This window comes from Fusarium vanettenii (genome assembly GCF_000151355.1).
Source record: "Fusarium vanettenii 77-13-4 chromosome 12 genomic scaffold NECHAsca_41_chr12_2_0, whole genome shotgun sequence".
Classification (NCBI taxonomy): Eukaryota; Fungi; Ascomycota; class Sordariomycetes; order Hypocreales; family Nectriaceae; genus Fusarium; species Fusarium vanettenii.
Genome location: NW_003315846.1, coordinates 1 through 265,867, shown reverse-complemented (window position 1 = coordinate 265,867; position 265,867 = coordinate 1). Strand labels below are relative to the sequence as shown.

The window sequence follows — 265,867 nt, the reverse complement described above, 5'->3', positions numbered from 1 at the left end:
TTGTTTGAATTTCCATGGCATCCCTGACGTCTTGGTTCACGTCGTGGCTTGGACGGCCCATTCAAGCTGCGGCGGACCCATTGGAGCAAGCTATCCTGCCAAAGCGTGAGGCAAATCTTGAGTTCTTGGACGATTCACATCCCAAGTACAAGACAGAGAAGCCATACTACTCCAACGTACCATTCACCAAGACGGATGCTCCAAACACCAACGTCGTCTCCAAGCAATGTTGCGTTCCCCTCCACAATATTAGGGGCTATGAGGCCCTTTTCAACCTCGATGTCCATGGGTTCCAGCTGATCAAGAATCCTTCGACTTTTGACCAGTGGCAGGATGGCCACAAGGTCGTACAAGATGTTTACCCCGAGATCACAGAGCTCCTTAAGAGCCAGCTTGGAGGAGATGTGAGAGTAATTGTGTTTGATCACACTGTTGGTGCCCTGATGACAACGAATGAAGCTGAACCGCTAACTCATTTCCAGCTCCGTAGAAGCAACATTTTGGACGGAAGCACAGATGCACCTCAGGGCGAGAACTTCGCTCCTCCAAGCCGAGTGGCTCATGTTGGTAAGCTAGAAGCTTCCTGCGGGTAACGCTCTCACGCCTGGAGCCTGACAGGAAGAAGATCAGACTCATAAAGCGACCATCGGGCAAATCAAACTCGATTTCAAGGCCGAGGCTGAGAGAGTTCTGGAGAACCGGTTTCGAATCATCAAGTCAGTCCCTCTCCTCTCCACTCTTACATATTGCTGACCGCCCACGCAGTGTATGGCGTCCGATCCGGGGCCCGGTAAAGCAGCATCCCTTTGTTCTTTGCGACTACAGAACGGCCAAGTCTGACTTTATCCCGTGCGATCTGGTTTATCCCCACACCGTCACCGAGATCATGGTTTTTAGAAACACGGCTTCCCAAAAGTGGTATTTCATTGACCAACAAACACCAGACGAGGCTTGGATCTTCAAAATCATGGACTCGCAGAGCCTCAATGATCCTGACGTGGCAGAATGTAAGTGCTCCCACACCGAAGTCACCCGTCAGTATGAGCTGACATTGACGTTCAGTCTCTCCACACACGTCCTTCTTTGACGAGAACGAGGCTCTCGCCGGTTGTGTGAGGGAGAGTGTGGAATTCCGTGCCTACGTTTTCGGGTGAGCCATTATCTTGTCAGGCTTGGCTATACTGTAAACAAGAGGGTGGGGGAAAGCAGGCTCTGGATTCAATGATGAAGTGATCATCTGTTAGCTGTGTAAGACAAGCGCTGGCCGGTGTGGCTTGTGCATCATGCATGTGCCAAGGTCGTAATCACAAAAAGCACAATCTGCATAAAATGATGCAGCAGCACTAAAATGGTATTCTTGGCGTGGGACGAGGGGTACAAGAAGTACCTGTATGCTCTGGGCATTGAACCCGCAACTCTAAGTGGTCGGTTTGCTCGAAGCCAGAGAGAAGAGAAAAGATCAATAGCCTATCATTGCTTGTCATTTCTATACTTCTAATTGGAGCAAAACGGAATCAGGCTCGGTCCAAGCCGCTCGTTGAGCGCCGTTAAGCCGAGAAACGTGAAGGTAGCATTATGCCAATGGGCTCGATTTATTAAACAAGATGAAAAGAAGTCATGTCGATCCGAGACTTTCCGGCAAAAGAGCCTCGAAAGACTGACAATGGTGGGGGTTCCACACATAAAAGAGCTAGGTTGGAAGAGGGATACCTTTGACTTCCCCGTCTCATTGGCAACCCTTTGAAGCTATTCAAAACTTTATTTGTGGAAGCAGAGTAGTTGTGACTCGACGTTCTTACTCTTCACGATGTTTTCCACTTACTTACTCTTTGTAAGCTTAGTAGTTGTTGCTCTCAGGTCAGCTTCTTCCTTTCATGCCAATGTCATGACATGTAGTTCACTGTGCTCACTGATACGAAATAGCACTCTCGTCATTGGATTTGGACGGAAAGGTAGTGAAAGTCCACGTGAGACCGGGCTTGTCACGATCCCACAGAAAGCACAGGTTGACATCGCTGCTGCTGTGACCGAGCCGCCCAAGGTTCAACCATGGAAGGACTGGCTACAAGCTGAGATGGAAGCATCAAGCGACCCCTCTCGGCCATGGCTCGACTGGAAGCCCAATATGGACGACCCGAGTGACAAACCATGGCTCTATTGGAACAAGAGGAAGATGGAACAGGGCCGTTCGGGGGCTTATGAGCCTGAGCCTGATCCTGATCCTGAGACTCAGCCTAGGCCTGAACCTAGACCTTGGCCCAGGGGGCCGACGACGGAAATGATGGGTACTTATCCTGTCATCAATCACGCTCGAATCTGAGTTTTTGAATCGAAGGGGGAGGAACGGTTGATACTTCTCCACTGTGTTAGCATCGGGTCATGGTGCTAGGACGTGTTGATAATCTGTTCTTTATTATAGTTGCAGCCCGACCCTTGATGGGAACTGAACCAGAAGATCGTTGATACCTCTTGTTCAGTGATCTTTCCCTTTCCTGTGTTAAAACGTCGGCCATGCGAGAAAGAAACGCATTGTGTATATAGACCTTGACCAGCCATCTCTCTCCTTGGTGTTGCAATCTTGTTATCGGAATAGTTGTTGATAGAAGTTATGCGATCTTGATGGGCAGGTAACTGTTTCTAGCCTAATGATTGACTGAGAGTCAGACACGACCGCAATGTCAAAGAGGTGATCCTGAGAAATCAAGTCTGCGTATACTCCAAAGGATACTTACTATGTACGTAGGAATACCTGTGGCTCCAGACGTTCATCAGTGTCAAGCCTCCACTTAACCTCGAGAAATTGACCACTTTCAAGGACATCAAACTCGATGATCCAAGATTCCCAGCTCAACAGGTACATTGCATAGCCTTTCTCGATGCACTCATCTCGCGTTCCACGCACAAATGTCCACGAATCCGTATGGTAGTGGTAGAGCTCGAACACTTGACCTTCCAAGCCATTGATACATAGATGAAGGGGGTAGCTTTCATCCCCAGAAAGAGATACGTTAAGTCTCATGGCCAGACCTTGGTTTTCATACTGGCCGACATATGCGTCCAGGGACTTTGGAGATGTGCCAGGGACTCGATGCAATCCCAATTGTTCGACGACAGTATCCCAACGACTCTTGGCGTTATCAACGACGTTCTGGGCTACTTCCATGAAGTCAACCCAGGGCTTCATGTTAAAAACAGTTTGCGTCAGTAGCTGAGCGATGATATTTGTCGGATCCCCATTGATCTGAAACGAGTTGGTGAGAACGACGATGGCACAATCGTCTTCTGGAAAAGTCCAATACGCAGAGAGAAAGCCGCCCAACTCCCCAGTGTGGCCAATGACTGGCCGAGGAGCTCCAGAGTCCTTACCGATGGAGTAGTCTCGGCTGTTGACATCGGGGTTGGTAACTAGGTTCATTTCCGTCGTTGGGAGTTGAAGGTTGAACAGGCCAAGTGCATACTGCTGGTTCCTATCCCTGCCACCAGAAAGGGGGAAATGTGGTTTTTGCGCCGCGGCTAGGGATGCCCTGAGCTGTCTGTCACAGCATATGGGACCGTCCCTGCCATGTGACTTCTTTGACCACGCTCTAAAATCGGGTAACAGACCAGTGAGACCAGAGAAACATCCAGGATCTTGAAGGGTTTCGAGGCTCTTGTCATGGCAGCGGGACGGATGAGCCTCCATGAGAGCCCTGGACCAGAGCAAAAGATCATCAACACAAGACCGGACAGCCCCTGAGCTGTCAAAGGCGACTCCATCATCCAGGTGAGGGAGGTTGACGGGCATTGGGGCTTTGTTTTCGTCTTCGAAGACAAGGTAGGGCAATGCGTGGTTTTGATCCACGGGGGCACTCGTAAATGTCCTTTTCATGCCAATCTTCTTCAGAATCTCTCGCTGAATAAACTTTCCGTACGAGGACCCGGACTCTTGCACGATCAGAGTCCCCGCGAGTGCAAATAGCCAGTTATTGTACGTCCACTCCGACTTGAACGGAGCGGCTTGTGGCAGGTGGTTGAAGATGTGAACAATGTCTTTATACTCAGCAAGCACATGTCCGTCTCTCCCCAGCACCTCGAACGGCATGGAGGAAAGACCCGCGCAATGAGAGAGCATGTCCCGAATGGTCATCTTCTCGGCCACTTTTGGGTTGTTTACGGTCTCGAGCCCCGGAATTTTGGAGGAGACGGTGTCGCCCAAGTCAACAGTGCCTCGCTGTGCAAGAAGGCTCAGGGCGGTCCCAGTGAAGCCTTTGGTGCACGACCCAATAGAGTAGACCGTGCTCGAGTCAGGCACCAGTTCAGTCTCGAGGTTCGCATAGCCAAATCCTTTGGTCCATAGCGTGGATCCTTTATAATGGACGCCAATGGACAAGGAAGGCGCCTGAAAGAGTTTCCGGATCTCCTCTATCAGAAAGACGATGCCCTCGAGCCTACAAAACAATCGTCAGTTTAGCCAAGCAACTCAGCTTGCTAAGAAACTGACCGGTCCAAGGCGGCGGCGCGGTCTTGATCGCTTTCGCGAGGTCTGTGGTCGCTGTACTTGGCCATGGTGACAGGCGGTTGAATCGGTGGTCCAGCTCAGCCTAAACACACAAAAGTGAGAAATTTGGGGGACTGAAAATTCCAGTGGATGTTGGGGGGGGCCTTCAGTACCGCAACCCCATGCCTCTACTCTCAGAACCAGGCTGCGGACAGTACCAATGGGTACCTCGCAAAATCTGCTCACACGGATGCAAGGGAGTTACACTCACACCACGAGAACCAAACACAAGACATAACCGAGGAGGGGTTGCGACACATACCCTGCCCATGCTTATCAAGCCTTCGCGGTTGCAAAGAGCGCGGCGTAAGCCTGGGCAAGGCATGAATAACGTCTCATGGTACCATACGGAGTAGGATCTCAAGAATTCACATGGCAGGGTGAAAGTGTCACATTAACCTCCAGCAGGGTAAATACAGACAGAGCTTTCTGGTGAGTGATTGCGTGGCTGCATGGGCAGGGCTTGATCAGAGCTTTTAAGGTGTCAAAATGAATGGCGCTAATAGTGATTTAGGAAAGCCGATCGGGAATCCTTGATCGGCGCGGCCGGTAACAGGGATGACCGGGGAACCCTGGATACTTCGATACTTCTTTGCTTTTTTCTTTTTCTTTTTAAAGCTTGGATCAATCGTTTCGCTTCATGAGATAATTTCTTTAAAGGGGTGTGTGTACTTGGCAACGTGTTGATCATGCGTGTACTCCGTAGCGACCTGCAACCCTTATCTTTCCTCATGCTCCCTACCCGCGTGATTTGCTAGCAGACACGGGAGCCTGATCATCGACGATGCATGCTTCCGGTTGAGTGTTTGGGGGCTGGTCTTGTCTGCCCACCACTCCATCTCATAGGGACAACAAGCTGGGGGGGCCTCATTGCCGTTGTGCGCCAGCCGTAAGCCACTGTGTAACGCATTGTCCAGAGTATCTGACCGGTTGATTTCCCACAGCCTCACTTTTCTTCAGTTATCCAACCACTGACCATGGCTACCGTTGAGCATTTTCAACCCCCTCAAGCTCTTGTTCCCCCTTTCCTCTATGGAACTGCAGAGAAGACAGATCCCACCCTCATCCTCTCAGCTTTGAGAGTTGGCTACCGTGCCTTAGACTGCGCATGCCAGCCTCAGTTTTACCATGAGCAGGCTGTCGGCCAAGCGATCGCCTCAGCATTATCTCCCGTGTCTCAGGGGGGGCTGGGCTTACGCCGAAGTGACCTCTTCATCCAGACAAAATTCACCACGCCTTCCGGTCACAAGCCTGGCCTGTCCCCCTACCTTGAAACGGACTCACCGGAGACCAAGGTGAAGAAAAGCCTTAAAATGAGCCTCACTAAGTTGGGGGTTGGTTACGTCGACTCGCTCCTCCTCCACGGGCCAATGCCAACCCTGGAAGAGACACTTCAGATCTGGGCCGGAATGGAATCTGTATTTGGCAGTAAGGTCCGGAATCTGGGGCTTTCAAATGTCTCCCTTGAGCAGCTACGAGTTATTCACAGCCACGCAACCATCAAACCATCCATGGTGCAAAATAGGTTCTGGCATCACAACCACTTCGACTCTGCCGTGAGATCGTTCTGTGTCGATCACAAAATGACATATCAGGCATTTTGGGTCCTAACAGGGAATCCCCAGCTTCTAGACTGCAACATCGTGGGGTGGTTCGCCGAGAAAGTGGGAGTGTCAAGGGAAGACGCACTCTTTAACCTAGTCTTGTCGTTAGGACGGGACGGGTCTAGAATCTCAGTCTTGAACGGCACCACGAATCCGGCCAGAATGGTCCGCAGTCTGGAGGCCATGGAGAGGGTGGGGGCCGTGCCGGAGATTGTCAAGCAGGGCTTTGTAAATGAATTAGATTCACTAGCCGAGCCACTGATGAAAAAGAGCATGGCTTGAGCAGTATCAGTAGAAAAAGAAATTAGAAGTAAATCTAATTTCAGGCAAAACCGAGTAAAAAAACATGCAAAGCACTCATTGATAGTGTGGTTGAGAACAATAGGAAAAGAAATCCATCAGTCGTCCGAGACAAGCTTCTCGTACTCTGCCAGTGCTTCTTGCGCATCCGCAGGAATTTGCTTGCCTGTTATTTCCCCATACAACTTGGAGGCTCTGCCTTGAGCCTCATCCGAATCCTGATTCTTACCAAGCTGAGCATAGGTTCGACCCAGCCAGTGCAGAGCGCAAGCAAGCTTGTTCTTGCAGAGAAACTGACCGTCGCGCGCAGTGCCGTTCTTGCTCCCAAAGATCTTTTCAGCATCCTTGAACAAAGCCCTGGTTACGTGTTTAGTATCTCGGTAATCCCCTGTCAGGGGGCGGAAACTTACTCAGCCTCCTGCAAACTCCCGGTTTCATATCTAAAGGTACCAAATCTGAGACGTGTCATCCCTGTGTCTAGCGAATCACCCACCACAGCTTTGAGCATCTGAAGCGACTGAGAAAAGTGCAATTCGGCGTCCCCTGCACGTCCAAGGCTCGCCTCTGCCTCTGCGAGTGAGCACAGCCAAACTGCCTGTCGAGCCTCCATCTCTTTGTCATCTTTGTAGATACGCATCTCTTTGTTGCATTCGGCAAAGAGGTTTGCGGCCTCCTCAACGTGGCCTTGGAGCCGCCTTAGCTTTCCCTTATTATGAAAAGAGAGGGCAAGGAGAAAGCCAGCGCAGTGATCCCTCCGTCGCTCCTTGATCTCAATCGTCTTCTCGTGCAACTGGGCGGCCTTCTCGAACTCCCCCATTTGCTTCGCCGCAATGCCCAAGTTGCTATAGGCATTGGCTAGCTGGATGTCGATGTGTAAGGGGGCATCCGTGTGCTTGTAGTCTCTCCGCAGGTTTTCCTTGCGGATTTGGAGGGCTAGCTCCAGGTACTTGACGGCTTCTTCCGTCCTTTCCTCAGATCGAAGGCAGATGCAACCAAGTAGAGTGTAAGGTTGTGCCCGTAGGCAATTATGGGGTTCAAAGACTCTTTCTGCAATCTCAATCGACGTGCGCGCCATGCGCTCCGAGTCCCGGAAGAGGCCTCTCGCCCAAAGGTAAACTCCACAGTCGCAGAGCAGTTCTGTCATGAGGGCGAGAGTTTGGGGGTCCGTTGCTTCCCTGATCCTTGTCTCCGTCTCGTAAAGAGCGAGGAGATGAAGGACGTGCGCGGTGTACTGTTGGCAAGCCGGCCAGTTGGGTATCGGCTCGCCTAGAGGGGACTGCCTGGGGTACGCATGATACAAGGCCCGGGTCGCCCCGAAAATTGCCATTCGGAGATTCTCAAGGTCCCCGTCCAGGAGTTCGTGGAGGGCGCTCTGTTGAACTTGTCGATGAATAGATAGTGAGAGTTCCTATGATGTGCAGGTGAATAAAAAGTAAAAGAAATTCCTAGCGTTTTTGCGACATACCTGATCATTGTACTTCATGAGGAATTGCTGGGTCAGACTCGACTTTGCCTCATTGTATCTGAGCGTGTTGTGGGATTTTTGCAAGATCTGCAATGCCGGTGGCAAGGGCATGTCTGATAAAGCCTTCGGGATCTGAAATAACTGTCTTGATATGCCATCTGGATGTAGGAAAACTGCGATCCTCAGCAGAGTTTGAGCATCAATCGACAACTTCTTGAAGGACAGTTGCCAGACCGTCTCCAACGTGTGTCTGTACTGCGGATGATCTAGGCTTCTGGCATTCCCAAAGAGATTGCGAGCATACCCGAGACTCTTGTAATCACCCAAGAACTCTCTGACCGTGACGTGGTTGGTCCGAAGGTATCCTGCCATCTGAGCGAGCGCAAGGGGTAGACCACATAGAATATTTGCCATTTCTGCAACAAGTTCGCGGTCGTTGGCGTCACTCACTTTATTGTCGAGAATTAGCTGGATCATTGAAGCTCCCTCCGCATCGTTCAGGGAGCCAACTTCACAGGCACCGTCCACCAAGGTCGTGCCAAGTATTCGCTGGCGGCTGGTGACGAGGATAGACCCCCTGGCCGAACTGGGCCAATAGTTCTGTAGCAGTTCCTCATTGTCGACGTTGTCAAAAATGACGAGCCACTTGTAGTCTATACCAATATCAGCCTTCAAGCTGTCAGATACGCCTACAAGGAGACAACAAACCACATTCTCTTAGCCAGTTCATGACGTTTGTCATAATAGCTCTCGCATCTCCATCGTGAGGAATGTTGAGTGCCTTTGCGGCTTCAATGAAGCCATCCGCAAGTTTCTGTTCACTATCAGCAATGGCCCAGATAATGATTTCGTAATCATTCCGGTGGTCGTGGGCAAACTTGGCGGCTAACTGCGTCTTTCCTGATCCTCCGAGTCCGTGAAGGAGAAACGATCTCAGACCGGTGGGGGATGTCGATTCGCCTGGGAGCAGATGGGCCTCGATCCATTCCATGATTGCGGGCCTTGGAAAGAACAGCCGGTTGCTGAACGGTATGAGGTGACATGGGATTCTTGTGGCCCTAGGCTTGACTCCTTTGGTCAAAAAGTGTGTCTCCTTGGCTTGCTGCAGATTGACTTCAGCCATAAAATCTCGGCTGGCTTCCTCAATCTTTCCCCGTATCTGCCCAAATTTTAGATCGATTGGATCAACGATCAATCGAATAAGGGTCACTGTAGACAAACGCCCCCAAAGTCAATAACAACCTCGAAATGAAGGTGTGGCAGGTAATCTCACAGAATGTCCGTCGACGTAATACTTTGGCGGCTGCAGCGCAAAACTCGACGCAGCAGGCACAGACGTTACTCAGGGAGACTTTAACTCTTTCGGTTGCGTACATGTCGTTGTAGATTCGAAATCTCTCAAGCATCTTGGAAAGATTGCAAACACAATTGAGGATTGTTCCGATCAGATCAGCAAAGCGAGCAGCGTTCTAGACAATCACCACTCTTTCAGCAACCGTTTCGTAAGTTCCATGGATACGCAACTGGGAGCTACCTTTAGAAGAATCAAGAACCCACCCCAGATAATCTGGGCTATTGGATCCGCAACTTGCACCACCACCGTAATGCCTCTAACAAAATGTTCGATGGCATACAGGGGTTTCTCGAACTGGCCAAGCGTCTGTACCAGCTTCCTAGCCTCAAAAGTACCTCTCACTTCGGCGATCATGGTTTCACAGTTTGAGACGTTGTAGCTCTGAGACTGTCGTATGTATTCGTGGTCCGCGACACATCGGATGTGCTCGAGTACGAGGTCTCCCTTGCTGTCCTGCCATGACAACTCGGCAAGGCTGTTCCTCTTTTCTTGCGCCACCTCATTTTCGGCTGATGTGGCATCTATGAGAGTTTCAATCGATATTTTGGAATGTTGAGAAGCGACACGGCCGATCTCAACCACCTCATCAACATCCTCATCATGCCCCCAACATGGAAGACATGATAAGGAGGCTTTCATGTCGCTTTTGGTGTGAGGCTTCACAACAAGTGAGAAGGCTAGTGAGAAAAGTATGAGAAGTAGGTCATCAGACCCTTGATTAAGATTATCTCATATGGGGACTACAGCAGCAGGGAGTGTCGTCTACAGCCTTACCGCTTGTCTAAGCCTCATTCGGGCCTCAATGTCCGGCCTAACGTGAGGCAGCATCATTTTCCTAAGAGAGAATTTCAGGACCGGGCAAGTAAGCAACCCTGCAGCGGAAATGGTGTACAGCCAACACCTTTATGCAACAACCGTCCGTTGGCTGTGCCCGAGGACCATGCTGGTGACGATTTTGTGTGGCTTGGGTTAAATGTCATAGGCTGGCTAAAGTACAAAATGCGAATACATAGCTACCCACCTGCCAACTTGTCAGACGACACACATATGCAGGAAACACCTGCAATGGTGACGAGGGATGCATCTGGGTGTGTGGATGCTTGAACATGAGGCTCAAGCGAGGGAGGGGACGCCTGGATTTCTTGCATGGATACAGACTGCCCTCGGCTGATCCTGCCAAGCTTTGCCAAGTTTCCCGGCAGGCAAGTGGTTTTGTAATCTTCTCTCGGCCGATCAGGATTCATGCATGGCGAATCACGGACGAGCTGAGGGGGGACGCTTGAGAGGATTTACATTTACAGACAAGTAGCCCATATTATAGGCTCCCATGCGCTGCAAAATACAACGACTTATGGTATTTAGCTTTGCTGTCAGCATTATGTTGAAAATCATGTTTTCAATTGTGTTCCCAAAACTACCAAAGACGTTAGATAGGGGTGGGAGACATTAATCACGCACTTCAGACCTTTAGGTTGATACTAGATAAGGCGCCCCAAATCGATCTCAAGTGCCTCTGACTTGGACGGGCTGAACTCTCCAAAATATGTCCCCATTTGTATTACTCTTCTCCCATGTGTAAAAGCTCCAAGGACTGGTCCACCACGATTGGGGAAAGCGAACTTAGAGGGCCTTTTTAGAGGGAAAACTATCTAAGAACGATTGCGATAGCTAAATAAATGTGTGGAGTGGTAGACCAGTCCATCCTGGCAGCCTAGCTGGCCTTGATCATCTTACTATATCCAGCAGCTCCTCTTGATCCCAACCCTTACTTATGCTCAGCCCCCTGATAAATAGTTTTTCTACCCCGGAAAAGCTTAATCTTAGGTTCATGCACAAAGTCCGCCATGCTGCCCGTTAACTCCGCCGTCCCGCGCATTCCGCGGGGGGCCTCGGATCAGCTAAGTCGCCATGCGGAACTCCAGGTGCTGAAATACACAGGCTGGCCTAGGGATAGCTCTTTCTGGCAGAACCTGGATTTCCGTTATCCGGTTTCTTCAATCCGTTCAATTCTTGTACTCGAGCACCTCACACCATGGCAGCCCCCTATGCAAATGACCATGTCAACCCCAATGGGCCTAACGATGCCCGTCCAACAGCTCTCAAGATCATCCGAGACGGGGGTCTCGATGGGAAACTTACTGGAAAAGTCTTCTTAATCACAGGTTGCACTTCGGGTGTTGGCGTCGAGATTGCTAGAGCGATTCACACCACAGGCGCTGATGTCTACATCACCGGTAGGCAAGCCGACAAAGGGAAGGAGGTTGTCAATAGGATCTTAGCAGATGAAAAGCCAGGGAAGGTTGTTTACTTGGAAATGTCTCTTGACTCGATTGCAAGTGTCAAGAAGGCGGCGGCCAACTTCTTAGAGCTCTCCAAGACTCTCAACGTCCTTATCTGCAACGCCGGTATGCCCATCCAGACAAGCCTCTTGGAATATTGAACTTACCAACGTCTACAGGTATTGCCCTTGCACCCCAAGGCACCACAAAGGATGGTCATGAGACGCACTTTGGAGTCAACTATGTCGCCCACTTTGCGCTGTTCCATGAACTGCGCGACACCCTTCTGGCATCGGCAACTCCTGAGTTCTCATCACGAGTAGTGACCACCTCATCCATGGTTCATGCAATGAGTACCTTTTTGTTTGACGACTTCAACTTTGAACGAACCCCCTATGAGCCTTATGCAGTTTATGGCTCTTCCAAGACGGCCACTCTCTGGATGGCGAATGAGATTGAAAGGCGCTACGGCTCCAAGGGCCTCCATGCGACGTCAGTGCATCCCGGAGCAGTCCTAACGGAGAAGATCAGCGCGCAAATGGGAGGATCTGAGGGAACGATGCAGAATCCTGCCATTGGCCTATATATGAAGAGCATAGCACAAGGTGCTGCAACCACAGTTTGGGCGGCTGTTGGCAAGGAGTGGGAAAACAGAGGGGGGCGTTACCTCGCAGATGTTTCCGAAGACGGTCCGCTGAGAGGATCCGAGACTGATTTCATCAGACTCGGCTATGCACCTCATGCCTATGACAAGGACGGAGAGAAGCGGCTATGGGAGCTAGGTCTTAAGCTCATTGGGGCACAAGACGGGGCCTGATAAGACGCAACCACTTGCAGAAGTGATAGGTGTGGTTTCCTCTAGACTCTTGTAAGTTTGATACGCGGTTACTCATCTGTTGCTACGCTTAGATTGTCTGATCATCATCTCATTCTACCATTGCTCCACCCGTTCAGGACTTCCCAATAGCATGAAGAGCAGCTCTTCTTCCCGAAAACACACCGTCTGCGAGTGACAGGCCACTGATGTACCCATCTGAGCAGATACCCACAGCTGTCCGTCCAGCCGCGTAGAGACCGCCAATCTTCCCACCCTTTTCATTCAAGACAAGTCCAGTCTCTCCATCAACCCTCAATCCACCAAGGGTGAGACCAAGAACCATCTGAACGCCCATATTTGACTTGGCTGAGATGTCGATGCCGTAGAACGGCGGCTTCAGCAGAGGCGAGCAAACATCTGGCATTTTGTTCATCGGGTCCCTCTCTGAACGATCGATGGCCCCATTATACTCCTCAACGGTCTTCGCCATGCCTTCCTCAGAGATGTCGAACTTACGAGCTAAGTCTTGAACAGAGTTGGCTCGCTTGTAGCCCCAATAGAGCCAGTGTAGTCTTTGCAACCGCACCAACGACGCGGTCTGCTCCCACACCTGTTTCCGGGCCTTAGCCCACTGCACTGAGTCCAAGATAAGGAAGCCCCGGGATTCATGGTTGAGGATCATTTTCTCAGTTAGTAGAGCTCCGTAGACGTCCTCAGCTCCGATTCGTTGTCCCTCCTGTGAGACGACTACGCCTTCGAGGAGAGCTGTTGGCGGATAGAGGAAGCGCCACGCTGACATCCGATTCATGTGAGACACCGTACCGCCTGCCGCGATACCGAGCTTGATTCCGGCTCCGTCATCAGCCGGCGTGCCCAGGGGAGCAACGCCCGAGAATTCCGGTAGGTAAATTTGTCGCATCTTGGGATTGAACGTGAAGCCACCAGCTGCAAGAACTACTGAGGGTGCTTCGATAGATTGGGTCTGCGATTCCCTCTCAAAGACAGCATTCGCCCTTTTGTGAAGCATTGCCGCAATCGGAGGGAGAGTGAGCTGATACTGAAGTGCTCTCTGGGTCAACTTCTTATGCTTCTGAAGGCCCGAGGCGTCTGCCAACATTCGACACTTGATCCCGCAGACAGAACCTTTCTCATTCAATAAGACCTCCTCAACCTTGGTGGCGGGCTGTAGCCGGATACCTAGCCGTTTCGCAGAGTCGAGTAGTGCTTTGGCGAGGCCGACACCAGAAAACCCCGGGTGAACCATGCGATGTCCTCGCGGCATTGGTTTTGCCTTCTCATTGAACGGATATGCCTTCTCCGAGCCCGAGTAGTAGATGTAGTGCTTGTTGGTCGGATAACTCGTCTTGTAAGGGCACATGGAAGCCTCGAATCGCGCCCCATGCTTTTCTAGCCACTCAAGGTTCGTAGCGCTCCTATCGCAAAATCGCTTCAAAGTTGCCCCGTCGACGGCACTTCCAACCTCCTCTCGGAGATACGCGAGCATGTTTTCCGGCATGTCCTCAAAGCCAGCCTCTTTCTGCTGTCGCGTTCCGCCTCCAGCGTAGACGACGCCCCCTGAGAGCGCTGAAGTGCCGCCTCCATGGAATCGCTCGACGACGAGCACCGATGCACCCTGCTCAGCTGCTGTTATGGCGGCTGAGAGTCCGGCTATACCACTTCCTACTACTATCAGGTCTGGCTTCTTACCAGAAGATGGCGTGGTGAGGCGGCGTGGCTGAAATGCTGTAACACGAGCGACCTGCCATCGTAGCCGCGCAGTGCCATTCAAGAAGGGCGCATACGGCTTCATGGATATTAGTGTCCTCATAGTCGACGGTTAAAAGCCTATTCCTGATGAGCTGATTCCAATTCTCTGACTGGATGAGCTGGTTTCGGAAAGATATCGCAGATGCTGTGTGAGACTGAGGTGTGAAGTGGACTCTCGGCTTCCGAATCCAATGTCTGAGACGAAGCTACCTTTATGCATTACCCCGTCAGCCCCTTACTGCTAATTAATAAACTCTCGGTATTTCGGTCTCACCTACGCCTGTAGTGCGCGCCTCCCGCGGTACTTCAATTTCCACTGGTTGGTTATCCAGGCTCTCCTACTATTCCCGCGCGTTCCGCGCACAACACCCTTTGCTCACAACCCACAGAGCAGATAAACAAGGCCCCGCATGTTGTTACCTGGCCGCTACCTTAGTTTAAGTAAGTTAGGCAAGCTGTTGATAAACTCGCTTTACTAGGCGCGCCGTTACACATGTCTAGCCGAGAAACCCACACAGACAAATAGCTACGAGATTTCATCCTACAGAGCCAAGACGTATCATAGATCGCGCATCATTTAATTATCTCGTATCTAATAACACATTATTCATTTCTAAATCTTCGTTACACTCCATTGCTCCGCTACCTATTTCTAGTCGTAGGCTGTCTTAAATAGCAACCCACCAACATTTCAAAGACCAAGTAGATATGCTTTTCACAACAGGTCATTCGCTTGGCTCCAATGTTCAAAAGGGTCATCTTATTTCGACAGAAAGACTATAATATGTTCACGACTCTTTCTTCTTGAATTAATAGACCCTTGCGCAGATCTCACTCCCACCTTTCGCGGAGTTCTATATAAGCAGCCTCACATCTCAGTACCACCTGGTCGGCTCAGCTCCGTCAGCACTATTCCCAACCTGGCATTTGCTCAAGTTTAAAAACCCCCAATGATTGGCCAGACTTCCGGTGAGACGAGAAAGTATGATCGCCACTTGATGAGCATCATGGCTGTCGTGGTTGGTAATGGAATCAATGGAGAAACAAGACGCCTTTGCCAAAATGGGAAGTTGCTCGTCTTTTGAAGCAGCATTCCCATTGGCGAGCAGTCAATTGTAAGGATCAAATGGCTTACAGCATCTGTTATCTCGATGCGTCGCTGTGAAGAAATGGTATTGAACATCAAAGTATAAAGAGACAGCGATAGACCCTTTCAAACTCAGACTCCTCATTAACAATAAACACTTCATTCTACATCTCCTCTTCCCTCTAAGCATTTTCAACATGACCAACAACGTCACTGCCATCCCTCAAGGCTCATGGGTTCTCGTAACCGCCGCCAACGGCCACACCGGAAGCCACATCGTGATAGAGCTCCTGAAGCGAGGCTTCAAGGTTCGTGGAACTGTCCGCGACCTGGAATCTTCGCAGTGGCTTCTGGACGATGATTCTGTTGCGCCATATGCCAAGCGAGGTGACCTCGAGCTGCTTGTTGCAGATAACAGTGTCCCCAATGCATTTGACGATGTCGTCAAGGGCGTGTCAGCTGTGATTCACGTCGCCATCATCAGCGACCTGGTGGCGGACCCCAACATTGTCATCCCTGCAACCGTCGAAGCCGCGCTCACAGTTTGTCGCTCTGCGGCCCGCGAGTCATCAGTCAAGCGCTTCATCTTCACATCCACCTTTTGGGCTGCCACATTCCCGGCCCCAGGCATTTCTGACACAATCACCAATCTTGACACTTGGAATGAGTTCGCGCTTCGAGCTGCCTGGGCTCCTCCGCCTTATGAAGCTGACCGGATCATTCCTGTCTATTGTGCTTCCAAGGTCGAAGCTGAGAAGGCAGTGTGGAAGTTTGTCAAGGATGAGAAGCTTCCCTGGGTTGTCAATTCTGTTAGTCCTTGTGTGATTCTGGGAGACATCAGAGTCGACAAACATCTTCGATCTGTGCCTCCACAGCTTTTCGAACAGTTGTACCTGGGCAACACTGCAGCTTTGCAGACACCTGCGCGTGAGTCTCACCCCCTTTGACCTTTCATCCAGGTTGAGTAAACGGCTAACCAGTATTGTTCGTATCAAGTGTACTACTCGCACGTCACCGACGTTGCGGTCCTCCACGTTGCCGCTGCCCTAGATCCAGACGTCAAAGACCAGCGGATTCAGGTCCTCGCGGGATCGTTTAACTGGGACAACTGCCTCGACATCTTGCGCAAGATCTACCCGGACCACAAGTTTGTTGACAACTTTCAACCCGAGAACCCCACCTTGTCCTACAAAGTCGAGAATGACATTGCGCCTGGTTTGGTCAAGAAATGGGCCGGACGCGACTGGATCAGCTTGGAGACTTGTGTGAAGGAGACGGTGCAGGGCATCATCGACCTCAAGCTGAAGAAGTGACAGGAGATCTGTTTTGACTGGATAAAAGTAAATAACAGTGATTAATAACAACTTCTATACCAAGTATAAGCCAGTACACATTCGACTATCTTGATACAACGATCTAGGGTGTTTCTTTTAGTGCTTGGGCTTACATGGTTACCTCCTGTAGCATTCATCGCGCTGCTCATTGGCTCAGATCGTGAGCTGAGTCAGATCTACTTTAGCTTCATGTTACTTCAACGACCTCATTTCAAATCTCTCTCCTCTCCCCACTTAATCAACTGTCTACAACACCGTGTCTAAGCCGTCTCTCATTCATTTCACACATATTTCTTAGCACGAGCTATCTACAAGGATGCAAGCCGAGCGAGCCGGACCCTTGATGAGCGGGCCAACAGTCGTGCTACAAAAGAGAGGCCGCGGTAGAAGGCCAAAGGGCGCCAAGGGCCATGTCCTGAGCAGACAAGAACGGTCACATACTGGCATGATCCAATTCATCAACGCCACCCTTCACAATGGACTTGGCGACACAAGCAACATCAAACTCATCAGATCTCATGCAGCCAAGCATTCACGTGCCCTTCGACGCGAAACGAAGCAGCAGCAGCATTCGGCACCGACAACCACTTCTGTAGAGGATACAGCATCAGAGCGGATTCCAGATGAGGAAGAGGCGGAAGAACCATATGTCTCTTTAAATGAGAACCACAAAAGAATGTCACAATTGGGTATCGGCAGTAGAGCCAGACATCGCAGACTTGCCCCAAAGCCACAAACGACGGCATTGCAGAGAAGAACCAGAAGTCGTTCTCCAAGCCCGATCCAACTAGTTGGAGGTGCTCGCAAGGATGCCTTCCAGACATTCGCCCGATCAATGTCAGAGGATGAGCAATATCTGTTTGACTTTTGTGAGTTCAATCATGCTTCAAACACCACGAAAACTCAAGCTTACCCACAAGACATCAATTATGTCATCGAATATGGCTACAAAGCATGCTATCACAAAGAAGACGAAAAGGTATTCCAAGCGTCGATGAGAGACGTTTGGGTGCCATGGGCCATGGGTCAACCAAGCTTGATGGCTGCAATATTCCACGTAGCATGCCGCAATTATGCCGCCACAACGAACAACAGCAACTCAAAGAAGTACGCGGTCAAGAAACTCCAATATCGCCTCACGTGCCTTGAGATGGCAAAAGAAGCAATTTCCTCTCAGGACGTGGCTACTGATACGACTATCGCGCTGGCTTTGCTGATGGCGTCTGAATCTGTACGTGCTCTTTTCCTGCTTTTAAAGGCTGTTCTGACCCCAGACTGCAGCACTTTGAAGGAGACATGGATGCGTTCTTTACCCACGGCATAGGCATCATCAAGATGGTGACGGCTCGGGGTGGTCTTGAAACACTTGGTCTGTCTGGGTTCCTTACAAAGAGCGTTGGGTGGTCCATATACAGTCCAAGTAACTATCTGGTGGAAGGTCCAGGTGAATTGAGGGTGTAAAGGCGCTGAGTATTGGCAAAAGGTGGCACATGATTCCAATTTGACACTGATAGTACATAAATGGTTTCTCAGTCACATGTTGACCGTTTCTTCGTCCTCAACTCCAAACAATACTCTCATGGGATCCTGGTAGTTCATGAAGCCAACTCCCGGTTCCAAGAGGCCGTATCCCAGCAAACGTTGTGCCTGCGGCTTCATCTTCCTCACCTTTTCCAACGGCACCATGAGGAACTGGTTCTCCGCCGGGCGGAGGTATGGCTTGCAGAGGAATATTCCAACAGTCTCTCGGTAATCATCCCTAAGAACAGTAAGTAACTGTACACGAGTTAGGGGACGTTATGACGCACTTGGTTGTGTTGGCGCCACCCGCATGGTACAAGTTGCCCAAGAAGATAAGGGCATCCCCAATCTCCAGCTCAGCAGGAACCGCCTCTTCGTCCAGAGGCCTCCGATCAGGACCCCATAGATGCGATCCGGGGATGCATATCGTGGCGCCATTTTCCTTTGTTGTCTTGGTCAAGGCTGTGACGCAGCCAATCATCAGAGGCTCATCCGTGTTGTGACGGTAGTAATCGCTGGGAAGGTTTAGCACCTGAGGCCGATAAAATGATCGGAACACATACTTGTCATCTCGATGGAGAACCTGCTGGGTTCCGCCAGGGTTCACACGGAATCCAGCCGTGGAAGAAATGATGGGCTTGCCGCTGACAGACTTCTTGTGATCACCCCTCCAGAAAGAGTAAGTCGACGGCAACACAGCCTGAGCAACTTCATTGTAGATTTTGCTGCAAGCGAGTTCAACACAAGCCTCAGACAAACCAAGCAGCCCTGTTGCTCTCTGAGTGGTCTCGGGGAAGAAACCATATTTGTCCTTGATGTCGGTATCAAAGGCAGGCTTAAGATCTTTGCTGATCTGAGTTGCAAGCTCGGGGGTAATCAACTTCTCGACAATGACACCTCCATCACGCTTGATCACCTCGACCAGTTTGTCGATGGTGGTTGAAGGGTCAGTTGCGTCGAAGCGAGCAATTGGGGGTGTTGGAACAGTCATGATTATAAGAGAGAGTGACCGAGAAAACTAGGATGATTGATGGTAAAGAATTAGCCATGTCGTCGGAATTCTCGACATTTTTATAGTCCTCATGACCCAAGAACTGTGAAGCCCGGGTGTATTTCTCGTCTTGACTACCCGAATGGTCAAAGACGCGCTTTTCCTTCTTTGGCATCGAAATCGAGAAACTTGCATCATCCCCACGCGGCAAGCTAACACCAGTATGGTATTTCAGGAGAGAGATGTCCAAGCCAAACCCGAATAGGCGTTGAAACAGAGAAACCACGACTGCCCCCCATGTCTGTAAGACGACTAACAAGAGGAGACTTTGCCAGTTGTTACCTCGATATATCCAAGCAGCATCATCGAGGTGGAGATTCAGTATGCTAAAACTCGTTTGCCGAGCAGTTCCCACTCTCTCGCCAACACTTGCCAGTCGGACTCGCTTCCCGACCAAAAGTCTTGCAAAAAGCAAAGCACCTCGCGGTATGACTTGAGTCTCGTCACCTGCACGATAGTCTCGTACAGATCAGAGACGGTCTCCTGATCTTGTTCGTCTCCGTGACATTCCACGCCGGCGATGAATACTGGCCATGCAAGGTTATGGGTCCAGTCGGCGATATCATCAAACGCCAAGAGCTGCCTCTTGAGGTCTGAAAAGGCCGACATGGTTTCGTATGTGGTCCCATAGCCGAGACATCTTGATACATAGAGAAGGGCGGCATTGTGATGGATATCCACCAGGCGGATCAAATCACGACGCTGTTGAGCCGTAATCGAAAGCCTGCCCCCGATCATCAAAGTTGTTCCTCGGGCCATCTCGAAATCAGTCCTCCAGTCACGGCTTGGGAGCTGGACTCTGTGAGGCTGGCGTGCAAGGACAGTAACCTGATGCAACAGCCCAAGATACTCAGCAAAGAGAATACTCTCATCCAGGAGCACTGTTCCCGCCTCGGATATCGGAAGGATGGCATCCTGGACGCTTTCTAGGTCGAAACAAGTTGTAGATGCAAAAACCTCGTATGTAGAAAGCATGTTCCTCAGCGACATGAACAACATGGATTTTCGACACTGGGCCGGTGGAAGCGTATTGACGAGTGATCTGGCCGCCGAGCGGTGGATCTCGGCTGCTGATGCCCCAGAATGCGCCATCTCGTAACACGAGAGGACGAGCATGCAGGCTAACATCCATTCCGCGTCATCCAAACTCAACTGCTTGTCAATCTCGTGCCCATTGGCGAGATGATTCGTCACGTCGGTGATGTGCCTCGAGATGACATAAATGGCCTGATTCCGGGCATCCTCAGACATGAGACAGGCTCCGCGAGAAGCCGCGGCATGCTGAGCAGAGACAGCAGCCACGGAGAGGCGCACCGTGAGATTCGTCTGTGCCAGTGGAAGAACATATCTTCGATAAATATTGTCGGCCGAGTCGACCCACACCATGATCTTGCATAGCTGCTTGTCGTAGTAATCAACCAGTTCCTGTAAGGGATACCCAAGGAACGAGTGAAAAGATGCATCAACGTTTGGCTGTATATCTGCGGACGAGGCTTGTGGCTGGAATCCCTTCAAGCGACCCCGGACGGCTGGTCCTCCAACCCATCGTAGCTTGGGCTCATATCCAGGGCATTCGAGGCCCTTTCGAGAACATTTTGTGCAAGTTGGACGGCTATTATCACAGCGGATACGCCGTTTTGAACACATGGAGCAGCCTATGGCTTGTCAACGCTGAGTGGTTGCTAGGGTATCCAGTCACAAACCTTTCATGGTTATTGTTACCTCGAGCAAGAGTGACTAGTCAGAGAATTTGAGGAACTTCGCCACATGAGCGCTCGATCCCTTTTTTCGAATGGTTATGGTGAGTGGTTAATGAGCAAGGTTGAAGGGCTGACGACCCCCAAGCTTTGGTTCGAAGGCGAAACGCGTCTTCACGCAGGCAACCTCGGAAAAACGTCTCGAAGCTCGGTTTTAGCAGGATAAATACGACTCAATTGGTTTCTTATAATTGATAAATAGTATCAATAGAGTTTTCTTGACTTCAAGAAGCCATAACATGGAGCGCGTAGCATGGGATTGGGGGATGGTGTTGTCGTGAGGGGAGCAACCCTAGACCTGATGGTGGAGATGACAATCGACAGGTTACGACCCCAGTTTCTACGCAGCAATTCGGCTTGAAAAGAGCTAGAAAGTTTCTGTTAACACGTGAAATGGAATCGGTAATGCCTGAAGGATTTGATCAAATTATTCTCCCCTTCTTGCTGGGAATTGATCATGTTTCCAGGCCTGAGTGGTAACTGCACTATTCTGCCACGACACACCGCTCTCGCGATTTAGCAGAAGCGACTAACCCCACGCTTGTGGGATCAATTCTGCCCTCCCTCCCCACCAAGCTCTTTATCAATCGCGGATCAATCAATCCGACAGCCATGGCCAAGTCCAAGTCAAAGAAGAGAAAGCAGCAAAACGCTCAAGCCGAGCATCCCAACAAGCACCCCAAGACCGCCCCCGTCCTCACTCCACCTCCCGATGGCGCTCAATTCGAACCCAAGAACCTCCACGCCGTCGTCTCGACCGAAGAACTCGAAATCACCATCGATACCCTGAATTCGCTAGCCCAATATCCCGGGTTGATCAAGTCGAAATTCTGCAAGGACCTTCGGGGTGCTGTTTATGACTTCCGTCAAGCATGCACGACGGGTGTGAACAATGCGGGTAGGCTGCACCTTGGGCGTTGAAGAAATCGCTTCTGATCGTATCATAGCCGGCGCAAACCTCACGGCGCAAATCACGGGCGCTCTCACTGATCGAAGATATACCGAGGCTCGGATCCTACTCGCTGAGATGAGGATTCGCGGCGAGAAGCCAAAGATTGGTGCCTTTTGTCGCTGGGTGAGGGAGCTCGACGTCATTAGTGGGCTGTCGACGCTGCCAGACGAGGGAGATTCCGTTAAGCGCACTGAAAGAGAAGAAGAGCTCATTCGTGTTCTTGACGCTGTCTTGCGAGTCTGCGGTCCAGTTGACACCAACCCCAAGGCTTCAGTACAGTTATCCTCTCCTATTGCTCTACAGACCATTTGGGACCGTCGCCCTTCAACGACATCAGAACAAGTCTATGCATCTGTCCTTGATGGATCACTTGTCGCTTCAGCGCCACCTTCCCTCGCTAAATCCTTGCGCATCATCGAGGCAACTCCCGGCGCCGAACGCAAACCTCCCAACCACCACGACGCCATCCTCTATGCCTCCACACCCGAAGCCGTTCCTCTCTCAACGACGAAACCACCTACCGATTGCCAAGATCACCCCGTCGTACCTGGCCTTCGCGTCGCCACCAACGTCCTATACCCCGAAGAGTGCAAAGCCATCATCAGAGCTGGCGAGCACGTCAAATTCCTCGCTGACGCACCACTCCGTGAGGATGGAGACATTAGCATCTTGGCCCATAACTTCTACTGGGTCGTTGATGAGACTTTCCACGACACTCTTTGGTCGCGCATCTCGCCATTCGTCCCCGCCTCGCTCAACGGCCGATTAGCAAGGGGAATCAACCGACGATTCCGTGTATACCGATACGTCCCCGGCGCCGAGTACCGATGTCATATTGACGGAGCTTGGCCGCCGTCGGGAATTGCGAAGGATGATACATACATCTACGACAATTCGCCCGCGGAGAACAAGCAGAGCTCATTGCTCACCTTCCTCATCTACCTGAATGAGGAGTTCGAAGGTGGAGAGACGACATACTTTATCCCCGCAGCGCACGAAGGGACCCTCAACGCGTACCCCATTCGACCTGTGATGGGTGGTGCTGCCATCTTTCCACACGGCGACACCAGCGCCTTGCTACACGAGGGCACAGGCGTAAGGAAGGGAGCCAAGTATGTCATCAGGACAGAGATTGAGTATGACGTAGAGAGTTCAGAAGAACTAAAAGTGTAATGCTTTGTGATGATCAAAAGTTTGGCTGCACCGGAGTTGAATCTTGACGAGGCTTGGGATATCACGATCATGTATGTACGCAATTGATGTCTCGTCTATCTTACGCAGTTTCCTCCCTGGCCTCGGGCTTCCGTCCCCATACAATCCTCTGGAGGTAATACGCATGTGTCTTCTTAGCCCTCAGCTCACGACGCAGCTGAGCGCAGTAGAGAATGACCTGCTCGCGCGTCCAACCATCAAGCAGATTAGCCATAAAGGTAATATGACCTTCAACGTCAGTCTCGATGCCGAGGTTGGTGAACCTTCCAATCTCCTTTTGCTTCTCATCCTTGGGCCAGTCTCCGACCGGAACCTTGATCGTCTTGGTCTCAATGTCGACGAAGCCAGCTGCCTTGAGACCCTTTTCTTGCAGACTCTCTGGGATGGGCGAAAAGATGCGCCCTAGCTTCTTGCTACCCTCGTAGAAGAACTTGCCCCATTCCCCAATGGCACTGCCCGGCTTGAGTGTGCCATCGTCACTCTGACCCATGGGATCACCTTCATGTGTCTCAATCCATCCTCCAGGCTTGGTCACGCGATAAGCTCGTTCATATAGCTGATACCAATCCGGGACACTTCCATAGAGGAACCGCATATGCACAAAGTCAAACGAGTCATCGGGAAACGTCCAATCCAAGGTGAAGTCCTCAATCTCAAACTTGACGTTCGGCGGCACCCACGTCGGCTGGATAGGCGAGATATCCGTACCCACAACCTCCGCCTCTGGGAACTCATCGCCAAAATCCATGGCCCAAATTCCCGTTCCGGTGCCAACGTCGAGAACCTTGTTCACATTTCCCTTGTCCAGCGGCGCGAGGTAGAGCTTGCCGTCGATCACGAGGGTCGACGTGTGGTGGATGATATCGAGGGCTTCGCTGGCTTGAACGTCGTTGGAGGCCCAATATTGTGTATCGCCGCGATCGGCGTGGTATGTGCGGCCGTTGATGACTCGGTACTGGATGATGCTGGAGCTGATAGAGGCGGTAGAGCTGCCGGTGTCTTGGCCTAGCGAGGAGTCGGCGTCGTCTGCTTCATTGTCTGCTGGGCCGGTGTTCTTGGTCGTTGTCAGTATTAATCAGTACGTTTGCATAAAGTGGCACTTACCTCCCAATGCGACGGAGCAAGCATTGGGTTGACATCTCCAGTTTGAGCTTCAGCTGGAGCCCCAGCTTCAGCACCCGGAGCACGATCACTGGCACCCATTTTGACACTTGATGTTTAACAATGACAAGACCAAGTCAGTTGCGCAACTCGAGCATAAGAGTTCTCCCCCTCATCCTCGGTCTCGCAACCCGTCGTACCATTACAACCAACTGCATCAACACAAGCAACCAGGGTCCAATGAGTTACAGTCTGTGCCTCCGGGGACGGGTCGCGGTATGGATCCGGGTCCACTGTCGGCCAACAGATGCAACGATGTTGGATCCGTGAAGAGCAAACGCTCCGTGCCTCGGAGACAAGGATGGTGGCCAAGGCGGGGAGGTATCTTTGTAGAGAAGGCCCCGAGGTTTGTGTAACGCGGCAAGGGGTCCACGTTGTAGTGGACATCATATCATGGTTGAGTCTGAAGGGTCTCCTTTTTCGTACAGAGAATTGTTTCAGAGATACCGAGGTCTATCATGTTATCTCATTTGCTCGACTAGCCTCCAGACTCATGTTCCATTACCCAAGATTGTCATTTAACAACTGTCTCCCACACATCCCACTATTACACCAAAGACTTTGGCCCTCCGATCTCAGTGAGTTAGAGGACTGTTCGTACAACAGACAACGAACTCGCCTGATGAGGATACGTTTTAAACGGCCTTTCTGATACTTGAGTTCAGAATATGAAAACAAAAGCTTCAACGAAGTGTGATTGACACGCCTCAAAGATTGTCATCCCCGGACATTCGTCGCTGTCGCAGACATCCTCGTCCGCTCCCAGCCGCGCAAATATCGACCATCCCCAAGCAAGTGTCAGTGTTAAGTCCAATGGCTGCGCACACGGTAGCGCTGAAACTGGGATTCCACCAAGGCCTCTGGCTGGGAAAAAGCTAGGCTACTGTAGGAGTCGGAGAGCTGGTCATTTCCAAAGGCAACACCCTTAAGATTGATGCGGACGTCCTTGAAGTACGAGCTTGAACGAACAAGTCGTGCCATAGGCGATGATTGACGGCAGTGAATCTTATATGCCATAGAAGCCAAGTGCCGCCGAAAGACTCCGTAGTTATATTACGAGTACCGAGGGAAGTGATCGAGGAAGGCTAGAAGGAATTGGTACGTGTCGTCTATGGCTTTATTCACATCCTAAATTATGGAATCAAAGTAGGAAAAGTCGATTCTGATAGATAGGCATCATGTGTTACCCTCGTCCAAAGAACAACATGGCCTTTGAATGGTGTTCCCAGCTCTCGGCTAGCTAGAAGAAGAGGTGCTTCTTGTCGTTGTCTGAGCCTTTAATCGGCCGACTTTCTCCTGTCTGCCAGACCTAATATAAACTCGCCAAAGTCGTGGTACCCCACATGACCTTTACCGGCTGAAGGTCAAACCCTTTCAGGCGGATTGCGGGTTCTAAACGCCGGACGCGTGCGTGCAAGAAACAAATGCAAGCAGGGCTCGGAAGGACACAATGATATGATTTGGGCGTGTAGATTCTACGACGGCACGGCTCGGCTTATTGATAAGGTGTAGTAACAGTTGGTAGGTGAGTAATACCATGGGCTTCTCTTTATCTCGGTGGCTGCTGGGACCGATGCCGGGTGGAGACCGACTCTGTCGCCGAATCGCCGTGCGGACCCGATTGCCTAAATAGGAAGTCGTGTTGCAATCTTCCCTTATCAAAGCGGCTTGGTAGTCGTTTAGAAGGTCATGATCTTCCTCTCGCACACCCTCCAGTTCGTCAGTGCACCTCACATCACGATGCATCACATGATGAAGTTCAGTTTGCTTCCCCTTGTTGTGTCGTGGCTCGCAGCTGCAGCACCAAGCCAGCCTCAACAGCCATTGACGGGAAACCACCAACAGCCTTCTCTGTCCACGCATCGATCGAGGCTCATAAGACAAAATGATAGTCTCTGCGATGCCGGGTCTTCCCACTGGACAGGCAGCGTGCCCGTTGGAGACAAAAGAGACATGTTTTTCTGTGAGGCCCCCAACTTGCCAAAGACCGACCTTTGCTGACATGTTGAAGGGTACTTTGAGAGTCGAGCTGATCCAGAGACGGCGCCATTGATCATTTGGATGAACGGGTAAGACGACTAAACATTCGAAAATATTGACTGACCCATCTCAGTGGCCCTGGAGCATCGTCCCTGCTCGGTGCCTTCCATGAGCTGGTCGGTCCTTGTACTGTCAACGACGACGGCCAAGGGACGAGTCGCAATGAACTTGGTTGGACTAACTTTGCGAATGTCCTGTTTATAGAGTATGCATAATCTCCCTTTCTCGCCTTTATTCTCTCGCTAACTCCTCTAGCCAACCAGTTGGCGTTGGATTTTCTGAAACCGAGGACACCAACCTCTGGGCTGAGAGCCTGGTTGAAGGGGGGGTCGATTTCGACCATTTCCTCGAGACGTTTTTGATCGATTTCTTCCCACAGCTCCAAGGCCGGCCAATTCACCTGGCGGGTGAGTCCTTCGGTGGCCGTTACTGTCCGGTATATGCCTCTGTGATGAAGAGGAAGTTGGCCTCCGTCATGCTCTTTGACGCATTTGTTGATGAGCATTGGGGGGCTCTAGGGGCCTACCGTCATCTTTGCAGCTCCATGACCAGATCAAATCCTCTCAATAGCACAGCTTGTGCTGAGATGGAGGCTGCGTACCCAGCATGCCACAAGTTTGGACAGCTCTGCAGCTCAACATATGATGCAGACATTTGCAGAGAGACATCGCAAAAGTGTGCAGCCATCTGGGAACCCTTCTATCGTGAAGTGGTGCCTGGTGGTCGCAACCCTTACGATGACAGGGCCAAGTGCACAACGCCACCCATGTGTGGCCATCTAGGCAAGCCAACCTCACAGAAGCCCGGTTTTCCATGGCTAACGAAATCATGTTAGGAATGGAGCAAGTCGAAAAGTACATGAACTCCGAAACCCTGCAAAAGGCGCTCGGCTTCGAGAGAGCGATCAACTATAGCGTAGTGAACATGGATCTTAACAAGAAATGGGAGACTCACCCAGATATGGTGATCCCATCCACACGCGAGCTATCGAATATTCTCGACGACAAGACCACACCAATTCTGGTCGTCAACGGAAACAACGACGTCATTGTGTAATCCACCTATTGTGTTCTTGGGTGAAAAGACGGGCTGATGTCTGTAACAGCAGTACAGAGGGCAACATTCTAGCCTTTGACAACCTTGTGTGGAGCGGCCAAGCCAGATTTCAGACGCAAAGATTGACACCGTGGTATTTCCTGGGTGAAGATGGCACCAAGTCCCGCGGGGGAGAAGTCAAGAGCTTCAGCAGGCTGGCATTTGCTACGGTTGATGATGCAGGGCATATGGCTCCGAGGGACCAGCCCCACGGCGTCACCCAGCTTGTTAAGGCATGGCTGGCGGGCTCACTAGATACCATAGTGGACGTGGGGGATGATAGATCTTGACTTGAAAAATATTAGCATGTTCTAAATTCCAGGAGAAACTCAAGATAACCTGGTGATTCGAGATCCTTTTGTCCGGATAGTTGTCCATGGTTTCGTCGTTTCTTCCTGACGATGAATCTGCAAAGGCCGAGACACGATGTTTTCCATTATAATGGACAATGAAGTAGCCACTGCGTTAGAATTAGGATATGAAGCTATGATGTGTTGATATCATGTTCTTTGTTTTAGTTGAAACCAGTCTCTTGATGACATAACTAAGCCCCGAGATGAAACAACGAAATAGTAAAGAAAAGGAACGAAGAAGATTACGTGCTATAAAAGAAAGACGACATGACCCAGTTCTTCATATGACTCTTGTTATTCTCCTCCTTCCCACCTGGTTTATCGGCCACTGATTCACATAAAGTCAACCCGTCGTCCTCCAAAACCCCCAACGCATGCTCGAGCCGACGAAGCCCAAGTTCAAGAACGGTCTCCTCAGCACCGTAGTTTAAACGAAACCAGCCACGAGAGCAAGAGAAAAACGCCTGTTTGAGTTTGTTAGCTGGGTTGAGCAACATGGACATGACAACATTTCTCACCTGCCCAGGTTCCAAGAAAACCTGATGAGCCATCAAGTGACGGAGTAGCTTCGATTCCAAGTCTTCCTTTGCATCGTCGATAGACAAAAACTTCATCCACCTTGACAGGTTTATGAAGATGAAGAATCCGGCTTGTGGGGTAATAAAAGGTACTCCGAGTTTTGCAAGGCGGCTCATGACGTTCCTCCTCCTGTCGACTAACCTCTGTTGAAGCAACGGAAAGAACTGCCGTGAAAGATAGCCGTGATCGGACAAGATCTCGGTGCTGACCTTGGCGCTGAAGGCGGAAACCCAACCGAACATGCTGGGAGTAATGTTAGCCTCATTTTGGGGTGGATATCGACAGGAAGCACGTACCTCAGGGTTCTCATGGAATCGTATAGTCGTTTGTTGTATGTGAAAAGGAATCCCAGCCTCAGACCGCCGAGGCCGAAATCCTGTGGCAAGGTAAGTCTATCGTCAAACCGCCAGTGTCAAGCAACTGCCAACTCACCTTGCTCATCCCCCACAAGACGTGGATGTTCTCACGGTTCATGGCGGTGTCTAGAGCCAGTATGCTGGTAAAGTCACTGCCCCCAGTAAAGGCATATATCTCATCGACGATCAGATGCACCTGATGCAGCTCGCAGACTTGGGATACTTGCAAAAGGACATCGGGGCTGTAGCAACGGCCTAGAGGGTTTTCGGGGTTGGCGAGAAGAACGGCTGCCACTTTAGATCCTTGAGCGCGCTCCTGGATTATGCAACTTTCTAGGCGGTGCGCAATAAGGGAGCTCCAGCTTGAGTCGTCGAGAGGTGCCTCTGCCGTGAACCGATCTTGGGGAATGTCATCGCACGGAACATGAACAAGGCGAACTCCATTCCTGGCTGTGATGTCATGGGCAAACATGCCGTAGCTCGGAGTCGGCACAAGGATGGCATCCCCTTCATCCGCGATGCTGAATGCGAGGGAGTCGAGCAAGCTGGTGCACCCGTTGGCGGCTAGCACATTGGATGGGGCCAGAGGGCGCCGGCATCGAAAGAAGAGGTTTACGAAACTGGCAGCGGCCTGCAGAAGCTCTGGGCTTCCTTGAGTGTCGTTGTAGTCGAGAGCTTTGCCTATATAAGCAACGACTTGCAGAAATGACAGACTCACAACTCACATTCCTTGATCTGTTTCTTGCTCAAGCGACGCTGGACCCAAGGTCCCAACACATCTTGCATGATACAATTGACGGCCGAGCCCAGGTCTATGATTCCATTGGGGTTCTTGGTATGGTGGTATACATTCTTTTCCATCTCGCGGCTGAGATCAATCATGAGATCCTCATGAACGTTGCGTTCTCCACGGTGTGAGGGAGGAAGAGGCGGCATTGTGTAGCGTTGCTATGCTGAACAAGGAGAGGCTATACAAGACAGTGTGTGTCCTTTACTTACAGAGGACTTTGTCAGAAGGCTTTAGGGGGGACATTAAGTAGTGACTTGTTGAACCTAGGGAAAACCTGGGTAAGAAGTGTAGAGAGATACAGGGCTCTGGGACTGTCACAAAAGTTTCCTATATAGGAAGTGAATTGCACTCCCAGTCCCACGTACACTCTGACACGTGGAGATGGAGGAAGCTGACTACATGGTGAGTGTTCCCTTCGGTGAGACGCTTCTGTAGCTGATCCTGACGCTCAGTAAATAGAGTCACCAGCCCCTGTCCGAGCTCGAGGATAATTACTTCTTATAATTACTTCTGTAAAGTGTATTTGCTTAATTTCCTATCCGGAGGGAAGAAAATGAAGCTCTCGAAACCCGACTCCGTTACTATCATGCCCAAACACCACGACCCTTCGATTACATGCTCTGTACCAATCCTTATCAGTCTCATAGTCATCTCTATCCGCCACAACAAACCAAACGTCCTTGCCGACAAGTCTCTCGCGAATCACGAGCTCGGCGGTTTGCCTAACATCAGCCCAAGCGGACGCCGCCCCCTGCGAGCTCAAGCAGGAGGAAGAGAAGCGAGGAATGAATGTATGCAGGATTGCCATGGCGAGATCGGTCCCCTCGCTCACCTCCATCATGGTGATGAGCAAGTTATCTATACTATGGAACGAGATCTTTTGCTTGTCAACGTCCATCGACGCCATTATGCCCAGCATAACCTTGCCCCAAACTTGACCACGGGTGTTAGTCCTCTTGCCTCCCAAGATGCTCTGTAAGCGACTGCAGATGAGCCGTGAGAGGAGATAGAGCAAGTAGTCCACAACCTTGTGCTCATTTGTGAACCGGAAGGTCATGATCGTTCCGAGAGGATTCGCAACGACAAAATCTTCCTCGGTCCCAAGATTGGGCCGCGGCATGTCGTGGTCGCAGAGATCGCGATGCCACACGTCAAGACGCTGGGAGAGGATATCAAATTGGTCTTGAAACTCTTCTGCCGTTAGATCCCGGTCGTGATAATCTCTCTGCTGGAACTGCTGGAAATCACACTGGCGGTTGAGCATCTGTTGAATCCACTGAACGGCTTTAGATGAGGCCCCAACTTCGCTGTGGCCCCCCCCATCGTTATCGCCACGGAATGATACTTCTACCGCGTAGCGCCCGTACAAGTGAAAAAGCCGAGCCAATATATCGCGTATGGCAAGTTGCGGGTCAAGAAACGCTTGGAACTCTGCCACATCAAAGGTTGCAGCAGACTTTCGCGTGGGACTCCGCGTCAACCTGAAGTCATACTGAAGTATTCGAGATGCCTTGAACAAAGCCATGGCATGAGCTGACATCCGTGTGGACTTGGATATGATGGACTGGAGCTTGCGCAAGTGGCGTTGAACATCCCGGGCGGATCCAGCTATGACGTCGCGGTAGGCAAGGAGAAGCGTAGTGCCAACCAGCTGCTCGTCGTCTGGCTGGTCCAACCGATGCGCCATATCCCTGATAGCGAGGTCGTAGTAGCGCGGACCGTCGCCTGGAGAGAGATGGAGTGACTTGGAGATTGAGTCCCGGCACCGTTCCATGTGGCATACTGAGAGTGCGAGCACCGCTGCACGAAGGGAGTTGCTGGCTCGGAGCAGATTTAGAGGCGTCTTTTCGCCAAAGATTGTTGGTGCCAGTCGGATTTCGAAGTTGTGTAGGAGGACATCCTCCGTGGGAAGTATAAGACTGGGCGTTTGCGCAGGATGAGGACATGGTAGCGTGTCGAGCAGTGTCAGCTGGTCGTCCTCCCTAGCTACCAAGAGGTTGCCCCAGGGCATTGAAGCGAGCGCCAAGTCATCCTGCAAGCCACCATCATCTTCGAAGCTTTGCCCGGAATGCATCTCTGAGCTAAGGGAAAGATTCATAATAGAGGCCTCGTCGTCGCCGCGAGTAGGCTCAAAAGCCTCGCTGTTGGTTTCCTCTACCACTTGAGCCATGGGGAACGGAGGAGTCAGGGCCGTGCCTGTGTCGTCGCCTTGGACCGTTTCAAAGGGGCTCTCAGTTAGGAAATCGAGAACAGTGTCGAAATTGACTCCAGGTGGCGAAAATGCCGTGTTCAAGGAGCCTTGTACGTCTGTGACTTGCTCAATGCGATGGCAGTCAACCGTGAGTGCTTCTATTGGTGCTTGAGACGTTGGACGCGAATATTGGGACTGCCTCAGCAGATCTGGGCTGTCAGCATCAGAAGCTCCGCCTGTGTTCAGCTCCAAGTCCACCTGGTCATTGTCGTCGTCCTGTTCAAGCTCCTGCTGTTGGATCTCTCCATCGCCACCCTGCCGAGACTTGACCACGTGACGCTTCTCTCTTGCTCTCTTCTTGTTTGCATCTTGAAGTCGCAACGCCGACCACCGGGCCTCTTCGATCCTCTTGGAAGAGTCAGCGGTGGCGGCCGAGACATCCTTGAAGGCGATGCGACGCTCATAACCACCACACTCGACTCCTCTCTGGACGCAGGATAAGCACTTGGGCCGCGTTTCATCACACTATGTAGCACGTACATGTTAGCTACGACTGTGAACACTCAGTGATAAACAGCGATCGACCTAGTGCAGACCGGCCGTCAAGACAGTGACCAGCAAGCAAGGCAAGAAACAACAGGGGTAAATTTCACAGCACCTTTCGCCGCCGGTTTCGGCATGTTTGGCAGCCAGTCCGCCTGCGGGTTATGTCTGTCTTCCTAGCTCTGCGGGGAGGAACCGTTGATTCCATGGTCAGTGAGTAGTTTGTCGGTCGTCAGGGGGTTTCTGGGTCAGTTACGAGATCTGGCAGCGTCGAACAAGACGGAGAGAGTGCGATCGCTTTCGCTGCAGCCTGAGGCACTCATGCATACGCTAACTGAGGCGTGCCTATGCTTGCCTATTCAGGTAATCGGGTCCGCCGCTTCGCTAGCATCACGGTGGTATTGCTTGTATATCGGGTTAAACGCCAGTATGAATGGCATTTATTCTAAACAAAGTGGTTCTTTTTCTTCCATTCTAGTACTTGATCGTGATTCTGCTAGTCATGTTGCGGGATTTCGACGTTTACAATGTACTCCACGTCCAAGCCAGCCGGCCCAGTGGTGATCTGCTGGATGATCCACCAATTTACCCCCCGGCCAGGATCAAAGAGTGAGAGCCTCCTGTTTACCTCAGGTGTCTGTTCTAATGATCCTTTGGCAGATGGCTTCAGTTAGCGGTTACGCTTGGGTTGTTCGTCTTCATCCCATTGTCTCCCCTCGTATCGAAAAAGACTCGGGCGAATACTCGTACACGTCTAGGAGCAACACACCTTGTCGCCCTGGTGAGCACCTATTGAACTTTACTCATTAGCGGTCGCTGATAACCACTATAGCTACTTCAAGCCGTAATAGCGGCGCTCTCTGTCTGGGGTGTGGCTTTGCAGGCTCAAACATGGACAGAGTCACACTCATGGGTTCCAGTTGCCACTCGAGCATCGCTATGTCTTGCCGCCCTCGTCAACACCATCTGTGTCATCTTGGGACATTCATCTATCTTTCGGGCAGCATATCATCTAGCAAGCTTTCTCATCTGGATCTGGCTCACCTCTTCATCGTCCTACCTCATCACGCCCGCGGACCGGCTTCTACCATGGACCCTCGCCGCAGCGTTTCTCGTCGACATCTTCTCGTCGAGGTTTTCACCGGTAGAACTTCCGCCGCGACTTGAAGACTCCAATATCCTCGAGTCGATGACCTACGCCTGGCTTGGGCCCATCATCAACTTCACAGGGACACTTGAATTCATCTATCTTCCCGAGGTCAGCCTCCCAGCAGATTTCGAGGGCTACCAGTCGAGGCTCCAGGCTGCCAGCAGCGAGAATGATAGTATCTTCTGGGGGTTCATAATCCGTGAGCATACGAGGACTTTGCTCGTGAGTTCCATCCTCCGCCTTGTCGACGACGTGTCCAGGTTCGGGCTTCCCTGGCTTCTGCATGACCTCCTCGCCAACCCGACCGCCAAAAACGCCGCCATCATGTTTGCATCTCGAGTAATCGGTGCCATCTGCGGCAATTACAGTGGCTACTATCTTCGCAAGATAGCTGTACAGTACAAGTCGGCACTCTCGGCCTCGTTGCATGCAAAAACCTTGGCCTTGGGTGATGTCAAGACGACAGGGGGTCCTGACGTTGCTACTCTTGGAGAAGTCGATTCCCAAATTCTTTTCAAGTCATCCCTGGAGATTCCGGATGCTTGGTCTTATCCCCTTCAAATATCTCTCTACTACGGGGGACTTGCCTATCTTCTCCCCTGGCAGGCCTTTGTCGCCGTGGCGTTGATTACTGTAAGTGTCTCTCACTCCATGCTGCCTTGATCACAAACTCACAAACTCAGGTCTTTCTATATCCAGCTGCTGGATTGCTAGTAGAGGCCATGTCTGTCTGGGTCAGGAAGAACATGAGCGCCAAAGACTATCGCACTGAACTCATCTCCGAGGCCATCTCTTCTATAGAGTCCATCAAGATGCATGCCTGGGAGTCTGTCTTTTCATCCTCAGTTGCACAAAGGCGTCTTGCTGAGCTTGAGACTCTGAGAAACATGGCTGTATCTAGCGCAGGTCTTGTTTGTCTCATGCAAGGTGCGCCGTCCATCTTGACAATAGCCGCCTTTGGAGTTCTTCTGCGTACCGGCCAGCAACTTGATAGCCAGATCGTCTTCACCGCCATCATGCTGTTCTCCATGCTCAACGGGAGTCTCATTCAGCTGTCGACGCTAGCCTCGACCCTTCAGTCGGTCGCAGCATCCACGGAACGAGTCAGGACTTATCTGAATCTCCCTGAAACCAAGATTTCTCCCACTTTCGAGTCGCCCTCTAGCTCTGGGCCCGATGGCCAAATCTGCTTCGAGAAGATGCGGATTGCTTGGCCCAATGAGGCTCCCCTCGTCACGGATGGCAAACTCAGTATCGATCCCCGCAGTTTAGTGGTTATTCAAGGAGGAATGGGAGTCGGTAAGTCGACTCTCCTCCTCTCTATTCTGAGACACATCCAACAGGACGAGATGCAAAGACATCGAGTGGCCTATGTCCCGCAACATCCGACCTTGATCAATGGCAGCATCCGAGACAACATCATTTTCGGTCGTCCCTTCGACAGTGGATTGTACACGGCAGTCATTCATGCCTGCTGCCTCGACTCCGACTTTCAGCATCTCCGACAGGGGGACCGAACACCAATCACAGGTTCTCTTGCTCTCTCTGGTGGCCAATGTGCTCGTATATGCCTCGCCAGGGCCGCCTACTCACAAGCAGACATCTATCTCCTCGATGATCCTCTCTCGGCTGTCGATGCAAGGGTTTCTGCCCAGATCGTGCGTCGGCTTCTGGGAAGAACTGGATTGCTAGCCAACAAAGCCAGGGTTGTTGCCACCTCGGCTGATGGTCAAATTCTCGGGCAAGCTGACACTGCTTACCAATTTCAACGTGGTAAACTGCTTTCCGTTACGCGAGATTCGATTCCACAGGTGGAAGAGTTGTCTCCAGTCGTTGAAACCGCACCAGTTGTTGGACCTACTCCAGTTCTGCTTCCCAAGGTATGTTGGCACCACCGTGCACACACATAGGAGAAATTCTAATGGTGTATCAGATCCCGGCTGTTGGTGGACTGGAGCTGCATCCCGAGGCGTCACTCCCCGATGTTCCCATTACACAGCAGGCCTTGCTAGAACCCCGGAGAAATGGTTCAAGTCATCCAGCATGGACATATATCCTCGCGGCAAGGACTTTTGGATGGCCTCTGTCTGTTGGCCTCCTCCTCATGGGCAGAACGTCCTCCGTTCTCGGTACCTACACGCTAAAGCTTCTAACGAGCGAGCAAGACCAGGTAGCCGTCAACTGGGACATGGCCATCTTTGTTCTTCTTGCCCTTGGCCAGATTATCTTCTTTTATCTCTTCATTCTGGCATTCTACCAGTTTTGTATCGTGCCAGCTGCCTCGAAATTGCACAACAACTTGGTGGTGGGCATCCTCTCCAAGTCCATCGACTTTTTCCAGACGGTCTCTGGGGGCGAGACTCTCAACCTATTCACAAACGATATCGGTCGAATTGACGGATCTCTCAATTCCTGCATGATTTCCTTGCTGGCTCAGTACGTTAATCTCACGCTGACCTGTCTTGTCCTCATTGGAACTCTGCCTGTCAGCATCTTGTTCGTCATTCCTCTTGTCGTCTTCTGCTCTCGCCTACAGCAGACGTATCTTGACGGACTCAGAGAGCTCCGACACTTGGATGTCGCCTCCCGATCACCGCTACTCACCTTTCTTCAGGAGGCTCAGACAAATCGAGTCCTCTTCAGCGCACACGGATTGATCAAGGCTCGCCAAAATCAGTTCCAGAAGAAGTTGCAGGAAAATCTCTCTGCCCTATTCCCCCTTTCGTGCATCGATCTATGGCTTGAAGTTAGGTTGGAGCTCATTTCCATTGTGTTCCAGCTGTCTGCACTTGGAGTCATGATGGCAGCTTCGATTCCTCTAAGCACACTTGGTTTTGTCATGACCTTTGCATTCCAAGTCACTGGAACGCTCAGCAACATGGCACAATTCACCGCTCAGTTTGAGACGGATGCAGTATCACTCACTCGTATTGACTCGTACTCTCAAACGAGCAACAGGGGTGAGATGCAAGTTGATGGCTCGGACTCGGACGGGCGAACTTGGCCGTCCTTGGGAACAGTCGAGTATAAGTCGGTGAGCGGGAGACACCGTCCTGGCCTTCCGCTCAGCCTGAAATCCATCAGCTTTAACGTCAAGCCAGGTGAAAAGATTGCCGTGGTTGGTCGCACCGGTGCAGGCAAATCATCCATGATATCTTGTTTACTCAGAATGATGGAGCAGACAGAAGGGCAGATTCTCATCGATGGAGATGACATTTCGGATGTTGATCCAATCACTCTGCGAAGAGGCATTGCGCTGATACCACAGCGCCCCGTCATATTTTCTGACTCTGTTCGTCAGAACCTTGATCCCCTTGGATTGAGGAGCGACGGCGAGATTATCCATGCCTTGGAAATCTCAGGGGCCTTGCCAGTCATCCAGAAGTTGGCCAAGGTCAATGAGACTGACGACGGGCAATTACTTGAAACTCAGTTCAGCACAAAGTAAGTAACCGCGAGACCATCACTGACTCAATTGTCCATGGCCATGATTCTAATACTGGAGTAGAACTAGCTTGTCGGTCGGAGAGGTCCAACTTCTGGCGGTGACGAGGGCACTTATCCAGAAATCTCCAGTCCTGATCCTTGACGAAGGTATGTTTCATCCCACTGGTCCCATTTTCATGCCTGAATCATTCTAACCATCTGCACTAAAAGCAACTTCGGGAATGGACGCAATGACTGAGAGCGTTATACATCAAACCTTGTTCACTAATTTCAAGGCTACCACTATCATTGCGATCATGCACAAGCTAGAGCTAACAGTAAGTACCTTGAACAATGTTCTCTTGTCAGACGATTCATGACACGAGACAGAGACTAACTGGTGTTTAGTTTTACTATGACAAGATTCTGGTTCTTGACCAAGGCAAGGTTGCCGCCTTTGATAGTCCAGCAGCCCTTTTCGGACGTGGTGGTGGCTTGTATCATTCTATGTTGGAAGATGCTGGGCTGATTTCCCGAGGCCAGGCAGCATTTGGAACCGCCACGTAAAACTGCATTGTTCCAGGCACCACTGCAAATGGAACCAGCTGATGAGAAGGTTTTAGTCCCTCAGGGAGGGTGCAAACTTTAGAGAGGGCCACCAGTTCGAAGATGCGGACAAGACAGACTGGAAGAACTCTGCCGGAGACCTGTCGTACGTGAAATCAACCAACCTCCCGGGAAACCACAGAATGTCGCGCCCAGGTACTATGTGCACCGTCAACTCGTTGGCTTCCGTAGTCTGAGTCAACTGCCGAATATTGTCCTGTAGAACGGGCCGATGTTATCCCCAACACAATGGCACGCAGCCCAGGTAGTTCAGTTGAGAACTCTGATCAGTTGGTCACGCTCAGCCTGGCTAGGCTACAGGCTGCATGTCATTCTCAACTCTATCACCCACAAGGCTAGTAAGAAAGAACTATTGTCAGTTTGCCTCGATTTCCGCCGTATTTTGGGTACTTTCCTTTTGGCTTTTTACCTCCCACCGAAACCTTTAACATTAGCTTTAAGCACGAGGTCGTTTAAAGTTTTCCTGTAAAGTCACATCTTTTGGACAGTGTCGAGTTCATTCTGGTAATCTGTCGAAGTAGATTTGACTTTTCTTTGCCTATTAATACCCAGCGCTCCCCCTCGAGTCCCAGTTACACTTTTCCCCCCAAACAAACTCGAGCTTTTGATTCCAACTTCATTTCTCACATACGCGAACTAACACCAACACCACTTCTCAACATCTAAATAATCACAATGACTCCCAAACCCTGTTCCGGAATGGCCAAGTATGTTTCGTCCAGAAATCGCGTTTGATCCTCAGAGTAATGACTAACCCATCTAGTGTGCGTGAGAATGGCGACTTTACAGACTTTGCCATTCTATGCGAGGAGGAAAAAATCGACGTCCACCGGGTCATCATCAGTGGCAAGTCTTCTGTTTTTTACAGGGCCTGTACGTCAAGATTCAGTGTAAGAAATGACCCCGCAAATGCTCATGGTAACTCAGAAACTCACATAATTTCAGGAGGCAACATCTCGAACCTACAGGATTGACGATTACCCCCTCTCTGTCGTCAGTCGCATGGTGGAATACATGTACACCGACGACTATTCCGACCCTGAGGAAGAGAGCACGGTCGAGGACGACACTGACGGTGGCAAAGAGCTTCCAGTGCTTTTTCTGCACACAGCCATGGCCGCCTTGGCAGACAAGTACGACATCCAAGGTCTAATAGCCTTGGCAACGGAAAAGTACACCAAGTGCCTCGCAAACGACCGTGATTTTGCAAAGTTCCTTGACTCAATCCCCAACATCTACCACATGCCTGCGGAAGCGTCTAAGCCGCTCCGAGAAGCCGCGGTGGAATTTGCAAGGGCAGAGATTCGGACGGCCATGGACCCGGGGGGTAGCTGGCTTGCCACCCAGGAGGTGCTGGACGAGTTTCCCGACTTTTCAAAGGAGCTTCTGTGCTCAGTCCTTCTAAACCCGCTGATGCCTCTAGAGGGACATTGCGGACAAGGTTGCACTGGGTGGGGCAAGAGGGTGTCGGTAGAAGTCCTTCAGTGCCGCTGTAAGGAGTGTGGGAAAGGCGGGGCGAGGATGGCGACTGGGAATCGGGGACCTTGGCTGGGATGGGGAGAGGATAGACAATAAAAATGAAGCTGCTTTGCACGACCTTGAGTGTATGAGGAAGAGGCGATGGTGAGCGCAAAAAGAAAACCAACAGGACCGACCGTGGATCGAACACGGGACCTAGGGATCTGCAATCCCTCGCTCGTACCGCTGAGCTATCGATCCTTTGTTGATAAAGGTAGGTTCGCAAGTATAGTACATACTGCTGCACAATGGAAATCGTGTCAGAGATCTCGCCAGCCAAGCATTGCTTAACAGTAAATAAGATCCTGACGATGCACATTGTTCTTCATACCATTATGTGTGTGAAAGCATAAGGAGGATTATCTTATCATGGCTGAGGTTGAGTTCATCATGCCTAATTTGTCAGTTTTGAATTGCTCTTGGGATTGCTAGCTACATTACTTCCTGCCCTTCGCTATAATAGCCAGCCGTTGCTCTCAGAGGTAGCAGATGTATGTAGTCTACTACTAAGGATATCCTTACTGAATTCCATTATGTCCACCTTCACCTAAGCTCATCAACATCGACGATTTATCCATCGATACGTACAGACCGTTCTTCGTGTTCTTGGAGTGCGTGGTAAGGAAGCACCAATGTTCCTCTGGTGATCATGTAGCTTGGCTTCATCTTTCTCACCACTAAACTTACCATAAGAACTAAATCCCATGTGATTTGCGTGTTTATAACGCTGGTCATAAGAGCCAAATCGAATTCGTAATACGGTTATCTGTACACAAGGACCGCACCCTCATCCAGTCAAGTGCTGTTGATGATGATGATGTTTCCCCATCTCATGTTAGCCCTTAGGCGTTCGCCATTCTACAATGAAAATATTTTCATAAAATAACTAAACAAAGTATCGAGTAAAAGAAATCTCGTGTGAAGCCAACCCTCAAGCCAACTCATCAAAACTAGAGCAACGCCCTCTTAAAATGTGCTAATGTTGTCTTAACGATTAACAAAATGCCTTCCTGGTCGTGCAATAATAGACCGCCCGCTCGCACTCCATCATCATCGGAACAACTCGATACAAATGGCCTCATCCAACCGCCCGCTAGCCTCGTACGCGATTGATAGTTCTTCATATACCTCTGCCAAGCGCAAGCGCGGATCGTTCACCCTCGCACTTTTTGCTGCCACCCTCTCCAAGGTGTCGACCGCCTCCATCCACCGGCCATTGTCCAGATACGCCTGCCCAAGGGCTCGTCTTGTCAGCAACCGCGTAAGTGTATCTTCCGGACGAAACTCCTCTTCAGCCTCTACCAGCTCCTCCAGTTCCTGTACTGCTTCATTCGATTGTCCATTGGCTCTGTATGCCCGCGCGAGCTCCCATTTGCAGTCAAGCACCTCTGAATCGCTCAAGGCGCAAATTTCTTTCCAAGCTACCATCAAGTAACGAAGAAGCTCCACTGCCTTCCCTGGCTGGCCACAGTCGAGGTATGTCTCCGCGAGCAACCACCCAGCCTCCAGTTGCTCAGACTTCCTAGCTCCCAATGTCTCGTCACTTAGCTCCATGATCTCTTCCAATAGATGGATGGCATCTGGAACCCGATGTTCGGTTAGGTAGGCCTCGGCGAGATGTCTGTCCACAAGCAACCGATTGATATGGCCGCTGGTGAACGCTGCGTCTCCCTTGACTTTCAGCGTTTCAAGCATTCGTGTCCCCTCGTCTATCTCCCCTCTTCTTAGGTATTGTTGTGCAAGTAAGATCTCCGAAGCCAGTCGGCTAAGATGATACTCGCTCAGAGTTCTTTGTTGTATGTTTACTACATGTTTAATCAAATCAAGTGCCTCTTGGGTTCGGTCATCGTTGTGGTAAACCACAGCAAGGTTGAGCTGTACCCTAAGGGTTAGGGGATGATCCTCATCGAAGGACCTTCTCGCTGCCGTCAACACAGACTCAAGAAGACACAGTGACTCTTCTCTCTGCCTGTTCTCCCGATAAACTAGAGCTAGTTGAAATACCGATCGTAGTCGCCGCTCATCCTTCTCTGGCAGAAGCTCCGATTGCAGTTTTACCACATGTTCGAGCAGCTGGGCTGCCCTGTTTAGATCCCCAACAGCGTGATAAGCTGATCCTAACAAAAGTTGCATGTCGAGTAAATGAAAATTTTTCTCCGGTAGCGTCTGCATCAGGTGTTGAATAAAGGGCTCGAGAAGGCTGATTACCTCTTGGTGTTGTGTATTATTATGATATGCATCAGCGAGTAACGATCGATGCAAATAATTGTCAGGAAATTGCTGCTCTTCAATGACAGCTGACTGCTTGAGTATCTTGAGTGCTTCACTGAATCGGCCATCATAAATCAGGCATCTTGCAGCGCAATAAATCAAGCGATATGGATAATTCGGGGGTGCATCCTCCTCGTGTTCTCGGATGATGACCAGAGCATGCGGTAAATATTGCCGGTACAGCTCACGGTCTTCCCAATTGCCATTTGAGAATATTTGATCAAAATGCGTTGCAGAAAGTTGTGCCATGCGCTCCATGATGCCTTCACTCTTAGCCCAGGTCCTCGTGGCCAGATGGACCAGACGGTGCATTTCGAGCATTCCATCACCAGCGTATTTGCTCAAGAAGCCGTAGCTGCATAAAGTCCCAATAGAGCTGGTCAGTTGCTGTCTCGTCTCTGGCTGCGGTAGCATCGATTGAGGAATGGCCTTTGGTTCGATGCATGCCATGAATGAAAGAAGATGAGCAGCGAACCAGTCAATTCCCCTGATCTGGCGAAAAGATATCACCCAGGTTGTTGCCACGGCGTTTTGACACTGCTCACTTTCCATGTACCTCGTATCATCGCGAAACTCGCTACGTAGCAACTCAACCATGTCGTCTTCAGTGTTTTGCAGAACCTCGAGGTATTCTGCAATGGTCAAGTCATTCTCGTTCATGTAAGCTGTGGCCTGTTTGATGGCCAATGGCAGATAATCCAGATTCTTGAGGAGTTCAACCACGGTTTTGTCATCTTGGAGAGAATCTTGACGGTAGAGGGATTTCCTCAAGTAGTCCTTTGCTTCACTAGGACTCATCTCGGATATCTTGACCACATACTGTGGGTCAGAGATCACTTTGAAGGCGAGTTTGGAAGATCTCGTTGTGAAGAGGATACGACCTTGGTCATTTCTTGGCATCCAGCTGTGCACATGCTGAGCAACCGCTCCTGGGGGGAACAGAAGGTCCATATCGTCGGCATTATCGACAATGAGAAGCCACTTCCCGATACCGGGTAAGCTCAGGTATTGCCCAAATGACTCTCTCGGGCTGGTCGAGTTTCCATGCTGGCCGCCATGCCTCGCCATGAACTCAGCACACGCCTGATCAATGCTGGCATTACTCAGTGCAGGTAGCCAAAACACGGAGTAATCAGGCTTGTGTTGTTTCACCCAGAATGCAATCTGCATGGCAATCTGAGTCTTGCCGATACCTCCAAGGCCGGCGAGTGCGACTTTTTGGAATTCGTCGCCATCAAAGAGTTTGCCCTGGAGCTCCTCGAGCACCTCGGTACGTCCGACAAACTGGCGGTTGATGGAAAACGGAACATGGAAGAAAGTTGAGCCTTTTGCACGTCAGTCCTGGCCAACAATGTTTATTTATTAAACTAACCACTTGTTCTCGCGTCTGTCTCAACTGCTGGTGTCACAGTCGTTGCCTCAACCCTGGCCTCCACATGTTGCTTAGTCTTCGATTCGGGGCTTGACCGTGCAAACTGTCTGAGAACGCCCAAGACGGCACGATACCCAGGATCATCCTTGTCAGAAACTTTTGTCATGCGGCTGTGATCCGCGTCAATACTCTCGACCGTCTGGATCGTGGGCGGTAGGTCGAATTTGGAAGAAAAGTCGTCAACAACCTGTTGCCGATTGGTTAGCTAGGAACAGTGCAGACGGGATCTTATTCGTCAGACTAACCTTTCCACTAAAGCCCTTAACACCCGAGAGTCCACGACCCTCTTGAAAGGAGTGGATCTTGAGACCGGACTCAAGGACGATCTTGACGAATTCCTCGTGGATGTTGTCAAGGACCTCGCTGTTCACTTCCAGCGTTTGGACAATCCTCTTGTTCGTGTCTTGTAATGCGCAGCTGGCAAGGTTAGAGGCAATCACGCCCCATCCGGCATATTGACTTCCACGATGCGGAGTTCCAAGAAAGATGATGAATTTTGTTCTCGAACGGCAGGCGTCGGATCTGCGGATTGCCTGGGGACGTTAGCGAATATGTCACGTACGTGTCGTGACAGAAAGATGAGGCAAGAATGATAAGGAGATTAAGAGGACGGGAATGGCTTTAGAAGGAATATAGAAGGAAAGCGAAGGGCTTAGAAAAGAAAGAGGCAGAACCTGAGAAGAGGACGAGGATAGGGATAGGGGTAAAAGCCTAAAGAACTTCACAGCAGAGGCTCGACTTGTGTACCTACATCTTTAACAACGATTCCACCTAGACTGTGGACCACAAAGACAACGGGATCCTACAATCGTCAGTATCTATTGTGGGGTCAAGCCGAGAAGAGAATCGCCATTATCGACCACCAACACGTACCTCGTTGTTAACGTCCCTCTCGAACCGGGTAGCCAGATCGCGTCCATGTTGTGAAACGCTGTTCTGGTTGCTTGCCTGAAACAGGCCCTCAATCACATTCGCATTGTATCCGTATGTCCACACTCTCGCTTCGCGTAAATCCTGGGTCAGGAACTCGTCGGGCCAGAATGGCTTCTGTAATTCGACATCCGCCGTTATACTTGGGCTCGGTCGATTTCGGCGGAAGAAAGACTTGATGGATCGATCGCGCGAACCGCTCGCTGTCGCTGTCGGGGTCTGGGACGTCTCATCTGAGCCTCTTCCCCAGGTTCGCTTTGGGTGGCCCCGTAGGCCGTGCACGAAAATGACGCTATTCAGAAGTTAGTTCTCACGAAGTCTCCACTACCGGACGATAACGAACTTGAAGCAATATGATCCCTCACTAGTCCCCAAACAGGTGAATCCGATGTCGCAGGCCTTGGGCATGGTTCAGATCGTCTCATTCTGCTGCTTGGAGGAGATTGTACGGTTGAAACGCGTTTCCTTTTGGCTACGAAGCCTCACTTGGCACACCAGGCTCGCGTCCTGAGAATTCAGGCTCGAATGGCCGTTCAGGCGCTTGCAGTTCAGCTCCGTGGGGCAAGCCAGCACCAACCATAAGACGTGATGGCTTTTGGCTGACGCGACGCGTACCCTACACCTCAGTGTCATCACAACGCGGCTCGTCTGGCACCGAATATTATGAGGCAATTGATCCAACAGGTTTATTCGGAAAATGGACATGATTTGGCTATGTTTCTAATTGCTGGATATGACAATGGCACCGTGTCCTGAGTTGTGCGGTGTGTTTCTCGTGGGACTCCTTACCTGGAGCTTGATAGATGCATCGAAGTTGTTTAAAACAACACTGGGCATGGTGCCAATTTACTTAAGACGTAAACATGAACCATGGCCTCTTGCCTCGCTTGAGCGTATTATTTTGCAAATTCATCATCTCGATTTCTCGAAATGAGATGCGAGCTTGAAGGACAACCTCGTCCAAGGCATCCTGAATGGCAGCGACAACGCTCAGCCACATGTCGGAGCCTGATGGGCGATCAAGTCATATAACACGTTAGAATGAGTGTGGAGGGGCAATGCAATGGAAACACAAGTTGTCCAGATATTTCACGATGAAAACGGTTCTTCACAACGCGCATTGAGGTCCAGAAGATGTTGATGACAGAATTTGCTCCCATGATAGTCCCAAGTTTGAAGCTCCCTGGCATCTAAGAGGACAACGTGGCCGAGTGGTTAAGGCGATGCCCTGCTATCCTGCATATCAAGGCATTGTGTTCGCACGCGTAGGTTCGAATCCTGCCGTTGTCGACATTGTTTTTTTGCCTTTTGAAGCAAATCTTTTGCCATTCTGAAGTGCTGATGCTGTTGGTGATGTTTTTGTAGTGTTGTTCATTGACTTTTGCTGCATTTGGCCGACTTGCCTGTTTGGGCCGCCCTGAGCAAATCCTCATCCACAATCATCATAAGCATCATCATAAAATCTGAAGTGGGTCTCGCACACTGTCCCGTCTTCTGCCTCTTCGCAGGACCTCCCGTTTAATAAATTGTTTTCTTTCGCATTCATTGTGTTCTCTTTGCCTCTGTTTGTGTCTTTATCTCGCCTGCATCACTCTTATCTTTATTTGCTCGGGTTTGCGTACGCCCTTCGCCGAGCACGGATCTTGCGGCCTTCGGCTCGGGTGGGGCCGCCCATCTCAGTGGATCCCGGGTCGGACGCTCCGAGGTCCGGGTCCTGATGAGTGAAACGCAGTGGTTCTGGCCAGATTAACTATCGTCATGCTTCGAATGATTTCATTCATATTCATTGGTCCTAGAAGGATGGGCTTACAATTTTTTCTTGGTTGCCAGTTGTTGTCCAGTCCTCTCTCCAGTCTCAGCGTCCTGCCGTTCGGACCACAGCCCTGTGGTATCGTCGCAAGATGGCAGAGGACAGGGTCCAATTCCCACGATACGAGCCTTCTGAAAGATTACGAAACTGTATGCAGCAGGATTCCCAGCCAGTTGATCTTAATTGGGGGGAGGATGCATCACGATCAAAGCCAGTCACTGTTCCGATGGACGGTTGTGTTTAAGTGCCAATGTATCCATGTATGTAAAGTAAAAGGAATGAATAAGTATAAACAAGAAGGCCAAAAAAGGGCCAAGTCAGCCATGAGTCAAAAGACTGAGGCCACTGGCAAGAAGCGAATATGTACCATGTCTAAAGCCCAAAAACTCCAACCCAATGTCGTTGAGAAAAGTGCCGAATGAAACTGTTTAGTTCTTCTTTCCACCGTGGTACTTGCCGTCGTCGTAGCCGGTGTCGCCGCCCTCATACTTTCCCTCGTGCCACTTTCCATCATCGTAGGGAGTTCCCTCACCCTCGTACTTGCCCTCGTGCCAGGAACCATCGTCGTTGCGCTTGGTCTTCTCGCCGTGGTACTTGCCATCATCATAGCCAGTATCACCGCCCTCGTACTTGCCCTCCTCCCACTTGCCGTCATCATATCCGGTGTCACCACCCTCGTACTTTCCCTCGTGCCAAGAGCCGTCATCCGCGCGCTTGACCTTGCCACCGTGGTACTTTCCGTCGTCGTAGCCGGTATCACCACCTTCGTACTTGCCCTCATGCCACTTTCCGTCGTCATAAGGGGTACCCTTGCCCTCATACTTCCCCTCGTGCCAGCTTCCATCATCGTTGCGCTTGACCTTTCCGCCATGATACTTGCCGTCGTCGTAGCCAGTATCACCACCCTCGTACTTTCCTTCGTGCCACTTTCCATCATCGTAGGGAGTTCCCTTGCCCTCATACTTGCCAGGGGCCCAGGAACCGTCGTCATTGCGCTTGGCCTTGCCGCCAGGGTACTTTCCGGGGTACCACTTTCCGTCGTCGTGGCCAGTGCCCTCGCCTTCGTACTTTCCCTCGTGCCACTTGCCGTCATCGTAGGGAGTTCCCTTTCCTTCGTACTTTCCGGGATGCCAAGAGCCATCATCGTTGCGCTTGGACTTTCCGCTGGGATACTTGTCGGGGGTCCACTTGCCATCATCGTAGCCAGTGTCACCGCCCTCATACTTTCCCTCATGCCATTTGCCGTCGTCGTAGCCTGTGCCCTTGCCCTCGTACTTGCCAGGAGCCCAAGAGCCATCGTCGGCAGGCTTGGCAGTGGGAAGAGCCAGAGCCGTGGCGGCAAAGGCGATGAGAGTGAGGGAGTAGCGCATATTGAAGATTGAAAGAAGAGATGAATTAATCAAGAAGATGTATGTAAGGCAGCGAGTGTTGTGTGAATGTTGGTGTAAGTGAAAGGTAGTTGAGTTGTTGTGTAAGTGAGAGGTGGATGAGGATGATGAGAATGAAGAGAATGTATTGATCGGGGAATCACTTGGTTCTTAAATAATAGAATTCTTCTAGCACTAAAGCCTCTGTTGTAAGTTGCCGTTGATTTTCAACGCAAACCTCCATCTACACCACAGAATATGGTGATGGTCGGCGCAGCTTGTGTGTGTCAAGCCTCATCACCACACCCAACGTAGCCAGGGCTGGGGCTCTGTTACGCCATAAGCGGGTGGAAAGCCTCGTGGTACAGTGGGTTGCTATTTCGGGCTGACTGAGCCTCCGCCAGTTCGGTCTCAGCTGCGCCCAGCGAATCAGCGCTAACCTCTGGGCAACGGCCTTGGCGGAATCGGCGATAGTCTGTCTGTTAGTGTTCGGGGTGGCTGTGCTGATCGGACAGGCCTGGACCGGAGTCCATGTGGTGATGATGGTGGTGGCATCCCAGATGCGAGAGGTCCACCCGGACGAGGGTCCCCGAGTCTGCCGTGTCTACCCCGCAACGAGATGCCGAGATGCTCGGGGCTGAGGGAGGGTCAGCTGTGCCACGCCTCCATCACGAGCTTGCATAACGTGTGTAAGACTAGCAGGTCTGGTTGGGTAATCTATTGCTGGAGTTGGCAGTTAATGGCGCTGTAACCTGATCAAAGTGCGAGACTGTCGGCCTTGTCACAGCATCCTCCTCGTATTCAAAGACAACACGGCACGTCATGGCGATCCTTCTTACTGTGACGTTGGAAGGATTTGCGGGACATGTCTGTTTGTCAGAATGAGCGGCATATGTGCATATCAGGCTGTCAAAGTGTCTTGGATGTCAGATGCAGGCGTGAGCATGTACCCTCCGATGTGGTGGATACTCAGTTCCGTCATCGTGGGCAAGGCCGAAATAAACTCAGCTCGCCCTACGGCTAAACCCTTTAGCCATCACCGGACCTTTTTTTTAGTAAGCTTAACTCCCCAATGAGACGTTACTCTCTATGCTTACTGGCTTTCTCGGACTCAGCCCTACCTCGCAAAGACGGCTTGGGCAGGCCGTGTCTTGACCCGGAAATCAGTGTTACCGGAGGGCAAATGGGCTGGCTGATGGTGTGCAACCAAGACAAAAGGGTGGTGGCTTCCAAGTATACGAGCCATTCCCCACGATATGATCAAGAGGCCTCTGAGATGGTAGAATCTCTGCATTCCATTACGTCGAGGGCGAAGGTGTAAGCCTCCTCGCAAGCCCGCATCTGCTAGCTTGCTTTTGGAGCAAACATCAGCACCGAAAGCGCACCACTACGGCAGATGCCAAGACCGAGCTGAATATGGTCGACCTTGAATGATGCCGTCGTGCCGTGCGCCATTCCAATAGAGCCTGATGTGATTTCAGCTATGGGTAGCTGCTGCGCCCATATTCCATGTGGCATTCATACACGTGCGATGCGTGATGACAATTGATACTCCATGAGCCTGGTACACGTTACATAGCTACGTAAGACTATTGTATTCGCAATTGTGGCAATGCTCAACGCAAGAAGACTCTTTCGGCGAAGAGTTACACAGCAGGCCATTTCGCCGACATGTCTCGTAGCACGTATACCATCCTTGAAAATAATGCCTATTATGAAGCAGGCTGTGAGGTCTTGGCTGTTTTGCTGTTTTCAGTAAGCAGGATGCGAGGGAGGAGTATGCGTCTGCCATAAGCAGATCCTTCCGAGAGTATACGGGGTGAGATGGAGTCTGCCGTTATTTGTCATCCAGCTTGGATGTAGGAATTGTCAGTTGGAATGGGGACATGCCATTTGTTTGAACTTCGCCGCACACTGCCTGAAGCTGTAAATAGGCTCTTCCGATATAAGCCGATGGATGAATAGGCTTCGTATGCCAGTCAGCAGGCAACAGATGAGCTCCCGTTTTCAAACGGGTCCGTGAGTTATGCTGAGTGACGGGACGGGTAAGTCTCTCAAATGTGCTCCGGCCTTGATGTTTCCCATCTTCCATATCGTCTAGATAAGTCGATAATTGCAAACGAGCTACCACGAGTGCTGCTTGACGAATGTCTTTAGGTGCTAGTTGAACGTATCAAACATGACGGTCAAAAATAGAAGGAACCCTTGCTATGTGAGGGGCGAAGCAGGCCTTAGTAAGGAGTAGAGGCTGGAGATTCGGAACATATTGACTGGAATGAAGGCCAACTCACACCAAAGCTGTGTCAGTGTTGTTGTTCACCCAAAAACAACTCAAAGACAGGCAATGTGTATCTTGCGTGACGAGAAAGGGAGATGCGAGTGGTTATTGGGTGAGTTTAGTTTCGCTTGTAGAACTACGCCGGTTTCATGTGCCCGAAGAAACACTACGCGCGTACTGAAACATGTGCCCGGATGCCACTATCGATATTCAGATGTTTAAGAACTCGAAATTATCTTTGAGAGGAACTACGGAAGCCGAAACACGCACAATACCAGCAGAACAAGTGGCTGCAAGGATGCCGATGGGTGACTTGAAAGAGGTACATTTTGCGACACAGGCTGGATGTTGGGTGAGAGGATGAGCAAGACCAAGAGACTATATGGGAGGGGAAACAAGCTTACTAAATGTAAGCCTTCGTTTTTATAGAGTCTCATCAGTGCTGGCGGGTTTCATCCGGCGCATGGGGTGGATCTTGAAGTTGTGGTCATCAAAGAAGGGTTACCTAGTCAGTTAGATATTTGACTCTTAACCTTGAGATAAATAGGATCTTGAAGTAATACTTTTTCTTTTTGAAACGACTGAAACATGTGATCATTTTTGCAATTCTTTCGACTATCGGGTCTAACATGCCGTGCAAATGTCTGGAATTCCTATCAACGAGAGATAACCCAATTCCTGCGAGACATACCTTTCCCTAATCCCTCTTCCATTCCCGCAGAACATTAGCAAGTATATTATTGCCAGCTGAGGCCGCCAGCTTTGCAGCTCGCTTACACCTCCTCTCCAAAGTCTCAAGCTCAGTATCATTACGAATAAGTAGGCACGTAAGATCAAGGCGTTCATGTTCAGCAGCGGCTTCGAGCGCTGTACGTCCTCCAGTCGCTGCCGGTGGCGCGTTGATATCAGCGCCTTCTTTAAGTAGCATCAGCGCAATACGCAGATGACCCGCCATTGCTGCCTTTTGCAATGCCGTTGCCCCATGGTACGGACTTGCCGGAGCATTGACATCGGCGTCGTGTAAAAGCAGAAACTTGACCATGCGAACAGATCCTCGAGCAACTGCCGCTTGGAGCGCTGTTTCGCCCCACTGTGAACTAGCAGGAGCGTTGATATCTGCTCCAGCTTGCAGTAATATGTCAACGAGCTCGGTCTTTCCTGATGCAGCTGCTCCTTGAAGGGCCGTCTTGGAATGTGGACCAAGAGCGGGGGAATTGACGTTGGCCCCGGCTTTGAGCAAAGCTTGTACTGTCCAGATAGAACCCTTTGCAGCAGCGGCCTGGAGAGGGAGACCATGATCTGAGTTCACATCAACATGGTGGCTCAACAAAGTACGGACAAGGTCCTCGTTGATACTCCATCGGCTCACTGCTTCTAGAAGTGGCGAGTCACGCTTCACACCTGGAGGATTGTTCACACTAACCCCATGTGAAAGTAACAACTCGACCATCTTGAGCGAGTTGTTGAGGACCGCCTGTCGGAGTGCTTCCACGCCAACTTGGCCGCCTAATGTTGGTTTAGCGCGTAGTATAGCACGCGCTATATCTAGACTATCTCTCTCGACAGCGAGTTCGAGCGGTGTCTTGCGCTTATGGGTTCTGTCGACATCTGCACCGGCATCCAAAAGCCAGCACACCATGTCAAGGACATCCAGACTCGTCGCTATTCCGAGAGGCGTCTGCTCCCCCCCGCAGCCATTTGGATCTGCTCCACCAGCTATCAGAGAGTGAGCCAGGTCACGGTTCTGATTGGCAATAGCAAAGCCGAGCGCTGAAGACCCTTCTTTAACCGATTCCGGTAGATTGAGGTCCGCTCCCCTTTCAATCAACATCGCAGATACCCGTTCATTACTGAACTCGATTGCAGCTTGCAAGGGTGTTCGTCCGCCTCTTTCAGAGGATGCAGGGCTATCAATATCAGCCCCAAGGTGAAGTAGCAGTTCCACCATCTCGGTATTCCCGCTGGCAGCAGCTGCCTGAATGCATGTGCGGCCATCCGTGGGCGCAGGTGCAGCATTGATATCAGCGCCAGCATTGACCAATAACTTGACCAAGTCAATGTTCTGTGATTCAACTGCTGCTTGAACTGCGGTACGGCCTTCACAAGAACTTGGGAGGGCGTTGACCTGAGCGCCCGCTTTGAGTAGGTACTCGACTAGATCATCGTCTCCCGATCCTGCAGCTTCTTGGAGAGCGGTTCTCCCTCTTTTGCGATCCTGAACGGCGCTGTTCACATCTGCCCCTTTCTTCAGCAATAGCTGAGCGAGCTTCAGGTTTCCTAGTGCCGATGCCATTTCCAATGCAGTGCCTTCACAGCCTCTAGCATTGACATCCGCGCCCAGGTTCAGGAGCATTCGAACCAGAACGACGTTTTCCCTTGCCACAGCTGATATGAGCGCCGGTCGTAGCCTGCAACCAAACTCGCAATAACCATGATGGTGTTCTTCTTCTTCCTCGTCCTCCTCCTCGCTGAGTTTACCACTGTACATGAGCCTTGGAAAAAGCTCTCTGACCGGGAAGCCGTGAATATCCGCACCGGCTTCCAGAAGAACTTGCACCATCTCCATATTGCGTCCGTTCGCTGCCATTTGGATTGGCGTTTCCACAACATCGGACCATTTCTCCTCTACGGAGCGTTTGCACACACCTTGATACGCCTTGCCGATTGGACAATCAACGTCAGCTCCCGCTGCGATCAAAATCTCAGTGATGTCGATATTGCCGAGGCTCACTGCAATTTGCAGTGCTGTGCCGTGGCCCGCTGACATTTCGTTAACCCGGGCGCCAGCCTTCAGCAGCTTCTGAACAAGGTCTGGATCCCCATAGCGTGCTGCTAAATTGAGCATCGTTGTCGGGCGGTCCCAATCTTGGCCTGCTGCGTTCACATCCGCACCCCCATCAACCAGCATTCTCGCAATGACCGAGTTCTTATAGCGGCCACGGATTGCACTGTGGAGAGCTGTCCTGGAGTCGGGGTGGCTATTCTGATGGTGAACATTGGGATTGGCCTTGGCGTCTAGCAAGACCTTTACAAGGGCGACGTTTCCTTGATCCGCAGCCACCTGCAGGGCAGTTCGCTTTTCTGGCATACCAGCGAGAGTATTAGGGTCAAACCCTTTCGCGAGCAGAGCTTTAACCAGTTTGACTTGTCCAAGTCTGGCAGCACTCACTAGGAGGTTGGAGGCAAAGATCTTTGTGGTGGGGAGCGGATTTCCCAGTAAACTCTCCAAAGTCCAGAGGTGTCCACTGTCGATAATCCACCTCAAGAGTTTGTCGGTCTTGTTGTCGGATAAGAGGTTGTTTGAGGAGAGGTAGACCGTATAGCGGAGCAGTTGAAACACTGCCTCTTGGCCCGAGGCAGTTGAAAGCCTCTTTACGTGGTGCACGAGGTCTCCGTCATGTCGATCGATGGTGATTTCTTCCAAGCTCGACGAGATTCGAGAGGAGTAGTCTGGGTTGTCCGGATCGATGGACTCGTCGAGACACTCTCCGAGGAGTCCTCTAGCCTCACGGCAACTAGGATCGAGCAGTGAAGAAGCCTGTGCCTGTTCCTCGTTGGCAGAACTCGGGTCCCAACCCAGCGACAGATCCAGTTCATTGTTCGGGAAAGAAGGAAGTGGCTCGGTGCCAAGGTCGCTGTAGAAGCCCATGGAGTGCTCCCATTCTGTCGGATTGTATGCGGATGGGAGATTCATAAAAAAAGGGCTAGCGTCCACTGTAAGACACTCGACTGTTGTTGAGGCACTGATGAGCGTCTGGTCAAGGCAAGGACTTAGCAAATTCAACGTACTGGGTGACTCCACAAAAGCCTGGAATTGGAACCACGGTATGTGAATAGTTTGGATGCCTGCGGATAATTCTCCTGGCGGAGTACGAGCAACCACGCCGGTTGAAAGATCCATTGGGATATCTAACTGTGTCAGCGTCTGCCTGTTTCTCTGTCATGTTCGCATACAAAACTTACCTGATCCTTCTATGTCGGATTGGGAGCCGGCATATCTACCTGTCTCTTTTCTGAGCTTCTTCCACGGGATTAATCTTCCGTTGATGAGGATCTCGGTCGCCTTTCCCTCCAACTTCCGCTTCTGAACTTGCTGGGCTGCAACCTTCCACTTCTGGTTGGTTGAATTCTTCTCCATTCCCCAGTTCTTCAGCTTTCGCACGTACTGGGCTTTACTGTTGACATGTTGGCACACCGCTTGCTCAGCTTGTTGTGGAGGATCCATGAGTCTCATCATCTCAGCCAGTGTCATTTTCTGGCTTAGGTACAAGTCAGAATTGATTGCTTTGAGCGATTCCCACTCCTCTGGAGCGATGCTTCTTGAGCCTGCCATGTTGTTGAGAGAACGTGTAATTGAATTGAAGGAGTGCGGTCGTTGCTGAGAATCGGGTGTTGTCATGGTGCGGTCTGTGTCCTCTTTTATAACTTCCAAGATGAGGCTCGAGGAAAATTTTGGCTCGACCCAACACCGACAAAGAAACCCAGAATAATCAGTGCGCTTGCTGCGGCGATTTCATTGGTAAGGAATCCCGCGGCGCCCCCTGACGAGGTTATATGTGGTTGCCAGAATTTGCGACTGACACTGCATTCTTAGCGTGGGAGAAGCCGCCAAGGGGCCAGTGACACATGGAGTCGTGTGCAGAGTTGATAGATTCTCTGCTTCAAACAAGGGATAGTCGAGGTGGCTACTTGAATGGCCTAGTGGACGAGGAGAATGAAAATATCTTCAGTCAGACACAGTATGAGCGTGCTATGGGGATTGTTAGGCGAGTTCCAACCCCTTCACTTTTGTCTTCGCTGTTCCGATTTGGACCCGGATACCTCGGCAAGAGCTCAACTTTGAAACCTTTTGTCCCAGGTCATTTTGCCGCTCTTGATATGTACCATCAAGGATTCCTGGGCTAGTAGCCAGGCGACTCCTCTGATTCTGCCGTCACTGCTCTCAGTCGGAGTGCAATCCGAGGCATCGGTGGAATACGGCCATTGTGTTCTATCTTGACTGCACTATCATCCTACAGGGTGCCCACCAAACGTACTATGCCTGTCAAGGTGACCGGGCCATTGGTTCCCTCCATTAGGCTTAACTTTGACTTTGTAGTTTCTGCTGTCACGTCGCTGGCTCCAACTTCTAACGTCCACGCATGGCATAATTAGCCTGACATCTGCCAGGTTAAGGCTCTTTTTTGCACTTCTGTTTCATGTTCTTGCAGTGGTGATTGCTATAGGCTAGAGAAGATAGTAAGGCAACCGTCAGTCGAAAGAAGACGTTGGCGAGGTCATCTATGGCCGATATAAGACGAATGATGTGATACCACTCAAGGAGGTATATACCTAAGCCTTTATCATACAGACTACGGTACATATTACCTCCCTCGCATACGCATGACAACATCCGGGATTCAACGTCTGCAAGACTCTCATGAGCCTACCAACCCCTTTCAAAGCCGAATGTGCCCTATCTACGCTTGCGAGGAAGTTGGCCGTCTTGTTCAGGTAATGTGTGGCATTGGCCACGACGGCGTTTGTGAGCAGCAATCTTTAATCTATCTGGGATTTGCGTAGGCTTGGATACATCAGGATATTCGAGGCTGTCAAAGCAGGTGTCGGTGTTATTGCAGGGCAGGTTCTGGTCGGATCTAGGGCCACATGGGCTGGCTTGTGGTACTGGAGAGAGGACAAGACTGCTGAGCTGATGCGTGAGTACGGGGATGAACTAAAAATATCGATATGTGCAAAATTTGGATGCAATTAGGGGTGTATCTCTTCATGTACTATCAGTTTACAGCATCAGCCTGGGCCAAAGGTCACAGCTCCGCTCCCCTCTACTTGTCTAATGCTTCCAGAGCAACAGTTGTCAGAGCACAATGTGCAACAATGATCTCGTTCACATGTTCAGATCATGCGGAGAATTATGAATCCCCCTCATCGTCTGTTTATGGGTGTACCACAATGGGTTGCACTTGTGAAACAGCTGCCAGGTATAAAGTTGATGGATGAACCTACCAGTAAGGGTATGCCTGATATACTGGTATAATCCAGCATCAGCGGCGTTCCCTTTTCACTGTAGGATTTGCACAGCTTTGGGAAACCCCCATCAGCTAATATGTCTCAGCTAATGCATTTCGTCACGGAAGCATTGTCTGAGCCGGATCATCACCGAGGTACAACGCATCCTACACGCCGTGAATCCGACCTTTAACCAGGTCTGATATTCACGCCCCGATAGCAGGGGATTATAAATAATCTCCAAAATCCATCTAGAAGGCATCGGCTTCATAGAATCTCCAATCACGACAGCCTCGAAAAATCGCCTATCCTCCTTCAAAGCTCTATCCAAGCCGCACATCCAGAAACAATGTGTATCATCCTGCAAGTTTACTACCACTGCTCATTCTGCGATTTTGTCATCACGACACGCACCCACTATAGATACTGCCAACACCCGGGAGACAAAGAAAAATGCGTGATCCATCCAAGGAGGTTAAAGCAACAGCTATTCTGGACATATTGCAAACGCTGCAATCCGCGATATTGGGGAGACCCGGCACTGCTGAATATTCCACTAGGGGCGGATGGGCCGGTTGAAGAAACGAGAACCGCGTGAGGAGCAGGTAGTACGGAGTTGAGTTCGATACGCCCGTGGGCTAGTCATGAATTCTTGCAAAAGTTTAGTGGGAGTTTTTGAGGAAGAGTCGGCTTCATGTGTGACCCCTGCTATGATTAGCGCTATAGTGTTCTAATTTAGCTCCTCTGCCATCACACACCGGCTTCTGTTCTGGCGCGGATGTTATCATCAATCTTTTTTCGGAGGCTGATTTGACGCAAAGCTACGAAAGTTGTGGATGGTGGAATCACTATATGATACGACAATGGGACTCAAATGGCTGAGAATAGCCATTTCTATGAAGGAAAGTACCAAAGATGTGAATTGAGATCCCGAAGCCTGTTTCGAAATACCCGAAGCGATGTCGGTGGGTAAGTGTAGTATTGCATAGTTGTCAATCTGTTAACGGAGGTGTGGCCAAGGAAAATGGGGATAAAGAGTGAAATACCAAGACAAGGGAATGAAAGAAAAAAGCCCGTTCGATATCCAGTTCTGACCGACCCATACGGACATGATCACCCAGTTCCTACTCGTCAGCCTTCCAGACCATCTTGACATACTCTTCAACGTCCGCGAGGAGCTCTTTGGGTCTCTCCATGGCCCCGAAATGACCTCCATGCTCGTGCTGGTTAAAGTACACGAGGTTGCAAGTCTTGGCCGCCCAGCTCTTGGGAACTGGGAAGATCTCGTGCGCAAAGAGGGAGTAGCCGCATGGCTTTGCAACATATGGGAGTTGCACATGAGTGAGGTTGGTGAGTGTACTGATCCTCGCAATCTTGGGCTTCTCATCTGGGTTGCCCATTCCGCGGTTGTGGTACATGGCCCGAGGGTAAGTATCTGTCAGCCAGTACAGTGTCACCGTCTCGAGGATCTTGTCGAGAGGAGGATCTTGATCAGTCCATGCGAGGACCTTCTCTCCGATCCAGCTGAGTAGTGCCAACGGGCTGGAGCTCAATGCCAATCCGATTGTGGCACTTCGTGTCCCTTGCAACAGTCCAAAGGCATTTCCTGTATCTAGGAACTCCTTGGCCTTCTCGAGAGCGTTCTTCTCGAGCTCGTCTGTGAGAGGATCGTCTTTGTCCAGTGGCGGGATACTCATCATGTTGACGTGCATGCCCTTGCAGGCATCCGAGGTCATGGCCAGGAATCGGCTGACGAAGCTGCCAAGGTCGCCGCCCTGGGCAAGATATCCAGAGCCAAAGCCCAAACCGAGCATTAAGTTGTTGAGCGCGCTGGCTGCCAGATCTACGCCATAGTCAACATCGACGGGAGGACCGGAGGAGTAGGCGTAGCCGGGGAGTGACGGGACGATGACGTGATAGGGCAGATCTTGGGGAGTGTACCGCTCCTTGAGGAGGTCAAGAAGATCGAGGAACTCGCAGATGGAGCCAGGCCAGCCGTGGAAGAAGGCAATGGGGATAGCATCAGGCTTCTCTGAGAACAGAGCCAAGAAGTGAATCTCAATGTCGTTGCCCTGAGAATCCTTCACCGAAGCCTTGAAGTTGGGGAAGGAGTTGATGCGATCTTCATGCTGACGCCAGTCAAACTTGTTTAGCCACTCATTCTTTGCATTCTCGAGCCAGTCTCTTTCCATTCCATACCTGCGACCAGCATTGGTGTTTTCAAAGACGGGAGGGGCAATTGGGGAGAGCTCGAGGAGCTTCTTGAAGTGCTGGAGCTTTTCTTCGTCCACATGAGCCTTGAATGGCTTTACGTCGAGGGTGACGCCGGCGGGGAGGGTTGCGTATTGGGCCATGATGGAAGGAATAGAATGGAATGTTTGAGAATGAAGAAGAATAGTGTTTGATGATTGAGGCAAATGAAGTGAATGATGAGTGTAGAGTGAATGAATTATCTCAAGAAAGCCGGCCAAACTCGCCCCTTTATGCCAAATTTGGAAGTGACAACTCAGAATATTGGATGATTCTTCAAGATTCTCCAAAGTCGTAGAAATATCTAGAAGATTCTTTGATGGAGGAGTAGTTCAGGGATTAGCGTCCAAGTGCTTATCTTGAAAGCCACATACGAAATGAGGGATGCGGGACAGACACATGTGGATAAACCAGGCGCCTGATTGTTATTGGTATCGTAATAACGGGAGAGTCTCTTCTACTATTGAAATATTATCATCCTGCGTCTCAATCCTTATTGGCACAGATAAACTGCTCTGGGAGGGATCAATAAGTGCGGTGTCGTCATGGTCGTGATACGCGCTAGGCAGCAGCTCTCTTTCAGGCACCGCTAATGTCTCAAATACTTGAGATTCTTCCCTCTGTTTGAACAAGACGTATTGTATTCATTTACTCATAAACTTCATGTCGGGGTCAGCCTTGATCTGTCCTACTTCTCACTGCCTTCTCCACCCTTTCCATCGGTATCATCACCCTTGCAGCTTTCCTTGGACTTCTCCTCACCCTTCTCCTTTGCCTTTTTATCATCACTCTCGCTCTTTTCATTTAGCTTCACTTGGATAGCAAGTAGAGAAGATAGGTGACTCTGGGCTTGCTCGGTCCAAGACGCGTTATTGGGGTTCGCAGGATCTTCAAGCAGTTCCATGAAGGTCTCAAAAGCCCGCCGGTGGCTGTCCCATCTATTCTTCAAATCCTCCTCTGTCTCAACGGGAAGGGGAGTATTCTCCTTTGTCTCCTTCTTGTCTACCATCTTGATCGATGTTCGCGCGTCGATGATTCCTGAAATGGGTGCGTCTAGCTTATGCCTTCTTCGCATATGATCAACAAGATTCCACCGTCGAGGAAAGCCGTTGCCTGGTATTGCTCGCTCGCAGCCTTCCTGTGGACAAAGATATGGCTTATCGCCGTAGCCGTGTAGAGCGTGAGCCTCTCGCTCGTGACGAAAGAGGCAAGCCGTGGAAGAAAAGGAAGTGCTTTGGCAGCCTGGAGCTCTGCACTTGTACGGTTTGAGGTGGGAGTCGATAAACTTGCTGTGAAGAAAAAGGGGTGAGTGTTCGAACTGTACTTTGGCGTGATTAAGTACTTACTCGAATGTGCACTTGAGCTTGGCCGGCTTGTGATTGCAACCTACTTCCTTCTCCCAAGGACAGTGATACAAACCATCCGGATCTCGGGTGCCCTTGTACAGTGGATGATCACGCCCCGGTGGCTTGCTAATCAGTGACTTGTCAACGGGTCGCTGATTCAGATGAGCTGGGTTCATCGTATCACTGCCAAAGAGGGCCTCGATAGCCTGGGAATGATCCTCGACCGCTGGCTCAACTGAGGACAAATCATCCTCCCAAAGAGGGCGTGCTGGGCTGCTAGCCTCAAAAAGTCGCATTGGAGAGTCTGGGACTTCGAGGAGGAGATGTAGATTGCTAATCTCTGCTGCAACTGCTGGGCTGGATGGCACGATCGCTCCATGGTGCTGGAAAGGCTCGTCTGGTTCGAAAACAGGCCAGTCCGGAGAATCCTGAGGCGTGGGGATGCTGTGTACTCCCTCATATTTCTCGGTCTCTTCTGGCAGTTCATCATAGACGGGCTTCATCTCTTCATCTGTCGAAATCTGCCGTGGGTCTGTTTCCTTGGCATTGAGGTCTTGGCCTTGTCGCTCCTCGAGTTCTTGCGTGAGACCACCTTCATCATTTGGGATTTGAGCGTCAACACCCGTGACTTCAACCTTGATCGATGGGCCGTAGGTAGGCAACCAGTCATCGTCAACAGCCAGGGCTTGCTCTTCACTGCAAGTGATATTATTTAAGCCGTCTGTCTTGGAACTCTTTTGATCTAGCTCCACGTAGCTGATGCCTGGCGATGGACATGCTGTTGGTCTGTCCTGGGGCGATGCGCTAGGCTCATCTTTTTTCACTATGTTGCTGGGGATGTTGACGGCATCTGTGTAACCGGCAGGATGTGGTTGAGTCTCAAGTTTGGTGTCACTCGACGAGGGTTCATCTGGTTGGCTGTCTTGGGTCTCGGTACAACGCTTCTTGCTATTTGGATGGGGCAAGACTTGATCCTCGCAAAAGCTTTGTGGGTCTGAAGACTGTGGTGGCTCTGGAAAGCCAGTATCTCGTGGCCGCTTTCTGCTTGCTGGTTCTAGCAGTAGCTGTATGAGATTTGCAGGCGGGCGTCGTCGTTGCAGTGATTCAGATAAGAAACCTTGGTTGTGATCCTCCAGCTTGATGAATCTCTGATGTCCTGGACCGACTGGCTCTGAGGGACATATTTCCTGCTCGGACCGTGTCAGCAGCAGCCTGTTCTTGCTCTTGGCCTCGAGCAGCACCGTCTGCAACTGTGAGCTAGACAAAGGCTGCGGAGTCATTTGCACAAAGGCGAAGGATCATCACTCTAGTCCGAGATTAGAGTAGAGTATGATCGCGTGGGCTAGGAGGAATAAGGAAGTTTCGTCCGTCGGTCCGGAGCAAATGTCAGCCTATTCTCAAGGGTACAGCCGGGCGGGGGTCGAGCCAATGGTCAGCTCTTGAGGTCAGCCCAATCATCATGTCTGAAGGTGTGGCCTGGTCTTGGCTGGACAGGGATGCTTGGGACCCGCCTGGTCTGATCTGGGGGAGGGTCGTCATCTTGGATGGCTGAGTTGGCGCAGCCTTATTTGGTGGTCGATGTGCTGCCTGGATATCGTAGGGCTGGACCAGAACCTCGCAGGCACGGCAGAGACGGCTCGGATAAGCTTTATTCTTTAGTCTTAGAGCCGGTAAATTGTTGCAGGGGCATGCAGCTGCAGTCCCCTCTCCTAACACCACCTAACGTGACCTAAGACTACGCCCGGGACTGCTTCTTCACATCCTCAAATGCTGGCTGCCAAGGAAACCCCACAACTTGTTTCACATTAAGCCGTTGCCCAGCTTTGAGGGATGCGAAAAGGGCTGGAATACGAGCCTTGGTTGGCCTACAAGGCGGCGCAGCAGAACCAACAGCTGGCGATTGGTTATGATAAGAGTGAAGGATCCCTGCTAGCACCATGTTACCCAACCCAAACATGCCCCGAGGGCGAATATAAAGATGGTGGCACTCTGCCTTCCCAGTATGCTTTTAAATAACCTTGTTCGAGGCCGATAGGCGAATATTCGCCATGACGAGCACTTCAACCGACGTCCTGACACCGACCACCAACGGACTCACCACCAAGACAACGTCGTTAACGATCCCTCGTTTTACCCCCGGGCCAGGATGCGTCAACGCTTCCAACATCTTCTACGAGACAGCCGAGTGCTCCTGGGGCACTGGAATAGGCCTATATAAGCCGGATACGCACACATGCACCTTCTTTGGGATTGATGGAGTTGGGGATGAGCCAAACAACGATTGCCTCCCAGGTTACCGTGATATCGCAACGGCATGCCCTGTTGAGTACACGGTGGCGAGCACTTGGGATTGGGAAAAGTCCAACGGCGAGACTACTCGCGAGATTTACTGTTGTCCAACGTGAGCAGCCAAGAAATGTGCACACCTGGCGTTGACTAACTCGTGGGACATACAGTGTCTATGACTTCAAGTGGCGTGGAATGGCAACCTTGACCGACAATAGAGGCAGCTCCGCCAGTCTGACGATATCCTCTTGCGTCGCCAGGCAACCTTCATTTTCTGGTAGCCCTCCATGGGCAATGAACATCAGCTACTGGTCGACATCTGGCGACAGGCTCGTCAAGGCCGCGACAACCGCAGAATTCGACCCCGAGACGGACAAGCTCGTAGCCTCGGCTGCCACGATAAACTACGTAATCAACAAACGCGGCTCAACTTGTGTTCCGGACTGCTCAACGCCTTATACGGGTGGAGAGTGGCCACCAACGGTTACGGGGACATCGTCAACTCAGCCGGTAAATGATTCGCCCCTTAGGGGTATGGAGAACTTTATTTATGTAATTATTGGAGTTCTCGTGGGTGTTGCACTTCTCTGTACTGGATGTTGCATTTGGGGTTGTAGGAGAAGGAAAAAGAAGGAGAGGGCGGCGGCACGAAGACAGGCATTGGAGACGGTGCCGGAGGATCAAGGGACAATACAAATGGGAAGTATGGAGGGAGCTAGGAAAGTCGACTAATGTCTAATATCTAATGTCAATACGCCTTAATAGTAATGCCATCCTGAACTACTGGCTCCAGGCCTTGAACCAGATCGTTGGACGAAAGCCCTACGCGACTACTATAACATGGAAGACCAAAATTGTCCAGAGAGCGATGCCTGGTTCACATTGGCTATCTTGAGTTGTGTCCGTCGAATGCTGCTTAACATTTCCGGCTTGATCGTTGCTCTTATTTGCGCCTGGTGAAATACTATGGTGAACGTAATCGTATGCTTTACGGACAAACACGACAGCTCAAGGTTGTTTATCTCCCACAAAGCTCACCAGCCATGAGGTCAGCTGAAATAACATGCTCCACATCCTGAACATCTCCAACATGGAGCGCCATCGCCATTCCCCTCGCCATATGCACCAGCATGTGGCAGTGCAGTATCCAAATGCCTGGATTGTCCGCCACCAACGCCAAGACTACATGACCCCTTCGAGGCACGCTGACTGTATCCTTGCGTAGTGGAAAGTCCAGATTGAGGCCATTTGGAGGCTGGTCACCAGAGTAAGGATTGTAGCTACCCCAACCACCACGGCCTTCATCCCTGTAGGACGAGAGAACGTAGAAGGAATGACCATGTAAATGAAAGGGATGGGCACCGTCGTCGAGGTTGTTGATGACAATGTCCACTCTTGTAGGCTCGGTTGAAGACAAGCCGATGAAGGGGACAAGTTGGTTCTCGTCCCATGCAGTCCTGTTTTGAGAGAGTAAAGGACGGCTTTGTGGCTTCCATGATGTATGGTTGATGAAACCAACGGGCTGGTAGTCCAAGTGTGCTAACTTCTCAGTCTTTGCGTAAAAGACAAACGTCTCCTTTGCTCTAGGCGGGATGTCAGAAACTCGCGTGGCAGCCGTGACGTTTTGGAGATCGAGGGCTCGAGTGTTGCTCGGTGCATGTTGCTCTCTGTGTTTACTTTCACGGGAAGTTTCTCCGATAATGGGAAATATTTGGGTCGGGTTCAATGCTGGGTTGGGATATCCAAAGTTTCTAGATTGGTTGTTAGCATTCTACACGAAAATACAGATAACTGCAACTTACTCAGAGTCCAGGTCTATACTCAGCCAATGATCTCCCGGATAGTCTTTAATCCACTTGACATCAACGTCTACCCTTTCACCGGGATAAATAATGCCGATAGATTCGCTCGCCTCTGCGTGAACGCTGAACCCGCCATCTACGCGAACTGGATGCATTGTCGCTCCGTCTATCTGCACGCTGAAGCCTGCGACTGAACCCGTATTGACAAAGCGCAATCTCATGGCCTTCTCTCTTGACGGATTGAGTAGTGGTGCAAGCTCATGTGCTGCAATCTGAGAACAGACAACTGGCCGAGCAGGAACCGCCATGGAACAGTTGAAGCGTCCTCTTCCATTTACCAGCAGCGAATCTGGGACGGGCTCATTTCCTCGGCTGCTGGCATCAGCGTACCAAGCCAAGATTTCAGTCTGGTTTCTATGAAACCAATCGCTGACCATTACCAAGTAGTCCTCTGGCGGTGGGTTTTCTTCCCGAGGAGAATGTACGATCAGACCTCCCCAGAGCCCGTCAGCTCGTTGAACGTCGGAATGGCTGTGCCACCAGAAGGTGCCGTGCTCATCGTCGCCAATAGTGAAATTGTAGACAAAGTTTTGGCCTGGTGGTATCGGACATTGTGTGATTCCCACAGCACCATCCATCAAGTTCTGGTGTTTCATCCGAAGACCGTGCCAGTGCAGAGAAACACCCTCTTCTTCAAGGCTATTACGGATTTGCAGCACAAGCCGGTCACCGGATCTTGCCTCGATGGTTGGCCCCGGGAACTCATCTGCAGTGTTGAGTTAGATACGAGATATGAGTGCAGCATTGAAACTTACCGTTGACAAGATATACTCTCTTCTGAACACCATCTGGCGATCTGAGTCCAGCTGTGATGGTCCAATTGAAGCTGAGCGTTGCTGGAGGTCTGGATGCGTGCTCTTCTGGATGCAGCCGAATGCCAAGGCGACCACCCTCTTCGGGGCCTTTCAGGGCCTTCAGGGTTCCTCTTGATGAGAAAGCGGCGCCAAGGATACATAGTAACGCAATAGCGACAACGACTGCTATAAGACACCAAACACGTCGTCGTACAAACCTGGCCCACCTTCTCACTGTACGATGTGAAGAATTAGGCCGCGTCTTTGGATCTTCATCTTGCAGCTCGAACTCGTCAAGGAGACCATCATGTTCCTCATCGTGGGCCACCATGGTTGTGCTCTGTCATTGTTTCGTTGGACACAACCTCGGCTCCTTGATGATTTTAGAGTAATGAGCGATATTCGACTTCAACTCCGTGCCGTATTTCCGCAGCGTCACGTGTGAGTGCAACGTCCTTGTGATGCTGTTGATAAGTAGATCTCGCACGAGATGCAATAGCTCAACGTGATTGGTTGGTTCGTCGACGTTTCACATGGACCCAGTTTGCATCGGTCGGGGGAATAAGTTAGCATATAACATCTCCTCCAGATCCAGATGAGATCTGCATTTAGAGTTACAGTAAGAGTGGTTTCATTTATTTCCGCGTGATATCGTCTGCTAATCACAAAAGGCGGATTTGAAACGTGTGACTCGGTCCTTATCAACCATCTCAACACCGAACAAACTACCATCGTCATACTCCACCGGGATCCTTGAGAGAACTGCCAAGTATATGAATCCACCATGTTGCAACATCTCGAGTCTTGGCTTCTTTGGACTTGGCAGTGCATATTGAACTGGCCTGGCTGTTTCGACATGCTCATCACTCGAGGCACTGCTTGGGTCCTTGCGGCCGTCTTGGCTGTTACAGGCCCTGCGGAATCAAAGGGTCTGGCTGATATCGACCATGTGATCCTGTTCATGCAAGGTTAGCCATCTATTTCTATCAGTTATTGGCATCTTATCTAACCATGTGATAGAAAACCGTGCCTTTGACCATTACTTTGGTACCATGGCCGGCGTTCGCGGCTTTGCAGACCCAAACGTTCAGTACAACAATGGAGTTCCAGTCTGGAAACAGCTGGTAACTCCTAACCTGAGCAAGGACACTGACTACATTACTCCTTGGTATCTCAACTACCTTGGAGGAACATGGCCAGAGGCTACTCAGTGCATGTCCGCCGGATCCAACGGCTGGGATGCCAACCAGGCTGCCTTGAATCACGGTGCCAACGACCACTGGGCTGTCAACAACACTCCCTATAGCATTGGTTACTATAAGAGAGAGGACCTGCCTGTTCACTTCGCCTTGGCTGAGGGATGGACCATCGGTGACATGTACCAAGAGTCAGTCATCGCATCTACCAACCCCAACCGTATCATGTGGGTTAGTGGCTCCATCAACGTCCCCGGCTCTCCCCAGACCAAGGATGAAGGTGGTTACCCTTATATCGACAACAATGAGACTCCTGGTTGCGACAAGGATGGAATCAACTGCTACCCCCTCAAGTGGAAGACAGTTGCTGAAAAGTACGAAGATGCTGGCGTTTCTTGGAGTGTGTACCAGGACGCTGATAACTTCGATGACAACCCTTATGCTTGGTTTGAACAGTTTCAAGACTCCAGTAGTGGATCTCCACTCAACTCAAAGGGTATGAAGGGGTTGTCTCTTGACACTTTCTATGCTCAGGCTGCCAACGGAACCCTTCCTGAGGTTTCCTACATCGTCGGACCTATGCAACTTTCAGAACATCCTCCTTACTCGCCCAATGACGGGTCCTGGCTACAGCGCAAGATTGCTGAAGCTGTCATCAACTCACCAAAGTACTCCAAGACCGTCTTGATGGTCTCCTACGATGAGACGGGAGGTTGGGCTGATCACGTCAGCCCGTATCATTCACCAGACGGAACCTCCGGGGAATGGCTTGATGATCCATACGGTGAAGCCGGTCGCACGCCCGCGGGCCCCGGTTTCCGCGTGCCTTTCTACATCATCTCGCCATTCACTCGGAACGGCGGAGTCTTTACTGAGCACTGTGATCACACTTCGCAGCTGATGTTTGTCGAGAAATGGCAGGCTGCTAAGGGTCGGGATGTCAAGACGGATGAGATTGTTCCATGGCGGCGCGAGAACATGGCTGACCTTGTCAATGCCTTCGACTTTGAGAATCCGGACTACAGCCTACCGAATCTTCCTGATGCCCCTGAGCCGCACAAGAACAGCAAGGGTGAATATGATGGTTCATCACACTGCGCTTCTCAGTATGGCAATGGACGGCCTACCGTACCTTATACTGGAGATGGCAAAGTCGATGACACCAAGACTCTCGCTGAAAAAGGCTTCAAAAGTGTTCGCGGCCAGCTCACAGAGGGTCGTACTCTTGTCTTTGAGAATTCAGGTCAAGCTCTGAGTGTTTCTTCACGTGGCCGAGCTGTTGGGTTGAGCGGTGCCACTCAGAACCACGACAATGTCGACCAAGGCTGGGTTATTCATGCAGTCGAGGTTGGCGGCGATGAGTTCACCATCAGTTCCGCCAACAATAACCTCTACATCTGCGATAGGTTGAGGCTTTGTAAGGCTTCCAACAACGCCATTGTCTTTGTCGTCGATTTCGAGCCGAGCAAGGGGTATTCGTTCAAGGCCAAGGAGAAGGGACAGTACCTGGCTGCCGGGAGGAGGAAGCAGCTCAGTTGGCAAAAGAGGCCGGCTTTCTGGAATGTTTTCAGTGTCACTTACTAGTTGCCATATTCCCTTGGATTGGACGGCCCGTACGGGGTTACCCGCCAAAGGTGATCATCGCCACAGCTCGGCAGTTGATAGCCTTACCAAATAGGAAGTTCCTGGAGGCCTCATCGTGTCCATCTGCTGCAAGACAGGGTGGTTTCAGACCTCATCTCTCTCGCAATCTCATCTAATATGTTTATTTCTGCCTTGCCGTTTTCTCGCCAGATCACAAAGAAAGCAAACGCCATGAGCGCATCTGATTGGTCGACTCGTAACTATGTGATCCGCCAACCGGCAAAGACGGCCACTGCCGAGTTGTTGGCAGTAGAGTTCGCGTCCGATTCGTTCTGCCGTAGGGCAGCGCCACTTTTTGGCCTTGACGTTTGGGCCCGCGGAGCCCGAGTCAGCAGGGAAAATGGCCGAGTCTCGAACTTGAAGGTTTGGGTGCACGCACGCGCGGCTCATGTGCCCGCCTTACGACACTTGTTGTGCCAGACATGTGCAAGGTACATGCCGTCGTTCACTTTTTCTAGAAGAAGTTTCATCTATCAGTAGATTGTCTGAAGACTCTAGAGATATCATGACCGTCTCTGTTTCGGCCTCCCGGCCGGCACCAGGTCGCCGCTAGGGCTGAAGCCATCAGCACGATGCCATTCTTCCGAACGCCCAATTTCCACATTTATCGTACTTCGTATTCACAAGGCGTAGCTTACTTCAGTCTACAAGAGTCTACAGTGCGTCTATCGTAGAGAATGTTTCCTTCGTAAACAGCGATTGCGCGGCCTCCACCGCCAATCAAGATGCCCTCCTGACGGTGTCCGTGGTCACCGAGTCCGTGGCTATTTTTGCACAGCCACCAACTTCGATATGCGCAAGACATGAGATGCTTGACAGTATGGGTGCCGTGCTTCCGATCTCATACCAGGTGCCAAGCCAGGCGTCTGCCTTGCGTCTGATCAGGAGGGGATATAACTGTCCGAGAGCCCCCTATATGGAAGCCGAGCAGTAAGTGAAGTACGTTAGCATTTAAACTTGTTATTCCTTTCCATCTCAGCCTTTGTCTCTTTTCCATTTAGCCTTACATCCACTTTGCATTCCGATACCTCATCATGCGCGGGTCCAGCATGCAGTCCTCGTCTTCTTCTCTCACCTGTGAAGGCTGTTCCCAGCTAGACACACCCAGGCTATCAACATCTCCTTCTTCAACAACTCAAATCTCCGACGAAACTATCGTCTCTCGAACCTACTATGCCGCTTGCGATCTATTCCAGTTGGACTCCGGTCTTACTCCAAGAGATGATCACAGCATCAACAATGCCACGACGGTCTTCAATGAAGCATACCACCTCCACGCTCGAACTGCTCACATGGGCATTCTCGATCCTGCCTACAAAGTCTTTACCAGCCAGCAGGGCCTAGGCGCCTTACTTTACAAGCTTCAGGCCCGCACTGCCGTCGTTGCAGGTGACCCCTTATGCACACTTGAGCATCGGACGCCCCTCCTAAAGGAATTCGTCATCTTTCGCAAGAAACAAGGGCTTGGTATTGCATTTGTGGGCGCCAGTGAGGACTTTGCCCTGTACGTCCAGCAACAAGGATGGACGACACTACGCTTTGGCCATGAAAGAGTCATCAACCCTCTCACCAACAAAGTGTTGCGGAACCAAGCAAGCAAGCGCATGGTCAGCCAAAACAGAATGCTTCTTGATCCTAAACGGGGCGGTACATCACTAAAGATATACTGCCCAAGTATCACCGGTGTTGATGCTTCACTGGAATATCGGCTACAGCAGCTCTACGACGATTGGCGACTCGCGAGGAACACCAAGTGTGGGAAAGACTTGCAGGCCTTTGTCACCGTTTACGATCTCTTCTCATACCCAGATTCGACACTTTTTCTTTACACTACCGACAAAGACGGTCTAGTCACCGGATTCGCAACTCTAAGGGCACTTGGAGCCCAAAACGGATTTCACATCGACCCCTTTATCGCCTCTTCTACAGCCCCACGCGGCATCACCGACCTCCTTATCGTCACCGCCATGCAGATCCTCAAACATGCCGATATTGGCTACTTGAGCCTAGGCTTTGAGCCAGCTTCCGACATCCAAGAGGTGCATGGACAGACCAGGTTTGAGTCTTGGGTTTGGAAACAGGGCTATAACCGAGTTATCAAGTCGGTCCCTGTGACGGGAAAGACGGCTTATTTCAACAAGTTCTATCCTGATGACTCACTCAGTTCAGATTTGTTTATTTGCGTGCCTGGGAGGGGTATTCCGATTCGTGGATCACTTGCTCTTATGCAATTCGCCAACATGAATGTGTGGCAACTACTCACTCATAAGAAGGGGAAGCATAAGGGAACCCAAACTACATCATCTTCATAGCGTCGTAATTTTCTTTGTTGTACTATAGAGTGCATTTAGACTGGGCCAGCAGGACTTGGAACGCAAGGCAGCAGGAAAGGGCATGTTCACAGAATAGACCGGCTGTTAATTGTAACATATATACCGTTTCAATCATTCCCCCTTGCTCATGTCAAATTCAGTGAAACTGCCCACAGCGCCATCGCGAAACTGAGTGCTCCCCAAGTCGACTACGCACCTCCACGTAGACTCTTTGAGCCTAGGCCATCGATTTCAAGTAATAGCCACAATCACACCAGCGCTTGATCCAGCTGATGAGGAGCCTGCCGCAAGCCTCAACCTTTCCAGCTCAGCCACACCACTGATGACAATCTCATCCAACTGAGCTTGACTCAAGCCTGGCCTCTGGATCTCGATGCCTCCACCTTGACGCTTTTGGCTACCAGGACCTTTCTCCAGTCGGTAGGTGGCGAGGACACCGCCCCCGCTCTCGAGAATGAGGTTTCCGCCGCTTGAAAAACAACCGCCGCCGTTCTTTTGCCATGTAAGATAGCCCAGACCGGTGTTGCTGGGGAAGTCTTTCTTGAATTTGACGAAAGAGTTTCCAAGGTTCATGTCGACCTTGCTTGAGAAGGAATGATAGGTGAGAGTCCCGCATGGAGGTCCGTTGTCGCCGCGCATGACATGGACGGGCCCAGCTCCTGAAGACTTGAAGCCAAAGTTGAAGGTGTAAACAGTTTGGCCCGTTTTTGAATCCACCACATAGTACACCCTATCGCCTGCTGCCCTCACGTGGAGAGACGTGGGAGTACCAGAGGGCCCTTGGCCATATCCTTGTTGTTGCTGCTGTTGTTGCTGTTGTTGAGGTGGGAACCCATGAGAGGGGTGCTGATCATAGGGACCCTGAGGAGGACCCTGCTGATATCCGTGTTGAGGAGGCCCATTGTACTGCTGTTGTCCACCATACTGCTGAGGTCCGTTGTGCTGTTGTGGGTATTGGTTGGCAGGCGGCCATTGCTGGGGAGGAGGTTGTCCGTAGTAAGAAGGGGGGCCGTTTTGCGATTGCCAATCTTGCTGATACTGTTGGCCACCGTATTGTTGATCCGGGTACGGGGGCTGTTGCATTGGAGGCTGGGAATATGCGCCGTTGTATGGGGGAGCAGGAGAGTTGCTGTTTGAGTGCGAGGACGAGAGGGTTGAAAGGAAACCCTTGACGTGGTCACCAAGAGATCGGTCTGTCATTTTGAAAGGTGAAGAGAATGCAATAAGATGTAAAAGTCTGACGAAGATTGAAGTCAAGATGAGTCTTCGAGGCCATAATTATACCTACTTTACGGGACCCTCTCGCCATCATTCTTGACCCTTGAATTCCTCTGGCGCTCAGTTCCACCGCTTTGGGCTTAGCCCCCTGCACTCAGCCTTGAGGGTGGGACTTTGACATCACCACCTGAAGTCGTTGCCCAGCAGGCTCAGGGATCAGACGTGGTCGTGGCTGAAACCAATAGCCTACAAGCCTAGGACTCCACAGTCAAAGCCCTGCGGTCATATTGTGGCTCGCGCAGTACGGCTGAAGTGCAGCTTCTGCGGGATCCCCATTGCCAAGTGATCCTCAGCGTAAGCTCACGTTTGTCGCATCGGTAAAGGGGCCAATGAAGTTGATGGTGAAGACATCTTTACAAACAGAAGCCAGTATTATCGCCTGATGAGCAGGGTCTTGGCGAAGCCAGCTGTCAGCCTTGAAAGCTCACCGCGATGGAGGAAGACTGGAAGAGGTCCGAGTGATGATGTTTTCCAAAACTGTCAGTAGATACTATAGAGCGAGATGGAAATGAACATCCTGAGTGCTTTTGTCACTGCATAAACTTTTGAGTATTGATTTCGGTCATGAATATATAGTAGGAGTGTAGACGGAGTAAAAACGTGGTGGTCGATATGGAGGCCTAGGGTAGGCAAATCCATGGAGTCGCCATGTGCCGAATCATGTCTCGGACTTGACCCCACGAGAAGAAGCACAGCTTTGAATCCGTGTTGGCATTCCAGCATACTTGGCCCTGCATAGCACCATTGAAGTAAAATCTTGGCTTCATTATAGATACCCATTTTGAGGTGTTGTTCCCACAAGAGATTTGTTACTTACAACAACACAACTCGTATCTAGGGCTCGAAGAAGACAGGATATCATGGTTAAATCTTCACTACTCTCAAAACCAGAAGGTTAGAGGTCTTCCTGCTTGGGTATGGGGGAGTCTCGAGAATATGACGCTCTTCGCAACCGATCTCTAGCACATACGAACACATCTGCTAGAAAGCTCGGGATCCCGTCCGATCTCCCATCGATAACCTAGCCAGAGTTGGATTAGTAGCTAGATCGGTGACGACTAGCGAGTCCCCAATGTTGTATGTTGTTTATTTTTGCCCAACATGGCTTTTTTCTGCAACGAAGCCATGGACGCATGCAGGTGCCGATGAATGATTATCTCACCGAGTCGGCACTCTTAGTCGCAACGCAAGGTCCAACCTGGGACAACAATTGAATGAGTCTAGCAGTGTGGTAGGACAATTGATTTAAGGAGTAGTGTTTGAGATAGATACTGAGAAAATATAGTAGAGAATACGAGCATAATAGAATAACCAAAGGTTGTACTTGGGCCGAAGTGACTCAAATAGTAACACAGATCGGCACGAACTGAGTCAAGAACAGATCTACTTGAAACCCCCCGTTAAGCTGCGAAGATCATTATTAAAGAAGAGCCGATCTATGATGTTTGTGTCATGCGGGCTATTTGTTAATGTTACATGCCGCCTAGTTCTCGGATGTTTTTCCGCTTCTGCTTGTTTTCCGAACTCCAACTTTTCCGAACCTCGCGCGGGGTTATGGCTTCACTGGCGATGCTCGCGCGACCGACCGTGTAAAGTAAATAGATAATTGAAGGTTGTGAAATAGGATTTTATGAAAGGGTATGCTTCTTCAGAGCCTAATTGATCGATAAACAGTATTCGTCCAAGACATATGATGTAATCCGTAGGACAAATCCTGAGGTCTAAAACCCTAGCTCCCGATGTATCCCCCGCACCTCACGCCAAGGTTGCACCATCATCCAATACCCCGGACTCGCAGTAACCAAGTTTGACTCTGACGTTCCGGCAGTTACCAAAAAGCCCGTAAAACAACTCAAAACGATCGACAAGGTTCGATGCCGTCTGCGAGAAAGGGCCGTGAACCGCCGAGGCGGGGTAAGGATGGATATAAAGAGGCCGGGTCGGTGAGAAAGTCGCGCTTCTTCAGCTCTACCACCATGGCTGTTTCGGTTCTTACTCTTGCCGTCCTTGGGCCTATTGGCTTGGGTCTATTGCATCATGTTGAGGCCAAGGCGGCGGTAAGGCCACTACCAGATGCGGCGCAGGTGATTGATCAGAAGAGCTTCCTTGTCTTGGACAATATCCCGGCACCAAAGGAATTTCTCGCAACCAAGGTGAGGGCCACGCTACACCTGCAATTATAGAGCCAGCTAACGAATGATAGGAATTTACATGGCCTGGAGTCACGCAAAAATCTCTCAGTGAACGACCCTTCCATGTTTATGACCCCGAGTTCTACGACATCATTGGAAGTGATCCTTCCCTGACATTGCTGTCCACATCGGATAAGGACCCCATCTTCCATGAAGCTGTCGTCTGGTAAGTGAAGCACATCAATCTCATAGAGGATCTAATCTGACATCTTCAGGTACCCTCCTACCGACGAGGTCTTTTTCGTTCAGAATGCTGGCGATCCCGATGCTGGAACAGGCCTCAACAAGTCGTCTGTCATCCAAAAGATTTCTCTTGCAGAGGCTGAGGCCCTGAGGAATGGCTCGCACGAAGCTAGTGAAATCAAGATTACCATTGTGGATTCGAAGTCACAGGTCATCAACCCCAACGGTATGTAAGATGAGATCATTCAGGATAGATATTGATCAGTCGGCAGGTGGCACGAACTACAAGGGCCAGATCATCTTTGCCGGCGAAGGCCAGGGAGACAAGATCCCCTCCGCTCTCTACCTCATGAACCCCGAGAAGCCATTCAACACTACGAGTAAGCAGGCCTCTGTGAATGGTATGACAGTTTTACTGATGCATTTTTTAGCCCTCGTCAACAACTTCTTCGGTAGACAGTTCAACTCCCTCAACGATGTCTCCATCAACCCTCGAAATGGTGACATTTACTTCACCGACACCCAATATGGTTACTGGCAGCATTTCAGACCCGAGCCTGGCCTGCAAAACCAGGTTTACCGTCTCAACCTGGAGACCGGGGCAGTGACTGTAGTTGCGGATGGCTTTGTATCTCCTAACGGTTAGTTAAACGACCAACGGGTGGGTAGCTCTGTTGCTAACTTGCGCTTGACAGGCCTCACATTTTCTCCGGATGGATCATATGCATATGTCACAGATACCGGACTGAGCCAAGGACTATTTGGGCAGAATTACACGCGACCCGCTTCCATGTAAGTCAAATTGAAGGACTAAATGCGAAAATTGGTCGGAGGCTCATTGTCAACAGCTACCGCTTCGACGTCCAAGAGGACGGCACGTGGGAGTATCGCAAGACATTCGCCTACGCTTCAGCACGTCTTCCTGATGGTTAGTTCGGTCCCTAATTTCAACACCACTCTCTAGCATTAAATAATACTAACATGGATACAGGAATTCACTGCGACTCCAAAGGAAACGTGTACGCAGGCTGCGGAGATGGCGTCCACGTCTGGAACCCCTCTGGAAAATTCATCGGCAAGATTTTCACAGGTATCAACGCCGCCAACTTCCAATTCGCTGGTGACGGTCGGATGATTATCATGGGAAGAACCAAGTTGTTCTATGCTACGCTTGAGGCTTCAGGAGCGCGTCTAAACTGAAAGGGAACCCTATGAGTAGAAGTTTGACGTTTGCAGTGTCTTGGGGCATGTATCCACGAGCGTGACGTCTCAAATGACAATGGGCTATCACAGCGTGATTTATATGCCTTGTCTACGATATCTTAGAAGAGATTTATAGCCACAAAATCGACTACAACCAATGAGGTGAACTCGTGTTAAGTTTGTTATCGTCATCTTTGACCAGAGGCCCCTCTGTCGGGGAGTCGGAAGGTCCGCAGGGTCCAAGACAAGGGTTTCCTGCTGTTGGTTATGTTATCCCATGCATACAACGAGAAAAGAGCAAACAAGAGTGGAATTTTGAGTTTGAACCCTTGACTCTGGGCTTTTGTACCGCCAATAGGAAACCAAGCCGCGTCTTCATCAGCAGTTTCCGTCCTGCAGGACTACCAATACATCACACTCACCCTTCTACTATACGCGTTTTATGCTGCGACTCTGCAGCCAACAACGAAGCGTGCAGATTATTAAGCTCGTGTTATAGGCTGATTGTGAAGTGACTGTTGGTGTTGTTGGTTGTTGATATTTCTCGTTCCCCTCCATTCCTTCATTTCCTTCGGGGCTTCCTTGACCTCAATCTCTCTTTTGGACATTTCCCTCGAATCTTGAGCAATGGCAGACACTACATCTCCCGCAGCAGCATCTTCACCCAAGTCTCAAAAGTCCGACACACCTCAGGCGGCTGATGCGGCCCCGATCGAGGTCGGGGATGATAATCCCGCTGATGATGGAGATTCCGCCCTTGGTACCGAGGCCAGCAGCTCCTCGGCGTCTATCAGCTCCAGCATCCTAGACTACAGGACCATGCACGGGAGGACATATCATTCTGAGAGAGGGACCGCTCAGTATTGGTACGGGGTCTGGAGATTGGCGGTTTTCGTCCCACTGACTTCATGAAGGGCACCCAATGATGCACTGCAGAACGAAGTCATGGACATTCAGTGGGCACCAGAGACTTCGTATCCAATACCTCAGCTCACTTTGATAGTCACCATCTTTTGACGATCGCTTCTGAAGATAAGCTCCATCATGCCCCCATCAACAAGGATATCGAAGTAAGCCTAGTCTCCACGTCTGGAGAGTGAAGAATTAGCCTAACCAGTCACAGAAAGCCCTAGATGTTGGGACTGGAACTGGTAAGACTTCATTCTTAGAATCATATACCGGTGGCAATTTTCTTAATTTTCTCTTTCGGATGCAGGAATTTGGGCCATGTGAGTTTTCGTGCCTGAACCTCGATAGGAAAGATGGTTAACTCTCTTAGCGATTTCGCCGATGAGTTTTCTGCCACCGAAGTAATCGGAACCGACCTCTCTCCCATTCAGCCATCTTGGGTCCCACCCAATCTGAAATTGTAAGCTATCAAGATTGTGCAAGTGCCAGACTAACCAGGGCAGCGAAATCGAGGACTGCACTCGGCCGTGGACCTTTCGCCCCGATACCTTTGACTACATCCACATGCGTTACCTAGTAGGAAGCGTCAAGGATTGGAACGGTCTATTTGAGCAAGCCTTCCTTGCATGCAAGCCTGGAGGTTGGGTTGAAAGCTTCGAAGGCGTGCCGGTCATGCAGAGCGATGATGGGAGTGTCTCTGACGATAGTGCTATGGCCGGCTGGGGCAAAACATTTATTAAAGCTGGCAAGAAGCTTAAAAGGTCTTTTACAGTGGTTGATGATAACGTGCAGGAGGAGGGCATGGCAGCAGCCGGGCTAGTCGATATTGAATCAAGGATCTTCAAGGTGGGCATTTCATCTCCTGGTTTGGGGCACGCTGACGAAATTGGCGTTTAGATACCTATTGGACGATGGCCCAAGGACCAAAACTACAGAAATATCGGCCTTTTCGCGCAAGAGGTTCTCGAGGGAGATGTCGAAGGTCATGTTCTTCACGTAGCGGATCTCGCATGGGGATGGTCCAAGGAACAAGTCACGATCTACTGTGCAAAGCTGCGAAAGGAGATTCGCTCTGGGAAGCATCATCCCTACTATCGCATCAAGATTGTGTACGGTCGGAAGCCAGAGTAGCGGCGGAAGAAGATCACCCGTACATAGAGGTTCGAGAAATCACGGGAAAGGGAGATTAGCAGGGAGTGACGGAAGCGAATGATGATGGATGTTAAAATCTTGGCATTATCCTTCCTCTGGAAAGAGAAGCGTCATATGATAGACCCCGCTAATCCTAGTTCGCTTCGCTTATGCGATTGCGTGGATATCTCTCGTTTTGGTCGGGTTCAATGTTGAGTCAGACGAGAATGTGTCATGGTTCAAATCCATCATTTATAGTCGGCCTCTCTTGAAGATTAATCAAGAAACTCATATGTACATATTGAAATGAGCAGCATTATTGATTCCCCATCCAACAGGCCGAACGGTCGGCCTGAGGCTTGTGTGCCTTGTCGAAGGCGAAAGGTCGCTTGCGATCACGCCAGGCCTGTCTGTGGCCGATGCCAACGAGGAAGAAAAGAGACTGAATGTCTCTATGCGTCGGCAATTACAGTATCGCATGCACTTCAAAGTACTTCAACCGACATGCTGTCTGGCGAAGGAGACATGTCGCTTCCTGACACGCCCGCGACGGGGCCAACATTTTTCGGTTTCGCTGGCCACACTGAGATCTTCCAAGAGACAAAGAACTACCTCTCCCAGCTCCGAATATTCGACACTGACTTTGACAATGCATCCGTATCAGGATCGACATCACACTGTCGAGTCAACTTTCAGGACCTGTCACCCACAATACGCCAGACTTGTCTTGCAATCCTGGGCTGTGTATTCGGCCCGACCTATCAACAGCTACTACTGCAGAATACGATGCAAAAGCCAACACCGTTCTCGCATTTCTTGGTTCCTGTCATCGTCGACTCGTTACACACTGCTTTTGGACCCCATTCGTACAACCGAAAGGAAGACCTGGAACGCATTGCCGAGCGGATATGCAACAACAGCAGCCGACCGTTCCTCGACATTCATACTAGCCCAAAGGCTTGGATGGATCAGTTCTGTGGTCCTAACCTCAGATGGGAGGCACTCGGTCTCTTGTGGAGCACTTTAGCGACCTTGCCAAACTCTTTCGATCCCCTCGAGGATGCTCAACTCAACAAGACAGGAGTCAAGACGCAACCGGCATCTGCCCTGTCATTCTTGGCTCGATGCATTGAGTTGGCACAAAACTTCACCGAAGGAAATGACTTGCTGATTAATCTCTATCGTCTGAAGGAAACATCCCAGTCGGGTATTACAGGTGACGCGAGTAAGTATACGCCATGCCATCAACGTCCAGCTGCTTACTATGTCCACCAGGCCTTATCTGTTGGGTAACCCACGCAGAGGCAGTCGCCATGATGACGTACCTAGGAGGCCACGCGCAAAAGGATGGTCCCAACTACAGGCCCTCTTTGTGTTCAGAGTACAAACGACATCTCTTCGCCCAAGTCTACTCCGTCGATAAACATGGTGTTGCATTCACAGGACGCCCACCGCTGCTTCATCGTCAATACTGCACAACTCCCCTTCCTCTTGACTTGGGTGAAGAGGAGCTTGTAGCTGATGAAGCTACATTCGCGAACGCTGTTTCTGCATTGGATGCGAATGGCTGGAATACGCATGGAGGCATCTATGTGTCTACGTTTTGCCGGGCGCGTGTCATGATTATCTATCTTCTTGACGAGATCATGGAATTGGCTCTTAGTCCTGGAGCCAACCCAAGTCTTGAGTCACTGAGGTATGATATGTATGGTTCAAATAACGGGGGTCTACTGACTCAAATAGGGCTCTCAAACAGCGCGAGATGGACACCATCTCCCAATTCCCAGCCGGACTGGTCTATAACCCTCAAGACCTTGCCGACACAAGCATCGACTCGGATATTCTTACCGTCAGAATGCTGCTTCAGATTACACATCTACAGAACTTGTTTTTACTGGAACGACTGATGCTGCGACACGGCGCTCCAGACGAGGGGGACTTGCTCATAACAACGTTTGAGATTGTGACTCTGACTCTTACCTTTTGGACGCAGAAAGATCGTTTCTCTCAAGTCCGTCGTTATTTCGAGTGGCTGGTATGTCCCAAGCTGTGCGGTTTGTTTAGCAGCGTTACTGACAATGACCTAGTTGATGGCTTTCGCGGCACCAGGAGGTGGAATTCTATGCCTCGAGCTCCTACAACCCACGTTTCACTGGAAACACCCCAAAGATGACCGACTCACCCGCTCAAGCCTTGTCCAGCAATTAAGCTTGCTGGTCGGCTTTTTCGACTGGGTTGGACCCTCGGCACCGAACGCAGATCTCTGTGCCAACTGCAAGATTGTGATTCAGCGTGTGCTGGACTACCATCTCAATGATTCGATGGGGAATTTGGGTGTTTTGGAAGATTTTAATTCTGGGTTGACGGGGCCTATGAATTTCAACTTTGATCTGTTGAATACGTTTGACTGGTTGGATGCGCGTTAGAGGTAGTTGGGAGAGTGGTGAGCGCTGGTTATTTGATAGCTTCTCCTTTGCTTGGCAATCGTGGCAATGATGTATACGTCCTTGTTGCAGCTGGTGGTTCAGAACTCGGTATTCTCGATCACGCCCGCTTTGCCTTTGGGCTTAATTGATAATGTTGCATTCACGCTGTATTCGTGCTTATCTTTGTAAACATCCCAACCTCAGTCTCATATGCCCAAGCATCTTGTGTTACCCTCCTCACAGGTGAGCTACTAGACCGCTGGAGCATACTTGCCCAGCCAATTATCCATGACTAAAGTCGCAGGATATTCCGGATCGCCAAGCCTGAGTAGCATCTGCACATGTCCTTCAAACCCCTCGCCTTCAAATACATGCAGAGCAACTTCAGTACCAGCAGCAGTCAACGCAGCATCAAACTCGACTGCCTGGCGAATGTCGCCCTGCCTTTGGGCATGTAGTAGAAGAAAAGCTTTCGCATTTGGCGCACGGGCATGGTAAGTCGGCGACATTGCGCGCAGCCTCTCCGGATCAGAGCCTAGTCCGTAGATCATATTTTGTGCTACTGGACCCGGACTGTCCATCATCTCAGCCAACGCATTGTAGTTGGAGCCATCGATCGAGACGACGGCTTGTATGGTGCGAATATCCACCCCTGCGCGCTCCAGGTAACTGGTGTCAGTCCCCAGCAGGGTAACGACATGTGCTCCAGAGCTATGTCCCATTAAGACGACTCGTTCATTGTTAAACCCAAGTTCATGGGAATTCTTGACCAGGAAGCCGACCGCGTCGGCTACCTCCTGGACTTGTTCTTCCACCTTGACTTGAGGAATGAGGGTGTAGTTGATGGTGGCAAATGCGTAGCCTTTGGTGAGCAAATGGTCGACTTTCTTTGCTCCTATCGAGTCCAAGTATGTTCCTACTCTCCAACTTCCTCCGTGGACGAATACGACGATTGGAGCCTTGGGGGATTTGGATTTCCAGAAGCGAAGACGCTGTGTATCACTGTCTCCATAAGACATGTCTGTACCACCAACGGGTTGATCTTCGTGCATCTGCGACATCAAATGTTCGACTCTCTCGGGAGTGATGTCGTCTGATGTCTTTCGGAAAATGTCCAGTCCGGTGATCTCGTTCCCCCTGGCTGCGGTGGCGATGATTTCGGCATAGCTGTGCTCGGATGGGCCGGTGGGGGCAGTGTCTTGTTCGGTAGACATTTTTGACGAGAATTAACTTGCTTAGAATAGCAAATAAAGGCTTGATAAGATGATTTGAACTCTATTGACTCATATGTTGTGGAATGAGTCCAAACCAACACCTTCATCTCTTGCATCACCTGTGTACACGCACGCACTAGGCACCGATTTAGCATGACGCACAATGAATCATCGTACGCTAACCGCAATAGGAACACGCGATGTATACAAATAGCGAGACATCCAGCGGCTCTTCTATCACGACAGAAACAGCACAAATTCACGGTTAATAGGCAGTTTATTCACTTCACACCTAATTCAGCACTTACCTGACCTCACGATGCCACCATATCCCCATTATTCAATCCCCAAAGGCGTCTACGCTATCCCCGATGATGAAATAGATCTCCGATCGGACGCCGAGGTAGATGACACCATCAACAGTCTCCGTCCCGTCACATCGCCTAAAAACATCTGGTTCTTCTGGAACTCTAGATATGAAAATTTGCATCCATACGCCAAGCGCAATGTTCGCGCTTGGCATCGTCGCTTGTCAAAGAAGGGATGGGAGATCCGCGTTGTTGACCTCGATCCGAAATCTGCTGGTTACATTGGCAACTGGATCGATCTGGAGGATCCGACTGTTGTGCCTGAAGCTTTCAAAAATGGGACTCTCGACGGCGAATTTGCCAAGCAGCATTACTCCGATCTAGTCCGATTCCCTCTACTGGTACGATATGGCGGCGTCTACACGGATGTTGGGTTCATGCAGATCGGAGATCTCGACAGACTGTGGAACGAAACCGTCGCAAATGCCGACAGCCCATACGAAGTGCTATCATACAACGCTGACGGCCCTCGAAGCTACAGCTTGTTGAACTATTTTATCGCCAGTCTTCCCGAAAACGCTTTTTGGCAAGCTTGCCATAGCCTGCTGCTGAAGCTGTGGGAGGGAAAGACCAATACCGAGGGTCTATACAAACATCCGCTCATCAAGGTAATTCCCTTACTGGGAGAGACCTTTACTGCTGCCGGACACGAGGAGATCAGTCGGCGTCTTACCGACTATATCATTCAGGGCCAGGTCATCACTATGGTCATGAGCACTGTCGACGAAGAACGAGGTTGGGATGGACCGGAGTACACTTCAACAAAGATCTTTGCTCCCGAGTACATGGTCGGAAGCCAGCTCATCAACGAATACACAAGCTGGAATGGCCCCAGGGCGTTTGAACTGATGAGTCTCAAGCTCCCTGAACCCGGGCAGCCGGAATCGGATGATCAGAAGTTGGCTAGAGAGATTGTGGAAAACTGCCTGTCCAGAAGTTTCGGCTTCAAGTTGGCCCACGGTTTGATCGTGCAGGTTCTTGGAGAAACACTGGGAAGTTTGTGGAGGAAGAATGTGGGAAGTGATGATGTTGAGGGAACTTACGCTCACTGGTTGAGATATGGAATCGAGAGGTGGAATCAGTTCGAGTTGCCCACGCCTGAGGCGTTTGAGAAGTTGGAACCGGTCAAGAGAGGTCCACTACTGGGCTAGGCGCAGGTTACGGTAAATGGAAAATAGAATCGCAATTTCAAGAATTATGCTTCGTATCATTATCTCGGACCTTCCAACAATGGCTGTTCGTCTAAGTAATGCGAGTATCCATACACTGGTAAGCACAGTGCCACTACTACGCTCCACGGGCAAATCACGAGGCATCGGGCATTGACAATGCCGGTCGAGTTTGAAATAGAACATTCAAAGAAAGCCAAGAAAAATCTATAAGCTTATCGCTACAAGCGCCGGGGATATGGTGGCTAGTCTGTTTCACTCCAGACAAACAGTCCACTTTGGTCGGAGAATACCACATGCTTAATCGAGAATCGCCCATCGATTAGTATCTTAAAGTGACATAGTCTGATCAATTTGCATTGATCATCCAACTAGGTCGATCAAACCCCGCTACAATGCCAAGATCCCCCAAAGTCCCCGTGAATCTTCTCGACCTGCCCGAATAGGCCCATGCCGATGCGGCCCGCAATGCAACGCTATCAACAATCCCGCGGCATAAAGCATCGTTCTGGAAGGTGAGGTAGCTTGTGTGGTTCATCTTTGGTATTGCGTCAGTGGGATCTTTTGCAATCCCGTAGCTGTGATGTGACGGTGGCATGTAGTATGCTTAATGTTCCTCCTGCCGGATACGTGTAGCAAGCCGAGTCGGATGATGATGACGATTAATTCGTCTACTATGAGTTGCCTTCCTAAGCAAGAATCGTGATTCACAAGGAACAAGTATAAAATGCCTCCCTGCTACGGTTTCGAGTGATCGCCAGGCAATACTCGTCCCAAGACTTGGCATTTCTGGATCATTCGCTCTACAATCATCATGCATCTGTCTCTCGCATTGGCGGCCCTTGTCGGCCTGTCAAGCGCTGTCGCGGTCCCGCGTCCAGCGCCGCAGCTGTACAAGATCCAGCTCGGTCCCGATGACATTCGAACCGTCACTGAGGAGGAGAAGTGGGCGCTCAGGGCAGTGAGTCTACCATTCTGTCCTTCACTTCTTTAGCTAACTTTTATAGGAACACAAGCACTTCATCGACATCAGTGATCTCGACGAAGAGCCCCCCATCAGCCTCCAAGTTCTCGCCGATTTCCCCACCGCTGTCTCGCAACAGACTGCCGTCAACGCTCTTCTCCCCAAGCTGAGCCAGACTAGACTTCGTGACTTCCTCACCACGTTTTCCACCTTTCAGAACAGATACTACACGGCTTCTTACGGCCAGCAGTCTGCTGAGTGGCTCTTGGGTCAAGTCCAGGCCATCATCAGCGCCAGCGGAGCTACCAATGTGAACGTCAAGACTTTTACGCATTCGTGGAGACAGCCTAGCATCATTGCTACCATTCCTGGCAAGAGCGCCAAGACTATTGTTGTCGGTGCTCATCAGGACTCTGTCAACCTCTCAAACCGTGCCTCGGGCCGTGCTCCTGGTGCTGGTAAGTATCCTCGGTCAAGAGATAGAAAGGTTCTAACAAGCTGCAGATGATGATGGATCTGGCTCTGCCACTATCCTCGAGGCTTTCCGCGTCTTGCTGACCGACTCTCGCGTCGCATCGAACCAGGCCGAGAACACTATCGAGTTCCACTGGTATGCTGGTGAAGAGGCCGGTCTGCTTGGTAGTGGTGCCATTTTCCAGCAGTACATCCGCGAGAGCCGTGATGTCAGGGCCATGCTTAACCAGGACATGACTGGTTATGTCAAGCCAGGGTCCAGACAGGTTATCGGCGTCATCACCGACAACGTTGACGCTTCCTTGACTGCGTTCACCAAGAAGATCATTACCGCTGTGAGTAAACCAATGAGATGAACAACTAGGATTTTCTAACAGATCAAAGTACTCTACTCTTCCCGCTGTCGACACCAAGTGTGGTTATGGATGCTCCGACCACGCCTCTGCCACCAGAGTCGGCTATCCCTCGGCATTTGTCTTTGAGTCAACCTTTGATGACAGCAGCCCTTACATCCACTCTGCTCAGGACACCATCAGCACTGTCAACTTTGGTCATGTTGCCGAGTTTGTCAAGGTCGTCATCGGCTTTACTTATGAGCTCGGATTTGCTACGCTGTGATGTAGGGTAGTCGTGCATCCTGACAAGAAATCACTTTAAGGGGCATATCTTCTTTAGTCCCGTATGAGTGAGAGCAACATGCATTAGACTGCATATAGCACACCAAATACTACACTCACGCTTAGTGTCTCGTTGAGCCGTGTCTGTCCCGTCTTGTCTCATCTTTGGGCACATTGCAACCTCATGGATCCCTCCACCTAAACCATACACCACTACGAAAAAAGCACTTTTATTGCCCTCTACGTTATGGCCCTAGACCTTGCTATAATTTCTTGCTTTTGATCGGTAGTTAACGGCGGTTTCGGGCCGCTATGGAGAGCAACCCAAGGTCATTGCCGACATGAAGCCACGCGTGACGCGTGAGTGCAACCCATCAGATCACCAGGAGCTGAAATCAGAGGCCAAGTCTAGTATGAGGATGAGGCAGTGAAACATATAGAATGATAGAGTTTCCTGGTAGTCATACACCGTGTCTCGTTAGAAGGCCGAGCGTCAAACCCGCGCGGACGGCTCGCACATCGGCACACAGACGCCACCGGAGCGGCACGGCTCGGCAAGCGGAGACCGTTTCTATCACAAATGAGCAAATTGTTGCACGGTCACACGGTGAATTGAGCGTGTTGTCGGGTTGCAAGGTATCATCCGGACTTCCGAATGCTGTTGATCACTTGAAACCCAACTCCTCCTCCTGGTGGAGCTCGCGATTACCGAGGCATTTTCTTTTTTCGTCAAAAAGCTTGTCTGGGAAATGGTCCTTGCACTGCAATACGGGGAAGATGAGCATCAAGGATGGACAAGAGGTCGGCAGATGGAATGAGAAACAAGAAGCCATGCTCTGAGACGAATATAGGTAGCATCAAGGCTGAGCTGAGCAAAGGATCAAACAGAAGCTGCAGGACCTGCAACGTGTAAACAACTCTATCCATCACTCACCACTGTTTGACGGGACATGCACGCTAACTCCTTCTCGTCACAGACTCCGTGTTGCTTGTTAAGCAAAGACGTCATCCCAACCGGTAGATGCCGAGCTAGGGGTTTCGCTTTGATTGCACAGCCATGACTTTCGAACCAGGTTCCCCGGTTTCAGTCACATCATGTGCCAGATGGATGCATGTATTCCAAATTAAGTATTCAAATGCCGGACGGGGATGCAAGGCTGGCTATATTGAGACTTCATGCTGATTTGGAAGCCACCGCAGATCATGGCGTGCCTCATTTTACGATCCGGACCGACGGCTTGACGCCTCAAAAACGAGCTCAAGAATAGCTTCAACCTACCTTGATGGCATGTCCCGGTTCGCAAAAGCAAGCCTCGGCAGATGGGTTTCACCACTGTGTCTCGCCTGCAGAAGCACCGCAGCTACCGTAATGTCACCCACGCACCAGGACCCTTGGTTTCATTCCGACTTTACCGAAAGAGGGACAGCCTTGTCTTTGGGGTAAACCTTCAACGGTTCCTGGCCCTTCCCTCGCCTCGCCCATTGGGCTTCAACGGCCGGGAATCCTTGTCATTCGAAGTTCTCTGCAGCGGCACTAACACTCCAAGCGAGAGGCCCCTGGCGATCCAACTTCTAGAGGCAAGCCTAGAAAAGTTTAAATAAATACAGCGCCAATGGAGTGACGCGCTGCCGGGACGCCAACTCTCAACGGCGCCCGCTGATTGATTGCAGTGTTACGTGGGCTCTCAAAGCCACTGAGTGCCAGGTCCGATTCAGTATGGCTTAGAGCGTGCCGCGGCGCCCGCGGGGTTTGTTGACGGAACTTTTATAAACTTTAAGAGAATCAGGGCCCAAGTTGATGGTATCATAAAACCAGCTCGTCTCCCGGTTGTGGATTCAACGTCTATTTTCAGTGTCATGCGGATACCATCAACACCATGAGTTCTCTCGAAGGACCATCCAAGTCGCCTCGCGAATCTCTTCACGCTGCGGGCAGCGTATTCTTTGTTTCCTCGGCTGGAAGGGTCCTCAAACTACCGATCCCAAGCACCTCGCACCGAGACCCTCTAACATGGCGCCCTTCCAAACGGGTTCTTGCATTCATTGCCCTCCAGTTTTACTCTGTCGTTGCCTCGTTTGAGGTTAACCTTCCTGGGCTACTCATGTTGGCGATTAAGGATGAGTTTGGAGACGTATGAGAAAAGTCTCTCACTCCAAGCAGCCGAGGTTAATTCATCTGTAGCGAAACACTCAGCCTCTTTCTTCGGCAATGACGCTCTTTACTGGCTTGGGATACCTCATCAGCATTCCACTTTCTACTGCTCTCGGACGACGACCCGTGTTGCTTTGTGCAGCTACCCTCACCAGCATATCCACTTTCTGGGCTGGAGCAGCCGGGAGCTTTGAAGAGTTGATAGTCTCTCTTTGCTTTCAGGCACTGGCTGTGGGAACATCAGTTGGCATGGTAAGTGTAACTCATCTCTCGAGCGCATCGTGTCTGACCTTTCTAGTGCACACTGATGATCATCGATGGCACCTTCATTCATGAACGGCCTAATGCGCTGTCCCTGTTCTGGTGTGTCGGCTCGGGGTTCATCAAACTAAGCGTCCTCGTTCTACCATTCATAGCGGACGTATGCAAGAACTGGCGTTCGATCTACAACGTATGGTCCGCGCCTTGTCTGGTTGCCCTCGCCTTGGTCATATTCCTTGTTCCCGAGACCTACTTTGAGAGGCCCCCAGTTGCTCTCGATGGTCGCGTACTCGTGCAGAGCAGCTCGGAAAAGGTCAGGGTTTACGATGACTGGGAGGATGTCGAGAGTTACGGCTCAGAAAGACCACTTCCAGATGTCCCGCCAAAGCGAAGCTTCTGGGCGAGATTCGGTGTTAGCCGAGCGCCTGGAACCAACTTCAAGGCCATGGGTGTAACTTACATGCAGATGGTTCTGTGCATCCTCAATCCCCTCACCTTCTGGGTTGCTCTACTCACGGGCGTCAACTTGAGCGGCATCATCTTTTTGAACATTTCTCAACCAGCTGTCCTAGCGGGACTCTGGGACCTGGATCCGCAAACCAAGGGAGTCGGTATCGGCATTGCTGGGTTAATCGGTTCAATTTTGGCATTCCCTGCCAGCGGTCCTCTTGCTTCCTGGTTCACTCGCTACTATTCACTGCGATCAGGTGGTATTCGTCATGCAGAGATCTACTTGCCTGCCTTTGCTATGCCTGTTGTGTCTGGTTTGGTCAGCGTGATACTCAACGGAGTCGCGATCAACAATAACTGGAAACCAATCTGGCTTTACGTTGCTTCCGGCATCAGCATCTTTAGCTACCTGACAGGAAATGTGGCCTTTACACTCTGGATCACCGAGGCTTTCCCCCAATGGGCAGCGGCTGCTCTCGCCGTTCAGCTTTTTACAGGCAACATGGTCAGCTTTGGCATCGGTTCCGCTATTATGGGATGGGTTCAGGATAACGAGGTCATGGCCCCGACAATGTTGATTGGGGGTTTGATACTCTTCCTCGGTGCTCTGGCAGTTCCCGTTGCCTTCTGGGGAAAGACTGCTCGGCAGTACATTCACGGCCGATGGAGCGAGTCGCAGAAGACTGCCTTGCGTCCTCAGTAGACGATATGGTGTGGTATTCACTGGCATGACTGGTACGTGGTTTGATGATGGAGCGACGTGTCTTCTGGTGTAGGTTAGTGGTAAAGGCGGCGACTGACAGGACTCTCTTTCCTACGGCCGACATGAAACAACACGTCCCGGCATGGACATACTCTTTTTGTCATTTCAATTTCTTTCTCCAAAGTTGTTAGACTAGATCTCTACACACTCTCTTGCTGCCTCTTTTTTTCTAGCACTAATAGTCGCGTATAAATCGTGCCTTCACCTTTCAAGTCTCTATGCCCTTTCAGTTATCAGGGTTGCTCATTCTCTTGTATTTGAAGCGTCTCTAATCATTAAAGTTATTATGTTATAAGAGTAAAATCACCAAGTTGTGTGTATTTTTAAAGAAATCTCGTGCACTTCATTCTGAGATTGCAAAAGCTGAGGTATTCATATTCAGAGGTTCGGGCTTCCCAGCATACACCCATAGCAGCTCTCATGTGATCCAGTCCAATCAAATCACCTTGTGGGGTCTGTTGCAGCTCATGAGGAATATACTCGGGGGTATACCCTCCCCCAAAATCGACCAGCACCGCGTCCTCACTTGCATCAATCATGACATTGTCAGGCTTCACATCGCCCCAGACGATGCCGACCTCATGAAGTCGTCTTAGCGTCGCCTCAACCTGATCAATCCACTTCTTCTTCAACGCCTCGGGAGCATCTCTTGACCGATCTCGAAGAGTTTTCCCGTCAATGTATTCCATTAATAGACCCATCAGACAATTGAGATCATCATCCCACACAACGAGTCCAACGAGCTTCGATGTCTTCCAAGGTGACTCGAATCTTCCGCTGTTGGTGATCTTGCCGAGCAGCTCCATCTCTCTTAAATGACCATGATCCATTAGGCCGGCTTTGAAGAAAAGAGGATGGTCAGGCTCTGAGCGTCGCTGAACCTTTCTGGGTATGTCGCTAATCTCTTCGCCCCCCGAATTTTCGGCCCGGACGAGTTCTGAGGCGGCGATGAGGGGAACGGAAGGTAATTCAGAACGCAAGACCACGCCGTCCTTTGATTGGTGACCACGGAGCTGGGGTGAAGAGGCCGGCACATCAACAATGTGAGTCTTGGGGCTCGAGTCGCCGTTGACAGCGGGGTCATAATCCAGTTCCATGGCGTCAAGTTGACCTTCATTGTTTACAAGTTTGAAAGCAAAAGTTCGAGGAGAAAAGTACTGAAGAAGACTCATGGGTTCTTGACGAAAGGGTGTCGGAGCCTCTTTGTCGAGGAAAGGTTGGAGATGGCCGAGGATCCATTCCTCGAACTGGAACAGAGTATCAGGGTCGTCGAGGTTGATCCTGAAATTGTCGAACTCGTTCAGAATCGAACCTTCTCCCTCCAAATCTTGGGACAGGATGATGACATATACTCGAACACAGTTGTACATGAATGCATACTCCACGCCGAAGTCGGACTGCGATAATTCAAGCATAGAAAAGGATGGGAAAGCGGCTCCACCGCCTAAAGAATCATCGCACATCTATGAGCGATTAGCAATCACCACTCGCAAACTGAATGCAAAGCTAATATACCTCATTTGGGAGATTAGGGTCATCCATCGACATTCTGTCATCCGTCCTTGAACTGAACAAGGAGGCATGAAAGGATGAGATTGTGAGTGAAGGGAAGGAATTGTATTGGTCAAGGGCTTCGGGATAGTTTCGGTTAAACACTTCAAAAAGGCGCCATTCAATGGCAGAGACGCCTGGAATATTCTCAGGAATGTCATCTCCCCTACAATGCTACCATATATTCGGCGCCTGATTCACATCAGTCAATTTATAATACTAAACAAGGGAGGTAGAGCATCTTGAAAAATCTCTAAATAAGTGTTACAATCTTTTCTTCCCACTCACTTAAATCATCTCCCCGGTGGGAGGAATCTCGCCTGTACACTCCAATCCTGCGGTACTTTTGTGAGGTGGCATCAAGCTCAACCAACAAACCAGACGTCCCCCGAATGTGCAAACAGGGAACAGGCTTTCCTTCGTAGCGAGACGCCAATGTCAGGGAATCAAAGTCTAGCTCGAAACCCGAATGATCCAGAATCTTGTTCTTCTGCCTCCTCTGGATCTCCTTTCGCTGCTGCTCCCAAAACGCTGATTCCTTGTGCCGTGTTCCGGACCAACCAAAGTAGCAATCGGTGCCTTCATATGAGTACATTTTCGGTATTCGCCGTCCTTGCCCGTAGCGTTCTTGTGCCCTAGATCCAATCCATTTATCCTTAGGGCTCAATCCAAGCAAGGATAACATTAAAGTTTCACCAGGTGTTTCAAGAGACATTCGCCCTGGACCAAATTCATATTCTCTCTCCAGATCCTCATATATGCGGCTTACATCGACACCCACCCATGAAATCCCTAGGATTTCAGAGGCTCTTTCTGCAGGCGATGGGTTGCTATTGAGATCATGGCCAACCATCTGTCGCGTATAGGTACGGATTTTGAGTTCCGCTTGAGCCGTACGACCCATAGGAACAGGCACGGACTCTGGTGGAGTCAGAAGGATACTCTAAATTTGTGCATCTGAGAGCTGGGGTGAGTTCGATAGGGTGGCGGAGGATGGCGAGGATTTGTACTCAAACTCGACTCTGCTTTCGATAGCGGCCCAAGACCAGGACGGGGTGCTTAAGCCCAGGCTGGCATGGGGCTTAGATGGTCGTGATTGGAATCTCTTGAACAACAATCCAGTCAGAATATCATTCCGCCAAAGGCCAGCAGTATTCGTCGCCAGTCATCTGTTAGAACCGCTCGGCTAATGCCCAGATAGCCGGGAATCTGTCTTGAGCCTTCGTCAGGTCTTTTTGACAATATTGCGTAACAAGCTCGTACCACGACCGATAGGGTTTGTGTTGGGTTTCCGGGGAACTTGCGGAGCTCGCTGTCCCCTGTCCCCACTGCTCGCTCGCATCCGGGCGCGTGTTGCTGAAAGGATGTTGAGAGAAAGGCTTGAGCCCATTCTGGATGACTGGAATGTCTGACCAGGAAACCTCGCCACTGAACTCGCGTGATGGTCCAGACGAGGGCTGATTTCCGTAATAGCAAGATTCTCTTGCCAACACTCCCCGACATTCCCAGATAATTTCGCCTGGTAGGAAGTGCAATGTTCTTGGAGAAAGCACATTTTCTTGCAAGACCCAGCCCCTGCTGAGAAGTGGGAGAATGCTTCCTGTCCCCAGTGTCTCGAATTCCGACTGAGGGTCAAAAGTCCAGCAAACCTTTCCATCCTCCATCCACGAGCCATCAGCACGACCAGACAAAACGGGTTCGGACTCGTGCTCCCAGTAGAATGAAGTGACTTGGAGTTGATCGCGTTCTAACATCAACCCTCCATGGCTGTCTGTAGAATAGCTGGCCGCGAGGTTCAACGTGCCATTAGCATACACACTTGCCATGTTGGCACTTTCGTGCTCCCAGTCAGTCTCGTCACCCTGGATTATACACAGCGAGTCAATCCAAAGGTAGCCGAAGCCTAGTCTCCGAGTAACCATGACAGCGTCTTGGAACGTTCGCGGCAGCTGCTCAAGTGGCATATCGAAGTCTCCTTCGGTAATTCTCTTCTTGATATTGGTATCACCCCAACAGTGACTCAAAGTCAGGTATGGCTCGTGGATACCATGGCTCCTTCGGAGACGAATGGTGGGCGCGTCGTGTGTGCCAACTTCGACAAGTCTGGTCGGCATCCGCGTGGTCGAGCCGTCACTGCATTTTGGATGGCCAGTTTTGCAATGTTTCAGCCAGTCTCCAATCATGTCGAAAACACCTGCCGGGATGCCTCCTTCAGAATTGTAATACGCCCTAGCTTGTTGGACGCTACAAAAACCTGCTTTGGTTTGTTAGCTACCACATGGCAATCTGGAGTGAGATTATAGTTACTCTTCAAACCTAGCTTGATCTTGATGTGCTTTTCCTTCACTTTGACACCAAAAGCGTACCTCCGCTCGCTTCTAAGGTCGAACTTTAGAACAAGGGGCAAGTTCGAGTCAAGGCGTGTCCCCCTGCAGTAAAGTTCTATGAGGCTACACAAATGGCACCCGGAACTTGCGGCTGCCTTCAGCTCCTGGAAGGACTTGTGGTGTGTACACGTCTGCTCAGCCAAGCTGTTTAGAACAAGAAGCTTGGAGCCATCACAGTTCCTGTACATTTCCTTGAATGTGTCATACTTATTCAGGGCTTCCAGAAATGCGGACTGGCATGTGTCACAAAGCTTGTTGATGCCGTGATCTGTATTGCCTGGTCCGATGTCATCAAGTGATGATGTCGCCATATTGGCTCCAGAGCAGGTGGCCTTCAATGAGGGTAAGTCAGGGGACAAATTGTACATAGACTCAAGAAACCTTTATACTCGTGTGCCTTTGCGACTCGACTTGATCAAAGCTAATTAGCGTAGAGACCATTTCTAAAGATGGATGTGATGAGCAGACTCCAACACAAGTAGGCATATTTGATCTGCATTTTCATAGCCCCACGAGTCTTTGCACAGCCCAAGTAATGAATCTAATACATCCAATATCCTGCATGCATGTAGCGAATCGCAGGTGTCCGCATCGGAACACATCGAGACACAGCCTGGATGACTGCACCAACAAGGCAGACAGCAACAGGCGGTCAGCCGACCACACAGAGGCCTTAGTGGCCACAACAAGCCCGCACCCGCTCACACGAATGGTGAGTGATGGAAGGAAATCGATCCGGGGCTCAAATTACAATGACGACGGCGAGCGCCCTGAGAATGATCTACATGGTGAATCACCAAGACCCATCAGATCCGACTACAACGATAGATGGAGGAGGGTTTGGTCACCGACCTACGCTCGGTCCTCCTTCGAATCTGCACTGCAACCTTGCAGCTAACCACCTCAACTCAACAGTGGAACTGTACAATTGGGCTGGCAAAGTGCATCATAGCTTAGTGCGGCTGCAGGTTTGAGAACAAGGCAGCAATTGTTTAATGAGCCTTCGGCTACGTTAGTTCCTCGGCTGTCTCGCCTCATTATGAACACCGATGAGCAGGAAGCTCGGTTACAACGTCCTCTACTATGGTACCCGCGCACATATGTGCTTGTATTAACCCTAGCTTGTTGCCTGCATCTTGCCGTGTGGTCGCCAGAGTTGGCCTCAATCTCAAATCCACCCTACAAACAATCCTCGCAGATTGAAACCAGACGCCACTCAGTCACTCTTGTCTGCACTGAAATACACGGAACCAATTCTGGGACTCAATTTTTCAACGTCGCCTCATACGAGACAAGATTATTTATATGGGAAAGTTAGCAACTTATCCCATGCGGGTCAAAACATCCTCACACTCAGGCCAGAATTGTTTTTCGAGCATTCAGCTTCACTCACAGTAGAAGTTGAATTCATTGTTAGGCTGACTCGGAAACAAGAAACATCCCTGCGATTCATTCATCCTGTGGTGGTGGCAATAACTCCAACAGCTCCTCACACTCCTGGGCTTCGGCCTGGCTAATGAGGACTTGGTGGGCATACCAATCAATCTTTATAAGCCTCATCAGAAAAGAATCAGGGGACCCGTCCTGCAAAAGCTTCTTCACCAAAGGCAACTCCCTTTTCCAGACATCTTGAGGAAACTCCCCCTGAAGAAGCACCAATGCCCGAAGCTCGTCATCCTCGTCCCTCTCGACTCGCTTCCACAGATCGCCCAGCTCACTTTCAGGATAGTAGAGTTTCCCAGATGACAAGAAGGCCTTTACTGTGAGAAAACAGTCGGATGAGAGAAAGCGTTGTACATTGTTGGCTGTGATAGATGATGGGACTGGAGATGTAAGTCTAGACCATGCGTCGTACATGTCAGGGCCCAAGAGCTCCTCAATGCGCGCCAACAGCTCCCGTTGTTGAGTTCTGATGCAATATTTGTAAGGGTCTTTCCCAAAAAGTTCTGTTGGGTCTTTCCGAGGAACAGCCGCGTGATGATATGCGTGCAATAACTGGAGTATGGCGGTATCCTTTTGCTGAAGCGCCAAGTCGGAGGCTGTCTCCCCATTGTGATTCAGCCTGCAAACGTCTACGCGTTTTGTCTCAAGAAGTGCCTCTACTGCTTGGGTCATGTTTGTCTTCACGGCGTAGATGAGTACAGTGTTGCCTTCCGAGTCCCCCGAGTCGAGATCATGGGTATGGCTGGCAAGAACCACCGCCGTTCTCTCTTGCCTATTTTCGCAGGCAATGTGGATCGGGAGCTGGCCATTGTTGTTTTCCATATTTGCAGTGGCACCATTGTCTGCCTCGACTAGGAGTGTTGCCATGTCTTGTACCCTGGCAGGCCATATGATACGGGCCAGTTCATGCAAGGGTGTGTTGCCATTGGCGTTCGTTGCGGTAATATCTGGCTGCCTCAATTGATGCAGTAGATGGCGCGTGATAGAAACCCTTCCAAAGAAGCTTGCAAGATGTAAGAGAGAATCATTATCCTCGTATCTCTTCGTGATCAGAGCATAGCGCTTCTCGGTTATCGAATGACAGTCAGGCGTGGCATCTATCAAGCCGAGTTTTGGGCCGTATGACGTAGCCCAGTTCAGGATGACCTCGAAATTGGAGACTGAGTCCGACCCCCGAATGGCGTTGTAGAGTAACTTTTCTGGCCTTAATGAGTCCGGAAAACTTTCGGCTGGGATCAGGTCACACAGGGAGAGGAGAGCTTGAAGCATCTGGCCATCATCAACGGCCCTTCCGACCAGAAAAGTGTCAATCCTCCAACTGAGCTCTCCACCCTCCACGAAACGCGCTTTTGTTTCCGCAGTAGCAGCATGGACAATCAGAGGAACAAGCTCGTGATCATCTTCCCCCATGGCACAACTCAAAGCTGATCGATGGTCCTGCCCAAGGGCTTGCACAGCCCCTGTCTCAATCAGAAACTGGCAAATGTGGTGTTGTCTGTGTTTCGCTGCCAATCGAAAAGGTGTCCATTTACCTCTGGGCTTACTTGGCGCATTGGCATCGACCCCTTGTTCAACATAAGCCCTTACTTGCTCCAAGTCTCCTTTGGTACAAGCATCAAAGATGTCCCGGGGTCTAGTTGCCCTTGGGTTCGAAAACAAAGCCGAGGGGACAGGCGTAGGATGGCTTCGTCGTGTATGACTCTGAAGATCAGACAGAGACGGAAAGCCAACCATGGCACGATAGCAGCTTCCATCCGAGCACCTAAAAAGCCTCTCGTGGCGTTTGACGTGATCACCTCGGTTCTTCCAACTTGAAAACCCAACTCTGAAGTTGTGACAGTCTCGTTTTGGGCATTTGAAGCAAGACGCCCCGTTGAGTCTGAGAAAGATGGATCTTGCGTCGTCGGCCAGGTCTGAAAGGTGAATGGATTCTATAGCATTCCGGATGGTCGAAATCCGGCTCTCAAACGGGCACTTCCTGCCGTTGACGAGGAACGCCTTGAGCATTTCTTCAATGCTCTGCAAAGTGACCTCATCCCCAGACGATCCGCGGTAGGGAATCTCGTAAGATTCGAGTGTGCATGTTATCCGAGAAGTAAGATTTGAGAGTGTGTCGGCCTGGAGTGAAGATGAATCTTTGGAAACGAGGGCAAGGTGATGGGTCCATGATGTCACGGCATAATCCAGTAAGCCGTAGTACCCGGTTTTGGCGAATTCTTGGATAGTTTCGGCTCGTGGACCATCTTGAAATGGTTGGGATGCCAGATACTGCGAGCAGAACAGTGCCATGCTAGCATGTGCGTCTAGTAGATTGATGCACCCAGTATGGACAAGATAACTGTTGTGAATAGGCGATGGTTAGAAGACAATATCCTTGCCATGGAAAGACACTGGCTTACCCTCCTGCAGTGTTGTGAACAAGCCTTACAACTGGCTCTCGTACTTCTCCTTTCTCTTGATCGGGTAGGTCTTCTTCGACAAGTGAGCTGCAAAGATCCCTGCAACTATCCACACGCCAGCGCCCGGGAATGCATTCACCACGTTCTGGGTCAATGCAAAACAGAGATTGAATCTCTCTCCAGTGTAGTGGCCTGGCTGCACATGTCATCCAACCAAGAATTTTCAATGCGGCTGCCTTTTTGGACCTGCTTCCATGGTGAAGAACGCGAATGACAACACGTTCATAGCTATTTGTCGAGTTGTCAGCACCAGTGTCATTCAAGGGTCGTCAAGAGGCTTACGCGGCTTCGAGGTCCTCTGGGAAGTTTTGCGTATCGAGTTCTTCGTCAAGTTCACTCTGGGAACCTTGTTCCATGAGATTGTCCAGTACAACTCTTGCATATAGGAAAAACCCTGCTGGAATGTCAGCCATTGTGTTCTTGTCCCTATGTAAGCTTTAAACTGACCATTTGATAAAGCCGAAACCTTCTCAGTAATGCTATCCCGCTTAGAGTCTGTCAGGAAGAACCTCTCTTGAATCCCGGACGCCTTGGACTTGGCGTATGCCCGGAGGTTGTGAAGATGTCCCGCATTTTGATCCAACCTGATGCTGGGGTATTCAGTCAACTCCTTTTCTAGAAAGTCGACATGTTGGCTAGATAACAAGACTCGGATAGGGTAGCCGTGCAATCGAGCCTCCGAGATGAGATTTTGATGAAGCCAGTCAATAATCATTCGAGGCTCTTGGCAGGTACTCCTTTCATCTTGACACTCATCAAGTCCATCTAGGACGATGGTTCCTCCTTGTTGGGTAGCAAGACAATCCTGTACCAACTCTTGAAGCACAGGGAGAGACGTCAAGTCAGACTCGCTCGCTGAAGACCACCTTTCGCGTACATAGTCAGCAGCACTGTCTTCTTGGTGGATGAGCTGCTTAAGAAGGGCACGAAGCATGCCGCCCATCGACCTCTTGTCCTCTTGGCGGCTTTTGAAATAAAAGTAGAGAATTGGCCCCTTCAGCGTGTCTTTTTGAGACTGCAAGTAGTTGACAACACCTGAAGTCAGAGTGGTTTTGCCTAACAATATGTCAGTACCAACCCCTCCGCCTTGCAGTCCCAGGTCTACCAACCTGCTCCTGGCATCCCATGGAGGTAGAGGACCTGGCCGTTAGAAGATTGAAGCCACTCTTGGAATCTTGGTTCGTGGAGCACCCAGTCTCCCGAAGGAGATGAGAAAAACTGAGAGAAAGCAGATCGCTGATCATCTTCGTAGTTTCCGGGGGATAGTTGTGAGGAGATGATGCGCCGTGCCTGCAATAGGGAATCTTTCCTCTCCTCGATATCCTTTCTGGACCTCTTCTCTAAGTCTGCTTCGAGTTGCCTTGAAATGTTGCTGAATCTTGCCTCCACCATCTCGCGAAAGTCCTGAGTCTCACGGCGGCCTTCTTGAACTTCGATGACAGCAGCAGTGAGCTTCTCGTCAGACAAAAGAGTTCGGTGACGCTTGAGGCTGTCAATTATGGGCTTGCAGCGTGTCTTGAACGTATTCCAAGCACAATCGAAGTATCTCTTCCAACCTGATTCTTGTTAGTAGCCGGCTAATCCCAGTGGAAGTAAGGAGGATTCACCTGTCGTTGAAAAAACGTCGAGAGCTTCTTTGTGAAATTCGAGTATATCGTGAAAACAACGCTCAAGAACCTCCCTAAGATAGGGATAACTCTTAAACATCTGTTCGTACTGGCCCAGGCTGGGGATGACTTCTCCGATTTCGACATATGTATCAAGCAATAGCTCGAGGGTTTCAAGTCGGTTGCTCGCAATCTATTTGCCTGTTATTAGCACCAATGTGGCATTCTCGGGGATGGGTTACAGATACCATCAATGCGAATTTGATGGGGCCCTAATGGCATGTTAGTGACTCATCACAATGTTGAAGCAAGACGGAGACTTCATACCCAAACAAAGGCCACGACTTCATGGACGTTGAGAAAGATGGTAACAAGTTCTTCGACTTGTTTCATTCCATCCAGAAACTTGGAGAGTCGCTTCATGTTCCGAAATTTCTTCTCGGGGCCGTATCGAGCCTGTATGCTCTGAATCCTGGCCTGGACATCCTGAAGGGTGTTGAAAGAGAAGTCTTTCTGCTGCTGCGGAGTGAGGGTTGTTCGGAAGCCGTCCAGGGCCCTCGTGAACCCATCCTTCGCGTTGGCGGCCATCGGGGAAAACCGGAGCCTGATTTGATGGCGTTGAAATCAAACCCCAAGTTCTCGTGAATCCAAGTGATTATAATGCGTTATGTCGAAGGTGTTTCACCGTAAAAGAATGTTTCTCTTCATAGAAGAGGTGTGTAGAGAGTTAAGGTGAGAAAGAGGAGTTTGGCTTGACGTGGCATCCTTATGATCAATGTTCGAGTTACACGAATGGAGGCGGCGCTGAACCAGAGCAGCCTCAAAATGATTGGCCAAAATGATGCATGCCAAGTCAGCAAAGCCTTTGTACAGCCCCTGCGCCACATGTAGGTGCACCACAAGGCTCTCAGGGGGTTGAAAATAAGCCATGCACGTCGGGGGATGGCATTGAGTCTCGTCACCGTTTTTTCCCTTCGGCATTTCCACCTTTCTTTATCCGTTGGCGCCTGAAGATGCCGAACCCATGCAAAAGAACGTACCATGACATTGTACAGGAGAACTTCGGCGGCTTTGGCGTCCCAGCAAGCTCCAAGAGAGCTCGAATCAACGCCGAAGATGCTACTGGGTGAGTGCCCGAAGGCAGTGGTTGAGAAATCTGCCACAAAACTTACCAGCAACAATTTTGTGCTCACAGGGTGTGCCGCCGAGACGACGATGTGGCCATGGTAGACTTGCTGTCACCAGGTCCCTGCGAGGATATCTGCTACGGTGCTGTACGTAGTCTCTCATTTTAGGGCCTACTGGAACACGCAAAGCCACGTCTTCCTCTCTGTAAGGCTACAGATCAGTCTCTAACCACATCACTTTGAAGATATGTGACGCCAAGGCACAAATCGATGCTACCGCCATACCAAAGAATTTCCATCTCCCATGGAACCGTTTCCATGTCTTCAACCTCGTTCCGGGCAAGGACAACTACCACTTGGCCCTCAGTGGTGGGCAAGAAATCGGCATTCTGGATCAGATTAGGGCGAAACAACTCAGATCACTGGAGAAGTTCTCAAATGTCACATTCGGGGCTATTTGTCCGATCTCAACCCTTGGCCGGGCCAGCGGAAAGAAGCGCATCATCGACATTTCTGTTAACATTCTGGGGCCCGAGGATCTGATCGATGCGGTGGGAGATGCACTTGCAGCCGCATCTGCCTACCTCCAGCATCCTTGTTTCCTCGAATCCGGCGTCAGATATATCAATCCCCATTACTTCTGCTTTGACGAAGAACTAGCTGACATGAGAGCACATGTTGGTCCGGCGAAAACGGATCCCAAGTCTTCACAAGCCAGTGAAGAACTCAGCCGTCTTTTGGACTCTCTCGATTGCGCATCAACCCTTCCTACCAACGAAGGTCGTGAAATCGAACATGGGCTTATCTTGACCCCGCTGAAGAGGTATTTGACTTCCCTCTCACAAATGCAGGGGTACTAAGGTGTGCAGTCACCAGAAAGATGGCGTCAAATTCATAATGAAGAGAGAAGATTCCAGCTTTTGCCATTCAGCCATGTTGGATATCCGGGGTTTGGTTGGGCCACAGTAAGGCCTTGTGCCTATCAATTCATCGGTTCACATAACTAATGAGACATGGCCAGGTTCTTCTCAAACTCCCCCGAGTCGTGTCTAGGTGGCATCATTGCTGATGTCATGGGACTTGGCAAAACATTGACGAGCTTAGCGGCTATTGCTTGTTCGAAACCAGCTGCTCTAGATTTTGAGATGAGCCTTAGCTCGACGTCTCCTATGCCAACGAGGGCAACCTTGATTGTTGCAACTTCACATCGTACGTTGATGTTTGGCCCTCTTCTCTCTTCGTGGTACCAGACTCATCTCCTTCTACAGAAGTTTTAAATGTGTGGCGAACCGAGATTGAGAAGTGAGTGTCCCCATGCCACTACGGAATGATATCTAACTGCGCTGCACTCAAGACATCTGAAACCAGGAGCCTTGAAAACCGCAATATTCCATGGTGACGATCGTGCTAAGGCCACTGAAGAACTTTCCAACTATGACATTGTTTTGACAACCTACCCAACTCTTCTCGCCGATTCAAAAGGCCGCCGAGTCCTCCAGGACATTGCTTGGTTTAGAATTGTGCTTGACGAAGGTAAGAACAGTCAAGAGCCTCTATTTCTTACAAACTTAGATCTTCAATTTACCCCTCTAACATCTGATAGCTCATTATGTCCGAAACCACTCAACGCAGAGGTTCAAGGCCATCCACAGTCTTCAAGCAAGCCGAAGATGGTGCTTAACGGGTACTCCAATTCAGAATTCCCTCGATGACTTGCGCTCCCTCCTCAAGTTTCTTCGGTTTCAACCCTTTGATGGCGCTTCCTTTTTCGATAAACATATTGTTGATCCGCTAAGGGAAGACCCTCACACCGGTTTTCGAAATCTCAGGATCCTCCTCAGAACCGTTTGCCTCCGCCGAGGGGAGGCCTACCTACATCTTCCCCCTTACGAAACGACCGAGGTCAAAATCGCGCTTACACCAAAAGAGATGGAGCTCTACCGAGGAATCCTCGCTGACTGTCAACAACAATTCGATGACATTGTCAGCAAGAAGTCCAAGGCCAGCAATTACACCATCCTCTTCACCACCACCATGAAGCTTCGCAGACTCTGCAACCATGGCAGCATTCACGTTTCCTCTCGAGACGAGGCCCTCTGCGAGTTCTGTTGTGGAGACTCCAAAGAAACATCGACGTTCCTTGACGGCCTCGAGACGTGTCCTGAATGCTCCCGGGCTCTGAAAACCTCAAACAGAAAGACACTTGCTCCATCGATGAGGCAGGAGTCGTCGCTCTCCCCGGCACCTTCATTGTCTGCCACGGGTTCTCCGAGCCGGGTATCTAGCCCTGCAACTCCTGGGCCAGGGGATGGTTTATTTGGTAACTCTGCCAAGCTCTCCACAGTGATTCAAAATGTTACAAGCTCGCTTCCTGGTTCCAAAAAGTACGTTTTTTATCCCTCAATCCATCCCCAGGACAAGATCTTACAGACATACAGCATAGTTTTCACGGCTTGGCGATCGACCCTGGACCTTCTTGAGCGAATGCTTACTGAGAATGGAATTCAATGTCGCCGAATCGACGGGCGAGTCAGCATCTCTGATCGCACAGAGCGACTCAAAGATTTTCAATTTGACCCTGAGAACAGCATTCCTGTGCTGTTGTTGTCCATTGAAACGGGGGCCGTTGGGTACAATCACTCTCACCAAGTTGGATAACTTGATGCTAATTTAGCCAGACTCACGCTGACGGCAGCTGACCGTGTCCATATCGTGGAACCACAGTGGAATCCTTCGGTTGAGCAGCAAGCTATCGGAAGAGCCCTCCGCATCGGGCAGAAACGCAAGGTGACGATTGTGAAATACATCGTACAAAACACAGTGGAGGAGGTATGGCTCTAATTCTGTCTACCAAGCCAGTGCTAACATTTACACCAGAACATTGCCGCTCTTCAGAAGAAGAAAAGCGGTCTCGCCAAGTTCTCGCTAGATAGCCGCACTGAAGACACCCAGAATCAAGGGCTTGACGTAAGGACTACTGGGCACGCATCCGGATACCAATACTAATTCTTTTCAGGACCTCAAATTTGTGCTTGATAACTAGCCTTGCCGCGGACCCAATGAAGGCCAAGTCATAGAGTACTTGCAGTTTCATAGATGTGATGGAGTATGAGCGGGAGTTTTGTGGTTGTTCTTGTGTTGATAGAGCTTGGCCAATTTTGTCCTTCTCCAAAAAAGACTTGCAAACACGCTTCCAGGATTCATCAACTTGCATCAGACTTGTATCCAAGACTTGCTACTGTCAGCGTGCAAATTCCTTAGCCAGTATCAATGGCTTCCGAGTTGATGATGTTACCGTGGTCTCACGTCAGTCTGGAACCTTAAAATCGAGCAATCACTTTCAAGGAAAGGGGTCCTTACGCATTCCGAAGATGCCGAGAAATTACTTGCATTGATATGCCAGTTGAGCGTATTCTCCAGGTTGCGGGACTATTACTAACCGGTAAGGATTGACAGTCCAGGAGGATCACCTATACCACAGCCACATACAGTACCTGGAGAAGACCAGCGATTTCGTCAGCATTGTGAGATACGATACGCTGATAAAGACGCCAGGAGCCATCAAAATGATCCACTTTGCGTATATTCGTCCCATTCTGGCAAAGTGCTGACATCCCTGGTCAGTCGCCACAAGGAGTGCTACGCCGCGCGGTGATCGGCTTGACCTTGAGATATAAGAAGACTCAGACAAAAGGTATAAAGAGCTCAAGGCATATCTCCATTTCTCTGTATCAACTTCCAACAATCTCTCTTCTTTAACTCACAATCATTCATCATGGCAACTTACTCCATCCCTGAAGAGTTCACCTCTGAACTTGAACTCGTTGACAAGCCCGATACCCGCTCCACCAAGGACATCCTTGCCGAGCTCAATCAGTATAAGCCTGTCACTTCCGAGAAGAACATCTGGGCTTTTTGGCATGCTGGTCTCGATGCTATGCCCTCTTGGTGCCAGCGCAACGTCGCTGATTGGGTTCGTATCTGTGGTCCTTCATGGACTGTCCGCGTCCTTGACGTCGTGCCCGACTCGCCAAATCATGCCTTGAAGTTTGCCAGTCAAGACCTGTTACCCGATACCTTTGTGAAAGGGACCATGGACGGACCTTATGTTGGTCCACACTCTATGGACTTTCTCAGAGGAGCTCTACTCTTTGGGCATGGCGGTGTGGCCATAGATGTTGGGTGTGTCCTACTTCGAAGTATGGATCGTGTGTGCTGGGATCTTATCATGGATCCCAAATCACCGATTGAAGTGGCTGTGCCTCTCATGTATGGGCAGACAATTGCCAATCACTTCACTGCGTCCAGGAAAGGCAATCCCTTCATTGAAAGATGGTAAGTCTCAAGCTCAACCACCTCGATTGGCACCCATTAACAAACGTACAGGCATAAGCTGTTCTTGCATCTTTGGGAGGGCCGAAACAACTACGAAGGCATTAGTGCGAACCCTGCTCTCGCCTTTGTAAAGGACATCGATTTCAGCGAAGCCGCAGACTGGCCCTGGGACTTCAAGATTGGACCTCAGCATGTCCTTGAGTACGTGTCGCAAGTCATGTGCTGGCGCCGGTTGGCCATGCTGGAGGACGCCGGTGATGGGTTCAATGGTTCAAAGTACTGGCAGGAGAACATCCTCGGCATTGATGCCCGTCATGAGAACTGGGCTGCTGAGGACGCCGTTGGCTTTGGCTCTGGTGCACGGTTGTATGAGCTGTTTAACCTCCGAGTCGATTCGGACCCAGAGACGGCGGACTACAAGGAGGCTTACAACTTGGTGTGGCTGCTGTTGAGGTCGGCTAGTTGGCAGAAGGTCACGCACGGAAAGGGACTCACCCATGCTGCTGCGCTAGGAACCCTTTGGGATGAGAACGACGGCAAGGATAGTGCCCCAGGAACCTTTGGAGAATTGCTGCGATGGGGTTCTGTGCATCTGATACAGAAGCGAGAGGCCGTCTCCACCAAGCCTACAGCCAAGTCCGCGCTGATTCTTCAGGAAGGTCTGTATGGACCGTCAGAGGCTGGAGCGCAGTAGAGAAGAACACAGTAGATACAACTCCAGCCGCCATTGCTTGTATGAGAAGTGGTGGCCTAATTACACTTTGCAATGGTGCAATTCTTTCCCGTGAAAATGAAGAAGGCTTAGGGTAATATACATGTATTGCCCAGCTACGAGTCAAAAACAGTCCCAGGCGCCGGCACCGTTAGGTTCACTAGATATCTATCCATAGCTCTAGATGTCTCCCCTCCAATATGGTACGAAATATGCCCTGCGCCGTTCCTGGTCAACAACACACCAAACTCGCCAAACTGTCTCGAAACTCCCATGGCCCAAGCGTATGACGTAGACGGATCGTAGATTCCATTCACGACAAGAACCTTTGGTGTTCCCCTGATTTTAACCATCTTTGGACGATTTCTGTTCTTGTGCTTCCAACCGATACAAGCACTCTGGACCATGTAGGTGGCGGATGCGCCTCCAGTCAAGGGAGCGAAGACAGAAGCTTCAATCTGCTTGACCCAGAGATCCGCAAAGGCCTCGGCCTCCGTAGGGAAGTCGTTGCAAGTTGTTGCCAAGAAGGTGAAGAGCATTGAGTCGCCGAAAGCATCGCCCGTCGCAAGGTATGTGGACAGTGCAGTCGCGTCGCCCTCAGTAGCATCTGCAGAGCTCAATGTTAGTACTCATCCAGATCAACTGCTTGGGAGTGCTTACTTTAAAGGGCTGAGTCGAGTGTCTACCAAGCTGAAGCTTTGAATAAGAGAACCTGTGCTCCAAAGCGAATCTCCTTGGCGTTGACGTTTGACCGGCAAATTGTGCCGCACCCAGGTGCCGGGATGGGCTTCTTGGCTGCTTTAACAAGAATATCTTGCCAATATTTTCTACATTACGTCCTGACAGCACGCAAGTTGGCTTATTGCCTGTCTCGAACCAGTTGAAGAATCTCTTGAGTGTTGTCTCATAGGTCGTCGCTTCGCTTAGCAGCATGGAAGCTTCATCCTGATAGTGCTGAAGGTTACTGTCTAGAATCATGAGCGGATATTCTTGAGATAGAGGTATACATATTGGGTGTCAATCATGGTGCCATATGACATGCCCAGCCAGTTCATCTTTTCGTTCCCAAGTGCAGCACGCACCGCCTCCAGGTCCTTGACAACCTGGATCGTATCTAGATGATCCATGAGAGGACCAGTCATATTCAGACAGTTTGCGCTCACCTCTTGACAAAATTGAACCATACGGCGAAATGGCTCCTCGTTAGTCGGGAACAAAGGAATTCGCCGGTTTCAGAGATCAAGGTCGCATTGAACACGGGTGCTAAGACCAACGCCCCTAGGGTCAAGGCCAATAATATAAAACCGTCTCTTTATCTGATCACCCGTGTAACCGTTTGTACCAAGTCCGATATCCGAGACCTCTTTGGAGGCAGCCAGGGCCGCCGGGGTTAATGAAAAGGTTGCCAATGCGGTTTTGGGGGTCTTGAGCAGGCAGCATGGCCATACCCAGCTCAATCTTTTCACCATCCGGATTGTCCCAGTCCAGAGGAACGAGGAGTTTGGCACATTACAAGCCTGGGGCAGGCAGAGTTTCAGGGCATGGTCCCCAAGTGATAGACTGAGCTTCTGTGCGAGACAAGGCAGAGACTCGACTGACAGCGAGCCATGCAAGGACAATTGAGGCAATAATTGACATTATATCTATAGTTACATAGACACATAAGTACGTGGAAAGAGGCCTGTGACTTATAGATACTCAGAAAGCGGGGAAGGCCTCCAATCTTTGATGAATCTAGCCTCCGGCATTTTGTTTCTATTTGCGACTTTTCCGTCCCCACACTCGCCAGTTCTTTTCATCTTCGCCCGTCATGTTCATCGTTAATTAGTGTCGCCAACCATCCCGGTGCAAAGGCAAGATAATCGACATCTATGAAACGCGTCCAAAATCGGCCAAACGCTAGGCTCAGAACGAAAAAGTGAGGTCATCACCAAGCATTCGCCATTAACCCTTGGGTCCTGGTACGTGTCGCGTAAACAACGCGGTTAAGCCGGCATGATTAGCTGCCGGTGCTGACGCAGTCAGATCATAGGTAGACGAATTGAGCTTGAGATGGTTGATCCATTGCCATAGACAATCAGGCTTGAATGACGCATTAATAATCAAGAAATTAGTAATCTCATGCAGACTTCCTGTATATATCTCAAATGTCTCCTCATTGTCCAAGTGCCAAGCAACCATTGTCCTCACCCTCACAGCCCTATTCCGAAAACCCGAAATCACCATGGCATCTCAGAAACCAAAGATCAAGGCAGTCTTCTTTGACTTTATGGGAACCTGCCTTGATTGGCACAGCAGCGTGGTCAAATCACTACCCCCCGCAATCCCCAGTGCGGAAGCGTCCGAACTTGCTCTCGAGTGGCGGAAGCAGTACTTTGTCTACAATGAACAGCGCGTCCAGCAGAATCTCGATCCTGAGGATATTGACATATCGCTTGCACAAACCTTGGAGATCATCATCGATCGGTTTTCGGACTACAAGTCGCACTTTGACGCAGATGTCAAAAATCGGCTGATTGAAGCATGGCACACTCAGCCAGCCTGGCCAGAAGTCAAAAAGGCTATCGAGGTTCTTCGGGAAGAACTAGGTCTTGAGACATATGTTCATGGCAACGGTACTACTCGTCTGCAAGTCGATCTCACTCGCTTCTCGGGGTTAAGCTTCAACATGTTGTTCTCAAGCCAGTTGATAGGTGTTTACAAACCCAACCTGGCTGCGTACAAAAAGGTCCTCGAGCTTCTCAAGCTGGACCCAGAGGAGGTTGTCATGGTTGCGGCACACATATACGACTTACGGGGCGCCAAGCAGTGCGGGATGAAGACTATTTACATCCATCGGTGGACGGACGATGTTGACGAGGATATGGAGGTAATCAAGAAAGAAGTCGATATCTTTTTGGAAGACATGAACAATCTCCCGAATGCCATTGCGAGCATCTAGATGGAGGGGAGCGTGTCTGTGTAGATGAACATCATATATAAAACCTGACATTAATGGCAACGCTAGATGCATGTATACAAACAGGATATCGTGTCTCTCTTGGTATCATGTTTCCCCTTTCTCCTTGCTCTTCAAAGTGCAGACTAAGACCAAGCTATGTAAGAGTGCTGGGCGTGTATTCCAGCCAAATGAAGAAGTTATAATGGTACAGGATTCATACCCCGTCTCCGAGTAAAGCAGCTCCTCTCATGAAATCACCACCGCCATGGCAACGCCAGCCATAGAAATAGCCGTAATCACTCGAGCTTTGCAAGAAGAGGCTACAGAGGTGGCTTCAGGCGTGGACGTGCCGCTTAAACTCTGTGTTCCGCTTGTCTCGCTGCTTACAGCAGTTGCAGAAGCCGCACTCTCGGCGGTCGACTGCGCGCTGTCCTCGGTTGAAGCAGTCGCAGTCTCGTGGGAACCAGAATGCGTCGCGGCAAGCAACTCGAGGCCTCCTGTGATTGTCAAGGTCGCGTAGCCGAATTCGCCAAGGCCTTCCTCTTCCATCTCTTTTGATCCAAAAGTCGCCGTTGGGTGGCCGTCATCGTTGCCCCCGATGTTGATTGTAGTGCATTTTTGAGGAACAGTCCCAGTCATCTCGCAGTGCATCGAGAACTTCCAGGGATCAATCGAGTCAGAGATGTAAAAGTCGAAATTACCCGTCCTAGCGACACCCGGCGACGGTGTCTCACTGGCCCATGGACCCAAGGTCACGGCCGCGTGGTACATGCTGCATTCACGGCCGTCGGGCTCCGGGGTACAGCCTAGGAGGTAAGTGGTAGCTGAGGGTTCAGCACCGATGACCTTGGCCAACAGGGGTTCATCAGGGTCCGTCCAGAGGATAGAAGTGACGAGAGAGGAAGGCATCGTGAATGGCGTCGCGAGGGAATACCCAAGAAGATCAAGTGAAAACTAAAATCTAGAGCGCAAATAAAATGGGAATGTCGAGGTTTTGTCCCAAGGGGAGACGCTGGGGCCTATCTGTTGGTTGAGGAGCGAGGATCGACCCATTTGTTTTATTTTGGTGGCGATTCTTTTACGATGATTTGCTCGTGAGGGACCTTGATCCTGGCGAAGATCACAGCCACATCCTTGAAGGCGCATGATCCCCGAGGTGTTATACGACGGGTAAAAAACTGCATCGCGTGCTAGTTGCTCGCGTCGCCCCTTGGTAGATAAGATAGTCTCGTGTAGGAACATGCCAGCAACTGGGGAGCTTGAAGCAAGCCAACCAAAATTGGGAGTGGCTGGTATGTGTTAATAGCTACTTGCCTTTCAGTGTGGACACTATGAAGACATAGGTATCCTCTATCATGAAATGACAGAAAGGTGATTGGCTCCTGGACTGCCTAAAATAGAAATCTTGGTGTGCCCTGTGGGCCCCTCATCCAGCGAGTAGAGATTGCAGATTGAGCCTGATAGTGAGTACCCGTGCTATCGTGAGATTTGGCGCAAAGAGCATGTACCTCTTAGCTTCCGCAAACATCTTCACATCTCTCACTCCTACCCTAAACCTGCGAGAGCAAAGTCATTTCATTTTTTCTCAATCTTGAGCAGGACAGACTTGAGAATAATCCAAGTTGAGGGCTCTGCAGTGGCATATAAATTACACTGGTCCTTGCCTCACTGCGGCTGAGCTTGAGATAACGCACATGGTGGGCAATGAATTGAGCCAAGCGATAAATGAATGTCCCAGATTACAAGCTCACATTAGCATTTGCCAATGTACTGAAGAATGAAAGAGGGGAAATCTGCTCTTCATATTTGACTGTTTGAAGGGAATGGAGTTAAGGTCAAAATAAACTCTGAAGGCTTAGATAAGCGCACGTGGACGTCACGTTAAACTCAATCGGAAGGCTTGAGTGGTGACGTCGATGACGCTATTCGCGACCGGGAAGGAAAGCGCGTCCGTGTCGCGAAATGCTCCCGCTGATGAGCCGTGTCTGGAGTTCGTTGAACCATCAAATCATCAAGATACCTGGTCTGGTGGTCTAGTGGTATGATTCTCGCTTAGGGCAAACCCGAAAGCAAGCTTGCGAGAGGTCCCGGGTTCAATCCCCGGCCAGACCCTTTCTTTTGCTGTTCGTTGCAGGGGAAAAGAAGTGTTTCTTTTTGCCAGAACCCTTCCCGAGGATATGATGGCTTTGGATGCTCCGTTCATGAGCTGGGAGCCCATCATTGGTGCTAGCATTGGCCTGCAATCACGCGCTGCAGGAACGGCTTTCTCGCGGATTGGTCCACCAGCTCGTCCGCAGGCCATGCATAGCTCCTACTCGATCAACTCAAATAGGGACGGGAATCGCCGCTTAAGGATGCCCTGGTTGACTCAATCCCGAGATGGAAACCTGTATGAGACCATCCAATGCCATTTACTGGCATACCAAGAAGAAGGTTGCCATCCAGGCCATGGTTTCTCACCCAGACAGGTCACGCGTTGGATGCAATCCTTGGGACTTTAATTGAACCTTGGTTGAATGAGATTGCTATGCTAATTCATAATCGTAAGTCTATATGTCATAAAACTCTAAAGGATATCTCGCTTATAAACACAAATACGCCATAGTCACCAAAGACCCTCCAACAGCCGCATACAAAAACTCGGGAGTTAATGACACACCCGCCGACATCTCCTCAGCGTTGCTCAGATCTCCAGTATCACTCAGATACGTCTTGGTGTCGGGAGTCGCGGTATAAGAGTCTTCGTTGTAAGTCGAGTTGAGCGTCACAGCTCCGACAATGTCGCCCGATTCGAGTCGGATGTGGGTGTCGATGATCTTGTCGGCCAGCTTGTCCTGTGAGACAATGATTTCTCGTGCGCCGCGGATCCAGTCGCCGTAGCCTCCATAGCCAGAGTGCTGTCCGTAGCAGAGGTTAAGGCCGTTGCCCTCGACTTCCACACCGGGTAGACTGCCCTCCCATCGATAGCACCAGGTGTTGCCGTGGTCATGGCCAAAAAACAAGCCAATGATACCAGGAATGGTGACAAGAGCCTTGGTGAAGGGCTTATCCTGTCCTCCGTAGTGGCAGTTGTCTGTATCCCTGGTACCGTTCGCGCACCACCCCTCGCCTTGCTGCGCAACAGGAGGATCCAAGTTGAGACCGGGTTGCTTGTTCTCGTCGATGCCGACCTCGGTCTGAATAGACATGGTGGCATTGATAGGGATGTGAACGAATGCGAGCGCGGGAATGACCTTGTTGTACTTGTTGACAAGCTCCGTGTTGGTCTCGTTGAACCAAGTCACAACGCTCTCATCAACCCAATTCTCCTGATCGTCGGCTTCGTAGTAACGTCCACCTCGGCTGTCAAAGAACCACAGAAGCAGCTCTGGAGTGCACTTGTTGGTGTTGGTGCAGTTCGATGCATACACGGGGAGGTAGTAATTGGAGGTTCCGGCGTCATCGTCGTCGACCATGGACTTGGTGCGCGCTCCAGGCCACATCTGTTCGCGCTCGAGAATACCCTCGCCGGTGATGTAGTAGTTGTGATCGTGGTTGCCATAGGTCGATGCCCATGTTAGATTCCGATCGATTATGGGCGCGACGATCTGGTCGATGTAGTGGGTGCTGTTGTGCTTGAAGGTCGAGTCGCCGTTGATGAGGTCGCCATTGAGAACCACCAAGTCGGGGAGCTCATAGTCCAAGACGTCGCTTATCACCTGGACCGATTTGGCGTCTTGTGCTGGGCCTGTTGTTGATGCGACTGTCGCAGGTTAGCATGCGCATTGTCAGTATGACTTGGAATACTAACGTTGGCCAAAGTGCATGTCGGAAAAGACTGCGATCTGAAATGTTCCATTGGAGGTGAACTTCAGAGCGGGAAGGTTGTCATTGTTGACGGCGCGAGGGATGCTAGCCGCATGCGACAAAGCAAAGAGAGAAGAAGCTACTGCGAGTGTTCTTGATGCCATTGTGAAGCTTGTTGGTCAATGTGTGTCTGATGATCTCCTCCATCCCAACGAAGGGATGAGGGTATTTACATATCGTGAGGTCCATGGTCGAGACGTCATCCTGTGGCGAGGTAGTTGCAAAAAAGAGACGACCCCATACCGCGAGACTGGGACGTGAGAAGCTAAAGTGGCATGCGTAGGGCTTGGCTACGCGGACTGCCGCGCGTTACCAATGCTGAGACTATCGTCAAGAAGCGCCGAGGTCGGGGTCAAGTGGTGACGATTTTTGCTTGGAAGGGGGCTTGTGCCAGGCGAGCCGCGAGACCTGGCATTCCAGACCCCGGGGTTATTCTTCTTGCGTCAAATTGGGGCATATTCTCCCCTGTCTTGAAGTCAAACCTTACTCTGAAAGGCCCTGTCCTCACCTCCAGCAGAAGCATCGTGACAATATCCCCTGTTGTTGAACCTTGACGGGATGTGGGGAGGGGCTTGGCGCATGGCGCCTGTGAGCCTCGTCATCCACGGGCAACTAAGCTTAAACGGAGTTGTCGGCCGAGTGGGCTCCCCCACTTTCCCGATGGCCTTGACAACGTTGAATATGGACGCGTAATCCAATAAAGAGGCTATTGAGGCGGTAGTTGAAGGCAGGGGTAAAAAAGGCTAGAGCTTGGGTTGGTAACGGAGCACGCGACAGATTTTTTAGATGCCCGGCCACGCGGCATTGGAGTCTCGGCTTCGCTTGAGCAAGATCAATTTGACTAGCAATGGGTTATGGCTTCATTCAAACTGGAGAATGTACTGAATCAAGGCCATGCGCCGACAGAACAGAGCAGCACCGCCCTTCGTCAAGCATTGCATTGCGTCTTCCTGACTCTGTTGGTGATGAATCCTTCGCCGCTGCATCAATTTTACGGCTTTACCAGGGAGAGCTATCGCCGTTAGGGCTTGGCCTATGACTCCCGAACTCCGAACCGTGCCACCACAAATAAGGCGTCCCTTGATGATCATGACTCGATGCGCTTAGAGAGAACTCGAAGGGTCTTTGCCGAGGTACGAATATTGTCGGGTAGCCCTGTAACGCAACGGAAACCCCCTCTTGGCCTCTCCCTCTCCTTTCACTGCCTCTCTTACTCAGCCCTGCTTCACACGCGAGCGCCATCCCGTCACGCTTGTTTTGCGGGTCACTCTTCATCCCGCCGGCTGCATTTTTTCTTGCTCCATTGACCTGGTCCTTGTCCCGCGCGGGTATGTCATTGTGGGCAGCTTTGCGAGGCATACATCCGCAGCTTTCAAGGCGCCAAGAGTTTTTGTGCAGGTCTTGCATGGATCACCTATTGGTCTTGAGAGGGCATCGTGCTTGGAAAGCGATTGATAATCTCGTGAAAAACTTTTCACTGGAGGGTAAGTATTTTCTGTCATACACTTGCCGCCCACGGGCGCTTGCTTCACCAGATACTCGTCGGATCGCATTCATTCATGTTTCCTCTCTTTCTATTGCTTCGAGAATAGATCAACTATATCCTTTTAGGCGCTGCTCAGGAACGGGTACTTGATCGTTGCCTAGCTTCGGCAATGCACATATCTCGTATTAACCTTGCATCTCAAAGCCGATCAGCCCTACCCGCCTCAGATCACCGATACGAGCGATGACGGTTCATCCAGTCACGTTCGACTACAGAAAGAAGTGTTTGATGTCGAATTACCGGTATATCAAGTAGTTTTCACGGTCGGCCATTTAAACTTCACAGCGACACACCGAGGACGAATAGACTCAAGGTATTGGCACCAATGCATGGACATCCATTGCTGGTCCGCTAAGTTCATGTGCTATCATCCAAATATGTAAGGTGTCCGTTCATCTCGTACTAATCCAAGCAGTCCGAATAACGCGACAGAAGAGAATACGCTAGCCTTTCCCACACTCGTCATTCGCTTAGCACAAAGCAGCCTTGGTGGGCTCGCAGTCACCGTTGGCCTTGTCGCAGCCGTTGTAGCCCTGGCACTGAACCTTGGGGTAGCAGTTGTTGGAGTAAGTGGCCTGTGACTGTTAGCAGAAGATCTTCGCACTATAAGTCATGCTGCGTACCTTGTCACCGAGGTTGGTGTTGATGCCAATGAGCTCACCGCCGTTGACAGCAGTGGTACCCTCCATGTGCACGGAACGAGCACAGTTGTTCTTGCAGTTGCCGCAAGATCGGTAAACCTTGCCGTAGTCGTTGGCGTAAAAGTTGACAATGTTGACATGGCCGCAGCCGTTGTGCTGAATGACCTTGTCAGAGGCCTTGTAGGCACCTCCGCCGATAATGTTGGCGGTTCCGTCACCCTTGATGCTGATGGCGTCCTCGCAAACGTCCTCAAACCAGACGAACTCGAGGTTGCAGGATCCGAGACAGTAGACACCTTCCTTTTGGTTCTTGCCAATGATGACGTTACGAAGAGTGGCACCCTCCTCGAGAACGAAGACGGTGTCAGCCTCACCTGGGGTTGTTAGCATTGATCTGCAGTGTTGATGTCGAGCTACGCACCACCCTCGCTCTGACCAGAGCAAGACTGTCCACGGTCATACTTGACCCAACCAGCATCAAAAGTCTGGCCAGCCTTGATGTACTGAGGCGCGCTCAGGCTCTTGGAGTCGGTCGGAGTAGGAAGACCACCCTCATAGCCCAAGCAGGCCATGGCCGCGGGGAGAGCGGCGATGAGAGAAACAAGGCTAGCGGAATGCATGATGAAGTCGGTGACGTAAATGTAAAACAGATAAAACACCGATCAACGGGTTGTCAAAGGATGCTGTATATGAGACAAGGTAGAAGACGGGATGAAAGCGTGTGGGTTGAGAGTCTCAGATATGGGCAACCATGGCCTTATATCAACATTCCATCTACACCCGGCATGAACTGACAATTCGTCTTGTCACGCATATTTCCGCTCGGTAATAACTTTTTGAGGTGTGTATTAATTAAGGACTAGAATCTGACGTTGCGTGTGGTTTCAGTGGCCAGTGTTTCATGCTGATTGTTTCGATAATAATTCCTCCACTTAGGTCAAAGATGTATGTTCTTGTCCTCCACCGAGTAACTCCATGATAGGCTGCCCTGGGATCGAATCCTTGTCTAGTAGTCCATACATCCCGGACCTTAATGGGGGTGGTTGTTTATTCTGGTTAAGGTTATCCATGAAAGAGTTTAGTTGACGTGGTGATATTCCAGCAGTAGAGTTGCTCGACTTTGAAGATCAAATGCCGCTTTCGGAGGCCTCAGAGATGTTGGTGCGTGATATTAGCTGATTGGGTCGCGTAGAGATGCTGGCAATCGGATGTAGAGGTTCCTTGCGACTTCCGGTAGATCATTGCCTGTGGGAGACGGTGCACCAGGGATGTTCGGTCGTTGTCACTTGAATGAGCTGACAGGCCCGTGACGGAGGATTGATCATTACCAAATGGAATGGATTTCTTCAAGGATGATTCATCCATCGTGGTCCATGCCTGGTACTAGTCCTTCGGCCGAGTTGTAGTGTTGACTCCAGCTTAAGCCACGGGCCATCGGGCTGTGAATCCCCCGCGATAGGTTCGGAAGTATTTGAGTGTGGCTAGAGATCGACATGCAGTCAGGTGACTATTTGTTTCTGAGTATAGCCGAGCAGTTTGAGGTAAGCGCAACTGTACAGGATCTCTCGTGACCTCTCGCGGCATACTACGCTGGACATGGCCTGGTTAGTGGTTGCATGCTTCACACGGAAAATACCAGGCAAGCGTAGTAGCACTACGGAAAAGCATTTTGATCATAAGATCGGCTAGAAAGTGAACGGGTAATCAGGGGTCATTGGGATTCTAGAATACACCGGTGGTAGTCCCACTTCCCGATGAGCCCGATTCCTTGGTCGACCTTGAAACCATTCTGGGCAAACGGGTGCTCTCCCTCCGTGCAATGTCATCTTTGTCTTTCAATAGGTGGGAAATAACCTTAACTGATGTATGCATACGTGTATCTCACAGGGACGGCGCAAGGAGGGCGACTGCAACCTCCGCTTTGCTAATAGAGAGGCTGTCTAAACATGGGGCGTGATCCCCGAAGCCTGTAGTTGAACCACGCACTTTACTTAGTTGCTTGAAATACAATTGATGGATTAATAGAAAGCTGACCGCTTTCGTGCTTGGATGTATTAAAATTGGCCCCCCTTCATCAGTGGTGAGAGAAGTGGGAATTTGGAGGACGCGCGGCCTGGCCCGACTGTCGGTGACGGGGATTACACTGATATCAAAGTGTAAGATTATTTATATCTGCTATGGTGATGAACGTGTATCAGTCTAATATCAATCCCATTGCTGATACATCATGCCTGATGCTCTGCCGACTGTCGCATCATTTCAACATCTTCCTCATCGATCGACATCCGTGAACCGGCATCGTGATGAGTCTCGTGGGCATGTAGTCTCATGTTCACAAACATAGACCACAAGCCTAGATCGTACATGATGCGCAACACTCCTCCCACCACAAAGGCAATCCAGAACTTTTCCCTCCCGGCTAGAGCTCCTGTAAACGACGGTCCTGTAGCCATCGCCAGAGTTCGGAGCGTACTGGTGATGCCCATGACGGCTGTGCGCTCCTCGGGCTTGACGACAGCGGCGATAAAAGCTGCTCGAGGCGCTTGATCCATGTTGTTGAGACCCATGCGGATAAACAAGAGAATAATCGTGACGACAAGTCCACTCGGCGCGGGGAAGAGTAAGACAGCGACTGAGGATGGCAAATGCGTAAACACCATGGTGTTGAGGAGTCCGAGATGTCTCGCAAGTGGACCAGCAAATATCGTGGAGACGGTTGCCAGGATCATAGCCGCCGACATGATGTCACCGAGGCGTGTCTTGGACAGGTGAAACTTGCGATCCAGAAAGTAGGTCGTAAGAGCCTGTGAGACCATGCCATCCGCTAGGGAATCGACTGTAAGGAGAAACCATAGCTTGTACATGACGTGACGGGTAGATTGAGAGATTTGAGAGAAGCGGCCTTTTGCCTTTGGTGTCGGCGGAGGGCTGGGTTGTTCTTCATCAGAATCGTGAAGTAATCCCTGAGCCAACTCATCGGCAGTTTCTGGAGCAGTCTTCTCAACCTCGCACTTGCTGCTCATGGACAAGGTCGAAATCATGTTCAAACCGCCCATGACGATGTAAATCCAAAAGGTCGCGTGATACGTCTGCACCAGACTCCAACCCTCTCGGTGCTTCAGTCTCTCCACAAACCTCCCCGCAAGTTCCGTGCCAGCTGCCGATCCAAGACTTGAGCATGTGACATACCAAGACAAGACATCGGCCCGTGTCTTTGGTGTCGTAATGTGTGAGAGCATCGATTCTTCGATTGCTCGGAAGGGGCCAAAGTCGGCGCCACTGGCACTCACGACGCCCACGACAGCAGCGAGGAGCAGGATCCAGAAGTTCTCAAAGACGCAGAATACGCCACCGGAAACTGCCATGAGCAGGCCACCTGCAAAGAGAACCCGACGACGACCGAGGCCGTCAGCCATAAGAGTGATGACTAGACCGAGCACAACATCGCCGAGGAGAGTAAGACTCATAAACAGACCAATGCGAAAGTCTGAAAAGCCCAACTCCGAGAAGAAAAGAGCTATCGTGAGGGATACAGCTCCAAAGGCAAACATGCGACATGTCCGCGAGAGAATGACGAGCCACGCATCACGACCAGTGAGATACAGCGAAGCAATACCAGACTCATGATACAGCCATTTGACCGTCTTGACAAACGACGACGGATGACCAGCCATTGTGATGAGGTATGAAGTTGAAGAGAGAAATATCTCACCTCGTCAGAAGCGGAGGTTGCATTGCGCGATCTGCGGGGTGGTGGTTGGTGGATCGGATTCTTCGGCACCGTGATCGGCGGGTGAGTTTTCGACGTCATCCTGACTTGATTAGTCTCACCGAGATATGAGTCAACAGAGTTGCGAGATAGGAAGGACTGTCGCTTGACTATCAAGAAGCTTATTCCCGAACAACTGCTCAGCTCGGCGTTTCATCTTGACTTGGTTGGTCGGAGCTGTAGAGCAGAAATCGGCAATCGACTGGTTGAACAGACTTGTAGAATCGGGAACTGGATCCGACAATGATCTATTACTTGACATGTTGATTCAGCCTCGCTACAGTTGTAATCGTTTGTGTCATGTGGTGTTCCGGAGTGAAGGATTGCTTCGCGGCTGACCTCGTAGATAATATGCAGCTCAAGCTGTCCCGGATGGACTCAGGCTTCAACTGGTTGACTCTATACCTTGATTTACATAAAACATGCGAGAATTTGATAAGTTTCCTCTTCGGTATATAATCTCATGTTCTTCATGCTCTCAAAGACTTATAGACAATGCCTAGCCACTTGCCGACCGCTGTTTAATTAACTGGTCTATAGCAAGATTAGTGGCTGCTGTTCAATCCACCTCGACAAAATCTTCCTCCTTTATCACCTCGCGGATAAGATTATTCAATAACCACAAACACAAGCACAGCAGGATACCACTTCCTCTCCTACTCAACCACTATTCGAAGCATGCTGGACTGAGACGAAGATAATTCAGACTGGGACGAAGGCGACCATGAACGGCCCCAAGAGACCAGAGAGCGCGAAGTGGCAAAAGAAGGCGAAGTGAAAGCTGCTCTCGAAGAAGCCAAAAAGACTTGGTCGGAGGGTGGTACTGTTCCCTTCCACATCCTGGATGGCTATTTTCGCCTGTACTCGGTCACCCATGTCGATCTGGTTTACGATCCGATATACTATCCCTCAAAATATCTTGATTTCTATTACTACGACGAGGAGGACGAAATAGACTACTCTGGCCTCCGAGCACGGGACGGGAAAGCCTGCTCGACGGCCAGCTATACCTCAACGGCTCGGTTGGCTGCTCCTTTGAACGATCCCTACCACCTCTAGAGGCAAGCTCTCAAGACTTTGAGCTCAAGCCTCACCAGGGTGATGGGAAATTCAGGGTCGCTCTTCAGATCATCGACAACGACCATTTGATTGTAAAAGCAAATCAGGAGTTGGTATTCACGGATCAGCCAAAGAAGGAAAAGGGACCTGAAACTTTCGTCTTTATGGGAATTCGAGATGATTCTGGGAGAGAAAGGTTGATGAAGATACTAGAGGGAGCTACAGTTCGCCCCCGGACTGAAGTGTTTCGTCCGGCGGCGCGAAGCGGAGTTTGCGAAGCGGTCATCGGTGATGGAGCAAAGACCGAGAGCAGTTCTCAGGGACGAAAAAAGAGGAAACGCAAGGCACGACGTGGTCGTAAGTAAAGGAACGGCGACAGAGGCAATTCTGAAAGAATATTCTCCACTATGGCATTGGAGATAGGGTTGTCTGTGGCATTGGAGATAGAGTTGTGGCTGCATCATGTCATAGAGCGAGACAGATTTGTTGACGGGCCAGAGCCTAGAATGCCTTCCCATCTTCCCACGTCGATGCGAGATTTGCATCCTTTGACGAACTATTTGACCCTCGCTGATGGATGTGGGATATGTTGTGCACTGGTCTAGTTAGACAACCCTGGGACTATGAATCCTCTGGAAGAGTTAATTGAAGCTTGTGATTACGGCATATGAGCCTTATCACAGGCAGATCAGAGCGAATTCAGGCAGGACCTCGAGAGAATGCAGGTGGCCAAACTGTCGTGTGCTAGCTGGACCTATCCCGACATTCCAAAATGTACGAGAGCAAGAACTATGTACATGAACACCCCCTAGGACGCGAAGGTCTCACTGACTCGAAAACCATTTAAGAGTCAGTGAAGGGGTCAAAGCCCTGGACACCATCACCAGCAGCAGCCTGCAGAGAGTTACCAAACTCATCATCAAGCTTGGGACCAACACCACCGCTCCAGTTCTGGAGCATCTTGTCACGAAGACCAACATCCGGCCAGTTGTCCCAGCCAACGAGAGGAGCACGGAAGAAGGAACCGGTAGGGTTCTCGGGGTTGTTGCGGTCATCGTCGTTGGCGAAGCGGAAGCAGTGAGTTCCAGCACCGTCCTTGTGGTAGACGAGGAGAGGGCTGCTGCCGTCGATGGGGAACTGGTTGCTGGCACCGCCGTACCCGCCGTGGCAGGAGGGGGCCACGCGGACGACGTTGTCGCCCTGGGTGAAGACGACGATGTTCTCCCAGTCGTGGCGGTGGCCGCCGAGGAAGCTGCCGCCTACAGCCTGGTCCTTTTCAAAGTAGTACTCATACCTGCGATTCTCGTTAGTGACTCAAAGTGGTAATAATTGTTTGGGGACTTACATGACAGCGCAGAAGCCGTTGTTGCAGCGCTTGCGAGAGTAGGTGTTGCTGTTCTCCAGCTGGTGAGGGTCACGGCAGTCGCCCTGAGGGGTACCAGTGGCTCCATGGCCAGGGTTGACGTTGCCGTTGGGGTCGATGGCAGAAGTTTGATAGCAGCCATCAGAGTCAAAGTCAAGATGAGGCTGGAACTTGAGCTCGAGCTGGTCGGCGCCCTCAGGAAGAGCACCAATGACATCTCGCTTGTGAACGGGAGTGCCCGAAGCCACAGCGCTTAGGAGAGCGGCGGCGGCAACAAAGTTCTTGTGCATGATGAAGATGTTGAAGAGGCTTGAGATATCTGGGTTGAAGTTGTGTGAGTTGTCGAGATTGAATATCCCATGGGCGCATCAACACCTTTATAATCGCTCAACTCTACGAGATACCCTTTTGGGCTTCACGATAGACAAATCGTGGGGCAGCTATCAAAGTGCAACGGTCGTGGTGGCTGTTCGGAGCATTGTGATCCAATAAGCTTAACATGTCTCATATGCGACATGGCCCCCAGCGCTTACAGAAGCATTGTGGCATCTCCTGTCCTCCCTGAAATGCCGTCTCATCAAGTCAGCGCTAAGCTGACAGAAGTTCTCTCCCCCTGTCTGAGCGAATCCTTCGTTTACAACTACCGGGCCTAATAGCGGGTTCTCTCTGGGGCGATCGTCTGGGTTCACTTCCTTAAAGGGCAGCTGAGAACGGGGAATTACATCATTGAAGCCGAGCGCAATCCTAGAACGCCAGAGCCAAGCGTGATCGGCGGAAAGCTGGGGGACCTTGAGGGCGGAGATGAAGGCACGTGGGTCGATGGGACGGTTCAAGCAGACGCAAATGCGGGACTTAATTAAAGACCGCTACTGCAAGTGTAGGACGAGAATCGACGTCACAGTAACCAGTTGTCGATCTTGTTTAAGCGTCAAGGAGACGCAGCTGCTTCCTTGGGATGGTTCCTTTTCAACCTCTGTTTCAGCTCCGATATTTGGCGGCACAGCCTTGTACGATTCGCCTAATGAGACCTGGAGGCGTTTTTTGGTGAGGTCAGTGGTTTCATATGCCTGCTGGGAATCAATGCAAGGCCTTGTAATTCTCCAATAAGCTTGTGCCAGTAGCAAGGATCCGCTGATCGTGGGCTGAACGGATGAAACGCTAATATATTCAACACCCCAGACAGGCAGCAACATTCCTGGGTCTGCAAGATGGCACCAAAAACAAAATAACCCCTGGTCGATCGCCCTGTCCTGCACAGCCTTGTGGATCAGATCGACAGAGGCCCGACTCCCGAGGCGGCCGCCCTGACTGGGATGGGTGTTTGTAAGCCAGTAAGCCATCAGCTGAACGTTCTGTGGAACAGAGGCTTTGGAAGGCGGTTTCACACAGTTGGACAGGCTGTGCTTGCATAGATGAATTAACCAGTGAGGTTACGGGATGGCTGATTCCACATGAGCACGAACCAATGCCGACATTCACGGGATGTCAGTGGCTGACGTATGCCACTCCTTCTTCTTGATTTAGATATATCATCGGCGATCCAGAACAACTAGGAATGACCTGTAAGCTGGGAATAGGATCTGTCTTCAGCTTGACCAAAATGGAAACAGTTGCTGACATGTCTCAGTGAGGTCGTGATACCTTGACGGTGGAATATCGTATTCCTTGTAATCAGCCACCATCCTGCATAGGATCAGCAGGAGAAGCTGAAGATCGTTACCCTGAAGTATAGAAAGTGAGGGCTCTAAAGAGGAAACTTTCTGCGAGCCTTGGAGAAAGCATTGAAGAGCGTTAATTGCCGAGGGGCCTTGTAGGGCTGGCTGGATGATTCCTCATCATGTGGGGCCTCGAACGACTCTATTGTGAGGACCGTGCAAACGGGAGATTTCAAGGAAAAGGAGTCTAGAGATCGATCAATGAAGTTTGCCGTTTACCCTTGATGAATAGGTCTTGGCATTGTGACGCAGTAGTAAGACTCAGGACTGAGTAAGCTTGAAGATTAGTGATCCAATGACTCGAGTCGGAGCGATTTGTCTCATGCCTTGTTTCTGGCCGTTACCCATCTAGGTAGGTTGCTTTGCTATGTGACATTTGGCTTGATGCCAATATTATATTGCCCAAAGTCCCCTTACCAATTTTCTTGGCACTTTGTCAGACCAAGGAGAGGAGCTGCTACCCCGATGATCACTGGCCTTTCGATCTCTTTAGAACTCGGTCAGAATATTGATCAGGTACTCTTGTCACGGTTAGAGCATGTCTATCTTGAGGTCCGAAGTTTGTTGGAGGTGTCCTCGGGGGCGCCGGAGCGACAAGTGTGGTTCATCAAAGGCCTCTTGATCATTAAAGCAGAACCTTGATCCTGTCTGTATTATACATTCCCCAAATTAAACAGAACGAGAACGCAAGAGAAAATCCAGGCCAAACTCCGAGTCTAGCTCTCATTATAGCTGATATAACCAACAAATTCATCCTCGCTCAGCATAGCCAGAATATCCGCCTCATCCTTCGGACTAGGAGTAAACCGGAATGCCTGACGCTGAGCAATTTCCAACGCAGAGCCAAACCGGCCCTGCACTGTCGGACTCGCACCATTGCGCATCAAGAATCTGATGTTCTGGAGGTGCTGCATCCAGACGGCCGTCTGTAATGGATTTCCATATACTCCAGGTCCTTGGGCGTCGATATCAGCACCGCGTTCCAAGAGAAGCGTTGCCATCTCGGTGAAGTGGGTATGGTGCCTTGCCACGGCTGTCAGGGAGTTTCCGTAATGGCCGCACTGGGCGTTGACGTCTGCGCCATGCTTCAGCAGTAGCCTGACGTTTTCAAGTCTGTAGTTGGCGGCGGCTGCTTGCAGTGCACAACCATATGCGCCTCCCTGCCAGTTGACATCTGCACCTTTCTCGAGGAGGACTCGGATGGTGTTGAGGCCTTGCAAATTGCACGCGGCGGTGCAAAGGGCATTTCCTGCCCACCCTACACCTGCATCTATGTCTTCCATGACGTCTGCTAGGACCTCTACCACGTCAGAGTGGCCTTCTTTTGCGGTGAGGTAGAGGGCGTCAGAGGTGGGCTTAACGCCAATATCGAGCAGGTCCTCCACGAGATCCAGGTCTCCTTTTCTGGCTGTTTGCGCAAATTGCGACGCGTCCCTTTGGACAGCAGTATCCATGTCCATATTTATGACCATATAAGAATGCTCGTAAGGGGTTGCCGCATACGATCTAATGAGTTGGCGGTTTCTGGGCGAATGGCTTTCCATGACTACATTGGTTTGTTCCTTCATTTTGATCACTAGTCAGTACTACTCTGGTGGTAGGGAGTGTATAGCAAATACCTGTAAGTCTTGTCGCATGTTCTGTGCCTCCTGTAGCATCTTCATTACGCCCAGATGATGCGCTCTCCTTGCGACTCTGACTGGGGTCTCGTTCCATCTGTTTCGGATTGTGCAGTCCGCTTTTCTATCGAGAAGAAGTTTTACAGTGTCTGCGTCACCCATCTCGGCGGCTCGATGTAGAGGAGTGCGTCCATCGTTGTCCTGCGCATTAGGATCACCTCCCTTGTCCAAGATGCTCAGAGTCAATTCCCGGGCACCTCCTATAACGGTCAGATGAAGAGCAGTCTGGCCGTAGTGATCCGTGGCGTTGACATCCGCTCCATTCTTGACCAACCGTTTCGCAGCGAGAAAGTTCCCGGTAGATACTGCTTGAAGCAAGGCATCATTTCTGAGCCTATCTGCTGAATGACGGAGGGCTAATTCATCTTTTGTAGGTACCACTTGTAGCGCGATGATGGCCTCTGCAAGATCAAATTCTAGGGAGTCTGCTATGTCTTTGAGATGACCGATGATTATTTGCATGCCTTTACTATCCAAAGATGGATATTTGCAGATTTGGCGATGATCGTGCTGTAGCATCGGTATCACTCTTTCTTTCGAAAGCCCGCTTTGGCCACTGACCTTGCCGACCAACTATATGGATCAGCGACAGATAAAATCCGGGAGTATGGGTCATGGTACTTACGATATCTTTCTGGCCAGGCATAGCTGACGTCTCGACAAATGAACTGACGTGTTGTAGATGGTATGCTTCAGAATGAAATGCTTTGGCCAACTGGCATAGCCGAGTTCCGTTGGATCGTATCGACTCGAGAATGGCGTCCCTGAAGCCTTCCAACAGTTTGTCGTTGGTATTTGCAAAGGCCATGGCATCTACAATGTTGCAAAGCACGTCGTCGTAGTATTCTGAACGTGTCCCCGTTTGAGGCGTGGCGAAGAAGAGTATGGCACAGGTTGACTGTCGAACGGATCCGAATAATCCTCTCTCGTTGCTTGCGAGGAGAAACGCCTTTTCTGTTAACTCTCGTCTGTCACATACACATGATTAACTGACCTGCTTGACAAGAAGGCCTCCCAAACTGTGGCAGACAAATACAATTTTGCGGTCTTCCTCCTGCTACTTGTCAGCCATGTGTTCTGTTGAGCCTGGAGTTGGAATTGCCTTTTCGCTCGATCTCGTCATCTTTACAAGACTGAGGAGATGCCGGGCATGTTCTGTCAAACTCGCTGTCCCATCGGAAAAGGCAACTCCAGAATCATAACCGTAGGAGCAAACACGTATGCCAGGAAACTCTTTCTCAACATGCTGAAGCCAGTTAAAGCCATTCTCATGCTGCCAGGTGCGGTAGGCATCGCCTCCTAGGCCATGGACGGCGATAATATCGAGTTTGCAGGCATCTTGTGCAGAATCGGGGAGTTGTGGTGTGGAACTGTTGAGGCGGAAGAGGCCGTGTTGCTCGTTCTGGGGCTGTGGCGCCTCAGTATGGTCGGATGTCTCTATCTCAAGGAGGTTTTGGATCTGCTCTTCACTGGGCTCCTCCAGTATTTCTATCCGACGCAAGAACTCCGTCGACTCTGAGGTTGTCATTCTGATGGGATGGCCGATGGGAGAATGGAGCCTTAAGAAGGATGGAGCAGGCCAAGATGGACTGTGATGGCTCTTTAGAGGTGGCACCCCGCTTCAAGTCAGCCTTGGCTCCGAAACCTGTATCATGGGGAGAACGCCACGTTTCTTTCTAATTCCAATCATCCGCCGCCATGTCCTGACTAAGGCATCTTGACCCCTGCAAGGCGGACTATGGAAATTCGTTATCTCTGGTGTTGCATGCCATCTTTCAACCTCAACATGTCCATCTCAATCATCCATAGCCTGTCATGCCAGGATTTCGCACAATTGTCTCCCGAGTAGGACACTTCGTCCTAAGGCAGCCCCAAGAGATATGGGAGACCAAATTCATGCTCTTCGGCCTGACTATGGCGATAAGATATCTTTTCGGTTCCCTCAGCACCTTCTGGTGGGCTCTCAGAAAATTACCTGCGGTTCCTTTCATATCCAACCCCATTTCGCACTTGGTGTACATGGGAGGCGCTCTTATCATTCAGCTCTCCGTCATATTGCTTATGTGGGCGGCGTTCCGGAGAGCTCAACGTGATCTGCCATCGCCATGGAGGGATCTCGATATTCGATACGTTGTTCAACTTCTCCTGCCAGTCTCACCTTTAGTCGGGCTCAACTTTCTGTATTCGAGACTTGAGCCGTCGAGACGACGGGCGTCACCATGGCATTTCAGGCACACTCTAGCTTTGACGCATGCCGGGACCGTCATATTCGGCATGGTCAAGTTTGGAGGGTTGCGTGGTCTTCTTGGCGTCTGCTTACTAGCCATTTTGTTCGATGCGATATTCCTATTTCTACGGCAGATCGAATCAGTATTTGGCCAAAACGTGCGGAATCTCACTCCAAAGCTTGATTATCAACACAAGCCACGGTTTGCATTGGCTGCCGTGTCTCAAGCTCTGGCTCTTGTGGCTGCCTTCATCTTCACCATGAAAGATCATGACTGGCCGATATACGTCCTTTTTCTCTTTCCCATGACGGCAGTGGCGACATTTCTGGGATATCTCAGCCATGCTCATGAACGGGAGTATCTCAACGACTCCATCTCAGTTCACTCTCTTCGGGAGAGCCAGGGCTCTCCATTCTGTCAAACCTGCCGGTCAACCATCTTCTCACATGCTCTCACTGGCCCGGCCCACCACCACAAGGCCGATAGCTTGTACAGTTCGGCATTGACAGGCTGTAGAATCTGCACAGCAGTTTGGCAGCAAAGATCCCACTTACAGCAGGACTTTCTGGCCGTCTTGATGTTCTGGAAACCAACCACCACATATGAAGCCGGTGTGAGCTCATGGAGTATCAAATTTCGTCAGGACTCATATGATCTCCGAAGATGTCGGTTTCAGATGCGACAACGTCAAGGTTAGTGCTGGGGAGTTACTTGGGAAACCTTCACCATGCTAATGACTCAAAGTGGCCGATAGGTGGGCTGGACTGGGCATGTTGGATTTACGAAAGCGCATTGCACTTGCTCAACTGCCATCTCACACTGGCGCTGACCAAAGCTTAGCCCTGGCGGCGGGGTGGCTTCAGCATTGCACCATCTATCACGAGGTGTGCTGTTCCAATCAAGACCGGTCATTTCGGCCATCGCGTCTTCTGTATGTCGAAAACGATGCCGTCTGCCTCCATACCGTCCAGAAGATGCCCAAGAGAGTCCTTTACTTAACCCTTAGCCATTGTTGGGGCAAACTGCATATCCTCAGACTGCTGGAGTCCAACGAGGATTCTTTCCACATAGATATTCGGATGCAATCGCTGCCCCAGACCTTCCAGGACGCGATTAAGATTACACGGCGCCTTGGATTCTCTTATCTCTGGATTGACAGCCTCTGCATTATTCAAGACTCAAAAGAAGACTGGCTGCGAGAGGCTGCACTCATGGGCAAAATCTACAAGAATGCAGCATGCAACATAGCAGCCCCAGATGCCTCCAGCGGCCAGCAAGGCTGTCTTTACCCACGGAACCCACGGACGATACAGCCCGAACCGATGAACTACGGATCTGAGAATGAAGAGTACCTCGTCAACGAGACAGACATTTACGATGACCATGTTCTGTATTCCAGAGCATGGGTGCTTCAAGAGGCCATACTCGCACGACGGACGCTGGACTGTGGCCGCGGCCAACTCTTCTGGCGATGCAGTGAGATGAGGGCGTCCGAGGTCTTTCCAGGAGGCGTGCCAACCAATATCTACCATGATGACCACCCAGCGTCCAAGTTCAAGGCCATCTCCATTGATAACGACCAAGTCATGCTCACAGCAAACATCCTGGAACGCCGTCTCAGCAGTCTCAAGACACGGTTGCAAATTCCGATTGCACCGGGAAGGGGGTCCCTAGAACGATTCACCGAGGCCCCTTTTGCATTCTGGTCTGCCATTGTGGGAGAGTACACCAAGATGAAGTTGACCAAGGACACGGACCGGATAGTTGCACTAGCTGGTATCACGGATGTCTTCAGGCCGTTCTTTGGCGATCACTGGTTCGGCATGTGGCGCATCTTCATGCCTCTGGAGCTGCTGTGGACAGCTGGAGGCACAGGTCAACGGCCGTCCACGTTGCGAGCGCCCACCTGGTCATGGTTCTCGGTTGAAAGGCCAGTCTACTACACGAGCTGCGAGTTCAACTACCGTCGTGACCGGCTCATCACAGAGTTCGTTGATGCGGAGGCGACAGGAGAAGACGGGATGCGTCTCCGTCTATCAACACCCTTGCTGCGAGCAACGTGGTCTAGCTTCAATGAATTCGGAACAAGCTGTGTCATATCCAGTGTCGAAGGTGAAACGCGTCGAATGTCGTTTTACGGTATTCCCACTATCCCTGATACCTATGGAGATGTCTCATTCGATCACTGGGACGACGGCGCGGTGGCTGAAGATGTATTCCTCATGTGCATACAGATACGTAAGCGGTCCGGAAGCATAGCGTTGGGGTTGGTACTGCAGGAGATGGATGAAGGAGTGTACGAGCGATTAGGGCATTTCTCTATTCGAGAGGACTTGATCGAGCCGTTGTTAGATCGAACACCGAGAAGAGAGATAGTCTTGAGATAACACACGTCAAAGGTAGTAATGTACTGCATGATATTGAGTGTAGCTAAATGGTATTAATCGGTATTGTTCCAAGAGTCTATAAGAGGATATGTAAATAGGTGTCGTTTATGTACATAAGATTGACGAGTGGCTCGCCATGATTGCGCCTGGCACATGAATTATTTTCCGGCTTGATAATGGTTAGGATAGAAAGCAAAAATGAGAGGATTGAACGAAGAACCGGTACAGTTGGCTTGTCTCCGATTACTTCAACTCAGGTATGCGAATGATGACGGCGCCAACTCCTGAACCGCTGTGCCACTGACGATGGGCTTCTTGAATGTCATCCATATCCCAGATCTTGCGAATGGGCACCGTGATCTTGCTCTTGCCGAGTAGGTCCAGAAGGGCCTTCATGTTGGGCTGGTAGTCCGGCTGGTCTCGGCTAATGAGGAAGAAGGCGGTTCTCTTCCCTCTCCAGGGGATTTGGCCCTTCAGCAGGAACTTGACAGTTGGCCATGTAGCTGGGACCGGGGCTTCATCGGTAAGGGAGTACTTGTTGGCGCCGAAGCCGACGACGATGCCGTGGCTGTTGAGGATGTCGTAGGATTCGTGGAAGCTCTCGAAACCGATCGAGTCAAAGACGGCATCGACGCCGCCCGTGTCCTTCATGGCCTTGATCCAGTTCTTGTCGGTATAGACAAAGGGGATACCGCCCTGCTCTCGGATGGCGGCATGGTTCCTCTCTGATGCCGTGCCGTATGCTGTAGCGCCTAGCAGCTGGACGAGCTTCATGGTGGCATAGCCAACAGAGCCACTAATGCCATGGATGAAAACGGTCTGTCCCTTCTTCACCTTGGCAACTTGGTGAACCATGCCGTAAGCGGTGCACCAGTCGAGTAGGAGGCCCGTCACCTGCTGCAGGTCGGAACCCTCTGGGACTGGGATGAGGTGCTTCTCGGGCAGGTTGACCAGCTGAGCCTGAGCATCATACTTGGTCAGGCATGCGACAGTGTCGCCAGTCTTGAACTTTGAGCTCCCGCTGCCGTTAGCCTTGACAGTACCAACAAGACAGTAGCCGGGGGTCAACGGTGGCTTTTGCTGGCTTGGGTAGACACCACGTCGCATGTTGATGTCGGCACCAGAAAAGCCGGAATATATGGGTACAACCTGCACCTCGCCTGCGGCAGGCTGAGGGAGGGTGGCCTCGACGATCTCGAGGACTGATGCATCCCCGTACTTGGGGATGACAACTTTCCGGAAGGTGGTTGACATTGTGTAGGAGGCAAGGATATTAGGAAAGGAAAAGACGAGAAGTTCTGTTTCAATGCTGCAGCATCAAATCTGAGGCCAGGGCTGGGCCTCTTTTACGGGCCCTACCATGAGAGGTTGACTCGGGGAGAATGAGTAATTTCGCCTGGGCCGTCGGTGATCGGGACAATAAAACGTCGACAGGGCTAGATTAATAATCTTGGTCGGTGGGAATGTGCGCCGAAAACATCAAAGTGGCGCAAAAAACGGCAATTAAACTCGACACTACGAGGCTAGACTACTCTGTACCCGCGTATAGAGAAGCTAAATAATGCAAGTTGGTTGAGATTTCATCATCAGACGCGTTTGATAGAGCACTACATCGTATTGATAAGGTAACCAGGATGTAGTCAAACGAGAGAGTGATGAAATAAACAGCCCGGTCGTGGGTAAAGTGAACCCCCGACCATCACTACTACAGATGCCGAGGTCCAGGGCACAACCAAGTTCAAAGTGCCCCAGCCTCGACTACGCACCCAGACCAGACACCTAATTAACTGTCTATCTCCTTGATCTCCGTCCGTATCGGCCTCCGCCAAGCGCCACAGCGGCCTCCATTTTCCTCCGCCTCCATCTCCGACGATAGCTATGACCTATTCCGCCAGTCCGCCAGCTCTTGTCCACGATGGAGCATATCGGCAGCTGTGCCTATCTATGTATGTTAGAAACCCTTGCGGAGTTGTTTAGCCTTGAGGAGTTCAAGGGATGGCGTCGTCCATAGCTAACATTCCGACATTTTGCTAAATGGAGCAACCTCCATATAAATACCGTTGGCCATGCCTCGACTGCATCTGGTTCCTCCATCATACATTTAATTTCGACTCAGTCAATCCTCTTCAAGAGCCCTCCAGTACCTTGATCAACTGCACATCTACTACCCAGTCCATCTTAAACCCGATCGTTACAATGGCTTACAAGAGTGTTGCTCTCGTCGGTGTACGTATCAACCACTCACATTCCATCAAGGGCATCATAGTGATACAAAACAGGCCAGTGGCAACTTAGGAAAGATTACTGTCCCTGCCTTTGTCGATTCCGACCTTGAAGTCACCGCCATCGTCCGATCCACCTCTACAGCCACCTTCCCCGAAAGCATCAAAGTGGTCAAGACCGAGTACAACCTCACCGACCTGACCGAGGCTCTGAAGGGCAAAGATGCAGTCATCAGCATGATTCCCATCGTCTCTCTCGATCAGCAGGCTGTGGTCATCGATGCCGCCATCGCTGCTGGCGTTAAGCGGTTTATTCCTAGCGAGTATGGATCAGATACCACCGTAAGGTTCCACTGCGTCATATGACAAATCCTGGGCTAACAAAGTACAGAGCGAGAAGGTCTTGGCCGCCGTGCCCTTCTTCAAGGCCAAGAAGGATTATTTGGACCTCCTCAAGACCAAGGAGGATGTCATCAGCTGGACTGCCCTCTTCACTGGACCCTTCTTTGACTGGGTAAGCTTACTCTCAAATGGGTTCTTATTGCACACTAACAGAAGTCTCTAGGGCCTCCCATTGGGCTTCTGGGGCTTCGATCTGGCTAACCGAAAGGCTCTCTTGGTCGACGAAGGCAAGGCTACATTCACCACCAGTAACGGACTCCAGATCGGTCGTGCCCTTGTCGGCATTCTCAAGCACCCTAAGGAGACTTCCAACACCATCGTTGCCGTCGAGTCATTTACTACCACCCAGCTTGAGGCCCTCGAAATCCTAGAGAAGGTCACCGGCACCAAGTTCGAGCGCACGTACCAGACCTCCGAGGAGCTCCGAGGGGAGGCCTTCAAGCTGTTGAGCGAGGGCGACCTTAATGGTGGAGGCGCCAAGCTAATCAGTGCCCTTGTTTTCGGCAAGGAGAACTTGGAGGACCACAAGCATCTGGACCTTGACAAGTGGAACAAGCTACTCGGCCTTTCTACTGAATCGGTTGAGGAGACTATTAAGCGTGTCGTCAAGGGTTAGACTTGAGCGACCGGGGAACAATAAGCGACTGGAAGAGTTACGATTACCAAGAGCTACCATAATATAGACATATTATTTTTCTTAACCAGCCGATGAACCATAAACATAAGGTAGAGGCATTCAGCACGTTAGCAAACAAATAGACATTTATAGGTCATTCCAACCTTACTACCCATCCAAAGATATCTGAAGAAAGTCTGAGAGAAGTACAGATATCAACACAATAAACCATCATCTCCAATACCCTCAACACGAAAGACGCCATCTACAGGATCTTCATCGCGACACTGGCGTCATGGGGATTTCTTCAACATGACTGCTCTCAGGCTTATTTGTTTCAGTCTGATCGGTTTTAACCCCGCTTGTTTCGGTCCGAGTTGCTGGTGTCTTGTTTTCGTGTGCCGGACTGACTTTGACATACTGGTTCGCTCGCCTCTCTAAAGCCGGGCCAGTGTCATCAGAGTATTTCGCATTAATTTCGCATCATTCAAAGAAAGAAACATGACACTTACCGATCATAAGAGACAGAAACTTGCCGGCTATGGGAATCCACACGAACAAGGCCACAAATTGCCCATAGGTCCATCCACCAAAGACCGAGTCACCTTCACCCCCTCCATAGGCATCACCAAGTGCCTTTCTAAACATGACGTACTTTGCCAGATTGTATGTTCCAAGGCTCATGGTGAACAACTCCAAAATGGTCAGCGAGACTCGGTTTGTTATGACAGCCACGAATGGGTCCAGTGCATGGCTGAAAGAGCCACGGGGCTGCTTGTTCGGTTGCTGCGCATCCGTGGGGGGCTTTTCCCACCACCAGTCCAGGATGATGATGGGAATTATGGCGTGTATGGCCCAGTAGGAAAGCTTGTTGAGCAGCATAACCTGGTGTGATGGTGTCAGCCCTTTGTTGACAAACCTTTCAAAGGATTCATCATAACCCATGCAGTAAAGCTTTGGCCCAGGATTCTGTCCGCAAGACTCTAGACCATCACTTTTGTGGAACCGCTCCGGGATTTCACCCATGTCTCCCCATGAGAAGACGACGAAAAAGGTCAGTACCCAGGTGAAAATGACCCATAGTATGGTATACCACCATCTGTTGCCTGCCTTGTGGAAAGCTATTTGAACGAAAAGAATGGGGTAGATGCTGATCGATATCATGTCATCCAAGAGTTCCTTGTTTATATACCATGCGCGGAATGTATGTCCGTTGCCAAATCCTGGAGTGTTGTTACTGGCGTAGGCCACCACGCTGACAACCGAGATGATGGCCAGGTATTGAGTCTGAGCTTCTTGAAGGTCAACAATGGTCGATGTTATAGCTCCAGCAAAGCGGTTGTTTGAGGCAGTGTCCTGCCACTTCTGTGCCGTCTTTTCAGCATCATCTGATGTGCGGAATGGCCATCTTTATAGCCATAAACAGGCCCGAACAAGGTATTTAGTCCAATTCGTAGTGAATTTTAGCGACAGTAGAAGGAACATGGACAGCGAGAATTGAATGAGGTAGGCAATGAATAACTATTCCTGTCATCAGATGATGCTTCAATTGCTTAAGGTAAACTTACGCCTGGACCTGCGAGGTCACTGTCAATCCCCAAGTCGTCTTTGGTGCAATAGTTCTGGCTCATGATAGATCCAAGTTCGAGTGTGCTATTGTACGTGACCGAGTCTCCCTACAACATGCTGAATTCTAGGGAACACCCAAACTCAGAAGTGAAACAAGACTCGATAGCACATGCACGGTAGTTTCGGAAGACGTCGACGTGGTTGAACTCTTAGAGTGGGCCGAGCTCAAATTGCCGCCTCACTTCGCCCTCATCGTCTTGATTGATAGTGGCGTGAACTCTGTTCACATCCGGATTTCCCCAAGTTGTCAAGTGAAGAGTCGCCAGGCTGACGCAGTTCCACAGTCTGTCTGCCGACGCAAAGAGGTAAGCCGGATTTCTGCATGCCTCGATACAGTTGATGCCATATCCTTTCGTCTCGCATCTATTATTGATGAGAACAATAGGGTCGTTGGTGTGGTTGGCGACTCTCTCAACGAGCTTGAGCCACGCAGTTTCCCATTGCTGCCACTTTTGGGTAGAAAGGCGTTTTCGAGAGGCACATTTGGTGATGTTGAATCGTCTCTCAATTAAATCATCCATCTCGAGGAAGAGGAAGTGGAACGTAGGTCTCGTGGGGAGACAGATTTCGTAGTCACCGCTTGGAGTGATGAAGCACTAGACGAGCCATCAAATAACTCGATTAGCCCCTTCATTCCAGAACCTCATTGTAAGCTTTGATTCCTATCAGCACGAGCTGAACCCTCTCTACCTGGATGTGCAAAAACTGCAATGTCCTGGTGGTGTGGGTGGAGAAACCGACAACCTGTGTCTGTAGATAACTGTGGATATAGATAATCCCAAGTAGTGTACTTTCCAGCACAAGTCCCCTCGAGACTCTGCTTTTTACTCGCAAGCATGTTGGCGACTCTGCTCTCAGGTACCGTGGTTGATACCTTCTATTGAATACCTACGTCTCACAACTTTCAAGTAGGTAGTCATGAATATCAGGGAGTCCGGAATGACCTCTGTGAGCCGGCGTTGACCACCCCCAACTCATTTAATAACCGCCAACCTAATTTCGACTTTTGCATGTCCAAGACATCCATGTGAACCTACGCCACGACGCCAAGTCAACAATCAGCTGTGGACATAAAAATAGCCGCCGAGCGCGCTTCGAGTTCAGCTTTGGCTTGGCAAGCGAGCCAACAGGCTGTCAGCCGAGTTTCTCCCTCGGGGTTGAAATGCAATTGACGCCTCGCCTATCAGTCAGCATAAAGATACATTACTCGTTGACTTTCTAACCTTGCAGCTTCGGGCTGATTGCCGGGCTGGGCGTACTACCACAAGGTCATTGCCAAGCCGGCGAGGTGCAGGAATGGCCCGAAAGGGATAATTCTATGGCTTTACAGGTTTCTAACGACGGGATGTCACCTCGCGCTTACCAAGCCCGTCAGGTCTTACCAAGGAAGGCAGAATTCCCTCCAATCAACTCGGGAACCCTGCATTCAAGATGCCTAGACAGGACGGACTTGAGACCTGGTTTGGTGTTTTCCATTCCCAACACACCCCATCTCTCCCACGCAGCTACTGCATTTAGTAGTCAATTCCCAAGTGTTATTTCATGCAATCCTTGGCTATGATCGACTTCCAGATATAAAAGGTCTTGGACCTTTGAAATCTTCCTTTGATCTACCTTCTTTTCCCCATATTCAACCTTCAGAGTTACCCAAGCCCTCAGTACCCGATTCAACATCTCTCAACATGTCCACTACTTTACCGTTTCAGACATGTTTGTTGCAGGCTGATGGCACCTCTGTTCGCCCTCTGGACACTATCGAAACCTTTTTCAAGCTTCTAGCTGATGGTGGTGCCCCCATCAACCGCGAGCACTGGGCCATCACCATTGCCTTGCGTCTGAAGATCCCAGAATCTGTCAAGGAGGTTGCGTCGGTTCTGAGACGAACCTGGTTAATCCTTGTCCGACTTCATCCGAACCTCGTTGGAACAGCTCGTATATCCGGTGCGGAAGATCCGCCCGGCCAGATCTTGTCTGTTGGACCATTGAATGAAGACAAATGGCTGGCACAATCCTTTTTCCACCACGAGATCATCCCAGACTCAACAACCTTGTTCGCCTCGCTTCGCCCCAGTCCGACAGCGGCGTGTCATTGGATTCCTACTTCTCAAGAGCTCTGCATCTCCTCCTCTCACTGGCGGATCGATGGCATCGGGATGCTCATGCTAGCCAACAGCTTCATGAAGAGCCTTGCCGAAATACTCCGGCATGATCGAAACGATCCTACCATCCAGGGACCCTTGACGCCAAGCCTCGACACCATCGTTGGCTCTTACTTAGACGAAGAGACCACACCCATGTATCTACGCTCCACTGCCAATGCCCTGGTCGCGGAATTTGTTAAAGGCGTGCCGAGCATTGGCTTGCCCACCATCCCAGGGTCCTTGACCGCTGCTCCCGGGCCAACCGAACGACAATCCTGCAGTTTCGATGCTACTATCACCAAGGCTATTATTGCCGCTTGCAAGAAGCGTCATCTCAGCGTCCCCAGCGCTGTTCATGCTGCTTTAGTGCGGGTCACAGCGACCTATCCACAACATCCACTTGCTAAAAGCTATGCCGCCTTTTTCCCAACTGATCTACGTCCATACCTTCCTTCACCTTATAATGGAGAATCTTTTGCGGTTGGAATGTTCTGTAGTGGTCTACCAGTCACCGTTCCAGACGTTTTGGGCCTGTCCTTTGACGCTATCACGACGATTCTCAACAATGTTTACAGAAGAGACTTGACGCGGATGTGCACTGATGACGAGGGAAATCCACAAAGCATGTTAGACCTCATGGCGCCTTATGTCAGACGGACAACCAAACTCTTCAACACTCCCCCTCCTCCGAAGCTACCTCCGGTCGAGAACCCAGACTTGAGCAGTTTTGGCAAGATCGAGCAGTATCTGCAGCATGAGTATGCCTTTGGTCAAGGCGGTGAAGATAAGGTAGAGGTGGATGGATTTTGGATCGGCACAGAGACACTTGCCCGATCGCTGCAGTGCCATGTGTGGGCTTTTAAGGATCAGTTGACCATCCAAGGGTGCTTCAACACTAGCTTTTACGGTCGAGAGTTTGTTTGTGAGGTACTTGAAAAGGTGAAAGTAGAGTTGGTTGAGGGTCTTGGGGTCTAGTAGAAGTATATGGTAGTCTTATTCCCAAGAAATGCCTTTCAATGGAGGAGATACTGTTTGGCATGTCATTCGCACTGTCGCGTCCTCCTCCTGAACACGCCGCCAAGCTAGAGGAGGAAAGAATCAATATTAGTATTTGGGCTCCAAAATTATGACTAACAAGGGAGTAAATACATCATCCTTCCTCACTTGGTACATCTCAAGTCATTCATTCCCCAACAGGAGAGTCCGTGCTCTTAGCCACCTCCTCCCACTCTCTGCATATCTCCAGCGTCTCTTCGCACTTTGTCTTGATCTTTAACCAACTATCAGACCCCAAAGGGACTCTTAGGGGCACCTTCTTCCCAGAAGCCATGCCAGTAACTCTCACCAATTCGATCATTCGAGCCACAGCCTTATCTGGGTCTCCGGGTGAGGACGCAGTCAAAGTTGCCTCAACCTGCCGCACAGCTTCGTTGAATGGGGCATACTCTGGAATCCGAGCCTCTACATGCTGCAATTTGTTGAACACCGGGGTTCGGCAGTAGCCTGGCTCGACGATCAGGACCTTGATGCCTGGGGCGAACATTGCAAGTTCCTTGGCGAGGCATTCGACAGCACCTCGAAGCAGATTAGCCTTTGAACATCATCCTTCGTCCAAAGTAAACTTACCTTCCAATGCGAACTTGCTCGAACAGTACCCGGAAGCACTGGGGTCGGCGTGCCACGCCGCTTGTGAGCTCACGTACAGAAGTGTACCTTTGCCCTTTGCTCGCAGGCGTGGGAGAACGGCACGAGTGATATTGAGCGGGCCGTGGAAGTTGACCTGGAAGGACTTTTCCATATCTTCTTGTCTGTAAATGATCATCAGCGAGTTGCTTACTTTCCAACATCAAGGCCTCTTACGTCAACTCTTCAACAGCACCGCTCAGGATGTAGCCCGCGTTGTTGACAACGACATCGATGCCACCATCGTAAACACCCCATACTTCATTGATCTTGGCCTGGATGACCGTGGGGGACTCTGCAACATCCAGATCAAGGATGGTAGCTCCGGTATCTTTCAGATGGGCAAGTTTAATATCCGCATTGCGACCGGTTGCGATGACATTATCACCAGCGGCTCGGAGCTGCCGGACAAGAATCTCGCCGAAGCCGCTTGAGCAACCAGTAATTAGCCAGGTCAGATTCATTTTGTCTCGATCCGATGCCAGTACAGTAAACCCTTCCAGGATGGGACATCTTATATCGCCTGATCCATCATCGCGGAGCCGATCCGGAATAGCCGGGGAATCGGCGTTACTGGCATAAAGACCGGTCAATGCGGAGAATTGTGTAGATTGACGAGGTCCACGCAAACGTTGGTATTGCTGACAGAACCCTACAGTATCCACTGCTAAGGCTATTCTTACAGTATCGCTCAGTAAGCAATCCTTCAGACGGTGAAGCCTACATCTGGCACGAGGTGTTTGAAGGAGAAACGTTGCATCGCAGCGGGCAACATCCCAATATGGATAGCAGCACGAACTTGATGACATTACCAATCTACTTACATCCGATGCTAGTCGGGTAAAAACTGCTCCGGTATGCCCATTATCCCGTGCAAGGTGAACAATGGTCACGCCCCTTGCTCGTAGAATGCGAGACGACGGTCTGTATGTCTCTCTTCTCGCGGGTGAGAAGTACATATTACTAGGCGTAACCTTCTCGTCTCTGTAGGTATCTGCTATCAATACTCTTGGCTTCCAATTGGCTGCTGAGCAGCTGCGCGGCCCTCCTTCGCCCCCACTGCCGAGGCACCTAGGCCAATCAGGATGCGGTAGCTGGAAAATACATGGGCACTGGGCAAATGTAAGCGCCTTTGTAGGTACCGATAATCCGCTTCATCACGTGTGATAAGAACTCTTGCCAAGATAAGTCCTACCCGAGAGCGTTCTGTTAATTAACGAAGATTGCACTCAAGGCTAAAAATAAGAGGGAGTTCTAGAGACTTAGTACCTAATATAAGATTAACCTACTTAAAATGATTCCTTGACTCCTCTGACCTTGCAGTTATAGGTTAGCGGGTATCAGCCTTGCAATCATGCCAATTGTTCTCTGCGTTCTGCACACAATTTCACACTGCACAAATGACCTCTTAGTGCTTAAATAGGTTCGAGTGGACGAGTGCAGATGAGCGGCTGAAATTGCACACAAGCTATACTAAAAGGGGCTAGCCTGGGAGATTAGCGTAGAGTTCTGTCTGCATTAGTGGTTCAATAAAACGGAGTAGTACCTGTTTCTAGCCCTAGCGCTGGTGCATTTCCATAAAAATAGCTACCCCAGAACACTACCCAGCATAATACAGAGCAAAGCGACTCTCTCAACCAACGACCAAGATCTGTCTATACGTCATGAAAGACAACAACGATAGTCTCGCTTAACCTATGAGAGCCGGATTTTGCCCTAACCTGATGCTTCAAAAAACTGTCTTTAGGACGATCACTCATCAGCACTGTGTCATAAAATGGCACGAAGCTGTGCACCACCAGACGGCTACCTGCAGATGGTCAAGGGGCAACACGAAAACAGTCGCGTCGAGATTGTTTTGTTTTGTTTTCTTCTCATCTTGCATCTCCTCGCCGTGCCGCTACTTGAGTACGACCCGACGGACATTTCTCCGAACCCGGTGAGTTGACAACTTCGCGCGACCCTTGTAAGCCATCACTTCAGCAGGCTGACCACTATGTAAACCAAGACCATACCCCTGCTACAGTGTCTAAGCCTCCTTGGCAGGCAGGTGGGAATCTCAGACGCGCTGCACGTACCTGAACAAGCGAATAGCTTCTCCGTATACACCCACCCGTTTACAAGGGCCCCAGTTATCATGGGAACATCACCAGCGTTCCATCAGCAGAGAGTCTCCAACCATCTCAAGATGGACATGGATAAGCTCAAAGCTATCTTTCCTAGCGACTCAAAGTACTTCTGGAAGGAGCTTTCCTTGCTGTCTAACGAGCATCGAGACTGGCATACGGTGTCGGAGGCGCTCAACGAGGCACAGAACCGTCGTTGCCAAGAGAAGAGACGAGGCGTGTCCACAGCGAGGAAATGGTTGCCCCAAGATGCCAAAGAAGCCAAAAGAGTCCTTGACGCCGGGAGCACATTCGTCCTGCCTCTTCACATCAACGAAAAACCCAAGCCTGGTGTAACCGGGTCACCCCCTTTGGCCGATGAACTCCCTGCCCCTGTCAAGCCCAGTACGCACATCCTCTGGTGCGGCGTCCCAACAGTTAAGGATATGAGCGTGCATGGTGAAAGTGCTCTAATCTCCCTCCCTGTCGCTTCTGTTGCAGTGAAAGCTAGTAACCCAGACTCCCATCTGCGTTGCTTCTCAGAGGAGCGGCTTGAGGTCCTTGAACAAACCCTCGGCCGTGGTTTCGTCTCAACTGATCAAGAAGGGTGCGCTATTGTCCACCAAGACTTGGCGACTGTACTTTGCGCTGAGCATACTGGCATTGTCACCGCTGAACTTCACAACTGGAACTGGTTTCGTCAGATGCTCACGACGGGCGAATTGAAGGATCATGTCGAAGCCATTGAAGCTGACCAAGTCGTCATCTTTGTCGCCTACACCGGTGCAGAGTGGACAGAGAATGGACTTGAGCAGTTCTACCGGGACATGGAACCCCTCTGCGCCATCCTTCCCCATCTGAGGTTGTACCCCAGCCACGATGAGTTCATGGCTGTCAATCTCAAGTTCCCGGACATCGCAGCCATGGACCGTATCGCCAAAACAGCCCCGCCACTGTACGCCTACAGACCTCAGACCTGCTTTGGCATGGGAAAGTGCACGCTCGACACCCCAAAGGGTGACAAGAGTGTCATCAAACGCAACTTTAGTGACGCGTCGAGCCACGTGAAGATCGTCAAGGCCCCACGGGACACCAGCTCAAACTAGCTTGCTTCACCGGAGAACGTCTCAAAAGTAGACAACCTGAGCCTGAAAAGGATGAGCCTCGTGCGAGATGGTTTCACATGGAGTATGTCCCCACCTTCAAGACGGTGGGCGAATACAGAGTTCATCTCTGTGGCGACAATGCGGTTTCGATCGGCATTTCCAAGTTTGTCAGAGACAAGCTTGAAGTTCGGTCTGTCAGCGACGACGATTTCGCGTGGTTCTCCAAGTCGCAGGAAGAGCAACAGAAGAAGCGGCAAGAACTTTGCGACTTTGCTCGCTATCAGAGAAAGAAGTTGCTCGAGCAACCAAATGCCGACAAGGCTTTTGAGTCTCTCCGCGTTGGTGTGAGGATTGACATTGGTGTCTCGGAGGAGTCGCCTGAGGGTCGGTTCTTTGGCCTGGAGCTTACGCGTTGGTGGAACGCAAATCACATGCCTGCCTTCGTGCTACCCGATCCTTACACGGAGGCTTCGTTGAAATATGGTAGGGCTTTGGCGATGGAGTTGACTGGTCGCCGCTAAGGATAACGTGAGGGGGGAGTATATTTTTGACCTTAAAATTTTGCTATTGTCGTTCAACATAAATCAACACTATTTTCTTTATATGTAACACATCATTTGCTATTCAAGATGCTGGCCTTACAAGAGAGCGGAAGCGGGTTTTTGACGGGTATTTTGGACGAGGGGATCGAATGTGTCTAGAATAGCCCTTCCTTTCAGATCAAGTATTTGAGGAAAACTGTCCATGCACTCGCGATAATACCAACCAAGAGGCCAAAGGTCAAAGCAGTGAACCATGGGCTGGAATTCCTGCGAGTCAGAGGGTCTGCTTCCCGATCTTCAATCGTGGCCTCCTTGGCCTCACGCTGGAGGCGAGTCATGGTCATGCCCTTCCCAAGAAGCTTGTAATCGACGATGATGTACGAGACTCCAAGCACAAAAGCCCAAGCTTTGATCCCGATTGCTACCAGTAGAACCTTGTTATAACCGTTGTTCTCGGTGCCATCTTGTAAAACGCCAAACACGACATCCATCTGCACGGTGAAGATTAGCCCAGATTCTCTTCTGCTAGTCAATGGCAAGGGCTTACAATGGTCGAACCGGAGTTATTGAAGGCTCTCCAAACTCCGAAAGCGGTACCAATCTTGGCTTGGTCAGCTACCAGCAGCGGTATACAAATCTGCAGCGGCATGGAGTTGATGACCCCTGCTAAGCTGGAGAAGACTAGGGCGGCGGTGGGGTGGATATTGGTGAAACCCAGGAGTGAGCAAGCGATAATCCATAGAATGGGAGCAGCTGCAACGTAGTGGAATCGATGGCCATACCTATCGACAGCCAGGCCAAGCACAGGGCTCAGGACAATTGGAAGAATTCGCTGTGCTGTAGAGAGGTAGCCAGCAACCTCCTCTGTGTACCCCTTGAGGAATATGATATCGGCCGAGCTAGTGCTGAATCCACCAGCCGCACCACTCTGAAGTAGCTGAGTAGCAGGAAGCATGAGATATGCCCAAGGGAGATCAAGCAGAAGCCTCCAGGAGAAATTGCGCTTGGTGATCAGATGCTTCTCGGTGATGGCTGCGTCGCGACCTGGAGTCAACCTGTACTCAACTGGAACCACAAAACGTTCAAAGCAAACGTACGCCGCGTTCATAATGAGAGATAATCCGCAGAAAACAACCGGGATCCAGAATGTCCATCCGTACCACCCGGTTTGATCCCGAATCGGGATGGCCACCATGCCCGAAACAAGACCGACCGTGCTGGAAATCGCACTTTCGAGCCCAAAGGCCAAGGCCAGTCCAGAAGCGCCAAACCAGTGGTAAAAGAACTTGAAGTCATTAGCCATGAATGAAGTTGGGGGGTGATTGACGTAGCTACCTTTTGCGTCGCCGAGTCAAGAACCGCAATGCCAAATCCCATGAGAACATGCCCGGAGACGAGCAACCTCCAAAGTCCAATTTGAACACCGACAGCAGCGACAATGGAGCCGACAAGAATGACACTTGTACAGCACAGCGTGACGATGTTGGGCCCCCACCAGTCCAGGATCAACCCCCCGATAATGGGGAAGACCGTATTCACAAAAGCATCTGCGCTGCTTATGACACCGAACTGCGTGTTGTTGATGCCGAGTTCTTCTCGCAGGGTATTCTTGAGAGGCCCTAATGCCGAGCCTGTCCAGGTGTGTCCTATCGGCAGAGTAATGACGAGGAAAAGTGCCGTCCATTTGTATTTCGCGGGAATACGGAGCGGGTTGAAAGCCTCATTATCGACTTCGGTGACGTTGATATCTGCCACTGCTGACTCTTCGTTTCTAGCACCGATGGGCTTCATGGGTCGTTGCTGCATGGTGAATCGATCTTGTGAGAATCTAGAGAGGCCAAGGGGAAGAGCCATCTATGCCTACCGCCGCATTTTGTTTTATGTACGGACAATTCCTTTTGCCAAGATGTTGTCACCGACGTCGCCTGATTGGCGATCCACCTTGCACGGGTACATTTTGTCGCTTTAAGCTTATCAGATGGTGTCGAGAATGGAATAAGGTTGTGTTGGCTAGGCTTGGCAGCTTGGCAAAGAGGCTTGGACTCTTCGTCTAAGCCAACGGCTGGGTCTCAATAGCCTACTTCTCCATAACTGACATGGATTTAGGAAGAATTCACTCAAAAGAAACCCACAGCGAGGATCTTTTGCCCTCTTCTACCAATAAAGGCTCCATTGATCCACTGCCAAGTGACGCGGACTGTGCAACGTTGATTGATACGAGGAGGCCAGGCGAAAAACAATCTTATCTCCTTCGACATTGATAGGGTGCATCCTGCCACTGCTCGGTCCGTTTTCCTTATTCCAAATAGCATGAAGCACCCTTTGCGTGATTTTTCTCCCCTCACTGAGTGCCAAGACTTATATCGGACCGAGACTATGTGCCCATCTGGAGTCCAAAAAGGTGTGAATCTCCCAACACATTCATGGTTGCGTATGTGGTGCTTCTTGAAAGGGACAACCAAAGCATAAGCCATCTCCTTTCGTTTACAATGTCAGCGGCTATTCGAGAGATAAAACGTATGCGAGCCATGCAAATTAGTGTTGTCCCAATACCTAATATACAAAGATGATTCTTGACATATGCCCCTCGATGATCAAGAGTGGCCCCGTAAGCCGTGTCCACACCCAACACAAGGTCACAAAAGTACCTAACAAACCCTGTCAGACCTAGCACCTTGGTATAATACTTGACAAACTTCTCTACCACGCCCCTCTAACCACTTGAAGCCAATCTCCCCTTCAGTCCCTTGGCAGCAACGGCCCCAAGCGCTTCCATAGTCCCGGTAGCCATAAGCTCCAGCACACTGATCTCCAAGCCAAAAGCAAGCTTCCACCAGCGACGTAGCTCAATAGCCATGAGTGAATCAAGTCCAACCTGCTGCAGTGTCAAGCTGGTGTCCAGGTTCTCGGCGTCCTTGAGGATGAGATTGAACACCTTGTTGCCGATCTCTTGAGCCAAAAAGGCGGAAGTGGCTGCTTCATCGAGAATGCTGGGGTTGTCGGCGGCGTTGGAGAGAAATTCGGCAAGCTTGTTGGAAGACTCATCTTCGCCTGTAGCCTCGGTGTTGTTGTAGTTGTGGTAGAAGCCCATTCGACGATCTCGTCGCCAGTTGGTTCGCGTGTTTGTGTCGTTGAGATCGCTCTCAGATCGCAAACCCATGACAACTTGCCCCTTGCTGCTCCAAGGATGATGCTGTGTCAATTTGCTGTGATGATCGACCACGGTATCCTCCACTAGACTTGACGGTAGGTCAGGCGTGGTAGTGGTAGAAGCTGGTGAAAGTCGGATAGCAAGCTCGAAAAAGTCAAGCAGCTCCTTCTCTCGAAGACTGTACAGGCCTTGAGACTTGATGTTCTTCTTGGCAAAGGCATTTTCGGCAACATAGCCTACATCCTCGATTGCACAGATGTTCAACACAGATGCCGGTAGTGAGAGCGACCGTCGATACTGGGTGAATGCCTCGAGGAACGTGTTGGCTGCCGAGTAGTTGCCCTGGCCTGGACTTTCGACGATGGTGTTGATGGAGCTCGCCATCACCATGAAGTCAAGGTCTTGGTCCTTGAGGCACTTATGCAGGTTCCAAGCTCCCTGTATCTTTGGGGCGGTTGTTGTTGTCCAATCCTCATACGACATGGTGGCAATGGGATTGTCGCGAAGAACCATGGCAAGATGAATGACACCTTTGATGGGAAGCGGTGCGAGCGAGATGGCTCTCTGCACGTCCTCCACGGACTGGGCTTGGCCGGCCACTGTTACTACCGAGCACCCGCACGACTCGAGCTCTCTGATGAAGGCTTCGTCTTTGGGCTTTTGGCCCGCATTGCGAGAGAGGAAGACCAAAGACTTTGCCCCACGCTCAACAAGCCATCTTGAGATGCCCACTCCAAGACCTCCCATACCGCCTGTGAGAAGGTAGGAGGCGTCGCCCCTCATTCTGAGCTTGGTGTAGCGCGGTGTTGTAGGGAGAGTCGAGGCATCTGTAGGGATCCTCACCACGACGTTGTCAACGTGATCGTCCTTGAGTTGCTGCAAGGCTTTCTCAATATCGACTGCTTCGAACACGGCAGAGCCTATGGGTTCGATCAGGCCGTCCGCGCAAAGCTGGATACTCTTCCTGACAAGTCTGTTACAAGAGTCAGCAAGGTGTACGATTTTGTGATTTTGCTGTAGTTGTACTTACTCTCCCACCCGCCGAGGTCTCATCCGAGCCATCTGGGCTATGTTGACACAACTGTAATATCTGGTCTTCAAGAATCGCCTCATGGTAAGAGGTTCTCCATCATTGCTGCCAGTGTCCCCTAGGTCAATAATTTTGCCAAAATCGGCAACGCAGTCCCTCAAGGCTTGGCTGGAGACACCGGGGACTGAGTGGAGGACAAGGTCAACGCCGCAGTTGCTGGTTTCACGCTTGAGAGCGGCGGCAAGAGAATCTTCATGGCATGTAAAAATGTGGTGGACATCAATGTCGTAGGCCTCGTCGAGGATCTCTGCCTCTTCTTCGCTGGCCGCCGTCGCATAAATCTGTGATGCTGCTTAGTTTTGAGTCACACAAGTAGGGACATGGGGATGCTCACCTTGGCGCCGATGGACTTGGCAATCTGGATGGCGGCTTGGCCGATGGCAGTGGCTGCGGGATGAATCAACACAGACTGGGAATTCTCGTTAGACTCGGTATCACCTTGAAATGGCTGAGGTCAGGAACTTACGTGGCCTTTCTGGAGTTGTCCGACATTCGCAAGACTCTCAAGGGCGGTGATGAAAGGAATCACCATGGCCACAACATCCTCAAAGTCCAGACTCTGTGGGATCTTCCGAACCAGTGATTTGGCGCAAGCCATCTTGGTCTTGATGGAGGAGTCTGTAGCTGTAGCAAGGACACGGTCGCCGACAGCTAGCCCTCCAACTTTTTGACCGACGGCTGACACTATGCCGGAGACCTGAATTATCTCGAGGTGGAGAGGCATATCATCATCGTTTTGGGGCGATGAACTGTCGGCACTGGAGCTGAGTCCCACGGCACGTGTGTCGATGATGACCTCGTCCTCTCCCAGGTCTGGTTGAGTTTCGTTTGCCCAGGCTAGCTTGCCCTTCGAAGCAAAAAGCTCCTTGAAATCGTCGCCTGTGTCAATCGCAGCAACCGAGCTCGTCTCTTTGAGCTCTTGGCTAACGAGCAGTGGCTGATACCGGCCGATCTTGACAAATCCCTGGTCAACGAGATATTCCCTATCCGGAGACAGCAACTCATCGTCAACAGTCCGCCGAATCTTGTTCAGAACCTTGACCACCAGTTCGGCGAAACATGGTTCATCGGGCTGGATCTCGAGTGTATGGAACGGAATCTGAGACTCGGCACGGATGCAGCGAGCGAGACCAATGGAAAGGGATGACTGCGGATCTTGGCAGCAGAACTGAGCTGGTTTGGTGAGCCACAGCACCCGCCCCGTCTTGTGACTGTTCAAGAAGTCCTGGAAGTTCTTGAATTGCTGTTGGCTGATGTTTTGGAAGAAGTCGATCTCGAGGTCAACCAGGGAGATAATATCAGCGTCCGGGGACAGGCTGGCAGCTTCGGACAAGTCATGCACGCTGGTGGGCATCCCGGACTCGTTGAGCTCTGCCACCAACTTCTTGGCCAGAACGCTCTCAGGCTCCGTCGTGATAATGGACACGTTGTTGGTGTCGACGAGATCCTTCGGGTTCTTGCCATTGTCCACCTTGGTACTGACAACAGCAGCACCATAGTTGAAAGGCTCTTCGGTGTCGAGAATAGCAGTGTCAACTCCGGAAAAGCCAGCCGCCTTGAGCTCGTGGTCCCATCTCTCAACACTGACATAGGGCTCCCACTCTCTCCCATCAGCCTCACCCAGCCACCATCCTGAGAAGTTCCCAAAGACATAGTTGGGAGTGCGCACCACACCACAGAGCTCAGTGAGCACTAAGAGACCGCCGGTACGTAGAAGTGGCTGAAGGTTGGACAAAGTCTTGTTGAGGGACTCGGTGGCGTGGATGACATTCGGGGCAAGAATGACGTCGTACGTGTTGGCCTTGAAGCCTTGTTCAAATGGGTCCTTCGAGATGTCAAAGGATCGGTAGTCCATGTTCGGCGCGTACGAGAAGCGCTCTCGAGCTTGCGGGAAGAACCCAGCTGAAATGTCGCTGAAAGTGTAGACACTGTACGCTGGGAGACCATCCGGTCTAGCCAAGTTGCGCAAGATCATCTCAGTTGTCCCGCCAGTTCCAGCACCGACCTCGAGGATGCGGAGGTCTGGTCTTGAGTGTGCCAAAAGCTTCAAGAAGTCTCCTTTCCCAAAGCTCACGGCGTTGTAGATCTCGGCTAGAACGTTGTCTTTCATGAGAGTTTGGAGAGCATCGACCTCGCCAGTGAAAATACCCTCGCAGTTGTCGTAGATGGCTTTGAGACCAACGGCAAAGAATGCTCTTGTGGTACTCTGAACCAGGGTCTCATAGTACTGATCGATCATGACACGGCGTTGTGGGGACGACATCTCAGCAAAGTCCCTGCTCTGCTCGACGATGGGGTATGTGCCTTGTCTGGCACGCTCGATCTCCATCTCCAGCCACTTGCGGAACTTGTCAAAGTGCCAGCTGCCGGGCTCGAGATCCCGAACTTTCTCAGCGGTTTCCAGAATGCAGAGAAGGGTCATCTCCTCATGCATCCGCGCTTCCTTCAAGTCTGACCGTGTCGAACTGAAGAGAGACTTGTGATCCATCAGGTCAAAGTCCGGCAACCACTCAAGACGCGCAGCTGCATGGCGCTCTTGTTGCTGGTCATGTCCGTCATCGACAGGCGTCAGCTGCAAGCCGGTGAGACGAAGTGCAACTTTGCCCTCTGTGACAACCTCGACAGAAAGGTCATCAAGGGCTTGAGCTGAGGCCACGACGTCCATGCTAGTAGAGCTGCGTCTGACAACCAAGTCCTCGATACTGGTAGGTACACGAAGCTGGCCAAAGTTCCTGCCAAGACCTCTTGTTGTAGCTGCAAGAAGCAGCTGAAGACAGTTGTCCATGGTGGCTGGATGAAAGAGGAAGGCTTCATCGCTCTGCCGACTCTTGTTGGTGACCTTGGCAACAGCAAGGTTCTCTGTAGCTGAAGTGACGATATCCTCGAGTGCTTGGAACTCGGGGCCGTATACAAGGCCGATGTGTTCCAGCGCATCGTACCAGCCGGTAGAGGCAACGGGACGGACAAGGGCGTCGGTGGCCGGCGTAAGTGAAGGAATCAAGGCTTCATTGCATGCCTTGACCTGGCCCTCAAAGTGAAGAGTCCAGGAAGACCCATTGTGAGAGACGATGGTAAAAGTAAACCATCTGAACACAGATGTGTCAGAGAGGTTGACAGGCCTCAGCGTCGTCACCACTTCAACAGGTTGGTCGGACAACACCATTGCAGATCGTGCCGTGGCATCTTGCACTCGATAGCCCTCTGAGATGCCTGTCGTCTGACGAATAGCCTCACCAGCCATGGTGATGTAACCAGCGAACGGAAAGACAACATCAGACCCGACCATGTGGTCACCCAACCAGGGCTCGTCTTCAAGTGTCAAATTGTTGCGCCAAGCCGGTTCCAGGGTGGAAGTGTGTGGGTTGCGAAGACCTAGGAGACGATGGTGGCCAAACTCGCGGAACCTCGATTCTCTAGACAAGCGAGTCTCGTACCAAAATGACCCGCTGCTGTAATCCCAGGCGTAGCTGGGCAGGTTGGTCAAGACTCTGCCTTTAGGGACAATGGCTGACCAGTCCAAGGGGACTCCTTTCTGGTGCAACTGGCCAAAGGTAGACAGCAAGTTGTAAGAAGAGTCGCCGCTGCGTTTGAGGGTAGAGACGTAACGATAGTCTGCGCCAACAGCAGTCGAGATTTGGCGAAGTGGTCCAGAGAGGGTAGAATGAGGTCCAATCTCGACAAAGACACTGTTTGAGAGATCTTGAAGGGCCTTGCTGACGGCTGAAGTGAAGCGAACCCGCGAAGTAAGGTTGGAGATCCAGTAATCCGGGCCCAGATCGCCACCAGAAGTAATCATCTTACCTGTGACAGACGAGAAGAAGGGAATGTCGATGGTAGCGGGTCGCTTCAGATCTCGCCTTGCAAGCTCAGGCTCCATCAGGTCTTTGTACTGAGTTGCCAAAGGCTTCATATGGTCTGAATGGTAGGCGATCTCGACTTTGAGTCTCCTGGTCAGAGTATCGGGGTTCTCTGCCTTGATGGTGCCGAGCACCTTGTCCAGTACTTCCACATCGCCAGACAGCGTGACACTCTCAGGACTGTTATCACAGGCGACGACGATGCCATCTTGGATGTACTTCGACACATCTTGCACACCTAGGCCAACAGCACCCATGCCGCCCACTCGAGTCTGAAGAGTGGTCACGTAGCCTCGATAGTAGGCGGTGATGATGGCCTCTTCCAGGGAAATAGCACCGGCTGCGTATGCTGCCGCGATCTCTCCACTGGAGTGGCCGACGACTCCCGAGGGGCGAATGCCAGCACGCTGCAAGTGACGGACAAGTGCAAGCTGCAGTGCTGTACAGAGAGGCTGGGAGAGCTCGGCTTGATGGACCCGACTTTGGTTTCGAGGGGCAAAGAGTTCATCTATTGTACTTGTTAGTGACACTGCTCTTGAAGAACCGCTGTGACTGACTGACCTTGGAGGTTCCAACTAGGAGGATGTATCAAAGACTTGAGGATATCGTTCATCTTCAGCACGTCTTCTCTGAAGTAGGCATCTGTCTCGAAGAGCTGCTTTCCCATCTCGGGCCACTGAGCGCCCTGACCGTTGAAGACCATGACAACTCCAGGAGCTGAGCTTGGAGCCCTGGCGGGGGAGGACGTCTCGACCAGCGAGCCGTCTGCCTTGACCACCATGAATGCACGATGAGAGAAGGACTGGCGATGGTGGAGTAGCGTGTATGCCATGTCGGGGGCGTTCTGTGGGTGTTGTGCGAGGTAGTTTTGGGCGGTCGAAAGGTACTGCTTTAGAGACACACTCGTGTTGGCAGATGTGACGATGAGTTTGGGGCTTGGTGATCTTTGAGGCTGGATGTCCAAGTTCGAAGGTGCGTCGAGAATGACCTAGATGAAAGTTAGCTTGGAATCTATGTGAAAAGTTCAAACAACTCACATGGGCATTGGAGCCACCGATGCCAAAAGAGTTGACGCTCACTCTCTTGTCCCGACCTTCTGGCCATGACTCAGGCTCGGTGGGAACCCTGAGCTTCTTGGTATCAAAGGGGACTAAGTCAAATTAGAACCGATCGATGTATGGCACCGCTGGTAGACTCACTCTTGGGGTTCGGGTTGTTGAACTTGATGTTCGGGGGGATGGTGTTGTTCTCTAGAGCGAGCACAGCCTTGATGATGCTGGTGATACCTGACGCTCCTTCAGAGTGTCCGGTGTTTGGCTTGACCTATGGAACAGTTAGGGGCAAGCGAAAGATGGCTCAAGATACTCACAGATCCAATGTAGACACCGTGCTGTCCAAAGACATTGCCGACGGCAGTGGCCTCGATAGGATCACCAGTTGGTGTCCCGGTCCCATGACACTTTTCAATGTTAGCAAGGAACGGCAGATACCAAATGAAGCATGTGCTGGATGGATAAGCGTACCTCGACAAATGCAGTTTTGCCCGGGTCTAGACCAATGTCACCGTAGACCTTGCGCATGAGCGCCTCATGTGAGGCACCGTTGGGGGCCAAGATGCCCTGACTCTTTCCATCACTGTTAGTAGCAGTGTTCCGAATAATAGCCCTGATAGGGTTGTTGTCACGAATGGCGTCATCCAGGGGCTTGATGTAGAGGGCATTGATGGCCTCACCACGAGCATACCCATTGGCCGAGGCATCAAAAGTCTTGCAAGAACCGTCTGGGGAGAGCATGCCCTCACCGGCCATGACGGACGTGGGAATGGGGCCCATGACCAAGTTGGCGCCAGCAACAATAGCAGAGGAGCAGTCCCCACTCTGGATGGCTCGGCAAGCCTCGTGTAAGCCAACAAGAGAGGCTGAACAGCCAGTCTTGATGACCATGCTATACCAACCAATTAGCTCAGACAAACATGCAATGTGAAAAGAAAGCATACCTTGGACCTTTCAGGTCATACTCAAAGGAGATGCGGTTGGCAAGGATGAGGTCACCGTAGGCGGCCAGGGGGTACCCCCCAATGTGTTGGTCCTCCTTGCCACTCATCTGAAGCCAATCCTCACCAAACGTTCCAACATAACAGCCAATTGGCTTACCACGAAACTCTGTGACCCCGGCACTCTCCAAAACTTCACGAGTAATCTCCAGAAGCTTTCGCTGCTGTGGATCACACCTCTCAAGTTCCCTCTTACTCATGGTGAAGAAAGAGGTGTCGAGAGTGGAAAGGTCATCTGAGAGAAAGTAACCCTTCTGGGCGGCGATGGAACTGCGGTTACCAAGCTTGTTGGTAAAGCCGGCTGCGTTCCAACGAGTTGATGGGATTGGAGCTTGGAGGTCTTTGCCGTTGATGAGCACGTCCCAGAAGGCTTCAGGGTCTTTGATGCCTCCTGGGAGACGTAGCGCCATGCCGCAGATGGCAATGGGGCGTGGATTGGTAGGGTTGCGGTTCAAAGAAGGTTGGATGCCATGGCCATGTCCGTTCAAAGGGACATGGTCAATGCTGTTTCCGTTCAACGGATAAGGGGAGGTTTCATTGATGGTACCATGGAGGGTATCATGGCGCTGGACGGGCTGTGGCTGTTGCGTGGCGTTTGACAACATCATGACAGGTGAAGTAATGATAAAAGATGTGTTTTTGCAAGTGAAGTGTAGTGTTCTTGTGTTGAACTTGTTGATTCCTATTAAACAAGTCTTCTACAGCCTGATATTTATGCCCTTTCGTCTCTCTTGAACGCTGATATCCTCAACAACTCAACTCTTGCCGTGAATCCCAAATTGGACAATTACACGCGATGTCTTCGATATGTCGACAACTAGGATCAAGCTGTCAATCCCAAATGGGACAAATACACGCGAAGAGTTGGTCTAGGATGAATACTTCAAACGCCTGTTGGCTCGGACGCTGTTCCGGAAGGCTGTTGGTCCAGTGTGTGTTGCGAGCCTTAGCGACGTGTCCGGCCTCTTGGCTGTTGGACCAGGATCATTGCCCCGGAGGCGCTACTGTTGTCTCCGGATGGTGTGATCCACTCGTAGTGAGTGTTTGCTCTACAGCCTCAACACCACTTCGACGTTAGCGAGTTATGGTTGTCTGTTCGTGACGTCTTCCCCACCCGTCATGACACCCTCAACTCCCTTTCGGTCTAAGCGACTCAAGCCTCAGCTGTTCATGATAATGCACGTCCCCCTTTTTGATGTCTGTGTTGTTGCATGAATGCCAACTGCCCATTTTTACTGGTTCTTGCCCGGCCAAACTGTGTTGGGTGGCTAACCTATGTTGGGTCTGTTCAGCTCAGCCTGATCACCCTCGGCCGATCTACTACTTGGAGCTATCCCTTTGCGACTCGTGGCGCCATAAAACCTCGGTCCCGGACATGTACCATCGATATCAGGCTTAGCTGAGTGAAATCAGCCCTACCGAGATAGTGTGCCTAGGCGCGGACTAGACAAAGTCCCCTTTGTGGCTGATGCTCGCGAAAGCCCACGCGCTTATACGGGCCACTACTGTCCACTATTGCCGCGATAGACGACCTGGAAGGGGATTAGCTTTTGCGGTAGGGCTGATCGTTTGCGAGCGCCTGCAGGCGTCTATCATCATTTGCCGACGGCTCTTATCATTTGCAGGGCTCCTTTGGGGTCTATGACGTTGCCGGTATTGCCGGAGAGTTGATTCCCGGTCAGTAGGATTCCAATAAGCTTAACCAAAAGACCATCTCATCACCACATACCAGGTTCATACCCGAAGTGCCGGCTTACGCCCGGATGACATTCGGCTTGACGTTTTGGGGCATGCCGCGATTTTTGATTGCACTATTGCGAGAAGCATTTACGACTCGTCTGAAAGTGGCATCAGGCTCTCCGAGTTGAGACGGAGAAAGGGCTCACGGGGGCTATAGGATCCGTCTAATATTACTGCCTTGCAATTTTAGGCTAATTCATGTTCTGTTAACTGGGAACCACCATCCTTACGTCATTGGAAGCCGGATGAGGCAATACTTGAAGCTATTCATAATCTCCCTGAAGCCACAGCCCTTTTCCCACCCACAATTCTGACTGTGAACATACGTGTCATTTATCTCTCATTCCGCCTCTTGTCTCAACAAGGCATCACCTCCAATCTCCTACATCAAAGACCAAAGATATTCCGCCATCGGGTCCTTCCAAAGCGCAGGACACGCCGAAAACTCTTCAGAAGCCGGCGCAAACGGCGGTTGTGCGAGTAACGTCTTCCACTCCTTGATTTTGACGAAAAGAATCGATCCAACGCCACTCAACATGCCCGGAAACCAAATCACCATGAACGGATACAGGATAAATATCATTCCGAGGCAAATAAGAACTACCGAAGAGAGCGCGGAAAAGGCGAGGGGGGTAAGCGACAAAAGAGTAGTGTTGTTCTTCATGCCGTTCTTCTCCACGCGTCTTGTGACTGCGATGACGATAGTGAGGAGGACGCCAAATACGATGGCCAAGTTTCGGTAAAAGTCAAACATAGAAATACGGTCGCCTTCTTGTGTGACGAATGCTTCATAGAGGCCTGGGTATGTGGTCTTGATAGTAATCATGACTATCGACGCGCCATTGTATGAGCTTGATAGAAGGCACCAGAAATATGTCGCGGCTGTAGATTCGTTTCCGAAGTCTTTGATATAGATGAACTGGTACCAATATTTGCATCGTCTTGGGTCGCCTCTGCAGAAGAGATAGAGAGCATCTTCGTTGGGCTCTTTTTTGTACTCTGTCTCAGGTGCTGGTTGCGTGAAGCCAGGGAATCTTAGTAACATAGCAATGGACAGGACAGAGACAAAGGCACTGCCCACGGCAATTTCGAAGCAGCGGTGGTCGGCAACTGTTAGGGATTCTTTCCCATGCAACTCGATTCGACGGTTGTAGAGGAAGATGGTTGCTGAACATTGGAAAAGAGTCCCGAATGTGACAATGGTTCTTCCCAACCTCACCCAAGCACTCCCTTCATGATTGGACTGCCAAGACCTCCTTTCACTTGGCGTTCCGATGAAACCGTCTTGGCTCATCTCCACCTCGGGCTCAGCCCTCGGACAGAAGAGAATCCTCCATCGACGCTCAAGAATTCGACCTTGCTCGCGTATTGATGATGGTGACGTGATAACTCTGCGAAGAAAGTCATAGACCATGAGCACCAGGCCCAAAGCTGTTTGCGTCAGGACAATGAGAGGAGAAACGAAGAAGAGAACAGGCTCGATTGAGTCGAGCGGGTCCTTGCGCAATGAGACGAGGTTGCAAAACGCCGTGACGCCCGTGAGGTGAGCCACGACAAGCTTGACGATGAGCTCTCTACTCGTCCGGCTCTCATCGGGAGGGCACAAATCTGCAAAGTCGGACATGATGAGGATGATGAAGAAGTTCAGCTGATCGATCCAAGAGTGCTCGCGTGAGGCCTTTCTTTATGAAACGATGGCTGTGCAAGAGCTGAAGACGCCCAATCCCTGCTGGTTCCACACGTAGGCTGACAGCGAGATTTCGCGGGCTAATTCCGGGGTAGATCGGCGATAGCGGTCGCGAATCGATTTGCATTCGATGTGGGGTGTCGAGTTTATGATCCCATTTTCGATCAGCCTTGCCAAGGCGATGGAAATGGCTCTGACGGTGTTTCGAGTGAAAAGGGGAGGTGTAGGCAGTATGTTGCGATACAGACAACTACCCTGACTTGGCCATCATCTGTCGCTCCCTCGTAGTCTGAAGCACCCTCTCCAACGCTCCACGATCAGCCTCCTCAGTGATCTTCAGCAGCTCTTCTGGCAAGCCCGGCCGATTCTCATCGACATAATTGCACTCTTTCAGGTTGGATGACCATAGCTCACACCAGTACTGGGTGAAGGCAAAGTACCGATCGACCAACGCCTCAGCATTTGCCTCTCCGCTGTGCCGGAAAAAGGTGTTCCAGTCTTCCTTGGTGAATCGGAACTCTTTCAGACGAGGAAGTCGTTCCCGGATGCTATCGAACATGGCGTTCCATCGTAAGGAATGAACGTAGAAACCGGGAGTGAGAGTGCGTTTCCCGGCCGATATCTCGTATGCAGGACGGGATTCATCATCATCGTCGAGCTCAGGCGGATCAGCGACCCATGTCCAGCCTCGCATGTCTACCCCCCAGAATGCAAACTCTGGTTCGAGGACGAGAATGTGTGTGGCTATCGTGCAGCCGTGTAGACAAAGCGAGGTAAGAGACTCCAGCGAGAGCACCCATTCGAACTGATCTTGTCGCGCAATAACATATTCGGCCAGCGTTAGAGCCTTGAGTCGGGGGAAATGCAGCCCTTTGCCGTTGAACTCGCTGGGTACGGCGCCCCATTTGGCTGGGCTGGCGAGAGTAAGCTCAACAAGCTGTTCAGCGACTGAAGGAAATAGGGTATTCTGAAGATAGGGCTCCCATTCGCGTATTTCGCGTAGGTGTGCATCCTTTGTCGGTATGCCAGATATCTCTTGGGTAGTGAGGATGTGTAGTCGCTCGATATTCTCCAAAAGGCCGTCGGTGAGGTCCTTGGGTAGCGATATGTTTTGTAGGTTGTCCAGTACCAGCTCACGAATAACGCTCGTGTTTGGACGAGCTGCACGCTTTTTCATGGAATCTAGAACGGCTCTGAGAGTGTTTTCACGCGTGACGGCCAACTCCATCTCTGGGTCCTCTTGGTCCCCATCACGTCCAACGCAAGCCCACGAAAAGCGTACTTCAATCGCGTTGAGATGAGGCATATCGCAGATGTGGTCAATGGCGGCTTTGAATTGAGGCCAGTCGTTGTCGTCCCTCCAGTCTTCCCACACCCAGGACGATCGCTCGTCCAGGTCATCCCACGGGGCACTCTCGATGGCAACGCGACGGGCGGCAGCTCTGATGGCATTGCTGGCTAGCATGTGCTTCCAAAATTCGAAATCTTTGTTGGCGTTCCATTCGCTATGGAAAAGCGTCAGGGTCTGAAAGAGCTGCGGCGTCGCGAGGACGTTCCACCGACGGCACACGAGGCGGACAGGCCAGATATCGACAATGAAGTCATTGTGAAGGCGGTGCTTTTGAGCTTTGGTTGTGAGGTGACTGAAGATGTTGCTTAGCACCTCATCAGGGAAATGGTTGAGCTCCATGAGAAGAGTTGGAAGGGCAGGGCTGTTCAGCCGTGTTTACTGTTCAACGTTCAGGAATGGTGGCTGAGATGGCGGACACGTGCGTCGCGTTACAACCATGGGTGCCACCAATGACGCGTTTGTAACACCCTCCCCGCGCGTGTTTTCTCCTTGGCAAACGCGCTCACCAAAGAAGACAAGCATCTCGTACATTTTCAACAATGTCGACAGCAATCGCCAGGCCGGTGACGCCCGAGACACGACGTCAGGAGGACGACATTATCTTTAGCACACCCACAACCGGCGCAGACCTGGAGCTGAGGATGGTGCTCCTAATCCAGCGCCACGACGCTGACCCGTGGGAACCCAGCACGCCTAAATGCAGTGCAGACATTGAACAGCAAATTATCGAACTCAAGAAGAGACGCGATGGCTTTTTTGATGACCTTTGTGTCATCATGAGAAAGGCTGGCAAGAGAATGGACGACCAGCAGGCGCAGATCAAAGAGCAACAACAAATTCGAGACCGCCTCCTCGCCGAGTTGGCCGACCTGGAAGATGAGAGTGAACAAACGGACCACGTTGAAGAAACTGAGCCCGTCCAGTCTCTTTCGGTGTATGAGCGCATACTTCTTCATTGACCACTGGTTCAAGAGGGAAGACCCGGAGGCAGCTTGTCCAAGCTCCAGGTCAGGTAGATAATTTGTCCAGGTCCATCGAGTCGGCGCGTTCCATTCATGCCTCTGTAATAAGCGTGCCCTTAAGAATATGCTTTAATTAATTATCGTCATTCATTCTTAGAACTGTTTAGGCATGTCATTTCTTGTGAAATGAACTGGATGGGTTACCCTAAATCTCTGGCTACTTCTCGCTCGGTGATAAACCTCCTGAAAAAGCCGAGATGCGCAAATCCCCGTCCACGGGCGCTACGGACCCGGGCTTAAAATTGCCATAAGCCCGACTTCCTCGGTCTCATATTCTCGCATTTTCTCACCTTGGCACAAATTCATTCGCCCTGTCAATCAATTCATCAAAATGTCTCCTGAGCCGGAATCTGATAACCCCGCCGCCGAAAGGTCGACGACAAGGTCTTGCTATGCCTGTCGCCGCAAGAAGATCAAATGCGACAGGAATGATCCATGCTCAGCATGTGTTCGCTCTGCCAAGACCTGCGTGTTCCCGCCCATTGGGCCCCGGGTCCGTCGGACCAAAAAGACCATCATGGCAGACATGGCAGGGCGACTGGCCAGCTTGGAAAAGACTCTTGCTAGAGTCACTGCAGAGAGACAGGCCACCTCTATTCCCGACATTTTTGTTTTTGACAATGCCGAATCAACAGAAGAGGGTAGCGAGAGGTCCAATGATGATGTTCTCCTGCAAAGAGGCTCGTCGAGTCAGTACTTTAATGAGATTCTACTGTCAAGGATGATTGGAGAGGTACTTGAGTCGACTTCTTCACGGTGATCTACACTGACAATTAATGAAGGAAAAAAACCTCGAGTCTGCATTGACAGCGCCAACACCGCTGCGCCTTGGCACATCACCATCTCCATTCAGCGCCATGGGGATATTATCTTCACCTTCCCTGTCACAACACCCATCTATCTTCCATCCGGACAAACCGATAGCAGCCGAACTATGGAACACGTATGCCAGCAACGTCGAGAGCTGCCTTGGCCTGAGGATTCTACATATTCCTACCGACGAGGTCAGGGTGTATTCAGCCATTCATAACCCCACAAAAGCCCCCTTTGATGACCTAGCATTCTGTTTTGCAATTTATTTTGCATCCACAATGTCTCTAGAGGAACCAGATGCGCCGGCTATGCTAATCCTGGACAAACCACGGCAGCTGCAGCTGTTCAAGTTTGGTCTCGAGCAAGCTCTTGCGCAGGGTGACTTTTTGGACCAGCCGACTCTGACGGGTCTCCGCGCATTGGCTATATATCTCGTAAGCATTACCAATCTTCATCCTTTATTGCCCTAACATGTCCGTGATAGGCTGCCCTCCGTGTTCACAATCGAGGCAAAGGGATATGGATCCTCAATGGTCTCGCCATTCGGATTGCTCAATCCCTCGGCCTACACAGGGACGGCGAACGACTTGGTCTCCCACCTTTCGAGTCAGAGCTCCGCCGTCGGCTTTGGTGGCATCTCATCACTAGGGACAGTCGTTCTGGGGAAGACTATGGGCTGGAGAATTCGACTGGCATGCAACCACAATCGGACGTCAAGCTGCCACTAAATATAAACGACGAAGACCTCTCTCCAGACATGAAGCAGCTTCCTCCAGAAAAGCGAGGATGGACAATCATGACCTTCTCATTGGTTTACATCGAGCTTGCCAAGGCCATACAAAAGCTTGCCACTGCTGTCTCGTCTCCTTCTCCAAGTGAAGAGGCAAGGCGTAAGATCATCGAAGAGACCCGGTCTAAAGTCATGAGGCGAGTCGATGAGTGTGGTTTGGAGTCATCAGGGTTGCCGCAGTATCGTCTCACAGTCCACTGCGCACACTTCCTACTCCGCAAGCTTGACTTTTTCACAAGACAGCAATGGCTTGCATTGCAACATCCTGGCTCTCGGGAGGCATTAGCCACGGATGATGATCTGTTAGAGGCATTGGACATTCTGGAACCGAGGGTGTTTGGTGATGAGCCTCTCCTAGGGCCATATGGCTGGGCGAGGAAGGCCTATCCCCAGTATCATGTCACCATGTACATCCTCTGGCATCTATGTACTCGACCAAATGGACCTCATGTGGAAAGAGCTTGGAGATCTGTCGAAGCTGTGTTTTCTACTGAACTAGCTGACGAGTTCGCCGACAGGGTCGGATCCAAGCCCGCAGTCCTCGCGGCTCTGAAGTTGAAAGCCGAAGCACTCAGAAAGCAGAGCGCCATTAACCTTGGGAACAGGCCACTGGAGGAGCCAGGAGAGTCCCAGGGTATTCCTGTGGGCGCATTCGATGGACTAAGCTTTGAAAACTCAACATTGGACAATGGTGGAGATGAGTGGTTGCCATGGACTTCGATGATGCAGGGGATTTCTGAGGAAGAAGCTTTCCCGTGGTTTTGGTGAGAGTCTGCTGTGACTAGAATTGGGATATTGTCATAATATTAGCGGCCTCTCCCCTCACAGATAGAGCACTAGCCATGCCCCGAAAGAAGCATGTTCAAATATGATGCTGGAATTATACCCAACACAGCACGGCAACGCGGCAATGCTAGTGATGGTCAAGTACGCCCTATCAACCAAATCACTCCACATTCCATTGGCTCATCTCAGCCAAGCTGTAATCGCCACGCCTTTCAATCCGGATTTAGGAGATCGGAATACTAGCTTTCCCGGGAGCCTAATTCCGAGTGTAGTAGTAGTATAACAGGATTGACCGCAAACTATCAAAATCGCCAAGACTCTATTGTAGAACCATTCTATCTTTGACGCCATGGCGAATATTCTTGTGACTGGCGCGAACCGTGGAATTGGTTATGCTATTGTGCAAACAATCGCCTCCCGCCTTCCCACGTCCAACATCATCCTTGCTTGCAGGAGCACAACCTCTGCTGAGGAAGCCATCCAAACTCTTCGAAGCAGTGGACTTTCAGCTGGGCTGGACCACGTTGACCTTGATATTGACGACAATGCCTCCATTGAAGCAGCAGTGGCAGCCGTGGACAAGAAGTACGGGAGTCTAGATGGTGAGTCCCAACAGAACCCATTATCAACGCAAAGCTAACCTTCAAAGTTCTCATCAACAATGCAGCCAATGTCGAGTGGCCGGCCTCAGATAGCTTGACCGACATTCGTTCTGCGAGTAATTCTTGCTACAACAATGTCATCACATCCAACGCCATTGTTACTAAGGCATTCAGCCATCTACTGCGAAACAGTGAATGGCCACGGGTTATCATGATCTCGAGTGCACGAGGGAGCGTATCACGGACTGCCAACAAAGAGGTAAGAAGCCGCTTCTCCTCCAACTATGCATTCTGACTCGTCTAGCTTCCACCCGTCGCAAACATGGACTATTGCATTGCCAAAGCGGGGCTCAACATGCTCACGCTGCAACTGCAACTGGCAGAGGTTAATAAAGAAGAAGGATCCAGGATCACGTACTGGGCGGTTAGTCCTGGCCACTGCAAAACCGCATTCAATGGATACAGGGGGAAGAAAGATCCCTTAGAGGGCGCCGAGTCAGTCATCAGGTTGCTCGAGACTAAGAAAGGCGAGATCGAGGCTGGAACATTTTGGGAGTATGAGAACGGTGCATTTCAACAAGTCCCTTGGTAGGAAAATGCCATCGATAAGCACTGTACACCATTTTAGATGAAGTCATAGTGATGGGCTGTGATACGGCTGTTATAGGATGGCAAATGCCAGGTCTATGAAGATCCACCTCTAGTACATGATCGAGTACACCTCTAACAACTATGTGAGAATCCAACAAGACTCAATCAACCCTGCGAGGTATCCCTGTCTTTGTCTGCTGGGTCAACACAAGTAATGTCGAGAGTAGTCGTGTCCAGGTTCTGGCAGTCGTAAACTGGAGGCTCCTTACTTGGCACCGTGACCGTGATGTTCTCAGCAACAATGTTACTGCAGCGCTGTGGGGACATTGATTAGATCTAATGGAGACTGGAGAAAGGAGTCTACTCACATCTGGCGCACTGCAAACCAGAGTTCCTGCCCTGGGGTCGTACTTCTTGGACGTGGTTCCCCACATGTTCTTTAATGTGATGTCCTCGATTGTCAGGTTTGCCTGTCGACGATGTTAGCAATGATACATTATTTCAGACAAGGTACATACTGGGAACTCGTTGCAAAGAGTCTGGTTCTTCTGTCCATAACATTGTGTGATGGTAATGGCGTTGTCGTTGTTCTCATGGTAAAAACGATCATACGTCACGTTCCTGACCCGTCCAAGGCCACCACCTCCGTTCAGAAGGCTCTGGAACTTGGTTTCGATACCGGGCCAAACCTTGATCCTCGCACCGTCGCTGGCATTCGACATGGAGATGTTGTAGATGTACAGATTCTCCACAATATCGGTCTCACCCTTGTACTGGCCGAGGGAGCCGACACTGATGCCATGGGAGCCATTACAGACGAGGTTTTGGACCAGGACATTTGTACTGTTGGGCTTGAAAGAAACACAGTCTGCAATATGTTAGTACCTGGGCGGGATGATGGGCAGTAGTCTTACCGTCCGTGTTATCGATGTAGGAGTTTTGAATGACCACATTGTCCGAGCGGTAGGTATCCCAACCGTCAGAGTTTGCAATCTTGACTCCATCAAGACTCTGCCAAGATGTTAGTGTAGACTCATGAACCGAGGGAATTAACTTACTGATGCTCGGATATCCAAGTCGCTAATCAGGACGTCGGTGCTGTTGGCGATAATGTTGAACCACTGATCGAGATTAGTGTTGCTGGCTGTGAGCTTTCAGGGGGACAAAATACGTTGGGGGAGTTCCTCATGCGCAGATTTGTCATGGAAGCACCGTGGGCACCCTCAAAGGTAAAGAGGATGGGCCGCAGAAGCTACCACTGATTGTCAGCTTGATATTATCCACCACTGCGATTCACGAGCTCACCGTCTTGTTAGTCTCAATTTCCTTCCAATACGCCTGGCCATGCCCATCAAGCACTGATTGCTCATTGCTCAAGTCACCATAGATGTGGATATCCTCTCCTCCAACCTTCCAGAATGAGGACATGTTCTGGAAAGGAAACTTGAAGCTATTCTCGGCCCAATAGTAAGGGTCAGGCTTGAAGTTCACCTCTCCAGTGATGACCACATCAACATGCTTGAGCCAAGTTAGGTCCAAGGGTGAAGCGACGGTGTATTCTTTGTCAAGAACAATGGTACCGCCGTTGTTGCACTTCTTGAAAGCCTTGAGGATACGAGAGGCGTCATTGCTATTCGATCCCTTGCCAGGCTTGACATAGCAATACCGATGGCTGTCTCTCTTGGATGGAGCTGGAAAGTCTTTGCCAGTGCTGTATGGCGATACCTCGACGTGAGGTCGCTTAGGAAGACCGTGAGACGGTTTTGCGAGCGCTGGAGACAGTAGCGCACAGAAGGCCGACACAGAGATGAGATTTCCCAACAACATGTTGAAGACAGGGATGAATGAGATGAGCAATGTCAAGCAATGTCACATTCAATGATTGCAACATTGCTGTCAACAGGTCTTATATCTCAGGTACAGAAACCTTGACAAGGTCAGGGTCTAGCAAAGAATGAATCCTATACGTGGAACAATTCTGCCCCCAACATAGCTCAATGATCCGGCTAAAAGCTAAATGCACGGCCCATGGGCAGATGAGGATGATGAATCAAGAGAGATCATTTCCTCATTCGTCTTTTAAACCCCAGAATCGTGTTCCCCTCATTAATTGACGCGGGGTTCCAAGACGGTTATGCTTTGGGGGTCTAGGGGGTGCCAATCGGAAATAACATTGTGAGGTTGGGGATCCATTATCTCGGCTTTGGTTCTCCGCTTCGACGGGGGTTTTGGAACCTTGCTACGGGTATGGCGGCATTTTCTAAGTCGTCGTCAGTCTTGGCCATCTAATCTCCCGCCTTTTGGGGGCTTGGCGGTGGACAAGGCTGTAGAGAGGTCTGGGGAGGGAGGGAATGGTACATGTAGACCCCAAGGCAACATGGTTTTGATATTTAATTTCCTTCAGATACGTAGCTTCCAGTCCTTCAAATTATAAATCTCCGTGAGCCCTCATCGGCAGCATTCATTCTCGTCTCAAATAGTGACACGAGTTTACCCGGCGTCGTTTACGCTTGGGCTTTGATGTAGTCATGTACTGATGAGTTTGACTGTGTTATTGCAGCTAATATACTCTTTGTGAACATATTGTTGGTGAAAAGAAAACGCTATAACGAGTAGCCAAGCTGTACCCATCGTGCAAATATTAAAGCTTCGGTGATTCACTGTGAACAAACGATCATTGCACTATCAGTAGATGGATACTTCTTGACGAAAAGTGTTGGCTCTTTTACACACGAGCTGAGCCTGCGTGCAAGCCACCTAGGACCATGTCAACACCTCTTGGATTAATCACGGAATCGAGAGACTGACCAGTAACAAGCATGTCGGCGCCAGTCGTGAAAGCAGCGGCATCACTAAGCAGGTAGCATATCATGGGCGTCAGATCTTCCGGCACGCCTAACCGTTGAAGAGGCGACCCATCTCGATACCAGTCAAGGATGGCTCTCTTCTCTCCTTCCAACCGAGCTAGAAGAGGAGTTTGGATTGCCCCTACCAAGATCAACAATGATTTCTATGAAACATAAAAACCGACATGGGGTGGAAATAGCGATACTCACCAGGGGAAATGCAGTTGACTCTGATACCATACTGGCCCAACTCTCCAGCGAGGGGCCCCATCAACCCTTTGATCGCAGCCTTACTAGCGTTGTATGCTGATTTTGGCTGTACAGGGACATAGAGTCCTTGAGCGTTGATACTGGCGATGGCGACAATGCTTCCAGGCGTATTGGTTTCGACGAGATGTTGTGCAAGGAGTTTAGCTGCCCAGAATGTTCCCAAAACATTGACGTTGAAAGTCCGCTGGGTCACCTCCCAATCTGCCTGGAGAAATGGCGTGTCCATGACAATGCCAGCTGCCGTCAATCCTCCATGTAGTTGGCCTACAGCTTGGACGGATTTGGCAAACGCATCCTCCAGAGACTCTTGGTTGGTCACATCACCCCGTACGTACGAAGTCTTGACACCGTACCGCTCGCCGAGGGTGTCGAACTCGGCGGTGGGCTTGGGGGCTGTGTCGATAATGGCAACTCCGCCTCCGAGTTGAGCGATTGCTTTTGCGCAGGCGAAGCCAATGCCGCCGCCACCTCCAGTGATGAGAAAGTTCTTGCCGCTTAGATCGAAGCGGTCGGTGACTTTGACTTCGCTGGCGTTGGCTTGAGGAACAGACGTCATGATTGCTTTCAGAAGTGCCGATAAGGAGATATGGATTGGGAGTTGTGATGAGAGGAGAGAATGGTATGTAACAGGAGGTCCAAGTTAATATAGCGGAACGTGCCACGGATATCAGCTGTGGCTTTAGGCTGCTTTGTGTCTGATGGTAGATGATCGGATAAGATACCGGAGCGAGCATTGTCAGCAGACCTCACATGGATGACTATATGCGACTAGATATAGTGAAGACGGGTTGTGCCTTGGATACATCATCCATCTGGGCAGCGGACACGGCCCGGATCGTGCTCTCGAAACAAGAGTAACGACGGTTAGTAGCCGAAGCATTTACGGGATGGCAGCGCTAACAGGTAATCGGACGTGTTACCGTAGGTCCTCTAAATTCGCGGCTACCTTTCCGATTCAACTGAATAGTAGGAAACCTCGGATTATATCCGAGATGCACATTGACGTATCGTAGGCCAGTCGGCTGTTAACCGCCTTCATGATACAGCATGGCTTGGAGGCGACTATTATGATAAATAGGGCATCGTCGTGCGTTGCCCCCCGGGTACTCTACAACGCCCAAGCTGGCCTCATTTGTTATACTTCGACCGTCATCTCACAAACTTGTACACGACTTGCCTCTTTTTCCAGTCACCAATTCCGGCTCCCACACTCACATCAAACCATGACCGACATAGCAAGAGCTCAGATTCGGCCCCGTGCCGTCTTGGGCCTTTTGACATTCGGCCCAGATGGAACCCAATCTTATGGCAGCCGAATTACGTCATTGAGCGCCTTCAACGAATGTCTCGACTATTTCCAGTCGCGAGGCTACAACGAAGTTGATACAGCTCGTACCTACGTCGGCGGACACCAGGAAGGATGGACTAGGCAAACCAATTGGCATGATCGAAAGCTTGTACTGGCGACGAAGTGGTATCCGTACAAGCCAGGAGATCACTCCACGTCTGTCGTCAAAGAGAACTTACTCAAGAGCTTGAGGGAGTTGGGTTCAGACTCGGTCGATATATTCTACTTACATGCGCCCGATCGGTCTGTTCCCTTCCAAGAGACGCTCGAAGCTTGCAATGAGCTGCATCAACAAGGCAAGTTCAAGCAGTTGGGCTTGAGCAACTACGCAGCCTGGGAGGTCGCCGAAATCTGGAACATCGCTGATCAGCGAGGGTGGATCAAGCCGACCGTCTATCAGGCCATGTACAACTGCTTGACTCGGGCCATCGAGGAGGAATTGGTGCCATGTTGCCGAAAGTACGGTATCGATATCTTGGTTTACAACCCGCTCGCTGGAGGTGTACTCAGTGGAAGGTATCAGAGCAAGGAGATCCCTGATGATGGTGGCCGGTATTCGACTAACGATCCGGTGGTCGGCGCCATGTACCGTGAGAGATACTTTAAAGACGCAAACTTTGAGGCGTTGAAGGTTATCCAACCGGTTGCGGACCGACTCGGATTGACCCTATTGGAAGTTGCATTTCGGTGGCTCGTCCATCACAGCAAGCTTAAGGTCCATGATGGAAATGACGGAGTGGTGATTGGTATCAGTTCTCTATCTCAATTGGAGAGTAACCTGACGAATCTGGAGAAGGGGCCACTGCCGGATGAGGTACTGGTGGCTCTGGATCTGGTATGGGAGATCACAAAGCCTTCGTGCTCCTTGTACTGGAGATAGAGATGAGAATATATAGGTGCCACTTTCTAAAAACTACACATTATATGACTATGCCACCTTAGAGGTCTTGTCTCCGAACCTCAACTCCGAAGCTCACTTGACCCTCGGATGAACATCCGTCAAAGAGGTCTGCATCTATCAGTTGTATTCAGTACACTTCGAGATGCCCAACACCACTACAGTACACACCTAAATAAACATCACAAAGAGACAAGTACGAAAGAAGAAACAAGAAACTTCAATGATTGATCAATTCATCTGCAAAATGATACACTGGACCGTGCAGGCCGGTACAGGGCGAAGCTATGCTCCCTCAGATCTCCTTGGGATCCTCCTCCTTGATTGCCTCATCCTTGACAGACTTCTTGTCAGCATCCTCCTCCTTGATGGCGCCGTCCTTCTCCTGGAGCTCCTTGAGGAGGTCCTCAGGCTCCTTCCAGTAGGTCTTGACGACGATGTCGTCGCCCTCGTGCTTCCAGTCAAAGTTGAGACCGGCAGCCGACTTGCCGTAGATGAGCTCCAGGGCCGCCTGGAACTTGACCATGTCGGGGACAAGCTTGGCGGGGATCTCGTGGGTGACGACGTTGGTCTTGTCGGGAAGCTGCGTCATGGTGGATGGTGTTGGAGAGATGTTTTGCTTGGAGTTGGTCTTGGTGGGTTTGGAGATTGTAGAGTTTGATCTTGTTTTTGGTGTTTGAGGTTGTTGAGTTTGATGGATTTGAGATGGGATGAAGAGGGAGAGGAGGGGGGTTTATATACCCGAAAGGGGGTATTGAATCACCAACACGAAGCCTTGTGATACCTTCATTTTCGTGTGTAATCAACGACCTAGTTGACCGCCACGAGGCGCAATTCATCTGCTGACCATATCTACTCGTCAACGAGCTGACGTACTGGTAGCAACACGTATGATTTCGACGAAAGAATACGGAGCACACGTCCCGGTGATTCACAAACGACTACACAAGAGATGATAACTACTGATTAGTCGGGCCACTCTCTGACACGTCATCAGCAAAAAGTCCGCGTACAAACACTGAATCTTTGACGTACAAGTCCAACACTCGTGTATTCAGAGATCAAGAAAGTCAGGTGCTAGAAGCTAACATGTACACGCTCCACGACATTTGTAGTCCGGCCAAACGCAATCGTTGCTGTCCTTTCAGACAGGTTCATGATGATGTTGAATAGCGTCTCTGCGCCTGAATCATCGACTGCATCCCTGTTGATCCCGTTCGGATAACCCTCCTCATCCTGGAACAGCTTGAATATGTCGGATGCAGTTAGCGCTGGCTTGGACGAAAGCTCTTCGGTGACGAGCTGTTGCATTCGATCGGATCGCTGAGGTGAGTCCAGTAACCAAAGAGACTCTTCTGATCCAGCATGATCGAGGAGAAGATGGTTGCTGTGAATCACGACGCCTTGATCATCTGCCGGGAGAAGTTCCACACTTTTGGCAGTCGACTCGAGGCCAGTCGCTCCGAGCTCATCAGCTATTAAGAGATGGGCACTCCCCGCAAGACCAGTTGATACCAGCTCTTCAATAGCGCTTTTTCTTGATGAAGACTCAAGGACCTTTCGTAGGGCGAGATGAACGGGCCACTTTGTGTGGTCAACACCACGAGCCTTGATGGCATTCAGACATACACCAACTCCGCTCTCATTGAGGCCAATCTTTCCGATGATGCCGGCCTCAGTGACTACCGTGAATCGCGGGATATCAGTGTCCGGTCGGTTAACGGTGTATACGATGAGATTCTCTCCCTGGCGTGTCACCCAATCCCAGTTTTGGCTCAGAAACGACGGGCCATGCCTACTCTTAATGGCCAGGGCAGTGCATCCATCCAGTTGGATTGGCAGCTTCGGATCATCACTGAATAAACCAAAGTTGATCTCGGTTCGGACGTTTAGAGCAACGATGTCGAGTAGTGTGACTCCTGCGCCTTCTGCTATACCACGAATCTCTTCAAGGTACTCAGGGCATAGCCTCTCGAGTGTGTCGAGATACTTTGTCGCTTCCTCTCGCACGCTCGGCCAATCGAGGCCGCATGTTGACTCAAAGAGGGATCCGTAGTAGGATATCGAGCCAAGGACCTGGTCTTTTGCCTGTTGACCGTGCTGGAAACCTATCTTTTCTAGGTTAGCGGCGCATCTTCAGAGTGGGTGCCAGATTTCACACCTCATACGGGCTTCCAAAGGCATTGACAATGAGGACCATGGCTACCTTTTGTAGTACACGTCGTTGTGGCTACAGTCTAGCTTTGGCAGATGATGATGCACTGAAGGTATTCTGAGGGTATTTGCTTTATACACTGTTTGTCACTCGAGTGCGGGGAGGCAGATTTCATGCGAGTGGTCCTTTATGGCATCATCACTGAGGTGGGGTGTACAAGTGCACCTATAGTAATATCTACCAGTTTGTAAAGCAGACAAGGCCCAATGACTCTCGTTTCCAGTAATTCAGGTGTCTTACGCTGTAGTCATATATGGCCATGCAAGCTTTCACCTTTCTCGATAATTAACCTTATGCTCCTCGGAGCTGCATCCTTGTCGGTCTTACGTTTTAGTAACACGTAACGGGCGCCTCCTCGCCCTGATATTTCAAATACAGGCGCCATGTGGGGGTGTCGTCGTGCGTGCCTGAATCACTGAGCTGGCCTTGCAGAATTACACCATCTCAGGGCAGCTGTCGTCATCAATGCCGCGAACAACTGTTTTGGGGGCCACGTGAGCTTATTTGAGTTATTAAGTGATGGACAGTGAATAATAGCCCTTCATTATACTCGCGTAAATTTCCTCTATCAAAAGGTTCACGGTTGATTTAGAACTGTGAGCGTGGCTAAGCGTGACTGCTACGACACGCAAAGACGCATTCGCCATGTTGAATCAGCAGAGAAAGACAAACTCTCACAGCTTATTAATCCGACTCTGACGCCTGTTGACCCTTTTGCTTTGTTGCCGGGTGATCGTCCGAATGTTGAGACGGTTGAAGACCTGTATGACTTCATAATTCTTCTGGCGCTTTCTGATATCGGAAAATGAAACGAGTAAACCATGTGGAAACAATACAAATAATATAGTGTATTAAACAGGATATGTATTAAGCTAGAATCAATGATCCGGCCTTAGAGCTAGAGATTATTAAACAAGGAAAATGCTCTGCAGCGAAACCTCATCCGCTTGTCTCCCTTTCATTGCTTCTCCATCCATCATCCCATGCACATACGCGTCCTCAAGGACGTGATAAACCCCCTCATGAATATCATTACACGTTATTGACAGTTTCTTTGATTCCGGCCTGTCACTTTTACCCTTTGTGAGATCAATAAAGGCCTTTTTGTCCTCCTCCGGGCCAAACAGCTCACTGACAGCCACCATGGTGCAGATGGCAGCCCGACCAGCAGGGCGGAGAACGAACGGCACACGGCTCCCATACAAGATAAAAACCCCGTTCCCTACCCTTACGTGTCCCGGGCCTGTTCCGATGTACCCTTTGCGAGTGATGGAGATCCTCCGGAACCCGGAGGCGCACTCTACCGCGTGGTGAAAGGCATTCTCATCTTTAGCTCCCTCCTCATGGCCTGACTCTTTCCAATAACCCCCTATAATTGACGTTCTTCTGTTTGCGCTGTGATCTACCTGTCGCCATTGCAGGTACGTGAAAAACGTCGAGGTTCCCGCCCTGCGGAACTCGATCTTTTCCTCCTTGAACTCTCCTCCGACATCTTTGCAGTATTCGGTATCGCCACAGAGCAGCCGCCAAAACGCATCTGAGAGGGTTCCACCTCCGACGTACTCGGTAGTCCCGAGTTGATCGAGCGTCTTCTCCCACTGGGAAACGACTAGTCCTAACCGACTGCTCTGTCCTTCTGTACCCAGTGGCAGCTCCTGGCCCACAAAGGTGATCTCATCAATCTGGCAGCCAGTTGTTTCCAGTACAGAGGGGCGGTGAACACGAGCCGTGCCGGACAGACCCCTAGCAGCATCATACAAGGGCAAATTGCCGACCCGAATGTTCTCATGTAACTCAGGCAGACTACCCCAGTCGACGACCCACGAGGGATTGAGGTCCCACTGCATGCTGTTCTGCTGCAGTGTTCCGACCAAAATTGATAGAGAGCCATTGGCCTGGATGAGCGTTATGGTTGTGTCCCAAAAGATTTGTCGTGCTTCCAAAAGATAGTCTGGAACAACCCGTGGACCGCGCAGCCAATGACGGACGAGCCCAAGGAGGGCAAAGACTTTATCCCGCTGGTCTGTGGCATGCCTTGCTCCGAACTTTCGCAAAAGTGGGAGGAGAGACGTAGGCTGGATGTTCAGCCAGAGCCTTCGTGTCGTCTCTATCTCTGTGACGATGCGAGAGAAGTGCATCAGCGGTTTCCCGTTGTGGAGGTACGGATAGACAGAGTTGACATTCCCTAGCAGGTATGTTCTATCGTACTCGATTGTAGCATCGGAAAACATGCTCCATGGTGCGGAAAACTTGCTATAGTAGATGGTTGCTTTTCTGGCCACGACGGTCTCTTAAACGACCCATATTCGCCGCCACTATATAATCAGCAACCATCTCTGAACAAAGATACGTGGCTTACCCATGATTGGTCCATGATTGCATACAATCTTTTCACAATGGGCATGGAATAGTCAATGTGTCGAAGATGCACGATTGCCGCGGCAGGAATCTTCATCGAGAGAAGATAGAGGACACAGAATCCTCCAAATATGTCCCAGATATTGGAGTTGAACGACGAGTCTCTCTTGGAGACGGACTGGATGTACACATTGAGCTTGGGCAAGTCCCGGTCGTCTCCGCACCACTCTACCCGGGCCAACTCGTCCTCAGGCGTTCTACTCAACCTCTGTCCTGTAATCATGGGTAAGATCGAGTCGCCAAGGTCGTCATTGATGCCTTTCTCGCCCAGCCAGATGACGACCTCGCTGCTGTTCTGATATATGTCGCGCATCAGTTTCACCTGCTGGGTTCGTTCTGAGACATCATTTTGATTGATGCACAGGGAATCCACCCAGACTTTAACAGGTGTCTAGGGGCGCCGCAACCTTCTCAACGCTGTGTACAGGTTGTAGCCGACTGGGATGGCCCTCTCATTGACGCTGATGAGGATGCCCTCGGATGTGGTGTAGCCATTATTCCAAGCATACGACAGAGCTTTGTAGGGCTGCTCAGACGATAGTGTCGTCACTGTAAGTGAGCAGGTTATTGGCTCGGACCAAGAGCCAGGAAGTAATGTGATGAGGCGAATTGTTGGGGTTCCAGTGTCAAGTGTAGCGTACAGCGTTTCGGCTCTAGCCTTGTCCTCGACCTTGTACTCGGCAGGGGGAGGGACCGGCTTGCGCCTCAGCCGAAACGACATCGGAAGTTCCCCTGAAAAATGGAGGTTGAATGTAGTCTTAGCGGGGTGGTATGGGGCAGTGGAGATGAAGATGCACGAGAGCACAGGAGGTTGTATCCATGAGGTTGTGTTGGAGCTGAAGCCCCGCCCTTGATCTGATAACTGCACCAATAGATGCATAGAATGAAGTAAGGCTGACCGCGTGGTCGCCGAGGCAGAATGATGAGGGGGCTCATTCTTGAGGAATCAACCGCAGTTTCACAGCATTGGGATATCTTTCCCTCCCTGACCGCAAGCCACTGGAAGAGAGGCAACCTTTTCAACGCCAAGTCTTGGACAACATAGAAGCAGACCTGTTCAAATTAGTTTCTGGGCGAGAACGAGTTTGAGCCCCCAGATGACTGCATAAAGGATAGAAATGCCTGTAAACCTAGTTTAAACACGGACAATCGGACAACTGAGTGTGGCTTAATGAGCGTACTTAACCGCATGTCTACCCACCCATACCACATTTCAGCAAACCTGTCTCCTCCTTCCCCACGATGAGGATACTCCTTTTTCTTTTACCCTGATTATCTACTCATCAAGAAGATAGCTTCCGATCTTTGTTCTTTCTGCTCAATATGCGACATGTGAAATCATGATCTGGAGAGGAGCGCGAGCAGGAGGAGCTTGGGCCTCTAGCGGCCGCCAGACTCCTGTTTGCAACACAAACAGACACTGCAACAAAGTTGAACGGCGAATAGAGGATGACCGCTATGATATTATATATAAGGCACACATAAATCGCGAGGTCTAGTAGTGGAGATCGGTTAGGTGGCGCTGGAGAAGTATTGGGGTAAATATTCGAGTCCCTTAAATTAAACCTTGACGGGAATGGAGAAACAATGATGGATAGTTCTAATCACGATAACGTCTAGATACAGAGCATGCGTTTCATTATCTATCAATTTATTATCTTGATGCGTGATAATGACTCTTTATGCTATTCTCAAGGCCTCCCATTTGACCTCATCCCCCCCCCCCCCCCCCTATAATACTTGCTCCCGTAATATCTGCCCACCAAAAACAATGCCCAAAGGCAGCCCAGCTTCAACGTCCCCGCCCCCAATCGCATGCATGCGGTGCCGTCGTCGCAAAAAGAAGTGCGACCGCCACCTCCCCAAGTGCGGTGAATGTCGACGGTCGTCGGCAGAATGCGTCCGCTTTCAGGAGAGGAAGCCTCGAGATGTCGCAACCGTTCCTTGGTGCTATGTCCAAGATCTAGAGTCGCGGCTTGTGCAGGTTGAGAAAGAGCTAGCTTTCTGCAAGGAAAGGCTTGCTCGGGTACACCGTCACGGCTCGCAGGTTGTCGGCGAAGATGAGCAGCCTCCGGCCAGTAACGGAGTCGTCATAGCCAGCCCAATGGAGGATATCCCACCAGAAGATGCGCTATCGTCACCGGCCGAACATCAACCTCACGATCTAGGACATCTTAAGGCGAATGATCTCAGCAACTACTTCCAATACGTCCATCCAAGCTGGCCATTTCTTGACCAGATCCAACTCAGCCAGTGGTTCCACGACTATACTTCCCGAGGCATTTCACTGGAGGACTATCAGCTCTACTTTATCCACCTTGTATGCGCCATCGGTGCCTGCTACTCCAGCCCTTCGGATCGACAGTGTCCACATGTCAGCAGGTCCAGAGAGCTATACACAGATGCTCTGCATATCTATCTCGCCGATGCCGTCTCCGAGGAGCACAAATTCCGGACCAAAGCTTATCTTCTGTTGATCGTCTATGCTTTCCATTGTCCTACGCCCTTTCAGCTGCATGATACTACAAATGAAGCGATTCTAGAGATCACGGAGCGGTTGTCTACCTTCCAGATACCTTCTACGTTTCTTCCTTTGGACTTTGACGACATTGACGAGGCGACTGTTGCTGAAGACAAGGACAACAGGGTCTTGCTGATTTATTGCTATACTGCGTTTGAGATAATTGCTTCTCTTTGGAACCGATCGTTTCAAGTACTTGTCGGTTCATTGGATGACAAAGTGCGTGATATTCCTTCTCTATACCCGATCAATACTCTTACGCAAACTCTACAGATTCTAGACCAAGGCATCTGGCTCACCTTCGGGGGAGGCTCCATGCCAGCAGACCTCGAGCATATGTTTGCCATCCGACGCATCCAATCCAAGGTCCGAAGACTATGGTCCCAGTTCACAGCCTTCCCAGAGCAGGAAGAAACCCGGAGGCGACAGACCGCAGAGATCAGGGCAGAGCTCGAGCAATGGAAGGCCATGATTCCTCTCGTGTCGAGCACAGTTGATGGATCCATGAGTTATCACCCTCTTGCCATGCTTAAGACATACGACTACAGCATCTGCTCCCTCTACCAACACGAGACAGTTGTCCCCAGCATCGAGGATTACTCGATCTTGTTATCAGCCGCAAGTGAAAATTCGCGGTGCTTCAGGAGGATCCAGAAGTTTTTCATGATTTACTCGACTTGGGGTGGCGTAAGTCGTCAAGCCCATGAAATGAGATTAGACTAACAGTCACATCAGCTGCTAGAACAATTCAGTATAGGAGTTATTCTCCTGTCCTGTTTCTGGGGAACTCCTCTCCTGTGCCGGACAGCGGCATTCCAAGCCCCAGATGCATTGCAGGCACTAGAAGACTGCCAGCAGACACTAACAGGATTCGCGCAAAAGTGGGAGGCTGCAGAGATCTACCTGGAAGCATACACACTGTTGCTCTCTCACACTCCCATAACTGCATGTAAAGATACTGTACCCTCGGAGGATTTTCGGTCAAGAATGGAAAGCATCATATGCGAACTGGAGAATAGGGGCGTCACGATGGCTATCTTGACATTGATGAGGAGGATGTTGAGCCTGTCCGAGGAAAGTACAGATTTTCTCTTGTAAGGAACGGCGTCTGGCATACGAATCGAGCGGTAGTCAACTTTTAAACTGTGTTTTGCCACTTTTCATCTTGTTCTTTATGCATTGATTAAACCCCAAGATATTCTACCTGGTCAAGCAATACGCATCGAGTCGCCTCAGTACTAAATATTCCAGTTAGTATACCACCCGAAGATTTATCCTTAAGGCCACTTACAAATACAACGTGGTAATCCGAAATCTTCAGAGCTCCTTCAACCTCCTTGAACGCAACTCGACACGCCCAGACCCCAGTCTTGGACGATCCATCTTGCCAGTTATACACGGTCGTACCATCAACCATGACATCCAACGAGTCTTTGCTAAAGGCAAAAATCTTGGCCGGCCTGTGGTCCCGAGACGCAACGTTATCCCAGGAGTTGGCAATCATGCCCTCAATCTCTTGGAACTCGTCAGTTGATGGCCTCTCTCAGAAATCGCCAAGGTATATACTTCTTACCCGTCCGGCCATTTGAGGGCTTTCCGTTGCGCCAGATCTTGGCATCGTCACTGAAACAAGCCAACCATTCTGCAGTCCGGGCCGTGTCGTCTGCAGCAGCGAAGAGAACATCGAGAAGCTTGCGGACCTTTTCCGGGACAAGGTCTGGGTTGTATTCGTACTTTAACACGGCCATGGTTGGTTTTGTTGATGTTTCCGGATGTAATTGCTACTCTAGGTAACGAGTCCAGCTGCGTAGTGGTATGGTATACTTATATCTCGGGCAACCAGTCTCAATTTCTGAGTGCTTAGTAAAGCAGACGAAGCTTCACTCCAAGCGTCGGACTTTCAGTCCGCTGCGGCTGAAGCGGTAGTCGGCATCTCCACTGACTTTCAACCCCAAGCCAGGCGCAGAGACCCTCCTGCGGGGATCTATCGCCACCTCATTATCACTCGGTGGTAAGATGGGGATTCTCGGTTATTCTTAGCCCATATCACATCGTTGCATTTCACAAATTCTCCTAAACAAGGGGATAGGTTGATGGCATAGGTCATCTCTCGGCAAGAATCTTGAGACTAGGTTTGGGAGGAGCTAACTTGGCAAGCAGACACGTCAGTATCATGTAGTCAAGAAAGGTCTAGGAACTATGTTGAGGGGCTCGGAACCTCCGAATCTATCTACTGGCGCAGTTTTTCCATTGAGGACCAGGATTTAACTACAAGAAAGAATATAATATCAACACACGATACCATCATATTCTAAGTCAGACAATGGCCTCGGACCTTCGATTCAATTCTATATGTATGTCTAGGCCTCCTCAAAGATCCAGTCGACCACCTTTTGGAACATTCTAGGTCCGTCATGAGACAGCGAGAACCTAGCATACATTTCCTCGACCTCACGTTCCGACAAACCCCCCATGTACGCTCCGTCGTCTGCATCCAGAATTCCTCTCCCAACGCTGTCCGTCATCTCAGGGTGGCCCTGAAACGTGATGATGTTTTTATCCTCGTAAATCAGAATCTCGTTGCCTTCAGCGAGAGAGACAGATCCAGGTGGCAGGCGGCCGACTCGTCTCTTGTGGAATTCGGGAAGAGCCTACGAGCAAAGCTTAGTAGTTGTCAGTGATTTCAGGAATTTTGTGAGTCTTACAAAGGCCATCGGATCAGCAGCATTCTTGGAGCTTCCAAAGAATTCAAGTCCTCGCTCCGTGAATTGGAGAGGATGCACTCCAACCTGTGAAATATTAGCTACTTGCCCCATTACAAGATTTTACTCAACATACTCTATCTCCATAAGGGTTGAATTCAATCTGGCCGCCCATAGCTCGCGTAATCGCCTGGTGTCCCCAACACACGCCAACCATCTTGGTACTGGGACAGTTCTCGGCCGTGTCCCGAATGAAAGCTAGGGTCTGCTCGACCCAAGGGTCAACCTTGGGAAGTGTGAGATTGAACACGCCGCCAGTCAAGATGACGACGTTGAACTTGGTCGCGTCTGGTAGGATGCCGTCTGTGATGGGATGGTAGACCTCGACTTCGGCGTCAGGGATGGTCGCCTTGAGGATGTCTCTCCATGAGTCTACCATAGCGTTGCCCCATGATGCGGGAGTGTCATAGTTTCGAAGAATTGCGACTCTTGGTGGAGTGAGTTTGGAGATCATGATGAATGAGGTGGGAAGCGAGGTAAGAGTTGATGGACAGGTGTTTTCTCGACTGGCGGCTGGAGAATAGGTTCATTTCAGGAATGCTAGCCTTTTAGATGAACAGGATGACCAGCTTCCCCATCGTCAAAGCCCCAACTCCCCCCTCTCCGCATGAGTTGTCATCGCCTACTGGGTTCCCTTGGCCAACCCCGACGCGTTATCATGGGCGGCCTGAAAGTCCGACAAGAAAGATGACTAGCCCAACTCCACTTGATTCCTTCTCATATCTCTCTCCGAGATTCGAGTCATGCGCGTGATGTTAGGCCCCGCCCTGTCGGACTGAAAGTCCGTCTACCCCAGATTGCTACCCCAGATCTTGGTGTCAGTCTTGCCTCTTTCTCTTTTCCACCCCGCAAACATCAGGAGATGATCCACTGGTGGCTGAACTCTTGTGATAACCGATTGCCTTCGGGGTTGTATTGCCACCCTTGGTATCAGGCGCCCCTCGTAGATTGCCACGATAACCCAGAAAGGGACTAGGCGGTGATACAGGGGAGGAGGTCTGAATGCCGCTTCAAGACTTGATGTCAAAGATAAAAACATCAACTCTGCACCCCCCTCGGTCAAGATCATCCCATCAACTCCTTCTCACCACTTACTCTTTATCCAGCTCAACCACTCAGTCAACATGTCAGAGTCCGAGAAGATGCAACCAACAAAGAATGTCGATGAGATCCAACGCTCGCCTTCTAGGTCTGTGGGCCAAACCTTTTCCATCACCAGCAAGGAGAGGGAGAAGGAGAAGACCGTGGTCATCGAAGACGCCGAAGAGTTCATGCGCATCCACGAGCACGAGTATGGAGACTATACCGAAGCTGAAGCAAAGCGCGTGTTGCGAAAGATTGACTGGAGGCTCATGCCCTTGTTCATGGTCACTCTCACCATCGCGGGAGTGGATGTGAGTGTCCCAGGATCAACGTCTGTCTCTCTCTGACCGCGTACAACAGAAAATCATCATCTCCAATGCTGCCATTTACGGCATGAACAAGGACCTCAAGTTGGTTGGACAGCAGTACAGCTGGGGTACGTCTCGATCATGCTGCCAGATCCATCCTCATGCTAACTCAACTTCTCTAACAGCCGCATCCATCTTCTACTTTGGATACATGTTCTTCGCCTATCCCGCTAATGCCATCCTGCAAAAGTTCCGGGTTGGTAGATGTCTGGCCATCGCTTGCGTCGGGTGGGGAGCCTCGGTCACCCTCATCGCTGCTTCTCCCAACTTTGCCGTCCTCATGTTTCTCCGATTCGTCATGGGAGCTACCGAATCCTTTGTATTTCCATGCATGACCATCTTGATCTCGATGTGGTATACCAAGCGAGAGCAGCCTCTGAGAAGTGCCATCACTTTTACTTCCTTCTCAACTGTAAGAACGTGTCTGATACTGTGTCCTTTTCGGTTGCTAACTTTGTCAGCTCGTCTCTGGAACAGTTTCTTATGGAATCGGGAATGCGGATACCGGCATTGCTCCCTGGAGGTTGCTATTCATCACCTTAGGTGGACTGACGATGCTGTGGGGAATTACCCTTGCTTTCTTTGTCCCTGACTCCCCCCTTCAGGAGAACTTTATGAAGGGAAAAGAGAAGTACATTGCCTTGGCGCGCGTCCAGAGCAACATGACTGGCATTGAGAACCGAGTAAGTGTCGAGCTCACAAGTTGCAAGGGGCATGCAAAAGGCTAACTGCTTTGCAGGAGTTCAAGTGGTATCAGGTCAAGGAAGCATTCCTCGACTACAAGACCTACCTGCTGTTCCTTTTCTATCTCTGCATGAATGTTCCAACAGGCGGTTTATCGGCTTTTGCCGCCCAAATCATCTCGGGCATTGGTAATTCACCTCTCGAGACGGTTCTTCTCACCATGCCTTGCTCGCCCTTCCAGACTGTTGCCAGTCTGGCGGTAGCCATTCCTCAGAAGTGGCTTACCAACAAGCGGTGCTTGAGCAGTGCCATCTGCTGTCTCATTCCTCTGGCTTGCTCTATTCTTATCCGAAGTAAGAAATCAACTTTTTGGATTGCCGTACAGTCAAACTAACAGTTCTCGCCCAGAGCTTCCCGAAGATCAGAAGACCGGTCGACTCTTGGCTTACTATTTCTTTTACTTCTTCTGGGGACCTTATGCTACTGGTTAGTTTGAGAATGGCGTCTTGATCTCATGTCCTTGCTAACGGCTGCAGTTCTATCTCTCCCAATGGCCAACGTCGCAGGACACACAAAGAAGCTCACAGTCACGGCCAGCATCTTTGTCGCCTACTGTAGTGCCATGATAATCGGACCACAGGTCTTCCTCGCGAGGGAAGCTCCCCACTACAGCACTGGCTACAACTGCTTGATGGGGTTCGAGATTGGTGCCATCACCATTCTAGCTGCCTACGCCATTGGGTGCAAGATTGAAAACAGAATCCGCGACAAGAGGGAGGGCACAGAAGTAACTCTGACAACCGAGGAGATGCTGGAGGATAAGACTGATTACGAGAAGAGGGGTTTCAGATACATTTACTAGGGGGGTTGCAGTTGTGCTGTCTGCAAATCCATGATGGACGCTAGGTTGGGGGTTTAGATGCCCTGTAAGCAGTGATTGCATCGAATACAGAGGCTTCTAGCGCTTACTGATATCCACGCGACACGAGTCAGCCCGTAAATATCGCAACCCGTGCGCGTTGCTGACGCGCAACCTTTATCTCTTCTCATAACATTATTCATCTCAACATATTCTCTGTACAATGGAACAACCCAAGCATATCCCGAGATCGTTCCTCCCCTTGTTGTCAACCACTCTCAACGTTGGTCTTGCTCTTGGCGGCTATGTCACTACGACCGCGTTCAGCGACCCCAGCTACAGCGGCCCAGCCATCGCAGCCTGGTTCAAAGACTTTTTCATGCCAGGCTTCATCTCTGTGACGACAATTGGCGCACTCACTCTCGGGGGTGGCATTTGGTCCTTCTGGTCTCATCGAAGTCGTAAGGATCATCCAAGATCCAAGGCTGTTTCTTGGTGGTCGTTGGCTGGACTTGGGTTCACTGTTGTTCATTTCACCTTTGGAAATCAGGTTTGTACCTTGGTCTAATTGCACCTAATTCGTGTCGACTGACGCGTTATAGGTACTCGCAATCATGGATAGCATCTTGTCCAACCCCGATCAGGCGCAGCCTCACATGGCACGATGGATTAGCCTACACATTACGAGGACTTTGGTTGCAGATATTCCAGCTTGGCTTTGCTATATCGCCGCATTGTTATATGAGATTTAGCAGGTGACGTAGAAGAGTATGGTTTATTTATACTGTCAACCTTGAGGACTACTCAAGGCCAATACTGTGACTATGCCGCTAGCATCAAGAACGCCTTGCATTCTGCCTCGTGGAGGGAGACCCTATTGTATTAAGCCTCATAATGGCGCAGTATCACCACTTCGGCCTCTGAAGACCAGCAAAAGATCTCATCAAGCCAAATTTTCCTCTTAATCTCTCGTATCGGCTCTCTCATCCAAGTTGTCCAGTCTACACATTCCCACTGATAACAAGCCACGTTTCGATTAGTCTCTACCATTGGGCGTGCACATCACATGCCCTGTCAGCCGCACAAGCTTCCCCGCTCATTTTCAACCCTCAAGATATGACCTCGTAACATCGACACCACCCATGGCCGATCCACTCTCTGTCGGGGCGAGTGTCGTCGGCATCGTCGGCGCCGCCCTCCATGGGTCAAAACGACTCTATGAGTTCATCGACAGCTTGCGAAGCGCCCCCAAAGACATTGCAGCGCTCTCAACCGACCTGCGGGCTTTGTACCAGGTCCTTGGTCGGCTTGCCGGCATGCAGGACAAGTTGTCAAACAACCCTGAGCTGTGCGATTGCCTGACAACACCACTAGAGAATTGTTTAGACATTTTTGAAGAGTTTACAAACACATTGAATGGCTTCACGCAAACCACTCGGGATGGTAAAGTCAAGGTTCGGACGTGGAAAAACATTACGTGGGCATTCAAAGATAAGGAGATTCAACTTTTTCGAGACACAGTCACCACATACAAAATGTCTCTAGACATGACTGTGAATGTTATGACTTTGTAAGTACTCATCCAGGAGTCCTCCTATTGTGCTAACAAGGCAGCTCGGCCATCTCATCTATAGATGAACGAACAAAGCGCATCGAGTCAGACTTTAGAAAAGACTTTAGAGACATCCAGGCCAGGCTACAAGCTCTCGATGTTGACCGAATCGAATTGGCTAGTGTTTCCGGACGCAAGGGGTCTGAGTGGTATGGTACAGATGCCCATTTTGCCCTCAACCGCTTCCTGGACTACACAGAGACCCTTTGTGACTCTCCTCCTCGATCGTTCCCCGGCTCACCTTCTCTTTTGCCTATCGAAACCTCTCAGGATCTCGATAGCCTAGGAGGAATGCAAAACTCATCACCCGAAGTTGTGCAATACCCAATCACTCTACCAAATTCCATGGGTTTTGGTCCTCCTCCCCTGCCGAAGGATTACAGAAACGACGAGCCCAAGTTCGATCTATTGGGACTACTATGGAAGGTCACGGGTCGCAAGAATCCCAAGTTTGACATCGGAACCATCGATCTTTCTTGCTCATTTGTCGTTTGCGACGTCACTCTGGAGGATTGCCCCATCGTCTACGCTTCGGCAATGTTCCAGAACTTGACGGGATATTCACGGAGAGAAGTTGTTGGCAAGAATTGTAGGTTCCTACAGGCCCCAGATGGGTTCGTTCAGGCGGGTCAGCAGCGACATTATGTGGATAACGAAGCGGTGTTGAGGTTGAAGAAGGGTCTTGAAGCGAAAGACGAAGTTCAACAAAGTCTGATCAACTATCGGAAAGGAGGCAAACCATTTCTGAACCTGCTGACGCTCATTCCTGTTCCTTGGGATGGGGAAGAGATTCGATTCTGTGTTGGGTTCCAGATTGACCTAGTCGAACAACCTGGCGCCATTATCCAGGAGAAGGGGCAGAGTGTAAGACTTGACTACAGAGTCACGGGCATGACTCAAAACGTCCCTTTGCGGCCAGCACCTGCTCGTGAAAGGCCTGCTAGAGGGGATCCATCTCAAAGTGAAGGGTTCTTGAAATGGCAGAAGCAGACCTCTTGGCGACAGGCGCTTCAGGGACTTTTCGACACATCTGAAGTAGTGAGTCCAGGGAGTGCCGACGCTGCGAATGAGGATAAATGATGGGAAAGATCCAGACAAAGGTTACCGTCACTGGGAATATTTAATCTTGGTCTTGATAGAAAACTCGAAATACTACATGTAAACTATCTTGTTTTCAGCAAGATCTCATTTCTATATAATACTGATCTCTGCCGTGACAGCCTTGTCCCACCAAGACTTGTCTTTCGATCGAACAAGTCCCACACGTTTAAACTGCAACGTTCCCTGTCCCGTCGAAGCCAGTCCCAGGGCGTCGATCCAGCCAAACTGGCTCTCCCTACGACAAGCAAAGCAGAACAATACTTGACAAGCTTCCTCAGGGATGTCAAAAGTTATGGTTCCGACTTTTGTCATCTGGCCATCTACTTGAATAGCCATTATTGACCGCTGATCATGCTCTAGTCTGTCTTGTTCTCGCCACATGGCGCCGACAGGCACAAGGAGACCCTTTAACCTGAGGGTGCCGCCTTTAAGGATACTGAAAGGGTCGTCCCCTGCTGGCACTGTGCTCATCTCGAGAATCTGCGGCGTGAACGTGTGGTCGACGGGCTCTGGTTTGTGTTGCTTGAGTGTCCACCACCACTCGGCTGGACCCTTCACTGAAGCCCAGGACCAAGATGGGGCCAGGTACTCGGAATGTCGGCTCCTCTTGTCTTCAGGTTTTCCTACAATCCTCCAGATCAATCCTATTACGCCGTGAGACTCAAAGAGGCCGGCGTGATATTTGTCTCCAATCTCTTTGGAGAAGTACCGGGCGATTCCAGAAACCGCTGGTAGGATATCCGTCTGCTTCGTAAGTGATCGTTTCGTATATCGTTCCACAACCTCAAACCACACGAAACTGTTCTTCCTCACAGCCTCATCCGAATACCATCCCTCAGTGCCTTGAGGTTGAAGTTGTCCCTGGTCAAACGCCCTGAGCGCGTTGTTGAACGAGAGACTGTCACTCCAGGGAAATTCGAGGGTCGCCTTTTGACACGCACACTCCCATCGCATTGTGTCCTTTGAGTAGTGCACCACTCTGGGTGACAGCTCACGCTCTTGGAGTGTCCATCCTCTTGATACCAGGGGATCTTGCGAGAGGCTGGTGACTGCATGGTTTGCAGGCTTGGCAAAGACACGGATTGTACGAGTCTTTTTCTTGCCAGACTCATCTTCTTCATCCCACGGCAGGTCAGCAGGCCCAAAGAACGACTCTGATGCATCTCCTTTTCGACATCCGCCGGTTCCGTTGGAAGAACTTGAGGCAGCCACAGTAACGTAGGCATTAGAGTACACCGCCGCCATCTGTGCCGCCTCAACAGTCCAATCCTCGTAGGAGTCTTGGATGATGCATAGCGAGTCGATCCAGACATAACGGACGCCGATATTCCGGCTTATCATTATAAAGTCGACAAATGTTCGGGATAAATCTGATAACGGGATGCTTTCAGTATGCTGTTCGAAGTTGGAGGTGACCGTCTTGGCTGACTCTGGCATGTTGAGACCCCAGCAATGACTTGAAGCGATATAGCGCGGATCGTTGATCGACTCTTCAGCAGTGACTACCAAGCGGACGAGGTTAGGATCAGAAGATTCGACGTCAATCAAGCGCGTTGGAAGGTATTGGGTATCATGATTCTTCCGACACTCAGCGTGCTGTCCCCAACAGTTCTCCAGCCACCACCTGACCGTATCACTCTGATACTTAAGATCGGATGCCATTCCCAGCTCTGGCTTGCAGTCGTATACAACGATATCATCCCAATCCTGCGGGACCTCTATGCCTCGCATACTCCCCACGTCAGCCCAACCCAGACATACTGACTGCGCGCCAAACTTGGTGCTCCTCAAGTTGATTTGCTGCGATAAATCAACAGACTTCCCATCCATCGTGTTATAAATCTTGCCATCCTTGACGCGACGTTGAATCGCATTATAGACAACAGCGCACATGCAGCATCCTGCTTCTGCCGACTTCTCAAGCGCGGCGAGGTTCGGGTGATGTTCGACAGTGCATTGATCATTTCGAGCTGAGCTAAAGAACTTGGGTGGAATAGTCTTGCAGAAGCTGCAGAGAGTCATGTTGATCGTCTTGACTAGAAGTCTTGGCGAGTTCGGGATTGATATGAGAGGGATTTAATGCACAGGTTGTCTCTCAATTAGCGCTTGCGTCACGTGGATGGCACTCAGCTTGCATAGCTTATGATACGAGGGTTGAGGAGCTGAGCAGATGGTTGGTGAGGAGTCGTTGCCGAAATATCCGAACCTGGACGGTGAGAGGCTATGTCATCAGCCAGGACTGTTGAGTAAATACGTGGCTTCTTTCAACTCAGCAAGTTTGCAGTATTGCTCTTGAGGCCGACGTTGAAACAATACTCTAACATAGTGCTTGGACTTGACGAGCTTGCAATCAATACGCGTACACTGCGCGTTATCAATATTGCACAGTAGCGGCTTGCGCGCGTCCCCTAGAAAAGTGGCTGAAGATGCTAGGCCAGTTCGGATCCCTGTGCCACAGCCGGCTTAAAGCAACTGAATCAAATGTTATTGGACGGACCCACTGCGTGATGACGCCTGGTTTGATGAGCTGCAGCGGATTCTGGCCATCAACATCCCACCACGTCAACATAAATCGCACATGATTATGCCACCCATCTCGTATCAGCCCTCCATCACATTAGAAGTATCATTTGCCAGCAGATGCGTAACTCTTCTCTTGGTCTACGGATACCACCGCGAATAGCTTCAGGCCAGTCTCTCGGGACCAATCTTGCTTGCCTCCGCAACTACAACCGCGCAGTTATATTTGCCTACGTCCCATTGATCCACTACAAGAGTAAGGGTTAGTCTGGCCTAAGGACAGTGGTCATCACTTACTTATTGCGATGGTGAATAGGCTGTTGAAAACGTTGGTCAATAGGTAGTTACAGCTTCGTAGTGGGTGATCTGTGTGATGATGGAAGAGGAGGGGCGGAGAAATGTGCATAGTCGAGGAAGCCCGCCTCCTTAAATACACATTTTATCTATCATGTGATTGATAAGAGCTTCTGGCCACAGACTTGGATGGCCTCAGATTAGAAGCAGGGTGTGATCCTACATGTCAGACATCTATCTTACTTGATGGCACACACTCACGAACCCCTCTGCCACCCTTGTACTCTTTAGTGGCGTGTTCCCCTCATTTTCACCTTATCTTCCTCCACTCAGTCGTTCCAGAGTGTTGCTTGGTTTGCAAGATTGCCCTTGGCTTCCATGTCTTCGGAGGGTCAACATCCAACCGTCGGTCAACTGGAAGTTGTGTGAAAAGCATGGGCATAGCTTACTTGCGTTCTCACTTTCATATGAGATTGTACTCATTATAATGGTGTTCTCTGTCAAGCAAGTTCCAAACTGTTTCATCGTCGAAATCAGAGTATTCTCTAGGGTAGCCCGTCCATGGCCATCGGCGGTTTCTCCCCCTCCATATAGACATTCTCCTCGACGGCTTCCTACTTGTTATCTAGTGCATGGCGATTTCAAAGCATTTTTTCTTCTTCTTTTGGGTTCTAAATTTGAACTCGGTCGTTTTGTTTCCCTTTCCTGTGGTCGGTGCTCATGTTCTAGTTCACTTTCGTTGAAAACATCATGCAGCCTGTTTGCCCTAATGCAAGGTCAAATCCCTCTGAACCTCTTTCAACCTCTCACCTTGAGCGCATGCAACTCAGCGTTTCGTGAGATTCAGTCATGACAGACCAAACTTCTTGTAATACCTGAAATGAAGCCTCATCTACAAAGGAGCTATCGTGGTGCTCCCCTCTCCATCAGGCTTGCTAGGAGCAACAAGTCACTGGCAAGAGTAGCAAATAACCCAACTGCCGACAGCAGCTCCATCAGCATTGACTCCAATATCAAAAAATACGAGCCGGAATGCCCTATACGTTAACGATCTTCGGGTATCTCTCCATGTCCCGAGGAAAGGTTGACAACAGTTGTGGAGAGACAGGGGAAAACTAAAAATAGACAGCCCTTCATCTTGACTAAACCCAGCAAAGTTAAAACGCAGGGATTAATCCTGTCTGGCGCATGAATCCAATAGGCTAAGCTTTGGGCAAGACTCCGGAAAAGGACAAGGGCAAGGAATAGCGTTCGGTACATCGGCATTTAGGCTTTCTAGAACCTTTCGAGCCTTGAGGGAGACCTCGGACGGCGAAGCCGGGGCGGGAGCTTAGCATGAAACTGAGGTCCAGATTGTTCCTATTGATCATGGGACGGCATGGTGCTGGGAACATCATGAATACGAAGAGGCAGGGCCGACAAGTGCCGATGTATTTTTGGAAACTTGTTGACTTGACATCGCGATGATATAAAGAGCTTGAGACACCATGACAAGATATCTCCTCTCATCATCAACAACCACCACTTCATCTTCTACTCACTCACATCTTACAATCTTACACATCTATTTCCACTCTTCCCGACGCTTAAGCATCAACTCATAGGTCAGGCTGCACATCAACTCCAAACAAGCACCGGCAAAGCTAACACCAAATAGCCCAGCCGCCAAAATGAAGTTCTCCATCACTATCGTCGCCGCCCTTCTCTCCGCCACTGGCATGGCCGCCCCCGCCAACGAAGTCTCTATGATGGCTGCCTCTCCCCAGTGGACCATCCAAACCCTCAACCGAGTCTGCGACAAGCCCGACGCCACATGCACCTGGAACTTCAAGATCAACACTGGCAGCGGTGCCGCTACCGCTTGCAAGTACGTCGTCAAGTCCACCAAGACGGCCAAGGCCTCCAAGGCCAACGGCGGCCCTGCTACCTGCGGCGACTTCACCATCACCTCTGGCTGGAGCGGTCAGTTTGGTGCCGACAAGGGATTCACTACTCTTTCGGTGGTCAGCAAGAGCAAGAAGCAGATTGTTTACCCTGCCTACACCGACCAGCAGCTTGCTGGCGGCAAGGTTGTCAAGCCTGACCAGGCCTACGCTCCTGCTTCTCTCCCTTAAGCTTGTCTGGAAAGCTGGAAAGTGTGGACTTTATCATAGACGGGATTGATTGGAGCGAATGAGCGATCATGTTTTCTTTCTTCATCTGAGGTATCTACCTCATCTTTAATCATAGAGATAGCACATAGACATATAGCCACTTTTGTATAGAACATAGCCTCAATCAAGAATAATGCTGGCTTGGCATTGAATTGCCGACAAGATAACTGTCTCATCCAACCTGCAAACCGAAGCGAATATCTGTACCAATGGCCACCATCAGGGTACATCGCCAGCATGGCCAAATTCTTGCATAATTCTCGAAGCACCATGCCGTAAACCGGGAATAGCCCTGTCAGGTCGGCTGCAGCATGCCTGGGAACGTCATGCAGACTTGGAATATACCATCCAATCATGTGAAATCCCTTCTCCCCATCTCTCTTGCGTATTTGATTCTGTTAGTTGTCTGTAATACAATGACTTCTGCTACAAATGCAGTGTCTTTACCTCTTCTCCCAGTTGATCCTCGCCCCAATTTTTGGCCCCAGACCATCCACTATGCCACCACGCAAGAAACTCAAGTCATGGTCCATGTATCCAGCTCTCCACGATGAGCTGTTAAAAGAATTAGAGGAAGATGACCTCTATCTCACCTTCAACAACAATGACGACGAGAGGGGTCGCATAGAGACATATGATACCAATATAATGGGCCGGTTCACCTGTCATAACAACAATTGCACCAGTCGTGGATGGTCAAGCAAGAAGATCGCCATAACCATTCGCATGTACAACGGCGACCGATACAATGCCCGCGTCTATCATCAGCGTTGCAGGAGCTGCAACTGGCTCAGTCGCCCGGATCTCGACGTGGACACATATGTGGACAGAGTTGCCTATCGTCTTAAAAAGTGGTCGGGCGTTGAGGTGGAACGTCCTTTTTACAGTCGAAAGATTGGGAAGCCGCATGAGAGAGCCCTCTGTGAAGGCTGCAAGAATGGGCATTGCAAGGAAGGGGAGCTATGGGGATAGCGGCGTGACTATCGTGATGAGGCAATGAGATGATGGACAACAGGACAGTGTATGTAACAATTCAAAGAAATGCGGATTCTTGATGTTAAAGCCGAAGAGCTTCATGGAAACAAATTCCATGTGATCGAGGGCTGCGACTAGGATGGGACATTGTGAAAAGTCAATCCTGGAGTGGACGGCATAAATACAGCCCATCAATCTCGAAACTTGTACTTGCACTTTGTTAGCATCAGGTCATGATGCTATGATCTGTTCTTATTATAGTTGTAGCCCGGCCCTTGATGGGTTAACTGAGCCAAAGGATCGAAACGTGTACTCGAGTTTAAATAGGTGCTTAAACTTCTCATATCCTCACAGGCATGCTTCGACGGCCATCTTGGCACACCTGGCACTGTCGATAAGATAGCCACCATTCTAGAGCACCCTTCAAAAAGACCTCAAACCACATGCTAACCTTATTATCCAAGTTATGGGCAGCAGTTTCAAGCCGAGAAACAAATGGGCCTTTTGGTTTGGTCTTTTCAAATCCGAGATATATCAGCGGACAACCGTCTGTCAAGATTGGCTGATCAAGGTAGTCAAAGCGGACTTGACCGATAGGCGCCTGTTTGCCATCCGAGTAGTATAATAGTAATCCTAGAATCTCCATAAGGTCTCCCGTTTGGCGGCGGCATGGTCTCACTGCAACCACATTCTCGACAGAAGCGCGAGACCAAAGAAAGTCATCAGTGCTGTGCAGCTTCGGGTAGTCGGAAGAAGCCGCCGGGGGGGCGAAGCCTGAGGTCTGCTTGGGAGGTAGAGTGTCTAGCGATATCTGGCGGGTGCCATATGGATGGTTGTCGAAGAAAAAGTGACCGGGCGATCCTAGCGGTGTGTCGAGAAGGACCCATTGGCAAGCGGATAGAACCGGAGTTGGCTGAGCTCCGAATAACTTGGTGTGCCCTCGATTTGTCTCAAATGCCAGAGCTGCATCTCTGTCTAGGCAATGACGGGCTCGCATCCAGACCCTTGTAACGCGCTCGTTCGGTTCCAGAGGCATGTAGACCCAAACTGACTGGTTGGGGCTGGACTGATAAAAAGACAAGTCATCGTTGGATGTATGGGCATGAAATGCAATGGGGGACGGGCCGCAGCAGATAGAGATGCCAGTACTGCCCAAATAGTTATATTGGAACCGAGAAAACCGAGGTGGCCCTGGACCCTGCAATCGATTGACGAGGTATGTGCGGTAGCGGTTCTTCGGGTGTTGTGGAATAGAGAATGAGGGCAAGCGTCGGGTGTCATGTGTAATCAAGTCGTCTCTATAGATTAAATAGCGTACCTTGACACCCTGTTGACTATGGTTAGTCCCCTACTGGGAACACACAATGTTGAGACCTCTTACATCACTCGCGAACTCGACCGTGCCAGACTCTCTGACAAGCAATGGCTTCCACCATATACCCGGCACGTAGTCAACATCAGGGTTAGTCCTAGACCTAGAAAATACCAATTTCCTAATACCCAGATGGTCTTCGCCTATGTAGATGACTTTGGGTGGAACATAGGTATCGCAGGAAGAGGGGTCGTTGGCCAGTGAGCTGATGTACTGCTCTCCTTCAAAAGCGGTGTAGGTCTCGGTGATTTCCGATGCAATCGTAATGGTGGAAGGCTTGAAAGTCGAGCAGCCGAGTAGGGAGCTGTTCTTCGCCACGATGTATTCTCTAACGAGTTCTTGAGCTATACGTGCTCTCAGCTCCATCGGGAAAGGTAGAGTGTTCTGAAGCTCTGACGCAAGCTCTTTCTGTGCCCGAAGGCATCGTGTTCTCTCTTGAAGGGGGTCGGGCTCGAATGAATAAGTATTGGCCATGAGCAGATGATAGATCTGTGCGGCCTCGGGGATCCTGAGGCAGGAAAAATGGCAGCCGACATCCTTGCCGTCATTGTGGACACAATGGCCGGCACATGATTTGTAGGTAGTAAGTCCACCCCGAGCCTGAGAACGGGGGTCTGCGCGAGACCGGTATTGAAACTGGCCTGATCTCTTGCCGTTGGGCTTGACTGGTTAGGGTTAACATGCAAGAACGACATAATTGGAAGTTCCCAAGAACTTGCTGGCGACAAGGACGTCATGATCGGAGAACCTGATGTTGCACAGGCCACATCTCGGTGTTAAACATGGTTCGATCATATTCAAGATGGTAATTGAAGTAAAGAGTGGCTGGTCAACTAGACACGACACATTGCAGAACAGAAGGAAAGCCTAGGTGCGGAAGATCATGGCTCCGACAGCCGCTTGCACCAATAGACAACCCGTTTCCCCTTGTACTCATAAACGGTGGCACCGTCACGTTTCTTCTGCTTCCAATCAGACCTTTGAGTGGTCCTCTTGCTTCCGTCTGCGCCCCGAAAAACATATTCGTCTTTACTCATCCTGTGCTTTACCAGTTCCACCTTCACTTCTCTCCTCTCCTTCGTGCTACGTTTCTCCTTGCCCTTTCCCCCGCTGTTACCCTCTGCCCCTGAACCCTCGTTAGCCTCTTCTGGGTCATCGATGGACATGTCCTCTTGGGGATACGGTTCTTGAGATGGCATCCACGAGGCCGCGTCTCTCGGATGTCCAGCACTAGGCTCCATCCGCGGGATCTGGGTTGTCTGATAGTCCACGGAGGGCTGTTGCCCCCATGGGTACATTGGGTTGACCTGACTACCGCCTTCCTCTGAGTAGAAAGTCCCTGCCTCTATCATCTGGCCCATCTCGTCTTGCTGGCTGGGCACCACGGGTGCTTGCCGTAATGGAGGCTCGTCTTTGATCAGGTGGATGGTTCTCTCCAACTCGAAGACTCCGCTCGGAGAAGTCATGTCAATGTACTCATTCTTGTCTCTTGGGGCGGATCCAAACAGTGGCATGAGCGACTGCTCGCTGCTGGTCGCATACCAGGCTCGGAATTTGAGACCCCACACAGTAAGAACGTAGATGCCAGACAAACAATGCGAGTTGATGGCACGCATTGCCACCTCAAGCCCCTGCTTTTCAACCTCTCGAATTGATCCTCCAGGACGCTTGACTTCACCAATGGCGACAGGAGAGATGGTGTCGTTGTCTTGGTCATATAGGATGATTTTGAAATCCACCCTCCTCCGGCTTTCATCGTCGGGGGCTTGTTCGCAAAGCAGCTGCCAAGGCCGTGGGAACATTCGGTTCAAGTAGGCTTGCCAGGCTGCTGAGGACTTGTACTCAATGTCATGTTGGGCAAGTTCTCGCATGAGCTTGGTCTCCATGCCATCGAAATGGTGTTCGAGGAGAAAGGAAGGCTGAGCCATGATGGCTATAATGCTTTTGGGGGAGGGGGAACAAAGTGATTTGCTGGTGAGTCTGATAAAGGTATAAAGGTATAGAATGCGGAGTTGCGAGCCTTTAAATACATGAGCTGAAGAGTGGTGATGGTGTAATTCGGAAGAGATACAATCGCCCAACCGCCACGAAACCGAACAGATGGTAGGCTTGGATTATGGTGGGCAGCTTTGACATGCTCTTGGCGCTTTAGTACAAAGTTCACTACCTCATCACCGAAGAGGTTCATACCTGACGAGTATGGAGGATAGGGTGCTTGAATGGATGGACGTGGCTGACTCCCCTGGGCGAGGGCCACAAAGAGGGACTGTTGCATTGTGATGCAGCAGTGATCCGACGCTTACTATTACGAGCATGTTTTACTGCAACCACCTTGTCGTGGGCCTCATTTTGGATGTTTCTGTATATCATCGTGGAGGGAATGGTAACCCTAAGACGAGGGACTGCGAAGGAGGGAAGCCGAACATATTCTCAAGACTTGTTGCAGCACCCTGCACTGTTGGACAGTCCTGCCCTGCCACCCTTGTCCAATCGACGCACACCATGTCTCGCGTGACACTAGTAAACTTTACCTGCATATGGGAGGCGCCAACCGATGCATGCACATCACGAGGGCAGGTAAAATTTACCTGCGCTTATCAAGGTCCAGTCTCATGTGCTTGGCTTGCTCGGGTGCACGCATGCCCCAGGAAGTGCTCCGGGTAGGATCGGCGAGGTCCGTGAGGATGCAGAGTCGAGAGACTGGCCATATTGAAGCATACTGTAAGTAGCCTGGTATCCCTTTCGTTCTCGAACAGAGTAGGGCTGCTTAACAGACAAGACATTGTTCGTCTTGTCCTTTGCTTTCCCTTCCACCTTTCTTCTTCTAAATATTCTCTCTTTTTTCTCTCTTCATCTTGCCTCGTAGCTACCTAAGACAATGCGTGCCCAAGTCATCATTCGTTTTCGCCCGTGTCGGGCATTTCGGGCCCAATCCTCAGTACCTAGTTACCGCTCCACATGCGACATGACACGGCACGACACGCTATTTTCGCCCTTCACAGGCTGTGACAGGCCCTACTTTTCTTTCTTCTTTGTACAACGTCATCTACACTTTGGCCGCCCTCAATGCCTTTCGCACACGCCTCTTGTCATCAAGTGCCACAGCACGCCGCATTCTGGTGACAAAAATTGATTACAACCCCGAATCGCAATTTGGCTTCATTTAGACCTCTCCACGACCTATACTTTGCCAGCGCGACCGCTCAAACAGCACGCGCCTGTTCCGCTCTGTTCGAGACGTGGAGAAGCCACCTCTGTACGCAGCGCAATAATGACCACGCAAGACGAAGTCAAGAGAGTGCGCCGTTTCTTCTTTTATGCGTCTAATCTACCTGCCTGGATTCTCTGACCGACTTTCGACTTAGGGATTCAAAACGCTCACCTCAGCTGAAGCGTTGCAGGAGGGGTCGACAAGGACCCCAATGTGGATCGAAGGCGCCGGTCAGACGGTGCTCTGGTCTGACTGTAATGTCACACTCAACGAACGTCGAGGTAGCGACTGGGTTGGAGTCGAGATGCTGGAGCGGGATGGAGAAGGGACGCTGCCTCGAGGCTGGGCGCTGTACTTGGTGGGCGATCAGGGGAGGGTGAAGGAACGTTGAGGGGCGCACTCTCTGATTACCTCGGAGAAGCATTCAAGGTGATTTAATGCCATGCTATTCTATGCTATGCTATGCTATGCTATGCTATACCTTGCTGCCGTTGCCGTTGCCGTTGCCTTGTTGTGCCATGCGCTCACTGCCTGGCATCCCTATTATATAGCCTGCCTTGAATCCGAATCCCTTCTTCCAGGCCCAGCGTCAATGTGATGAGTGCTGCCGAGTTCGATTCATGAGGGATCGTCATAGTCACGCATCGTGTTGCCCGGATTCCCTCAAAGACCTCTCGTTTACGAAAAGGCGTTGCCGCAATCGCCCCAGCGATCTCGGGGCCAAATACCTGGGAAACAGCGTCGCTAGGGCTCCCTTGCAGAAGCAATTGAGGCTTAGGTATTGTCCTTGTCCCGCTCTCCAGTACCAGCTCTCGACTCTCCCCGGTGGTTTCCAAGTGAGCTCGGAACAGAAGCATCGCAAGACGTTCCACCTTGTTGGGTTCGACGACCAAGGTCATGATGCAGGGAACACCGCCGAAAGACGCACCTGGAAAATTCATTGTCACTGCAGCAGTCACATGGTCTCCGTGACCATCTCTCCGGATGGCACCACTGATATAGTCTGGGAAAACGCTCAGAAGCCCCGGGATGGATGCTCCAGATACCACCTGTCCTTGTGCTTCGGACAAGCCGAAGCCCACGGGGACTGGCCAATGGGTTGTATCTTCGCTGTGCAATTCGACCCTGTGGACATCGCTAGCCGCAGGGGTTGAAAGAGAAGGTGATGCTGGGTGGTCCTCATCTCCTCTGGTCAAAGGCTCATCCTGTCCTGCGTGACTGGTTAACATCAGTGTGTCGACAATGCCACTGACAGGCTACTGACGACGACGCTTACGCCCCGCGACTCCGGCAACCGCAGTCTGAGCCAGGGCTTGATGCTCCATTTCCCGAACATGAGCCTGAGCGCTTGGGTGAACGGTGGAGGCAGAGACCTCTTGTGCAATTCGTGCCCTTTCCTCCGACGGCAGCGTCTCGAGCTCACGGAGTAGCCGTTGCCGAGCCTCTCGACCACTATAGTGGGCTTCGCCCGTCGTGATGAGGAAATGCGCCAGCCAGGCTTTGAATCCCCCGCTGTCAAGAAAGATTCGAGCGCTGTTGTCCGGCGGCAATGACTGGGTTTGCCGGAAACGCTGCCGAAAGTTGTATGGGTATCGTTTACGCGTCCATAGTGAGGAGAAGGGTGAAGAGAACAGAGTGGTGAGCATACCGACCAAGTCAGAACTGCTTGAAGGGCTCGCCGGCTCTGAAGGAGATCCTGCCAGGTCTGCCATGTTGCATGCAACTCAAGCCAGCTTGAAATCGGGCGACATGGGATGATGTGGGACTTGTGTGAATTGAAGGGAAACTTCCTTGACAACCACCAGGAAGGATGCCGGCGAACTTTGCAAGATGAGGGGAAATTTACTAGCGGCTCGAGACGGGGTGATCTCCCTATGATTGACCCATGGCAGACGTCTTGGCTGCTTATGCAGTGCTCTCCAATTGGTCAGGGCATGCTCAGGCCGAGCGAGGAATGACCAGGCGCTGAAGGCATCGAGTCGCGTGCTCGTTCATCCGATAAGTCAATGGGGCTTGAAATGCGCGTTTTGGCAATATTCAAACGATCCCACTAGAATCTGAATGACTGAAAATGGATCTTTGAGCGGCTACTGCATGCCGAATGATTCTATCTCAGTGTTCCAGCGGTTGATTGGTTACGACATGCGTCTTCAGCCCCCAACTACACATATTTCGCATCTGTGGCAGCAGACGCCTACCCAGGGATTGCACTTGGAGCTCTGGTTACGATAGAAAATCAGCCCAACATCCCGCCGCACTGACGAGATCGATGGTGTGTTGACCCATGAGCTCGTCCACTGTCTGCAATATCACGGCCATGGGACGTACGATAGAAAAATCAGCACACCTTCCCAACATTGGGTGTGGGTGGACCCGGCAAGAAGGAGGTCTTGGGGCTGATAGTTGAAGACAGGCACGCACGGGTTCTGGGCTTTGTTGTGAATACATATGTGGCGAGAGGGACGGGGGAACAGAAATTTGGAATCAGACCACCAAGAACCTGAGCAAAACTAAGCCTCGACAGTGACGCCGGTATCGCTAGTATGTCACCCTGGTTTTTCACAAAAAGCCCAGTTGCCCTCGGCTCAACCCTTGATACCCATAGACTTCTTCAGAGCCGCCACGTCCGCCAGGATCTCTCCAATGAGTTCACCCCTGTCCTGAACCAAAGCCAAACTCCGCGATGGGTTTCCAACTCTGTCCCGTAAAGCCAGAGCCTCGTTGTAGAGCCTTTTCTGATTCATGGTACCATTCAAGATTCTATCCGCAATCTCTGGCACCGGTGGCAAGCACTCCCTCGCCCAGCATCCATTCCACCATGCCTTAGTTGGGACCGTTTTCGTCTGCATTAACTGCGTGCGGAGTGAGTTGTGCTTGAGGGAGAGCCTCTCTAGTCGTAACCCTCTGTAGGCTTCTTCAAGGTGGAACAACAGCAATTTGACGGTGGACATGGCGCGTAGATCCTCCAGATACTTCAACGCTTCGGTGGGATCTTTCCTCCCCGCTGAAATAATTGCCTGTAGGCTTAGTTTGTTGTCTCTTCTCTTGTCAAGCACCAAAAGCATTGAGATTTCACTGGGAAGCTCCAGGGCATCACCGAGTATTCTCAGATCCCGAGTGAGCGTGAGTAGATACTTGTCGAGTTCGTCTGGGAACTTCTGGATGAGACTTCCGGGGGAGAGGAATGCTTCGAACAAGTTGATGACTTTGTTGTTGGCGTCGGGTTCACCGATTGTCTTTGTCATGTTGTCGCCGAGCGGGTCCAGTTCGTTAAAGAGTCGGGTCATACTCTTGCCAATAATGTCTCTCAACTCATTCCAGCGCCTGGAAACCCTTTGCGCGATGGCTTTGATCCCATCCTGTTCTAGATCGTCCGTGTATCTGTGCATCCCCAGGAAGGAGGGGTAGTACTTGGCGTTCTCGTGGCTGATGCGAGCGAGCTCGGGACGATGAGGACGAATCATATCCAGGCCGTGGGCGAGAGACTCAAAGAACTTGTCGGGGTTGAAAGGCTTGCGACGGGCATTGCGAAGGAACGGCATGACGAGAACGTGTCGAGAAGAATAGCTGAGTTGAGAGACAGCTGACATGAGATCACCGACGAGAGGAGGGTCGTAAGAGACTGTGTACTTGTGAAACATGTCGCTGTATGCCGGATCGAAGGATGTAGTGTTTTCACTTGTACCGGGCTGGGCAAGAAGGCTCTTGACCTCGATGCCCCAATTCCAAGGGTCCTCGTTGTGGAGAGGGTCTCTAGTCCTGATACCTCTGGCATCAGTGAAGTGCGAGATGTACGCATTTGGTGGGTTGCTGATTAGGATGATGAAAATGGCGAAAAGAGCTCCAAGGATGTTGAGGGAGATGCGATTATCTCGCATGGTGCTTTTTCCACCCGAAAAGACATCAACGACGCCTGGGACAGTCTCGTGATGAAGAGGAGGCGTAGTGTCACTCTCAGGGTGGTTCATCCAGCCTATACTGCGCTTGCCATCGCTGTTGCGGCCGAGTTTGATACGCAGAACGCCGTCATCCGGAGAGTAGGAAGGGAGAAAGTCGAGTTCGACTTGCGTAGGTTGTTCGCCTTCATGGGTACGGACAAAGAGCCTCAGGCGCTTGGCTTCGATACTGCGCGGGGAGCGGATGGGCCCTTCAAGGGGCACCCGGCGGGCTGGACGACGTGGTGGCATTGCATCAAGCAGGATGAAGACTGTTGAGCAGAGAGCGAAGGGTCAAAGTCGTTGCAGTGGCGAAGCATAGGACTGGATAAATGGAGGGTTGAGACGCAAGAGAGAATTGAGGAGACATTCAGAACACGTGCTTCCAATGAGTCAAGACAATGAGCAAACCGAACGGTAACCATTCAAGGGGATTTGCTCAGGTGTTGCAGGGCGGGCAACCAGCTCAGAAACAAACACTTTTGGAGAGATCAATCATGGCGTGCATGAAAGGAGAAATCATGAATGTAGCTTGTATTTATGTGCAAACGCCGAAAAAAGACCCAGCGATGGGCGCGTTCATGAATGGAATTAGTTTGAGTGGAGGTGGTGTTGAGCAAACAAAGAAACCGAGCGGGGGAAACGCCAAGAACAGACAACAATAGCGCCTTGAAAGGGTCACAGCGTACCAACAGATATTTTTGTGTTCTATTAGAGCCCTGGCTGTTCAAGCCGAGTTTTCGAGGAGTTCCTGCACTCGCTCTTGCAAGGGTTGGGGGTTGTTGAGGCGATCGCCAGGTGTTCGCGTTTTATTCAAGTTGACAATGACCTCAAACCATCTGGAATCATAGAGTAAGGAAGAGAATGAATAAATTTCAGCGTAATCTCCGTCACGATAAAAAGTACCTCTCATCCAGTTTAACACTCTACTCTCAACATCATCATCGTCGTCGTCGCGTCACTTGACAAACAACAGAGCAACACAAACACGACCAACGCACTTCATCACACCACACTAATCTTTAGACTCCATACAGAAGCAATGGCGCCTTCTTTCCTCAGCGTCACTCCCAGCGCGGAGTTTCTTGAGCCCCGGAGCCTCCGCCAGGACATCATCACCATTCCGCTAGGTAACAGCACAAAGATCGTAGTACGACAGGGCTGCTATCTTGCTTCCTGTGTTATCGATGGCAAAGTGCCAATTCTGGACACCAAATCCATCTCCCAACTCCCATTCGATCGCATTCCACTGGACGAGTATTGTGCGGTGGCAGATCCATCCTTTGAGAGTGGCTGCGCACTCGGACAAGGTCAGTGTATCAAACGCCCTCGCATCGAGGATTGGATTGAACGGGCTGACTGGCCCAAGTGGGCAGAGCTCTCATTGCGAGAGATCAAGGTGTACGAGGTGCTAAAGCAGCATCCTCACCCAAACATTGGACGCTACTTTGGGTGTATCACCGAGGAGGGGAGAGTGATTGGCCTCTGCATCGAAAAGGGCACAGCTTCATTGGCCGAGAAGCTCTTTGGCGCCACCATGCAACAAAAGATGGACTACTACAAAGCCGTAGAAGCAGGTGTGCTTCACCTCCACGAGATGGGATTATGTCACAACGAGCTGACCCCAGCCAACATCAGAATGAATGGTGAGGTCCCCTTCATCACCAACTTTGCCTACTGCACGCGTGGGGCAGAGGTGGTGCGTCTTCAGAAAGGGACGCTTCTCAGCGAGTGCAAGTATTTTGAGAGAGATTTGAAGAGTCTCGAGTATTTGAAGAACTACATCCTTCCTCTGGAATCAGATCAGACTCAGTACATGCGCGGGGAGCACGTTTTTGATGAAGATGCATCACTAAAAAGAAAGACCCCATTTGCTGCCCGAGGATGAGACGCAGAGGGATGATTATTATTGACTGAATGCAAACTTGTTTAAGATTGGTGTCGCTTATTTATCTGCCATGAGGATCCCCTTGTTCGTGAAATGTGCCTAATGAGATGAGATGTGCCATGTCCTGTGACCTTGGCCTACCAAGAAATTGCCAACCCTCTGCGTAAATCTATCTTCCTTGATCTGTCTCCAAGCTTTACTCCTTGGCAGCCAAAGCCTGAACTGTAGCCTGAAGAGCTGCCCGATCCGCGCCGCGAATCCTCTCAACCAGACCATCATCAGAGAGGCTCACAGACCGGCTGGCCGAGATGCCATCAACAGCGACGCCCTTGGGCACGCCATTCTGGAAGACCACAAACGTAGGCATAGCAGAAACACTGTACTTGCCGGCGACGTTTCCGACATGGTCCACGTTGACCTTGGCGAAAGCGAGCTTGCCGCTAGAGGCGTGGTCGTCGGCAAGCTTGGAGAAGATGGGAGCGATGGCGCGGCAGGGAGGACACCAGTCGGCGTAGAAGTCGACTACCACGCGTGCGGTGGAAGACAAGAGAGAGTTTAACTCGGCTTCGTTTGTGATCTTGTAGACCTTGCCCGAGGTTTCAGGGATGGGGGAGCGGTCCGCGAAGAGGGCCTGTGAGGGAACATTAGCATGAGCTGGCTCGCTTCGCCAGCGGTGGATACAGCCTGCATTAGGAGAAGAACGTACCGGTCCCACGATGAAAAGGGCGAGAAGACCCAGAAGTATGTAATAAATGTTATCCATTTTGATGTCCAGTCGCAACCGGGCGAAAGGTGAAGCCTCACGTTTGTTGCCAATGAAGGTGACGTTGCTCAGAGACTGTTACGAGGCTGCCTGTGATGTGAAGAGGACACGTGATGATGTGACCAGTGGCATTCAGTTAACCGAGGAAAGCCCGAGCGAGGCCTCAAATCAGAAGGCGGAGAGAGATTGCAAAATCGACCACCCCTGTTGGCCTGACTCGGCCATCGCTCACCCGCGGGACCCGGTCAGATCTTAGGCGATGCATCCAACACATTCAGGATACGCCTTGTGGACCAATTCGAGTCCTCATGGCGATGAGCCAAGAAATTGCATTGTAAGAGGCGTATTATCAAGAAGAGATTTTACGGGGTTATCAATATCTCCGTCAATTATCGCCGGTCTGCAGTGTCTCGGTCCTGAGTTGCACCCCGATATCTCCACGTGAATGTTGGATGTGCTTGGAAGAAAACTATCTTGCCAGGCTAACTCGTTTAGCATCTAACCAAAATATATGCATCGTTGCATTGATTATCTGTAATTTTCTCCTCTGAGGTGGTATTGGATTGAGTTAATCTACGTGGGTAGCTTAGGAGTCAAAGCAATTTCGACACGAAGATGCAGGTGAAGGAGACAACACAGATAGTTGGCACTACTAAGAGTCAGCTCTGACCCATGGATGGCCTGGCAATTTAATATGGTGAGTACTGCGAATGAAATTAACCAAAGCATATTTCTTAGTAGTTTTATCCTTCACGGGTTCGGCCAACTCATAGACTGGTGTTGAATCTCGCCCTACCCTGGACCATAGTGAAGTGTCCTAAATCCCACCTTGTCACTACGTAGGTACCGCGGTGTGGCAGAATAAAGTGCAAAACAGGATGAAAATCGTGATGATAAAGGACCTTATAAGTTCCAAGCAGCTAATGGAACAAGAAGTACGATGATGGGTGAGCACAATTCAACCCAGGACCTATGTCACTTACAGCCCCTCACAATAACCAGCGGTTTCCACATATGAGCACTTTCTAGGCGTACACCATGTCCAAGATGATGTAGGTACGGATGCCCATTCAATAGTTAGAAATATGAAAGTGAAACTAATACTCTAATGTTGATTCGCGCAATAGTCCGCCTAGCTGAAGCTTACTCTCATGCCGCGACCCTAGTGCACATCAAATATGGGACTCCCACCGGGAGTTACAACATCCCTAGGCACATATGTAAGAGCCGCGGATCAAAGGATCACATTCATCGACTCCTTGAGAGCATTCGAGATTCACATCTTGAAACCACCGTGCTCAGCTTGGCATATGGCGTGACGTCATGAATCTGCCCTGGGTGAGGCTGCTCTCGTGAGCACGCGCAGTGGAATGCCAACGACATCCATGAGCTGGCACGGGAAATCGGCTAACGGCAAATTAAACAAGGAATTACAGGATCTGTCCCAAGAGACGTGATTTGCTGGGGCTCGTTGACTACGTGTTTGGTGGTCTGTTTGTGGTGGCCCGCGGAGGCCGAAGCGCCCGATTTGAGGCCAGGGGGCTTGTTTGGGTCATGCGTGAAATCTGAGAGATCGGACATTTGAGAGAATGTCCGTCTTGTCATGGAAATAAAGGGGGTTTCTTTGATTGTTTTAATTCTTTCTTGTTATTATTTCCTGGTGTATTTCTATTGCATCTTTTGTGGTGGTGTTCTTCTGCTTCTTTACTGTTTTCGACATCTACGATTCCACGTCTATATCGACCCACTCCCACGGCCTCAGCATATCGAAACATCACACTAAAGCAATACAACAAAGACAAATACATCGTCTCGTAAACTCAAAATGGAGGAAAGAGCCAGTGTCCAGATATTGCCCGCCGTCACTTCGGTATCCCAACTTGACTTATCCGAAGCCCGCGCTGCCCGCCACCGGAAAACGTCGAGCATCGACACCGGCCGAACTCTCGCTCAGCACAAGATGTCTTCAAGAAAGCGACGAAGAAGACATTCTTCCATGAGCCGCCGTGTCAAGCGATTCATTCTTCGATACACCTGGGCCTTTCCGCTGGCAGTCATCTGTGCATTTCTCTTCGTGTACAGCCTCAACCCATCGGAAAGCAACCCGGTGCACAAGTTCATCTTTCCGAGCTATCCAGTGGGACCCGAGACTCCCGGCGGACCTGCCAAGTACGCCAAGGGGCGAGATGACTTTGCGTTTGTCTTCTTTTACATCATCTTTTTCTCCTTCACCAGGGAGTTCGTCATGCAAGAGGTCTTGCGACCACTGGCACGGCACTGGGGCTTGGCCAGTCGTGGAAAGCAGACTCGATTCATGGAACAAGCCTACGCCATTGTTTACTTCATCTTCATGGCTCCCCTTGGCTTGTACATCATGAAGGGCACTCCGGTGTGGTTCTTTAACACGCGGGGGATGTACGAGGACTTCCCCCACAAGACTCTCACCGGGGACTTGAAGTTTTACTATCTGTTCCAAGGAGCATACTGGGCGCAGCAGGCTATTGTGCTTATTCTTGGTATGGAGAAGCCTCGAAAGGACGCCAATGAGATGATTCTTCATCACATTGTGACTTTGTCGTTGATTGGGTTGAGCTACCGGTTCCACTTCACTCATATCGGTATCGCTGTGTATACCACCCATGATATTAGCGACCTCTTCCTCGCTGTGAGTTTATCCCATGATCGCCGGCTTTGACATTTTACTGAGTCTTTACAGGTATCCAAGGTTCTCAACTACCTCAAGTCAGCCATCACTGTTCCCTTCTACGCCACCTTCATGGGCGTCTGGATCTACATGCGGCACTACATCAACATCCGCATTATTTACTCTCTCTTCACCGAGTATAAAACAGTCGGCCCATACGAACTGAACTGGGAGACTGAGCAGTACAAGTGTCCACTCGCCCAGGTGATCACATCGACGCTGCTCATTGCCCTGCAATCGCTGAACCTTGTCTGGCTGTACTATGTTCTCCGGGTCGCTTACCGCATCACGGTTTACAATGAGCAACGTGACGCTCGCTCTGATGATGAGGCTTCAGATGCCGAGGTGGAGAAGACGGAAAAGGCCAAGGCGAGCTGAATCGACTAAAGTCGATCAGTGGTGAGCCTGGAAACTTCAGGGGGCAAACAACTGGCATGTCTTATTGAGAAAAGATCAATTTAATGAGGGAGTCTGGGAGGTGATGAGCCGGTTTGGAATACATCAGGTTGAATTAAGGAGTTCAAGGAACTAGAATAATAGCTAATTATAATTAAGTAATTACATGTAATCAGGGTATCTATCCCCCAGCCCTTCTCATCTGACATCGTTTCTTCGTGTCTGTGGAGTATTAATGTGTCTCTATGGTTTTGTGATGCCCACCGTTCATCTTTTCTATCACGCACCCACGACCTTTTGTAAAATCGGTAAACAAACAACAAGCAAAGACCCTATTAACCCTCCCATTCAATCTTCTTCTCGCATCCTATCCGATCCAAGAGTTTTCGTCCATCGCTCTGAAGAGATGTGCTCACGCCCCGGGATCTCTGTCGTGAATCGGACCTGGCCAGTCCAGTGACAGATGATCGACTCGGCAAACAGATATTCTCGGAACCGACTTCCACCTCGAGGTAATCTTGCTCGTTCTCGGCTTCATCATCGCTGCGGGTATCTTCGGCGTTTTCACCCAGAAGCACACGTACGACGAGCTTGAAGATCATGATGAACCAGAGGATCATGAGACCCTGGAGGAACAGAAGGCCACTCAAGAATGCGTGCATGATCTTGGGATCATAGCACACAATCTCAGAGTTTGAGATCAGTGGCACCAACCAGTAGCGGGATCCCTCTTTGGGGATGTCGAAAGGACCGGTGACATCCTCCCCCATGCCCCTGTAACATCCCGTCATCATCTCCGTAGTGTGCGCATAGACAGACCAAATAACCAGACAGAAGGCAACGTGGCGGAGGAGAACCCAGCTAACCACAAAAATGCCAAACATGATGTCGCATAATGTCTGGTGCTTGAGGTACTTGAGGCACTTGGCCACCGAGAAAAAGAGGTCGTTAAGGTCCATCAACACAAGCACAACGTTGCCGACCCTGGTAAGTCCGTAACGGTAGGAACAGTAGACCAGGCCAATAGTGACGATGTGATGAGAGATCATCTGCCAGTGATCTTTGCGTGGCTTCTCGATGTTGATGACAATGATTTGCTGTAGCCAGAATGCAAGCTGGGCTATCATGTAAGACTTCATAAAGACTGTTGTTTCTCTGTTGGGCCAACCCGTCCACATCTCTCGGAGGTTCAACCAGTAAGGAGATGTGGCATAGATGTACTTTGAAAATTAGTTGCCCGGTTCAACGAAACAGGAGAATATTTGTGAGTTTATGGGTCGTCACATACCATGCCAATGTTCCAAGAGATAGTGTAGTAGATGATCATCCAAGACTGCTCACTGAAGCGGGTAACCTTGCTTCCCTTGAGATTGAACCTCTTCGCGAGTGGAACCAAGGCGTACTGCATGGTAGCAGCACGAAGGCCGGTAAAGACGGCGACAAGAAACAACACGATGTAGACATCGTCAAAGCCCAGACCATAGTCCCCTGTCTTCTCATCGTAGTACGATAGTGACAGAAACTTGGTGGTGTAGGGACGCGTGAATGCAACAGTTCGTGCGAGAAGCACGGGGACAGTGACGCAAAGGCAGAGACCTATTGAGGTCAGTGAGGTCGAACCAGGTGATGGAGACATGCAGTTGACGCCAGGTGCAGCGTAGGGGCTGAAAGAAAAAGGAGATGGACAAACTCACCTATCTGGTTCTCAACAAACCATCTCTTGGCAGAAGCGCCTTTGCGCCTGGGGTAGTAGTAGCTCGGGCGAATCTTGGCTGACATGATTAAGGGTATCTCTAAAGAAAGTGTTAAAAATCAGATCCAAAAAGACAAGACCACCTCCTAAACATTCAAGAAAAGTCTTTTCAGCCTCCTTTCAAAGAAAAACACTGTTGATAAAATGGCCTGTCAAATGAGGGGATGATCAAAACTGGCCAGGACATCAGAGAGTGATACGATCAAGAGTCATGCGCCCGCGGACCCCGGCCCCAGCTTAAAACCCGAATGGGGCGGACGCCGCGGCACCGCGGGAGTGCAGGGATATGGGAAAGGGGCTTTTATGGGTCTTTAATAGTCTATTGGGCCTTTAAATTGAGGGATACGCGGATAAGAATACGCTGATTTTCGTTTCTTCTTTTGAGTGGCTGGGTGGGAGGCCGTTGGGCAGTGGGTTTGTGTGATGGTGTCTTGACCGTAATCGTACACTCGGTTTTATGATGTGTATGTTTAGTAGACGATGGGGCTCACGGTACTCGGGATCATCAATCGGCGAACGATCGCGGCGAAAACGGAGACGAGCCATTTGAGGCCTGCAAATAACCTTGTCCTACGTAGATCTGCATGATCTGAGATGGTTGAGGATCACACCGCCACCAAGATGCTTACCTTCAATGACCTAAAAGTGAAACACATAAACGAAGCCGAAGACGATGTCGAAATGCGTCTCGCAAAGCAAAAAGATCTGGCTCGTGGTACAACTCCGTGGGCTCTGATGGTCGATTGCGTGAGGGGCCTGCTTGACCGACGAGTTCGAAGGGACAGCCGATCCCGACTTTCACGCCACTCTTCAAATGTCGCCTCAAGACTTTACAGAGTACTTGATACATCACATGAAGACTTTTGGGAGGCACATGTGTTTGACACGCTGCAGTTGCGTCCTGCGACGGGATTCACATGTGCCCACCTCGGTCCATCAGTAAGAAGCATCCCCAAGACTTACATCAAAGGCTCAATCTCATCAGCTATGAGAATTGTGCAAAAGCCTTAAGAAAGAACGTTTCTTGTATCTGCACAACATACATGCCTTCAGCCTTATCGAGATCGTCAAGCCGTCCTGCATGCAGGTCCCGTCTTAGCATCCCCACAATCGCCAGTTTTGCCAAGTTCGTCAAGACACAAGTCAGCTTTCTCTTTTGGGTCAGTCTTCTCTGACGCACAGGACACAAGGTAAATTCGAGTAAGCTTATGACACTGCCGCGGTTCCACATGAACTGGGGAAGCTGTGAATGGCCTGGGGTATCAGCGACGACGAGATTTTTGGTTCAATTGTTAGAGTAGTAAGTTTAGAGACTGACTATATACTAGTGACACTATCCGTATACGCTGGATACGAGTATAGTTGTTGATGATGTTCAGTCGTTTCCCGGAGGTTCCGGATATGAAGTTAAAGTGGCCTGATCGGGGAGGAGAAAGACGCAGCAACGGCGTTTCGGAGATTGAGCAGTTCACCGAGGAAAATGATGAAAAGAAGCTGATGGGAATACTAATTTGCACCTGGTTTCTATGCCGGGGCATCTGGACGTTCTCGAGTTGCTCGTGGAGAAAAAATCTGAACACGATGGCCGGAGTCTACGAGATTTCATCATGCGGCTGGGTCATTCAGATAGTAGTTCTAATGGCTGAGAGTTGTCAATAGATGGCTGGGGGGAAAAGTGTTGTATTATGATGTCTTCTAACAAGTCTTTATCCGAAAAGTATCTCGGACTCATAAAAGCGTCAGGGATTGTCTACAGGAACAACCCTTCTCGGCAACCAAAGATTCACAACCACAGAAACTACAACGCTATTCAATCATGAAATCCTTGACTTCAGACGTACTGCCATGCTTGCTCGAGAAGCTTGTAGGGTTAACGCCTTGAACATAGGCGTCGCCAACAAGTCGGTACCGTTCACCAACTGGCCTTAGAACAAAGCAGAGAGGACTCCCACGCAACATGACGACTTCATCGCCAGGCTTTGTGAGGAATGGCCCCAGTCCAAAAACAAGATCTCGAATCACGAAAAAGGACCGGTCCACGAATATAGCGGTGGCAAGACTGGCCATCAGATGGTCGATCCCCTCCAGATCCTCCATTGACAAGGGCTCTGATGCCTCAGTTACGCCGCATAAGGCCATAAGTGTATGCCAGAGGCGGCGGAAATTGTCGGGCGCCGGAGAGACTGGCTTCATTTTGCTGCTCGTGTCCTTATCTGTGACAATTGCCCTCCAAGCTTCCTCTTGAGCATGCTCTGGTAGGCTCAAATAAAATCTCATTAGTTCCCGCAGCTCCTGCATGGATGTTTTCGGTTGTGTCAACTGTGAATCGTCTTGTGCGATGGTTGGTGCTCTCTTAGGGCCGCTCGGCTGAGAAAAAGGGCCAACCACACGTTCAACAATGCCAAGGCTGGCGCCTCTGGCTTTAAGCACGTTGCCGTCCTCTATAAATGCCACTTCTGAATGAATGCGATTATCCCTTCCCTCGGAGCATCTGGCATATCGAATTCGCTCCTCCTCGAAGGATAATCCGTCCTTTGCCGACCCCGAGATATCTGGAAGCCAGGATGGTCCGGGCTGGTTGATCGATGTTCTGTTTCCATGTAGACAATCAAGGTTGCCATCTTGTTTTATGCACCGCCTAACCCAGTTCTTGAAGACATCTTCCACGCTCAGGGTATAGTCTGGCGTAGTGAATGGGTTGTCGGCAATTCCCAGGAAAGCATAGAGCTTGTCACGGGGATCAGTAGCCTGGAAGCCTCGTGAAAGTCGCAGTAGATGAGATAGTGATCTCTGTGTGCTCGTTCTGGTATCGTCGGAAGATCCGACGGATAAATGGAGAACGACCTCAAGCATTCTCTCGGCCGCTGTAGAACCCCTCGTCTCTTGCAGTTTCCGTAGTGTTGCGAAGGAAAGGCCGTTTATCCGGTCGTGATATACGCGTGTTAATCCAAACAGTGACTCGAACCCTATGAAGGAGATGAAGGGCATCCAGTTTGACCCGCAGCCAAGGACGCATCCCTTTGTCGGGTCTTCCCAGAAGTTACTAGCGAGAACCAGTTCCTGGATTATCCAAACGCGATGCCAGAATGGCCGGTCGCATAACTCCCAGATGGTGGTCCAGTCGAGGGTGTCCACGTCCACTCCCTTCTGACGCAAGTCATCCGGAGAAGCCAAGCCTGGTGCAAAGTCGGTATCTGGATTGTGCTCACCAGTTACTCGAGCAGTCCAGATGCCCTCACCTATGTGAGCTATGGTTGACCAGACTTGATCCACAGCTGTAGTGGATTCCCCCAGCCAAGCAACAACAGAAGCTGCAGAGGAAAAGATGCGACCCATGCGTTGGATTTGAAGCAGTTTCTCCTGGTTATCGTTCTGGTTGATGCATACAGCGTCTATCCACAGGACTCGGGGCTTAGACGGGTGGCGTAGATACTGCAGAGCAACCTTCAAGTTCGATGTAACATTGATGTGTTTTCCGTTGACGAGAATGGGCCGCAGGTCATTAGCGTCACCCCAGGTATAAGAAAGAGCCTCGTATTCATGGTCGCCAGAGATGGAATGAACCTCCAGGTTGCAGGCAATTTCACCGTCAAAAGACCCAGGGAGGAGGGTTAGAAGTCTAGTGCTATTCTTGTCCGGTGGTAGCGGCGTATAGATACCGTGCTCGGGGGACATTGGAATATGGTTTTGATGATTTGATCTTGATCTTGGCGAAGTTACTGGAAGATGGGGATGGATAAAATGATTACGGCGGCCGTAAAAAAAATATCTCACCGGCTGTGTAGGCAGAAGCGCAGCGTAATCCACCAGCATGACTTGTGATGTACCTGTCCAGTAAAGGACCACCAAGGGTGAGATCTGACCCGGCGAGAGCGATACCAGTCGGGCTCTTTGAATCATATGATACATAAGAGCCGGGAAATCCTTTTACGGGGACTCTTGAATGACTTTGAGCAAAACTCGTTCCTCTCACAAAGCTTAGCGGTAGTCTCCCTGGTCTCCATCTTCCAGCTCTCTGGTTATCGTTGTCGGCTGTTTAATGCCTTTGGATGCCAATAAGCACTCAACATGGTAAAGGCAGACATTCCCTCGGTATAAAAAGTAAACGATCTTATCAACCGACGACATAGTTCTCTCACCAGCCAACATCTAGAAACATCAGTGACAAAGCTCATAGTGCAAACTGTAGACCCATTCCAGGCAAGTGGGTGCTGCCTGTATTAACTATCCAGTCACGGCCTCCTAGCCTTGGGCGTCAAATATCCCATCATCAAGACAAGACCCTTCGCTATCAGTTTGAGAGCCTGAGAGGACGTTTCAGACCCGACCATCAGATGATGCATTGACAGACGAATCGCGGGAGTAACACAAGTCAGCAGCCAACTTGGATCGCAGGTAAAACTCTTCCACCCACCTTAGAGGAAAGCGAGCTAACCTTCAAATACCAGCGCAAGTTTTCGGGTGCCTTTTGAGACGAGAGTAATGTGCTTGTACTCTCTCAATTCTTGGATGGCGGTGTTTGCGAATACTTATGACGTAGGCACCTACCTACCCTGTTAGCCTGTGGCGCGAAATGGTGGGGATTGTGTGGCGTTGACAAAGTGTTGTTTATGCCTAAGGCATCTCTTCCTCTACCTCAGCCTCAGGCACCCACCTCTGGCTCACCAACAAGTTACAACATCACCAACCACACCAGGCACCAGATTTCCTACTACCTACATCTCAAATCATTTGGATTAGTCGCAATGAGCGACTGAGGCGATTTGAACTTGCGCTCCTCGAAAGACATCCGCCAACAACAACCAGATGCCCCAGTGGCCACTCCATCGCCATGACCGACCTGTTGAGAGCGGTGCCGCGAGACGTCTTTCTTCTCATACTTGAGGCGGTTCGTTATTTGTGCAGAATTCTCTCGTTGGCAGTGTCTGATTACTTCTCTATACAGTTACCAAAAGCCGACCTGAAAACCCTTTCCCAAACCTCGTCATGGCTGCAGGATAGCGTTGCTAGCACGCTCTGGAAATCCATCACGATCAAGCCACGGGACGAATCTCATTTACATGATCTTCCGACGAACGGCCCGCCTTATCGACGTCTAAGAACTGCCACCAAGCTTCACCTTCGGGCTTCTTTTACAAGTGCCACAGATGATCGGTGTCCCCATATCCGCGATCACCCCCGCTGGATGAGTAGTGACGATGATGACGAGATTTACGACGAGCCCCAACGCCAGTTTTATTTCGATGACTTTGCCGACAAAGTTGAGTCACTGCTTGATCGTATGGAGTCCGATCAACTGCAGAGTTTCAGGCAAGCACCAGAAGATACGTTACCCCCAAGGTGAATTCGGCTGACACTGCTGCAGCTAGGATCTAGGAACATGCGTGCCGGCCAATATCCTCGGGCCCGAAGGCATCCTCTCACTTCAGCAGCCCTCACTCCGGACGCTGAGCTTGATAACCGACCCCAACTGCATGTATTGTTGTGTAGCGCCCTTCAAGCACGAGCCCGGTGTCAACTTATCCTCATTCCGCCAACTTCTGAACTTCACCTGGAAGGGCCTTCGTCCCGATCATATGCAGCCTCTCTCTATCGTCCTGCAGAACAATTCGGCGCATCTCAAGAGTTTGGAATTGGATTTTGTCAACTTGCTGGAAAACTTTACCATTAGCGACAGCCTTGATGATGATGACAGCGACGCTGGCAACTCTAATGATGACCAAGACGACGAAATTTCCAGCACTTCCAGCAACGCCAGCGGCGATGAAGATGAGGAAATCCGCAGGATGAAGGGTCCGGGTTTCTTTGCTTCAACTATCCTTGGAGCGGACCCAAACTCTCCGACCCTACTATTCCCAAGAATTCGCGTCTTGTCCCTCTCTCAGGTACCCTTGACTGCAAGCATGGCTCCCGTATTCAATTTCGAGGCGCTCGTCTCACTGAAGCTGCGACTGTGCCCCCGTTGGGAAGTCTTCATCAAGCGCGTTTTGAAGCTCGGCCGCCCGATCAAGTTGAGGACACTGGAGATTCAGGGCCATGAGAACGAAGATGCTATCCTCGATTTGGTCGACGCCTTTGATGGCCTTGAAGAGCTCTTTTTGTCTAATTCTGGTCCAATGCCAACACTTTACCTTTGGGAAATCCTCGCCCGTCGCCATTCTACTCTCAGGAGACTTGTTTGCCACCAGAGGACCATCGAGCTGCCCCAGGATTCTCCGGTTGATGGCGAGTTATGTGATTTGGCGGATCTGAGTATCTATGGAGGAGAGATGCGCCGAATTAAGGAGGATCCTTCCAAGAACCCCCTTTCGGAGCTTAACCTTGAGTTCATCGGCTTGGGTTGTATCCCGGGGCGTATGGTAAGCATTCTAGATGTACATGAGTGGATAACTGGAGGCTGACTTTGTTTCACACAGAAATACCTCCTACTTCCCTTCAGATCCAAGACCTCATTGAAGGTAATCCACATCCGTCAAACCATGTCAGATATCGGCAATCTCGGCTCTTGGGCGCTGGTTGAAGCCTTCACACCCTTGATTTCCCGCGCAGACAGCGATGCATCATCCGACTCAGACCTGACTACCTACACGGAAGACTCAGATCCTGGACCCGATTGGGACTTGGATTTTACGCAACGCGAACCCGAACTACGCAACGAATTCCGCCACTTTGCCGAATGGGCCTTTGGACCGGATGGGATCTCATCACTGGACATCATCGCCTTCGGGGATTTCGCTTACGGTGGCCGGCCAAAAGGCCGTAATGTCCTTCTCGGGAGAATCACGGGTGGGACGAGTGGTTTTCGAATACTTGATGCGAAGGCAGGGGAGTGGAACGATACCCTCGACAAGTATCAAGCTGCGATGGAGGCCTGTCCCGTAGAGCACCTTTTTACCCTTTGACTTGCTCAATGTCGCGGAGGTTTCATCGCCCAGAGTATTGCAGTGTTAAGCAGCTCACCTAGGGAGACATGAGGGATGGGAACACAGTGCTCGACATTGAAAATGCCCTGATGGAGTTGGAGGAGGTAAGAGATGTCAGTTTTGTATTTGGTCTGTTTGAAACCTGTATTTCTGGGGGCGAGATGCTTCGCATTCTGGCATCTAGCCCCGGAGAGCTCTTGAAGATTTCGCTCTCAATCTCATGTATGTCTGATTGTTCGTATACCAAACACATTTACAGTATCATCTCATGAAAACCGAGAGACAAATGGCCCATCCCGGGTTTCTAGCGGTCTTGTGGCCTCTGCTGTCCGGCTCACCTCAGCTCACCTGTCGACTGTAGCGTAACCGAATCACTTGAGGATTGCATTTAGCTACGGTGGCGTGTTTGGCACTGGAGGAGCAAAGTATCCATTCATGATCCAGTCTTGAACACTTCCATACAGCCGCCTTTGTCCAGTAGGTATGACAAACACAATGAGATATGCAAGCTTGAATTTGTTCTGTGAACTGGCATCTCCCTCTAAACCTTGTTCAACTTATCCAGCGCTTGATTGATCAGAGGCTTTGCGTCTGCCAGTGATTCCGCCTTCTCAAGAGATGCGAACCGAGTCTTCCACACATTCCATCGATCTGGGCAAAACCCTCTCCATCCAGGCACATCTCTGAATGCTGCCAAGCTTTCTCCAGGTCTCGCCACCTTGCCGTCAAACTGCTCCGCTTCATCTCTGGCCTTTGCCAAGCTCTCAGCTGCGTAGATGAACCAGACTGCAGCCGCCTTCAGTAGGTCGGGTGAAGTCTTTTGCGCGATCTCATCCTCTGCAGGGTTCTCGAGTGCGTCACGGAAGACCCAGATAGCGAACAAAAGATTGTCTTCAATGTTGGCAGCTGTAAGCCGAGCAAAGAAGGCATTGATGTTGACAAAAGCCTGGCCGGACTTTGATTGAGCTTCATCATTTGTGTTAGCTGAGTTGTCTCTTTCTCGAGGCTGTGAAAGATAAGCAGTCTTACCAATGTCCAGCCGCTCCCGAGTTAGACCCCCAAAGAGGGGAAGCTCATCCCAGCGTGTCTCCCGACCCCAAATCTCAATCTTCTTCCCTTCGTGGACAGGCTCCGACATGCCTTTGATGGCACGCATCACGTCCACCAGTTTATCCTGCTCATCGTGGGGGGTCTTCTCGGCGGCAGATAAGATGTTGTTCCAAAGGGCGTCAAGTTCCTCCTCGAATCGGGACAGATCACCATCTTTGACAAAGGCAGTTCTGCTAGGGTCAGCAAGCTTCTCAGCGGCCTCTTGAGCCGATACGGCTTCGTCGCCGAGGAGTGAAATGACTTTATCAGCCATTGCAGAATGAACAAAGTGTGTGGTTGAGAATCGGAGGTGGCCGGCAGAAGGAAGAAAGGCAGCGGTGAGTGTAGGAGATCGCCGACGATGAATCAGTGTCAATGAATGTAACAATGAGCGGCGGCCAAGAGCGAGAGAGACTATAACAACAGAAGAGCGCATAAGTCCATCTATCACGTCCGGAGCTCGACGGTATCTGATGAAATCTGAGGGATTAATTATCGCCAATCAACAGAACCGAGATAACCACATGGGGAATCGCTGAAACAGCTTACGCCGATCACGACCCGCTTTGTACTACGGCACTTAGCGATGGCCTCACCCATGGGGAACTTTCTGCCGGGGGAATATCCGTTTTGAGCAGGTGGTCTATGGGCGTCTAGTTGGCAACAAGCACGATGTCTTTGGGACCAATCATCGTCATGAGGACAATCACCTGGGGTTTTGGGTGATTAGAATACCCTGTCTTACCTCGGTATCGCAAACAGCAATAGCTGAATAGTTACTATGGTCAAACGACTATATATGTACGTGCCATGTTTGCCCTTCAAACAATAATTTACACAAACACCACTTTGTTAATCACCCATTCATTCCTCCTTGGAACAAACCGTTGGCAAGATGCTCTTCTTCAAGGTACATCAGCCTACTCAATCTCATCACTGCCATACCCGTCTCAGCACTGGCCTTGTTGCTAACCTCTTCAGTCCCTCGCTCCTCTGGCCGCTCTCCTGAGCGTTGCCGTCGCTGGCCCCATCGAGAGCCGTCAGTCTGCCACCACCTGCGGCAACACCGCCTACTCTGCTGCCCAGGTCCGCGCCGCTGCCAACGCTGCTTGCTCCTACTACCGAGCGGATGACACTGCCGGTAGCTCGACCTACCCTCACACCTTCAACAACCGTGAGGGCTTCGACTTCCTCGTCAGTGGCCCCTACCAGGAGTTTCCCATCAGGTCCAGCGGTGTCTACACTGGTGGTATGTTCTCAGATACCCTTTCCTCGTGCCTCGACTTGTAGTCTCCGACTAATCCCTTTATAGGCTCCCCTGGCGCTGACCGTGTTGTCATCAACACCAGCTGCCAGTATGCTGGTGCCATCACCCACACTGGAGCTTCTGGCAACAACTTTGTTGGCTGCTCGGGCACCAACTAGTCAACCACCGGTTTTGGCAAATGCTTACGGACTAGTATTGCCGAGTCATTCGATATGAGTATCAAGCATATTATGATGGATGGGTGTGCCGCCCTTGAGCCCTGAGGGCTTGTAGGGACATCTCGATGTTGATGAAGATTCTGATGTAAATATTGTCGACTGTTGTGAACAAATTCCAGTCAAATTGATATACATACTTTGATATTTGGACCCGCGTAAGGCCTAGAGAAGCTCTCATGGTTTATTGGAAGAGGCCGTAAGGGGCCGTAAGGACTTTCCTTTTGGCTTCAACCTCTACGATCCAGCCTGTGGTGGTCAGATCATAAACTCTGCCCAGCAGCATCATCACGGCCAGGCCCCCGCGTTTTCGTAGAGGCTGTGTATATGCACGCCATTAACCTCAGCCAATAGCATCTCCAGTTTAACCGCTGAGCGCACGCCAAGCTCTCACAAGGCTCTTTGCAGGGCAGCCTGTCACACCACTTTCTTTGCTTTGGGGACTCGCCTCTTTCACATCCCCTCATTGAACTAAGGAGCTGTCGGATCTTGTGCCCCTGTTTTGGGCATGTCAGACCCGTTCCGTCTCGCCAGCGGCCCTGCTGGCATCATCTCCGGGGGTTCACAATCGCCCGAGGTCTATTCCAGGTCGTATGTAACGTAATCTTTCGTATGATTTGCTAGTTGATACTTCACGACTTCAGCTCGTTAGAAGTGCAAGTGAACAAGAATGAATTGCTGGGGCCGAATGCTGGTTTACATCTCATGATATTTGTTTACGTTGGTCATTTGGGAGAGATGGTATCTTGGTGGATATCGGTGCATTTCTATGAGACAGCTTTTATTCGATTGTTTAGTGGCAGTGTGAGAGTCTTCTCGTATCATCATCCGGAACTCTTTCGTTGTCTTTGGCTTTGAACCTCGCTTTTACTGGACATCTCGCAGAGGAAAGCCTAACCAAAGGTCCTGCTACAGCGTGCTCTGTACTTTACCGCTATAACCTTCATTTACTGGTAATAGCTCGTATCTACTCTTGTTTAACCAGCAAAGACAATGATTCCACATCACTCAACAAACTCCCAGGTTACGTCTTCCCATCCGACTCTCCTCGAAACCTTGGCACTCCGAAGCGCTGCCCCGCCGATGGGCTTTCTCGATCCTAATCCTATGCCAGGATCTTCAGATTTGGGCACACGCACCCCTTCAATGTTATATCCAAGAGCCAGAATACCAACAAAGCCCATATTTTCCGACAAAGCAAAGTTTCGTCCTGGACACAGATGTTTGCCTCCGCCGAATGGGATATAAGCACCACGACGCTGTTTCTCTTCCTGCGGTGACACCTCAAGAAATCTCTCTGGTCGAAAAGTCCAGGCGTCGTCACCCCATACAGAGTCAGTCATGTGTGTGAGACTACCAGGCCACTGAACGTTAATGCCCTCCTTGAGAAGATATTCTCGACCTCCTTGATCCTTGATAGTCGTGTCTTTGACCACGCGTCGTTGGCCAGTGTTGTGGATGTACAGACGCAGAGTCTCGCGGTAGCAGGCATAGAGAAAGGTGCACTCTTTGTTCATCTCTTTGACTGAGATTGTTCCCACGCGGCCTTTTTCGTTGGTGTTAGCGATGACGGAAATAGCCTCCATTTCATCGCGGATTCTTTGCGTATACTCAGGGACAGAAAAGACGTGTGCAAAGAGCCAGTACAGTACAGCGATCGTGTTGGTCGTTGCAACCCAAGGAATGGTAATCTCTTGAATGCCAAGGTCGCGGTCATTGAATCCTTCTCTTCGGAGAATCTCAGTTCGTTTTTGAATGATGGATGATACATCGGGACGCGTCTCATAGCCCGCTGCGTAGAATGATTCAAGTAGGGTGTTTATTTTTTCGCGAGCGCGTAGAGGTCCCGGAGCAATCAATCTGGGCGCGACGCCGATGGCGAATCTCGCAATACCCTCATCAAAGTCCCTGTTTCTCATTAGTAAAGGAACATTGCATCAAGGGGTACCTCACCTTATCAGATGCAGATGTTCAGGGGTAAGTGGGTTCTTCTCTCCAAAGATCGCTACCATGGTGGCATTGCCCAAGACATCCCATGACCACTCATATACGTCCGAAAGTTCAACCGGGTGTGGACCGACGTCATTGAGGGTTTCCATCATCTTGGTCAGCGCTGTGATGTTCATCCTGGAAAGATGGTCTCCCATCAAGGTATAGTGAATGACGTTCAAGAGACCATCTATGACATGTCGCTGCTCGATTATGTCCGACAACTTTTTGCTCAAACCGAACAAACCGACAGGGACCTCAAGCAAGAAGGGGTCGAAGCTGATATCACCGTTTTTCATAGCTGCTGTGATGAGATCGGGAGCGTTGATGACGTACATTTTGCCGTGGAGCATGGGCAAAGTACAAATCGGCAAAGGATTCTCCTTACTAGTAGAATGTTAAAGGACTGGTATGAGGAGCACTCGTTGTGGGCTTACTATATCCTGATATACCAGCTGCTACGCTCCCTGATCATATCCACGATATGGCCGATGAAGGGAATCCGTGGTCTCAGAACCGGAGGTTCGCGTGAATCGAATATTGGATAAAGAAGTTTCTTCAAACCCACAAAAAGGAGAGGGAGGATGATTGCTGCCGTGAGAACAACAGCTGAAGGTGTTTTCTCACCACCAAAGAGCCATCGAGCACTGACGGACGTGCTGGATGCTCCCATGGGAACTGACTGTCCAGCGGCTGCCATGATGCTGTGTAACCGGCCAGAAGTCGATGCGGTGCTCTGTGGTATGGAGGGGAACAGCCTGTCAAATTACTGACTGGCGACGTTGTTGTTTTGGAGAAAATCTCCCAACCACGATTGCTTCAACAGATCAAGCCAATAGAATATCGATATTTGTCAAGAGGCGTCATCTGAATCTTAGCGCTTATCGCAGCGAATTTGACCAAGGCTAGGGCGCGCTAGACCTGAAATCAAGCCCATCCAATACAGACAATGAGTGAGAACGCCACCGAAGAGTCTAGACTGTCAGCTAAAAAGCAACCAGCAGCAAGAGACGGGGAAGCACAGGGCACTGGGCTTATTATTATAGCACCCTGTGTGAGCTGGGTAGCTCGGACATCAACAGTGAGACAAGCAATCTACACAAGATTCCTTTGGTTGACTGAGCCCGAAGATCGTTTGCCTACCTTCGGCTTCGCCAAAAGGAGTGATACTCCGCGCGCAAGGCGGCGATATAGTCTGAGCCTGTCACGAGATAGTGCGGTCGTTGCTGAGTGAGATTAGTCGATTTGAGAAGTATCTTAGAGACGCAAATTTGATTCACCAATCGTGGAGCTTTGCTGGTTATATCTAGGCGACATGGCACTGTTGGTATTCGGTTCTGTAGTTCAGTCTCTTTATAGCTTGGGTAGGTGTTTGTGCCTCGTTTCTTTCTATCTATTTGTTGGTGCCCTTTCTATAGTATTCAAACCCGGCCTAAAACGATTCCAAGAAGACCGACTGCCTATTACAACCCGTGATGGCAACTTATTCCAACCAACCCTAGAAGTTGTCTTCACACCCACCTCTCATACTGCCCTAACCCAGTACATTATCGGTGTGTAACAAAAGATACTCTGGAACACCTTCACAGCGTCAGTATGGCTACAACAGTGGGTTCACAAGCAGTTACACTTGCAAGACAGACATGAATAGTCTGACCTGATGGACGGAATTCTGACACGCGATAATCTGAAGCGGAATACTGCCGCTACGACTTACATCAAAGAAGTCTAGCATACAATCATGTGTCGAGAGGGCAACTCGCAATTATTTTTCAACTCATCATGGTACCAAGGAATGAAGCAAGAGTAATAGCATGGTCGAAAAGGGATGTCTCTCACGACAAAATCCCACTTTGGTACACATAAATCTTTCGACTTAGGCGCCATTAACGACAGAGAATCAAGAAGCTAATGGAGAGTTAATTATTGCACTCCTTACCAATTGCGTCAGATTTGTGTCATAAATGAGGCAGGGTATTGATGCGGCCGTCTCCCCTCTTGATCAGATGAAGTGTCAGGAATAGCAAAAAGCTATGGTGGGTTTGTTTTACAAGTCTTGCTAGAAAGTCTTACATGTAAATCTCTCCAGCTGCTCCACAGACTTCTAATATTAGCCAGGAGGCAGTCCTGGGCGGTTGCCTGTCCATCCCAAAACCTGGGCCCCTTAAGATCCAGCGACATTCCACTAGACTAATAGGGGCAACCAACGGTCGGTGTTTATAATCACACTCAATCAAGCTTCCGAACGTGCTACCTCATCTCTATACGACATTCCACCCGTAATCAAGGACGATGGTGGGACAGGGGCCTGAGTTTGTTTTGTGACATCTTGAGGATCAGGGGAAAATTGACCGATGAGGCGTGTGAGTAGGATCACGACGCTGAATAAGCAAACGGGAAGGTCTCCGAAATCCCTTCTTTCATATCTATCCGGTCAGTTACAAGGCTTATTAAAGCAGAAGGGGGGGGGGGGGGGGGGTTTGTGTGCGGGGGTCATGAGGCCCTCGTGCCAAGACAGCGCGGAGGCGAGGGGAGGCGATATCCGCAAGCAAATCTTGGCAGAAAACGTAATGATGGATGATAATTCAGTTCTTGTTGTGCTTCTAAAATCTACTCAAGAGTGGTATGTCCCTCGAAGCCCCGTCAAATGCGTGATATCACTCCTCTCTTCCTCCTGGCCGCGTCCCCTCATGTCAGGCATCCAAGCCGGAAAAATGATGTTCCAGGGCACAATGCCCTCGATCGCGTGTAAGGCTGTTGGTCCGCCTCTCGCTCGTCACTTATAAGCCGCAGCGCGTACCCTTCCCCTTGAGCAGCACCCAGATCCTTCATCTACACTGCCCATTTTCCTCAGCTTCACCATCGGTTTACTGGTTCTCCCCTTGAATCACCCTTCACCATGGCTTCTGAGGACAACAGCACCGTCTACGTCGTCACTGGCGCCAACAGAGGCATTGGTCTCGGCCTCGTCAAGATCCTCCTCTCCCGCCCCTCCGTTACCGTCGTCGCCAGTGTCCGCAATGATGATGCTGCTACAAGCCTTAAATCGGACACTGACTCTGTCACCAAGGGCAGGAATAGCTCCCTCATCATTGTCAAGCTCGATTTCTCCAATGCTCTCGCCCCTGAGCAGATCCGCGATGCCTTCACCGTCGATCACGTCGATATTCTGGTCAACAACGCTGCCTTCTCCCCACCCATGACCCTCGCGGCCGAGACTCCTGCCGACAATCTTCGAGCGGCTTTCGAGATAAACACCATTGGACCTCTCACGGTCTTTCAGGGACTTTGGCCTCTATTGCAGAAATCAACGGCTCCCAAAGTGATCAACGTCACTTCTTCCGTTGGCTGTATCAATATCCAGGAAGGCCCCGGTGGTGCCTATGGTCCCAGCAAGGCTGCCCTTAACTGGCTCACTCGTGCTCTGCACATGCAGAACCAGGGGCTTGTGGCTGTTGCACTTCATCCTGGCTGGGTTCAGACGCGCATGGGAGAGCTGTGTGCCAGGGACTGGGGCTTTCCTGGTTCGCCCCCTGAGACCATCGAGGGGTCTGTTGAGGGAATGGTTCAGATCATTGATGAAGCTACAAGAGAGAAGTACTCGGGCAAGTTTGTCACGTACAAGGGTCAGGAACTTCCTTGGTGAGGACGTGCCGGGACGCTTTGAATATTGTGGGCTGTTGGAGTGATGATACTATAGCAGTTTACTTGTAGTAACAACTCCTTTTTAAAGCCGTTGACGGTCACGACGCAGATCGAGTTGAAGATATAATAAAGTAGTCGGTACTAACATGGATCCCTGTGTCATTCCGGTGTACCAGAATGATTCATCCCACGCGGTCTTTTAATCGCACGTCTTATCCGTCAAGTCAGTGTACGAAATAAAGAAACTCAGTAATTCCCCTTTATGCGACTTGTGTCACTCCCAATAGTATAGGTGCCTCAATATCTCACCCCAGACCCAGTCGACCCTCGCCCCTGGGTTAGGCTACCTTCAGTCATCGTGCTAACAGCGGCCATATAAAGTGCTAAATTTGAAAAGACAGATAGGGTACTATCTTTCAAGTGCCAGACAAGAAAGAAAGAGGGGTTGAAACTACTACAACGTCGTTGAGCCTCATAAAAGTCCCCAGGCAGCGGCCTTTCTGCAACAGTAGGCACATGCTATTGCTTTTTGAGCTCTCTAAGATACTAATGGTCATACTACGCGTTTAAAGGAATCAGAACTGGTGTTTACTGTCTGATGATGGCAAAGTCTGAAAACTGTTGTGGTATTGGGGACCCCTGCCAGGCGTGTGCAAGCTAGGCACCATGTCCATCTCAGTCAAGGGGCCTTTAATTGTCTCTGCCAAGTACATCTTTTCGACCATCAAGACGATCTTCAGGCTCAGTTAAATCATCGAGGGCCGGGCTGCAACTATAATAAAGAACAGATTTTCAACGCATCATAACATCGTACCCCGATGTTAACACAGTGAACCATCAAGACAGTATATGAAAACCCCGGTCAAGGGACTGAAGAATTGCTACCGAGAATCTCCAATCCAGCTTCAAAGAAGTACCTTGACTATTCTCAAGCCAGAGCCTCAGAGCCAGAAACGGTCGACTTTGGCTCGTTGCCTGGTTCCTCATCGGAAACCTCCCGAACAACCAACCAGGTTGGAATTATCTGCGCAAACCAGAGGCCAGTCCTAGATCATTGTTAGTTGCTTCTTGATATATCTTTGGATCTTCTTTTCATACAGCAGAGATGCTCCTCCCAACATGGACCACTTGACCTGGACAGCATATCCAAAAGCTGCACCGGCAGTGTTGACCGTTTTCAAAATTCCCGTGTATCGCGCCAGTTCTTCTACCTCTGTTGAGAGGGTACCGATGAGAAAGTAAACGTAACACTGATACATGTCATTGGCATATCTGTCCAAATATCAGCTTGCCAAGAACGACGACAAAATGGCGTAGCGAGAAGTACTGCCAGTAGATGTATAGGACGATACTCAGCCAATAATCACCCTCAGCCCAGTCCAGGCCGACTGGCTTCCAGTCTGTGTACAGCTTCTGTACAACAATGTTGTAGATCCAGCTGCTGGTGTAAAGGCTAAAGATGATGTAATACCCCCGGCGCGCTACCTGTCTTCGTGTCCATCCGCTCCGGTCAGTCATGTACCAGAAGGTGATATTTCCAAGGATTCCAGTGACGGAATGCAACAGGCCTCCGAGAGCCCTGCCGCGAACGGAGTGGTAGACGGCGTTGAAGTTGCCATGGTAGGACAGATACCACTGTGAGTAGATAAACATGGGCAGAAGAAGGACAATCTAGTTCTCATATCAGAGGCTGCAAGGAATAAGGCAGTGGACTTCCTACCTCTCTTCTTTTTACACTCGCAAGTGTCCGTTTTGCTTCTTCCCATGGCCCTCGCTGTCTGTTCATCTTGACAGGTTGGCCATCGGCTCGGATGACCTTTTCAGGTGGCGACAACAGCCATGCGAGGATTGGAGCAGCAGACGAGAGAGAAAACAGCGGGATGTATGTGACTGAAAATATCAATTAGCCCTTCTTCACCGGTTTGATTGAGCTCTTATTACTCGGAGAAATTGATCCGGCCTTGTTTCTCTTGGTGTTGAACGCGATGGCGATGATGCCACCCAGCAAGGTTCCCAAAGAGAGAGAGTTGTACCAACTCGAAACTTGATCGATGTTAGACTTTAATATTAGAAGTAAAGATGTTACTGCCACTTACTGAAGAATCCTTTCTTCCAAGGCTCTGGATAAGAGAGAATGATGGCGCCTTGGACGACCCTATGAGATCCAATCAGCCCCAGAGTCCACCAAACATGGACAGACATAGTAATAATAAGGGGAAGACGATAGTGAAACTTACCAGAGAATAGATGAAGTCAGACCACCAATCGCGCTGGCGAAATACATGAACCAAACAGTCTTGAACTTATTGGCGCAATACAAAGATGCTCCACGAATTGGAAAGCATAGCAACCCAAAGCAGAGAGCACCTCTCACTCCAAGAATGTTGATGGCAACACCAGCAAAGAATGCAAAGACGCAATTCATGCCATATTGCATACCGCTCGTAATGTTCACAAGTAAGGGGTCCTTCAGGCCACCAGCTCCGACAGCACCTACGCAAGAGTTAGCTCGAACACAAATAGAGGAGGAATAATACTGAGGGAGTAAAGATGATTTAAAGCCCAGCATTAAAAACGTACCGAGTGCGCTGATCATTCCAGGACCGCTGAAAAACAAAAAGGCCACGATGAGAGCCTGGCAGGTTGTTCCTCGAAAGAACGGAATCTTCTCGGGAATGACAGGTTCTGGGATGATTTGATTCTCAACTAGGGAGCCAGTCTTCTCGCCCAAGTCAGGCTTCTTTTCCTCTTTGACTGCCATGTTGTTGATCACCGATACGTAACAAAAGGTGCTGTCACTGGGGCTGTATACATCATTACAGATAGAAGACACTGTGGATACTTATATACCTCCTTTTATCAGACTTGATGTTGTGCCCTTTCATCCGTTCCAACAACCGTTGGTTCCCGGCCGTTAGTATCCTTGCCATGGTATCATCTACCCACCCGTTCGCATCAATCATCTAGATAGGCACTAAGAATTGTTGGTCTTTAGATGTCCGGATATATGTTTAAGCACCGTGGTTGCAGCGCAGAGATGAGACGCAAGTGAGTCGTCCGATTGTCGTGGCCACATCCACAAGCCACTTACCACAGGCTGGGAACGTCATCAATCCTTGCACATGCATCTTGGAAGTTATGAGCTGACCATCTTTCCTTCGCCGGTGGGATGCAATCCAGATCCACTGTAGGCTATGAATTTCTTTTTCTGATAACACTCCTACAGTTGCACTCATAATGGGCTTGGATCACGCAATAGAAGCCGCGGAAGCTCTCCGATTGCGGCAAAGTATATGGACTTACCACCGCCGTATGATAGCCAGAAAGTAGGTGCCTGTGATGAGACTAGGTTGTTTAAGCTTACTTTCCTACTGTTGATGCGGCGATTCTTGCATCATGACTCTCACGATCGCCATCGTCGGTGGTGGAATCGGCGGACTCGCGGCTGCGATTGCTCTTCGCCAACACCCCGGTATTCAGGTTCAAGTCTACGAACGGGCCAGCGAGTTTCACGAGGTCGGTGCGCTTATAGGTCTAGCCCCTAATGGACTCCGGACTCTGGAAAAGCTAGGCGTCCAGGGCGTCTTGGAGGACGACCTTGGATGGCGCAACCCAACCGGAACGCCCACATTTACCAAGTAAGCCAACGCTCACGCCGTTTTCCTTTTTGTCCCCAAACCCGTCGCTATGTATTCAAAGGTGACTGACACATCTCTTACCTCACAAGGCACTGGAAGGCGGGGGATGTCGTGTCCAACAATGCCTACGAGCGAGTACCCGATCGACGCCATCACTTTGCCCGCATGCACCGGGCCCTGCTACAGAAGGAGTTGTTGAAGAAGCTGCCCAAAGATATTCTGCACCCGGGTAAGGAGGTGACGGAGGTGCAAGTGAGTGAGGATGATGTCACGATGTTCTTCAAGGACAAGACTTCAACGACGGTGGACCTCGTCGTCGGCGCCGACGGTATTCGGTCGGTATGTGACATACTCAGCTATGTTTTTATTGGGATGATTGCAAGGCTGACTTTAAGCACAGCAAGTTCGAAAGACTTTTGTTCCTCAGTATCAACTTACGGGCTGGGGAGACGCAATGTTTCGAGCAACGTTCCCGTACGAGTTGGTGAAGGACATTGAAGGTCTAGATCAGGAGTCGACTCGGTGGGTGAGTAACTCCAGAGGCCCTATTAACCGTTGCTCTAGGTATGAGCTAACAATTCACATCTAGCAAAGTCCGACATCTTGGTTTTTCGCATCGAGGCTAGGTAACTCGGAGATATGATTCTTTTACTGCAGTACGAAGGCTAAGAGCAATGGGTAGGGACAAAAGGCTACGGGGTCACGTTCAACTTCAATGCCAACACAAAGGACCTCGACGACTTGAAAAAGCCACTTGAAGATGTTGTCTGGAACTCAGCTGCGAGCGTGGATGACATCCGTGACGCATTCAAGGTATGCCTACCATCAACCTCAAGTCTTGAACATCCCATCCTGTCCCGTGAATCCCCTAATAACCACATACTCTCAGGGATATCACCATCCTGTCCCCGCAATCATCGACCGAATACCACCGGGTACTCTACGAAGATACACGAATGCATTCGGTCCCAAGCTAGAAACTTGGACCTTTGCAGATCGAGTAGTGCTCATCGGCGATGCAGCCCACGCCCACGGAGGTGCCTTTGGCGCCGGAGCCTCGCTGGCAATTGACGACGCCTACACGCTCTATCTCGCACTACGGGCCGTCTTCCCACAGGCACTTCCCATATCAAGGCCCATCTCACGGAGCCACGTTGGCTTGGCACTGGACTTGTACGAATCGGTTCGGCGGCCGCATGCTGCCAGGGTCTTGGATATTGTGCTGCAGGATCGCCAGAAGCAGTTTGCGCGCAATGAGGCTCTCAAAGAGGCTGGAAAGGAGGAGAGTGACGAGAATTTTAGGGAGAGGATGAAGGGTAGAAAGGGCGCGGCCTGGCTTCATGAGCATGACGTGGAGAAGGCGTTTCAGGAGGCCATCACTCGCCGATTTTCATTGGGAGAACAAAACGGACACGGGAAGGCGTAACTTTCTGTATTTATGAAAATGGGTTTGAAGAGGCTGTGGCATGAGGTATTAGTTGAGAAAATATAAGCTGCCCATTGTACTACACCATTTTGTTCTCCCACGACTTAAATCTGCAAGCTAGTGCCGTGATCTCAAGGAGAAAACGGCCCATAACCTCATCTCCTGAGTACTGACAAACACTTAGGAGAAACTTGGATCTATGGAGGTAAAATAACTGAGCTGCTTTATCGACGGGAGCTGAGCATGGCCGTACTGCGAGGAGAGCTCTCTAGTTGCCGTAACTCCAAGTACAACGGATTCGGAATCACGGACAATTTCAATGATTCTCATTTTTTTCAGGGTTTAATCAATACGAAGGTTTGTCTAGTCGAAGCCTATGGCTTGCTTAGGCGGCATCGTTTGTTGGTTCCTCATACAAGAAGCCTAGCTCCTCAGCCGACGTAATGTTGAACCTGCGATCTCCAGCCAAACGACATGCCTGCTTGATCTCGCCGACTTTTCCCCTAATCCAGATCTGCTGTGAGCCCCAACGAGGTGGTCGCTTTCCATCTCCCTCATTCTCCAGCCCCAGCTCAGGAGTCCTCAAAGCAGTTGCGCTGAGATCATAGAGGCGCTGCATATACTCTACATCTTCGGGATAGTTGATGATGTGAATTGGCTTCCCCTCCCCCTTTCTCAAATGCTCTTCCTTCACCCATGACTCCATTTCGATTTCTGACGGGGGAATTAGTCGGCCAGACCAGATTCGACTGATGACAGCACTCTGTGTCTCAACGAGGGGGAACGGAATCCCTCTCTGTGGAACACTAAGGAATGCCAAAGTGGGGTCTGTGGTATAGAGCACGTTTTCCCAAAGATGCTTGACGTATTCCCCTTTAGGGTCGGCAATACCGGGTTCAAGGGATTGAAGAAAGGGGTAGGAGTAGTGGAAACCTGTGCAGAAAATGACTGCATCAACTTCAGTCTCCATGTTGCCGTTGGCGAAGTGAACAGTTCGGCCTTCAGCCTGAAACTTGGTGATTTCGGGAAGATGGACAGTGGAGTTAGTATTTAAAGATGGCTCGAGTCCAACTTGGTCCTCTTTCTCTGAGATGATGACGGGCAGTTTGGCAACTCGAGATAGCTGGGCTGTCAGGTCAATACCAGACGCCGAGTTGCCAACGATGATGACTTTCTGACTTTGCATTAGCAAGACGTTCAGTTTTTTCCATAAAAAACATTGTTGCTTTACCTTTCCAACATATGTATCAGGCCGCCGGTAGAACTTGGAATGGACCACCACCCCTGGATGAGCTTGGTCAAATTCAACAAGTCCGGGAATGTTTGGGACATATGGGTCATTAAAATGACCGCTTGCCACCAAAACAGCGTCAAACTCAGTTCGAGAGACTTGGTCAGTGCGAAGGTCGAGGACCTCTATCTCCCAAGCTCCAGCTAGTCTTCGAACATCCAGTACCTGTGATTGGAATTGGATATAAGATTTGACATCTTCTGCATAGCCCTTCAGATACCGCAAAACTGTTTCATGACTGGGAAACAGAGGGGTTCCGACTGGAAATTTCTTATCGGTAAAGTTCATCAGTGTATGTGGAATATTGGTCTCAAGTTGTTCATAGACCGGCGTGATGAACTCGAACCGTTTGCCATCTTCGACTTTTATGGCCTCGTCCGGATGGGAACTCGGGTGTTCTCGTGGAACATGAAACTTTTCCTCCTTGGCGAGAGACGTGTAATTCCAAACACCACCTGGCGTGGCCCGTTGCTCAAACGCCTGCACGTAGGTGAACTTCTTCTCGGCAAGCAGATACCTAGAAAGCCTTGATTAGAGGAGCTAATTCCGGGACGAGGACCAAGAAATCACACCTGAGAGCTGCCAGCCCACTTGCGCCCGCCCCGATGACGGCAACACGGGAGACCTGGAGTTTCTTGGGGGGCGACATTGTAGGTTTCTGCGTCGATGACCAGGGCTTCTGTCAAGCACAGACAGAGCAGGGCATAGCAGGGCATGCTTGATAACGCCAGCATGATGAATGTCCATCACCAATAGTCAATGATAAGAGTCAGTATTCAGAACCAATTTGTCAGCTAAAACCAGTACATACGCCTCTCATCCCACCTTGGAGCCGTGATCCACCACCGAAGGATGCAATGCGTCTAACCTTGCCCCTGTAATCAAGCATCACGTCATCCATGGCTTGGAGTTTAGTGATTCTTGGCGTCAGGAACAACGGATATACGGACATAAGACGTCCCTGCGCGTTTGTATCAAGCCATAAGAGATGTGGGACCCCTTGGCACCAGTCGTGAGGTCGAAACCAGGCGTTGACTAACTTCGCGTGCCGAGCTGAGTAACTGACGTGCTACAAGGGGTTCGAGATAAGCCACTTTCTCGTGGGAAGTAGCTTTCCGTATGGATAATGTAACGGAAAGGAATTTTGCCAAGAGACCCATTCGTGCGAGGTTTACGTTGGCAGATTATCAGGCGTGTCGTACTGAACGAGGAGTGTCATGTCTGGTGATATATTTTACCATTGCGGTTCCCACTGAAGCGATCAGGGAACGTCAAACCACTACAGCCTCTATCAAGGCTCCCCTCCACGCCCACGGCATTAAATGCCGTGGACACTGGCACGGTCTTTCCGAGGATCTCAACGAGCTGTGGTGGCACACCATGGGCATCGACACTAGCATCTTGAGAATCCCTCTGAGGTGCAGATAATCAAGTGCTCCAGTCAGTTTTGGGAGATAAACTAGGCGAGCATGAGCGAGGGAATTCATGTTGGTATCAATGTTCACATCCATGGACTGTGCTGATGGTACGAGGGCGAGACTGGCTGATCTGGTTGTGGTACTTGCAACCAGGAGTAGATGTGTTGGGCAAGGCATAGGAACACGTCTTGATGTAAGAGATGGACGTGTTGAATCCATATCTAGCATTCTGCGTCCAATGAAACTTTCATATTAGTCAAGAAAGAGGGAAAGTATTGTCTTTAACTCGATATTGTGTAATAATGGTCAATTCAGTTACGCTGGAAAGCATCCAAACCCCGTAGCGCTTTAAACTTTTCTGGATGCTTTGAAGTACATATCCATACCGAGGAAGCCTTTAATTTGACTGAAGACTCTCAAGCAGGTCGAGGGTCTTGAGGTCTATGATAGCCGCACAGTATCTCTTCGCCATAGCGTCAACCAGTTCCCTGGGTTGCATCTCGGATAGGGCGAGACTCCAAATGAACCCGTGTAGTGTGTGCTTCCGGTACTCCTCCCAGAGCTCCTCCTTGTTGAACCTCGGCCCTCCTTTTTGGTGCAGTGTGTCGAGATAGTGCTGGAAAAGCTGCTCGTCGTTCTTCCTCCGGTCGTTGAGGGAGAGTGAGCCAGCAATGAAGTAGGCCACGTCATGAATCGCTGATCCTCTGTAAATGCATTGCCAATCGAGAAACCCCGGCTCGCCCGTGGGTGTGATGAATGTGTTTCCAATGTGAGGGTCCCCATGCACGATGCAATTCATCTTGGTGTCGGTGTTGCTCCAAAGCGTCTCGAAGGCTCTGGCCATCCGCTCACGATCTGCAAGTTCATCGGGCACGGGGGGTCTGGAGTCACTCCCGAACCTTGCCTCCCAAGATTCAGCAGATAGCAAGGATCGCATAATGTCGCGGATCGAGAACTCTCTGTTCAGCCATGGAAAGTCTTTCGGCTCGCCGCCCCATGTTCTGGCATGCAAAATAGCCAGCTGCTCTACCCCAGCCCGGACGCGTTCAACTGACCAAGCTTCAAGCGGGTTGCCAAATCTATAGCCCGTGGCCTTGAGATCCGCGAGCACGACAATTCCCTGCTGGTGCGCCTCGTCTATTGCGCAGTAATGGGCATCGGGCAGACGCATCTGGACGGTCGGGCCGATGTAATGGTAGAACTCGGCTTCAAGCTGATACATCTGACTCAGAGACGGCTGAAGAGCCAATATCGCTGGGTTGAATCCGCCTTTCACGCAGATGGCTGTTGGGCTATCAGCTGGATCCTCATACGTCAGCTGGACAAGGATCTTGGAGGCAGTTCCGTGAATCGTCTCAACAATCGATGCATCCTTCACCCGCTTCCCCAGCACCTTGGAGAACCAGGACGGAGTGAGCTCCTCGGTGGTGACGGGCAAAGGGTCGCTGGATGCTATTGCCCTGTTTGTCTTGTCGGATATGGTGGTTATCGAGACGGCCATGGTTAGTTGAGGGAATATTTGCTGCACCGAAATAAATCAAAGATGAAGCTGAGAGAAAAAGAGAGGAAATGGAAGAAGCTCTCTTACTTAATAAGGCATGCTCTCTCGCTTTGCTGCGCAGAATGATACCAAACAAGGCAATTCCCACTGTCGTATTATGGCCGCTGACTGCATACGGCCCCATCAGACAACAGGGCAACTATCGAGAAGCATTTCGCCACTTCAGGGATTCCATTGGTGGTCAGTGGTGATACTCCACTCATTGCGTAAAGTCTAACCTCAAGGGTAATACGATATACGCAGTACGCTGGGGATATGGTCGCGTGCGCTTTAGTTACCTGCCCTACCTACGCAGGGAGTTCACGAGTAGAATTGCCAGATGATTCAGTGTGAGACCTAGAAATAGTAGAGCCTCGGTCAAGCCGACGAAAAAGTATACCATACGAAAACCAATGCTTCTTATCGAAAGTAACTTGATCGAAAACGTGACTACAACGCAGGGCATCTACCAATGGAGTTGATATTTATTCTCATATGCGCACCTCTATAGAAAACGCCAGACAAAGTCGACACGCTACTAGCAACTAACAAACAATTCAACCGAGAAATAACATTTACTCGTGTTCCAAGCGCGGTTCTATAAGCCCGAGCTGCCCAGTCCCGCCAAACCCTCCTACTCGAACTGACCTCCAACACCAAGGAGTGAAGAACAGAGGTCTTTATTAAACCCCGAAACCTCCCTTTTCGGTGATTTCCCTACAGTGTTGTCTTGTTGATATTCTACTCTGTCCGTGTCTGGCTCGCACTTCATGCTTGAGACACTTTGCGTTTGGACCATAGTCATAGTTGGCCTAAGAGCATACCAAATGAGAACGAGCGATACGTGATCATTTCAGTAAGGCAGAGACTCACGGCTTCTGACTCTCCCAGCTAGTCGACTCCCAGCCACGAATGTAGACGGAGTTAGACGGCATGATTATGTAGACAATACTCGGTGTCAGAAGGCCAGGGGTCAGTTGAGTGATAGGAGGCAGTTTGAGATGCATAAAAAGAGCATAAAAGTTGGTGAGCTGTTGGTATGGTAGCGCGTGGTAGTAACTGGTTTTTTATGGACACAGTCAGAAGAGAAGCACACCACAGATAAAATTTGATCTTTACAATAATCGATCAATCTTAGCTCGGACAAGTGAATGGAATAATGAGCCCTTTTATCCTTGAGGATTGAGGCTATTTGATAACAAATGTGATGTTTGTGAGGTGAGTTCAAAACCTCGCGCACATGTGAGGCCGTAGGGTAAGCGCACGATTGTGTTGAACGCATGATGTGTGAGAATTCAGCTTTTGATTGGCTGGTCTGGCTGAAACACTAGACCAACTGTGCTCTTCCAAGAGGATAATTGTGATTGCATAAATAATTATTCAGCGGACTAAATAATAAAGGGTGGTTAAGCATATGCATACAGACATATGAACCAGCACATGCACATGGTTGTGGAAAATATCCAACAACGTATTGTAGCCAACATGGAAACATGAGAGACAGGCTCCCTACATAATGAGTTCTCCAAGGGAACTCAGTGGTTCACTGCCAAGTGTTTTCAGTAAAATATCTCGAAACAACCTCACACCTTTTGAGTCTCACTACGGGCCATCATAGCTTAGGCGCGGCGCTTCCCACCTCGAGATTCCGCCTTGTTGGTGAGCCAAGTCCTTGGCCCCCAACCATCAAGCGCCCAGATGTGTGAGGAGAAATGCAGCGTGACGAGGCTGGGCGAATCGGAAGGACGCCAAGACGCCTCTGGCACACAATTGTGCGCACCTTCGACCAAGTCTGAATCAGCCTGTCAGAAGCGTCCATCCCGCAGCCTGGTTTTCAGCTCTGGATTTTCTCAATTCCGCGGGGAAGAGAATGGGGAAATCATTTCCTCTCGGTCGCATACCACTGTCGCCGGTTGAGCAGCCGCCATGACGGATCAGCCAGGCGATCAAGTGATATCGCACAGTTCTTCGTGGATCGGGCTCGTCACTGAGGACGAGGGCTCGGTCGGCAAAGAGCCTGAAGATGCTGCCAAGGTCGGAGACGCGGATTACGTGGTCTCAAGCTCGACGGCGCGAGGCAACGCGTTCTCTAGGTTCAAACATATATATGGGGGTGTGCCGAAGAGCAAATCCGAACCGTGAGTATTGTGATTCGCGCCATAAAGCACCCGTTGGATACTTATTCACTGACCAACAGGAACCGTGCGATGAGTCCGATGCACTCTACCCCATTCGGAATGCCGGTTGGCTTCGACACCGACCATGTCCAAGTCTGGAAAGGGTTTCAACAGGTTGATCGGTTAGATGAACCAGTGAGTATTTCATGTCTCTGTCTTTCTTTGATAAAACATAAACGTTTACGCGCTTAGCAGATGTCCAAAGGCACACCTACACCGGGCCGTTATGAGTCGGTCAGCTCAATGATGAGCGGCACAACCTATGTCAGCGCCAAGTACAATCCCCTTGAACACAATGTCTTTGAGCTTCCAGACGTTCCCTACAACCAGCATTCCTCTAAAAATACCGACGAGGGTCCTCTCTTCCGGGCATACTTTTCAGATGCTCACTCGGTCTTGCAAACGACCAGCCAGATCCGACAGCTCATCGTTTCCTTGAATCCATACCTTCGAGACTCAAACGCTTTCTTGACGGACCGTATCGCGTATCACTATGCAACTCAGGTCTACAAACTCGAATGGCAGCATCCATTCCTCGGCATCACAGGACCTCTCGAGTCAAGCTTTTTCCACCCCTTCATATGCACGTGGAAATCATGCAGAAGCATCAAAGCCTTTCATTCTCTTTCGGACCTGATCATTCACATGGATGCGGTACACAAGCGACAACAAATCTCTAAAATGCGACTACTTCACCCTCCACACCAAAAGCTACTACTGTGCAATTTCTGCGACTCGAGATACGCCGACTTCAACTTCTTGGATACACATGTTGCAACTCACATGGTTGAGATTGGCCAAGCATTTCTAAACAGCGCCTGGAGAGATTTTGAAGCTGATCCAGGGGCGTCTCTGGGGATATGGCAGAAGAAGCCTGCTGAGCTCGACAACAACCCAGAGCCGCCTCAGGCCAAGTTAAACCCACCTCCAAAGGAGAAATTTCCTTACGGTGGCTTGTTTCCTCGAGTAGGTATCGAAACCTCAGTCCCCAAACCTCGCCCCCAGAGGGCCAAGACACCACATCAAGAGTTGTTCTCACTAATAACTCCGCCACCCGTCCCTGAAGCCCCCAAGGCCGTCAGCCCTCCGAGGACAAAGACGCCGCATCAAGACTTATTTTCTCCAATTACACCCAAGAATTCTATTCCAGAGTCCCCAAAAGTCGTCAGCCCTCTCAGAGCAAGGACTCCGCACCATTACTTGGTCTCCTCAACGACACCCAAGGAGCTCGCGTCTGTCTCCCCGAAGATTGTTAGTCCCAAGAAAGAAAAGGTCACCGATGTCGTTTTGCCTCCTCCAGCGAAGCTAAATGATCCCGTTCTCGAGATTTCTGCCCCAGTGTCAACCAACCTCCCTGAGACGCCGCCGCCTCAGAAGCCATCGTTCAAGCAGATTGGTATGGCTACCGTAGAGGTGAAAATGGTCCTCTCGACAAACGCCACTCGAAAAACAGCCGCAGGCGGTGATGAAAGTGATACAGACGAATCAGAATCTTCCGAAAGTTCAGAGGCAGGCGATGCAGAACACGGTACATGGAGCGGCACAGGAATGGGACAGGGCTGGGTGGGGGCACCAGGGAGTGGACAACAAGCGCCGTGGGCTGGGCCTTCGACTCCTAGCAATCAAAGTGCGGTAGAGGGTGGAGATGGAGGACGAACGGGCAAGAAGAGGCGAAAGGGTGATGGCCCGGCGTCTGTTATGGGGTCTCGCCCTCGATTTGCCTGCCCTTATCGGGTATTCGAACCTGATGCCTTGAACTGTCTAGAGCGAGGGCCCAAGAATCCGCTGGGTGGATGTGAGGATATCTCTAGGCTCAAGTATTCCTCCACGGTCCCCATTTTAGGCGATATACTGACATAGCGCAGGCAACATCTTGGTCGTCGTCACAAGCGTTCCCGTCGCTGTAACCGCTGCTTGAAAGCCTTCGAAAGCGACGCCAAAGCACGCACTCACGAGTCACTCGCAGCATGCCCTGTAATACCCCTACCAGACTTTGAGCGTCTGATGAGCGCGGCGCACGAAAGCATTACCGAGCGTTTCTCAACACCCATGTCTGATTTGGCCGGTTGGTGGTTTATCTTTAAGCTGCTCATTCCGGGGATGCAGGATCGAGATTCGGAATCTTTGAAGTTGGAGTACTCGCCATGTGAGTGCTCACGTATTGGGGAAGTGGTGGAGTTACTGATTGTTGGTCAAGACTATGTTCACCGAGCCCCTGCCATCATGCTTCCAGCGATGAACTTTTCAGCCTCCATCCTTGACTCAGCCCCTGCAGATGTCTTGTAAGTCATTTTTTGCCTCGACGGCCGCCCTCTAATCGCTTCTGCAGTCCAAACCCTCTGGATCAGATGGTCTTGGGTATCGACGCCAATGCGGCCACGTCAACTTTCGTATCACAGCATTTTTCTGTCCCCGTGTTCCAAGTCCCAGATTCATTAAACCCAGGAAACATCCCTGAAATCACAATATCAGCAGGCGTGGGCTCATTCTCTGGTGCATCATCCGAGCAGTCGAATCCATGGACGCCTCCCCGTCCGTCAACCCCTGCAACCAGCACCGCACCATCAGCATCATCACGAAGTGCACCGGGAAGTGTAGCAGGGAGTACCAGCCAAACACAATTGGAGAGAAATCACATGCGACTCAAGAGCCAGTACAAACAGGTTGAGAAGGAAAATGCCAAGTTGAGAGAGGACAAGTATGCGAGCAGGGGGGATTTGGAGCGCGCAGAAGCTGTATTGGAGGAGGTGCTAGGGTCAGCGGATCTGTCACAGGATGCTTTTGACAATCTGAGTCAAGTGTCGGACATTCTAATGGAGATGAAGCGACGGTTGGGATAATCGGTAGCGACATTATACTGGAAGAGGCGCTGGAAGGGCATGGCTATCTTGATAGAACGGTTCTGTGTACATTGCCATTGCTGATTCACATATTTCTTCTCCAACGATGATAGAGGGTCAGACAAAGAAGACAGTCATCATTGTGTACATGGGCACTCGAAACGAAACTCGTGTCGCGTCTGTGTAACAGTCACTCCACAGAATTAACCTCGGTTATGGCCTCAACCAACAAACCAACAAGCTCACCCAACAATACTCAATCCAACAGCTATAAACCGACCATCACATTCACACAAATCGTCAATGCAACTTGCCAACTTTGCCAACCACTCACGTCTGTCCCTCGCTAGGTTGACAACTGGCAACTCGGCCCGGGATCCGCGTTCCAGACACCAGAAACGGCATGGTCTGGCAAATGGCGCAAGTCTAGTCACGAACTTGGCACGCGGCATCAGCTTTTAGCGGCACGTCACCCACAAGCTAGTCAACGACCAAGAACGAGACCCGTTTATACAGATCTCGAGACATATGAATAGCTTCATGTTCTCCTTTACACTTGATCTTTACCTGGCCTCAGCGTCTTCCCTCTAACCGGACCTCACAGCATACATAGCTTCCTATTGGATAAGCCCCCTGACTCGCGTCAACACGGGCCGAAGCTCCCGGTGCTACCTCCGCGTCGAAAATTCCCCGTGATTAATGGGGCCACGGCTCGAGCGCGCGCTATTCCCCTCACTCTCCCCAATCTCCACACGCTTCTTTGTTGTCCTCTCGCATCTCTTCAATCAACATCGAACTTTGTATACAGCTCGCCATGTCTGATCTGCGTGCTGCGTCCAAGTCGCCTGCCGGGGAGCGCACACCAGCTACTGCGGCGTCTCCCCAGCCTCAGATTGTTCCCGCTGATGACGTCGAGGTGTCTTTTGACTGGTCCTTAATGCCTCATGCATGCGGCTGATCTTTTGAACTAGGGTGACGCCTTCGATGATGGCGATTCGTCTCTTGGATCCGACGTGTGAGTTCCCCTCGAGGGGCTGAGACACGCTTTTAATGTGAGACACTAGAGAGAGCTCGACTGCGTCAGTGTCTGCTAGTATTCTTGAGTATCGTCAGATTCAGGGTCGCACTTTTCACAGCGACAAATTTGACACCGAGTATTCGTTCCCCAACGATGAACGACAACTCGAGTCTGTGGATATTACGTACGATTGACCTCCTATCCAATTGATGCCTACTGACTGTCGTAGCCACCACTACTTGATGATCCTCTTGGACGGCAAGCTATTTCTTGCTCCAATTAAGGATGATGTTCAGGTGCAAATTAATATTTCCAAACTATGAAGCACATAAGTTAACGTGAATTTGCTGTAGCGAGTTCTTGATGTTGGCACAGGAAGCGGTAAGGTCTCTCCTGCTCAACGCTGACGCCTCACTGACACTCTAATAGGTATTTGGGCAATGTACGATTACTACACACCTTGACGGATATCCTCGTGCTGATAAGCCATAGTGATTTTGCCGACCAGTATCCCGGTGCCGAAGTAACAGGCACTGATCTGTCTCCCTGCCAGCCCAAGTGGGTTCCTCCGAATGTGCGCTTCGAAATCGATGATGCGAGTGAGACCTGGACGTGGAAGGATAACACGTTTGACTTTATCCACATTCGCTACCTCTTTGGTGCCATCAGGGACTGGACTGCTCTGTTCAAGGAAGCCTACCGATGCTGTGCGCCGGGCGGATGGATCCAGTCGGCTGAAGCTGATGTCGAATTCCGCAGCGATGACGGAACCTCTGAGAGGCAAGAGGTGTTGAGACTAGGGAAGAAGATGTACGAGGAGGGCGGCAAGGCTTTGGGGCTACCATTCTTCGTGCATGATTTGCAAAAGAAGGGTATCGAGGAGGCTGGCTTCCAGGATATCAAGATGGTTGAGTACAAGGTGAGTGCTCAAGGTGCCGTGTAATGTTTGGTGAGCTGACTATAACATCTCAGATTCCTGTGGGTGACTGGCCCAAGGACCCCAAGCTTGCAGAGATTGGCCGGTTTGTCAGACTCACGCTGGAGAATGACTTGGAGGGTAAGCAGTTGTTGCCTGGTTGACTCTTGATTCACACTGACTATGACAAAAGGATACACTCTCATGCTATGGAAACATGTCCTCCAGTGGCCCGATGACGAGTACCAAGTCTTCCTGATGAGCATCCGCAACGCCATCCGCAATCGCAGAGTTCACAGCTACTTCATGGTGCGCTACCTCTATGGCCGCAAACCAGAGGAGGAACAAAAGTAGTTTGATCAAAGAGGAGAAGCAATCAAAGGCCAGCAAAAGGATAGAGTTAACAACACGTAAGTGTAGGAGGTAGCCGTCGTCAATATATTTCTTCACTTATCTGGGCGAGCTCACAGTGTGTTTGTCTTCTCGTTCTCCGGTCCTGTAGTACTCCAAATTTGCCCGTCAGTCGATTTCTGCGCTGAACCCATTCTTTCTAATTTCGTTATTCCATCTAAGACTTGATGCTTGCTCTGCGGCTGGGGCGTGTTGTCTCTTTGAGACTGAGGCAACGGTATGAGGGCTGATTTCACGGCTTCCTTCCCAATTGAGGTGGAACGGGTTATATAAGACAATCATGCTTAAACCGAGGCTTCCAAGTCTCAAGGTTTCCGTTATTGAGATATGTACGTCTCATCATCAGAAAACTTACCTAAGGTTATGATATGGGATGGCAAGGTATTCTCATGACAACATTTCGTCACAGGCTACATATAAATGCTTGAATTAAGGAGTGCACAAGTATAGTAGTTGGCAAACAATCACTGAGTTGGCAGATATTCATGTGAGACAGTCTATTTGGCGTCGAACAGCGCAATGGTTATTAACCGCAAAGGGCACATACAATTTGTCTACGGTGAAAGAAAGATAAACAAAACAAATTAGTCCATCGGCAAAGAGGACCATTCAACGAAAGGTTTACGGTGCCAAGCCCTTCTCAGTCCTTCTCAGTCCTTACTGACCCGCCTTCTCGACAGTGATTGAGTCCACCCAGCCCAGCGTCTTGGAGCATGTCCACCTGATCATCAAGAGAGGATTCTTGTCCAGTTGCGCCTGAGACCAGCGGCAAGTGGCCTTGACCTGAGTAAAGTCATTGACCGAGTCAGCCGAGGCCAACAACTGTCCATCGCCTCCCTTTTCCGCAAAGTTCCACTCGCTGTGCATGCACCAGAGGAAGACTTGCGTGCAGCCCTCACCATTGTCGTCAACTTCCTTGCCGAAGCGGACCCAGGCGGAGATCTCGTAGTCTTGCTCGGCGACAAGAGCTTTCGGGTTCAGGAGGTTGGCGAGGAAGTAGAGCGGGCGGTTGTCGAACTTGAGGCGAAGAGAGTGACCGCCATCATGGGACACGTCCGAGACGACACCCATGAGGATATTGGCCACGTCAAGGGCCGAGTACCAAGGAGACGCGTTGTAACTTTCGTCAAAGTCTCCGTTGCGAAGGTAAACAGTCTCCTCGGACTCGGCAGAGGTCGTGGTCGTGGAAACGGAGATGCTGTCGGTTGAGGCGGCCGATGCCGTGGTCAATGACGTAGTAGAGAAAGTGGTAGATAGAGTGGTGGAAAAAGTTGTAAAGCTTGTTTCCGTCGCCGAAGAGGAGGTATCAACTGTGCTCGTGCTGATAGTAGCCGTGACACTTGTCCTCGACTCTGCCGTCGCAGACGAAACTGTCTGAGCCGTGATTGACGATGTCGAGACGCTTGGGTAGCAAACACCAGCCTCGGATCCTGAGAACAAAGATAAGACCGCCAACGCGGAAAGAAACTTTTGAGAAACCATTGTGCAATGAGTGACTTGGGTGAGATGCAGAGCTAACGATTCGAAACAGCTTCTGTGGCACAGCCCTGATTCTTAAAGAATATTTTGCCATTCACGGAGAAGGCATATTGTGGCTTGGCGGTTTAATTAATGTGCTGCCAAGTGCTGACATGCCTCTGAGTTGGCATTGGGTGGTTTGGCGATAGCGTCGAGTAGTCCATGTGTGGCGCTGCCTTAACAAAGCAGTCAAGCAAGCGGCCAATGGTCTGTTGCATTCTAACGCCAAGCTCTATGAATAGTGAAATTGTCTACCAAGCGCCCTAGGTAGCCGTTGTCTGTCAAGAGTCCAGACTACCGTCACTCCCCTTATAGACTTCCAGGCATTCAGCTTCCCCTAAGCAAGTCACCCTTGTTCGCAGTCACTCTCTCCCCCCCTCACTCTCTACAAGGTCTGTCAACCCAGACGCCCGAGGGTAACGTTCTGCTGTCTGACCATCTTCATCCCTTATATCTACTCATAGTCCTTGACGCACAAAGAGCCTGCCAAAGTCGGTTGCATAGATACCACCCTTTCTTGACACTCCGTTTGGGAGGGTTCTGTCCCAATTGTCAGTTGCATCCTTGTCCGCAGCCGTTGCGACAAGAGTGCTGAACATGGCCTCGCAAGCGCGCCACCCCAGACTGCGATGCTTCTCCCTCGACCACTCTGTCAGTACAAACCTCTTGACACTCCTAGGGACGTCACTGCTTCATCTTAACCGTTAGACCTAACAAAAGGATGGAGTTAATTACTATATAACAGCTGAAGTGAAGCTTTATATGTGCATACAAAGAATATTCGTAACATGTCGAGTGACAATCACTCAAAACTCTCGCCTAACTCGCTTGACCGTCTGGTTGCCTCCCTCGGAAGGCGAAATCTCAAGAAACCCATCAGTAGTCCCCTTGTTCTCCGCGTCGGCGACTGCTTGAGTCTTGGCGCGGCTGTACCAAAGGCCCACGGATCCGCGTCGAGCCAGATTACCTATCCTCATCATTCGTGTTAGTCTCTCGACATCGAGGACAGCAACTTGGTTTCATTTTTGTACGTACTTGATGCTGAATCATCCGTCGGGCAGTTAGGTGCTTCGATAAAGACACCTGTCTGGGGGAAGGGGTCAAGAGGACCCCAAACGTTGCCATCCTCATCGCGGCCAACACCCTTGGTAAGGAACGCCATCTCAGAGAAGTCGTGGGGAACCGGTGGCGTGCCAGGGATGTTCTGCTCAGCCTGGACCCAGACATTGACAGGCTGCACATACGTCCCACTGAGGATACCATTCTTGGTCATGCGTGTCTTCTCAACGCCGTTGATCTCGGCAACTACCTTGTACTCTCTGGTGTAAGAATGCAAGATATCATTCCGGTACTCGAACTTATTCTGTTCGTTGCGACCTCCACGCAATCCCATTGTGGCGATGATACGGTCTGTCACATCCCCAGTACAGGGGTCGACATCCATGGCGTACAAGGCGACGGTTGCTCTGTTATTGGAAGTGAACCCGATGAACTATTAATAAGTTAACGGACATATTCTCATGTTTATCAAGAGAACTGCGACAGCAAGAGATAACAGTACGTACCCTCGAATCCGCGAATTCAGCGTTAGGATTAGGGTTGTCAATGCCCAGAAGGCCGAGCTCCATTCGAACATATACAATGTCTCCCAGGGTCTGAATCTGAACGTTTTGCGCAACAATGCTAAAGGCAATAACCTCGTTGCCTTTGCGGAAGCCAGTAAAGGTGATAAAATCTCCTGCCTGGAAGGGTGCCATAACAAGAGGATCAGGAGCAGTGCTTGAATCTTTGTCAGAACTTGAAGTCATCACAAAAGGAGGGGTATTATAGGTACAAGGTTCCAGGTCCCTTGAAGGGCCTGTTGCTGAGAGGGCAGAGAGGGTCTGTGTCGTTGCGTGGGATGCACATGGGGAATCCAGAGAAGGACGAGATGCTGGGGCTCTGGTCGTCCGCAGTCATGAAGGGAGCCCCATCATAGCCGACAGAAAAGACACCATTGGGGTCGCTGATACGGACGGTAGGGCCGTTCTGGATCTTGATGCTCCCGTCTGTGTAGTCGAGTGACTCAATGAAGCCACTGGCAAGACCCTCGAAGAACTCATAAATAACAACTTGAGCAACGCGATGAACACCATTGATGGTGTTTCCAAGGACCTGGTAGAGTGAAAGAGTGAGCATATCAAATCACTGTTCAGGCCAAGAAGATTGTGCGCACCAAAGTCTCGAAGCCAGCAAAATCTGCCTTGCTAGCCACGAAGTCCTTCCAAGGGATCCAGGCAGCAGGGAACTGGACCAAAACATTCTTAGGAACTACCATGTCAAAGCCATTGACTTTTATAGTCCCGCCGGTGTTATACAGTGATTCATCGTCCACTGTAGCATCTTCAAATCCGCCTTGGATGAAGACAGGAGCGTCTTGGGCAGAGGCAAAGAAAGGCAGACCAAAGAAGTGACCACCAAAAACAAGAAAGAAGACAAATGAGAGTAACTCCATATTTAAAAGAGTGGTATATAGTCGTTGTAAGGATTGGATTGGGTGAGGATTGAGAACGAATGTGGCCAAGATTTGACTTCAAAGGAATGAGGGGAGGTGGTGAGAGGAAGTAAGAACTGTTCGGGACAGAGTGCCTTTTATCATTTACATGATCGGTGAAAGAGAAAGAGCCATTGAAAAACTCCCATATGCTGTTCTTTGCAACGCCATCGGCCAACCGTGAGTGATGGCGATGGCAGTGCGTGGCCCATGACCGGCGGTAATTTCCTCAAACGTCGTGCTGTCAATCCTCAGCGGCTCGGTTCGAGATCTCGGCTGTGATTTGTGATGCTTAGCAATCGATCATATGATAGATTCGTTCCCAGCAGGTGCCCCTATACCGTGCTTTCATGGTATGGAGAAAGTTGGCCACGAGTTTGCGCTGAGCTGAGTGCATGCAGCCTGCATGTCAGTGAACCGTCCACAGGCCGAATGATGACAAGTCATTCGGGGAAGTCAGAAGACACTGCCGCGGAATCCGGACACTTACTCATTGGGTGCTAGTTCAGGTGCTGCTCATGCAGCCTGGTTCCTTATGGACTGCAACATCGGCGGTATCTGCGGGATTAAGCGTTCAACTATAGTTTGAACATGCTTTCTTTTGGTAGCGACCAATTATCATGTAAGGGAGTAAGGGGGGGATTTGACTGACAGGGTTATCCCAAGTAGAGTAGTGTAGGGGGTCGAGGTGCACCGTGCCTTTCAACAACACAGTCGGCTCTCATGAGGAGAGACTCGGTCAGCTCGGGTAACCTATGAGGGTGACTCCTAAGCTGTCTCAAAAGCAAAGTATGGAAAAGAGGCAACCGGCCATGGGGCTTTCATCATCACCGTCCCGATGAGACTCTTGGCCATGCGCTGACTTGGGGAGACAACACCCTCCAGTCCAATCGACCAATAAAAGCCCTGAATCTTGATCCCTGAAGCTCCTGCAAGCACATCAAGGCAGAGAGAGGGAGGGGTATGTCGTTAAATTGAGCTGTAGGAGAGTCTCCACCAGTTCTCCAGCTTCTAAACGACTGGGACACCGTTGGGTGGTATCACCAGGTAAGCCCCGACTAAAATATGCAGCAAGAAAATTTGGAACCGCTCCCCAGAGGCATAACTCCAGGATGCGAGAAACGAGCTCCATCAGGAGCACTACCATCCATCTAGAAGAGCGGGTTATATCTCCGTAGCCCCTTGCTGCGGTTCATGACTCTTGCAGGCTCCACTTGCTATGCGAGAAGTTCGGGGAAGGTTGGGTTTAAGCTTGGTTTTAGAGTACAGCAGGTGCCCCCACATGTGTGGCATTGTTCTGTTTCTCTCGCTCATACCCTGAAAGCATAGATCAGAGCAACCGATCGGCAAATGTCCAACAGTATCAAGTCCAACACTGTACCACAGTTTCCTCGTTCAAACTAGATAAACTACATGCAACTGTGACATGCTGTATTTGTTTCTGTGGTATAGCCAATTACTTCTCACGAGCCCTGCCAGCCGTCCCGCGCTAGGCGCAGCCAAGATGCATTCCCAAGCTGCATGACTCGGGACAAAAACCGTATGGAGCAGAGGCACGGTCCTGCGCTGAGGGCTTGTGTCACTTGTAAAAAGAAACCAGTCCTATCATAGTCAAGGTCCTCATCAGGTTTTTCTTGGCACGGACTGCAACCCCGGGTTTCTATTTATCGTTCAGGGGGAGGTTTATCACTCGTCTCCAGTCCCAGGTTTCCAGGGGACCCTGGTCATTCTCGAACCGCCCGCAGAAGATTTCTCATTGATAGGTGCTAAGCGAGCTGAGGGGAAACCCGTGACGATCCCCGGCCGCCTGGCTGCAACGGGCAGATACCCGCCTAGCCGCAATGTTTTCGGCACTTGCCCCAGTCCTCAAACCAACACCGGGGCCAGTACGACGTCACTGTTTGAGTGGCTGTCTTGTCTCGACTGCATCTAATTATATCGTAACCGAGGGAGGAAAAAGGAAACAAGTGGTGAAGGAGAAGGGGGCTGGGATTTTGTGAGACAACACACATTGGGGGGAGCCAATGTCGCAGAGAAGACAGGAGGAGACAAGTAGGACTGGAATGTCTCTTCCATTGAAGCGAAGACAATGTGTGGCGGGATCTCTATCGTATGGTAGAATTAACTAATACTAAATTGACATATCAACTTGAACTGCTCAGATGCCACAATTGCCGAGCTGCAGAATATTGGCAGTTTGTCCTCAACTATTGCGCCAGTTGTTGTTCCTTGCATTCTCCTGCCCTTGTTAAGAAGCCCCAAGCGATAAACCCCATGGCCAGCGTACACGTGCATCGAGAGAACCAATCCAAGGACTGACCTCCCGGCGGCAGCGTTGCAATGGCTTGAGTTAGCCTTTGGCGACCCGCTCACCACCCTATTTCCTCTTTCCCCTTCAACCTGCATCAATTATTAATCCCAATTAGTTCTTGCCTACGACATGGGCGGCTGTGCTCGATCTTCGGATATCCGCGTTCGCCGTCATTGTTGCAGTCTTCGTGGACCTTAGCATGACTTTCATTCTCTCTCCTTCTGTCCGCGCTTTCCGCCGGCCTCATGACCATGTCCTCCTGAGATGCTTCGCCTGTCGTAGAAAGACTCATCGCCTATAGTGGGTCATTGTATTGCTTTCTGCATCTCTCTATGCCTGAGTCGTGCTCCTTCTCCGAATTGTCGCATTGGTAGGCGTCCCGATCACGATGATTGATGGGTGGACTTAGGCCTACGGTAAGTCGACCAGGGCCCATCATTGCTGAACTGTTGCATGATCTGATTCTGTTGGTATATGGCTCAATGGGAGATAGTCCATGTGGTTGAGCTCACTCAAACTCCATGGCCTGGATTGCTATAAATGTGTGAGCCCCTAGAGCGAAGAAGCCTTCTCCAGCTCCACTGGAAGCATCTGTCGTTACACAGACACCAGTCGTCCTCCTTCAACCCTCTCCCCGTACTTTTCAACTTTACACCAGCGTTTAGTTTGGTAACTTCGTTCATCATGGAGCTTGCCCACTTCCTTCTCCATTGCCTGGCTTTGAACAGCCTTAGTGGGTTATGTGCAGCCCAGAAATGGACCTATGATATCCCACCCGAGGAATCAGCCGCTCTGGAAGCAGTCGTTGAAGATGATCCCAACGATGTTGTTCAGCTCATGAAGAGCGACGAAAGCCCCCTATACCCTCTCATCTATCGGAACGCTCTCCCAATCCCGCCCGTCAAGAAGCCCTTGAAGTAAGGTCACCCCTATGTAATACCCACACAAGCTCACATCATCAGGATCATCAAGAACCCCGTGACCGGCAAAGACATATGGTACTTTGAAATCGAGATTAAATCATTTACCAAGTCTGTGTACCCGAACCTCAGGGATGCCACCTTCACTGGTTATGATGGTATGGCGCCTGGACCTACCATCATGGTCCCCAAGGGCACCGAGTCCATCGTACGCTTCATCAACAATGCTGCACATGAAAACTCAGTTCACCTGCACGGCTCTTACTCCCGAGCTCCCTTCGACGGGTGGGCCGAGGATATCACACAACCAGGAGAGTACAAGGACTACTACTATCCTAATGGACAGTCTGCCCGTCTCCAATGGTATCATGACCATGCCATGCATCTAGTGAGTTGATCAAACATCGCATTCTCGATCCTCTAAGACATGAATGCTTACATATTGCACTAGACAGCCGAGAATGCGTACATGGGCCAAGCTGGGGCTTACATCCTCACCGATTCGGCTGAAGAGTCGCTGGGCTTGCCCTCAGGATATGGTGTCTACGACATTCCGTTGATCCTGAGCTCAAAACAATACAACGAGGATGGTTCGGTCTTCTCTACAGCCGGCGAAAAGGATAGCCTTTGGGGAGACATCATCGAAGTCAACGGTCAGCCATGGCCTTCGCTGAAGGTTGAGCCACGCAAGTACCGGTTCCGTTTCTTGAACGCCGCCATCTCTCGTTCATTTGCATTGTACTTTGTCAACTCAAATGCACTCAATTCCCGGCTTGGCTTCCAAGTCATCGGATCTGATACTGGACTATTGAGCAAGCCTGTTCAAGTCTCGGACATTGTAAGTAACGCACTCAGAGTTTGAAGCTGCCAAATACTAATCGACCGCCAATGCAGTACGTATCTATGGCTGAGCGCTATGAGATTGTTTTTGACTTTTCCAAGTATGCCGGCCAGACACTCGAGCTGCGGAACCTCGAAAAGGTTGGCGGAATTGGCACGGATGACGACTATGAGAACACAGACAAGGTTATGCGTTTCGTCGTGAGCTCCGCTACTGTTGAGGACGACTCGACAGTCCCCGAAAAGCTCAGGGATATCTCCTTCGCCAGGCCAGAGACCAGCGAGATCAACCACCATTTCCGCTTCCACCGCACCAATGGCGAGTGGCGCATCAACGGCGTTGGATTTGCCGATGCTGCCAACCGTGTTCTGGCCAAGGTCCCCCGTGGCACTGTCGAGATATGGGAGCTCGAGAACAGCTCTGGAGGCTGGACGCATCCCATCCACGTCCATCTCGTCGATTTCTTGGTTCTTGACCGCGAAGGCAGACGGGGAGTCATGCCCTATGAGAGCGCTGGACTGAAGGACGTCGTGTGGCTAGGCAAGGGTGAAACCGTCCGCGTCGCTGCTGTCTATGCCCCCTTCGACGGATTGTACATGTTTCATTGCCACAACTTGATCCATGAGGACAGTGACATGATGGCTGCCTTCAACGTCACGTCGCTCGATGACTTTGGCTACAATAGCACACAATTCCTGGACCCCATGCAGAAAGAGTGGCGTGCCAAGCCCTATGAGCTCGCTGACGTCAAGGAAAGAACAGGCCCCTTCTCAGACGAGGCGATTGTGGAAACTGTCGAGAGTATGGCGCGTGCCAATCCTTATGGGGATGTCGATGCAGTGGAGGAAGCTCTGAGGGAATACTGGGTCAAGAAGAACGCAGCCAAGAGGGACACGGAGTCCAGGTCTATCCCCCGATACCGCCGATTTCAATTCTAAATTTCGATGCCCGGTGAATGATGTGGTGGTTCTTTTCTTGGTCGATACAGGGAGTTGGAAATGATGATTCCGGAGTACATATATCAACATTAACCTAGTCATGTACAAAGGATATAATACAGCACATCAGCAGAAGGGCACATTGCTATACATACACAAACTAGGCATTTAGACTCGCCCATTGTCACGCAACACAGCCACTTTATCACTGAGGGTTTTCCAACTGCATCGCCAGATGAGCCATTCTGCCAGTTTTAACCTTGTCCGAGATAACACTTGATCTTCCGGATCAAGGATAAAAAGACCGACCTTGTCCCCCCATCAGGCTACCCAACACTCACTTACTTATAAAAGAGATGAGGTGGTGAAAACGCGATAAGCGGTGGCAATGTCGTCGGGAACGCAACACGGTAGGCAGTTCGTTATTGTTTAACTTTGACAATAGCTAGCTGTGTGAGTGAACAAATCAGACAAGGTCATGGAAGACGTTTTTAGTAGATATGTTTCATTAGAAAAAATGCAAGAATACTCATTGCTCGCCTACACATGCACTAACTTATTCCTAACACATCCCAAGTTTAATCCTTTTGTTGGGGTCAGTGACGTCTCTACAAGGAGCTATCAGTGATCATGACAAATAATACGGTTATCAATAAATGACCGCATTAATACCCAATGCCGTAAAATAACGGACACACTTACTCCTTAGCATGCTTCCTCTTGCGCTCCTCTTCGATCTTCTTTGAGCACTCTAAGCACGGTAGAATAGAATGTCGCTTCTCGGACTTGATTTCTTTCCAACACTTCTCTGGCTCTCTGTTCGCTACATGCTCGCAAATCTCTTCATTCTGCTCGAAGTATTTGAGATAGTCACAGAATGGACAGTGCCACTTCACGAAAGTGGTAGTACACATCTTTACCGTTTTAAAGTCTAGGTGGAGAGGGTGTCGTGATAGAGTACCTAAGTTGATGTCTTGGGCGCGATGGTCGCAATCGTTGTTATAAGTCACGAAAGGATTTAGATTGAGTCTCAGACTTGAGCCTGGAAGAGGGATCTTGGTTATTTATATTCCCTTCGTTTGTCTCCTGTTATTCGAGGTTTCATGATTGTTCTGATGTCGAGCATTCAAGCTGAACGATCAGGTGTCATTCTGAGATTGATCAAACATTTCCTCTGAACATCTACGTGACAACATGGGGCACTGACAAGAACAGAGAACATCTAAATAATCGCCGATATCTTCACTATGCACAATTTAACAACTGCTCTTCTCATCACCGGTGATTCGCTATTTCTCGTATCTTTGAACAACCTATCGCTGGATTAACCCAAGCACGAGGTTCCGGTCGCGGGCCTTTGCAGATACACATACTTATACAATCACGACCCTCTTGGGTACTGGCCTCGTCATAATCATACTCTACCTACACACACTTGTTGCACACATCCTGACACTCATTATCAGAATCCTATGTGATCCGTGAAGAGGCAACTAAGACCAATGAGGGACGGCAGAACATTATTCACAGCCCTCCGCAGCAAATGACTTCGCTTGTCACGCGATATCTCGCACGCTCAGAGGTATAAATTGACTGTCACTTCATTCCACTGAAACTTGAACTTAAAACATCTCTTAATAGTCTATCTACTCGAGAAAAACGTCCCTGGACACGAAAGAAATTGATAAGTCAATCATTCCGTGTTCACTCAAAAGCCTAGCCCAAAAGGTCCTCAACATGTGCTCAACCACTCGACATCGTCACTGGTGCGATGCATGCAAAAGCCTAGTGAAATTCGACCTGACCGATGAAACGTGCGAGTTGGCCAAGCAAAAGAAACCTTGCGAGAACAAAGTTTACTCATACGATAGCAACATCGGCTCAGACAAGTGTGTAAAGTGCCGAGAGAAGAAGAAGGAAAAGAAATGATTTCGATGTACTCCTTCCTATCCAGGCTGACAGAATCTTCTGGAGATGGTAACAATGATGGCGAGCAGAAGTAGTATTATAGCCTATTTACGCAGCTGATCATCATTTCTATGGGATGTCGCAACAAACACCGTGACAAAAGCAATGACGGCTCTGGACTACCTGAAACAGTTGTCTCTTTTCAGACCATGTTTTTAGCGTATTACTTTCTATAAAGAGGCCACGCCGCTTACTCCTGGCTGTCCCGGTCCCAGCCCTGGGTCATAAACACCTTTCTCGCATCCATGCGCGCCATACACTGAATCAAACTTCCATGAATCTCAACGCTACCCACCCTCTCATGTTTTCTCCGTTCATAATTACATAACAATATGTACTGGGCTCGGAAAAGCGATTAGTCTGCCTGACTTTGCCAGCCGTCAGGCTTCTCAATGCCGTTGAGCTCGAAATATCGTGATGTACCTAAGCAGGAATTAGCGCTAGAGAGAATGGATAGACAAGAGACACTTACAAGAATAGCCCTTCCAGTCAAAGTTATCCTTAGGATTACAGTGACAGCGGAGATCCAGTCGCTTCTGAGATCCCGTTGGGCAGTGGGTGAAAGGGTTATGCCAATAGGCAATATCGTTGAAGAAGTGCAGTTCTGACTTCTCCAACAACAGTCCGGCGGCAATGGAGTGGACTGGAGCATCACCCCAACGTTCGTAGAAGAATCCTCCAGCTTTGTCGAGGTACTCAAAATAGTCCATGTAGGCCTTGCTTCGGAAAAAGTTGAGATCGCCCACTTCAAAGTTGGACCACTGCCACACTCTGTCAGTCATGCCTCAGGTCAGAAATATTGATGGCACTCACGAAATGGCAGCGGTTATACGTAGTGCCGTGATCGTCGCTCAGGAAGCCCATCGAGTTGTTCTTGATAATATGCTCAGGATGTTCCTTCATGAATTTCTGTGTCGTATCCCAAAGAGTAGGAATCGTTTCCTGATACTCATATAAACTCAAGACGAAGCTATACTTCTTCTTCTGTTCCACCATGATTCTGAAAGGATCCTCTTGAATGTCACAAAACAGTTGAATGTTTGGTTCCACCCGCCAGTAATAGTCGTAGTTCATGAGAAGGGGTTGGCGGAAGAAGAAGCCTGACTCGAATCTGCACATGTGTCGATAGCTGATAGAGTCGCCGTAGATAATCTTTCGTTCAGCCATATCTTCACGGACCTTTCTCGCCTTTTCTTGATCAATCCATTCGGGAAACGACCAATGCTCTGTCGGGATTTGGCCATAAAATGTGTCTCCTGAAACGAGGGTACTGGTGACGTTCTTGAAAGTAGTGTCGAAGACTCCATCGTTGAGAAAAACCCAGTCATAGCCAAAACGGTGGTTGAAACGATCTTCGACTTGTCGAATCGACTTTGCGATTTCCCAGACATCACTATTTCGAGCAAGGGTGACGAAAGTGGCATTCATTCGTGGACCAGTCGGTCTTGGTCGTTCATTGTTACCAATTGTGGACTGGGAATAACCTCGGTTGGCGGCATTCACGGCTTGAGTACTCCATATGTAGTAGAAAGCCCAGAAAACCTGCGTTCACGAGTCAGAGTCACGGTCTATCTTCAGCTCGCCAGTTTACAAACCAGAGCGGCGAGACCGCATGTCCGCAGAATCCCTTTGTGCCGTGTACTCAACATGATGAGACGCCAACAGAACGAAACCGAAAGCGAAACAACCAAAACATCTACAACAAAGACACGTTGCGGAGGTCCTCACCTTTAATACGACCCTCGCTAAGAGCATCGAGCCACTAACTCGTAACGCCAAAATTGCGTGCGGTCCACAGCGAACCTTATTGATCAACGATTGCAAGGTTAGGCCCCTGCATACCAAGAATCTTGGCTTCGTATCCCAAATTAGAATTGCGCTCAACGGGCGCCTAACGGTCGCATTGGAGGAGAATCGCGGGAGATTTCACCTGATCTGTCGGATAAGGTGATTTATCGCTGAGGGCCCTAACTTGGCCGTCGATCTTGTCCTCGTAGGGGCCATCTTGCCAGTGTTATCTGTTCATCAGGAAGTGGCAACGGAACAGTCATTGAGCGGCATGTGTGTCCAGTGGTGTCCCATCAGGGGATAGTTCATCATGTCAATGCAAAGAGTCAAAACTCATCGGCAATCACTGATGAAAGTGTCAGAACTCTGATTAGCGAGGATGGGTACGAGCAAGGATAAGCACTCAAAGCTGCGGGGCGCCTCCGGGTGATCCGGAGCCACGCCGTTTTTACGCGTAGGGGGCCAAGGGGCCCTGACCCGAGACGCAACATTGAGCCTCAGAGCTCGCCAAGACTGTGAGTTGAGCGAGGGAAATACGTAGTAAGAACGCTCTCTTCAAGTCCAGCATCATTGGTTTTTGACTGTCGTTGAACTGTGTTCTGCATCCCATTGTTAGTAGAGAAACCGATTCCCTGATTCCAGGACTGTCAGTGGCCTCACAGAGCCCAGAGGGAAAGTTCCCTGTAGAGTTTATAGTTCTGCGAAGTCAGCGAGGTTACATGCAGTGAACTATCTTCTAGAAAGCAAGAATATCTCATGCATAGCATATCAGCTGGTGTTGATTGGTTGTGAAACTGTTAAAGTTCGACAGAGGTGAGTTGAATCTCACGAGACCTTTTCCTTAGCTAAGGATTTATTAGACTAGATTACTACTTGTATGGTTATTGGTCACTTCTAACTTGATTTTGCCACTTGGATAACCACAGAGAAATTAACTGAGACCAGGAGTAACTCACAAGCCCTCTTCTAGTATTGCAGCCAAGAAGTCGCTTCTGGTCTATGAGGCCTCTGCAATTTTTTTATGAACTAATCACGCTTAATAAATGGGGAATGAAGGCGGAAGGCGTCAACTACGGGGGAAAAATCAGTTGTCCTGGAGAAGCCTGTGGGCTAGTTGCCACTGGAGAAGATGAGAAGGATAACACCAGACAGCGGACTCGGCCCAAAACCTTGTGAGCGCGATCTTCAGATGAGAGAATAGTTGTAGATAATTATAGATCACTCCAACATGTGCCTAGAATAGAGCTTGTGCAAGCCAGAGCTCGTTGTTGAATCTGATGAAACTGGGCTACCCTACGCCACCACAAAAGCCCAGCATATTTCACAGCTCCCGAATAAAACTCTAGGAAAGAGGCAGCAATTCCCAGACAAGGCACGTATCTGGCATTACATGCCTATGGTGGCTGGATCCCCTAGTGATTACCTATGATATGGTCCCCGAAAGGACAGACAACCATCAATTAGGCAGCCTTACAAAGGACTGCTATATGACCGCCAACAACCGCTGACACGACCAAAAGTTTTTCTACTTGCCATTTCTACACATAAAACGCGTCCACATAAAGCCTTTCGAGAATACAGTCATGGGCCAGGTTATCTCCTCCGTCTGGACACCGCAAAAGATCACGGTCGGACTTGTTGGGCTGCCATCAGCAGGCAAGTCAGCAATCATTTGGCACCTGCTCCATAGAGCCGTCCCAGCTAAAATCCCGCCGCGGTCAAGTAAGTCCTGCTTTCCTTTACGGTATTCGGCATGTGTTAATTTTCAGTAGTGATAGAAGTCGACACCATAACCAGGAATGGGCAAAGCTTTGATCTATTCGACTTTGTTGGAGACGAAAAGCTGAGAGCATGTTGGAGGAGCTTCTTTGCCCCAAAAGATGCCATTATCTTTGTTGTTGATAGTGCAGATCGCGACAGCATGGACGAAGCCGGAGAGGAGTTGCATCGATTGTTTCTGGTAGAGAGACTCGAGTTCAAACCTATTGTGGTATTTGCCAACAAGCAAGACTCGCCGGTAGGAATGCGATTCTTCTGCTCTACTTCAGAACAGTGCTGATGGTCGTGCTTAGGAGGCTATGAGTGTGGACGAACTTGTCGACGTTTTAGGAATACGTGGTGAACTGGAAAAGGACAAGAGATGTGTTGGTATCTGCACAGCACCACATGAGGCTATACGCTGACACATTATTCATAGCATATTCTGGGTTCAAGTGCTCTAGATGGCCGAGGCCTTGCTGAGGGTCTCGAATGGATTCGAGAATACCTGGCAGAGCATGGAAGAGAGTGAAATTGACTGAAGGTCACCTACATCGTCTTCCATTACCAAGACTTGTGCATCAGATATAGATTCACAAAGGGGTTAATTAAATAGTTCGTTGGGCATTAGGGTTAGAAATACTCATCATTTCCAGTTGTTTCCGAGAAGCAGGTTATGAACCGGAAATTCCGAACCAGAATTTACGTTAACCAAGTTTGGATTTCCCCTCCGCCGCCTCGCGTGATATTATACATTGGTGAAACATTAATGCCAACTCTATCAGCTTTCATTCATGATCAGACCATACTAGATTGTTTGCGGTTACTGAGCCAGGAGAGGACTGGTCTCTAAGCGCATGCACATTAGGTTTTGAACTCTGCTTGGATCTTTTACGTCCTTGTATGACACGTTTCAACACCTGCCCCCATCTCTCCTGATTCATACCGTTAAGCACAAACTCGGTTACGGCTTTATAAGGCATTGGGTTATAATCCCGTTATGTCTTAATGACTGTGTTTTTTTGTTGTTGTGGCTGATGGCTTCTTGCCATGATTGCAGACAATAATAAAAACCATTAAGCACCAATACAAGTGCCAAACATCATTAGACAGGAGCAGGCACAAAGGGACAGAGTAGCCGGTTCTTCAATGCTGTTCGTCTTTGCGGCGCCACGATCATTGGTGGCAGTACCTGAATTTGGGCCTAGCCCTTTTATTGCAGGCTCCGGCACTACGTGTTGGCCGAGACCTCATTTCCTGACAAGACTCACTCTTGTAAAAGCCATTAGAGTTTCCATTCAGAACGGAGCCGGCCGGGTCCAACCTAGGCGTTGCAAGCCCAATTCATCAAGGAGAGGCCGAGATTTGTGCCGTGGCACAGCCTAGCGCAACCTTAGCCTCAACTACTCCGTATGGCTGGTCACGATGAAGCATCTTGTAGAATCAAACTTGCATCTCTATTGGATGTCCAGCCGAGGCAACCGAGGTAGTGATCACGAGTGGATGGGGAGGGGAAGCGTCGGTATTATGAACGACCCGTAGTCTTGGCGCACAATTAAATGAATTCAATGCACGGCAATGGACTCGGGTAGTATTATGCACTAGCTACGGCTCTAACATATTACGGGAGACCAGGGTAACATCCTGTGTCCTGTTCATTAAATTGGATGTTACCCCAGGCCAGACATGGGCCGGTGCGGCAAGCAAGGCCCTGTACGGCGGGATCTAGAAAGATCCCGCTCGATCTGATTCGTGGTACGAGGCAGGGGAAGATTCCAAATTATACATAGCATGGATTTAGATTCAAGGTTGCGGATTTGCAGGCGCGTACCGGATGCTACAGTTGGAATGGACTGTGCGCCGAGTCTCGCCGGGAATATCGGTTACCGGATCACAATAATGGAGAAACTTGATGGTTGATCCTTGTGTATTCCGTAGGGAATTCCAAATAGTTTCAATGGCATTGCAGGTTTGCAGGTTTGAGGTGTTTCACGTTCAATTAATTAGAGCGGTGAGCTTATTGCGAGTTCGGTGAAGCAGGTCGGAAGATATGGAAATGTGCAACCGTTGGCGATGCGGTGTGAAGAGGAATTGGCTTACGCGACAGGCTCATGGCTGAGACTCATGTGCAAAACAAGCCGCATTTGTTCGAATACGATGATCTAGGGCTGGGGAATGGTAACACAGCGTCGAAGACATGCGTTTGTAGAACGGTGAGGAGACGTTGAGGCGCTCCAATAACCAAGCCAATCGAATGATTCCAAAAGGGTTTGCCGACACTCCGGGTCGATTTTAGGGCTAGAAGAGGTACTGTAGCAGTGAAAAAGACGTTAACAGAGCGTAACAATTTTCAGAGATTACGGCTCCTTATCACCACAAGCGCAGCACTTCTACCATAGGCTCGTCTGCGGCCGATCCCTGCTAACGACGTCGTAGTTTTGCTCTGATAGCGTCTCTGTAAACTTTGTGTACCTCGCCATCACGGCCATTAAGGTTCTTACATGGATACGACGGGGCCAAGCCACACAACAGGACTTTCGCAACGGTCCCAGCCATGCGGACGAGAACATGCTGCCTTGGCGCACAGTCAGCGTAGACGTGGCAGATCCATTACCCAGAAACAAAGTAATACTGCATTCCTTCTTGCGAGGCCCGTATTCCACATCTCAGCTAAGCCCGCTGACCAGAGTCGGGGCATTGTTGCACGGCATTTGGGCGCGGGTGATCCAGGCACCGCCTCCCGCGTTGTCAGGGGTGAGGTGAGAAGAGGGCATGATTATTTCCCAGCCGATTTGTTTCACCTCGCAGTTATTGGTCCGCTGGACCCTGCACGTGTGGGTAATCAGGCGATGTCACTCCTTGGCACGAATATTCTCCTCATCAATGTCAGACGTACCAAGTAGACTCCCATGGTAATATCCCTGCCGGTGGGATAACCTAATGCCTCATTGCCTCCTGAGGGATGAATTTGTCATCCAAACTCAAAGTTGAACGATTCCATTAAGGTTTCTTCGAGACAAGATCGAGGTTGAGATTAAGCTGCCACCTTCTGCTTTGAGGGGCTGCCCCTTGCAGCGTCCGGGCGAATAGCATCGTCTGGACTCGTCATCCTGGTCGGCAGTTGGATAGAACATGGTAAGCGACGTGACGATCCCCGCCAACCGGCCTCATCACAGGGCCCGTTCCCCACGCGGCGAAGCAACTGCATTCAGCATGCCCAGCCGCCTATCACCATGCCCGACGTCCCCAGAAATAGTGACGTTAGTGCTGAGAGCCTTCTTGGCCGAGGTGATACGTGTGGTTGTATGCGTCTAGCCTAGCCAGTCGGACCTCTGGAAGGGACCCCTCGCAAAAAAAGTGCAGTCAGTCACAGAGAGGTCATTTCAAATCCAACCGACACATCAGCACTGCCGACTTGGCGCTGTGCAAGTTGACCGAGCCCCCCTGCCGATCTGGGCAATCACGTTGCGAGTCTGGCTGCTACAAATGAAGCCATATATCCCCTCTTTCTCCTTGTTCAAGCTCTCAGTAGACTCTTTGGGTTTCACCGTCGCTCGTGTCTGATCTCACCTGAATCCATCTCATCATGCACGGCATCTCTTCAGCTTGGCTGTTGCTGGCCTCGGGGGTCCTGCCTCTTGTGGCTGGTGACGGCTGTCCCTTTGCCAAGAGGGCCACCGACTCTGGTTCTGACTTGTTCCCTCCAAGGGAGATTGCCGAAGATTTTGGACGATGCCGTGTCGCCGGTAATGCTGCCGGTGCTGGTACTCGAAGCCGGGACTTTTGGCCCTGCCAGTTAAGGCTCGATGTGCTGCGTCAGTTCTCGCCTCAGATTAACCCATTGGGCGAGGAGTTTGACTATGTGGAGGCGTTCAAGACGCTTGACTGTGAGTTGCAGATCTTGTGTATCTGAAACCGCCGAGACTATGCTAACGTGGGATAGATGAGGCTCTGAAGAAGGATCTGCACAGCCTCATCACTGATTCACAGGATTGGTGGCCCGCTGACTTTGGCCATTATGGAGGTCTGTTTATCCGTATGGCTTGGCACAGCGCTGGTACCTACCGCGCCATTGACGGTCGTGGCGGTGGTGGCATGGTGAGTTATGCCTACGAGCCAATACGGCTATTCGCTAACAATCGCCCAGGGTCAACAGCGATTTGCCCCTCTCAACAGCTGGCCCGATAACCAGAACCTTGACAAGGCCCGCCGTCTTCTCTGTGAGTCCCTGAAGCTACTCAATTAAGTAACATTGTACTCATAAGTCTCCAGGGCCCATCAAGCAAAAGTATGGCAACAAGATCTCTTGGGCCGATCTCATCCTCCTCGCCGGCAACGTCGCCCTCGAGTCCATGGACTTTGAGCCCATTGGCTTTGGCGCTGGCCGTGCCGACACCTGGCAATCTGACGAATCCGTCTACTGGGGTGCAGAGACCACATTTGTCCCCAAGGGCAACGACGTCCGCTACAACGGCAGCAAGGACGTTGTCGATCGTGCTGACAAGCTCGAGAAGCCTCTTGGGGCTGTCTCTCTGGGCCTTATCTATGTGAACCCCGAGGGACCTGATGCTAACTCTAACCCTGCTGATTCCGCTTTGGATATTCGTGTCAACTTTGACCGTATGGGTATGAACGATGAGGAGACTGTTGCTCTCATTGTTGGTGGTCACACCTTTGGCAAAACCCACGGCGCTGTTCCTGGTTGTGAGTTTCTCCCGGTTCAATGAGAAATTAGCTGAATGCTAACTTGAATAGCCAACATTGGTCCCGAGCCCGAGGCTGCTGACCTTGGTGAGATGGGCCTGGGATGGCACAACAAGGTCGGTGAGGGTAACGGCCCCAACCAGATGACCAGTGGACTTGAGGTCATCTGGACCAAGACCCCTACCAAGTAAGTTTGATGAAACTTCAACCAGAATCCTCAGTTACTGACTCAAATCAGGTGGAGCAACGGCTTCCTCACCAGTCTTCTCACCAACAACTGGACCCTCGTCGAGAGCCCTGCTGGCGCCCATCAATGGGAAGCCCTCAACGGCACAGTCGACTACCCCGATCCCTTTGACAAGACCAAGTTCCGCCGCGCCACCATGCTGACTAGCGACCTTGCTCTCATCCACGACCCTGAGTACCTCAAGATCTGCAAGCGCTGGCAGAAGAACCCCGAGGAGCTCCGCAAGGCATTTGGCCGCGCCTGGTTCAAGCTTCTCCACCGTGATCTTGGCCCCGTTTCTCGCTACCAGGGCCCTGAGGTTCCTAAGGAGAAGTTTACTTGGCAAGATCCTCTTCCCGAGCGCAAGGGTGATGTCATTGGTGATGATGATATTGCCACTCTGAAGGCTGAGCTGCTTGCTGCCAAGGGTCTTGGTGTTTCCAAGCTTGTTTCCACCGCTTGGAATGCTGCTTCCACCTTCCGTAACTCCGATAAGCGTGGTGGTGCCAACGGTGCTCGCATTGCTCTTAAGCCTCAGCGCAGCTGGGCTAGCAACAACCCTGAGCAGCTTGAGCAGGTTCTTAGCGCCCTCAAGGCCATACAGAAGAAGTTCAACTCTGGATACAAGACCAAGCAGGTTTCCCTGGCTGATCTGATCGTCCTCGGTGGTGTTGCCGCCGTCGAGAAGGCTGCTCACGATGCTGGTTTCAAGGATATCAAGGTCCCTTTCACCCCTGGTCGTGTCGACGCCACTCAGGACCAGACTGATGTCCGATCTTTCGGTTTCCTCGAGCCTATTGCTGACGGATTCCGCAACTACGGCCATGGAACCGCTCGCGCCCGTACCGAGGAGCTCCTTGTCGATAAGGCGGCCCTCCTCACCCTGACTCCTCCCGAGCTGACCGTCCTCGTCGGCGGTCTCCGCGCCCTCAACGCCAACTTTGACGGCTCTTCAAAGGGTATTCTCACCACCAAGAAGGGCCAGCTCACCAATGACTTCTTTGTCAACCTCCTCGACGCCGCCACGGTTTGGACCAAGCAGGACTCCCAGGGTGAGCTCTGGACCGGCACCGACCGCAAGACTAAGGCCAAGAAGTGGACTGCTACTCGTGCTGATCTTGTCTTTGGATCACACGCCGAGCTTCGGGCCATTTCCGAGGTTTACGGCAGCGCGGATGCCAAGGAGAAGTTTGTCAAGGACTTTGTTGCCACTTGGGACAAGGTCATGAACTTGGACCGTTTTGATGTCAAGGCCAAGAACTAGAGTGTAGACTAGAGCCCTTTTTTGTTTTGCGCATAGCATAGCTACTTCTTTTACATATTTTGGGACAACCCTTTCGTAACTTTTCTGCGTCGCTAAGTCGAATAAATGGTGTCGGCTGTGCCGGGCTTCAATGCCGTTGGTGAACCGAGGTTCCGTCCCTTGCTGCTATTCTTATAGGTCTCTGCTCCCATGGAACCAAGGTCACAGCATTACGGCCAGGCAGAGTTATTCGAACATCAAGAGTACGAGCTCAACGCATTATTGAAGACTGTGTTAAATGCTTCTCTCCCTTATCCTCTCGACATGGAGAGTCAGGGAGATAAGATCAACACGAAAACGATTAGAATTATAGACTTCTATTCAGGGCTTATTCACTTACATCGTGCTTTCTCCCACACCCTCTGGCCAGTCAACTCATCGGGATACTCTGTAGGCCAACTCACTCCCCTCAGCGCAGCCCACGCATCTACCCACTCAGTAACACCGGTTGCCTTGCTCCAGTCGCAGATACCCCGGTAGAAGAACTCAGCAGTTGGGGACTCCTTGTCATTCTTGTACATGTGAATCGCCCCAAGAAAGTAGTGCCAGAACAAAAAGTCCCGGCTAATGTCTGAATTCGGCTCCTCCAGTCGAGCACTGAGTTGGCTCAGCTCTCGTCGGAAGAGATACATCATGTAATGATGCGCTCTTTGCTCCAAAAATCCCGGCTCGGTCATTCTGACAACGTGATGAAGATACATATTAGCAGATGCTTGAATACCACACCATGTTGTCCTGAATCTCTGGCGTCCATCACTAGGCGGGAGTTTTCCCGACATGGACCGTGTATGAGAGAATACATATTGGGCAAGCAGCTTTGAAGCTACCCCATTGGACCAAATAGCCTCAAAGACTGCGGTAGAATCACCGGGCCGATTCCGCTGCTTGATTCGAGCCCCGTCAAGTTCAGCCGTCAGCTCGCGCATCGCAAGAATAGTGTAGTAACCGTCGATATCGGCCATTTTGACACCGGCAGGCATCGGATTGAAGAAGCTGGGTAAAAGGCGAAGCGCAGCAAGCTTGATTGCAAGAGCACCAGTCGGCGCCTCTGACTGTAGGAACGACGACGTGAGGGCCATGGCCTCGTCAGGCGTAATGTTGTACACGTTTCCAGTAGGATCGACGCGACGTAAGTACTCGATCAATCTGCTTTTGAAGCCCACGAAGCAGGTGTATGTGCTGAGGCGATGGTTAGATGGTGAGGCCCAAGGATGGCACTCAGGTTTAAACTTACAAGACGAAATACCGATCAGCAAGCTCCTGCTCTATGAGGTCTTCGTCAGTCAAAGGGCTGCTGAGATGCTTCTTGTGGTCCAAGAGACTCATGATCCCAATAAGATGTGTCTCAGCGCTGGCGACGTCGGCAAAACAGAGCTTGTTTTGTTAGTGTTGCATACAGAATCTGAGATGAAGCGGCTCACCTCTGCAAAGCACAATGTGGCCACCTGCCGAACAACCGAAGTGAACAGCGACGAATCCTCGGTGACCATCCATTCGTTTACCATGCGAATAGCGTGGACCTTGTGGACTAGGAAGGTGGATTTAAACTGTTGCAGGTCTCCTTTGTTCCACACAAAGTGAAGGCTGGCAATGATGAGAGCGCTGCGAAAGGCGTGTGGGTTATTGGTGACAAACGAGAGGCTAATCTTGTTAGCAACCAGTATCGCTAGACAGAGGAGAATGTTAAGACGAACCAATCTCTTCGTTGATCCTTGTGCGGAACTCCCGATTGTTGATCTGCCACATAGACTGCAGATAAATAGTTAGCACATCCGGCCCATTAGATACGAGGAATGTCTTACAATAATGAAATAGTTCCTTAGACTTCAAAGGCATGTCGATAGCCAGGCAATCGGAAGGCTCAAGAACTTGAGTAAGGGGAGATGCTTGACGGGGTATCATCCTCTCCCCGGGCCTCATCCGACCCTCGAGGTATCCGAACATCCACGCTGGGGCCTTTTCAACTGCAAATTCATCATCGAAGCCAGAATTGGTCTCGAGTGGACGTATGATGAGCTTGCTTAGTTCCTCCGTTGCCGCCTTGGGAAGAATAATTCTCTGAGAGATACGCTCTGATCTGCATCCCTTGCTCTTTTTTTCAGGCTTTTTGTACTCGCAGTTGAGATTTGACTTGATACATCGAGAGCACTTCGGCTTTGCTTCATCACATTTGATGTGACCTCTTTTACACTTCAAGGGGTCAGTCAAGGGGATCTTGACGCATGGTTTGCACAACAGCTGGTCTTCCTTCAGCCAACACCTAGGGCACTCACTATTACACATCCTCCACGGCTTTTAGGCGCGCTGATCCGTTCGCGCTTCCGAATGGGCAGTTGACTTTGATCATCAATGAATGCCATGTGGGACATTATGCCGAATCTGGGCATTGGAGATTTGATGCTGGGATTCTTAGCTGTGAAACTGAACGGATTGGGATTTTCGCTTAGGAAACGAGAATAGAGATTCGTACCTTGCTGGCGATTTGCCTATGGCTCACGAACTTCGCCTGAATGGTCTTTCCCACACTGTTGAAGGGTCAGGGTGTCTTGAAGTGAAGGCAAACGGTAACGAGTATTGGCTGTCGAATACGAATGGTATGCAGAGTAGGAGACTCGGCCCCGAAAATACAGATTGAGCGATGACATTCTTTAATAATAAGTAAGATTATCAACGTCAACGGCCAAGAAAGCGTGTAACCACACTACCCCGTCCTGCTAATATTAGATGGGTGGTAGCCTGTGGCGGAACGACAAGGGGGTCCCTGGTAGGGCTGAGCATCCATGCTACCTCGGCTTTCACCTTCCACGTTACTGGTGAAAATCTTCTATTATTGTCCCTTCTTGTGCAAAAGGGCCTGTCAGTCCAGCCTTATCCTGAGGCTCGGCTCAGTGGATCGAATGCTACTCTGCAGTAGCGCCCAGCATTAACTCCGCATGGTAATTGCGGAGTTTGGCGAATAGAGAAGAATAGACGACGAGGAGCCAAAAGAGGAAGAGCTCAACTCAAAATCGCTCATTGTCAAGTGAATGAGCTTACTGTACCCAAGATAAGTCTAAAAAGCCAGAATATCTCACTTCTCCACTGTTCATTAGTTGCTGCAGTATTTTCTACCCAGAAGAGGCATCTCACGATGTCAGAGCTCGACTATACGTTCAAACCCATGCCTGGTTTCTAAGCTAAATGTGCCTTTAGGCACAAGCAGATATAGATTTCTTCATTATGAAAAGCACTTTTTTAACTACTCTCCAACAAAATTTCTACAGTTACTCCCTTTGTCTATACGAAACGTGACGAAAACTGTGGCAGTGCCAGCGAGATTGCCCAGGCCCAACAGCGCCCAATGTTATGGACCCCAATGCTACCAAATCCACATGGCCCGGGACAGGGTAACGGAGTGTTTTCTGCACCTCTCCCGTCTGACTTTCCCAAGGTTTGAATCCTTCGTAGATGTTAGTCAAGGCGCTTATGACAACCGAGGGACAGGTGACGCTCAACATGGCGGATATGATTCGACAGACATCTGTCTCCCGTCGTGATGATCCACCAAGAGCGGTCGACCTTCCTTTTTCTGAGGACGAGTAGTTTTCTTAGCCTTCTATCATCCTGAGATTCAAGTTCCCATTGGGCCTAGTCAGTATTGTTCTTGTGCCTAAGTCTACGCATATTAGAGAAGCTCTTGTGTTCGTCTTAGTCGGGAGAAGTTGGGTATTCACCACTCTACGCGAGAGGAGTGTCTTTGGATATCGATCAACCGATGGAACCAGGGACGAGTTCTGAAATATACCAGCATACCAGAGAAGTCATAGGGTCGCCTGCCCAGGGAACGATGGCTGTGGCCAAGAGACGAGCTGTCGGTTGGGATCTTACTCACACCACTCAGCCTCTAAACCGAGGGTTGATTCAGAGAGTATAAAGGTCGTGGTCAGATTATTCCAGGATTGTTCCGCTTCAGCTTCAAAGTAAAGAGTGTAGATATCCAGGCTCAGCTGCTGGGGTGATCATCTTACTGCTGGACAGCCAATGGGGGCATCGGAGGGACTTTGGTTAAGTCCGGGCCCCAGAATCAACAAGCTTTGCAGTCGTGGCAGTGGCAGTGAATTGTCACAGATGACCAAGGCAGTAAGATCACTCAATGCCGATCTGACCTCCAAGAGAATGGCTGTGGTGTATCAAGGTTTCCATATTCGCTTAACTTTTCCTCTTTGACTCGACGATCAACCAGTTCAACAAATGGCTGAATAATTTCATGATTTGTCTCTCGAGTCAAGGCCTGATGCCTCTCAATCAAACATCATCCGACTCCACCTGCACACTCGTCAAATTGAGGCTATCGATTGGTGGATTGGAGTCAAGGGTGCATGTCGTCTAGCCAGAATGGAAATGGTCGCCCCCGCCCGTATTCGTGGACCAGTGAGATCGAGGTCTTGGTTTTGGCGTCTCACCTCAGCCAGGGCATGAGGGTCGATCAAGGCTTGTCAGGTGGAACTGGAGCATATGTTGGGTTTAGTCTCCGCGAGGAAGAGCAGGGGATGAGAACTGCCGATATGGGCTTCTTGGGTGAGATTCAGAAGGGGAAAGCCATCGGTAAAGAAGCTAGATAACTGTATCTAAGCATCAGGTTTCGATAACGTCGAAGGGAGTGAGATGACAGACTCCAATATCCTCGGTTAAAATTCTCTTCATGTGAGGATGCAAGTCGACTGTTTGGGAACACTGGCTTCAACACATACATACCGGTACGGTTCAAGAACGACGAGGCACCAAGGAGTAAGCCCTATACGACTCGATTTTTGTACATAATGGTAAACTCAATGTACGCTTCCACTTGCCGAGAGATAATCTAAAACACTGACGAATACGAAAATCGCGAACCCATGTTCGTCAAGTCTTCAAATGCCCCTTAGCTAAGTCATCGAAGTGTTCCCAATAAGCCTCCTTCGACATTCTCCTTGCAGAAGTCCAGGACTTCAAAGTATCTCGGCTCTTAGAAATGTTTAAACCTCATGTTTGTAGGGCCAAGGCTCTCGTGGTTTGGCCAAACATGATGAACCAAAACCTGGCTTGGTTAACTGGTCAGCTCGCCGCCAAATGTGCTCTCGACGAAGCTACTTTTCAGCTGCCATAGTGACAGCTACGCCTCATGAGCCTCGATACCTCCACTCGGCTCTGCTCTAGACTGAGTCGAGATACCTGGTCTTCCTATACTCCCTCAAATCCTTCCCCATCCCTGAAACAAGCTCTACAATTCTCACCGTTCTATACACTTCAGGTCACTCATCACTTCATCATATTGCAGTCATAACCTATCGCAATGTTTCTCTCATGGCTGGCGGTCTGGATCCAGTCGAGATGGGGAGGCCAAGAGTAATGGCGGAACTAGAACACCCGCCGATCATCTATTCTAATTTTTCAACGATGGCAAACAATGAACGAAAGCATTGAAAAGAGGTTTGAGTTGCTGCCGTTCCATGTCGTGGATCAGAATCTCCAAGCCGGGAGGCGAGGGCAGGCAAAGATTGCAATAGTTGATAATTTTGGTGCCATTTGCTGACAATGCCATGCTTCTACTCATTCCTCCCATCATCTTCCAAGACAGTGTAGAATTTCATACCCGACGGACTCGCACATGCAATCCATCCTTAGGCTTCAACGTCAAACTTGGGTTCCTGACTTCCATCTCCGTATCCACCATCTCAAGTTGAAACTCCTTGATCATCGCCATCAACAGAACTTTGATCTCAAGCAGAGCCAAGGCCTTTCCAGGACACATTCGTGGACCATTTAAAAATACTTCGATGGAAAACGGACTCGAGGCATCGCCGGTCAAGGTATCCCATCTCTCAGGGACAAAGGCCTCGGCGTCGTCACCCCAGATGCTGGGATTCATCTGGACCATGGCAGGAACTGTCTGAATCATTGTTCCCTTGGGAATCTCAACGCCGGCTATGACCATGTTCTCGCTAGCTTCCCAAGGAGCCATTAGCGTCGGAGAATACACCCGAAGTGCCTCCCGGATCACGTTGTTGAGGTAGGGTAGATCATCAATAGCCTTAGCCGCAGAACTGGTCACTTCGATTCCTGATAGCTCTTCTCGAAGACGGTTTTGGACATCTTGGTGTGTTGCGAGAGCGTATGTTATCCAGGTAAGAGCACTGGCAGTTGTTTCGTGACCAGCGGCGATGACTTGCATGGTCTACGTGGGTGTAAGCACATGTATGATTATGAGGAATAGGAAATACTGACAATGTCGATCAACTCCTGCTTCGAAAGCCTTGTATCCTCACCGAAACTAGCCTCGATCATTCGGGTCAAAAGATCGTCTGAAAGCACAAAATCAGACTGGCCACCTCTCGCCGCCAAGACTTCATCAGTCCGCTGCTCGATCAGCTCCGTCATCATGGTCTTGAGTGCCGCCTTGGCACGGACAAAGTCAATGTTTGCCTTGACGGGAAGCCATCGCAAGGGAATAAAGGGATTAATGAAACTTATTAGTTGGCCCGCTATAGGCTGTGTGAGGATGTTGCTATAGCATTGCTCAAAGGTGAGGGGCGATGAAGGGGATCTGAAGCTATGGAGCTCTTTTCCGAGCAATGAGACTCCGATGATGTTGAGAGATGCTCTGGTGAAGAAGGTCTCAACTGATACAGGGTCAGGCGTAATCCTTTTTGGGCAATAGATAATGGAACTCACTCTCCATTCCCCCTTGGTCATGCTCTTTGATGGCATCTGCAATCTTTCTATTGAGCGCATTGGATTCGTTGACAAACACAGGCATCAGTCTCCGTACACTGGGTCGAGAAAGAGGCCCTACGAATACATGGTAAGCAAGGTATCCTTCAGAGTGGGTGGCTTTCATACCCGCAACGATACGCCTCAAACGCTTGTGCTCATCACCGACACTGAAAAGAAGTCCAACACCGAGAAATTCTCCCACCAGAGTGTGAAAGAATGCAGGCTTGACAAAAGAATAGGCGTTTGTCTGCAGCACCTCGCGACAAGCTTCAAGGTTGTTCACCAGGAGCATCTCCGAATTCAGCCAAGACAGGCATCGTATGAAAGGTGCCTCGGGCCAGCGACGCATCCATTGGAGAAAAAGGTCATTTGGGCCTGGAGTACGCAGGAGACGGAGTGCTTGGCCGACTAAAAACTGATTATTCTTTGCAAAATCCGTTAGTGAGATATCATCTCCTTCAGATGTGCTGGGCAGCTTTACCTGGGGTCCTGGAAGATGACGCAATCTGGAAAAACGAGGCTGAATGACGGCCTTGATGATCTTCTGAAGGATACCTCCCACCAACACAATGATAACAGTCCACACCAACGCCTTCGGAAGATGGTGAGTATTAAACATGTCTCCTGCGGAACCGCCCAAAGACGGCGACATGAGATAATTGAATCCCATCTCGTCTATCGTCCGCCTAGATGACAGAGCCAATTTTGAACGTCACTAGATAAATCCAAGTAGCAAACAGACTTGCTGGCGCTGACAAATGATTTACTCAACAGTGGTCCGCTTGAGGTGCCACGGTCGGCCGCCAGACGGATCTTCGGCTTTGCAAGCGCTGACATGCATGCCTGACCTGTGTTAGGAGGCAGCTTGGTGTTCAGCTAGAAGGCAGCGATAAGGATCTAACAGCGTTTCCAATCAATTGCCGTATGGTGAGTGCTTGTCTCTTCTTAGACTTCAGAACTAGTAATGTGTTGGAGTCGTGCTTTGTATACCTGTATACTGATATGGAATTCAGTAGTTATGCCGAATGATGCTACTTCATGGACTGTATAATGAGAGTAAACATGTTCATGGGCTGTGTTAGTTAGCACGTTAACTATTCGCGATGTAACTCTGCAATGCTGTTTTATGCAGTTTGTTCGTGATATTTATGCCTGCAACCGGAGGAAACACTCCGGATTTATGAAAGGACACATATTCAACACGTGACTCAGAGCCATGATAAGAGATAAGATAAATGACTTTTATGGGTCTCCTGGTCTAAATCCGCCTCGAGTACCAGAGTTCCGCGCGTCGTGAATTGAAAACTCACATCTGGGGAGCCAAACCATAGTTTGATCAAGTCACGGCAGGAAGTAGCTTGTTTGCCCCAAGAGGAGAGAGAAAGAACACAAAGCATCATATTGACGGTAAAATTACATGTAGTTATTTATTTTTATTGCTAAAGTACCTTTTCAGTGATATTCCCTTTTCCTTTTTCTTCGCTGTGTTTTACATACCCTAGACACTGGTGAGAGATAACTTGGTTCTATTAACCATGACCAGCAAAGCTCTCCCGAGAATTTTAGACATATTAAAATAGTCCAAGGCAGCCTTTTTGGCCTGTGATGTTCATTCCCCAATGAAAGACTGAGATCCATCCTAAACGTCAAGGAGAGTAGACGTGTTTAGCGCCCTAAACCCCCATCACATCTCCCGATATCCCTGTGATGTCGTTTGGTTCACCATCTTCGTCACCCTGATCATTCTCTTCGTGCTGTCGTCGTCCCTCGCAGTCTCGGGGTCACCGCCTGCGACGACGGTAATCTGGATATCGGTATCGTGGATCGGGTGGTGCTTCCCCTTGATTCGACCGATCGTGACAAGGTTGAGGTCGTTGGTGCCGCTTTTTCCGGTGCTTTCGTCTTTCGAGAGGCCCTTGACCAGCTTTCGGAGCATGGGCATAGAGCCGGCGATGATACCTAGGCCGCATTCCACAACAGTCCAGAGAATGATGTTGCCCACGTTGTCTGAGACTGGCGTTAGTGACAGGGGCGCGGATCGATATGGAAAGGAGAGCGTACATAGAAGGTTCTTTGGATTCGAGTAAGCGGAAGAGTATGGCATTCGAATGATGGTAGCAATCGAGGCTCTTGTGAGTATTGTCAGCAAGTTTCGTGGCAGGTAGGGGGAGGTTGAGCTACAAAACACCCAGACCCAAAACGAGGCCAATCATCCTTTTGAGCGTCCTGCGCATCTGGATATTCCACAAGATAAAAACGGGAATGATAGCCACGGACCAATCTGTCGCAATGTTGACCGCAGACACGACATACGTCAGAGCGATGATGATGCTCTGGTCGATACACGTTCCCAGCGTAGGGTTCCACGAAGCCGCAACTGGTTTGCATCGGATGAGCACTGCGAGGATGGCTATCAAGGTTGTTATGATGGACACTGCAATAAGGAGGTACAGAATGATCTTGTAGCGGCGCTGCGTCGAGATGCGGATGAGTTGGGCGCAGATGGAAGACTTGATGAAAACGGAGCCAGTGACGTAGAAAATTTGCCAGAAGACAATTGCCTGAGAGAAGTTAGCAAATATGGTCATGAACCAGGCCCATAGCAGTCTTTGGCATTGGGTCTGACGCTGTTATCATGTTGAAACTGGGCTCTCAGCCATTCTCTTGGTTCTGAAATGGGAGCCGTCCTTGGACATATTATCGTACCTTTGCGCCCTCCATCATGATGGGGGTGTTGAGCTTAGAGTCACGAGTCCCTATGCCAGTATAGCATCCCCATATCACGATACCATTGTGTACCATGTTGATTGTCTGTCTGGATGTCAGTGGTTCCCAACATGCTACTTGCCTCAAGGGAAACCTACCGTCCCAACACACATCAGCCAATCTTCACGACCAAAGTTCCGCGTCGACAGGCGGAGATAGACTCGAAGTCCAACAACGAGCAGGCACAGAATCGTAAAGGTGATGGTCACGCCGAGAATCGCCGCAGCGAGCCCTTGAGGCTCGACCGCGTGCCATTCTTCCACAGCAGCCGACGACATTGTGATGGCTTGATTTGAGTTCGAAGTCAAAGCGGACTGACCATACTAAAGAGGAAAAAGACGGCAGAGGGCGTCAAATGGCTGCGAAGGGTTTCAAAAGACGCAGGGAAGAGGGCAACGGTCCCCCACTGAGCCACTCCCACAGCGCAGATCTCGGTACCGACAAAGCATTTTTTTTCTCCCCTAGACGTTCCCGGCAAGCAGGTTACTCGCATGGTTGACGCGCGAAGAACCAACTCGCACAACATGCCCGATTCTGCTCATAGGCGTAACCGGGATTTCGGGGACCCGGTTGTGCCGTGAACCATGCAAGGGGGAGGCAGACGGTTGGGAGTAAACTGGGGACCGTGGTAGCGTGGATACAGAGCCTGCAGAATCCAAGACATTTGCGTAGGATGTGTATCCATGTAGGTAGTAAAAGAAGCAAAGCGAGATGCCATTGCCAAGTCCAAGCTAGTGTCTTGCCACAACAGGGGCCATGGTTGGCCTACTCGTAGAGAACTTGCCCTTGTCGAGAACGATTCAGCAAGGAAACATCGGAAGGGTGCCCATGATTCATAAAGCCCCCAAGGACGCGTACGTACTAGTTTGGGCTGACTCGTTGGGAGCCGCAATCGGGCTCTCTATATAAGATTTTATCAAGGGGCCAAGTCGAGGAATATTAGGTATATTAGGCCTAATATATAATTCTAATAAAGCTAATATAATAAGAATATTAATTTCGCCCTAATAATAATCTTAGCCTTATTTAATATATAAATTCTAATCTTTTAGACCCTCTAGCTAATATATATACCCTTTAAAAAGTATCCCTACTGTGACAAGAGGATATTTCCCAAGGGATAAACCGGTCATACTAGGTTTATATTAGCAAAGGAGAATATTATATAACCTTAAAGGGTAATATAATATTATATCTAATAATATACTTAAAGGTATTAAGTATAATTAAGTTATATTAATAGCTAAGGTAGCTACTATATAAGAAAGTATAGCGAGTATATTTTATATACTTTATATAGTTTAGGTGCCTTATGATTTAAATTATAAGGCTTATAATCTAAAGAGTAAGACTTATATTTAGAATAATAAGTAACCTTATAATAGGTCAATATAAAAGGGAATTTATAGGGCTTTATTCCTACGTAATATAAGGCCTATTAGGTTATAATATAATCTCCTCTCTTCTAGTAGTTCTTATCCTTAAGACCTTTTATTAGGCTAAGGTCCTTTAACTGATTAGTCTTAATTTCCTCTTATAATTATTTCTATATTATTAATATAATATTAGGAAAGATCGAGAAATTATATAAGACTAATATTTCTAATTAATAATCCTTATTATAATATTTTACTTAAAATTCTATTATCGCTAATATATCTTATACTTATTATTTTAAGAAAAAGATTATTTATAAGATAGATAATTCTAATTATTTAGGGAAATATAAGTAATATATAAGGCGAGGTCATCTTTGCGATAGGGTTTATATTACCTCGTTATATATATTTAGCCCTTTCTATTTTCTATATATCTATAGCTAATATCTAGGTAATAAATAAGTTAATTAATTAATAAAAAAAATTAGACTAAGAGGAAAATAAAATAGGTAATTAGGTCTTCTTTCTTTATAATTAATTAGCGAAGCTTTAATTATCTCTTATCGAGGTAATTACTTATCTATAGAGGATTTAGAAAATAAAGAAGAAAATTAAAAAGTAAAGTATAGATCTATTTAAATAGGGTGCCTTAGAGCTTAAGGTAGAAGATAATCTTATTTTAGCTCTAGATATTTATAAATAGTATATAATATAAGACCTTTAGTCTTTAGGTATTCCTAATAAAGTAAATTAATCTTTATTAGGTTTAAGAGAGGATTTTAATAATATTATTTTACCTATTATTAATAAAAGTTCTTTAGGAGGTATTATATATTAGTAAGGTATTCTAGGGGTTCCTATATATTTTCTAAGTTAAAGTAATCTTTTTATTTAATAAAATATATTATTTTATTATTAATTTTATTTATATTAAGGATAGCCTCTATAATATATTTTTCTAATCTATTAACTTCTATATTAGGCTTATTACTTATTTTTACTTAGATAATATCTTATATTAATTTAAGTAGTAAAATATAAAAGATTAGATAGAGCTTAACCTTAGGTAATAAGTTTAGTTTATAGTTATATTTCGAGATTTTCTTTTTAATTTTATATAATCTAATATATTTATAATTAAGTTTTTTATTTTATTATTTTATTTTAATATTTTTTATTATAAGGTAGATTATATTTCCCTCTAAGAAGGTTAATCCCTTAATCCTTTTCTTATTAATATAAGTTATTATTCTATTTCTAATAAACTCGAGTTTTATTCTTATTTCTTTATATAGGTTATATAATTAATTATTAATAAGGATTACTCTAGGGTTAATAATAATATCTTATAATTATCAGTAAGTATTTAGTATAAATCCAAAGTTAGTATAAGCTAATATAATTTTTATATTTTTATTTATAGCTATATTATAGGCTAATTAAGCGGCTAATAGCTTCTTAACCTAATTAATTTATTTATAATTAATATAATATTAAAGGTATTATTTTAATATTTAATTTATATATTTTATTTATTTATTTATCTTCTTATAGTATATAATAGAGAGTTTATAATTAATCCCTAAGTATCTTATTAGGCTTTACTAAAACTTAGATATAAATAATAATCCTTAATTAATAATAATCTTAAGTAATATATTATATATTTTAGTAATATAAAAATAAAAGAGGTAGGCGAATTTTTTAGTTATTATTAACTCTCTATAGGGTATAAAATAGGAAAATTTTATAAGTCTATTTATAATAATAAGAATACTATTATAGAGGTTTCTAATAGCTAGTTCTTCTAATAGGGGTAATTTTATAATAAAATCTATTATAATAGCTTCTTATAGTAATTAAGGTATTAATAGGGGTTATAGTTTACTATAGGGTTTATAGTATTATACCTTAGTTTTTATATAAAGGTTATATTAGCTAATAATTATTAAAATAGTCTTTTTTATATTAAGAAAGGTATATATTATCTTAATTCGTTCTAAGGTTTTATTAATTCCTTAGTATCTATATAACTAATAGCTATATATTTTATATATAAAATTATATTATAATTCCTTTAATATTTATTATTTATCTATTTTTTTATTATTTAAAAGTTATTTATTATACTCTAAGATCTTTATAAGGAATAAATTATCTTATTTTATTATATAAGTTATATTTAAGTATTATTATTACTTAATATATATAATAACTTATTATTATAAGTA

The 265,867-nt window shown here is 50.2% G+C and overlaps 104 protein-coding genes across 104 annotated transcripts; 48 read left to right on the top strand and 56 right to left on the bottom strand.

Annotated features, from left to right (window-relative positions):
- Positions 1-14: 14 nt before the first annotated feature.
- NECHADRAFT_87272 (uncharacterized protein) lies at positions 15-1,154 on the top strand (the record flags this gene model as incomplete). Its single annotated transcript, XM_003041816.1, has 4 exons — positions 15-567; positions 626-716; positions 766-1,007; positions 1,063-1,154. 4 exons carry the CDS (start codon positions 15-17, stop codon positions 1,152-1,154), a joined length of 978 nt encoding a protein of 325 aa, XP_003041862.1.
- A 653-nt stretch (positions 1,155-1,807) lies between these two features.
- Positions 1,808-2,320, top strand: NECHADRAFT_87271 (uncharacterized protein; the record flags this gene model as incomplete). Its single annotated transcript, XM_003041815.1, has 2 exons — positions 1,808-1,857; positions 1,924-2,320. The coding sequence occupies 2 exons, from the start codon at positions 1,808-1,810 to the stop codon at positions 2,318-2,320; spliced, it is 447 nt and encodes a 148-aa protein (XP_003041861.1).
- A 411-nt stretch (positions 2,321-2,731) lies between these two features.
- NECHADRAFT_53115 (uncharacterized protein) lies at positions 2,732-4,426 on the bottom strand (the record flags this gene model as incomplete). The annotated part of the gene is made up of 2 exons (XM_003041757.1): positions 2,732-3,513; positions 3,613-4,426. Coding segments are annotated over 2 exons (1,596 nt in total), but the record flags the coding sequence as incomplete, so codon positions are not given.
- A 943-nt stretch (positions 4,427-5,369) lies between these two features.
- NECHADRAFT_105652 (uncharacterized protein) lies at positions 5,370-6,518 on the top strand. Its single transcript, XM_003041814.1, has 2 exons — positions 5,370-6,333; positions 6,364-6,518. Exons 1-2 carry the CDS (start codon positions 5,515-5,517, stop codon positions 6,421-6,423), a joined length of 879 nt encoding a protein of 292 aa, XP_003041860.1. The 5' UTR covers positions 5,370-5,514; the 3' UTR covers positions 6,424-6,518.
- Positions 6,519-6,539: 21 nt separating this feature from the next.
- NECHADRAFT_87268 (uncharacterized protein) lies at positions 6,540-9,899 on the bottom strand (the record flags this gene model as incomplete). Its single annotated transcript, XM_003041756.1, has 6 exons — positions 6,540-6,798; positions 6,852-7,849; positions 7,907-8,595; positions 8,729-9,065; positions 9,202-9,375; positions 9,441-9,899. The coding sequence occupies 6 exons, from the start codon at positions 9,897-9,899 to the stop codon at positions 6,540-6,542; spliced, it is 2,916 nt and encodes a 971-aa protein (XP_003041802.1).
- Positions 9,900-11,292: 1,393 nt separating this feature from the next.
- Positions 11,293-12,356, top strand: NECHADRAFT_53150 (uncharacterized protein; the record flags this gene model as incomplete). The annotated part of the gene is made up of 2 exons (XM_003041813.1): positions 11,293-11,665; positions 11,719-12,356. The coding sequence occupies 2 exons, from the start codon at positions 11,293-11,295 to the stop codon at positions 12,354-12,356; spliced, it is 1,011 nt and encodes a 336-aa protein (XP_003041859.1).
- Positions 12,357-12,668: 312 nt separating this feature from the next.
- Positions 12,669-14,166, bottom strand: NECHADRAFT_87266 (uncharacterized protein; the record flags this gene model as incomplete). The annotated part of the gene is made up of 2 exons (XM_003041755.1): positions 12,669-12,699; positions 12,827-14,166. 2 exons carry the CDS (start codon positions 14,164-14,166, stop codon positions 12,669-12,671), a joined length of 1,371 nt encoding a protein of 456 aa, XP_003041801.1.
- Positions 14,167-15,407: 1,241 nt separating this feature from the next.
- On the top strand, positions 15,408-16,157 carry NECHADRAFT_53006 (uncharacterized protein; the record flags this gene model as incomplete). Its single annotated transcript, XM_003041812.1, has 1 exon — positions 15,408-16,157. One exon carries the CDS (start codon positions 15,408-15,410, stop codon positions 16,155-16,157), a length of 750 nt encoding a protein of 249 aa, XP_003041858.1.
- A 703-nt stretch (positions 16,158-16,860) lies between these two features.
- Positions 16,861-17,868, top strand: NECHADRAFT_87264 (uncharacterized protein; the record flags this gene model as incomplete). Its single annotated transcript, XM_003041811.1, has 2 exons — positions 16,861-17,413; positions 17,453-17,868. 2 exons carry the CDS (start codon positions 16,861-16,863, stop codon positions 17,866-17,868), a joined length of 969 nt encoding a protein of 322 aa, XP_003041857.1.
- Positions 17,869-18,077: 209 nt separating this feature from the next.
- Positions 18,078-19,056, bottom strand: NECHADRAFT_53007 (uncharacterized protein; the record flags this gene model as incomplete). The annotated part of the gene is made up of 3 exons (XM_003041754.1): positions 18,078-18,303; positions 18,341-18,580; positions 18,629-19,056. The coding sequence occupies 3 exons, from the start codon at positions 19,054-19,056 to the stop codon at positions 18,078-18,080; spliced, it is 894 nt and encodes a 297-aa protein (XP_003041800.1).
- A 378-nt stretch (positions 19,057-19,434) lies between these two features.
- On the bottom strand, positions 19,435-20,826 carry NECHADRAFT_87262 (uncharacterized protein; the record flags this gene model as incomplete). Its single annotated transcript, XM_003041753.1, has 2 exons — positions 19,435-20,771; positions 20,820-20,826. The coding sequence occupies 2 exons, from the start codon at positions 20,824-20,826 to the stop codon at positions 19,435-19,437; spliced, it is 1,344 nt and encodes a 447-aa protein (XP_003041799.1).
- Positions 20,827-21,474: 648 nt separating this feature from the next.
- Positions 21,475-23,100, top strand: NECHADRAFT_64589 (uncharacterized protein). The gene is made up of 2 exons (XM_003041810.1): positions 21,475-21,771; positions 21,821-23,100. Exons 1-2 carry the CDS (start codon positions 21,486-21,488, stop codon positions 22,996-22,998), a joined length of 1,464 nt encoding a protein of 487 aa, XP_003041856.1. The 5' UTR covers positions 21,475-21,485; the 3' UTR covers positions 22,999-23,100.
- A 22-nt stretch (positions 23,101-23,122) lies between these two features.
- On the bottom strand, positions 23,123-24,216 carry NECHADRAFT_26554 (uncharacterized protein; the record flags this gene model as incomplete). The annotated part of the gene is made up of 2 exons (XM_003041752.1): positions 23,123-24,091; positions 24,142-24,216. Coding segments are annotated over 2 exons (1,044 nt in total), but the record flags the coding sequence as incomplete, so codon positions are not given.
- A 1,734-nt stretch (positions 24,217-25,950) lies between these two features.
- Positions 25,951-27,294, top strand: NECHADRAFT_53179 (uncharacterized protein; the record flags this gene model as incomplete). Its single annotated transcript, XM_003041809.1, has 5 exons — positions 25,951-26,161; positions 26,210-26,267; positions 26,312-26,443; positions 26,494-27,044; positions 27,086-27,294. 5 exons carry the CDS (start codon positions 25,951-25,953, stop codon positions 27,292-27,294), a joined length of 1,161 nt encoding a protein of 386 aa, XP_003041855.1.
- A 634-nt stretch (positions 27,295-27,928) lies between these two features.
- Positions 27,929-29,557, bottom strand: NECHADRAFT_87258 (uncharacterized protein; the record flags this gene model as incomplete). The annotated part of the gene is made up of 5 exons (XM_003041751.1): positions 27,929-28,150; positions 28,205-28,508; positions 28,562-28,641; positions 28,698-29,302; positions 29,347-29,557. 5 exons carry the CDS (start codon positions 29,555-29,557, stop codon positions 27,929-27,931), a joined length of 1,422 nt encoding a protein of 473 aa, XP_003041797.1.
- Positions 29,558-29,946: 389 nt separating this feature from the next.
- On the bottom strand, positions 29,947-32,282 carry NECHADRAFT_102087 (uncharacterized protein; the record flags this gene model as incomplete). The annotated part of the gene is made up of 2 exons (XM_003041750.1): positions 29,947-32,127; positions 32,238-32,282. 2 exons carry the CDS (start codon positions 32,280-32,282, stop codon positions 29,947-29,949), a joined length of 2,226 nt encoding a protein of 741 aa, XP_003041796.1.
- Positions 32,283-33,619: 1,337 nt separating this feature from the next.
- On the top strand, positions 33,620-37,101 carry NECHADRAFT_53003 (uncharacterized protein; the record flags this gene model as incomplete). The annotated part of the gene is made up of 5 exons (XM_003041808.1): positions 33,620-33,928; positions 33,979-35,114; positions 35,144-36,727; positions 36,804-36,889; positions 36,953-37,101. 5 exons carry the CDS (start codon positions 33,620-33,622, stop codon positions 37,099-37,101), a joined length of 3,264 nt encoding a protein of 1,087 aa, XP_003041854.1.
- A 1,249-nt stretch (positions 37,102-38,350) lies between these two features.
- On the top strand, positions 38,351-38,644 carry NECHADRAFT_9629 (uncharacterized protein; the record flags this gene model as incomplete). The annotated part of the gene is made up of 1 exon (XM_003041807.1): positions 38,351-38,644. A coding segment is annotated over one exon (294 nt), but the record flags the coding sequence as incomplete, so codon positions are not given.
- Positions 38,645-39,916: 1,272 nt separating this feature from the next.
- Positions 39,917-42,430, bottom strand: NECHADRAFT_53204 (uncharacterized protein; the record flags this gene model as incomplete). The annotated part of the gene is made up of 2 exons (XM_003041749.1): positions 39,917-41,032; positions 41,162-42,430. Coding segments are annotated over 2 exons (2,385 nt in total), but the record flags the coding sequence as incomplete, so codon positions are not given.
- A 3,352-nt stretch (positions 42,431-45,782) lies between these two features.
- On the bottom strand, positions 45,783-46,679 carry NECHADRAFT_28766 (uncharacterized protein; the record flags this gene model as incomplete). Its single annotated transcript, XM_003041748.1, has 2 exons — positions 45,783-46,072; positions 46,214-46,679. Coding segments are annotated over 2 exons (756 nt in total), but the record flags the coding sequence as incomplete, so codon positions are not given.
- A 9,405-nt stretch (positions 46,680-56,084) lies between these two features.
- On the bottom strand, positions 56,085-57,314 carry NECHADRAFT_53192 (uncharacterized protein; the record flags this gene model as incomplete). The annotated part of the gene is made up of 1 exon (XM_003041747.1): positions 56,085-57,314. The coding sequence occupies one exon, from the start codon at positions 57,312-57,314 to the stop codon at positions 56,085-56,087; it is 1,230 nt and encodes a 409-aa protein (XP_003041793.1).
- Positions 57,315-57,898: 584 nt separating this feature from the next.
- On the bottom strand, positions 57,899-59,836 carry NECHADRAFT_87250 (uncharacterized protein; the record flags this gene model as incomplete). The annotated part of the gene is made up of 2 exons (XM_003041746.1): positions 57,899-58,499; positions 58,557-59,836. 2 exons carry the CDS (start codon positions 59,834-59,836, stop codon positions 57,899-57,901), a joined length of 1,881 nt encoding a protein of 626 aa, XP_003041792.1.
- A 768-nt stretch (positions 59,837-60,604) lies between these two features.
- Positions 60,605-61,574, top strand: NECHADRAFT_87249 (uncharacterized protein; the record flags this gene model as incomplete). Its single annotated transcript, XM_003041806.1, has 2 exons — positions 60,605-60,957; positions 61,013-61,574. The coding sequence occupies 2 exons, from the start codon at positions 60,605-60,607 to the stop codon at positions 61,572-61,574; spliced, it is 915 nt and encodes a 304-aa protein (XP_003041852.1).
- Positions 61,575-61,860: 286 nt separating this feature from the next.
- On the bottom strand, positions 61,861-63,829 carry NECHADRAFT_53037 (uncharacterized protein; the record flags this gene model as incomplete). The annotated part of the gene is made up of 4 exons (XM_003041745.1): positions 61,861-62,593; positions 62,645-63,155; positions 63,276-63,410; positions 63,460-63,829. The coding sequence occupies 4 exons, from the start codon at positions 63,827-63,829 to the stop codon at positions 61,861-61,863; spliced, it is 1,749 nt and encodes a 582-aa protein (XP_003041791.1).
- Positions 63,830-64,354: 525 nt separating this feature from the next.
- Positions 64,355-66,278, top strand: NECHADRAFT_87247 (uncharacterized protein; the record flags this gene model as incomplete). The annotated part of the gene is made up of 2 exons (XM_003041805.1): positions 64,355-64,466; positions 64,519-66,278. The coding sequence occupies 2 exons, from the start codon at positions 64,355-64,357 to the stop codon at positions 66,276-66,278; spliced, it is 1,872 nt and encodes a 623-aa protein (XP_003041851.1).
- A 1,334-nt stretch (positions 66,279-67,612) lies between these two features.
- NECHADRAFT_14486 (uncharacterized protein) lies at positions 67,613-68,617 on the top strand (the record flags this gene model as incomplete). Its single annotated transcript, XM_003041804.1, has 1 exon — positions 67,613-68,617. A coding segment is annotated over one exon (1,005 nt), but the record flags the coding sequence as incomplete, so codon positions are not given.
- A 285-nt stretch (positions 68,618-68,902) lies between these two features.
- Positions 68,903-69,871, bottom strand: NECHADRAFT_87245 (uncharacterized protein; the record flags this gene model as incomplete). Its single annotated transcript, XM_003041744.1, has 1 exon — positions 68,903-69,871. The coding sequence occupies one exon, from the start codon at positions 69,869-69,871 to the stop codon at positions 68,903-68,905; it is 969 nt and encodes a 322-aa protein (XP_003041790.1).
- Positions 69,872-71,925: 2,054 nt separating this feature from the next.
- On the top strand, positions 71,926-73,524 carry NECHADRAFT_97553 (uncharacterized protein; the record flags this gene model as incomplete). The annotated part of the gene is made up of 8 exons (XM_003041803.1): positions 71,926-72,102; positions 72,153-72,307; positions 72,357-72,550; positions 72,597-72,704; positions 72,756-72,965; positions 73,020-73,116; positions 73,173-73,252; positions 73,316-73,524. 8 exons carry the CDS (start codon positions 71,926-71,928, stop codon positions 73,522-73,524), a joined length of 1,230 nt encoding a protein of 409 aa, XP_003041849.1.
- Positions 73,525-74,096: 572 nt separating this feature from the next.
- On the top strand, positions 74,097-75,567 carry NECHADRAFT_72861 (uncharacterized protein; the record flags this gene model as incomplete). The annotated part of the gene is made up of 8 exons (XM_003041802.1): positions 74,097-74,393; positions 74,442-74,483; positions 74,531-74,597; positions 74,651-74,678; positions 74,744-74,756; positions 74,807-74,896; positions 74,940-75,282; positions 75,334-75,567. Exons 1-8 carry the CDS (start codon positions 74,155-74,157, stop codon positions 75,565-75,567), a joined length of 1,056 nt encoding a protein of 351 aa, XP_003041848.1. The 5' UTR covers positions 74,097-74,154.
- Positions 75,568-76,092: 525 nt separating this feature from the next.
- NECHADRAFT_53159 (uncharacterized protein) lies at positions 76,093-77,740 on the top strand (the record flags this gene model as incomplete). The annotated part of the gene is made up of 3 exons (XM_003041801.1): positions 76,093-76,792; positions 76,843-77,183; positions 77,324-77,740. 3 exons carry the CDS (start codon positions 76,093-76,095, stop codon positions 77,738-77,740), a joined length of 1,458 nt encoding a protein of 485 aa, XP_003041847.1.
- Positions 77,741-78,244: 504 nt separating this feature from the next.
- On the bottom strand, positions 78,245-79,207 carry NECHADRAFT_52997 (uncharacterized protein; the record flags this gene model as incomplete). The annotated part of the gene is made up of 1 exon (XM_003041743.1): positions 78,245-79,207. The coding sequence occupies one exon, from the start codon at positions 79,205-79,207 to the stop codon at positions 78,245-78,247; it is 963 nt and encodes a 320-aa protein (XP_003041789.1).
- A 319-nt stretch (positions 79,208-79,526) lies between these two features.
- Positions 79,527-80,726, top strand: NECHADRAFT_53107 (uncharacterized protein; the record flags this gene model as incomplete). Its single annotated transcript, XM_003041800.1, has 1 exon — positions 79,527-80,726. One exon carries the CDS (start codon positions 79,527-79,529, stop codon positions 80,724-80,726), a length of 1,200 nt encoding a protein of 399 aa, XP_003041846.1.
- An 832-nt stretch (positions 80,727-81,558) lies between these two features.
- NECHADRAFT_97552 (uncharacterized protein) lies at positions 81,559-82,800 on the top strand (the record flags this gene model as incomplete). The annotated part of the gene is made up of 4 exons (XM_003041799.1): positions 81,559-81,705; positions 81,752-82,166; positions 82,213-82,517; positions 82,567-82,800. 4 exons carry the CDS (start codon positions 81,559-81,561, stop codon positions 82,798-82,800), a joined length of 1,101 nt encoding a protein of 366 aa, XP_003041845.1.
- Positions 82,801-84,676: 1,876 nt separating this feature from the next.
- On the top strand, positions 84,677-86,365 carry NECHADRAFT_97551 (uncharacterized protein; the record flags this gene model as incomplete). The annotated part of the gene is made up of 3 exons (XM_003041798.1): positions 84,677-84,931; positions 84,982-85,203; positions 85,250-86,365. The coding sequence occupies 3 exons, from the start codon at positions 84,677-84,679 to the stop codon at positions 86,363-86,365; spliced, it is 1,593 nt and encodes a 530-aa protein (XP_003041844.1).
- Positions 86,366-86,651: 286 nt separating this feature from the next.
- On the bottom strand, positions 86,652-88,571 carry NECHADRAFT_87237 (uncharacterized protein; the record flags this gene model as incomplete). Its single annotated transcript, XM_003041742.1, has 4 exons — positions 86,652-86,693; positions 86,830-87,888; positions 87,941-88,142; positions 88,321-88,571. 4 exons carry the CDS (start codon positions 88,569-88,571, stop codon positions 86,652-86,654), a joined length of 1,554 nt encoding a protein of 517 aa, XP_003041788.1.
- A 1,171-nt stretch (positions 88,572-89,742) lies between these two features.
- NECHADRAFT_53134 (uncharacterized protein) lies at positions 89,743-90,159 on the bottom strand (the record flags this gene model as incomplete). Its single annotated transcript, XM_003041741.1, has 1 exon — positions 89,743-90,159. A coding segment is annotated over one exon (417 nt), but the record flags the coding sequence as incomplete, so codon positions are not given.
- A 1,468-nt stretch (positions 90,160-91,627) lies between these two features.
- On the bottom strand, positions 91,628-96,471 carry NECHADRAFT_102084 (uncharacterized protein). Its single transcript, XM_003041740.1, has 8 exons — positions 96,200-96,471; positions 96,121-96,144; positions 95,873-96,065; positions 95,375-95,821; positions 94,713-95,300; positions 94,548-94,659; positions 94,206-94,493; positions 91,628-94,144 (listed from the first exon to the last, which is right to left on the bottom strand). The coding sequence occupies exons 1-8, from the start codon at positions 96,458-96,460 to the stop codon at positions 91,813-91,815; spliced, it is 4,245 nt and encodes a 1,414-aa protein (XP_003041786.1). The 5' UTR covers positions 96,461-96,471; the 3' UTR covers positions 91,628-91,812.
- A 914-nt stretch (positions 96,472-97,385) lies between these two features.
- CHR2111 (uncharacterized protein) lies at positions 97,386-99,840 on the top strand (the record flags this gene model as incomplete). The annotated part of the gene is made up of 7 exons (XM_003041797.1): positions 97,386-97,822; positions 97,851-97,948; positions 98,011-98,212; positions 98,354-98,532; positions 98,603-99,387; positions 99,430-99,629; positions 99,678-99,840. Coding segments are annotated over 7 exons (2,064 nt in total), but the record flags the coding sequence as incomplete, so codon positions are not given.
- A 934-nt stretch (positions 99,841-100,774) lies between these two features.
- On the top strand, positions 100,775-102,028 carry NECHADRAFT_53144 (uncharacterized protein; the record flags this gene model as incomplete). The annotated part of the gene is made up of 2 exons (XM_003041796.1): positions 100,775-101,257; positions 101,468-102,028. 2 exons carry the CDS (start codon positions 100,775-100,777, stop codon positions 102,026-102,028), a joined length of 1,044 nt encoding a protein of 347 aa, XP_003041842.1.
- Positions 102,029-102,162: 134 nt separating this feature from the next.
- NECHADRAFT_87232 (uncharacterized protein) lies at positions 102,163-103,188 on the bottom strand (the record flags this gene model as incomplete). The annotated part of the gene is made up of 3 exons (XM_003041739.1): positions 102,163-102,653; positions 102,733-102,991; positions 103,054-103,188. 3 exons carry the CDS (start codon positions 103,186-103,188, stop codon positions 102,163-102,165), a joined length of 885 nt encoding a protein of 294 aa, XP_003041785.1.
- A 1,127-nt stretch (positions 103,189-104,315) lies between these two features.
- NECHADRAFT_64583 (uncharacterized protein) lies at positions 104,316-105,065 on the top strand (the record flags this gene model as incomplete). The annotated part of the gene is made up of 1 exon (XM_003041795.1): positions 104,316-105,065. One exon carries the CDS (start codon positions 104,316-104,318, stop codon positions 104,985-104,987), a length of 672 nt encoding a protein of 223 aa, XP_003041841.1. The 3' UTR covers positions 104,988-105,065.
- A 168-nt stretch (positions 105,066-105,233) lies between these two features.
- Positions 105,234-105,896, bottom strand: NECHADRAFT_53109 (uncharacterized protein; the record flags this gene model as incomplete). The annotated part of the gene is made up of 2 exons (XM_003041738.1): positions 105,234-105,339; positions 105,409-105,896. The coding sequence occupies 2 exons, from the start codon at positions 105,894-105,896 to the stop codon at positions 105,234-105,236; spliced, it is 594 nt and encodes a 197-aa protein (XP_003041784.1).
- Positions 105,897-107,569: 1,673 nt separating this feature from the next.
- On the bottom strand, positions 107,570-108,937 carry NECHADRAFT_53061 (uncharacterized protein; the record flags this gene model as incomplete). Its single annotated transcript, XM_003041737.1, has 2 exons — positions 107,570-108,714; positions 108,778-108,937. 2 exons carry the CDS (start codon positions 108,935-108,937, stop codon positions 107,570-107,572), a joined length of 1,305 nt encoding a protein of 434 aa, XP_003041783.1.
- A 1,912-nt stretch (positions 108,938-110,849) lies between these two features.
- NECHADRAFT_52994 (polysaccharide lyase family 3) lies at positions 110,850-111,640 on the bottom strand (the record flags this gene model as incomplete). Its single annotated transcript, XM_003041736.1, has 3 exons — positions 110,850-110,954; positions 111,003-111,394; positions 111,442-111,640. The coding sequence occupies 3 exons, from the start codon at positions 111,638-111,640 to the stop codon at positions 110,850-110,852; spliced, it is 696 nt and encodes a 231-aa protein (XP_003041782.1).
- A 1,605-nt stretch (positions 111,641-113,245) lies between these two features.
- NECHADRAFT_53195 (uncharacterized protein) lies at positions 113,246-114,694 on the bottom strand (the record flags this gene model as incomplete). Its single annotated transcript, XM_003041735.1, has 1 exon — positions 113,246-114,694. One exon carries the CDS (start codon positions 114,692-114,694, stop codon positions 113,246-113,248), a length of 1,449 nt encoding a protein of 482 aa, XP_003041781.1.
- Positions 114,695-116,691: 1,997 nt separating this feature from the next.
- NECHADRAFT_97545 (uncharacterized protein) lies at positions 116,692-117,501 on the bottom strand (the record flags this gene model as incomplete). Its single annotated transcript, XM_003041734.1, has 2 exons — positions 116,692-117,142; positions 117,194-117,501. The coding sequence occupies 2 exons, from the start codon at positions 117,499-117,501 to the stop codon at positions 116,692-116,694; spliced, it is 759 nt and encodes a 252-aa protein (XP_003041780.1).
- A 3,011-nt stretch (positions 117,502-120,512) lies between these two features.
- Positions 120,513-121,067, bottom strand: NECHADRAFT_53166 (uncharacterized protein; the record flags this gene model as incomplete). Its single annotated transcript, XM_003041733.1, has 1 exon — positions 120,513-121,067. One exon carries the CDS (start codon positions 121,065-121,067, stop codon positions 120,513-120,515), a length of 555 nt encoding a protein of 184 aa, XP_003041779.1.
- A 2,536-nt stretch (positions 121,068-123,603) lies between these two features.
- On the top strand, positions 123,604-124,110 carry NECHADRAFT_53005 (uncharacterized protein; the record flags this gene model as incomplete). Its single annotated transcript, XM_003041794.1, has 1 exon — positions 123,604-124,110. A coding segment is annotated over one exon (507 nt), but the record flags the coding sequence as incomplete, so codon positions are not given.
- A 1,353-nt stretch (positions 124,111-125,463) lies between these two features.
- Positions 125,464-126,474, bottom strand: NECHADRAFT_53044 (uncharacterized protein; the record flags this gene model as incomplete). Its single annotated transcript, XM_003041732.1, has 1 exon — positions 125,464-126,474. One exon carries the CDS (start codon positions 126,472-126,474, stop codon positions 125,464-125,466), a length of 1,011 nt encoding a protein of 336 aa, XP_003041778.1.
- Positions 126,475-127,416: 942 nt separating this feature from the next.
- Positions 127,417-128,460, top strand: NECHADRAFT_87222 (uncharacterized protein; the record flags this gene model as incomplete). Its single annotated transcript, XM_003041793.1, has 4 exons — positions 127,417-127,446; positions 127,500-127,784; positions 127,834-127,956; positions 128,008-128,460. 4 exons carry the CDS (start codon positions 127,417-127,419, stop codon positions 128,458-128,460), a joined length of 891 nt encoding a protein of 296 aa, XP_003041839.1.
- A 276-nt stretch (positions 128,461-128,736) lies between these two features.
- On the bottom strand, positions 128,737-130,927 carry NECHADRAFT_87221 (uncharacterized protein; the record flags this gene model as incomplete). Its single annotated transcript, XM_003041731.1, has 8 exons — positions 128,737-128,897; positions 128,973-129,100; positions 129,155-129,868; positions 129,944-129,981; positions 130,029-130,136; positions 130,272-130,685; positions 130,780-130,849; positions 130,881-130,927. 8 exons carry the CDS (start codon positions 130,925-130,927, stop codon positions 128,737-128,739), a joined length of 1,680 nt encoding a protein of 559 aa, XP_003041777.1.
- An 844-nt stretch (positions 130,928-131,771) lies between these two features.
- On the top strand, positions 131,772-133,205 carry NECHADRAFT_87220 (uncharacterized protein; the record flags this gene model as incomplete). The annotated part of the gene is made up of 1 exon (XM_003041792.1): positions 131,772-133,205. One exon carries the CDS (start codon positions 131,772-131,774, stop codon positions 133,203-133,205), a length of 1,434 nt encoding a protein of 477 aa, XP_003041838.1.
- A 208-nt stretch (positions 133,206-133,413) lies between these two features.
- On the bottom strand, positions 133,414-134,377 carry NECHADRAFT_53052 (uncharacterized protein; the record flags this gene model as incomplete). Its single annotated transcript, XM_003041730.1, has 3 exons — positions 133,414-133,805; positions 133,857-134,038; positions 134,091-134,377. 3 exons carry the CDS (start codon positions 134,375-134,377, stop codon positions 133,414-133,416), a joined length of 861 nt encoding a protein of 286 aa, XP_003041776.1.
- A 1,313-nt stretch (positions 134,378-135,690) lies between these two features.
- NECHADRAFT_87218 (uncharacterized protein) lies at positions 135,691-137,645 on the top strand (the record flags this gene model as incomplete). Its single annotated transcript, XM_003041791.1, has 3 exons — positions 135,691-135,852; positions 135,940-136,973; positions 137,156-137,645. The coding sequence occupies 3 exons, from the start codon at positions 135,691-135,693 to the stop codon at positions 137,643-137,645; spliced, it is 1,686 nt and encodes a 561-aa protein (XP_003041837.1).
- Positions 137,646-137,839: 194 nt separating this feature from the next.
- NECHADRAFT_53168 (uncharacterized protein) lies at positions 137,840-139,457 on the bottom strand (the record flags this gene model as incomplete). Its single annotated transcript, XM_003041729.1, has 3 exons — positions 137,840-138,157; positions 138,214-138,951; positions 139,002-139,457. 3 exons carry the CDS (start codon positions 139,455-139,457, stop codon positions 137,840-137,842), a joined length of 1,512 nt encoding a protein of 503 aa, XP_003041775.1.
- Positions 139,458-140,379: 922 nt separating this feature from the next.
- Positions 140,380-148,422, bottom strand: NECHADRAFT_72858 (uncharacterized protein; the record flags this gene model as incomplete). The annotated part of the gene is made up of 10 exons (XM_003041728.1): positions 140,380-141,790; positions 141,848-142,188; positions 142,242-142,316; positions 142,374-146,272; positions 146,326-146,752; positions 146,802-146,914; positions 146,964-147,087; positions 147,134-147,223; positions 147,288-147,708; positions 147,761-148,422. 10 exons carry the CDS (start codon positions 148,420-148,422, stop codon positions 140,380-140,382), a joined length of 7,563 nt encoding a protein of 2,520 aa, XP_003041774.1.
- Positions 148,423-149,939: 1,517 nt separating this feature from the next.
- Positions 149,940-151,181, bottom strand: NECHADRAFT_87215 (uncharacterized protein; the record flags this gene model as incomplete). Its single annotated transcript, XM_003041727.1, has 1 exon — positions 149,940-151,181. The coding sequence occupies one exon, from the start codon at positions 151,179-151,181 to the stop codon at positions 149,940-149,942; it is 1,242 nt and encodes a 413-aa protein (XP_003041773.1).
- Positions 151,182-151,494: 313 nt separating this feature from the next.
- On the bottom strand, positions 151,495-152,934 carry NECHADRAFT_53077 (uncharacterized protein; the record flags this gene model as incomplete). Its single annotated transcript, XM_003041726.1, has 2 exons — positions 151,495-151,866; positions 151,921-152,934. The coding sequence occupies 2 exons, from the start codon at positions 152,932-152,934 to the stop codon at positions 151,495-151,497; spliced, it is 1,386 nt and encodes a 461-aa protein (XP_003041772.1).
- Positions 152,935-153,134: 200 nt separating this feature from the next.
- Positions 153,135-153,554, top strand: NECHADRAFT_87213 (uncharacterized protein; the record flags this gene model as incomplete). Its single annotated transcript, XM_003041790.1, has 1 exon — positions 153,135-153,554. The coding sequence occupies one exon, from the start codon at positions 153,135-153,137 to the stop codon at positions 153,552-153,554; it is 420 nt and encodes a 139-aa protein (XP_003041836.1).
- Positions 153,555-153,948: 394 nt separating this feature from the next.
- On the top strand, positions 153,949-155,988 carry NECHADRAFT_53038 (uncharacterized protein; the record flags this gene model as incomplete). The annotated part of the gene is made up of 4 exons (XM_003041789.1): positions 153,949-154,350; positions 154,400-154,779; position 154,808; positions 154,915-155,988. 4 exons carry the CDS (start codon positions 153,949-153,951, stop codon positions 155,986-155,988), a joined length of 1,857 nt encoding a protein of 618 aa, XP_003041835.1.
- Positions 155,989-156,355: 367 nt separating this feature from the next.
- NECHADRAFT_87211 (uncharacterized protein) lies at positions 156,356-157,312 on the top strand (the record flags this gene model as incomplete). The annotated part of the gene is made up of 4 exons (XM_003041788.1): positions 156,356-156,608; positions 156,656-156,867; positions 156,913-157,196; positions 157,276-157,312. The coding sequence occupies 4 exons, from the start codon at positions 156,356-156,358 to the stop codon at positions 157,310-157,312; spliced, it is 786 nt and encodes a 261-aa protein (XP_003041834.1).
- Positions 157,313-157,364: 52 nt separating this feature from the next.
- Positions 157,365-159,026, bottom strand: NECHADRAFT_53111 (uncharacterized protein; the record flags this gene model as incomplete). The annotated part of the gene is made up of 7 exons (XM_003041725.1): positions 157,365-157,514; positions 157,568-157,669; positions 157,718-158,067; positions 158,114-158,210; positions 158,258-158,320; positions 158,371-158,451; positions 158,505-159,026. The coding sequence occupies 7 exons, from the start codon at positions 159,024-159,026 to the stop codon at positions 157,365-157,367; spliced, it is 1,365 nt and encodes a 454-aa protein (XP_003041771.1).
- An 898-nt stretch (positions 159,027-159,924) lies between these two features.
- On the bottom strand, positions 159,925-160,871 carry NECHADRAFT_53101 (uncharacterized protein; the record flags this gene model as incomplete). Its single annotated transcript, XM_003041724.1, has 2 exons — positions 159,925-160,187; positions 160,256-160,871. The coding sequence occupies 2 exons, from the start codon at positions 160,869-160,871 to the stop codon at positions 159,925-159,927; spliced, it is 879 nt and encodes a 292-aa protein (XP_003041770.1).
- A 667-nt stretch (positions 160,872-161,538) lies between these two features.
- NECHADRAFT_97537 (uncharacterized protein) lies at positions 161,539-162,543 on the top strand (the record flags this gene model as incomplete). The annotated part of the gene is made up of 1 exon (XM_003041787.1): positions 161,539-162,543. The coding sequence occupies one exon, from the start codon at positions 161,539-161,541 to the stop codon at positions 162,541-162,543; it is 1,005 nt and encodes a 334-aa protein (XP_003041833.1).
- Positions 162,544-163,638: 1,095 nt separating this feature from the next.
- On the bottom strand, positions 163,639-164,761 carry NECHADRAFT_87207 (uncharacterized protein; the record flags this gene model as incomplete). The annotated part of the gene is made up of 2 exons (XM_003041723.1): positions 163,639-164,661; positions 164,723-164,761. 2 exons carry the CDS (start codon positions 164,759-164,761, stop codon positions 163,639-163,641), a joined length of 1,062 nt encoding a protein of 353 aa, XP_003041769.1.
- Positions 164,762-165,684: 923 nt separating this feature from the next.
- NECHADRAFT_87206 (uncharacterized protein) lies at positions 165,685-167,915 on the bottom strand (the record flags this gene model as incomplete). The annotated part of the gene is made up of 3 exons (XM_003041722.1): positions 165,685-167,064; positions 167,136-167,484; positions 167,602-167,915. 3 exons carry the CDS (start codon positions 167,913-167,915, stop codon positions 165,685-165,687), a joined length of 2,043 nt encoding a protein of 680 aa, XP_003041768.1.
- Positions 167,916-168,965: 1,050 nt separating this feature from the next.
- On the top strand, positions 168,966-170,813 carry NECHADRAFT_87205 (uncharacterized protein; the record flags this gene model as incomplete). The annotated part of the gene is made up of 3 exons (XM_003041786.1): positions 168,966-169,934; positions 169,989-170,402; positions 170,451-170,813. 3 exons carry the CDS (start codon positions 168,966-168,968, stop codon positions 170,811-170,813), a joined length of 1,746 nt encoding a protein of 581 aa, XP_003041832.1.
- Positions 170,814-170,947: 134 nt separating this feature from the next.
- NECHADRAFT_87204 (uncharacterized protein) lies at positions 170,948-171,463 on the bottom strand (the record flags this gene model as incomplete). The annotated part of the gene is made up of 3 exons (XM_003041721.1): positions 170,948-170,953; positions 171,007-171,230; positions 171,289-171,463. 3 exons carry the CDS (start codon positions 171,461-171,463, stop codon positions 170,948-170,950), a joined length of 405 nt encoding a protein of 134 aa, XP_003041767.1.
- Positions 171,464-172,075: 612 nt separating this feature from the next.
- NECHADRAFT_87203 (uncharacterized protein) lies at positions 172,076-172,931 on the bottom strand (the record flags this gene model as incomplete). Its single annotated transcript, XM_003041720.1, has 3 exons — positions 172,076-172,366; positions 172,421-172,504; positions 172,554-172,931. 3 exons carry the CDS (start codon positions 172,929-172,931, stop codon positions 172,076-172,078), a joined length of 753 nt encoding a protein of 250 aa, XP_003041766.1.
- Positions 172,932-173,619: 688 nt separating this feature from the next.
- On the top strand, positions 173,620-175,474 carry NECHADRAFT_53068 (uncharacterized protein; the record flags this gene model as incomplete). Its single annotated transcript, XM_003041785.1, has 7 exons — positions 173,620-173,871; positions 173,921-173,996; positions 174,054-174,340; positions 174,390-174,611; positions 174,668-174,965; positions 175,021-175,098; positions 175,149-175,474. 7 exons carry the CDS (start codon positions 173,620-173,622, stop codon positions 175,472-175,474), a joined length of 1,539 nt encoding a protein of 512 aa, XP_003041831.1.
- A 220-nt stretch (positions 175,475-175,694) lies between these two features.
- On the top strand, positions 175,695-176,223 carry NECHADRAFT_87201 (uncharacterized protein; the record flags this gene model as incomplete). Its single annotated transcript, XM_003041784.1, has 2 exons — positions 175,695-176,021; positions 176,074-176,223. The coding sequence occupies 2 exons, from the start codon at positions 175,695-175,697 to the stop codon at positions 176,221-176,223; spliced, it is 477 nt and encodes a 158-aa protein (XP_003041830.1).
- Positions 176,224-177,482: 1,259 nt separating this feature from the next.
- On the top strand, positions 177,483-177,956 carry NECHADRAFT_19448 (uncharacterized protein; the record flags this gene model as incomplete). Its single annotated transcript, XM_003041783.1, has 1 exon — positions 177,483-177,956. A coding segment is annotated over one exon (474 nt), but the record flags the coding sequence as incomplete, so codon positions are not given.
- Positions 177,957-178,274: 318 nt separating this feature from the next.
- NECHADRAFT_87199 (uncharacterized protein) lies at positions 178,275-180,206 on the bottom strand (the record flags this gene model as incomplete). Its single annotated transcript, XM_003041719.1, has 1 exon — positions 178,275-180,206. The coding sequence occupies one exon, from the start codon at positions 180,204-180,206 to the stop codon at positions 178,275-178,277; it is 1,932 nt and encodes a 643-aa protein (XP_003041765.1).
- Positions 180,207-182,549: 2,343 nt separating this feature from the next.
- Positions 182,550-183,314, top strand: NECHADRAFT_72854 (uncharacterized protein). The gene is made up of 2 exons (XM_003041782.1): positions 182,550-182,602; positions 182,656-183,314. Exon 2 carries the CDS (start codon positions 182,669-182,671, stop codon positions 183,110-183,112), a length of 444 nt encoding a protein of 147 aa, XP_003041828.1. The 5' UTR covers positions 182,550-182,602; positions 182,656-182,668; the 3' UTR covers positions 183,113-183,314.
- Positions 183,315-183,649: 335 nt separating this feature from the next.
- On the top strand, positions 183,650-184,123 carry NECHADRAFT_53170 (uncharacterized protein; the record flags this gene model as incomplete). Its single annotated transcript, XM_003041781.1, has 1 exon — positions 183,650-184,123. The coding sequence occupies one exon, from the start codon at positions 183,650-183,652 to the stop codon at positions 184,121-184,123; it is 474 nt and encodes a 157-aa protein (XP_003041827.1).
- Positions 184,124-184,466: 343 nt separating this feature from the next.
- NECHADRAFT_102079 (uncharacterized protein) lies at positions 184,467-187,426 on the bottom strand (the record flags this gene model as incomplete). The annotated part of the gene is made up of 4 exons (XM_003041718.1): positions 184,467-185,192; positions 185,445-185,453; positions 185,490-186,163; positions 186,448-187,426. 4 exons carry the CDS (start codon positions 187,424-187,426, stop codon positions 184,467-184,469), a joined length of 2,388 nt encoding a protein of 795 aa, XP_003041764.1.
- Positions 187,427-189,233: 1,807 nt separating this feature from the next.
- Positions 189,234-190,421, bottom strand: NECHADRAFT_87195 (uncharacterized protein; the record flags this gene model as incomplete). Its single annotated transcript, XM_003041717.1, has 2 exons — positions 189,234-189,919; positions 189,986-190,421. The coding sequence occupies 2 exons, from the start codon at positions 190,419-190,421 to the stop codon at positions 189,234-189,236; spliced, it is 1,122 nt and encodes a 373-aa protein (XP_003041763.1).
- Positions 190,422-191,294: 873 nt separating this feature from the next.
- Positions 191,295-192,896, bottom strand: NECHADRAFT_87194 (uncharacterized protein; the record flags this gene model as incomplete). Its single annotated transcript, XM_003041716.1, has 1 exon — positions 191,295-192,896. One exon carries the CDS (start codon positions 192,894-192,896, stop codon positions 191,295-191,297), a length of 1,602 nt encoding a protein of 533 aa, XP_003041762.1.
- A 790-nt stretch (positions 192,897-193,686) lies between these two features.
- Positions 193,687-194,532, top strand: NECHADRAFT_87193 (uncharacterized protein; the record flags this gene model as incomplete). Its single annotated transcript, XM_003041780.1, has 1 exon — positions 193,687-194,532. One exon carries the CDS (start codon positions 193,687-193,689, stop codon positions 194,530-194,532), a length of 846 nt encoding a protein of 281 aa, XP_003041826.1.
- A 196-nt stretch (positions 194,533-194,728) lies between these two features.
- Positions 194,729-195,295, bottom strand: NECHADRAFT_87192 (uncharacterized protein; the record flags this gene model as incomplete). The annotated part of the gene is made up of 2 exons (XM_003041715.1): positions 194,729-195,163; positions 195,239-195,295. 2 exons carry the CDS (start codon positions 195,293-195,295, stop codon positions 194,729-194,731), a joined length of 492 nt encoding a protein of 163 aa, XP_003041761.1.
- Positions 195,296-197,240: 1,945 nt separating this feature from the next.
- Positions 197,241-198,329, top strand: NECHADRAFT_5078 (uncharacterized protein; the record flags this gene model as incomplete). The annotated part of the gene is made up of 2 exons (XM_003041779.1): positions 197,241-197,960; positions 198,012-198,329. Coding segments are annotated over 2 exons (1,038 nt in total), but the record flags the coding sequence as incomplete, so codon positions are not given.
- Positions 198,330-198,730: 401 nt separating this feature from the next.
- On the bottom strand, positions 198,731-200,174 carry NECHADRAFT_87190 (uncharacterized protein; the record flags this gene model as incomplete). Its single annotated transcript, XM_003041714.1, has 3 exons — positions 198,731-199,615; positions 199,684-199,991; positions 200,090-200,174. The coding sequence occupies 3 exons, from the start codon at positions 200,172-200,174 to the stop codon at positions 198,731-198,733; spliced, it is 1,278 nt and encodes a 425-aa protein (XP_003041760.1).
- A 595-nt stretch (positions 200,175-200,769) lies between these two features.
- NECHADRAFT_87189 (uncharacterized protein) lies at positions 200,770-201,510 on the top strand (the record flags this gene model as incomplete). The annotated part of the gene is made up of 3 exons (XM_003041778.1): positions 200,770-201,087; positions 201,202-201,338; positions 201,477-201,510. The coding sequence occupies 3 exons, from the start codon at positions 200,770-200,772 to the stop codon at positions 201,508-201,510; spliced, it is 489 nt and encodes a 162-aa protein (XP_003041824.1).
- A 444-nt stretch (positions 201,511-201,954) lies between these two features.
- On the bottom strand, positions 201,955-203,823 carry NECHADRAFT_87188 (uncharacterized protein; the record flags this gene model as incomplete). Its single annotated transcript, XM_003041713.1, has 1 exon — positions 201,955-203,823. One exon carries the CDS (start codon positions 203,821-203,823, stop codon positions 201,955-201,957), a length of 1,869 nt encoding a protein of 622 aa, XP_003041759.1.
- A 1,156-nt stretch (positions 203,824-204,979) lies between these two features.
- NECHADRAFT_87187 (uncharacterized protein) lies at positions 204,980-207,050 on the top strand (the record flags this gene model as incomplete). Its single annotated transcript, XM_003041777.1, has 4 exons — positions 204,980-205,036; positions 205,094-205,427; positions 205,525-206,507; positions 206,565-207,050. 4 exons carry the CDS (start codon positions 204,980-204,982, stop codon positions 207,048-207,050), a joined length of 1,860 nt encoding a protein of 619 aa, XP_003041823.1.
- A 562-nt stretch (positions 207,051-207,612) lies between these two features.
- Positions 207,613-208,434, bottom strand: NECHADRAFT_53008 (uncharacterized protein; the record flags this gene model as incomplete). The annotated part of the gene is made up of 2 exons (XM_003041712.1): positions 207,613-208,037; positions 208,101-208,434. The coding sequence occupies 2 exons, from the start codon at positions 208,432-208,434 to the stop codon at positions 207,613-207,615; spliced, it is 759 nt and encodes a 252-aa protein (XP_003041758.1).
- A 621-nt stretch (positions 208,435-209,055) lies between these two features.
- NECHADRAFT_87185 (uncharacterized protein) lies at positions 209,056-209,585 on the top strand (the record flags this gene model as incomplete). The annotated part of the gene is made up of 3 exons (XM_003041776.1): positions 209,056-209,070; positions 209,142-209,409; positions 209,473-209,585. 3 exons carry the CDS (start codon positions 209,056-209,058, stop codon positions 209,583-209,585), a joined length of 396 nt encoding a protein of 131 aa, XP_003041822.1.
- Positions 209,586-210,646: 1,061 nt separating this feature from the next.
- On the bottom strand, positions 210,647-212,304 carry NECHADRAFT_53126 (uncharacterized protein; the record flags this gene model as incomplete). Its single annotated transcript, XM_003041711.1, has 3 exons — positions 210,647-211,556; positions 211,596-212,018; positions 212,069-212,304. The coding sequence occupies 3 exons, from the start codon at positions 212,302-212,304 to the stop codon at positions 210,647-210,649; spliced, it is 1,569 nt and encodes a 522-aa protein (XP_003041757.1).
- Positions 212,305-214,466: 2,162 nt separating this feature from the next.
- On the top strand, positions 214,467-215,452 carry NECHADRAFT_72849 (uncharacterized protein). Its single transcript, XM_003041775.1, has one exon. It carries the CDS (start codon positions 214,531-214,533, stop codon positions 215,275-215,277), a length of 747 nt encoding a protein of 248 aa, XP_003041821.1. The 5' UTR covers positions 214,467-214,530; the 3' UTR covers positions 215,278-215,452.
- A 752-nt stretch (positions 215,453-216,204) lies between these two features.
- NECHADRAFT_87182 (uncharacterized protein) lies at positions 216,205-218,037 on the bottom strand (the record flags this gene model as incomplete). Its single annotated transcript, XM_003041710.1, has 8 exons — positions 216,205-216,322; positions 216,375-216,548; positions 216,604-216,947; positions 216,997-217,166; positions 217,218-217,319; positions 217,373-217,431; positions 217,514-217,769; positions 217,857-218,037. The coding sequence occupies 8 exons, from the start codon at positions 218,035-218,037 to the stop codon at positions 216,205-216,207; spliced, it is 1,404 nt and encodes a 467-aa protein (XP_003041756.1).
- A 635-nt stretch (positions 218,038-218,672) lies between these two features.
- Positions 218,673-220,340, top strand: NECHADRAFT_87181 (uncharacterized protein; the record flags this gene model as incomplete). Its single annotated transcript, XM_003041774.1, has 6 exons — positions 218,673-218,914; positions 219,004-219,253; positions 219,315-219,440; positions 219,504-219,540; positions 219,597-219,727; positions 219,804-220,340. The coding sequence occupies 6 exons, from the start codon at positions 218,673-218,675 to the stop codon at positions 220,338-220,340; spliced, it is 1,323 nt and encodes a 440-aa protein (XP_003041820.1).
- A 385-nt stretch (positions 220,341-220,725) lies between these two features.
- Positions 220,726-222,280, bottom strand: NECHADRAFT_53067 (uncharacterized protein; the record flags this gene model as incomplete). Its single annotated transcript, XM_003041709.1, has 3 exons — positions 220,726-221,514; positions 221,572-222,148; positions 222,204-222,280. 3 exons carry the CDS (start codon positions 222,278-222,280, stop codon positions 220,726-220,728), a joined length of 1,443 nt encoding a protein of 480 aa, XP_003041755.1.
- Positions 222,281-223,458: 1,178 nt separating this feature from the next.
- Positions 223,459-224,508, bottom strand: NECHADRAFT_16945 (uncharacterized protein; the record flags this gene model as incomplete). Its single annotated transcript, XM_003041708.1, has 1 exon — positions 223,459-224,508. A coding segment is annotated over one exon (1,050 nt), but the record flags the coding sequence as incomplete, so codon positions are not given.
- Positions 224,509-226,515: 2,007 nt separating this feature from the next.
- NECHADRAFT_87178 (uncharacterized protein) lies at positions 226,516-229,606 on the top strand (the record flags this gene model as incomplete). Its single annotated transcript, XM_003041773.1, has 6 exons — positions 226,516-226,727; positions 226,787-226,901; positions 226,962-228,583; positions 228,632-228,912; positions 228,964-229,048; positions 229,096-229,606. The coding sequence occupies 6 exons, from the start codon at positions 226,516-226,518 to the stop codon at positions 229,604-229,606; spliced, it is 2,826 nt and encodes a 941-aa protein (XP_003041819.1).
- An 814-nt stretch (positions 229,607-230,420) lies between these two features.
- NECHADRAFT_87177 (uncharacterized protein) lies at positions 230,421-231,894 on the top strand (the record flags this gene model as incomplete). Its single annotated transcript, XM_003041772.1, has 9 exons — positions 230,421-230,522; positions 230,578-230,621; positions 230,671-230,808; positions 230,854-230,920; positions 230,978-231,005; positions 231,054-231,066; positions 231,117-231,543; positions 231,597-231,681; positions 231,734-231,894. 9 exons carry the CDS (start codon positions 230,421-230,423, stop codon positions 231,892-231,894), a joined length of 1,065 nt encoding a protein of 354 aa, XP_003041818.1.
- A 521-nt stretch (positions 231,895-232,415) lies between these two features.
- On the bottom strand, positions 232,416-233,433 carry NECHADRAFT_87176 (uncharacterized protein; the record flags this gene model as incomplete). Its single annotated transcript, XM_003041707.1, has 3 exons — positions 232,416-232,448; positions 232,499-232,505; positions 232,613-233,433. The coding sequence occupies 3 exons, from the start codon at positions 233,431-233,433 to the stop codon at positions 232,416-232,418; spliced, it is 861 nt and encodes a 286-aa protein (XP_003041753.1).
- An 842-nt stretch (positions 233,434-234,275) lies between these two features.
- On the bottom strand, positions 234,276-235,963 carry NECHADRAFT_53203 (uncharacterized protein; the record flags this gene model as incomplete). The annotated part of the gene is made up of 5 exons (XM_003041706.1): positions 234,276-234,441; positions 234,483-234,961; positions 235,035-235,248; positions 235,304-235,623; positions 235,685-235,963. 5 exons carry the CDS (start codon positions 235,961-235,963, stop codon positions 234,276-234,278), a joined length of 1,458 nt encoding a protein of 485 aa, XP_003041752.1.
- Positions 235,964-238,997: 3,034 nt separating this feature from the next.
- On the top strand, positions 238,998-241,012 carry NECHADRAFT_53105 (uncharacterized protein; the record flags this gene model as incomplete). The annotated part of the gene is made up of 4 exons (XM_003041771.1): positions 238,998-239,230; positions 239,276-239,621; positions 239,685-240,071; positions 240,128-241,012. The coding sequence occupies 4 exons, from the start codon at positions 238,998-239,000 to the stop codon at positions 241,010-241,012; spliced, it is 1,851 nt and encodes a 616-aa protein (XP_003041817.1).
- Positions 241,013-243,335: 2,323 nt separating this feature from the next.
- Positions 243,336-244,408, bottom strand: NECHADRAFT_106504 (uncharacterized protein; the record flags this gene model as incomplete). Its single annotated transcript, XM_003041705.1, has 3 exons — positions 243,336-243,403; positions 243,453-243,741; positions 243,794-244,408. The coding sequence occupies 3 exons, from the start codon at positions 244,406-244,408 to the stop codon at positions 243,336-243,338; spliced, it is 972 nt and encodes a 323-aa protein (XP_003041751.1).
- Positions 244,409-246,351: 1,943 nt separating this feature from the next.
- Positions 246,352-246,951, top strand: NECHADRAFT_53042 (uncharacterized protein; the record flags this gene model as incomplete). Its single annotated transcript, XM_003041770.1, has 3 exons — positions 246,352-246,490; positions 246,541-246,785; positions 246,841-246,951. 3 exons carry the CDS (start codon positions 246,352-246,354, stop codon positions 246,949-246,951), a joined length of 495 nt encoding a protein of 164 aa, XP_003041816.1.
- A 3,161-nt stretch (positions 246,952-250,112) lies between these two features.
- Positions 250,113-252,784, top strand: NECHADRAFT_102077 (uncharacterized protein; the record flags this gene model as incomplete). The annotated part of the gene is made up of 6 exons (XM_003041769.1): positions 250,113-250,413; positions 250,470-250,624; positions 250,674-250,746; positions 250,799-251,230; positions 251,282-251,417; positions 251,469-252,784. The coding sequence occupies 6 exons, from the start codon at positions 250,113-250,115 to the stop codon at positions 252,718-252,720; spliced, it is 2,349 nt and encodes a 782-aa protein (XP_003041815.1). The 3' UTR covers positions 252,721-252,784.
- A 172-nt stretch (positions 252,785-252,956) lies between these two features.
- On the bottom strand, positions 252,957-255,128 carry NECHADRAFT_87170 (uncharacterized protein; the record flags this gene model as incomplete). The annotated part of the gene is made up of 7 exons (XM_003041704.1): positions 252,957-252,988; positions 253,100-253,938; positions 253,994-254,133; positions 254,181-254,400; positions 254,454-254,508; positions 254,562-254,949; positions 255,033-255,128. 7 exons carry the CDS (start codon positions 255,126-255,128, stop codon positions 252,957-252,959), a joined length of 1,770 nt encoding a protein of 589 aa, XP_003041750.1.
- Positions 255,129-258,364: 3,236 nt separating this feature from the next.
- On the bottom strand, positions 258,365-260,110 carry NECHADRAFT_53137 (uncharacterized protein; the record flags this gene model as incomplete). Its single annotated transcript, XM_003041703.1, has 5 exons — positions 258,365-258,952; positions 259,003-259,397; positions 259,450-259,566; positions 259,618-259,915; positions 259,973-260,110. 5 exons carry the CDS (start codon positions 260,108-260,110, stop codon positions 258,365-258,367), a joined length of 1,536 nt encoding a protein of 511 aa, XP_003041749.1.
- A 1,065-nt stretch (positions 260,111-261,175) lies between these two features.
- Positions 261,176-262,535, bottom strand: NECHADRAFT_87168 (uncharacterized protein; the record flags this gene model as incomplete). The annotated part of the gene is made up of 4 exons (XM_003041702.1): positions 261,176-261,620; positions 261,805-262,052; positions 262,198-262,302; positions 262,356-262,535. 4 exons carry the CDS (start codon positions 262,533-262,535, stop codon positions 261,176-261,178), a joined length of 978 nt encoding a protein of 325 aa, XP_003041748.1.
- Positions 262,536-265,867: the final 3,332 nt, after the last annotated feature.

Excerpts from the sequence above, each read along its gene's own strand:
- NECHADRAFT_105652 (XM_003041814.1), top strand. The coding sequence starts at position 5,515 with ATGGCTACCGTTGAGCATTTTCAACCCCCTCAAGCTCTTGTTCCCCCT. Across the intron at positions 6,334-6,363 it reads GTCTGGAGGCCATGGAGAGG|GGCTTTGTAAATGAATTAGA; the intron begins GTGGGGGCCGTG and ends ATTGTCAAGCAG.
- NECHADRAFT_64589 (XM_003041810.1), top strand. The coding sequence starts at position 21,486 with ATGGCCAAGTCCAAGTCAAAGAAGAGAAAGCAGCAAAACGCTCAAGCC. Across the intron at positions 21,772-21,820 it reads GACGGGTGTGAACAATGCGG|CCGGCGCAAACCTCACGGCG; the intron begins GTAGGCTGCACC and ends ATCGTATCATAG.
- NECHADRAFT_102084 (XM_003041740.1), bottom strand. The coding sequence starts at position 96,460 with ATGGCCGCCAACGCGAAGGATGGGTTCACGAGGGCCCTGGACGGCTTC. Across the intron at positions 96,145-96,199 it reads AAGTCGTGGCCTTTGTTTGG|GGCCCCATCAAATTCGCATT; the intron begins GTATGAAGTCTC and ends ACATGCCATTAG. Across the intron at positions 95,822-95,872 it reads CGACGTTTTTTCAACGACAG|GTTGGAAGAGATACTTCGAT; the intron begins GTGAATCCTCCT and ends AACAAGAATCAG.
- NECHADRAFT_72854 (XM_003041782.1), top strand. The coding sequence starts at position 182,669 with ATGAAGTTCTCCATCACTATCGTCGCCGCCCTTCTCTCCGCCACTGGC.
- NECHADRAFT_72849 (XM_003041775.1), top strand. The coding sequence starts at position 214,531 with ATGGCTTCTGAGGACAACAGCACCGTCTACGTCGTCACTGGCGCCAAC.